Here is a 258337-nt window from a genome sequence, read left to right as displayed (position 1 = left end):
ACATGTGTCTAATGTGATAAGTAATAATATACATATCAAATCGAACTTTTACGAAGTTGGTTAAATTCCTGTTCACAAAATGTGCCAGTCACCATGGCGACCTAAAATATCTGCCAAGCGCCAGGTAACTGTTGGTAACATACACCTGCATCCTTCTTCCTGACAACTAACTACCAGATATCACCGAGGGTATGGTAATCATTGAAATATAATGAAGTGCAAGGTCAAATATTCTAAATGAGAGTGCTATATAATATGATGATAATGTAGAACCCTTAATAGCGAGCAAGTTCAAATGTATATATGACGTAGATTTTTAGAGAACGGAACAATGCGACGTCAGTTATTTGTTATTGATTGTAGCTCAGACCACAGCAGTAGTTGAGATTGTAGACACTTCATCATCGTCATCTGACAACTTAATCTCCCTATTGAACTAAGGATTAGAATAACTCTATTACCCGGTAAGTTACCAAGCAATCTCTTACTTACGCAGAAATGACCTACCGAAATGTCAATCTGGTGACTATTTACAACACAATAACAAAACACGAATGGTTTGAAGTAATTTAGTCCAAGTTTGAGCAGGGATTAGTGAAGTACATGTATGTGATAGTTGAATTAGACACGTCCTTCTGGTTACCTCAGCATATATGTTCTTTCAGAATAGGGAATTTAGAATATTTTAGAAGTCATGGCAACTGCCAAATTAGAGACTTGTCATGGAAGTAAAGACGGATTCGTACCAGGTCGAGAGGTCATCGTCTCTTTCAAACAATTTTAATCCGCCGGCGTGGCGGTACAGCATAAGTATTGGTACATAATACACTAGAGTGATTTACCAGATCATAAAAATGTCACGACTTACCAATTTTCTGATTCTGTCTAGGACCATGTCGATTAGTTCCTTCCCTACGGTGTAGTGACCACGTGCATAATTATTGGCGGCGTCTTCTTTACCTGTAATCAACTGTTCGGGATGGAAAAGTTGGCGGTAGGTGCCGGTACGGACCTCATCTGGAAGATTGAAGAGCATTTATGTATTTTCAATTACTTACTTGATTCTTGATATAAATATGTCATTACCCTAAAATTGATTTTGAATATTTTACGATATTAATTTTTTTCGTGATGTTATCTTTTTAATCGTCATTTTCGCTACTATATCCAACAACGAAATCCACTTTTGGTTCAATATTTATCACTTACCAATTACTGTTGGTTCCAAGTCAACGAAGACAGCACGTGGGACGTGTTTGCCAGCTCCAGTCTCGCTGAAGAATGTGTTGAAGGAGTCATCACCACCACCAATGGTCTTGTCACTTGGCATCTGACCATCAGGCTGAATACCGTGCTCCAGACAGTACAACTCCCAGCAAGCATTACCGATCTGTACACCGGCTTGTCCAACGTGGATTGAGATAACTTCACGCTGTGGAGGGTATAGTAGAACAAATCGGCGTGAAACTGTGTGATAGCGGTAGGTCAATACAACTAGTCAAATGTGGAGCAATTGTCTTATGATCAATTGAAAAACCTAGCATGAATAAACTATTATAGACATAGTTTGTTTCACAGTACAAAGTTCGTTCGATACCTTGTACAGTTATAAAAATTTCTAAACAAAGCTGGTTCTGTCGGCTGTCGGTGAATATTGTTGTAAACTCTTTGAGGTTATCAAGGGCTAAAATCAAACGAAGCATATATCTTTCGAAACGTACACTAGTCTGCTTCTCCGTTGCATTAAATTTTCTATTTATTATATGTCGTTCCAGTAATATTAACGCCAATTCAAAATATATTAAACATTTATAGTGACTTCTCATGCCAAAAAGTACGATGGCAATGCTCGTAGGAATGTAATCACAAATGAAATCCAAGTAGAAACAATATTTCTGTCTTACCATTTTGAGCAGTAGTGGTGCTAGACTCGGTCAATATGAATTCTCAGGTGTGTGGGATTGGAGACGAGGTTGTCTTACGCTAACCAGTGGTACGTCGGCTTGGTAAGAATGCGTTGTGTATTAACCACTGAAAGTTTGTCTCATTTATTGAGACATGGATACCAGTTGCTATGACTACGTTTTTTCAAGAAAGGCGAGATTGGTGGGCCGAATATCACATGACTGCGTCTCCATGACAATAGATGGCATGTTGTTGTTTTCATTCTATAATACACAGGGTTGTGTTGAATGAATGTGTGCAATAGCCCCTTTACTTGTACACCACTGGCGGCAAGCATGTTTTAACATTTAAATCCTTTATTTATTATATGTATAAAGAATTACCTCTTTGTTTGTTCGTCATTGGTCCAAGTCAAAATAGACAGTTATATTATGCGTACATTTGGAGCATGCCGCGATGTCGTTCTATTGCCACTAAGCCGTTCGCATACAGAAATCTGGCGTGGAACAATACGCATTATGTACATGTATACTGTACTTTATCAACAGTTTCAATAAATACATTAAGGAGACAAATGTCGTGTAGTTCTTTCGTCAGTCATTTTACCACACCATGGAGATATAAGGGGAGATATACCTCTATCCATGACAACACACCCGAAGACTGGCATCTCTACCCCTCTGAGCTTTACTTGGACAATTTACACATGAAAGTCTATTTAACGAAGAAGGCCTCCTTTAAATTGTACATTATTGAAATCCTGTGGTGTGCAAACAATAACAAATTTCTTCAAGATTGTACACATGTATTCAATACTAAGCTTCATGGTCCAAAGCCGTTTAAACATGCTAGCCAAGCTATTCAAGGTATATGTATGTGTGGCAAGTCTGTTTCATTCAATAATGCGATTAAGACTCGTACAGGTACTATTATACACATACAATTCCCATTTTCGGCACTTCATTTTTCCCCAGCTATTTCGACAAACGGAGTGTTGGGTAAAGGTAGTATCTTGCCTATGAGTTCATACATGTCATCGCCGTAAACCACATCCTCTTTTACGGCACCGTCCAAACGTTTCGCGAAAGAAATATCAGCTCTGGTTTGCGAGAATGAGTACAGAGACAAACCAGATACATGTACATGTACTAGTTTGATTAGTAAGACGGTTATCGTGGTTCAACAGACATATTATTGATATATATGTTACTTAAATTTACCATTCATCTATACAAATAAAAGAACAAATACTATATAGACTTTACACCCTAATTATAAACGCTGTGAGTCTGTTGATGATGATGTATAACATATCATCAAGTTGTCGAGTCTATCAATGAGAGATGATAATTTCATCGACGGTGAAGGTGAACCTTGGTAAATAACCTCACACTGTACATATTGTGAAATAGTTGTAGTATACAATAATATTAGCTGATATTGGATATTGGGACTGGAAACAGGGGTATTTAATTAGTTATTTTTTGTCTGTGTATATAAATAAGACTACATACATACGAACTCAAACCAGACATTATTGGACCGTGATTTCGTCGGCCAGGCAAAATATGTACGTGTGTTTGTGGATCGAAGACTGGCGAGTGTGCATAGCCAACATGTAAGTACAGTAACTTTGTCAAATAAATTCCACCACTGCAGTCGATCGACGTCTCACGTTAACAATTCTTCTATAATTACTGTAACTAAAATCCATTAATACGTTATTAAAATATTAATAACTTTAAAACCATAAGAATTTCGTTTGAAAATACTGTTATGATACGTCAGCTGAAATAATACAAGAGAATATGCCCTCCATATATTTCGAACTAACGTATAGTCTGCAAGTCGTATTAAGCTATAGGGAGGGAAATACCTTCTTCAGAAGTGTAGCTCACTTTTGAGCTGGACCATCATATATTACTAACAATACTGCGGTCTGAAATAACCAGACAATTTCATGAATTTATATTACTCAAATATTGTAAACTATCTATATCTTGTAGAAGCTACAGCTTCCTTTATATATTTTTTTTCAGAGAAAACGCACCCGCTACAATCTAGTGTGATCTGTATGTACAATATGTATGTAGTATGGTGTGTATGTACATGTACGTATATATACAATGTATGTGAATCATTTGCTACGATGACGGCTGTCGTAACTTCAATAGAACGAATCCTTATTAATATGTGATATGTACGACATTAATTATAATTATTATCAATTGTCTGACAGTAAAGAACTGTCATGTCAGACACCATCAACCGATACAAATAAAATAAATCAAATTTGTAATATAACATAAACCGCTTCGTATGCCTAGTTAAGATCACGACTTTCATTTAGCTATTTATTAGTTTATAACTCCTTGGTGATATCATTTCTAACAACAAAACGTGTTCACCACACATTGTTATGGAAAGGTTGTATCAATCCTAACATCTGAATGGACAGTTTTCAAAGTAATACATACAAAATGTATCAAATTTAACTACTCAGTATAGTAGATATGAGGACCGTGTCTAAACTGATGTAGTTCCGCCGAGGAATGGCCATGGGCTTCTGGCAGAGATAATTCATTTGAAGCGGGTCTATGTGGGAACATTTCAACTATATGGACTGGGCCTATACAGAGATTGTTCATCTGAGGCCTGTATATAATACAGATACAAAAAAAACACATCATGGAATCCTGTTTATTACATGTAACTAACTGATACTGAAACATTCATCTTACAGTAAGACATGGCCTATATGCGGAAGCAGTCACTGTTCACTACGAGGAATTCGAAGTAATGGGCTTACATCAACACAGTGTACCTGAGTATGTATTGGGCATATACTGAAGGAGTTCGGTTTGGAACTTGGCGTATTTACAGAGACGGAGAAACTTCCTTTTATAAAATTAATATGCCTACAGAGAACCCACGAGGCATACTATGTGCTTTGATAATGTAGGCCTACAACTTTTAATCCACTAGGAAGGTGATTTTTAAAATGAAAACTCTGACTGACTAATACATCACCTTGAATACAACAATCTTACCAGAGTATTAATTTTACTCTACCTATTATTTATACTATATATTTTGTAGTCACAAACAGCCTGAGTAATCATGACCGAGAGCCAATAGTCGGAATACATTTTATTCATTCAAATGCGTGAGAAAGTCGTCACCTTCTCATAGTAATCGATGAATTCAAACCTCAGCTTACCCCTTGGTGATCCTCTTAGATAGATTTACAATTCTAGTAAACAAATTAACAACAAACATACGTATATACAGTTGTACTTAATACATGACCTTTCACGTGTATGGTTACATCGTGTACTTTATAATTAGTTTGATTGATGCCATGCCCGGGGGAAGGGGCCCCACTCCTTTTATCTGAGTATACGTATATATGCCGCCCTTTCGGGTTCGTTTTCTAGTCCTTTGGTCTAAGATGGGGTCTGGTGTTTTTTTTCGAGCTGAAGAGTCTAAAATGGGGTCCACTTTGCATTACTTTCGAGTTTACTTGGTCTCAAATGTGGCCATCATCCTTTACCAAATGATAACTTCTATTAATTGCCCCAAAATGTTGCCTCCTAATAAACGTTAATCTTTAAAAATCTGAAATTGTCTAAAAATGGGGTATTGATTTCCGGTCGAAGTGGGTCTAAAATGGGTCCTGGGGTTTTCAGCACTCAGACTACACACCCCTACCAGAGCTAGATAGCCACTGTACCGCCCCCGGGATGCCATGCAGCCATGTTCACACGATGGTAATATTGCATTGCATTGCAAATCAACGCACTGTATGCTGTACCATACACATTATCAATTGTACTATTAAAGTTTCAAGTACAGACAGATAGGCCCGTACCATAAAAGTTACAATATATTTGTGATGCGTATTAAAGTACATGTGGTCAGTCGCCTTGAATCCAAGGCCTGTTCTAAAGTTGTTAGGGAATTTACTTTGAAATGTCCTCCGGTTAGCTTGGATCAATGCATATACATTGTAAACAAAGAAGAACTCGTACTTGAATAGCACAGCAGTTCTTTGTAATATCGACTGCATGTCGAGCACCACCTCTTCCAAGCGGTGGAAGACCAGACCTATATCTATCTATTATCAGTCATATCGAATCATGGCCAGGAATAAAGTCTAACGCTGGTATGTCGCAATAAGCTGCTCTGTATGTGCCTTTCGAATGTACCAGAACCATACGCTACCTGTGACCACATTCACCCTGAATAGAATATCTCAGGGACAGGTGAACAAAGTTCACGATGACTCATTTAGGTCATTCAAGAGCGCCACCTGGTGGTAGTTTTCAGAATGACCAATACTCCTAATATTAGTGTATTTTGGTGCAAAAAAAAAATGGGCGGTCAATTTTGATAACAGAATACTTACTAATGAAATAGTCCAAAATTAAATAATTATATTTACTGCGTATACATCACACCATCATGCCTGCGTATATGACGAGAAACAATTACGTCATGCCACGTCTACAACAAGACTAAAGCGATGAGTCAGTTTTGTTTACTTGTAATTTTCAAACCATAACGTCATTGGCCTTGCGATTGGTTCTTACAAGCAACAACACAGGAATACATGTGAATTTACATGAAGTCTTCAAATTTTGAAACGTCCACAGAATGCAGTATGATTCACGCCTGACAAATAAACAATGATGTCATGACATACTACAATCTTGCAAATGACATCATAGTGTGTATAAAAGCTATGCACCAATTCACCTATCTTCACTATCACCTCGTGCACCGACACATTGCAGTCGATACACACGAGGATATCCCTAGGCCTGCCGTTGGTATCTATAGAACAAAGTGTGCAATATTGACAAGATAATCGTACCGCATTGTCATCAATATGAGTGTAAGTACAGTACTAAATATACTCTTAGTTCATTAGATTTTGTAGAAAATATTGATGCAGCTTCTATACTTTTTCTAGTTACGTGGTACCGCGTTACTGCAGTTGCATTATAATTACTGTCGTGTCACTGTGATGCACAATATTATATTATTCCACGTGTTGTTTTCCCCCAAAAAACCTGGAAATATATACTTCACCGAGCTTCAGTTAATTGTAGAAAGAGCGCGGTCTTTTATAATTCACGTTTTCCTTTTTAATGAATTAATTAGCTGTATTTGCGAATTTCATGCCAGTCTGAACGTTACTAGATTTACTGATTATCGTAGTTATTACGTGGTAAGTTATTTATAAGACTTTATCTCTCTATATCTACTAGCATGAATGATCCGATAACGTTATCATTGATGCAATGATGGGATGGATTCATATTTGAAATAATGCTTATGAAACGTTTTCTTATCTAGAAATCGTCCGTCCGTTATAAATACAATTTTTCTTTAATACTATTTCAAATTATCGCAAAGATCTAGATTTAAACGCAAGGCTTTTTTCACAAGTGAGCTTAATGTTCGCCTACGTCAAGTTTTCTTTCATGTTGGTCACGGTGCATAGAGCTATATTTAGCACCAGAACATTCCACACGTGACTTGACAATTGTGTCACACGTGGGTTTTCGCGCTATCACTTTGAATCGGGAATTTAGCATTTATACGTTTTCACTAATTTTGTCTAAAACACCTCTGATATGCAAATAATAACACACCCTCTACGTCGTTCAAAGTTTAATGCTACCATGAATCACGCCATGCAGTCTAATATTACATTTTTCTTACTCAGTCTTGAGAGACAGTCTATTACATGTAATACAGTGTAAAAGTAGAAACAGAAATAAACCAAGTGACTAATATTTTAATATTTACAAACATTTTCCCTATTTTCATAGAAATATGTCAACATTCCGAATTATGATTTTTCATGATCATGACAACCGGTTAACCACTTGTTAGTGAGTGCAAATGATATATACTGAATTTTTTTGATTTGAAGTTAGGAATATTAGGCCTACACGTCCTCTCCAGCTTAAAATACCGTAGTTATTCTGGAAACTTTGGTGTCAGCTTTGGCCCTGTAATAGTAATCACAGAGGCGTCAGCTGTCACCAGTTATGCCTAAGTGAGTATACTTATTTTATACGAGCACACGACATTTCTTCATCGACACCGACCCACAATGCACTGCTGTACAATCGACTTCTGCAGTCCCGGACTAGACCACTATGTACCTAATTAGCCACGCTCAAATTCAACCACTTAGAAATTGGTTTACTGTGAGGCCTAGTTTTCATTCGAAATATTTCTTCTTTGAAATTCCAGCGTCAAGTTATCTCAATCCACCTCGGTCAAGCTGGTGTACAGGTGGGAAATGCATGCTGGGAGTTGTACTGTTTGGAACATGGTATCCAGGCAGATGGACAAGTGTCGAATGATACTACAGTCAAAAGTGATCAATCAAACGATACTTTCTTCAGGGAGACTGGAGCTGGAAAACATGTTCCAAGGAGTGTTTTTGTGGATCTCGAGCCAACAGTCATTGGTAATTATAAGACATTTCTGTCAGACTTATCGTCCAACTTTACTCCCTTAATTCTCACGCAAATACTCCTCTCAGTGAAAAAAAAATTAAAAACTCGAAATTGGCGCCAAATATTGTAGCTGTAAATTCATTCCATCATAAGAAGTGTTTCAGTACTAAATGATAACATAAACGTCTCTCAAATCTGTGACTTGTTTCGTATCTCAGAAGACTGTTTCCAGAAACCACAAATGATGGGTATTAGTAACAACTGAATATTATCATTGCATATAAACTCATCCAAATAACCCAGTTCACAGATATTTAAGAAAAGTAGACATTATGCAATCTAGAATTACGCTTACACAGATTGCATTTGAAACTTTTCAGATGAAGTTCGCACTGGTACATACCGCCAGCTTTTCCATCCCGATCAGCTGATAACTGGCAAAGAAGATGCAGCCAATAACTATGCACGTGGTCACTACACTGTAGGGAAGGACATCGTGGACTTGGTATCAGACAGAATTCGTAAACTGGTAAGCTATATGCAGGCACAAACAAACAAACAAACAAACAAACAAACAAACAAACAAACAAACAAACAAATAGACAGACAGACAGACACACACACACACACACACACACACGCACGCACGCACGCACGCACAGACACACACACACACACACACAAATAAATAAGCATAAATCAATCAATAAATAGATAAATAAATAAATATATATCAATTTATACATTCGTAATTGATCTAGCAATTTCGTATATATAGTTATATTCCATAGCTAATAAATGAATTAATGGACAAATGAATTACTAAATCAATAATTCACAGTGACTCCACTGCAAATACACAAAAAATGTTCAATCAAAACAATGATTTGCTATTACTTTACTCCAGAATATTTCTACGTCACACTCTGGATTGTGTCTTATCTATGCCTCATTTTGCTCTGCAATAATGGCCAATACAACTGAACTTTATTTAAGAGAACAATTGTGATAATGACACTTGAAATTTCAAGCCACATTATAAAAAATGATAATAAAGTAAAAGTGATGTAATTAGCGATATGAAATAGTGTCATGAAACAAGCAATCCTAACCTCTTTGTGGTAACATGACGCCCCTCTCAAAAAAGGTAAGACGTAAAAATGAACTCTGCCTGAAGATTACATTGTATATACTCGTATTTTATTGTTCGGATGTACAGTACAGTACATCATGATAATTATGTAGGTGTTTTTGCAAAGCTTCATCACGATTCTGTTATTTTTCATACTAGGCTGACCAATGCACTGGTTTGCAAGGTTTCCTGGTTTTCCATAGTTTTGGTGGTGGTACCGGGTCTGGTTTTACATCTTTGCTGTTGGAAAGACTGTCTATAGACTATGGTAAGAAGTCCAAGTTAGCCTTTGCTGTCTATCCATCACCACAAACCGCAACCTCCGTGGTCGAACCCTACAACTCCATTTTAACAACTTCTGCATCGATGGAACATTCCGACTGTGTGTTTTTGGTTGACAATGAGGCACTGTATGATATCTGTCGTCGAAGTCTAGACATTGAGAGGCCTACTTATTCAAATTTGAATCGTCTCATATCTCAGGTAGTGTCGTCTACAACAGCTTCACTGCGGTTTGATGGCGTCCTCAACGTCGATCTGGTCGAATTCCAAACAAATTTGGTTCCTTACCCTAGGATTCATTTCCCTATGACGTCATACGCACCAATCATATCACCAGAGAAGGCCTACCACGAAAATCAAACGGTTGCTGATATTGCCACAGCTTGTTTCGAGCCAGCCAACCAAATGGTTAAGTGTGACCCACGTCATGGCAAGTATATGGCCTGTTGTATGTTGTTTCGAGGAGACATAGTTCCTAAAGACATTTCCACGGCAATTGCTAACATCAAGTCAAAACGCACTGTTCACTTTGTAGACTGGTGTCCAACTGGTTTCAAAGTCGGTATCAACTACCAACCACCAACTGTTGTACCAGGTGGTGATTTGGCTAAAGTACAACGTGCTGCCTGTATGTTAAGCAACACCACTGCTATTGCTGAGGCCTGGGCTCGTTTGGATCACAAATTCGACTTGATGTATGCCAAGCGTGCTTTCGTCCATTGGTATGTTGGTGAAGGTATGGAGGAAGGTGAATTCTCTGAGGCTCGCGAAGATTTGGCAGCTTTGGAGAAAGATTACGAAGAAGTTGGAATTGACACTATCGAAGCAGAAGAGGATGAATGCGATGAATATTAGCCCTCTGTACAATCTGTGTCTAGACTGTCATAGACGGTATTATTAGTGATGATGGAAAAGGAATTCTCTTTTTATAACTTTCTGGCCATATATACAGTATACATTAATACAATTGATATACAAGAAACTTCATCGTCTTCCGTGAGAGAATTTTAGTGACGTTGTTCCTCAACGACATTGTAGAGTAATGCATATGCTAGTAGTTATCAAATACACTTGAAATAACAACTGAGACCGTGATGAGCAGCTCTTGAGAAGATAAAGGAATTTTTTTCAATGCACAGAAAAAATTGTGAGCTACAGAAACATGGCAAGTAAGAAAACAAAAGATGGTCTCGTCAAAGGGGTGTGTTTAAAAATATATTGTCAATCGAACAGTTCATTCTAAAATTTGAAAGTAACCCTTTTTTCAAAATTTACATCGTGTCTGCCGAAGTCATATCTTCTTTTGATTGACACTTTGTAGTCACGTGACTCGCAATGCTTCCTCTTGCCATACTTACACCGTGACCTATACTGTCTCGATATTTGCTAACCTTTATCGTATCTCAGACCAATAGTGGTCTGAGATTGTATATAAACCAACTTTACCGTACTGGAGCCGCTCTTTTACTGCTTTGAATTCTATGAATATTTAGTAAATTCTAGCCCCTGACTATTTGTTGTAAATATATCATTCTTTACATGTTGAAGCAAAATAAAATAAACTGCCAAATGCATTCAGTTCAGAAATCAGCTTTCACACCAACCTTACATTGAAAACTTGCGCATGAGCGGCGACTGCGGCTGAGTGTGTCATGCTACCAATATATTAAGCCGTACAAAACACATAAATCAAATGATCGAATGTTTCAAAGTAAAATGAAGGTCAATTTTGTCTTCGGAATTTCCAAGATGTTTTTTATGGTCATTTAGTACACAGTATCTTGCAATGTCCATTTTCCTAACACTGTTGCTGCAAATTTGCTGAAATGTTCTATTGTATTTATTTGTTACAGTATTTAAGGATAGGAATATATGTATTATGTTTCTGTGCATGATTTTGTCAACGAAATAATTATACACAAATATTCGTAATCTCTCGTACGCGATACACGTCTTTTTTTTCAATATAAAGTCAAGTTGGCGACATAGACCCGAAAGACCGACTTTCTATGACACTCCCACGCAATATGCAATTCGATTTGTACTAGCTAGTTTTTGTGCTGTATGTTTTAGTTAAAGTATCGGTGTTTTAGAATATCCTTTGCCTTATGGAATAAAATCTAATTAATTTCATATAATTTGTACATGTTTCATTTGATAATAATCACCATCAATACTGTTATTTATAGACAATTCTTAGTATATTCATATACTGGAAATATGGCCTTTGATGGCGCTCTGATTATTATATCTTACACACACATGTACAAGGAACAGCGATGTCCAAAAAATTGTCGCAGGCCAAAATTGAAAAAGAAAACAGTGTTGGCGACCTTAATACAGAAAAAAGATGGGGCTTATAGTTGTAGGAATGTGTGGTCGTTAAATGGATAACTGAACAATGTATACAACAAGTACATTGTATTAGTTGATAACTTCACATTACCAGCATTTGAACTGTTACAGTGGAAACTGAAATAAAAGGTTATGTGTACGGAGTGCACACTGGCCTGAAGCAAATGTACTTGGAAATATCAATGTGAACGCTTGAAATGGTTCCGTTTCGTTAGAATATAACCTACGTAATATAGGATAGCATGTTGAAAATCAGAACACTTTTTGGTGGGCTTAAACTAGAGTTAGTTAAGATAGAATGTTGTTTAATTACCAGTCACGTAAGTACTTTTTAAGACACCAGTGTTGCCGGTCAACTATTTTATTTTCGCTATGAAAACACCTATCCCGTCATTTCATCCTTTCTCAGCCCCTAAAAAATCATTATAATTCATCGCAGACAATGTCATACTAAACTTTTACCAAAGTGGAAATGGACAAACATGGAGACTAATCAGAATAAATTCACATTAGAAATCATGACTCTGGGGTAAACGTTGTTGATAGGGATGAGAGACGCTTTCAAATATACTATTGCGGATTGTATCAGCGCGCCACCTATCGGTAGAACAAGCGAAGATTTTACGAAGCCTGTTGATCGGAATCGATGGTCATGCTATCCGAAATAAAATATTCAACAATATCTGAATACTACGAATACACCAATACCCAGTACTGTAGACTTAACTACAATAATCAGTCTCAAATATTAAAAGGAGAAACACGATTATCGGTCTTTTATCGGTTTATTATATCGTGTAACACACATAAGAACGCCTTCAAATGTATATGATACTGTTGATTTTTAATGTCTTTAGTCAGCAAATATTTGACTGATAGGTATTATCGATTGATTATACAATGTTGCAAATTTAGTGGGAAAAAATGGATTCTTTCCAACCTATAGCGTACTGTACCGGTGGTGAGTACCCCGCTGAACCTATTTGACCCAGCGATAGCATGATTTTATGGTGAAATCTAAGTAATATTTCTCACTTATTCCCATGATAGACCTTTTAATAAATTGAAGCATTTTGTCCAATGCTAAATCAGTGTGTACGTATTACCTATGATACTGTGTTGACACTGTAGTTAGTTATATTGACGATTAATACTATTAATAGGGAAAGTGAAAAATGTTTGTACGTGCCCTCCTGACATTTCTGACTCCCGCCAGATTCACATGCCAACTGCCCAAACTTATGTGTTTTCCTTTCCCTATATATTGACACTTCCGATAACTACGGTGCCAGTCACTACTATAAATCTGCGAAAAAAATAGTGTAGCCGAGGTATATATGGCGCCCTCATTTGTCTTTATTTTATACCTTTGTTTTTACTATTAGTTCTTAGCTACAACTTAAAATTGAACTAAGCATGTGTGTTTGGAACTGGGATCACTACATAAAATATTTCCATTCAATGTTAGTAATAGTGATCAATATATAATTACCGTATGGCGGCAACTTGTTGAGAGATTAAACCACAGTGTCCAATAATTGCAATGTGAAATTAATTAACTTTTAAAGCAAGCAATTAACGGGTAAATGGAAAGCAGACAACGTTGCTGGTAGATATCGTTCAACTACGTGTGCTACAAAAAAAATCCCACAACAATGATACGATGATTCGAGGAACTTTAGATACAAAACACTCAATAAATTCAACAGAGAATTTCGTATTTTGATTAAATGCAATGTTAAATTTAGATGACAGATTAATTAGTTTTATAAAGCACCAGCCGATTTCCTTGTCTAAGCTTCCAAATTATTTTATATTTTTGAATGATATGAAATATTTTAGAACATGATATGTAATAATTATACGTTCAAGTTATAGTTTTAATAGTTGAGACATTGGAAATTGGTGTTGTTTTCGTTTCTCATCTATTCAGTCAAATCTAACGCCATTTTCAAGATGTAAAGTTTGCAAACACAGTTGAATAGTTTTTACAATATGGTATCCTAGAATTTCGCATTCTGAGTATACATGGCAGAACAATAATCGGCTTACATTTTGCCGCGCCCTTAAGGTAGGCATAGCATTCCGTTCACATCTTGTTTTATTTGACGGTTTCTTATTGCGCATGCATGGCTTTGATTTCTATATTCATGATAGCAGGGCGTGGTTTGTGATGTGTAAATTTACAGCTGTATGTTCAAGGCTTAATATGAGTGAAACAAGAAAGATGTTGATATTGGGAAGTTAGATTCGAATTTACATAATATCAAAACTAGGCAAAGCGGGCGGGGTAGATTCATTCGCGACCGACCGACTGTCTCTCGATGATGTTGTAGCCCTAGGCCTCCGCGTGGAGAATGCGCATCGAATATAGAATGCGTATGCGTAGTCATTACGCCGCAATGCATCCTCGGGTAAAACCACCCCCTCCAAAAAAAAAAAAAAAAAAAAAAAAAAAAAAAAAAAAAAAAAAAACCATCGACGCGCATGCGTACTAGTCATTGAGCCGCTACGCGAGCTATTAGAAAAAACTCGTGACAGACATCCAATTTTTTTTTTTTTATTCCACAATTTACTTTATTTATTTATTTTACGGTTGGTAAGATCATATTTTGTATGTTTAATTTTTTATGTGACTGTCGACCAATTAAGTGACATCACCAACCAATCCGTGAATGGGTATGTTTATCGATGACCGTGACGGCGCTTGCAACCACTCATACACACTCGGCAACGTTTACCTGCAATGAGCAAAAAATTTCAGTCAAAGATTGCATATCGTGTAATATTTACTTTTATTTCGATATTGCAATTGTTTCCAGCTTTGTGACAAGCGATGTAGGCACAAACTTGGAGCTAGGGACAATTTGTTAATTTGCAGTTACTAGAAGCTCATAGTTTGAGATATGATGTGTTAGAAACACCAGGCGACAGTAATGGGGCCTTCAGTTATTGTAGGTGTGGGAATCATGACCGGTCTGTTGCGTAAAAAAATTCCCCCCCCCCCCGATTCCGTTGTGCTAAAAAGTGGCACACCTCAATTTCCTTTCTGTAAAACATGACCTTCCCCCTGTTCATATATTTTTGAAACACGGCTGTGTTAAAATGCTGTCAGATATGGAAAAGGAAATGAGTCCCAGAATGAATGTAAGGACTTGATCCCACCACTGCCACCACATTGATCAGTTTAAAGGTATTGGTTATTTCCTATTTCTACCACCACAGGGACTTTGAGTGAAGGCACTGCAGTAACCAACACCTGTGTTCGGATATATTTAACTGAGCTAAAGCCCATAACTCCCAAAGACTAGATCTACATGCACACTCATTATTGTTGGGACCGGGTTCAAATACATTGAATGTACTTACCATAGACTAAGTGGTGTTGGCACCTTTCTTGTCTTTTTTTGTAACAACAATTGATTTAAATGACAAAAAAGAGTACATGTCTTGTCTTCATAGTAGTACATGTATTACTGATTTGAAATTTATTATTTACCTAATTTGGGTATATTAGGGTTTAATAGTGTAGCCTAAAGATTCCATCATTACCTGGTTTTGGTTTCGGGGCCGTGGTGGTCTGTTCCTCTGTTGTTGGGATTGTTGTGGTCACAGTGGTGATTGTTGGGATTACTGTGGTCATTGGTGTGGTTGTCTCTGATGACCCTTTCTCCAAAACTGAAATGGACAAACTAAATTAGTGTTTTACATCTAATGGTAAATAGCCTTATTACTTTCAAAGACAAATTGGTTATATAAAACTGAATATTTTGTATAAAATGCAAGCAAAGTTCAAGGTAAACCACTTTTACAATGTTTAACTACTAATTAGCAAAAATTGTTTTAAACAAGCAGTAAGTATAATTTTAATAAATTCGGAAATTTGTTGAATGGTCCACCACAAGCGAAGAGCAGCACCCTCGTGCCCTAATGTTGAAGAAGCAGGAAAAAACCGGCGTTGTTCGGCGTTATCCGAAACAGTCGAGTCACCGGTAATGGTATTTTTTGAATATCGTAAATACATAGTAATGTAATTATTTTGCATTATGATCCTAGACTAGAATATCACCATCCTGCAGCTGGAATGGCATATTAGTTCACAAGCTAGTGAATGTGCTTCCGCTGTATCTCAGTTCCGGTTTCCAAACTTGTGTATATTCTGTAACAATCACCGGCAAAGGTACGTATTTTTTGTATTATTATCATCCTAGACTAGAATATCACCATCCTGAAATATTAGCTCACAAGTGACTGTGCGACGAACGAATGTGACTAATATTGTAATAGCGTCCCCACTTTCTGGGGGGGGGGGGTTAACTGAGCGATGACTCAGGGTAGCATCTTATCAATATACAATTATGGCAAATATAAATAACATTGTTCTGTAAGACAATTTTATTATTCATACCTGCATGTAATAACGATTAAACATCAGCATATGTTGATATATCAATAGTGTACAACATGAAAGGATCGATTTGATAATAAATATAGTCCAGTACTCACCCCCAGGAGAGACAATGGATTTAACACAATCAGTATCTTCTAACATTTCCTCCCACATGTTAGTAGTGGTATTAAAGAAATGTAGGCCCTTTGTAGTTTTACCTACACCATAAATGGTTCCATCTGGTTGAATTGCAACATCTTTCATTATTTCGCCACTTGAATCGAGGTTTGTCCATATTCCCTGTAACCCTGGTCGGGTCCTAAGCTTCCCTTTTGCAGTCAGGCCAAGAAGACTACCATCCGGGTCCGGGTATACACCAATGCTGACAACGCCCCCTGCTTTACGATATGTTTTCCATCCACTGTTGTCTGTCCATGACCTCACCTTCTTTTTGGTGGTTACACCAACAATGGTATCATCAGACAAAACTGTAACATCTCTGACACAGCAACTTTTTTCAACAGGACCATGCCAGTTCCCCGAATAAATGTTATGTTTGGTGTACAGCTTGTTATCGTCGCCTACCCCAACCAAACTGCCATCGGAACGAACGGCAACACTAGTGACACAACAGCTCCCCGTTATTTGAGTCCAATCACCAGTTTCAATGTCACGTGTCACGAGATCGTTGTTACAGCTCACACCAATCATGGCTGGTCCTGTTCACATATTAAAGAATATATGGGTTTCATTTCGTACAGTTACTTCTCTACTTCAAATTATTCAGGGCGTTAAATGGTCTTCAAAAACTGATGAGTTTACGAGTCATAAGAATTGGTTTGTCCTACATGTACTATTTTTAAATTTGTTACTATCTTTTAGTTCATTCATTCATCTAATAATCCATATCTGCTATATAATTTGTATCCTATTTATTCGCGTTTTAAATCAGACGTTGAAGTCCATCGAGAACCATAGATCGTGCACGAGTAGTAGGCCTAGGGTCTATGCAAGAACACATAAGTATAAAAAGACGACACATATAGTGCAAGTCTATACACCAATTGTAACGGTCATTGAAATCAGCAGTTGGTGGACTCAGTCTAAACGACTTGAAGACAAGCAAACTTACGCGCATACTGACTGACGAGCTAGACATACCCAGGAAATAGACAACAGACGAATTGATAGAAGTGGTAGGTTGAGGTTGCCGACTGTTCGCACTAACCATTACATCAACTCTTTTATCCCTCAAGCTCTATCAACTGGGACATATTTTTTGAAAATATTTCGTTAGGTTCAATAACTTATTCGAAATATCGAACACCATGAAAGGTGTCACACCACCTGTGGGATAAACGTATTTTTGGTAGCTATATGTGTACACGTTAAATAAAATAAAATAAGATTTATTTTGGGGATGCGCACCCTAAAATCAGCGCCCTCAGCGGCGATCGCATTTTTAACCTGTTTCTGTAATGCTTATAGATAAGATCAACTACTGGTTAGCAATGTACAAAGTCTAAATATTGGTATTTTGGCAATTTTCAGTGAATATATTGTGAAAATGATACTCCAGTTACACGAGTACAGTTTTAACATGCCGAGTGCCAGATTGATGAAAACCAAGCTTTCGATCGCGATTTCAACTTCACTACCTACAGATAATACCTTCCACTAATTCACAGATACAGTGTATTTTTAAATAAATAATTTGCTAAATAAGTTTTAGTGATATACCTCGGTTATTTAAAAAAACACCAAAGTATCACAGTTGCAGCTAGTACAATATATCAGCCACCGTTATGAATGCTAAATCTACCTTTCATATTCTATCTATGGTTTAGACATACTTGGTATGTACCATTATAACGACTGTAACATTACATTACGTGATATATAGTAAAGGCGTAATATACGTACCTGCATATGCACTGTAGCCAAGTCCCATTACAGCACACAGAACACAAATTGTTATTGTTAATCGCATCTTCCTGCCTTATAAGCTTGGGTTTGATTTTGATAATCTGTAAACGTAGATGAGTAGTAAATTCGTAAGTTGAGTTCTGTGATATTGGTCAAATAAAACTCATGAACACATTTCATTGAAGACCGAGTAACTTCTGGAAAACAATATTAATATTTATAATATTTACGATATTATTAATATTTAAACAATATTATAAACTGTATATTGATGTATCACGTGTGGGTTTTACTAAGTTGTCATTTTAGCCTTTTTATAATTATTGTAACCAGTTTGTTGTTTTTAGCTCTGTTTGTTTGATTGTTTTACCATGCTTTTAAATATACTGTATGTACAGCGCTTTCGAAAATTAATAAATAGAAAAGGCACTTTAGAAAATAATAAACTTTTAAAACTAAAAAATAACACTACGGTCTTAACATGCTGAAAGTGGTTGAATTGAATCACCGTCAAAAATCATAGTAGTTCCAGCGACCGATGGTTTTACATGTAAGCCAATCCTAATGACTAATGTTCTTTGTGATCGATGTGTATCTCTCCGTCAACTGCCTTGAAGGCAAATCATTGAAAGTCATAACATTGTAGATCACCTCAAACGGTTACAATCTGCCATTACCCGGCAGCAAATTGACCACTTGGCAATCACAGACAATCCTTTTTTTATAATATCAATGTTGACTGCTTTTCCACCAAAATGACGGATCCCCTTTGGCATTGAGTTGTCGATGAACGCAAAGAAGGTAAACTCTTTTGAGGGTGATCTAAATTATACAAGTTTCAATGACTTTTCTTCAAGGCAGTTGACGAAGAGATATATCATAGTCACAATGCCTTGATTATTGTAAATCGTGCATTAGTAGTACGTGCGTTGTCCCCTGTATTATTGATAGCATTCACTAATAAAACTACGTTGATACAACTTTGCATTCTCACAAGCCAGATCATATATTTCTGCTGAAGCAACGAAATATCATGCACATGTACTTGGACGGCACGTTTAGGACGGTGTCGTAAAAGAGCTCAGACCATTACTAGTGGTCTGAGTAAAGAGGTATGTGGTTTACGACGTTAAAACTTTGACGTTTATCAACATGTATATCATATGTACTTGGACGGCACGTTAAGAACGGTGTCGTAAAAGAGCTCAGACCACTACTAGTAGTCTGAGTAAAGAGGTATGTGGTTTACGACGTTACAACTTTGACGTTTATCAACATGTATATCATATAACGTTGTTTCAGTTTATAAAGCATTACAAGGCCAATATCCCACTTATATCAGTCGATTACTTTCACCATATAGACCGAGTCGGTCTTTGCGCTCAGTTACAAATCACTCGTTACTAGTCCCATTTGCCAGAACAAATGTTTTTAAGGAATCATTTCGAGTAGCAGCGCCTACACTCTACAATCAACTACCGGCTGCAATAAGATCTATTACTAATATTAGAAGTTTCAAAATTGCGTGTCATAAACATTACTTTCAGGGTTTCATAGATGACAATGTAAATTTTTAGTATGGTCGTATTTTTTTCTGTCACTTGCTGTCTGTATTTTGTCTGTTGGACGTTTTGTGCCGTTATTGCATTTTTTTGCAATTTGTATGTAGTCTCCTTTTCTGCCATTGTATTTTAATTTGTTCTTTTTTGTTCTCGACCCTCATGAAAAAAGGCTGTTACCTATGAGGCTATCGAGTTTAAATAAAGTTTATTATTATTATTATTATTATTATTATTATTATTATTATTATTATTATTATTATTATTATTATTATTATTATTATTATTATTATTATTATTATTATTATTATTATATGTACTTTGACGGCACGTTTAGGATGGTATCGTAAAGAGGTATGATGTGGTTTACGACGTTACAACTTTGACGTTTATCAACATGTATATCATATGTACTTGGACGGTGCCGTAAAGAGGTATGATGTGGGTTACGACGTTACAACTTTGACGTTATCAACAAATTAATAAGACAGATAAGAATGAAAAATACGTAAATAAATGTCACCAAGATATGGAAACCTAATCATAAAGTGTACGTCATACAAAAATATTCACTAGATTAACCTAATGCTGCAATGGTCATACGGTAATATTCAGAATTGGTCTACGTTACAAATTGAATACAGCAATATGGTTATGAAGGGGGAAAATAACAATTAGAAATATGTATATATAACTGTATACAGTATTAATATTGACTGTCATATTTTCCGGATTTTTTTTTCATTTGATGTATTCAGATTTCCTTAATTTTAATAATCGGGAGACTACGTAACTGGTACTATAACTTACCTGTCAACTATATGTTGGCACTGCTTACAACTCACTGGCACTGACGACTGTATGTAGTCACCGGGATGGTATTAGACCAAGGTGGTTAGATTCTTTTAACACGTCAAAGTACCAGGACATATCAAGAACTTTTGTCCAATTTATAAATTGACAAAATAATTGTTCAGGGCAAAATTAATATTTCATATTAGACGCCCACTTTCATAGCTGGAAACAATTTGTAGCTAATGAACAACAAAAAATAACACCGTACACTGGATTTGCCGTTTTCTTTGTGGTGCGAAAATATACCCTATCACATGGGCATGTCACATTTCAATATCAATCCTTCTAGAAACTCTTGGCATTATTATGTGACCAGTATTCAAGTCATATGTGTACGTGACGTGTTCAGTCATAATGAGTGACATATCCGGATCCCGAACAACTCACTAGAGGTAACATGGCGACCGACTCCGTAAACCAATCTTCTGTTCTGTCCTTTACTATTTACACTCTATATCCATTAGGGAACGAGCAGAATACAGGGGGAGGGGGCCGGGGGGGTTGTTTAGGGGATGGAGGGGGCTTGAAAAACGCTATGGATTTGAGACCCTTTAAACAAAATTAAACGCTAGGAGCAGTCTTTTACCTGGTACATTTACGGCTTCGCTAATTAATTCTCACCTATATCGATTTGGATATCTACCAGTAATAATTCTAAATTTGCATTGCTCTGGAGATTGCTTTCGTTGAAATGATCAATCATCTTTTTCCATCACGAAGGGATCGTTGGACATATTGTCGCAAGGAGTAGTTTCTCTGACTAAACTGACTGTCGAGCTACATGTTCCGATTACGAATGTATTTTAAAGGAGAGCTAAAAACAAACTTATTATATACACGAAAAGGAATTGTGTAAATCAAGGATTGCAAAGCCCAGTTAAAAATATTATCCAGTTAATCCTAAGTAAGAGATTCACATGGCCTACATACGGATTATATGAACAGTAAATTCACAATGCCCATGATGCCAAACAAACACAACATGTTACAGTAATCACGGTCAGCGTTGATACACGGTAGAATGTCACCAAAAAAGTTTACTTCTCAGAAAGGGTGCAAATATGAGATACTAGTGTCAGAACATTCAACCGAAAAACGGAAGTAGCCAGGAAAAAGAAGAAAAAAGTATTATATCACCAAAACAATTAATGATCAATATCACACACAAAATAAGTTATATTGCACCACAAAAATTGATCATTGAATCGATCAATCATTCAACCAAATAATAAATCAATCAATAAATCGATCGATCAATTACATGCTCGCTGGCCTCTGTGGTAATATACAGTATCCTCGTTCAAGACTTAGTGTTATAACAATGACCTCATCATACCTTTGACCTAACTAGCATGCATTGTGAAAAAGTCGCCGCTACAAAATGGCGGCCTCCGCAGAGGAAATTCAAGCCCAACTGGAAAGTGCCGCTCACGTTATCATGGTAAGTATTCATTGAAAATTTTGAGTTAAGATAGTGTCGATAATGCCATGTTAAGATGTGATGTCCTTAAAACTCTTCCAGATCATGTTTTTGTACATTTTTATGATATCACGGACATAGTACATTGTCTACACGTTACGTCTACGGTCTACGGTCGACGACGCACCGGCTACATTATGATTCATTGTTACTTTTACCGCGGTACAAGGTGACGCTTGTCGAAGTTCAACTCATGTTACACAAAGAATGAGATATTTGTCGCTCCGTGTTCAGGGTGTTCATTATATCATAATATTATGCTCTCACTAGGACACAGTTGTCCAGTAACCAGTAGTTACCTCTCTTCCAATTCTGAGTTTCCGAAAATATTGGGCCATCATTGTTAGGAAATATTAGTTACCAAAGGTTTTATCAGCCTTTTGGCCAAACTGGCTAACAACATGTAGTCTCGACTCTCCATAGACGGTTTATGGTTGACCTGGTAAACTCTCTCGAGTCCGTGTGGAGAGAACGCTTACCTTGTCGACAGTAGGCAACATGGTGCAAAATGCGTCTATGCAACTTGCAATCACCTACTCGTTTTTGTTACCAGAATCAGGTACATATAGTCTAATGTCCAGTCTGTGATTCAGCCGCGTATTAAAAAGTCAAATAAGAAATGATAGTATTGTGGTTACTTGAAATGTTCCTCCTTCACATCCACTTGACAGGGGATGGGGAGGGGTTAACGGTTGTCTTACTCTTGTAGTTGCTTGTAGTTGTATGGGGGGGGGGGTGGGGTTGGTAAAACAAGTTTGTACCAAGTAAAACATCGAATTTTCTCATTAAATACTGTCAACACATCCTGACAGTTTGAAGATAAGATGAAAATACTTGAAGGACTGAATTCTAGTAATAGTAATTTTCAATTTCAAATGCAGAGTATGATGTATTGTGTATAGTTTACACATTTTCCTGCATGCAGTCAAGGAAAATAACCTACATGCACAGGACTGTAATATTGCAGCATACAGAGCTGTGAGATTGCAGTGTGCATGACATTCACTGTAAGATATCAGGGTACAGGTCTGTAAGATTGCAGACAGGATTGTAAGATTGCAGTGTACAGGTCTGTAAGAGCATACAGAACTGTAAGATTGCAGACAGGAGTGTAAGATTGCATACAGACCTGTAAGATTGCAGACAGGATTGTAAAATTACAGTGTACAGGATTGTAAGATTGCAGATAGGACTGTAAGATTGCAGTGTACAGGACTGTAAATCAATAGCGACCACATTTACAAGTACAAGTTTTTTAATATGAAATACACAAAACAGATACAGACTCTGATAGCATGCAAGCATATACAATGATACATTTTATTGCATTGTGAAACACAAATCAACACGGTCACTGTCAGGAAATATCCAAACACAAAACTGTTCATTTGTGTTTACTCTGACATATACATAAAACATAACTTTTTATGTGTGTGTGTGCATTTTCAGTGTCTGTGTTTTGTTTGTGTAATTCATAACAAAAAACGTGCAAGATGTAAAAAATACATACAGTGTAATACCACCTAATTGAAACTCCAAACTCTCGCTACATGTATACTAGTTTGGTAGTAAATGTGCCATTTTTATTTGCCAAAACAAAGTCAAAGTTATAATAACATGTTGTACAATTTATACACTAAAGATTACAAAAAAGACATTACAGTTCTATTTCATAATTCCTATACACTATTGTTCTCCATTTCTTTTACCAGGCTCCTCCTACCATGGTAACTGCAGAGCAGAGGCATCAATCTGAGAAAGTCTTACTGTCATTTAGAAAATTGAAATCTCCATTTGCAACATGTAAACATATTTTAGGTAAGTAATTAATGTCCATTTGGAGAACAGTAATGTCAATACTTTGTCCTATTCTGAATAAAAGTTCTTATGGGTGCCTAGGAATTTCTATTTGTAAGGGACAATCTGTAGCATGATATCAGGGCCATTATGTCACACAAGTTTTGACTTCATTTGCTTAGGGAGGGAGGGAGTCTGGCATCAATACGGTTGCTGAACTTCATTTCTGCACTTCTGACCAAATTTTGAAAACTTTCATGCCATAAATGATAACAGGTACTGTACGTACTGAGATGTTGATATAAAGTTGATTAGAATTTAATATGATATCCAGTGCTGGGTTTCCAGTTGGTTGTTTATTGTGCTTACTGTGTTTTGACAATTGTAGTGGTACATGACAACTACAGTTTTCACCATGGTTTACATCATATATAAATGCATTGATGTCACACTTGTGAATGTTCATTTAGGGGAGGAGGGTTGACCTAAACAAAGTTCGTTTATTGAGCTTGTGCAATTATCCCTTAGAATGCACTCAGTTTGATTATGTGTGTTGTTTATCAATTACCATTTGTAACATTTAGTTGTAGTGTTGCTTTCTAAACATAGATGTAGTTAAGATATAAGGCACATAGAATGTTGTATTTCTAAATTTAGACCTGTAAATTATGTATGTACAAATTTCATTAAGTCACCTTAAACGTGTTTTGAGTTTTTTTTTTTTTTTGGTCTATAACAGGAAATAGGAATGGTACATAGTAAAAATCTCTGCAGATGTTTATTGTCAAATTTACATATTGGTTTATTTACTGTGATCTATCAATTGCTGTGGCATAGTCTAAATTTTGTTTCAACTACATTTGTTAAAATACTGTAAGATGTTATTGTCATTATTACAGATACTATCCTCTGTTTGTTTTACTTCTTGTAGAAAATAGTAAAGTAGATTACGTCTTATTCCAAGCTGCATCAACCATCAAGGAAGGAGTTGCTAGAGAATGGGTTTTACTTGACAAGGTTCAAGTAGAATCAATGAGATCCTTCTTGCTGAGATATGTCATGGAGAAACCACAGTAAGTACTGAATATGTAGCCAGAAACTCATCCTTTTGTTTATCCCCATCACTGCCATTTGTTTCTGAATGGCTAAAGTCTTTTGGCAAGATTGGAATCATGATTGTGCCTTAGTCAACCCAGATATATAATTGGGTACCTGGTAGGATAGCAGTTGCAATGTGAATGCTTTAATCCTATGTGCTTATAGAGGCTGCAATGGACTATATGCTCCCCAGGGAGTTGAGGAAGTGAAGGGCTGTTGTGCCACTATAGATCCGTGCCATGGGTAATAATTGTAAAGTGCTTGGAGCAGAGTTTGAAAACACTTTATACCATTGTGCAACTTACCAAACAATTCCATTTTATTAGATGACAGAGCTATGTTAGACAACAGATATTAATTGATTTATTTCTATTTTATTAGATTACAGAGCTATGTTAGACAGCAGATATTACAAGCTGTAGCTGTGATAGTAAAAAGAGGAACTGTAGATCAGAAAGCAGATGATAGGCATCGGATCTATGACGATGTATCAGAACTCATACATAGTGGTAATTCTTCATTGGTGAGTAGTGAGATGTTGAGAAACATAAACTTTGCTGAGCATGGCCATACAGGTGTGCTAGAATATTGATGGAACTGTCTTAGGGTGAACACACTATCAAGGCTGGTAATCCAAGACGTGTAAAGAAAGCTAAAAGTAGTAACACATATGCCATCCATGTGACTGTAGGCTCCCTGATGTTACTCCTACTTACACCTATACATAGCTCTGGATATATACACTGCAGGGTTCTGACTCGTCTTCTCCCTCTGCTATGGTTCTTTCCTGTTTCAAATAGCGAGACTGCAAACAGATTTCATTCACAAGGATTTGCAAGGATTTGGGGAATAAAAACCACCCGTACCCTTGCTAATGACTATATAAAATACAGAAAATAACTTTAGATCATTAAATGCAACCTACGTCTTGTGTATTCTGTCATTACTTAGACAAAGAAAGCTTCTATATTTAAACATTCCTTCATTGAATTACACTGTAAGATACGCTGAGTCACTTCACCTTCACTGGCCAGCTCTATCAAGGGGTTGACTGATGTGTGAGGGTGCCCATCATGGCATACCTCACAAACTAGAGGTTGATTGATGAGTGAGGGCACCCTGTCATGGCATACCTCACAGACTAGAGGTTGATTGATGTGTGAGGGCACCCTGTCATGGCATACCTCACAGACTAGAGGTTGATCAATGTGTGAGGGCACCCTGTCATGGCATACCTCACAGACTAGAGGTTGATCAATGTGTGAGGGCACCCTGTCATGGCATACCTCACAGACTAGAGGTTGATCAATGTGTGAGGGCACCCTGTCATGGCATACCTCACAAACTAGAGGTTGATTGATGTGTGAGGGCACCCTGTCATGGCATACCTCACAGACTAGAGGTTGATCAATGTGTGAGGGCACCCTGTCATGGCATACCTCACAGACTAGAGGTTGATCAATGTGTGAGGGCACCCTGTCATGGCGTACAGTTACCTTACAGCCTAGAGGTTGATCAATGTGTGAGGATGCCCTATCATGGCGCACCTTACAGACTAACAGTATATTTTACCTTGAGTTTTTTAACATGTGTAATTGTGGTGTTATTTCCATCACAGCAAATGGTAGCATGTTCAATATTGACATCACTATTAAATGAATACTCCAGCACTAGTAGATCTAGTGATGTAGGACTGAGCTGGGAATTCCATGCAACTTGTAAGAGAATGTTTGAGGTAAGTATGCTCACATTTTATTTGCATGAAATTTATGAGTATTGTTGATGTGTCGTTTTTGAGTGAACCTACATTTGTATGATTTGATTTGATTTGAATTTATTTGCAAATAAAATAAAGTAAAAACCTACATTTAAAAGTATTGTCAAGGATAACACAACAAAGCAATTAAAACTTATTTCCATTGTGGTCCTCGAATGGAAAATGGAATGTATGACCTCCATATGAAACATGTTTAGTAGAATACTGAAATATATTTTTAAGAATTTATTCTCATCAATTCCACTGAAATGTCACCCAAGTCACTGACCCATTTGTGTACGTTGTTAGCTCTAATCATAGAACTTGAGTGCTCTTTGAAAAATTCTTGTTTGAATTCATAATTGTGACCAAATCACAAACTACATATTAACATATATCAAGTGTTTGTAGAAATTAAAATCTACACTACTTTAACATGATCTTTAAAGATTCCTAAAATTTGGTAAATGTCATATCTAGATAAGATCATCCTATCCTATCATGTTGTAATTTGCTTTCTGTCTTACAGGTTAGTGACTTGAAAAAAGTGTTTGTTTTCGCTGTACAAGTATTACATCAGTTTTCTAATGAAGATATTCCTGAATCCAGAGAAGCGTCGTCTGTTTTTAACAAGTTTTTATCCATAGCTGAACAAATACTAAGTTGGGACTTTACACCCACAAACAATATCCTTTTTATGATTTATGGTCATATGGATCACAGATGGGTATTTATTTTGGATTTTTAATTCAGAAAACAACTCTAGGATGTTTTTTAACTTGGAAAAACAATGTGAAACAACATATACTAAGTCATTGTTTGTAACTCAATAAATTGCAAAACATTAAAAAATGTGTAAAATATTTACATTGTACGTACAATAACAAAGTTTTGTACACAGTTGTTAGCTTACAAACACGTTACAAACACAGACCTTAACGATCCTATTTCGCATTATATTTCCAAGTATATGAACATACTAGAGTTGTCTTAAGAATTAAAAATCCAAAATAATTACCCATTTCTCGTCCATATGGCCATCATGTGTAATTTTGGTCATTTGTTACTTACTGCAGACAAGTATTGTATTGACTTTGGTAGTCTAGATCTACTTGTGGTACCAAATCATCTCTTCACCCCATCTACACAGAGCAATATTGAATAATGTAGTCTAGAGGCTATCCGTGGCTTCAGATCTCAAGATCTCTTTTCACCTTTGTCTAGCTCAATGAGAAATCATGTCCCACAAGTTAGTCGTGCAAATGAGTAAACCCCAATCTGTTAAATTGATGTATACATTATAGTAGCTTCCTGATCTGACAAATATGATAAGATGTGATGTTAATGACTGTGGGTGGCTTTGGTTGAATTTGAAATTTCATATCAGGACCTCATTGAGAGATATCTTGAGATTTGATGCCACGGATAGCACTAGACTATAACTTTGATGATATGAGAAAACATGAGTTACAGAGTCAATTGAATGTATCAAGAAAACCCTTGAGTATTTTGCAGCTGAATGAAGAACAATATTGGAAAATAACGTAACTATAACAGTGCCAGTAATATCAAAGAATAAGTGGTATTAGTAATAACAATTTTGAACTTTTGGACTCAAATTTTGAACACACCAGAACCTGTGACATAGACACACATTGTTCTGACATAGACACATATTGTCATGACATAGACATGCATTGTTCTGACAAAGACACATGTTGTAATGACATAGACATGCATTGTTGTGACATAGACATGCATTGTTGTGACATAGACACATATTGTTGTGACATAGACACACATCGTTGTGACATAGACGTGTGTTGTCATGACATAGACACATTGTTCTGACATAGTCACATGTTGTCATGACATAGACACATGTTGTCATGACATATACATGCATTGTTGTGACATAAACACATATTGTTGTGACATAGACATGTCATGACATAGACATGCATTGTTGTGACATAGACATGCATTGTTGTGACATAGACATGCATTGTTGTGACATAGACACACATTGTCATGATATAGACACACATTGTCATGACATAGACACACATTGTCATGACATAGACACACATTGTCATGACATAGACACACATTGTCGTGACATAGACAGACATTGTCATGACATAGACACACATGTTGTCATGACCTAGACACACATGTTGTCATGACATAGACATACATTGTTGTGACATAGACACATGTTGTAGACACACGTTGTTGTGATAGACACATGTTGTAATGACATAGACAAACATTGTTGTGACATAGACACATGTTGTCATGACATAGACATGCATTGTTGTGACATAGACACATATTGTTGTGACATAGACACATGTTGTCATGACATAGACACACATTGTTGTGACATAGACACATGTTGTAATGACATAGACACACGTTGTCGTGATAAAGGTATTAATTCCATATTTTCTGTTCAACTTGGCTTGTGCATGGTATAATACTTGTTATTTTTCCTTGACTATAATCACTAGCTAGACGTAATGTAGGTAGTTTTGACAGTACTCAGAGTACATTATTTAAACCCAATGCCACATGGAGGACCACTATTCTAGATCATAATTTAATAGATTTATTTTTTAAGGTAAGTACTTTACAGTCCTGTTAAACTGTAGGAATATAGCAGCACCATAGATGTTGGAGGAGGCCAAGGCTCCACAATCTATGCCAGAACCCATGATACTAGTATGGCTCCACAATCTATGCCAGAACCCATGATACTAGTATGGCTCCACAATCTATGCCAGAACCCATGATACTAGTATGGCTCCACAATCTATGCCAGAACCCATGATACTAGTATGGCTCCACAATCTATGCCAGAACCCATGATACTAGTATGGCTCCACAATCTATGCCAGAACCCATGATACTAGTATGGCTCCACAATCTATGCCAGAACCCATGATACTAGTATGGCTCCACAATCTATGCCAGAACCCATGATACTAGTATGGCTCCACAATCTATGCCAGAACCCATGATACTAGTATGGCATACTACAACTATTTCCATGAGTGTTTGTGGCTTAGAAGGGAATGCCACTCCAGGCAATGAAATCATTGTCTTAAACTATAGGTTCTGGAGAGTCATTTCATGATTTTACATCACATACAATTACTCGTATATACAGAAAAACATCCCACTCTATTGTCTATGATTTGACGGTGTGTCTTTATCATATTTATAGGGCATCTTTGCAGTTGGCCATTGCATGCATGAGTCAGCAGAAATAATAGATTCATCATGACTCCTGAGTGCTTTTTCCCTTCACTAGAAAACATCTCATGAATATTCTCATGAATAAAGAAGACTCAAGCTTGCCTTCTTTTCACGACACATTCCTAATATTCGTCATAAATCATCTAGTACATTTATATAGCAGTGATATGGTACTAATTTATTGTTTTCTGTCAAATTGAGTCATTAAAGAAAGTTACCCATGTTATTAGGAAACTATATTTCTATGTGTTTATTTCATCTTACAGCTTCACATGAAGATACGACATAATTCTGAGATGGGGCACCATTCAATGCAGTGTTTAACACAATTAGCTTCTCTTAGTGGTCCAATATTTCAAAGCTCTGACACCCAGCGAGATTACCTGGCACATTTTATTCAAGGCTTCCTCAGTTTGTTTCGCAGGTATGTTTCAGTGTGTGTGTGTGTGTGGGAGGGGGGGGGGGGGCATTGGGATTGGTTGGTTATGTGCTTATGTTAGAAGTAGGGCTTGCATGCAACTTTGTGTGTGTGTGTGTGTGTGTGTGTGTGCGTGTGTGTGTGCGTGCATGCATGCTTGCATGCACATGCATGTGTGTATATGTATGTGTCATGTGCATATGTATATATGTATGTATGTATGTATGTATGTATGTATGTATGTATGTATGTATGCGTGTATGTATGTATGCATGTATGTATGTATGTATGTATGTATGTATGTGTGTATGTATATGTGTGTGTGTGTGTGTGTGTGTGTTTGTTTGATATAGTTCAAAATGCAAAATGGAAGAGAGCCAGTACAGATGATATTTGAATTAAAGTTACATATGCATATATATATATATATATATATATATATATATATATATATATATATATATATATATATATATATATATATATATATATATATATATATATATATATATATATATATATATATACACACAGCTTTTCACATTTACAATTTGTCCAATCCAAATCTGTTCACAATTAGTTTGACTTGAACCAATCACAAATGGATGGATTGATATTGATTTAAGCGTTACAAGTTTATGAGATCAGTTGAATTTTGTGAGTATTTAAAAGAGTTGTGCATTAATGAATGAATCTATGTTTTGCTTTGTCCCAGTGTTGATGTTGTTGATCATGAAGCCCTTGGCATCTCCAATGTGGTAAATAGACTAGTTACTGTATATCCAATTGCTGTCTTTGTACAAGTACCAACTGAACTATTAGATCCATTTATCAACATTCTGACTAAGTTTACTTGTCAGTTTGGAAGAAAGGCAGCGTTAGAAGAAGCAGTAAGTACAACTTGTCCATGTGTTTCCCTTGACATCTATCATTTGGCAGTGTTAATATAGTGTGGACAGGTACATACAAACTCTCATCCATATTTATCCATTGATGTCTATCACTTAGCAATGTCTGTATAGTGTGGGCAGGTACATACAAACTCTTGTCCATGTTTATCCATCGATGTCTATCACTTAGCAATGTCTGTATAGTGTGGGCAGGTACATACAAACTCTTGTCCATGTTTATCCATCAATGTCTCATTTGGCTATGTTAGTATAGTGTATATATTTGTGGCATCACTGATACTGGGTTCCTGTACTGGAAACTTGTCTATTTCTTGGTATACAACTTTTAATCCCTTTACACAAGATGATATATGAAGTAGGATGTCTTAAAGTAATCTTCACTTTGCTATTACTTTGTAATACAACGACGGTTGTTATATTTTGCATATTTTTATCATTTATTCTGGTAGATGCATAAAGATGATATGATTCATATGGAGGCCTTTGATCAGTTGTTAGATGCATGGACAACATTGATGTTAGATACCCAACATTTTCCAGTTGATTATTTCAAACCACATGCAATGGAGGTGTTTAACAGCTATGTACAATGTCATTTAGCGGCTCCAGATGGTACAAGGAACCAGGTATGTAACAGTTGTGTACAATGTCATTTAGCAACTCCAGATGGTACAAGGAACCAGGTATGTAACAGCTATGTATAATGTCATTTAGCACCTCCAGATGGTACATGGAATCAGGTATGGAACAGTTATGTACAATGTTGTCTAGTAACATCTGATGGTACATGGAACTAGGTACAATGTATGTAACTGCTATGTACAATATCATCTAGTAACATCAGATGGTACAGGCAGATGGCCTTACATACAAACTTTACATATGTCCAAAGCACAATGAGATATTGTTTGACCTGTATTGTTTCAGACTTGTAATGGTGAATCATCCCTAGATGAAGAAGAAATCAACGAGGCTGAGGAAGATGATAGAGTTTTATTTAATGACCAGCTGTGTAGCATTGGTTGCTTAGCGAGGGTCATACCCCAACATAGTATACAACTACTAACTAGGTAAGAAATGTCTAGAAATATCATGTCTGTACATTTGACTTTGACCCTGAGCTTAAAATTCAAGGTTTCTGTTGTTTCTTGCATTACACAATAGCTATGTACCATGGAAAGATGATTCAAGTGTCTAGTACTATGTTTCTATGGATTTTTCTTGCCGTCATGATTAGGGGGAAAGTCTTGATTTTCAAAGAATTGCAGAAAAGCATTCCAGGACATTGTTCAAAAATTTTCACACATGCAAGCACACACACACACACACACACACACACACACACACACACACACGCACACACACACATACATACATAAATATACATAGACATAGACACATGTACACACACACAAATGAAAATGGATACATCTGAATGTATCAAATCTGAACACTTTCTTTGTAGGTTATTAGAAGAAAGAGTTAATAGGTTACATGGTCAGTTACAGAGACTTCAGCAGCAAGCAATGAGTCATGGTGCACATAATGTTTCACAGAGTGATGTTGTATTGGATGATTTATATGAAGATATCCACTGGCTAGTATTGATATCAGGTATGTGGGAAATATTCACTGGCTAGTATTGATATCAGGTATGTGGGAAATATTCACTGGCTAGTATTAATATCAGGTACGTGGGAAATATTCACTGGCTAGTATTGATATCAGGTATGTGTGAAATATTCACTGGCTAGTATTAATATCAGGTATGTGGGAAATATCCACTGGCTAGTATTGATATCAGGTACGTGGGAAATATCCACTGGCTAGTATTAATATCAGGTATGTGGGAAATATTCACTGGCTAGTATTGATATCAGGTATGTGGGAAATATTCACTGGCTAGTATTAATATCAGGTATGTGTGAAATATCCACTGGCTAGTATTAATATCAGGTACGTGGGAAATATCCACTGGCTAGTATTAATATCAGGTATGTGGGAAATATTCACTGGCTAATACTGATATCAGGTATGTGGGAAATATTCACTGGCTAGTATTGATATCAGGTATGTGTGAAATATTCACTGGCTAGTATTGATATCAGGTATGTGGGAAATATTCACTGGCTAGTATTGATATCAGGTATGTGGGAAATATCCACTGGCTAGTATTGATATCAGGTATGTGGGAAATATTCACTGGCTAGTATTGATATCAGGTATGTGTGAAATATTCACTGGCTAGTATTGATATCAGGTATGTGGGAAATATTCACTGGCTAGTATTGATATCAGGTATGTGTGAAATATTCACTGGCTAGTATTGATATCAGGTATGTGGGAAATATTCACTGGCTAGTATTGATATCAGGTATGTGTGAAATATCCACTGGCTAGTATTGATATCAGGTATGTGGGAAATATTCACTGGCTAGTATTGATATCAGGTATGTGGGAAATATTCACTGGCTAGTATTAATATCAGGTACGTGGGAAATATTCACTGGCTAGTATTGATATCAGGTATGTGGGAAATATTCACTGGCTAGTATTGATATCAGGTATGTGGGAAATATTCACTGGCTAATGCTGATATCAGGTATGTGTGAAATATTCACTGGCTAGTATTGATATCAGGTATGTGGGAAATATTCACTGGCTAGTATTGATATCAGGTATGTGGGAAATATTCACTGGCTAGTATTGATATCAGGTATGTGGGAAATATTCACTGGCTAGTATTGATATCAGGTATGTGTGAAATATTCACTGGCTAGTATTGATATCAGGTATGTGGGAAATATTCACTGGCTAGTATTGATATCAGGTATGTGTGAAATATCCACTGGCTAGTATTGATATCAGGTATGTGGGAAATATTCACTGGCTAGTATTGATATCAGGTATGTGGGAAATATTCACTGGCTAGTATTGATATCAGGTATGTGGGAAATATTCACTCACTGGCTAGTATTGATATCAGGTATGTGTGAAATATCCACTGGCTAGTATTGATATCAGGTATGTGGGAAATATTCACTGGCTAGTATTAATATCAGGTATGTGGGAAATATTCACTGGCTAATACTGATATCAGGTATGTGTGAAATATCCACTGGCTAGTATTGATATCAGGTATGTGGGAAATATTCACTGGCTAGTATTAATATCAGGTATGTGGGAAATATTCACTGGCTAATACTGATATCAGGTATGTGGGAAATATCCACTGGCTAGTATTGATATCAGGTATGTGGGAAATATTCACTGGCTAGTATTAATATCAGGTATGTGGGAAATATTCACTGGCTAATACTGATATCAGGTATGTGGGAAATATTCACTGGCTAGTATTGATATCAGGTATGTGTGAAATATCCACTGGCTAGTATTGATATCAGGTACGTGGGAAATATTCACTGGCTAGTATTGATATCAGGTATGTGGGAAATATTCACTGGCTAGTATTGATATCAGGTATGTGGGAAATATTCACTGGCTAATGCTGATATCAGGTATGTGTGAAATATTCACTGGCTAGTATTGATATCAGGTATGTGTGAAATATTCACTGGCTAGTATTGATATCAGGTATGTGTGAAATATTCACTGGCTAGTATTGATATCAGGTATGTGGGAAATATTCACTGGCTAGTATTAATATCAGGTATGTGGGAAATATTCACTGGCTAGTATTAATATCAGGTATGTGGGAAATATTCACTGGCTAGTATTAATATCAGGTATGTGGGAAATATTCACTGGCTAGTATTGATATCAGGTATGTGGGAAATATTCACTGGCTAGTATTAATATCAGGTATGTGGGAAATATTCACTGGCTAGTATTGATATCAGGTATGTGGGAAATATCCACTGGCTAGTATTAATATCAGGTATGTGGGAAATATTCACTGGCTAGTATTAATATCAGGTATGTGGGAAATATTCACTGGCTAGTATTAATATCAGGTACGTGTGAAATATTCACTGGCTAGTATTGATATCAGGTACGTGTGAAATATTCACTGGCTAGTATTGATATCAGGTATGTGTGAAATATTCACTGGCTAGTATTGATATCAGGTACGTGTGAAATATTCACTGGCTAGTATTGATATCAGGTACGTGTGAAATATCCACTGGCTAGTATTGATATCAGGTATGTGGGAAATATTCACTGGCTAGTATTGATATCAGGTATGTGGGAAATATTCACTGGCTAGTATTGATATCAGGTATGTGGGAAATATTCACTGGCTAGTATTGATATCAGGTATGTGTGAAATATTCACTGGCTAGTATTGATATCAGGTACGTGTGAAATATTCACTGGCTAGTATTGATATCAGGTATGTGGGAAATATTCACTGGCTAGTATTGATATCAGGTATGTGTGAAATATTCACTGGCTAGTACTAATAGTATTGTATATGTGGGAGATATTTGAAATTTTGTTGTCTAGTTCTAATATCAGGTATATAGGAAATGTATACTGAGAAGTACACATGTACTAATATTAAGTGTGTGGAAAATATACATTGGCTGTACTAACCTCTGGGATGTCTGATATCAGGTATATGGGATATTAGTACAAGTTAGTGCTTATGACATTGGCTACCCAGTCAGCAGTGACATTGTGAAAATGAACAATTGGTTATTACAGAGTACATGTATACTGATTACATGGTTTTCTATCAGTGTACCGATGATTAGGCACAACTAGAAATTTAAGCAATTGACATAGTGTGTACAAAATCTAGTGACATTCTCAATTTAAATCTATTGATAATTTTACAAGTCCATAATATGAGATTGAATAAGTATAACTCTTCTCTGTTTTCCACTGTAGCATTTGTCCTTGCTGATGAACCCCAAGGAGAAACCCCACTTATCCCTTCAGACATAATGGAATATTCCATAGGAGAGTCACAAAATGTCAACATAGATACAACACTTCGGGTATTGGGATCACCAGGTGAAAAGGTGTCATCTATACCAGGAAGTGATCAAAGTAGTGATAAAGTAGTTAGGTAAGTGAAATCATTATTCTTGAATGAAAGTTACATCCATGACGACTTATCATGAACATAATAGCCTTGATATTTAGATGTTATTCTCCAGTATTTTTCTTTGTTCATTCAAAGAAAATGGGAGTGACCTAAGGGGTCTTTGTCTGACAACCCTTAGGTCATGAGTATTTTTCGGCAGAATGAAGGAAAATATAACCAGTTCCAGTAATATCAAAGTAATGGTAATTTTGAATGTTTTGACTCATATTTCGAACACAGCATAGCCACTGACATAGGCACACATTGTTGTGACGTAGAATGACCAGAGTATATATTCAATATTTTTTGGCTCATGAATGGTATGATGAGTTGTATGTCTTTGGTGCAAGGATACAGTCAGTACACAGTAATCACATCATTGATAACATAACTGAAATTACATGTAAATTGATACCAATGTTTATTGGTATGGCTCTGTGCTGGATATAACAGGATAGTGAGAACTAATTTTTGCCCCAAAGTTATTTCCCTCAATCAAAGTATATCTTACGCTATTCAAAGATTTACATTTTACAGTGCAATTAATTTTAACATAATGAATTTTTTGTCATTGTCAGATTAATAGCTGCAGTATTCAGGTTATCAGAAGTAGAACGTCGTGCTGTGAATGCACAGCTGTCTTCATTACTAAGTCCACAAGTAGGTGCTACCACAATGTGGTTTCTACGGAGATGGTGCTTATCATATTTACTGCCAAATGAAAGATACTATGCACAGGTAATGTTTACTTAATAACATAGTCATGTGATATCTACAAGTTATTTGATTGGACCAATGTCATTCAGTCTTTTATGATTTCTTAATCTGTCTATTGGTATCAAAGTGAATAATTGTTACTGACTTTAGTACAGATAACGGATTTCTTTTATGTAAAAAAAGGGATATCTTTGGCCAGTTGATTATTTTCATCAAATATACTGTGTATGATTTGAATGTCATTTTGTAAAGCAAAGTGATGTTTTCGTGACAATACAAAATATGTTTTGTTGTGGGCACGTGTGTGTGTGTGTGTGTGTGTGTGTGTGTGTGTGTGTGTGTGTGTGTGTGTGTGTGTGTGTGTGTGTGTGTGTGTGTGTCACTGTGTGTGTCACTGTGTGTGTATGTGTGACTCATCTTTGCCAACATTTACTGAAGGACAGATAATAGACAAAGTTTACCGAAGAACAGAGGGTGATGATAGACAAATACTAGACCTTGTTATAACAGAGGTGAAAAGAATAGTGTAAGGTCACCTTCCTTGAAATTAAAAGTATCAAGGTATGTAATTAAACTTCAAAGTAAAATGTGAATATTTTGTAAACTTTCAATTTGACAGATGAGTTTACCAATAACAGCTGCATTTGGTCGTGATACAGAGGGAGGTAGATGGAGTATAGGATTTCTTGTAGATAAGATTTTATCTAATTTATCAGTGTGGAGTTCAGAACAAGCACTGGCCATGGACACTGTCAATTTACTGGTTGCATTAGTTCAACAGAAAAACAGGTATGTTGTACAACTACAAGTAGTGTGATTCCATACATCAGTATTACTACAGTAGTGTTATGACCCTATTGTCAGTCATAGATTGTGTATTTTAGGTGTCACATTATGTTAATATTTTAAGGAAGTCATTGATGATAAGCAGCATGGACAGACATTATTATCCCTTGATGCTTGCATTTAGTCCAAAAATCAGTTCTTTCCGAATGTTTTGTGTGTCACTTGTTATGTGAACACTTCTCTCCTAGTGTTTTGTGTGTGACTTGTTATGTGAACACTTCTCTTCTAGTGTTTTGTGTGTCACTGTCACTTGTTATGTGAACACTTCTCTCCTAGTGAATGTGTGTCACTTATTATGTGAACACTTCTCTCCTAGTGTTTTGTGTGTCACTGTCACTTGTTATGTGAACACTTCTCTCCTAGTGAATGTGTGTCACTTGTTATGTGAACACTTCTCCTAGTGTTTTGTGTGTCACTTGTTATGTGAACACTTCTCTCCTAGTAAATGTGTGTCACTTGTTATGTGATTGATAACATGTTGTTTGTGAGGTTTGTATTAAGAAACAAGAATGTAAATGTTTTAACAAAATGTATGTTTTATTGTAGATGTGAAACAGTCATCAAATGTGAGGGTCTGTGGACACTAGCTAAACGTCATGCTACTAACTTGGCTCCATTAGATTTGTTGCCAGAGGACATTAAGTGTAATCTAATGAAAGCCTTAGTTATGGCTGGAAACTCTGCAGGTGATGCAGACACTAAACATAGATATTGGAGTCAGGTGAGTTGTCAGTGATGTCACATGATTGATAGTAGAATTCTGATTGGTTCCTATCATAGTCAGGTGAGTGACAGTACAATTCTGATTGGTTCATATCATAGTCAGGTGAGTGACAGCACAATTCTGATTGGTTGTAAGTGGTGTCATGGAAGTACAATTCTGATTGGTTGTAAGTGGGGTCATGTGAGTGATAGTAGAATTTTTGTTGGGTGATTTATATTGGCTTAGAGAGTATCTTTATTGGTTAATGGAGTCATGTGACTCAATAACAAAATGGGATTTGACAACATTCTATTGAGTTGTGTTGATTTGTAGTTTACTCACTTCACTTTCAAGAATGACCTCCATACATGTACATGTATGTATACAAATCCTGATATATTCTTGTTCATCACAATGGCTTCAAAGCAGTTATCATCTAGTTTGTCTAAGGGTAATGCCTAGTGTTTCTATATCCAGGAGTGGTGTTCCCATTTAAACTCTAATTTTGACTGCTTTGCTATTTTGTCTATACTAATGAAAATTTCTCTGTTTTCCAAATGTAGCTTTTGCAGCCAGTACAGCAGAGATTTAAACATTTACTACAACAAGAGAATTTCCAAAGGATAGCCCAAGAGGAAAATGTCAAGAGAGAAATTGTAACATTACTATCTTTGTTGAAAGGAACTGTCCTTGGTACAAGGCTAGACAATGTGTCTACAGTTTTCTCATTCAGTCTTCCATTGTTAAGTGAAAGTGTGTCGTTACTCAGTACATATCATAATTATCCTGAAGTCATTGTCATGGTCTTAGAGGTCTTCAGAGAAGTAGCCAATCATATCATCTGTTATATCTCAGAGGTAAGTAAGAGACCAATAATGTTCTCTGGGACATTCTACATAGGTATGCTATTGGTTCTGTTATCTCTAGTATTTGTAAAGAGTTGCCTATTCTTTTATCATGTTTATGATCTTATCAATCAATCAATCAATCAATCAACCAACAGAATTTGTATAGCACCAAAATCCAATACAACGTAATGTTCTATGGAGCTGGAACAGGAACAATAGTAGATAAGAACTGACAATTATACAGTACAATCAAACGTTCTTGTAAAGTGTCCTGAGGAATTGTGCGGTCAAATTTGATAAATGAGGTAGTTGTAACTGAAATAATGTGTTGCAAATTTTGTTGTAGTTGAGTTACTTTGTAATAAGGGATTTTACGTCTTGTCGCAGATCTCGCGATATATGCAAATATGCTGAGCAACAGTTGTCAAACATGTGATCGTGGTCAAGCTTTTGCCATAGCCACATGTGATGATGTTGAGAACAGTAGTGTTTCTGTGGCGTTTGACACTTTTAGCCTGACCACCCTCACATGTGGTTGCTATGAATGCAATGGTTCACACAGGATCCCGTGTTCTTCTGCGAGACAGAAAACGGCTTATTAAGTGTTTGCAATTACACTAGGATCTATCATAATACAAGTGGACTTTGGAACTATATTTTGTATCAGTCTGTCTGTCTGCCTGTCTGTCTGTCTGTCTGTCTGTCTGTCTGTCTTTATTTATCTATCTGTCTATCTATCTATCTAGCTATAAAATATATATACATACATATAAATACATATGCATAATATGATTCTGTACAAATTTCTGTAAATAACTACATCCATGTCATGTCTTTCTATTGAAATTGTATATAATTTGCATACACAGAGAGACACCAATAGGTTTTATGAAGTGTCCTTATCTCTACTACAGACCTACTCCAAATACAATGCAGGTAAGTTTCATACGATAACGACAGTGTAGTTGGAGTGATCAGCAACAATGGTGCTAGTAAAGTCCTTTAAGAGCCATGTGCACAAACATCTTTCAGCACACTGAAGTAACAGAAGATACTCTAACATACTCCTAAGCTGCTGTGAACCACTGCTTTGGCTCATGAGGTTTACTTATATAGTGCTTTGCTGCCTATATATGTACATGACCTGGTCATTTCTTATCAGCTATTGTTCACTTTTTATAAAAACAAAAAACAAAAAACAAAAAAACAAAAAAAACCAAAAAAAACCAAAAAAAATCCACACAACTTATTTTGTTGTTGAATGACAGGCCAACAATTTAATTTTTTTTGGATAATAATAATATAACTATAAAAATACTTCATAAGTTTGTCATAACACTTTGCACAATATGGCTTACATGTGTATATGGCCTTAGTATTACAATTCAGTGTATACCATATAATGTGGTTTTTTCTTTTGTTAAATATGACTTTGAGTATGAGAAGTGTGTTCAGAGGCTATTTTTGTCATTTTTGCTGACTCTTTACCTTTGTTCTGTTGTCTAGATACAAGTGACATGTTTGATTGATTCAATATAAATTTTTGGGATAGATTGCAAGGAAAAAATTACTGCACCAAGTCCCAGTATTTTTTTGTTTTAGGGGCTTGCTAGTGATTGCATGTTATTTACATAATTAATTAAGATTGGCAGTGGATTGCACTAATGTAGCAGTTTGTCAGAGAGTTGAAATACATGCTTGGAATTATTGCCTGTACTGTTGTTGGTTTGGACATACAGTGTACTGTGAACAATTGTAATGAATACTTGAGAAATATAAACAGACCATCAAACGATTAACACACTTGCACTAGAGACAGTTTGTGTTGGAATGGTTTCATTTTGATGTGTTCAATACTATTTGCAGGTAAGAGAAGTTATGATGTCACAGCAGAAGAAGACCAGTATCAGGATATCTTGTTAATGATGGAATTACTTACCAATCTTTTATCTAAGGACTTCATAGACTTTGGAATCACAGGTATTGTACACAACTCTACTCCCAAGTCATCAATGTACTAATATTTTACCAGACTTTATTAGAAATACGCCATGGGTTATAGGATAGTCTGTAAGGTACGCCGTGGCGGGATGCCCTCAAACATCAGGTGAGAGGAGGCCGGTGAGGGCGAAAAGTCACGACGTATCTTACAGTCTAGTTATAGGAATGATAAAAGATTTCATGGTTTAGGCACATGGAGTGATGTGTGCAAGTCATCTCATGACAGGAAGTGAGGGCCAGAATAGTGGAGTATTGTAACATAAAGACAGCAGACATAAAGTTACCATACATTCTCTATGTTACCACATTTACTGTTTTAGTAGCAACTACCAGTAATCAAAACATACCTCACCATTACACTGGAATACTCTTTTTAAGAACATGCACCTATTTCATTCAGTGCTTCAAGCAATGCCATACAACCAGTGGCCATGACAAAATTTGCCCGTACTTTGCCAAATCTGGTGCTTACCTGGCTGGAACTACAGTAAACGGAGTATGGCATATTGCATATGAGACTATTTTAAAATACACGTACTTGTGATTTTATGCATTTATTTTCTGTTGTATTTTTCAGATGATATCATTGCTGGTGATACAAATCAGTTGCCTAGTAACGTAACAGCTGCTGATATTGTATTGTATGGTCTTAATATTATAGTGCCTTTGATGACTGCTGAGCTACTTAAGGTGAGATTTACATCAATGTATCTGTCAGACTGCTGACTGAAAACTGAAATGTCTTGGGAAGGGTGATCAGTCAAATCAATGTCTCTGTGTTGTACTTGTGTATACTTACTTTCATTTTTATGCTGTTAAAAAATATCTCTATAATGTTGTCACTTTACATCTTACTATAGTGTGAGTGTGAATTTGTGTCCGTCTGTGTGTGTGTGTGTGTGTGTGTGTGTGTGTGTGTGTCTGTCTGTCTGTCTGTCTGTCTCTGTCTGTCTGTCTGTCTGTCTGTCTGTCTGTCTGTGTGCATGTCTGGTTGTGTTTGTGTCTGTCTCAGTCTGTCTGTGTCTGTCTGTCTGTCTGTCTGTGTCTGTGTGTGCATGTCTGGTTGTGTTTTTGTCTGTGTCTGTGTCTGTGTCTGTGTCTGTGTCTGTGTCTGTGTCTGTGTCTGTGTCTGTCTGTCTATGTCTGTGTGCCTGTCTGTCAGCCTCGTACAACTTGTCTCTGTGAGTGTTCTGACATCTGTACATTCTCTCCCACAGTTTCCATCACTTTGCAATCACTTCTATAAGGTGACTTCATTCATCTGTGAGATATATCCAGAAAAGATTTGTCAATTGCCAGAAGAACTCTTTAAAAGTTTACTTGCATCTATTGAACTTGGTTTGACTAGCTTTGGACTTGAGATCTCCAAGCTATGTTTTGAAAGCTTGTCATCTCTTGGTGGTTACTGTTACAAAGAACAACAGAGGGAAGCAACGTTATCTGCTGCTCTTTCTCACTTTCTCAGGGTAAGTTTAGAAATAGTACTGGTAACATTTGATGAACATCATATCATGTGTGTGCGATATACAAGTGAAAAGACCTAATACAAGCAAATCATTATGGGTAATATTTCAGATGAATATTGAGTGCCATTGATGAATGTGTTGCGATTTATTGAGGTGGAGAAGAGGGGAATAAGAGGAAGGAAGAGGTGGCATGGAGGATGTGTACATGTGTGGGGGAAGAGAGGGGCAGGAGAGAGATATAGCTAGACAGAATAATCAGGGGTGAACAAATCATTTTGTGAACTGGTGGTCCCCAGACCAGTGCCTTAAAAAATCCAGTGGTCCTGCTGAAAGAATTAGTGGTCCCAGGTCCCGCTAATGTGAAACATTAAATCTTGCCTATGAATCTGAATATTCAGACGACTTTTTAACATAGTTATTAACAGTAAGGTACTGGTCCGACGGACCAGACAAGGTAAAATTTGTGTGGTCCGCCCAAAAAAATCGCTGGTCCCGGACTCAGGGCCAGTGGATTTGTTCACCACTGAAAATGTACACTGTTATAAAGTCTGGAGTTATACTTGTGTTGTTTGTGTGCTGAATGTGTAATTTGATTCAGTATTTCATATATTATTTATTATCTATAGGTTGTATTTGATCAATTACTATACCAGAGTTTTGACATGGATCTAACATCATCAGCGGCCGAGGCTTTGTATTCATTAATGTGTTGTCATCAGGTAAGTTAATTTAGAACATTAATAGGGGAACACCATTACAGAAAATAGAGATTTTCATAAGGGAGTCATGTGACCCTATTTTTTTCCTGTTTCCCAATACCCAACCAACCCAAATTTTCAGCTCTGACATCAAAATAAAAAAAATATTTTTATTTTCACCCGCCCTTAATATTTTGTGGAACAGTGCCCTCTCTGGCAAGAATAAGCAAAAGTCTGGACTGTTGACGTCGTCTATGAATTATTATGACTCCTGAGTGCTTATTCCCATCAGTGTAAAACATCCCTCATAATATAAACTGCAAAGGTGAAAACTTGTAAAATGACTACATGTGTATTTGAATTTTGAGAAACAGACTGATTTTCTGACGATATAATAATATATGATAATTTTCTCTTTTTAGGGTCAATATAATGACCTAGTCCACAGTCTCCTTAGAGGTCAAACAGATCCTATGTATTATCAACGTCTTGCTGATGCCTTCAACCAGCTGACCCCACCAAACCAAGCCCTGGTATTTGACAGACCTAACAAGATTGCCTTCCTTAGAAAACTAGAAACATTCCTAATCAATGTCAGAGGCTTTCTGTGTGTGAAATGAGACATTGTATGTGAACCAGACACCTTGCTGATGTGTCTATGAATGTGAAATGAGAGAGATTGTATGTGAAGACACCCAGCAGATACTATACAATGTATCTATGACTGTGAAGTGAGACAATTTCTGTGAAGCAGACACCCAGCAGATACCATATCTATGACTGTGGAGTGAGACAATGTATGTGAAGCAGACACCCAGCATATACCATATCTATGACTGTGGAGTGAGACAATGTATGTGAACCAGACACTCAGCTGACTATGCTAATACTACAATGATGTAATACAAGATTGTGAACTTGTTAGGTGGTAACAAGTTGAGGTGATACAGCTCTACCTACATTATACCTTCCAAGACCAAGGGTTATGCCGTATTTTTCTCCACCTATTGACTTGTAAGTGTAAAGGAATCAAGAGTTTTACGCTGGTCATAGAATGTACAAAACATTTACTGTGTAGAACTAAATATAAGCACATGAATGCTGTGGACAACCATGATATAATATAAAACTGTTGGTGGGTAAACAATGTATGTTGCACAGTAAGACTAAATATTGTACAACCTTTAAAAGACATCTGTGCATGGTTAGTAGATATGAGACAAGTGTCGTGAAAAGACATGCAGTGTAATAAGTGGTGGTAACTTATCAAAGTATAAACACCACATGAGCCCTGGATCCAATAACTCTGTTGATAGAATGCTACATGGTATAACAATTGAAGACAACTGTTAGTGTTACATTATAACATCCACAGATATAAGTAAACTGATAAAAAGTGTCACCTGAACCTACATCAGAGGTGCCTGCTGTTGTATCAGTTGTATTGTTCTTTTCACCAAATTTTGCTATTCTCTGAAGTCTTTCCTTAGCTCACTTCATTCAGGTAAATGCCCTTAAGCTAGTGTTTTCTCAACCATAGCATGTGCTACTACTGAGACTGCTGACGACATGGAAAATGTTTCCATGACTACCTGTGTTCTCCCCAGGGCTTTGTAACCGATTTCTACTGTTCTCAAGAAGTCATAGCTGCAATCCACTTATTTACATAACAATATGTTGTTTTGTTATGCAAATTTTACACAACTCTAAACGGCAAGTGTTGTAGTATCTTTGAAATGGTAACTTACAAGTAAGTTAGTTCAGACTGGTTATAAACAGCGTCATCTATGGTCTAAACATGGAAAGTCTTATGCTATGTTCAGACAGTATATTCTCATTCAGTCAAATTAAATCTGACTCAATGAAATGTTTGATCAGTTAAATAAAAAGTAACTCCATGAAATGTTTGATCACTCTGTAGATGTTAATGCAAAGGTCATTGATTATAAAGAGACAACCAGCAACCTGTAAAACACTTACTAGAAATACACTGTGTCGAGTAACTTGTGAAATACTGACCAGAGATACCAGTAACCTGTCAAACTTTGACTAGACTAAATTTAAATTGAAATGTCTATATTTTGCATCAGCATTTGAGCAATTTTAAAAGTGCCGTTTGATTTCTTCAACCAAACATGCCAAAGAAGTGAAAAAAAAAACTTGAGGAAAAAATGACTGGGTATTTTAGTTTTGAGAGAGCTATACTCAGCATTGACGTAGAAATGTGAACTTTTTAATGCTTAACACCATCTAATATACATCAGGTCTCTGATTGAAATTAATAAATTCTCAACTTTTAATATTAAATTTTTACAGACCCCATGTATTTTCAGTACATTATTGCCTATGTATCAAACCTGTTCCTCAAGTTATGATGTCATCGAACAAACACTGTGTACGAAACGCTAGAAACTGCCAATGCCCAACACTAGAGGGCGCCATGCACCAGAAGGTGTTCTGTGCAAATCAAAGAAAGGGAAACCCCCTGTTTGACTATTTACATGTTTTAAAACTTATTACAAAAAATAAAAAAAAGAAAGGGGATGGGTGTGGCAGTAATTAAGGTGCTCCCTTCAAAGTAAAAGCAATTTAATTAAAGTACATATGGATAATTTCTGTAACTGCCAAGAGTGCATCTACACAAAGGGCACCAACTAATGGCAAGATATATTTGCAGATTTTCTCTTCCCTAGGTGGTAGTGATTTGAAGATATCTTACATGTGTCTGTATATAGAAGTACACAGTTTTTCTATTGTAAATAAACTTAACATTTTAAGTGATAAGAAAGATAATTAAGTTTTGTTGTTACTGATCATTACTGATCTATATATCAGCTTTCTGATATTTTGCAAAAAGTATTTATTTTGACATGTTAAATAGGAGAACATACAGTATATACAGTTTACCATTACCTTTACGAAACGGTGTATCATTCAATACATGAACAAATGCACCTACATCATTACATGCCAGTTACACGCATTGTGTTAAAGGGATGTTTCTACATTAAGCAATGTTATTATAGTAACTGTATTCAGTACTTTTGAAGTTCATTTGTTTATCACTTTCTAGAATGAAACTGAAATGTATAAGTGTTGATTTGAAATGTTACATTTGATAGAATGTTAAAACATTGACAGCAACACAAAGTGACTTTAACCATGGATCTTGGCAGCAATCAGGTAACAACTACCCACCCCCTCACCCCCCCCTCATCCCCCCAGTAACAGGAGATTAATGCCTCCTATATGTAGGATTATGTATTATATTGGAATGCACAAAGAGCACATTACAACTGACGAGAAATATATTCTAAGCAATACTAGATATAGACAATTCTTCCTTTTTTTTAGAACCGAAGTAGGACATGGTGTTACAGTAATAATATTTCCTACCGATGGTATTTTTAGTGTGGTTTCATCCCATAAAATGTAGATGCTTGAAGCTAGCTTGAAGGCCATTCCATTAATATAGTGGGTAGTAATAGGATGTGCTGTAGTGTTTTGATGTACAAAGAATATATTGGAAGTTTTATATGACCATAATATCTTTGTAATTAAGTTTTTAAAGACTTGCTGTACATTTGGATATACTTGATCTATTTTGATATTACTAGCTCTGTATATAACATGTATTGGATTATACTTAGACATGATGAACCTTTGTTTGGTACTAAGTCACTACATGACTTTGTTTGGTACTAAGTCACTACAAGACTTTGTTTGGTACTAAGTCACTACAAGACTTTGTTTGGTACTAAGTCACTACAAGACTTTGTTTGGTACTAAGTCACTACAAGGCTTTGTTTGGTACTAAGTCACTACAAGACTTTGTTTGGTACTAAGTCACTACAAGGCTTTGTTTGGTACTAAGTCACTACAAGGCTTTGTTTGGTACTCAGTCACTACAAGGCTTTGTTTGGTACTAAGTCACTACAAGGCTTTGTTCGGTACTAAGTCACTACAAGGCTTTGTTTGGTACTCAGTCACTACAAGGCTTTGTTTGGTACTAAGTCACTACAAGGCTTTGTTTGGTACTAAGTCACTACAAGGCTTTGTTTGGTACTAAGTCACTAGAAGGCCTTGGTACTAAGTCACTAGAAGGCTTTGTTTGGTACTAAGTCACTACAAGGCTTCATTTGGTGAAAAGAAAGATCATCTAAAAGTATGTTCTAATTTTCACAATTTTAGGTGTTGATCCCTGTCTTGCCTTAATCTGATTCTGACAGCTTGGTATCATAGCTAGTGTTAACATAGTACTATCATTCATTTATTAATCCTCAAAGGATACATAATTTACAGCTTACAACAGAATAAATAAAAATAATATACTCAAAAAAAAACCCTGAAAAATGCGAGTAACAATAAAGACAAGCTACACAAATACAACTTAGCACCGATTTAACAATCTGACGGCTAGCAGGACAAAACTCTTTCTGTATCAAACTTTGGAGCATTTAGGACAACGGTATTTAGTTTGTTCTATAACCATGGTAACAAATATGTATCAAATAGTGTGATCACTTAATCATAAAGGACATATGCAGATTTGACAAGATTTATATATAATATGTCTGTTTACTGACTATAGAGAATAAGATTAACAATAGTAAGATAAGTAGTTTTGGTAAATTTTCACAGGAAAGAAAAACAAGTGTAAGAGCATGAAGAGAGCTGCTAACAAAATGTAAATTGTGTCCAGCCTAAGGTTTTAGACAATGCTCCTCGCTGATGCCTTCAAATAATATTGAATTCACTGCCTTCCATTTACTAGAAAAATAAGTTAGAAAAGGAAAGGTCAGCTTTTCGCTTTTGACTACAACAATATGCAATGAAAAGAAAAGGAGACGTGCGAGATAGATAAATTTTGTGTTAAGATTTGCAAGAAATACATTGGAATGTACATGTAGTTTCAGATTTTGTTGAATTAACTTGAATTAATTTAAATTTTACTTTGAATCAAAAGATATTATCTCTAACTTTAATGTATTTATGTCTTCTGTTCATTCCCAAAAGTTATTGAATATTTGTAAGATAAGTGATGCATAGAATTGGAATATTTGTAACCTATCATTCATGTCATGTATTTCTTGTTTTCTTTCAAAACGAAGAGAAGTTGTTCCACTGTTTTTTTTAAAATCTTAAACTGCATAAATTATGGATAAATAAAAAAAATGCTAGAATCTCATGCATACATTTGTTAGTGTTAAAGTGCTGTAGATATGATGGTTAGGTCTCTGTGTCACATGTGTTTGTGTAGATGTGCGTGTGTGTATGTATGTATGTATGTATGTATGCATGCATGTATGTATGTATGCATAAATGCATGTATGTATGTATGTATGTATGTATGTACGTACGTACGTACGTACGTACGTACGTACGTACGTACGTATGTATGTATGTATGTATGTATGTATGTATGCACATACGTATGTGTGTGTACATTTGTGTATGTACATGTGTGTGTGTGTGTATCTTACTTCAACTAACCTATGTCAAGTCATTGGTGACAACCAAATGTAAAATATGAACTGTCGTATATTGTAATGAAAACACAACAATGTAAGTACTGAAACTTTTATTGCCTTGGATTCAGATCAAATTATTTACATCATATCATTTTTTTTCTCATTTGAACATGGTTTAACAGTTTCAACTACAGTACAAATAACAATAAAAGTTATTTTATGCAACCTGTAAACAACAATTATGTGAACTGTAAACAACAACAAAAAGTACATCATGTGAACTGTAAACAACAACAAAAACTAAATCATGTGAACTGTAATCAACAACAAAAATTACATGTAAACTGCTACTACCTGTGCTCTATTATCACCAGTTGCAGCCAACTCAACCACTTTAATTACAGCTGCAGTGTATTCAGTCCCAATCTGCTACTACGCCCTCTAGTGGCAGTCAGTGAACAGGCTAGAGGTTTTGTAATTACAAGTAACAATACCTCATTACATTGGCACACAGAGTTCCCTCCTTGCTATACATGTATTTACTAACGTGGCATTTTAAAAAAATCACCATGATCTTGGCTCCACTGCTAAGGTAACACTAGAATTTAGCATTGAAACCCACGCCTTTAATGAATATTCACCTCTCACGGGATTTGAAATAATTTATTTTTTTTACCATAACATTCAAGCTGACTTCTTCAATTTTGAATTTGGACTGATATGTTCCTCTCGTCTAGCTAGAGGGTCAGACACTGCTGTCTCACACTACTATTAAACTAAAAATCTACAATGCTTACCCCTACTATTTATGCATTACTTATGCAATACAGTGAAAATGTGTTTTTTCTGTTTGTTTTTCTTTTAAAAAAATGGTTATTTTCCTTGGATACTAACACACATTTCTTGTGTATACTATGTCTCTAGATTAAGTGGAAGACTTTATATAATTGACCTTATGTTTTTTGTACATAGCTACACTAATGAATTGAAGTTTGTCAGGAACTTTGAATTTTTTTCAAGGGTATTGTACACGCTAAAAACTGTACAAAACTTTGTGAAGCTATTCTCACTAATACTACAGCGTGAAATTACAAAACAAGGAAGGTACTAATTTGCTTCTTACAGTGTAACTGGTTTTTTTCTAGTAAGCACAATTTATATCATTCATAATTTCATAATCTATGGAAGTACTCAAATGAATACCAAGTAAAGTTGACCTACCAGCTCCTTGTGTAAGCCACTTGCTGATTGGCTTCTGGTTGTCTGTTCTATTCTAAAAGCTCTAGCACAAAAAAATTGTAACATGTTTCAATTCCATGCTAAGTTAACAGACCTGTCAATGTAACGATTTTGAAAAAAAAATATAAAAAAATATCTTTTACAGTTTTGTGTTAGCATACTTTATATATCAGATAAAAATATTTGGTATACAAAACTTGCAGGCACATTGCACTCTTAATAATTATCTTAACATAGAAATTTGAAAACATAATAGTTTTTATAGCTCTAAGCTGATATACAACCAAACCTCAACTTTCTGTCTCATACATCACCTATTTTCTCTCAAGACTAAAATTATTGAGAAAAGCAGTTGACTATAACATAAAATGAAAATACAAAATATAAATAGTTGGTCCCAAATGTCAGAGCAACAAAGATGTCTCTGTATAGCACCCAGTGTAAAATATAATAAAACAAGTCTTCATAGGAGACACCTCCTCTCATATACTTTACTTCTATGTGATAAATGGAGACATGATTTTAAAAAAAATGGGCAGCAACAAAATAAATACTAAAAAAAAATGGTGGCAACAAATAAATACGACAAAGTGTCTGTGATAATGCAGGAGATTGCTGAATTTGGTAATTGAACATGAAGATCCAAGTCAAGGCATGTCACTTGTAAACATGATTTAAAAGAGTCTGTGACAGGCAGCAATTGGCTTGAACCTGAAGGTCAAGGTCAAGGCCAAAAGGTCAGGGTTTCAAAAGATGGCTTGCACCTGATACTATGGGGCAGAAACTTAAATGGAGTCTATAGTATGTATTAACATTTTTGAGTTATGTGGTAAATATTGACTTTTAACTATAAATACGGCTGCCATTTGGTGAAATTTGCATGTATCAACAAAATGATATCATATATCCCATATGATGTGTCACCTTTGTGCCAGGTTTGAAAGAAATTGAATATTGCATATCTGATAAATGACATATTGCGGACGGACGGATGGACAGACAGACACACTGAGCCCATTGCAATAGTCCCTCTTTGGGGGACTAATAATTTATAACTATACAATACAAAGATATGCATAATATGGCACACAAAAGGTATTACACTACATGTACACACAAATATATATTACAGTTAAATAAACACTACAACAAAGTCTCTATTTTACAAAAATAAAATGTCCTACAAACACAGCTTTTTTTCTTAACTTTTCAAGCTGCAGCAAATTTTGAAAATAGTATTACTGAGAATACAAGCAAATTAAATAATGCACAAAAAAAGTAATATATAAGGTTTCCATTTCTGTGAGCTTCATGTATACATTGCATTCCAAACAAAAATACATAACGCATGAATATAGCTATTTCACAATTATCTTCACTTTCTACTAATACATTGCTATGGCTATAATGCAAGTCAAACACAACTAAGCATTTGGCCTCCCCTATAACAGCTATTTCTACAACACAACACAACACAACACTAAATTGTACAGTAAACAAAAAGAAAGTAGTATGATTCAAAAATAATGTTGCATTCATTTAATGTATGTATATCGTTATATACAGATTATCACATTACTGTACTGTGACTGCTTCAGTCTCTTTTTTCTTTTTTTAAAAATATTTTTCTTTTCTTTAAAAATAAACCAGAAATACATCACATTACAAGACTTAGGGGAAAAAAGAAAAAAGAAGGGAAATACAAAAAAAAAAGATGACTTGCATTCTAAAATATTTTCACTAGTTTCATATTCATTTTGCACAAATTGATGCAAGGGTAGCCACTTCATTTATCTTCAGTCCAAACAAACAAACAAACAAACAAACAAACAAACAAACAAACAAACAAACAAACAAGGTATTTAGCTACTCATATATCTAGGACCATATATTCAACTTTACAGCACAAAAAAGGTGCCAATTTTAAAGTGATAGCTTTAGAACCATAAATTCTCATATGAAACCATAATATATAGAGTACATCATCTTTTTACAAAATATATCAAATACTTTACAATGATTGTATAAAAAATAATTAGTTAGATAATTAATTAAAAAGTAATAATTATCAGGAAACTCATAATATGTATTGATATTATAGAAACAACTGTCAATTATGTATCGAACCAAACTAATACTCTTTCTTTATGTACAAAGTATAGTTACTTCAGACTGAAATCTACAAATTGTCAATTATCATTTAACAATTAATTAAATGGAAACAAATTACCAAGGTAACAGAACAGCTCAGTAGATACAAATTGACATTTCTATTAACCAGAGCTTCTTAACCTTTGCCCTTTGACATGAATGGTTCGTTGATCATTAATACTTAATCTAATGATTCTTTTGACAAAAAATAGTAAATTGTTGTGTACTACATTCAATCTCCTTTTATAAGACATTCTGAAAGAAATGTTAATCTTCAGGTATTTGACAGTCTTGAAAGCCATGGCTTAAAATTCCTTTGAAATAGTTACACCATTTGTAGAGTGATGTATAACCACAATTCTTCTATTTCATTCACTGTAATCATGCATTCATGTTCATATACCAATATGCCGTAATAATTCAAGACTTCCAGCTATGTTTACATTTCAGATGGTCAGATATTTTTTCTTCATCCAGATCTTGCATCTTAGCTTATCTTCTTATGCTTAAAGCTGTACTAGCTGCAACTGGAATATTTTCCTATAGCTGTGTTGTTAGATATATAATGACATAATCATAACATTATACACCCTGCAGTTTTGAATAACCTGTGGGTAAACATATCTGTATGGCACCACACATAGTATGGTGCAATATATCCAATCAAATTGATTTTTGGGTTCGCACCCAAAAATCAGCACCCCAATGAATCATGATATCAACTTATTACTATACTACTTATAGATAAAATAGACATCTAATTGGCATGTACAATTATCTAATTATTGGTATTCTAACAATTTTCTAGGAATACATCATTGGTTTTCTGATTGCAAAAATAATACCTCAGTTACAGCTAGAGCAGAGTAAACAAATGGTCAAATACATTCTGTTTTATGTACAAGATTATAGTATATATTAATAACATTCAGTATGTACAATTTATTTGTTTCTTCATCTATAGATCTCTATTAGTAATATCGATCTTCATCCTCTGATACTAATAGAAATGATCCATCCATATAGTCTGAGTCATCAGGTCTAGCACGAGAACGTCTAACTGATCTGTAGGAACAAAAACAAAACAGACAATAATAACGATTTAGTAGTGAAAATTTCTACTCACAGCATCAAAAAAAATGCTGTCCATGAACAGTTATTCTCCCAATAATAATCATATTTGAAATGGGAAGTAAACCTCACAAGATGTAATGTATACTATAATGCGACATTTTCATTGATGTGTGTTAGCCTTCTTTGAACAATGATAAGCACTATGATAAATGAAAGCAACTGCTACAGAATAACTCACAGTTAAAATGTCATAGCTCAAAATAACTGTTTCATCTTGATGAGAATATGAATATTGGGGAAAAAATATAGACGGATTTTTTCTAATGGATACTGTTTTCTGATATTATTTTATTTCTGTATGTTATTTTTGTATGGTTTACCATGCTTGCTAAGGCATGTTGTTATGCAATGAAGATTGATATGATGTACACAGCCAAAGATATGTCATAATATTAAAGGAAAACCTGTTATTGATGCAGAATACACTATACTGCAGTCATATGTTATACCTGAATATGGACCATCAAACCATTTGCTGTATACATGTTTGAAACATATCACTATCTCCTAGACTTATTTCTCTCTCTCTATCAATAAACAAGGTATTAACCATTCTGTTTAAGATAACAGGTAACACTACCAAATGTATAAAGAATGCTTTAAATTATCACTGACAATATACAGAGTAGAACCCAACACATAACAGTATCAAATGTAAAGGAATGCTTTATCACTGACAATGAATACATGACATGGATTAGCTACATAGATTCTATTGGTAACATAAACAACAACAATAACAGTCAGCAATATCTTATTTGACACATCCCATCTGGCTATTGGGAAAATGTCAGAAACAATTCTAATATGGCCACAGGAAAATATGCAAATTTCATACATAATTAACACATGAGTTTGAGCAGCATATCAAGATTATCAGGTCTTGCACATGTTCATGATAATTTAAAATGTGTGAAAGGCAAAATAATCCAAATCTGATCTCACAGAGGGATTGATTTGTGTTGTTTACCATACTTCTAATCTATTGTGTTTTGTCATTTGAATCAATTCTCATTTGTATTATGTTACCCACTATGGGCACTACCAAAAGATGCAGACAAAAACAGGTAATGTGAAATATGGTCTATAAAACATATCAAACCATCTAGAAATTCAGATTTTATCTTGATGTGAAAGGTAGATGTTTTTAAACAAAAAACATTCTTCAAAGGTTACCATGGTGATCACGTATGTATCTGAGACAAAAAGCAAGATGTAAAGTGGTCAGTATTAGAGAGAGAAAGAGAAAAGATAACAGAGGAGAATCAGATTGAACGTGTAGAGAGAGATAAGAGAATTAGTTTGATGATGACGATGACGATGATGATGATGATGATGATGATGATGATGATGAAGATGATGACGACGACGATGATGACGATGATGATGATAGTGAGGAAATTTATGGCAATGAAACAAAGACTGTTAATATGATAGTTAAATTAACACCAAACAGATGTAACTCTAATCTATTCCTCAAATACATTTCTATTCCGAAGTCAATCTTAGGAGATTAAATTTAGCATAGAAACTGTATTTTTGGAACAGATTACTGCTACCAGTAGTGATTACTCCTACAAAGAAAGAAATCACACACTTACTTTTAGTACTAATCAGTTGAACTCTGAATAATTATAGATGGGACAACATAATTATTTAATTCCATGATTATGTAAAAATATTTCTAACATAAATAATTTGGATAAAAATGAATTTTAAAAAAAATATTTCAGTTGATGATTTAAACTGTTGTTTCCCACTCTATCACCAGAGGCTGAGGTGAAGCTTCTAAGAGAATAGGTTGTTTTTCTTTTTCATCAACTGCATCGATAGCAGTCTCAGTCCTGTGTTAAGAGAGTGTCAGAAGAGAGAAAGTGAAATGAAGTAGAAAATGTGATCAAGACAGAACAAGTTTAGTTTCCATAGAAGACACAGTTCCCTCAAATACTTCATTTCCATTTGACTGATTGTGACATGATTTCGAAGAAATTAGTAGCAACAAATCAAATGATGGGCAAAGTGTCTGTGATATGCAGGAAATGGCTTCATTTTGGCCCTAAAGGTCAAGGGGTTCAAGGTCTTAAAAGAAAGTTTGTACCCGATAGTATGAGGTAGATACTTGAATGGAGTCTCTATGTATAACAGTTTTTGAGTTATGTAGTAACTATTGATTTTTAACCGCAAACATGGCTGCCATTCGGTCACATTTGCATATGTTGCAAAACAAAGAGACGTGCATATAATGTCCTATGATATGACATGTCATCTTTGTGCCAGGTTTGAAAGAAATTGGATATTACATGTCTGAGAAATCATGATGTATGACAGATGGATTGACACACAAACGGACAGATGGACTAGTCCATTGATTGAAATAGTCTTCCATTCAGGGACTAAAAAGAAACATTACCGTTAAAAAGACGGTCGTGGTTTGCAGTTGATTTGGAACAACATTAGACTAAGTATGACCTTCTGTCTATAATAACTATCTGGTATTGGAAATTTCCAATTCTAACCATGATAACGGGGTATTAAGTATAAAAATCTGGATTATTGATAAGTGGGAGATAGTACGTGTCACTTTTAAAACCATTACATTATCTAAGGATAGTTAATAATAAATCAATCAATAAATCAATCGATCGATCAATCAATTACATGCTCACTGCAGCCTGTGGTTATAGTAAGTTGGTAGTTAATTAGTAGAAGTAAGTTTAGCAATCATTATCAGGCAAATTACCATGCTCTATTTACTATGCTTTGCTTTTAAAAGGAAAATGGAGAACATTATAATTTACAAGCATCCTGTATATTATTTTAGTACCAAAACACAAACAGTTAAAATATCAAACTTATTTGCTTAATGTAAACTCTTGTCAATGACTATCATAAGCTACCCAATAAACTCTCACCGGCTATTTAGACATAGTATATATTCAATGTTTTCATAATTATATATTAAACAGCTCTTTCTGCTTTGAAAGACATAGCTTCCAACACAACATGTATTGTGCTGTTAATTGATGTCTGAAATATGGTCCTACAATCTTATCAGAAAAAGGTAGCCCTTCTTACACAAAAGTCAAAAGTCATTCATTTAACAAATCTAAATTTAAAACTTTCAATATCAAACGTTGGGGATATATGAGACAAAATGTGTATTTTTAGGACAAATATGGCAACCATTTTTTCATAATTCACACAAAATTAAATGATGTGCATATACACCCTATAGTGTTGGATGACACTTGTGCCAGGTTTGGTGGAGTGGTTTTGAGTCATGGCTGTCAGAGATATGGCTGTCCTCAGACTGACAGACACACAGATGGACTGATGGACAGAAAGTGGTCATAGCCCCTCTGAGTTGTACCCGTTGGTAGGTTTATAATTTCACTTTAAAAACTGACATACATCCCATGGCATGACTGACATCATATTTCTGGTAAGAGTTCATCTGGTGGCAAATACTCATTAGATATACTTTATGAAAAATAGTTTACTTTGCAAAGACAAGAAGAAAGAAAATATGAGTTAATTGTGAAAGAAACGATGCAGAATATAGAAAGAGAATCAAAAGTACATTCTCAGTTTTGATTAGAATATTGTTAGTATTAATGATATTATTACTGATACAATGTTATATCCACTGATAAGTATGATAACATGACACATTACACATATATCTTAACAAACACCTTCGATTTTTTTGGTTTTCAACCATAATCATGTGTATGTTAAAATCACATACCTGAAGGCATTACTAATCTTTCTCTCAACAAGATCCTTGTGTTTATACAGTACATATGCTAAGACCACCAACAGAGCTATAAAACCAGCTATACCAATTACCAGTCCTGCTATACCAGCAGGTTCCATGCCTGTACGGATAAGAAAGAAATGAGAATGACACACAGTACTGAATATAATATAATATATTGTACGGATAAATAAGAATCAAAAGAATGTCACACAGTACTGAATATAAGTCATAACTTGAGTCAAATTTCTCAAGTAAGGCAAGGGTGTATGTTAATTGTTTTGATTTTTCATGTCATTCTTCTGAACCCTCACTTGTAAATAATGAAGATTCCCTTACCTCTTGGTCTTGGTGTTCCACACTTCACACCATTTCTTCTCAGATGACTTTGTTCTTCTTTTGATAAATAAGTTCTCATACATTGAAGTGTGTTATTAGGTAATGAATGAAGGACCTGTAATGAGATAAATATATCCAATGTATTAACATGTCTTCATGAAGACTCATAACTCCCCCCCCACCCCCACCCCCATACTTTACTTCTAGGTGCATGGCTGAATGCATGATTGGCTTAATTCCAAACTTTGTATAATTTAAATGATGGTGCAGAGGCTAAAATGATTTCTACACTTCTTACCTGAGAACTGTCATTATATTGTGTAAATTTGTCCTTAGCAATGGTGTCACACAGTGTTCCTATAAAGTTCCCATCAACTACCACTGGCATACAACCAACCATTGGGTTAGATTGAATGCTGGGTAATAAAAGGTCAGAGGTCATTTCAAACCATACGGGTGATTTCACTTTACTCAAATCACTGTTGACGCAAGAAAAGAGATGTTGAATTCATAATGATGAACCTTCTGAATTTCACACACAGCATCAGATCATATTACATTCAACAATTATACATGTCCAGATCAAATGGAACATTTAAATCGACTAGTCCAACAATCTTCTGAATTTCACACACAGCATCAGATCACATTACATTCAACAATTATACATGTCCAGATCAAATGGAACATTAAAATCGACTAGTCCAACAATCTTCTGAATTTCACACACAGCATCAGATCATATTACATTCAATAGTTATACATGTCCAGATCAAATGGAACATTTAAATCGACTAGTCCAACAATTTGCTACCAAAAGTAACAGTTTTTAGACCTAACTAAGATAACAACCCTTGAATTGCTATGATATATTCATCATCCAGACATCCCTAGAAACATCGCTATCAAATTACAAATTTGTCCTGTATTTTAAAAAGTTCACATTTTACTGACTGAAAATAACCTTATTTTTACCCCACTTGTACACTCTGGTGCAATTGATTTGAACAATTTCCAATCTCGACACCCAGATGTATGATACCTATCAAATAACTGTACAGTTTTAGAAGTTTGAAATAACTGCATAAATTATTCACATGCACCCATAAAGATAAACAGACAGGCTTTTCCCATGCCAATACAAATACTGAACCTTTGTTCAGTTGTTACTTACCTTGGTAAAAATTTGGCATAATTTTCTATGTTATCAACTGCCGCAGACTCTGACTTGATAATGTCCCATGCACCATTGTTGGCACATGCTATTTCCATGGCAGTTTGTTTAGTGTCTTCAACATTGCCTGCATTGCCATATAAATATACAAACACAGTTGTATTCAGTTTCTGACTGAATGCCTCAAAGAGTTCAATAAGATCTACATCAAGGATATCGTCGGTAAGAATCACCATTACTGGTAAACAATTCTGTGAATTCTCAGTCAAGACATAGAAAGCTTCTTGTAATGTTTCTTCTAGTGTTCTTGTTTCTCTAGTGTAACTTATCTCTTGGATGAAATTGAGAAAATCTTGCTCATTTTTCTGTGTAAAAAACTCCATTTGGTTGTCATGGTGACTGCCTCCAGTAGTTACCATGCCAACCTTATCTGTTGGTGTCATTTCCTTGGTGAGAGTGTGTATGGTTGTCTTCATCAGATTGAGAGTGGTGAAATCTGTGTTCTGAATCACAATCATGACATCCCTTGGACTGAATCTAGAATTGATGTCAGTCTGTGCAAACAAGATTAAATGACAGAACAAGAATGATTAGTATAATATATTATTCATATACCACTACTTTTTTTGTATATACAATGCAAATGTGAACAATCCCTTATGGAAATGGTCTATAGTATTCCTAAAAGATTATTCCTATAAGATCTTATAGTATTTTGGCCCCTTTCTTAATGGAATACTTTACAATTCCTATAGGAATTAGAATCTTTTAGGACAGTCCTATAGGAATGATCAGTCCTATAGGAATCATATAGGAATCATATAGGTCTTATAGGAATCCTATAAGAATACTATAGACCATGGGATGGTTAGCCATACCAGGCAGACTAACAAGAAAGCCCAGTTGGCAATTAAATCAAGTGGTTCACTGTAGTTCAGTAAAGGGGTAAAACCAGATATACAGATGAAAAAGATAAATTTGGTCAAGATTGTTGAACAACACTGAAAGTCAGACTTGTAAAACATAAAATAAAGACTGTGTCAAAGATTAGAATAAGGACTGTAAACAAGTAGAGTCAGCTGGCATACACACTTTATGAATTTGAATAAGGACTGGCAAGAATGACTCTTCGGATCCTCATTTTTTTTCCCTCTATGTGGCACTTTGTTTATACTCAATATTACGAACAAACAGTGTCCATTATACAGCCCTGTGAACCATACCTCTTTTTGGATTCGTAAGATCCTCTCGTCTCTTTTCTTTGAATCACACAGGTTTAAGTCTTTTCCAAAGACAACATCTGGGAAAACTCTTGTGCATGTCGTTTCCAGTTTATCACCAATGAAATAATGATATGCTACCTGGGCATAACTGTTCCAACTTGTGACAAAACTCTCTGACAAACAGAGTGTGGTAAACAAGGGATTTTCTGGAGCAAGGTTTTTCATATCATCGTCAAGTTCATCACTGTCTTCAACAGAAAGTAAAACTGTTGAGTCTCCAAGTATATACTTGGGGTATGTGACTTCTGGTCGCACTGTTTTCTCTGGTGGGCTGCTATGACAGACTTCATGAACTTCGTCATCAAATGGGCAAGACACAATTTCTGGTGTAATGATACTTTGATAGTTACTGTGTGCTAAGTCTGTAAGTCTACGCAATGCATCTTCGGTGTATTGTTGCAATTGTTTAGCATTAGTGATGACTTGACGTGTACACTTAGCATCTCCTGTTCTCAATTCCTCTATTTGGATTTCACTTAGCTGTACTGAAGGACATCGTCTTGAACCACCCATCATGGAATCATAAATCTGGCAAAATAATTAAGATGAAAGTTTGACAAGAGATGCATAATATATGTTGAACAGCTAAAAGAAAATGCATCAACAGATGAGCCATTATGACTTTTATTGAAGACAGACTGTGAGAGACGGCAACAGAGAGAGAGAGAGAGAGAGAGAGAGAGAGAGAGAGAGAGAGAGAGAGAGAGAGAGAGAGAGAGAGAGAGAGAGAGAGAGAGAGAGAGAGAGAGAGAGAGAGAGAGAGAGAGAGAGCGAGCGAGCGAGCGAGCGAGAGAGAGAGAGAGAGAGAGAGAGAGAGAGAGAGAGAGAGAGAGAGAGAGAGAGAGAGAGAGAGAGAGAGAGAGAGAGAGAGAGAGAGAGAGAGAGAGAGAGAGAGAGAGAGAGAGAGAGAGAGAGAGAGAGAGAGAGAGAGAGAGAGAGAGAGAGAGAGAGAGAGAGAGAGAGAGAGAGATATTAAACAGTAGATGGCAGGGACAGGGTGTGTGCGTGCATGTGTGTGTGTGAGTTTTGTGAGCTTGCCTAACATTTGGTTAGCAAAACACATTCCTTTTAATATACCGAAAATAAAGGCACAAACTTTTTGTCTGACAATTAAAAAACAACTACAATTATTTCTGAGTCTATATGTTTGGTTTTCTTACCTCTTTAGCATCATGGAAGCTGTTCAAGGTTTTTTCCATAATGTCGACACACACGACTCCTAATAAGGTGAGATGTTTACTTTGTGTGTTATAGACAGGTAGACAGCCAGACAGAATGGAACCAAGACCATACCTGGTATGTAACAATGTCGATATTATATACAAGTATTAGTATAGCACACTGACAGGGTTTCATTGTGTTGTGAATTTTAATATTTATATTTGTTGATTGTTTATGGTTTTGTATAATTACAAATAAAAGAATTGACACATACATCATCAGCGATTTACACCCTATAGAAGTTTTACCATATACACATACATATGAAATAATCTTAGTTTTTGATTGTAAGATACAGTTGATAGTGTCAATCCTATAGACAACATTGCTAGATTATGGTTACCAACAGGTCTACATCTCAGTTAAAGTAACCATGGCATTTTTATACACAGTAGATGAAGTTGACTTGGTCGTTCACTCATGGGATAAGATGTTTTTACACATGCTCAGACAACTTCAAATACAAACTAAACAATTATAGAGGTGCCATTCACAGTGGGGGGATAAAACCTAGAAGTAGTCAAGTTACCATGTTGATTTTCAGTTGGGAAATGAACAATTTCAGTTTGCAGTCATTAAAATCATCAAGTTCATGTATAGTTTTTTTCATCAGATGTCTTTTTCTACTACACTGTAAAAGAATGCTTTATCACTTTTTAATGTGATTGGCTAAAGGATCCTGCTGTGTTGTGTGTTTGTTGTGTCTCAGTCATTGTTAGGCAAGAGTTGAAATATGTCTATCTTTGTGTCAAAAACATCATGTCGGTACCATGACTGAAACACCAAGGCAACTTCATTTCTCCTGTAAATTGAGAGTAAATTTCAACTATTACAATATGATTTTGGTATTAAAACATATTTAACAAAGAAATAACATGATACTGTATCCTATTTATCACGGTACAATGAATTGAGACAAACAATATTATCAACTAAGTTTTGTAAACTCACCTATCTTCATAGACTTCTGACCAAATCACATCAGTTGTAGGTTCATTACTGTTAAAATAATTGTAGTAATCACTAATATGAGCCCAAATATCATAAACTGTTTTAAAGTGTGTCCAGATCCCTTTATTCTGACACGCTAATTGCCAGCTGTTTGTTTGATCGGCAAGTGGTCCAATACTATAGGTAAAAACTCTAAAACGATCAATTCTCTTGATGATGTTCTGTAAATCCTGTAATAACTTATCTGGTAGAATGCTGTCTGTCAGAAATAACACTGCTTCCACACATCTTGATGCATTTCCACCATTCATTCCATATTCCCATGATGTTTTAGCCGTTTGAAATGAACCAATCACATTGCGACTATTCGTGGTGTTCAGATTTCTGGCTAATTTGATCATCTCTTGTCTGACTTGATTGGTTGTTTTTACCATTCCTCTGTAGAGTGCCTTACCGCTATTGATAATGTTAGCAAAGTCATATCTAGTCAAAGTGTTAACAAGACTAATGATAGCTTCTTGCATCAATGGCAGCTGATCTTTATTGTTTGGATCCACAATTATAATGACATCTTTTGGACTGGATGCTGCACTTGGAAACCACTGGATGGTGTAAAGAAAAATTAGTCTTATGATTAGAAAAAGTTCATCTTATTTACAAAGTTGTCTTTAAACGAAAACTCAAGACACGACTCATGTCTGTCAGATAATTTCATTTTATGACAAAGAATTGTCAACTTTGTATCAGTAGTTTGTGATATCTGTGTATATTTGTATCTTCAGTGTATTTTTGCATCTAGTGGAGTCATGATGGTCAAATGGTTAGGATGGCCGGCTTGGAATCTGCACGTTGCAGGTTCAAGCCATTTGTTTCTCAGTGGCTAAAGTCCTTGGGCAAGATTTGAACCATGACTGTGCCTCAGTCAACCCAGCTGTATAATTGGGGATCTGGTAGGATAGAGGTTGCAATGTGAATGCTTTAATCCTATGTGCTTATAAAGGCTGCAATGGATTGTATGCTTCCCGGGGAGTTGAGGAAGTATAAGGGGCCATTGAGCCGATATAGATCCGTGTCAAGGGGTAATAATTGTAAAGCGATTTGAGCACAAAGTGTGAAAATGATGTATAAAACCAACATTATCATTATTACCGGTATATGTATTGGTTCATTTTTTTAGTATTTTACAGCCCCTCTGAGCAAGTTTAATTGATATATTGGCACTTTATAAATAATTTTATCATTATTATTCTCCAGACAAACTACTCAGCACAGATCCTACCAACAGAGTTTGTGAAAACACAGCTGCAGAGAACACTTCAAGCACTCATGCCAATACTCCAGGTACGCCACACTTGCACTCACGCATCATGGAGGGAGTTCTGTCATAGAGTGACACACTTTATAACTAAATACCATATACTTACAGTTCTAAATGGTGCTTCTGAGCCTTTCAAGGAACACTCCTCCTCTGTGTCTTCTATTCCTGGATAGATTCTAAGAAACCTATCCCTTTGGTCTCCATAAAACTGCCACTGTATATCTCTATTGTCACCAACAAAGGTCTGCCAGTGTTCATCCAAGCTATTGGACATACATACTGATGTGTAAAGTTCCTACACATTAAAAACATATGAAATGAAAATGTAGTCAGAAAATATGAATTCATTTTCTAAAGAAAAATGGCAAGGAAAGATACATCCAATAACCTTTCTGTCAGTAAATAACAAGAACACACTATGTAGAATTTCCTTTTTACAAGTCAATAGTGGAATCTTTCAAAATTATGCCTTTTCATTTTTCAAAGCCAAATAATAAAAGAACTATGGCTGCCTTTTTTATTACATCAATGAAATAATACCTTATTCAATCGAAAATCTTCCAGTGTTGCATTCTGGGATAACATCTGTTCCATGGCCCGAGTCAAATGCAATGTTGCTGTTTCCATGGTAACTTGTCTTCCAAATTCTTTCTCAAAATCCAAGTTTGGTGGAAGAAATCTACATGTGTCATAAATATCCTTAGAAAAAAAACAATCTTCAGTGTTGAAGGAAATCTGAAAGTATTAGAAAACAAGAATTTGATTTACTTATATTTGTATTATAATTAGCATGGTTTATGTAAGATACAGTACTGTAGAGGTTTTGCTACGTCACTCTCGGTCCTACGCTAGAACTGCTACAGATATATCTATCATGTGTAGGCTCACATCAAAAATGTGTTCAGGATCCTGAACATATATTCAAACTATTTTTTTGTAGACAATATCCCTCACCTCTTTGAAAGTCAAGCATATTCTATGTCATAGTCTATTACTGTGTCACTCTTGATTGGATTAATGCTTCTTTGATGTTATTTTCAAGTGGAAATCGTACTATATTCTTGATGTTACAGCTAATTTTCAAATTCGGTGGACATGTTGACTAATATACCGGTACCTGATAATTAATTTCAGCTCTTCTAGCAACTGCCTTTACAGCATTCTCAGCAAAGTCTCTCAATTCTCTGGCTGTTCTACTAATTGGTCTGTCACACTGGGATTCTTTAGGTCTCAATTCCAGTAAGTCAAATTCACTGAAGAGTCTTATTGGACATCCTCTTGTAGTAGATGTAACCATGTCGGACAGTACCTGAATTAACAAGATATTTATACGCTGTAATAATAGCCACATCACACATACTGTGCATTGTTTTGAACTTTAGTGTACTTAAACAGTGGGTTTTGACAGGAGTGATTTATAACATGCTGGATAGCTTAACACTAAAATGTAATAATTGATTGGATGACTCTAAAAATCACTTTTTTTGAACCTAATGTATGCTTCGCTTTCCATTCAACAATTTCCCAACTACACATCCTTTGTAATGTTTTCACCGATTACCAAGGCAATCAGTCCAGCTGTTTTTGACTTTAAGTCATTCACAGACACACACAGATACAGACACAGACACACAGAGATAGATACACACAGAGACAGAGACTGCTTAGAGACAGACACAGACACAGACATGTACAGACAGACAGACAGACAGACAGACAGACAGACAGACAGACAGACAGACAGACAGACAGACAGACAGACAGACAGACAGACAGACAGACAGACAGACAGACACACACACACACACACACACACACACACACACACACACATTTTCCTATATGCCTATGCCATGACTTCATTGTGCTAAATTACACCAATGAAAGCAGTAGTATGAATATAATTACAATAAATTTTCTTTTTTGGTCAGTAGTAGTAGTAGTAGTAGTAGTAGTAGTAGTAGTAGTAGTAGTAGTAGTAGTAGTAGTAGTAAGACTTTTAAAACAGCATTGTAATTATTGTCATGACAACATTGTAGTAACTGTTCCATTTCTTGTAATATTTGATTCATTACCTGTTTTCCATCAGTAAACTCATCAAATACAGTATTTTCCAAGTATACACATGCTACACCTATATCATCTAGTATTGTGTTACTATTATTGGTAGCAGGTAGACATCCACTAACTCCTGTAGTATTTTCATACCTACAAAGGAAACACTTGTGAATATAAGGATTTGTATAATTTATATAATTATATTTTATATAATATTTATATATAAATTATGAATGTCAAATGATTTTAGTGAATTATAGATGATGAATTATTTGTTTTGGATCAATGAATAATTCTTGGTACCTGAACTAGAATTTTACTCTCTAGGCACATCATAAAAGTAATGAACATTCAATTTCTTGGTCGACACCATAATTTCCACTCCATGTGCTTCACATGTTTTTGTACCAGTGCAAGTGAGAATAAGTCAACCTTCTTGTTTTATTTTTACCCTCTAACATGAGGTAAAATGCTATTACAGGTATTGAGAATTACACTCATATTTGTTTTCAATAAGGTCCTGCAAATATATTAGAGAATAATTAGGCTTGGGAGTACATGTACCCTTGTCAATAACACTGTACTTGTGAGTACGTTTACCTGAATGGGTGCATCTCACTCCACATGATATCTGGTAGATGTTCTGCTGGTGATAATAGCTGATAATATCGGCTAATTAGATGGATATCAGAGGCATTTTGTAGCATAAACCAAACTCCATTGTTATCACATGAAATCTGAAATGAGACATTTCCATGTTTTAAAATGAAAGTTTAAAATTCACATGAAATCAGAAATGAGACATTTCCATAACTTTCAAATTCACATGAAATCTGAAATGAGACATTTCCATGTTTATGAAAGTTTTAAAAATTTACATGAAATGTGAAATGAAACATTTCCATGTTTATCTGCTTACAATTCACAATCATAAAATCTGAAATGAGACATTCGAAGCTAGCTGTTGATAAGTTTGAAATTCATCTTACAGCAATATAACCACCTTCCATATTTTCTCCTCTGTATGCAATAAACTCTGCATACATCAAACTCTGCATACATCAAACTCTACATACAGCAAAATTTGCATACAGCAAACTCTGCATACAACAAACTCTACATACATCAAACTCTACATACAGCAAAATTTGCATACAACAAACTCTGCATACATCAAACTCTGCATACAGCAAACTCTGCATACATCAAACTCTGCATACAGCAAACTCTGCATACATCAAACTCTGCATACAACAAACTCTGCATACAACAAACTCTGCATACAACAAACTATACTGGGTGCCATAAGCCCCTCCTCCACTTTCCCCTCATCTCTATTTAGCATAAGCATAGTCATTTCATCACCTCCATATCTTACCTGTTTAGATACAGGATCATCAGCATTCTGACCCAGTGTATAGGTAAATACCCTGGTATCTAATCTATCACTATTAACATTGTTTATACCATGGAGGACAGATATAGGTACAGTTCTATCTGTTATTAGTACCATCACACGGACACAGCTACCTGATGTCCCTTGTTTCTTAAAGTGAGAATTTAATCCCTCCATTGCCATGGAAACCGTAGTCCCTAAATCATCACTTTTGGGGGTGATTTGTAGATCATTTGCCTCTATAAGCCAGGTCTGTCTTTGTGAGGCTGTCGCCTACAGTTGGAAAAGAAGACATAAAAAGTTTTGTGGAATAAATATTTTGAGTTAGTTTGTTATGGAAAAGATTAGTTAAACAAAATTTATGCTATTATCGTACTTTTAATTTTAAAAATTAGTTTATGTTTTCCTCTTAACAATTTTCCCTTTCATTTTTCTTTTTTTGTCAATATTTGCATGTTCTACATGTACTTAGATTTGGTCAATCCTTCATCCTTGTCAATATTGTCACGTTAATCAGAATATGTCAAAACTGAATAGTTTGTGTGACAAGAATTTAAGAGTTCTACAACAGTACATTTCTGACCACCAAGAGACTATAAACTAAGTAATGATGAAGATCTCCAACAACAACAACAACAACAACAACAACAACAACAACAACAACAACAAACTATTATCACTGTGGAAACTTCAAATATTGCATCAAACATAAGAACCTGAATCACTACCTCCTAATGATGGATACATTTCCTGTAAATGTACCACATGATCAGTTCGGTACCTACCTCTTATTTCAATAGATGACATACAGAAAAAGAGCTATTAAGCTTCAAAAAAAATGTTTTTATTTATCCAATGACCAGTGTGCAAGGTGGAGTCTGGCCTGAAATTTCTGAGTTCAAATTTTGAAATATTGTGTGGTGGCCATGAGTTTGGACCATAGACTTCATCAACATGTGTGAAAAAATTTGTAATTCAAGTATTCAAACAAGTATAAAAGTTCATGCTTACTTTTGTTAAAGGTAGTCTTGTTGATGTATCATTGGCTTTAGAAGACATGAAGATTCCTGCATTGTCATTCTTTGTAAGTGTGTTGATGACAGCTGAAGCAGCTTTCTTCATCAGTTCAATACTTGTTTCCATGGTAACATCAATCACTATGGCAACATCCTTGGGAGGAGACACCATACTCACATACCACTGTGGAAAATGAATGCAAAGGAATTCAAGTCAATATTGATGTACTATGTGTGTAATTCTGAAGGAAGCCGTATCAGGTGACAGGTGACAGCTGATGGTGACAGTGAGATTTGACTGAAATATCCAGATGAATAAATAGTCTTGTGCAAATATGGTCAATAATTATTAAAGGTACAGTAGACCCTCGCTAACTCGCGGGTGTCCGGGTCCATCAAGAAACCCGCGACTTAGCGAGGGCCGCGACTTAGCGAGGTGCTCATTATATATTCATAACCACACATTAACACACGTCACACGTCAGCTTTTCTTCATTATTCAGTAATGTGCAGATGAAACTAATACTGTACATGTTTTTATGAGTGCAAGTTTATGGGCGATATTCATAAAAAAACAATAAGATACGCACGAAATCAAAGTTTCAATATTCAGTAAATCCAGGGTAAATCTTTTCAGTTCACGAACATGACGGTATGTATTCGAAATTTATTGTGATGGACGCATGGACGTAATATTGTAACAGTCCTGGGTTAACAGTAAATCTTCGAGGAAGATTATCGTACAATTGTGTGACTCTCAAAGCATCAATCGCGGTTAGACTTTCTTTTTTGTTTTTTGCACGGCCGACAAACTAACAGTACAACTTACAAGCTCACGCTTGACGGCCATGGTAGGGCCAAAAAATGCTGTTGAATTTCCAGGTTGTGGAAGTGCAGTTTTGACTTTTATATCATCGAATAACGGGATTTGTTTTATATATTCTAAAACAACAACTATTTTTTTATGTTTCTCAGTACAGCAACATTCCTAAATGATGGGGTTCAGTTGAGAAATCGCAAGGTTCGGCAACACGTGGCGTGATGCATGATGTCGGTAGATATATAAACATAGAGACGCAAGTGATGAACGTATTCAGTTATTCGTAGACCGAAATTTCGTTATATAAATGACGTTTTCCTCAAAATTTTGAAGAAACAAAACGTTTTTAGGTGACTTCTAAATCAATCAAATCAAACGATATATTAATGCAAGACAAGCTTTAGTTTTTAATTTGTTTTTGTGGACAATGTTCGAATTCGACTGACGTATCCTGCGACTCGATTCTAACACGATCAATGCACCGTTCACCAGCCAGACGAAAATGGTCGACGTGCTTGTTGACTAGCCGAGAAGTGCATAAGGAACTTGTGAATGTGAGGCAGTCCGAATAAATAGAAGGCGATTGCTAACATCAAAGTCAAACCGCGACACCTCTTCATCGAAACACCAACGAGTTTGAAATTGACAGGCGTGCCATTTGTTTAAAAAAATACACAAAGAGGAGTTCCGAAAACAATAGGAAAACAAAAGAAAAAATGGGATCCAAGGTGACACCCGCGACTTAGCCGAATCCGCGACTTACCGAGGCGCGAGTTAGCGAGGGCCCACTGTATTATAAATACTCTTGCATCAGCTTAAAAAGACAACAAATAAAATGTCTTTATTTGCATATTTGTATGAGGAGAATTTTTGCATCAGGAACTATTTTATCTCAATTTGTCTCATTTGCATAATCAACAGGGAAAATATCAGTTTTATTTCTAACTGAACATCAATGGACACAGTGATACATTATTATAACAATACACATTACTTGTTAAGGTTTAATATACCGGTAGTTATGAAATAAAGATATTGATATTGATAAATTTATGATTAATCATTGAAAACATAAAAAGAGTTAAAATGATACACTTACAGACTGTAGTCTTGGGTCATATTTTTCTTTACAGTTCATTTCGTTTTGGTTTACTCCAGGATAAATTCTTGTATATCCAGTTGAGCTGTCGATGAATTGCTGCCATTTCACTGTATAGCCATCTAGCTGTACATTTGATGTCCATAGTACATCCAGTTTTTCACTCACACACAAAGAATTCTGAAGTGTCTGGTGGGACAGTAAGAAAATATGTAGTAAGTAAAGTTAATAAAATTGTAGCAGTTGCTGTTAAAGTTCAATCATGTCATAAAACTAAAGATAAGATGATATACATGATTATATTTACATCCCTACACAAGTTCTCTTCTTTCACAAGTGGGAGAGAGAAGAGAACTTGTGTATGAATCTTATACTTCCATGATAAACATACATTAGTGTTATTATTTCACATGTTACCATACATGTGTTTATGATAATTTAAAGAAAGTGCATTGTGCAGATCAAACCCAAGGTGTAGCATTCATCATGCCATTAAGTGGAACCCTCCCCACCCTCCCCCCACCCCCACTCACCCTTATGGTCATCTGTCAGGCCAGAAAAGTATACCTTGTCTCACACCCTTATAAGTACAAAAAAAAACATTTCCATTGGAGATACCCCTCCTCCCTCTGTTTCTGTTGACTTGGTAATACTAATAAGTATCACACCAAGTTTGTGAATATGTACATTTGTGTGGATGTCACTAGACGTAGTAATAGTGAAAAGAGTTTATGTGTTCTGATACTTGTTCTTTGAATACTTCAGTAGATGCAGAACATGTATGGTCATCTGTGGCAAAATCAAACACAAGTATCGTAAAGTTACAGACAGTAACCCTTTTACAGATGGCTCTTTGCAGACATACGGTACATGATTTATAGCAGTATGTATATTTTTGGTGAAAATGTTCCACTATCTATTCCATCCATATAATTTATTACTATGGATTATTAACTAGACGTCATATCTTTTTACATCTATAAATTTTTCTTTTCAAGTCCATTCAAATTGCAATATATGAATTATTGTGTCTATAACAGTCTATCATTATCTTCCATTGTCCCATGATGGTATCTATGTCCTTGTCATACATCATAGGTCGACATGCCACAAGTGGTTCTGATATGTATGACAAATTACTGTATTTATAACACTGTTATGACTCCTAAGGTTTTGAATGCTTTAACAGGAAGAGAAATGAATGGTAAGAGATTTACTTGTACTGTGTTCATCAGTGAATTTAAATGTATAAACACCTACTCTGATAACAGACAAGCGACCTATCGGTCAGAATAGCTCCGCTGTTTTTTTTTTTAATTTAATTTTTTATTTTGGTGACATGTAGAAGTGGTTCAGGTCTTCACTATGCAGTTTTGTTTTAGCGATGCAATAAAGTGGTTAGTGGTTTCATATGATGTCTCACTATAAAACACATTTTACACAGAAGTTGGTAATGTATTGTACTTTTATACCATAGTCACCATTTTATAACAAAAATCTACTGTTATGAAAAATTGCACAAAATCTCAGAAAAAAATGACTGGGAAATGCACACAAGAAAAAGAAAAAAAGAGGATTTTGAGGTTGGCTATAAATAATTCCAGTGTCTTACAGCTGTAACCCTGGAAAATTTTAATGATGAATGAAATAAACTAGGGATCTAAAATAATTTTGAGGCAATTTGAATTTCAATTTTCTAACAAATTTACAAAGTCAACAACATTCAACTTGTACTAGTTGTGGTAGATATATATAGGGAAGAAATGTATTAATCGCCATCTTAGTTTCCGTACGGCGACAATCTCAAGTTAAGTACCCGGAAGAGAGTCATTCTCAGCCATACGTTACAGTGGTAACACTCGTTCATGTTCGGTTACCTTTCACAAAGAAAACACAACGAAATGCTTGAAATGATCTTTTTTTTTATTTCTTTTCATCACAACAACAAAATCTGCGTGATTGATCAAAAGTGTTGTAAACTAAACCAGAAAGAATTATCGGACTGGCTAAACTTCCCGATGAACTGGAGTAAGGTCCTACTACTTCCAAGTAAGCCTCGATAGTACTATAGTACGTGAGAAAATCGTCTCAAACTAGCGATACAACTTTCAAAATATAACTTGACATGTCTTCATTTGTTAGAGTTATACAATTCAAGACGGGTTTTCACTCGAAAACAACAATTCTGTGAATAATGACACTCTGAACGCAGCGATTTCTCGGACGATGTTACCACTGTAACGTATGGCTGACAACGACTTGCTTCCGGGTTAGTCCCTCGTGCATACGGGTGGATTGTCGGCGATTAATACATACATCGTCTGATATTTTAATTCACAGTGTTTCTTGTGACCGGCGCCTGTCAGCAGACTCTGCCATTTTTTTCATCATTCCATTGTATTTAAACCTTGTACTTGACATTTCGCAATATTTATAATTCTCAACAAAATACCTCAACATGCCTCACTTCGCTCGTACTCAAAGCAGCCCCGCGCGGTATGATCACTGACACTGATGACATGATGAGAGAGAACCTTTTCGGATTTACATGTAAAACGGGGAAAGATACGCAAAACATAATGCAAAGTCTAAAGCCAAATTAAAGTTGTAATTATTTTAATTATTTTTACTTGCCAAATATTTGCATTTTGGAAAGGCAAGACACGTTCATGTCGTTTAACTTTACATGTGAACTGTCGGCCATAACTTCAACCGCATGTCTGGCATGCCCTTCCTTACGCAAGTTGTCTGAATTCTGGTTCACTGTCATTCCAAATTGCACGACAATATAGAATTAACCACAAGTTACATGTTATCTGAAAACATCACACTTTTATAGTGGGTCTGAAGTGTGATTTTAGTGAGTACCAAGAACGTCCTGTGTTGATACTCAAGATGCTTGCTGTGGAAAATCGCTCGGTCAAATGAGGTCACCTTCAGCTTCTGGTCGAATCAGGATAGAGTATGCAAATGAGGATGTTGCGGACTGATTTGAAGTTTACAACCCTGTTTCGAACAAACGCTTGTCATTTGGGCGCCCAATGCGTAGAATTATGACTATAGCACATATTACATCGTTTGTTTGACGTCAATAGTGTCTTTTGAAAAGTGGCAGTTTACTTAAAGTCTCGTCGACTGATTTCCAATATGGCGTCGGTCATTATGCTCATTAACATATTCATTTTTTTTTTCAAATTACAAAAAAAAAATCATAAAAAATAAAAATGAGGATGTGCTGACTTGAAATTAACAAATCTGAGTAAGCTACCCCCTGCGCATCAACACGCCAGATATCAAAGCAATCTAATAAGAGGTTTTCAAGGAGTTGATGAAAATGACATTTTATGAAAAAAAATCATAAAAAATTGAAAATGGCACAGATCAACTTGGCATGAACAAATCTGAATAGCCTCCCCCCAGGGAACATGCACACCAAATATCGAAGAATTCTGACTGTCACTTCCGGAGTAGATAGTAAAAATATAAAAGTTTGACGGACACCTATGATTCACTCTACTCTCTATACCTCAATACCCACCTATACCTAAAGCTACGCTTTCAGCTTTCGCTGACAGCGGAGCTAAAAACCATTGTCCTTTGATACATGACAAAATAAAGGATACCCTATGAAAGAGGCTTATGAGAGACTATCTAGAGGTTATCCATGGCTAACAATCTACATGTAGAGGCTATCCATGGCTTACAATGTAGAGGCTTAGCATGGCTTAGAAAATAGAGGTTATCCATGATGGCTAACAATCTAGAGGCTTAGACCATGGCTTACAATCTAGAGGCTTTAAGTTAGCATGGTTTAGAATATAGAGGTTATCCATGGCTAACAATCTATAGAGGCTTAGACCATGGCTTAGAATGTAGAGGCTTAGCATGGCTTAGAATGTAGAGGCTTAGCATGGCTTAGAATATAGAGGTTATCCATGGCTTAGAATGTAGAGGCTTAGACCATGGCTTTGAATATAGAGGTTATCCATGGCTTAGAATGTAGAGGCTTAGCATGGCTTTGAATATAGAGGTTATCCATGGCTTAGAATGTAGAGGCTTAGACCATGGCTTTGAATATAGAGGTTATATGTGGCTTTGAATCTTTGAAGAGAGATCTTGAGATTCAAATTTTAGTCACAGTTTGCCTCAACTTAAAACTAAACTAGTACTGTGATATATGTATGAAAGTAATTATGGGAAAGATATACCTTTGGGGAAATAAACTATCTAAAAATCTTTGTGCACTGCAACTCAAACTCACCACCCTTGTAAGAACAGTGGAAATAAATGATAACATGACACATATAGTAACTTGTTCACTGCTTATTACTATTAAGGCTAGTAATATCTTAATTGCTAGAATATGTGCTGGAAAGATAGGACGTGATAAAACCTTAATTGAACCCAATTCACCATAAGCATGCTTTTAATTTAAAAAGTCTACAGACACTGGGCCAGAAAGTAGATTTACATTGATCATATTGAAATCATCCATTTCTACATTTAGGAAATAGAGTCTTGGAAGTTGGAGTTCTGGTATTCTAGAAGCTGGAATATAGAAGTAAATGTACCTTGTCTGGAGATGGAAGTTTAACATAGGAATTAGAGTTTAGTGCAATTCAAACATCCCATTAATAGTAAACCCCTCATTGAAGTAACTAAGAAAGCTAAAGCAAGCTATAACGTATATAGCTTCATTCTCTACAAGCAGATCACTCACCCTCTTTGCATACTATTTTAGGATAAAAATACAGATTGAGGTAAACAAATAAAAAATAATATAAGTGTACAGAGCACATTATAACTAGTAATTTAGCAGGTAAATTCTGCATAAGTACCCTGGTAGTTTTATTCTTCTTCATCTCATCCCATTGTTTCAACAATGGTCTAAATTCCAGGACACTTGTCAGTTAATAGGACAATTATTCCACAGTGAAACTGTCCTCGAAGAGTCAATGAAACTGTCCTCAATCTTGTTAACTATCACAACGACCCTGTCCATCAATTCTGTACACACATGTGCTGCCACATCTAAGACTTTGCTTTCGTTCACTGTGTACCCATTCTTCAGTAAAGTGTGTGTAAAAAATGCATCTATACCTTGGCCGGGTCTTGAATAAGTACCTAGCTGTCCTTAGACCAACCCTTTGACTGGGACGCTAAAAAGCTATTTGTGAAAGTTGGGGTTTTTATATTCATTTTGTTCATTAACATGATAAGAAGTGTTTGAGGTTATGTAATAGAGCTGCATGATAATGCCGACATATTGTTGAATAAACCTAAAAACCTGTCAAATTTGAAGTATAACTTTGTTAATACTACAGGTCCTTGCCAATTTAATGGGTTTAACCAGACACTATAGGCTTAAACGTCAAGGCGTACAGCCCTGTTAAATCCTGGCAAGGACCTGTAGTATATTAACTATAACTAATTCAACAAGTAAACTCTGCATGCAGACTGAATAATGATAACTTTCCTGATCGGTAAATAGCTACATCGGAAACTCGAATTAAACGTTTTATACAAAATCTATGCTTCAGGTAAAAACATCCCCTTTTACTCGGGATGCATTCACAAGTCATTTTATATTGAATTAAGTCATAATAAATTGTCAACCAAGCACACAGTGACCACTCTTACCCTATTTAACTCTTCATTGTGTTTTGTTGCATAGAACACTGCCTCTGCTTCACCACTGAAATGAACATTTGATGTTGTCATGGATACAGGAACACTGTAGCTTGGATCTGGAGCAATGTCTGGAGTGTTGCCAAGACAACCATTATAAACAGTGACCAATGATGAACACTTTGATCCATACAAGGCAATCTGGAAAATTACACAGAAAAGTTAATTGCTCTGATTTTAAATGTAAAATTACAAATAATGTATAGTAATTTTACCTTGACTGAGAATCACTGTGCAATATAAGATATTTTAAATTTGATGAAGACATTTAGTATACCTTCTTTTGAATTATTGTATTACGCTCTTTTATCAGGCAAATAAAAAAACAAAAAACAAAAAAGGACAAAAAAACCAACAAATTGCAGGCGTATCACACCCAACACCCAAGCTTTTCCAGTTTCTTCCTTCTAGGCAACATTTTAGGTCATTCAAATCCACAATTGTGTATTTTATGGATAGTGTTTTATGCCAAATTAGTCAATATACAAAATGTTACCCAAGTCTTACCACTTTTTACGATTTCTGATTTGTGAAGACTTTTATGTTAATATATTTATCATAATTTATATAAGCTTTGTACTGAATCAATTGCATTGTTTACTTTATCTTTGTCAGTCGCTTTGATGGTTTTAACAACACCAAGGCAGAATCCAATTTGGTATTAGTTGCTTTGGCCAATAAATCATTCTAATCTAATCTAATCTAATCTAATCTAATCTAATCTAATCTAATCTGACCTGATCGAATCTAATCTGATCTAATCTAATCACAAACATTGTCCAATATCTTTCTTATTGGCTATAAAATCTACTTTTCATTTCTTGATCCCTTGAAAAATATCTAATATTCATAGGAATGTCAAAACCAGAGTGAGTTATCTTTTTCCTTGTCTATTGCAACTCATAATCCTGCCACTAAAATACAATATCATAATTTCTCTTCCCAATGTGTTATGTTATTAGCAAACAATGTGTTACTACTATTAGTCAACTGGTGATGACAACTACCTGGTACAGTGACAATGAAAGATGGATAGATAGTCTGTTGGCAGCTGTATCACATAATGACCTAATAGATGTAAACAGATGTAAACTGAATGCCCAGGCCACTCACACAGTCATCATGTCTTCAGAATTCTGCTCAATGATAAGTTAATTTTTATTTGGAGCATTTACTATAGTAACGTAATGTTGAAATATGGTATATTTGTCAGCTCATGATGCTACTTATGTGTGTAAGATAGATGTCCTTTGAGATAATTTACTTCAGAGTTGTCATCAAACACAGATTTTAGCAACAAGATGAATGATCTAGGTGAACCAACAACTGTACCTTCAAAATGGCTATTTTTAGAAGTCTACAAGCATACAGTGCTTTTGACAAGGTTGGCAAACTCCAGTAACAGCATGGGGGAAGGGATAAAAATTACATAGTTCCCATACAATCTACCAAAATTTGGTTTGGGAACCCCGGTATTATTATTGGGGAGCCCTGGAAGATTTTATCTGCTTTATACTGTCCTTAATAAAAATACTGACATAGGTCAGTTACCTTATCACCATGTATGTGAATGTTTCTAAATTAAGAAATACACAGTACAGCAGGTAGAAAATAGCTGGTATTATATTGTACTGTTTCATCCCTGCATGTCTGTACATAGATGTATTTTTATTAACTGTGGTCATAAGTCAAACAATATTTAACACAATATTAACTTAAAGTCTAAACAATACTGGTTTCTTTTTCTACCTGATATTTGAATTAACAATTTAGAACCATTATTGGTAATATTTACTGTTTACATCATATATCGAACCATAATATTAAAGGTGGATAATACAGAGCACCAAATGTCAAATAAATGCAGTATATTGACATACACAATGTACATTAGACATTCTTCATATTATGTACTATCCTTGGCTTGATGACATTGTCGTTTGGTACAATATGCCATGTCAGATAAACCAAGTCTCTGGGTTATATCTTGGGGTAATATTAGTTGATGTCAACATCAACAGATTAAAAAATACAGTTCTAGTAGTTGACGGATAGAATTTCCATTAATTTTGTACTGTACACAATTATATAAATGCATGAGTTCCATTCTATGCAAATATGTACCTACATTAATGCATTGAATTAGGTTCATAGGGTCAGCTGTATTTGTCAGTTGTCACGTTGTGTTCAAAGTAGTGATGGATTACACCAAAGGACAGTGAAAAACACAATATCTATTGAATAACATTATCATAGTATTTTGATTGAAATTTGTATTGTTAATCAAATGTATACTGATTGATAATAACTACCTTACAATGAAGGTTTCCATACAATTAACTGGTAATATTTATATGTTGTGAGGCCACTTCACAAGGTCAAAAGGGATATTGATAAATTTTATTCATTATGACAGACTTTACAAATACAAAGTGTACTGACATGCCTAATGTATGACATCATAGATTGTAGTCTTTCTGATAAAAGAGATACACGGTTTACTTCAAATACACAAAACAGGGTATGGTTTAATATGTATTTCAAGGATGTTTACATTTTCCTTCTACAAATTAGAATTCAAACACAGGAGATTGAAACATAAACAAATAAATAAATAAACAAATAAATAAATAAATAAATAAATAATGTTATGACAAGGATATGGAATTCCCAGGGATGGTGGCTGGCAATGTGTGTGTGTGCCACAAATATATAATTGAAAATTATGGGTTATTAGCCTAATGGGTAATTTTTCCCCTAAATAGTTATGTATGGATTGATGTAGGGGCATCAACATCAAAGTCATTTGAAATGTTTTTTGTTTGAGGTACTACAAATGAACATCATTACATTCAGTAATGAACATCATTAAAATAAAAAATGCTACAGCCTACAGTGTAGTTCTTGAGTCCTATTTTCATCATTTTTGACACAAACACATGACCATATATGTATGACAATGGCAATTAAGGTTTTGGCTTACTAAGTAACATAGACACAAACTAAAACTATTGTTGCAACCTGTTGATATTATAAGCTATATAATGGACAGTCATTGGTTTAATTATACTCATAGTAGAGTGGCATTTCTGATCATTTCCATGATCTTGCAATTTGTACTATTTGGGAAATTTTCAGTGTTTATACTATCTTGAATACAGGGTGATTCTATCCTCACAACAGAGACACCACTATCATCTACTTGTGTAATCTACCACAGTGAATTCCTGTCTTAGCAAGCCAAAACCTTGACTGCCACTGTAGTAGAATGTACTCAGATTACTAAGTCCAAATAAAAATAATTGTCTGTTTCCGATAACCCAACCACTTGTTTAAGCTTCTGACCCTAAACATTGAAAAAAAAGAGAGAGAAATTCTTCATTTCATCTTGACCTTGATGCACGTCTGTTATCTTTGATGTTTCTCTGCCGATATCTGTACATATTTCATCAAAGCAACATTTTTTTCAAAAATAAAAACAATTAAAAAGATAAAAAATAAAATAAAATCCTGACCTACCTACCCTATTTTCTGAGGCCATGTTATCGGAAACACAATTATTTTTTTTCCACCTAACTACCCATTCATTGTACTTACAGGGTAATCTCTTTCTACTTTAGCTGCTACATCTTTGACTATATCTTCCACCAAGGTTTTCAATTCTTCTGCACTATTTGCTTGTCTTCTTTTTCTTGAAAATTCATAAAAATTGGTTTCTTCGTGTGATATGTCATAAATATTTTGTGAATTGGATTCTAAACTCTATAAAAAAAGAACACAAGATAGGAATAAATAAAATCTGTTTATTGAAAACAACAAATTTCTATAAACTCATCAGACTGCGTGAATGTCCTCATTTGCATATAATTTGCATGGAGGTATGCAATAATGTTTTTTGTATTGTAGTGCAGTGGAAATATCACTGGTTTGTGTGCACACTAGTGGAAGTAATCACCAGTATATTAGCATGGAATCCATGTGGAACAGTGGGAGGGGTTTTGAATTCATTATTTCAAAATTTAAAATCCCCATCTGCCTGGATTCTAGGCTACTGGTGTACATGTACAACAATGTTTTACCAACTGTATCTCTTAGTCTGTCTCAAACTGTGCTGAAACTACCTACCAGCAGCAAGTTTCTCTATTGATCACAGTGTAATCTTTCACTCCCTGATGTTTAATTGTAAACAAATTGTTGCTAAGACCCAGGCTGGCTAGTCACGACACAGATAATATGACACACATACACACACACTCACTTCACTCAGACAGTAAACAAACAACTCCAAGATAAAAATTCCATTCAACATTTTCAGGTAATTCTCATTTAATTCAATATGTTCTTCTGAGTAATATCCAATTAAAAAAACATAGCATTTTTCTTTATAAAAACCACCTAAAAATTCCCCATAAACTGATCTATACTGAACTTTTTGCACTGAGAATATTTTTTCTTTATTTCAAATGACTCAGGGAATTATCTATGTCAGGATTATGCTATGCTGAACAGCTGCATTGTCAGATGACGTCTGTAGTGATCTTAACCAGAAAGAGGGTATTTATGTGTTTACATAGAAAACAGTAGTAGCCAATCACAAGGCCAATATACAATCTCACTCCCCCACCAGAATTTAGTCTTGTACAGTACAATACTTACAAGTACATAATTTGTTTATCTAATACATAGATGAAATACTGAAACTCAAACAAGTAAAAAATTGAAACTCTGAAACATGAAACATTGTTGTTTACTTTGTAAATAAACATTATCCAATAATGACATTAGTGTTGAATTTCTCTGACAAGTGCAGATTATTTACATTATTTGAAAACAAGAACTTGAAACATCTGTGACTAAATTTGTTTTAGAAAATTATATCTATCAATGGGTACCAGTACATAACAGCTTTTAATTGAAGAGAAAAGTAAAAAGTACAAAAATAGGATGAAGGTTATTTGTAATCCTATTTTCACAGATTAGCTTAATTTACATCACTCATACAAACACTGTCAAACAATTTCTGCATTGTATTTGAAACAGAGCCTACCATTGAGTACAACATTGAACAATGTAGGTACCAATAAACGTGACTTACAAAGGTTATATAGAACTGTGGGGTTATACTTCCATGGCGAAAGTAATGAAGGAATTCACAAACTCAGTCAGTAGAGTTATATATTGTATTGCACAGGGACACGCAATATTGTGTGGATTGAGGATTTATACCAGTGAAGGATATGAACTGTTGAATAGTGTTGTTACAAATAAATAAGCATATTATATCCATACATATTTCTCTACATATTTCTCTACATATTTTTGTGTCCATCTACATAGGCAATTCAATTCTTTTATTCTTTTATTACTCAACTCACACTAGCAGAGACTGTGGTATGGTATTACAATTCAAAAATAATACAAAACTGTATAGTATGAACAATTTACAAAACATGTTTAACTTGTACATGGAGCTACTGGAGGGTATAGCATGTAACAGTGTTTTTAAAAAATATTGCCATATCTAAATAATTATATTCTAATATTAGTTTTAAGCAAGATGGAGTAAAAGTGCTGACATCGTTCATATTTTAGTCATGTTATATTCTATACAGACTATGTATGGGTGGCATAATCCACCCATACAACTTCAGATTACGTGTCTCGTTGTTGTAATGAGAGTATGCACAGACTTATCAGTCTGTCTTTACTGATGGGAATTGATAATTGAACAAATCTGGAGATTATGTGTAATTGTTCATGTATCTATTATTGAGATAATAGATCCATGGTGTGTCTCATTGATTGACGATAATAACTAAATAAGGTTTGTTTTGTTGGAGGACAGACAACTTTATATTATCAGCGATTAGATACGAACATATCTCTGACGTAATCATATTTCGTTAAATATTAACTTGTCTCCGGTTTATTTTATTTCGACAAAGAACTGCAAAATGTGAAGGAAAAACGACAATTTGTCAAAACATGATGATCCTGTTTTGCAGCAAAGAGCACTGTGTCACCATAACATTGAAAACAGTGAAGTTGGCCAATACAATGAGATGGCGGGCAGCAGTACACTAGCAGTAGAAGGCAGTGCGAATAGATGCGGACATCTATTTATAGCTGTCAATCTCATCAAGTTGATCAACACAGAACTGCCTCGTACATGAAATAACGAAAGCATGTAAAATTACCTTTTTGTAACTCGTGGTATCATATAGCATTCGATATTTTGAGTCCCAGAACTTTCCAATTTCTTCACCTTCGAGACTGGTATATGACACGGGCAAAACATCCACGAAAATAGTGAAACAGAGGAAGAGTCTGAGCACTGTACCACTTTCGCCGCCCACCGCCATTTTTAGGAATACCGAGTGACGTCATAGGGTTTCCCCACTTGGTACTACGCAAGCGCATACACACTGAATCTGGTAACTCGAGTGAACGCAGACTGTCTGGACAGACCACCCGAATCTGTTGTTGTTTTCTCATAGAATTTCAATGAATTAACGAGAGCTAACTATTGTTGAACTTTTATTGTATAATTAGTTTCGACAGAACACATAGATTATTTTTGTTGACGCGGCACAACGTTGAAAGATCGACGATGTTCGAATAAGTTGTAGCACATGAGTGACATTGTTCAGAGTTCACCGTATCCTACACGTTACAATTCGACAGCATATCGGTGACATTTCATTCACTAGGAACATGGCCACTGTCTTTCGCCGGGCAATTGCAAAACAGGTTTGTGAAACATTTCATATTTATTGTTTATAGAACTGCTGTCGACACATGGGTGGATGGAGAGAGGGAGGAAGGGAGAGAGGGAGGAAGGGATGGATGGATGGGAGGGTAGTTGGAGGGAGTTAGGGAGGGGGTTGGGTGGGTGTGAAGTACTACAACAGGATTGATGCATACAGAGTATACTATTACTAATTGCTTTCCTATAACAATTGACATTTTACTAGAATAAAGCCACAAACTTGTTTCTTATTCTTGTAGCTGGCAAAAGCAGTAGGGGTTGGTGAAGAAGAAATGGTGCCAATGGTAAATGTTGCAATGGTAACAAAAAAGATGTAAGTATATAATAACTTACTATGTTAAGATGCTATCATTAATCATAGACCCTACACCAACGTTGGTGTAGGGTCTATGCATTAATCAACAAGTTGGAAATTTAAGTACATGTACAGGTAGTTATACAGATGGATATCATATTGACATTGTCATTGTTATTCACTTGTAATGTTTTTATTCAGGATGTAAAAGATAGTATGAAAGTGCTTACAACAAACCAAATCATAGCTTTGTGCAAAGTGCAGTCTATGAAACATCATTAAACCAATCATCATTTATTGTCCTTTGACTCTGCTGCTTAGTGGAAATGTCATTGAAATATGTGTAACTTGTATCAATGATAGTTGTTTGGTACAGACAGAATGTTACAATGTAACACTCACAGATGTTGACAGGTAGTTATCTGGATGGCCGGATATCAGATTTGGTGAAGACATTATTTTGAATAATGTCTCAGACATTGTGTTGATCCAACTGTTTTACCAATTATAAATTATTATAATGATATTATGTTGACTGTACTTTACAAAAAAACAATATGATCTCAGTTTCATTGGCTATCAATTACAAATTTACTTTATTAAGTGAATTTTAGAGGTGAACAATTTCAATCATGAAATTTGCCATCAGAGTGCAAGAAGTACAATAACAATCAACATATATGACGTGCACTCAGTTGTGGAACCCAAAATACATCTTTTTGCCATAGAGGGCAGTCTTTCAAATTTATAACTAGACCAGTGTTGTTCACTACTAGAATGTTTAAATCATTTTATACCATGTACATACATACAATCTTCTTCACAAAGGTCACTTTCAATCAGTGTACATTATGTATTTCAATGTTACATATTTTGGCAAATAAATGTTATTATAATAATTCTTTGTGTAATTGTTACATTAAGAGCTGATTTTCCAGTTAGAAAGTTGTCATAACAATAAAAATTGTGGTTTATGATTTTAGGAACACAAATTTTCAGTTTTCCGTGTCATTAAAAAAACTGGCCAATATAGGATTCCTCCAGGACAAGGACAGCAGAGCTCGAGATGAAAGGGCTGAGAGATTAGCAAGACAGGTAATATACAGACTATCATATTTGATCTTTGATTAGTCAGAATTAAAATACAGAAGTGAATATACATGTGTGGAATTCCATTTCACTAGTGAACAAAAACTATAAGATTTGTTTCATTTATCAATAAAGCATGTATTTAACAAATCAAAGGAACATGTAAAAAAAAATCATAAACTTTTAGGTATAGTTAGTTTAGTTAGTTTGTTACTGAGTGAGTGAGTGAGTGAGTGAGTGAGTGAGTGAGTGAGTGAGTGAGTGAGTGAGTGAGTGAGTGAGTGAGTGAGTGAGTGAGTGAGTGAGTGAGTGAGTGAGTGAGTGAGTGAGTGAGTGAGTGATGTTAGTGAGTTAATGTGGTTGGTTGGTTGGTTAGTTAGTTTAGTTTCTTGGTGGAGTTAGTTCATTAGTTTGTTAGTAAGAAGTAAGGTAGGTAATGTAAGTAAGCAAGTAAGTAAGTGTGTGTATATATGTTTTTTTTTAGAAGTCTTCTTTTTTGTATAAATCTTTGAATCAGTAAGTGTAACAAATGGTCTGCAGACAGATTATAATTTAAAATATGTATAGTGATTGAGATTATTAGTTTCCACAAGGTTGGGGGGGGGGGGGGGGCCTTCTACCCGGTACATGTATAATGGCTTCTGTCTATCCATCTGTCCATCCATAGGAAGTCATTTGTCTGATATGGAATACACGATTTTGTTCAAATCTTGCACAAAGGTGACATATCATATGGGAAATGGGCACATCATTTTGTTTTACAATATATGCAAAGTTGACTAAATGGCTGCCATATTTATAGTTAAAAATCAATGTTATTGAGTTATGATGCACTGGTGAATGTATATTCTCATAATTTTACAGGTTATATGTAATGACCATCTACAAGCTGTAAAGGCAGACAAATCTTTTCTTCACTTCAAAGTTGACCAAACCTTGCTAACTAAGGTAAGGGTAAATGCATCTAAGATCTCCAATTTTATATCAATCAATCAATCAATCAATCAATCAATCAATCAATCAATCAATCAATCAATCAATCAATCAATCAATCAATCAATCAATCAGTCAGTCAGTCAGAAAGTCAGTCAGTCAGTCAGTCAGTCAGTCAGTCAGTCAATCAATCAATCAATCAATCAATCAATCAATCAATCAATCAATCAATCAATCAATCAATCAGTCAGTCCAATCAATCAATCAAATTTCTATCGTGTCGATTTGCAGACCAGTGTTCTCTTCCGTAGCGCTGAATGCCTAAAGCACACCATATGCTTTGGTGAACAAATTAAGTCTTCAGTTTTGTTTTGAAACAATCTGTACGGGAGGCTTGGCAAAGTCAAGTGACAAAGAGTTCCATAGTTTGGAGGAAACATATGAGAATGAACGACCTCCATAGCCTAGGCGACTGGTGTGTAATTTGTTGTTGCAAGCAGATTCTTGTTTGTAGAACATAGAGTTGGTCATCTAAAGACCTTCAGTGTTATTTATATATATAAGACCTTAAATTATATGGTGGCTGTTGACCAAGTTTATTTGAGTTAAAATCTTAACTGTGTTATCAACTCCATTACTCCTGACCAAAGCTTCACATTCAGAATGTAGCTTATCAGTGTTGTCAGCACAATTTGTATTTCATTACAAGTGAAATAGCACAAAATGTTTGATTGCATGATAATCAATATAGGATGTAAAAATGTGTAAATGATGTAAAAAATGTGTACATTTGTTTATCTTATACTCATAATATACTCAGTCATCATAGCTTGACATTGTTGACATATGTATAATATTTCTGATCAACAGAGTGTTTTGGAACAAGTGCTTAGAGAACGACAAAGATTTGGATTAAAAAGTGATCTAGTAGCAGGTCCTAGAGATAAAGTCATTGTAGAATACAGGTAAGGTGTTTGTAAAGAAAAGGCTTAAGAAAATCCAAACCAATTGATTATTAAATGAAGATAAGCAAATGAAAGACAATAGATATGATTTTATTGCTGCCTTTCTGGATATTATTATATCAAGTAGTAATGTCATCTGTTTCTGTTTACTATTTAGATTATAATCATATGTGAATGTTGAATAAAAAGTTGATATGTTTTTGTAAATCATTGTGTAGAGTCTATGGTAGTCTTGTTGTAAGACCCAGACCTGCTCTTGAAAGGTTGCTGACCAAAAGCCACAGATGACAGTACCTCAGACGTACAGCTCATGCAAGTCATGGACAGTACCTTTGAGCTATGCATTATGTGGTCACTTTAAAGTGAACAGAATTGCCAGAGGGTGTAGCAGCTAGATAATACTTTTTTCATGCCTAAATTTGAACTTTTTTTTTCTAAGTGGGCCTTTAAAGCTTTCCACCTGTCATGGTTGTTGATCCTTATAAGGTGACAGTCAATACGTTAAGTTACAAAAATAATGTGACTACACATAACATGCACTGTAGTCCAAGTTTTTCATATGCCAAAATTACAAGTGGAGCCAAAGGGTCAAAAATAGCCTTTCTGCTTAAATTTATACATGCTGAAATAAATACATTCACAGTATGTACAACATACATTACAAGTACAACACGTAACAGTGAAGTAAAGCACTTTCTCTATGTGCTACACTCGTTTATAGCATTCATATCAAGTGTGGTTTATTTACAAGCCCAGCATGTGGCCTTTCTAATGTGGTCAATTAGCAAATGAAACAGTATACTTTTACACTTGATATGAATGCTATAAACGATTGTGGTACATACAGAAAATGCTTTACTTTGATGTTATGGGTTGTATTTTCTTGGCAGAGTAGTGTAAGAAGGGTTTGTACGTTCAAATGACACTATTTTTGTAGTTCACATTTGGAACTGAGAATTCCTGCTTTCTCTTTCAGCTCACCTAACATTGCCAAACCTTTCCATGCAGGCCATCTAAGATCAACTGTGATTGGTCATTTTATTGCTAATTTGAATACGGCTCTTGGTCATGATGTCATTAGAATGAACTTTCTTGGTGATTGGGGAGTGCAATTTGGTAAGTTATCTGGGCTATCAACACATAAATATTTGTTTTTGTTGTACAACTGAACTGAAATTCTGTAGTGCTATATAGGCATGTCAAAATGTGTGTGTGTGATGTTTACCTAAAAATTTTTTTTTTTAAATTTCTAGGACTTCTTGGAGTTGGTTTTGCAAGGTATGGATCAGAAAGTGAATTGTCTAGTAATCCTATACAACATTTATTTAATATCTATGTCAGAATTAATCAAGAAGCAGCACTGGATGAAACTGTCTTTGACAAAGCTAGGGAGTATTTCAGGAAACTAGAACATGGTTAGTTTGATTTCACTTCTTTTTTCTTTTCTGTGACCAACTGAAAAAAATGTGAATAAGATCTATTTTTAAATCCCAATTAAAGCAGTATTTACTAGATAAATTATTTTGAAACATTGTTATAAACCCTCGTTTGCCCCTTGTAATATATTCAACAGGCATAATTATTTGTATTAAGACATTGCAATTCATGCATATGTTTTGTTTTTTTTTGTTTTTGTTTTTGTTTTGTGTTTTGCTTTTTGTTTTTATGTTATATGTATATATCAATGTATGTTTTCTTTGGGCCACAAACCCGACTTATTTGAACAAACTGTTTTTGTGGTCCAGCCAGAAGTTTAAAGTTATTTTTTTATTTACTTTTCAGTTGCCGATGTCTTTACTTGACTAATTCATTTTCCTCATTTGATATGTAAATTTTCTTTTGTTTTCGACCTCTGGCAAATAAAGGTAATTGTTACTATGTTTTGATGTCAACAGGACAAAGCATATAATGCAATGATAGTCTATCTTTGTCCAAATAAATTCAGAAATTTGTAGAATGATCACCATGGAGCCCTGATACCCTAGTGTTACCATGTGCTGGTTTGAAAAAGATTTCAAAGATTCAAAAACTTTATTTTATAAATTCAGTGCAATTTTCTTATTTCATAGGTGATGAAGAAGCTATCTCATTGTGGCAGAGATTCAGAGATCTGAGTATTAAAGAGTACACCAAGATATACAAGGTGAGAGAATCAGAAAATGGCTAAAAAATATACTATAAGTATGATGTCCATAGTTGAAAAATCGATGTATGGACCTATAATGATATCGATACTGTCTGTTGTGTTTATGTTGTAGAGATTAGGAGTGTACTTTGATGTATATTCTGGAGAATCGATGTACGGACAGAAAGCACAACAGATAATTGAACAACTCAAACAATGTGGTCTTCTTGTAACAACAGAGTAAGTTGACCTTAAGTATTGTTTTATCAAAATAATTGCTGACATTTTTTAATAGTTATTATATGAGTATATTTGCTTACATGTATTTTGTCAAATATATTTCAATTCTAAGTTGACTTCGGTACCAGGTTCTTCTTTTTCTTTGCTCTCTTTATGTGTGCTACTTTTTCTCAATTTCATTCACACACAAGAAACAACATATTTTAAATCTCTAATCAATCAAATTCTTATCGTTGCAATCAATTTTAAATTTAAAGTACATTTAAGAATACACGTTGAAATCTATTTGATATGGAGAATAACAGCAAGGAATGTTTATACTCTTTGCAGACGAGGTGTTGGGGTCGTTGACCTGTCACCTAACATGTCACCTGATCAAGCTAAGAAGTTTTACAGCACTCTTGTCAGGAGTGATGGTACAACCCTTTACATCACTAGGGATATTGCAGCAGCCATTGATCGTCATGACAACCATCATTTTGACAGGATGTACTATGTTGTTGATAAAGGCCAGGATGCACATTTCAAACAGTTATTTGGAACTTTGAAGGTGATGGGAAACACATGGGAAGACAGGTAATTATAGTCACGACTAAAGAAACTTAGGAAAGTCTAATTTTCTGACAAAGTCAATTTATTGTTGCTATTATGACTGATGTTGGGTTTATTGAAACCATGTGTAATTGCTCTGGTTAGTTCACAACCTTACTCTATAGTATAATTTTTGGTGTATTTTAGAATTTTAAATTATCGTGGTACTGGCAGACTGTGAAATGAAACACAGAAATCTATTTTTAATATAATGTCTATCCATTACCATTGGTTTAAACTGTTACAGTTGTATGGATCAGTAACTTAACTTACTTTGTTATCATTTGAAATGTTGTGCCTTCAGGTGCAAGCATGTTAGGTTTGGCAAAGTATTAGGTATGAGTACAAGAAAAGGTGAAGTGGTTTTCTTACAAGACATTCTGGATGAAGCCAAGACTAGGATGATACAAAATATGAAGAATTCACAAAGTAAGAAGTTCTTTCCTTAATAAATTAATCCCCATTGACCCTAGTGTATTGACCAATAGAAATCTTCCTAGTTCATTTGCTACAATTATTTATTTCATTAAAGAAAATAATGCCAATGGCATTGTAGCACAACTGTAAAATCAACTGTTGCTATGGGCTTGTTGTTGCTAGGCATATTTGTATATATTTTGTAAAATGTTTATTCACTTACCAACCCATTCCTGTTTTAGTCCTCCAAAGAGGGATTATTACAATTGGTACCATCCGTTCGTCAGTGTGTCTGTAAAATGTCGTTTTTTTTTCAAAAATGCAATATCTGATTTCTTTCAAACCTGACACAAAAGTGATGTATCATATGGGACATATGCAGGTCATTTTGTTTTGCAATATATTCATATTTGACCGAATGGCAGCCATATTTGCAGTTAAAAAGCAATATTTATGGCATACCTAAAAAACTGTAATACATAGAGACTCCATTCAAGTGTCTAACCCCCTATTATCATGTCCTAGTTCTCTTTTTAAGAATTGACCAGATACATATACACTAGACAGTGTCTATGTATACTTCCTTTCAGCTACTAAAGTGGAGATTTTAGAAGATGTAGCAGAGACGTTAGCAATCAGTGCAATTGTGACCTTTGACCTGAAGAATAACTTAGAATCTGACTACAAGTTTGATTGGGGTCATGTGTTACAGAGTCATGGTGATACTGGAGTTTATTTACAGTACACACATGCAAGGCTGTGTAGGTAAGTAGGATTTTACATCATGTTGAGCCTAGAACAAGAAGTACACAATATGTAATGCAAAGCCATGAAATATTCCCAATGTACATAGCATGCATCACATTAAGTTAATTGAGGCCAGTGAAAAATATGCAGCATATGATGGAAGATCAATGAAATGTCATCACCACTAATTGGAATACCAGTTGAGATCATTGTAACAGTTTGGGGGGGGGGGGGGGGGGGGGGTTCAGTTTAAAACTTCTTACGTTAATTATACTTTTTAACTTACCTGTTTTTGTCCTATCCAGTATAGAAAATCTGTGTGGAATTTCATTGAACTCTACATGTGATACATCACCATTAGTAGAGCAAGAAGCTATACAACTAATACAGCAAATAGCTGCATATGAAGATGCTGTGTGTAATGCCTACCAAGATATACAACCCAAATATATTGTAGGCTACCTCTTCCGACTGAGGTAAGTGTTCTTTACTTATGAATGGAAACAAATAGGAAGCCTAATGGAAACATAGGGTAAACTGTTAAGTTGTTCATTATGTTTGTATGTACGCCATTGAATTCCTAGTCTGCTAATTCCTAAGCTCATTTTCTATGATGTCTCTCTCCACCATATAGTCAAATTACTTTCTTTAGCACAACATTAGCAAACTCATTTATGGGTTGTTGGTGCCAAGCGGTTAGCTCGTACGCCTCTTACCTCTGCAGTCTGGGTTAAAATTTAACCAGGTCTGTATGTAAGAAGGGTGATGCTCAGTTTGACCCTACAGAACAACGCAGGTTTTCCCCAGGTTCTCCAGTTTCCTCCTGCTTCTTCAACACTAGGGCGCTGCTCTTGTGGCGACCATTCAACAAATTTCTGAATTTATTTGGATGAATAAAGGTTATTATTTACAACATTCCGTTTTTACCACTGAAAGCAGTAGTTTAATGCTATTGGAGCATTAACAAATAAACTTGATGACATCATGTTCTCATGTGACTTACTTCAAGACTGGAGATTGAGTTACGTAAACTGAATGAAGTAACCAATTACAACCATCTGTCAGTGTGTGATGGATTACTACTGACATGCGCTGTGTACCCTGTCCCCAGCGGCAGATTTAGCTTGATTTTTGGTAGAATTTGTCCATTTGACAATGTGTGGAGAGAGAGGTCATAGAAAATGAGCCCAAACATACATTTCTAGACTATCACATTCCATGATATCTTAATTTTATGAGACCCAAAATTATGAAATATTATGTCACTAGAAAATGATATTTATTGTATTGGATTAGATTCAAATTTTATTTTGTTTTCTTGTAGTCGTCTGGCATCAATAGCACATAAAAGGTTAATTGTAAAAGGCAGTCCAGACAATGTAGCACAGGTAAGGCATTGTAAACAAGTCATGTGTTGTCTTTGTGCAAGGGTTGATAGAAACCTGCAAGTCATGTGTTGTCTTTGTGCAAGGTTTGTTAGAAATCTATAAGTCATGTGTTGTCTTTGTGTAAGACTTGATAGAAACCTGCAAGTCATGTGTTATCTCTGTGCAAGACTTGATAGAAACCTGCAAGTCATGTGTTGTCTTTGTGCAAGGTTTGATAGAAATCTACAAGTCATGTGTTGTGTTTGTGCAAGGTTTGATAGAAACCTGCAAGTCATGTGTTGTATTTGTGAAGGGTTTGATAGAAACCTGCAAGTCATGTGTTGTCTTTGTGCAACAAGATCAAAGAGTGCACGAATTTGTAAACACATCTCTGGAGTGAAAACTTGATGCCAATTGTAGTATCCCCTCTGGGTGACGAGTTTTTTGGCAAATAAGGCATATACATGTAGCCAATAGCATCAGCTGACAAATGAAACACGAGTCTATAATGACATGTACATTTACCAGTAATTGCATCATCAATTTATTTTGTTTTAACTTCAGGCTAGGCTATTATTATTCAAATCAGCAAGACAGACATTAGCCAATGGAATGAGGTTACTTGGAATTTCACCCCTGGACCAGATGTAGTTATTCAAATCAGCAAGACAGACACTAGCCAATGGAATGAGATTACTTACCCCTGGACAAGACGTAGTTATTCAAAATGGCAAGACAGACATTAGCAATGGAATGAGGTTTAACCTGAAATTTCAAGTAATACTTGAAATTTCACCACTGGCTCAAGTTTGGAATGCAGACAGCAACAAATTGGATATTTCAAATAAATGAATTCTGCACTCAATGCAGAACACCGACTTTATAATTATTGTGGCTATGAAAGTTATTTAAGAAAGATCACATCAAATATTAGTGATTCATATGAATAACAAAGTAATTACCTGTAGAACATATGTACCATAACACACATAATCATTACATGTTATGTGAATTGCACATAACAGAATGACTGAGAAAATGATCAACGAGACAAGTGAGGTGTCCAAGTAAAAGTTCCAAGACAATATACATTAAGAATCTCTACTTTGAAAATTACAACAAAATATTTGATAAAAGATGATAAAAAGTACCATAAAAATTGAGTGTGCGAAATGGGTTGAACTTTGTAAAGACTTCATTCATAGTTTTGCAAGTATGGTTATAAACCTGTGATATTTGTAAATAAAAGAATGGAATTTGGAGAATTTGCTAAATATTGAATACAATGTATGGTTGCCTCCTTATTCTGATTTACTTGCTGTCTTTTACATTATGCCATATTCCAGCTGGTTACTTGAAGTTCCAGCCATTTCTCAGGTAATCACCACAAGAGGGCGCACCAGATTTAGCAAAGTGAACATAACTCCATTAATATTTTTCTAATCCATTCAGCTGAATTGGAAAATATCCATGGACAACACTCCTGCTCATTATTATTATAGATATGGCATAATATTGCATAACCACAACTTGAATAGAGAATAAGTCAAATTGTCCCATATGAGTAGCACTCAACAGGCATCGACAGCGATGGATCCGACAAATGTCATGTAGAACTGCTTTGTCAACATAACTCTGCTAATATTTTTCTGCTAATATATAATCTATTCTGCCAAATTAGAAAATACCCTAGGACAAAATTCCCACCTAGTATTATAGATACATAACACAAAGTGAATAGAAATCTGCCATAGCACATGCTGAGTAGACATCTTGTATAACACACATTGAATAAATATTTGACATAACACACACTGAGTAGACATTAGATATAGAAAACACCAACAATATATTTTGTAGAGCACACACATTGTTTATTTGCATCTTTAGCATTTCAGCTGCAAAACATAGATAATTTATACTGTCTTCACACTAACAATTAGAGGAATGTTGTTGTAAAGTATTGGATGATCCCAGACATTGAGGTAAGGTACTCAAAGCTGAAAAGAAACCGTAACAGTTGTATTAATTTAATTCACAACATTTTAAGAACAAAATTAATGTACAGGAACATTTATTATACATAGTACTGAACATAGAGGCAAGAGGAAAAACAATACATTTATACATTCAATGTATATGTATGTATGTATGTATGTATGTGTGTATGTATGTATGTATGTGTGTATGTATGTATGTATGTATGTATGTATGTATGTGTGTATATGTCTGTCTATGTATGTATGTATGTATGTATGTATGTATGTATGTATGTGTGTATATGTCTGTCTGTGTGTGTATGTATGTATGTATGTATGTATGTATGTATGTATGTATGTATGTATGTATGTATGCATTTATGTATGTATGTATGTATGTATGTATGTATGTATGTATGTATGTATACATGTTTTGTCTTCTGTATTACCATAAACAAAGTCATGTTAAAGGGGAACACCACTCAAGGCAATGCAGACATTTTCAGAAGCTATGGGTTCAGGTTCATGGTTGCACAATGAATATTCATGACTCCTGAGTGCCCATTCCCTTCAGTGTCAAACATCTCCCCTGGGAACATCTTGTGAATATTCATTGCACAATCATGAACATATTATTTCTGCAGACTCCCATGATGCAATAGCCCACAACAAAGATACCCTATAAAAGCACAAGATGAACTAGATGTTTCTCTGAAATTGAAAGTAATTGTAGGTGATGTAAAATCATGATATGATTCTCAAAAACCTATAGTTTATGAAAGTGACTTCATTTCATGGAGTGACACTCCTCTTTAACATGATGGATGTTTACATCAGTGACATTTACAACAAAACTGGGTGTCTTATGACATTTAGTACTTGTAAGGAAAATGTATCGAGAAAGTAAATTCACTCTAAAGTTACATTTAGTCTGTTTACATTGAAAGACATGACATGAAAATGACCCTGTGGGTTTCAAAAGTTTTTTAAAGGGGAAAAACTGTTATTTTAAGTTCTTAATACTTTGCAATATTTTAATAAACTCATGCAACACTTATGTACCTTGATTACAATGCAAATACTATAACAGAACCCCATGGACGGTAGGACAGAATCTAAAATATCTTCCATATAACAATATTACATGTACAAAGGAGTGGTCGCCGGCAATATTCACAAACATAAAGTAGTTCGAAAGATTGTTTACTCATATGCATAAGCAACAGTGAAAATACCTAACTAATTTGCATAGTTATTTGATAGGTAAGGTACTAATTTGAATAGTTATTTGATACCTCAGAACTTGCGATGGTTGGGAAAAATAGTGGAATACCAATGTTCAAAAAGTGTGTAACAACATGCTTATTTTCATCTGGGATTAGTTTCGTTTTAGGATCTATTTTATCTCAATTTATTTCATTTGCATAGCCAACAGTGAAAATACCAGTTTTATTTTTGACTGTACATCAACGTACACAATGGTACTGAGTACTGAATTCACAGTCAGTCACAACAAATATCTCAATAAATGTAAGCTATGTACCTGCCATGCAATGTCATAGACTGACAAAAGACATGTTCATACAATTACATGTATTGAAACTTTAGCATCAGTATTGCAGTATTACTCAGGGACTTGACTATCTGACTTGACATACTGGTTTGGCAGTATACCCCAGACACTTGGCTATCTGACTTGACATACTGGCTTGGCAGTATACCCCAGAGACTTGGCTATCTGACTTGACATACTGGTTTGACAGTATAGCCCAGAGACTTGGCTATCTGACTTGACATACTAGTTTGACAGTATAGCCCAGCGACTTGGCTATCTGACTTGACATACTGACTTGACAGTATAGTCCAGACACTTGGCTATCTGACTTGACATACTGGCTTGACAGTATAGCCCAGAGACTTGGCTATCTGACTTGACATACTGGCTTGCCAGTTTGTTATGGCAAACAACATTTCCGAGCCAGACAACTGAGTCTCTGGGCTAGTATACTAGCAACAAATAATAACAGTAACTATTATAGTTTTCTGTACTTAGTCTGTGTACCTTGGCTTTACAAGTCTCTCTCTGTTTATGACTTTGTCATACAGACACCATATTCAGACAGGATGTGCTGGCATGGCATGGGTTTTATATAACTGACATAGGCTATTAAACATATGGTGTAAATTCAAGTGATCTCTAAGCATGTTCTGACAAAAAGTTGTATCTTACTCTGTTTGAATCCATACTGATACTCTACAAAAATATTAAAATACAAGATAATAATACATAAAAGTTACAACAAAAAATACATTTTGAAACTTCATATCTATAAAATTGCACACTTCAATTCTTGCAACTAAGCACACATTACTGTACAATACTTGCATTAATTAATTAACATAAACTTTTATACACTTTTCCATAAAAAAAACTAACAATGTAGAAAGAGGGTATTTCAAATTTGTTTGGCAACATCTACTTACACCTGTCATATGAAATGACCTCATCTATAGTAACTTACAACTGAAATATAGCCTCTAAGTTTTATAAAATTTCATTTATTTTTGGATGACAATGATCACAATAATTGCAGCTTTTTAAAATAAAATTTGACCCTTATTGTATCTTGGCCTACAGTGTTCATCTCATCTTATTTAGAGATGTGACTCTCTGTAGATTGTTAGATTGTTTATTATCAGAAATGCACAACAAATACCTCGGGTCAGTATGTGTCCACAATAATGCTGATTGTATTTTCTATAATCATGCTACAATAAAGCTGCTGGCAAAAAAATTCAAATTGCATGTAAATGAATTATAACTCATAGCATATTATGTTTGGTTGAAATTAGCCCAGAAAACTTCAAATAAATTATGACATTTACTTGATTCCTCTCTCTCTCTCTCTTGATTGGTCACCTGCTGTTTTCAGCTGGTGAATCCGCACCTTGGGTTGTTCATTATTCAAATAAGCATTTATAAGGCGAGACACACTCTGTGACACTTCCAGAATGGGCAATGTGCGGGGTAAGAGTTCAAGTAGTTATAATTCATTATACTTGTGTTTACTTTAATTAGTCCTATTTAAAGAATTTTTGTCATGTTCACCTTATCATGTATCTACTTTGAGCTGTGTAAACTTTCTTATACCTTTCCTTTTTGTATACTCATTGTAGGTTTGTTTCCTATTGTCTACACTTTGTGTGAATAAAGTCTTGTACAGAGTATAACACATCTCTACACCACAGTCATCTCTACACTGCACTCATTTAGTGACCCCGGTCACACAATGATAATAATAAAATAATTATGGCATATTAAATCTTGCGGCAATATTTGATGACAAATTCAACAAAAGATTAAATTCATATAAAACTTACCTTGAATATTATTTTATGATAGAAATCACACTGAACAAAGTGTACATAGACTACATATTAGGAAACTCAGCTTCAGTACGGAGCTTCATTCTCACATACTTTTAACTTTCATACCTTGCTGAATTCTCAATTGTACAATTAATTTTGTTCTATTACTCCCCTTTTTTTGTTTCACATCTTTCAAATTCTGCATTTTTACCGTACATGGATTATTGTATGAATAGTTCACAATATACTGAATCATTATTTATAACAAACAATATAATTTGAATAATTAAAATATAATTTGAATAATCACAATATAATTTGAATAATTACACAATAATTTGAATAATTACACAATAATTTGAATAATTACACAATAATTTGAATAATTACAAAATGTGATCCGATATTCAAGTATTATATGATATGTACTTACTGTTTACTACTCTTATTAGCATTTGTCGACTTTTCCTACAAAATATATAATAATCACAATCACATTTGGCACTGTATTTTTAGTCCTAATAAAAAGTAACATCTTTGTTTCATACCAAAATATAACAGACACATAAAATATACAACTATAAATATATAATACCATCTGAGATTCACCACATCTAACTAACTATACTAAAACTGATTCTAAATATTAGCTGTAGTTTACAGTAAAGGTATATACATTATCAGACAGTTTACACCAATACCAGATATTAAACTATAGAACAATTACCAAGATATACAGGATAAATCATTTCTCAGGTTGAAACTTAAAACTCCGTACATATATAAATTAGAGTGAATGTAACAGTTATTTTTATGAATTTCTATTGTGTTCAATTAGCATTTACATTATAAATTCTCCATGCTGTCTCATGGAAACCACCATTTTGTAATCAGTGAATCTTTGAAGAGTGACTTTGTAGTTTTACTTTTGGTCCATTAAATTTTACTTCACTTTTGTCCCATGAAACTGTAGAGAAATACAACATCTAACCTTTGAGCACAAGGACTAAATAATTAAGGTGAGAATTGTCACCCAAGAGTAATCTTTTTAGCAGATATTGGTTCTCCGTAGCTATGCATAGTATTCTAGATATTGCACTATGTTGTAGCTGTCCAAGCAGGCTTCCAGACCTAGAATCTCTTGATTTATGTTTGGACTCTATAATCTGCTGTATATATACTTTTCCGCAAAAGGGTATTTGAAAGTAGTTGCACTGCCATAGCTTGGTGAAAGTGATCTCATCAGAGTAAAAAGAGGCACAAGTGTACAGTCCAGTATAAAATACTAGTAGTATACACAATACAGTGTACAATAGTATACAGAATACAGTGTACAATAGTATACACAATACAGTGAAAATAGTATACACAATACAGTGTAAAATAGTATACACAATACAATATACAATAGTATACACAATACAGTGTAAAATAGTATACACAATACAGTGTAAAATAGTATACACAATACAGTGTAAAATAGTATACACAATACAATGTCAAATAGTATACACAATACAGTGTAAAATAGTATACACAATACAGTGTAAAATAGTATACACAATACAGTGTAAAATAGTATACACAATACAGTGTAAAATAGTATACACAATACAGTGTACAACAGTATACACAATACAGTGTAAAATAGTATACACAATACAGTGTAAAATAGTATACACAATACAGTGTACAACAGTATACACAATACAGTGTAAAATAGTATACACAATACAGTGTACAACAGTATACGCAATACAGTGTAAAATAGTATACACAATACAGTGTAAAATAGTATACACAATACAGTGTACAACAGTATACGCAGTACAGTGTACAACAGTATACACAATACAGTGTAAAATAGTATACACAATACAATGTCAAATAGTATACACAATACAGTGTACAATAGTATACACAATACAGTGTAAAATAGTATACACAATACAGTGTAAAATAGTATACACAATACAGTGAACAATATTATACACAATACAGTGTACAATATTATACACAATACAGTGTACCATAGTATACACAATGCAGTGTAAAATAGTATACACAATACAGTGTAAAATAGTATACACAATACAGTGTACCATAGTATACACAATACAGTGTAAAATAGTATACACAATACAGTGTAAAATAGTATACAGTGTAAAATAGTATACACAATACAGTGTACAACAGTATACACAATACAGTGTACAATAGTATACACAATACAGTGTAAAATAGTATACACAATACAGTGTACAACAGTATACACAATACAGTGTACAATAGTATACACAATACAGTGTACAATAGTATACACAATACAGTGTAAAATAGTATACACAATACAGTGTAAAACAGTATACACAATACAGTGTAAAATAGTATACACAATACAGTGTAAAATAGTATACACAATACAGTGTAAAATAGTATACACAATACAGTGTAAAATAGTATACACAATACAATGTCAAATAGTATACACAATACAGTGTAAAATAGTATACACAATACAGTGTAAAATAGTATACACAATACAGTGTAAAATAGTATACACAATACAGTGAACAATATTATACACAATACAGTGTACAATATTATACACAATACAGTGTACCATAGTATACACAATGCAGTGTAAAATAGTATACACAATACAGTGTAAAATAGTATACACAATACAGTGTACCATAGTATACACAATACAGTGTAAAATAGTATACAATGTAAAATAGTATACACAATATAGTGTACAACAGTATACACAATACAGTGTACAATAGTATACACAATACAGTGTAAAATAGTATACACAATACAGTGTACAACAGTATACACAATACAGTGTACAATAGTATACACAATACAGTGTACAATAGTATACACAATACAGTGTAAAATAGTATACACAATACAGTGTAAAACAGTATACACAATAAAGTGTAAAATAGTATACACAATACAGTGTAAAATAGTATACACAATACAGTGTAAAATAGTATACACAATACAGTGTAAAATAGTATACACAATACAGTGTACAATAGTATACACAATACAGTGTACACTAGTATACACAATACAGTGTACAATAGTATACACAATACAGTGTGAAATAGTATACACAATATACATGTGTATGTTTGCACAGATACACTAAATGAAAGCTCTTTTCTTGTTTCTTTGTTTTTCAGTGAAATTGTCAACCCATTTCCTGGTTAGTTTTAAATAGTAGTCAGGTTCATAAGGTTTGTAATCCAAGTAAGTGAATGAAATTGTCTTCTTTGGCACTGCTTTCTCTATTTGGGTTCCTTCATGCCATTCATTGAATGAAGTAATTGACACTATTGCTGGGTTCACATCCAATGCCTGTTTGAAAGCATTTTCATAATACTGTCCGTTCAGGCGCTGACGTTTATTTTGTGCATTCCATGGCCGAATACTAGTATCGATGTAACCAGGTCCCAAGCTAGGTATGAAGAGTAGACCTGAATGTTTGGCAAATTTGGACAGCTCATCCCAGTGTTGGTAGGTAGAACCATAGGTGAATCCACTGGTTGCAAAATAGGTATAGAAACCATCAAAACCACTACTTACAATATCAGTCTTGTGTTTTAATTCCACCAGAAGGGCAATAAATACAGCATCATAGTCGGTTCCTCGGATGCTATGTGCTCCATCCGGTTTAAGCAGTCTTTTCCATAGTGTAGACTTAGTCAGGTAGGAATCATACACATAGATCAGTGGCAGTTGTTTTCCTTTCCATTCATACTTGTAGAATGCCGGATGTTTTCCGTATGTAGTAATGAGATATTTCATATCATCATGAAGCATACTGTCATCACGTTCCTTGTATGGCTCACTGTGTACAGCAACCTTGGGATGAACACAAAATAACATCAACTCATGGTTAGTTGTTACAAAGTAGACTGTATGATGATACATTCATTGGTGGCACTACAACAAAGTTAGTCTGTAAGTAAGGCATGACGAGGCACCCTCACACATCAGTCAACCTATTGTTAGAGCAGGCCGGTCAGTGTGGAGTGTGGGTTGAATGTAAGGCAACACAACATATCTTCGTCTACAACAATGTCTACAGTATTGTAAATGATCAAAGTGCCATCACTGACTGTATATATATGAAGGCTACTCACAAACAATGTGTGTCAAAACAAATAATTGCATTCAAAAAGATTTACATGGAAGCTTAGCTATGTAAAAGGAGTTGACCGATGTGCAAGGGCGCCCTGCCATGGTGTACCTTCCAGATTACCATGTGGATATGACAAGGTTTTAGAGCATGGTTTAGGTTGAGGGCGCACTGCATAGATTTGACAGCACTCTATACTTGTATGTCTAGACTCAGTGTCAGTATACAATATACACGTTATAGCATAATATATATGTACATATTGAACTCAGAAATGACATGCTTATAGGCAGTGTATTTATAATGGTTCTAATGATTTACATGTATGATATATTACGTATGGAATATTTGAATGCCAGTGTTTACCTTAAGTTGATATTTATGTGCAGCATCCAACAGTGATGGCATCAAAGAATCACTAGGAATGCCTTCAGCATCAGATCTACTATTCGGATACCAAGATACAACCACCACACCTACATGTATGAAAATAACAAAATAATCAGATAGAAAAAGTTAGAAATGACGACTTACAAACAAATGTAAAGAGATTAAAACATGTATACCGATCAGCAGATGTAAAGTCAACATGTTTGTTTGTTTGTTTTATTTACGTGTCCTATGTGGGCTTACCAAGTGAACATTTCGTTCAATATAAATATGTGTACCATATAAATTAAAGAGTTACCACATCCAGTCCACTGGGCTTATAAGACACTAAAGAACAGTATATATGTTGTTATTAATTTCTCAAGTCATGCCAGCACAATGTCATTGCCCCTCTACAAACTTAAAATATGTGGTGTGGTTACCAGCAATGTAGAATAATGCTTATTTAATTTGTCCTTTCCATTTATTGGCAGTGCAAGCCTCTTAGTCTTAGTAAGGCATTGCAGGTCAATTTACCTCCATGGTAAGGCATTAGAGAAAACTGCAATGAATTATTTGACATTAAAATGTGGAACAGAATAATCATGTACATCCTACCTATTCCTGCAGATCTGATTTGTTGCATGTGATTATCAATGACATATTTATCCTTTGAGCTATAACATCCCAATTCTGGGTAAAAATTAGCCCCAATATCATTGGGTGGTTGATGCCGACCAACTGGCCATCTCTGTGCTTCTCTTTTATTCCAGTGTTCTATATATCCATGATTCCAATGGATGTATTTTCCATCATTTTTGGGATTTCCATACCAAGGATAGTAAAACACATGTACATTGTAATTGACTTCTGGATATCCCAACAATTCAGGAATCTTATCAACATTTTCAACATGGACACTATCTTGTTTAACTATAGGAAGAACTGGTTTCCTCTCATCTTTACTTTTTTGTGTCATTTGCATTCCAGCTGCAACTTTAGGAAGAGCACCAGCTTCCTCATCAACATTGTGTACTGCATCATGTTGGTTATCTTCACTTTTTTTCTTATTTTTCGATCCAGCTGCAACTTTAGGATGTCCGCCGGCTGCATCATTAATATGTTGCAGTGCATCATGTTGGTTATCAAATTTTAACTTGTTATCTATATCTTTCGATGCTCCTTTATGTTGGTTATTTGATGTCCATTTTGACAGTTTGTCTGGATGTTCACCAAACAGAGGTCCAAGCTGATCGATACTGGTTACACTAATAATGGTGAAGATACATCCAAACGTAAAGCAGGATAAAATGAGTACAATGAAAATCTTTTGCACCCTTAGAAGTCTGGCCATTCCGCAAATCTATGGTTTATAACCAAAAAGATAGGGTCAATATTAGATGTAGGTACTACATTCTTGCTCCTTGCAAGAGTATGCTTAGAAATCTAGGGACATGCCAATCCAAGCATTCATGTAAGGCCTTTACTGTTTCATCTTCTCATATCAGCTGTTTTCACTTGGGTCAGTATTCAAGCTGTGAAAACAAGTTAACAAATTTTATTTATTATCAAATCAAGACAATTTCCATTTTACACTTCTATTTGTGAGTGTTTTGTGTCCCTACAATAGTAATTAAATAATACTACCCACCCACAAGACAGTTGCTAATACATGATGGTGCTGTCTTGTTAAGTATTTGATATGTGAGACATGATGGTCAAACAGTCCCATCACTGAGCCCCAATGAAATACCTGGCAAGTGAATATGATATGGGGGGGGGGGGGTCATCATGGTTTAGAAATAAGTGATGGGGAGGAGGGGAGAGGTCAACCTGTTTTGGGTTTTAAAGATGAGGGGTCAGAGACTTTGTTGAAAAATCCACACCCAAAGTAGTGCTGAAACATCTAGGGTCGAAATGACCCGGTGCTGAAACGGCTAGAAAGGGAATGACAAAGAATCGACATTTTCGTAATTTTTCAATACACCAAAACAAAAGTTAGCATATGTGAGCATACACCATATTGGATACACCGTTGTTGAGTTTGTGTGTAAGTTGGTTAGGACGGTCGTACAATTTATTTCAATCATTTGGGGAAAAAAACATGAAACATTCAAACATATGTCTATGATTCAAAGAAAAAAAATAACAAAAGGTTTTATTCTTGTCTATGACGGTCCTAATACAGAACAATGACGTTATTATAGGGATTGGCGATATTCTTATAAAATCGGTAACGATGTCATTTCCACAGTCACACACAACGTCTCGACGATTGCTGGGTGGTTGCAGCTGACCACAGGTACTCGAATCAATCTGTATGAATTTTAATTTAAAAAAAATATGTATAGTAAATAAGACTTTTAAAAAAATCATACAGTACAGATTGATTCGAGTACCTGTGCAGCTGACCATGGGACATGTAGGAAGGACTACATGTATGTTTCCACAGGTACTCGAATCAATGTGTATGATTTAAAAAAAAAGATATGTATGTAAATAAGTCTTATTTATATACAATACATTTTTTTTCTACACATTGATTCGAGTACCTGTGTATGTTTCCACCTCCATGAACTGCCTAATGACGTTAGTTAGTACGTAATGTACTAGTCCTGCTTGCGGACGGTGCACGGGTCTATGTCACTGACTCGAAGGTAGAGACAATTGTCAGAATCGCGTCCAAAATTACTCCGTATGCAAGCAGGCCGAGTAATGTAAATATAGTGTCATGTTATGTAAACAGATCTGAAAGGGGCGTGAGAGTTATGATCGATCAATCAAGAAAATGAATTAGATATGCGAGTTTGCAGGTTTCATACACTTGTACAACATACCTGAATATCAGTGAGTCAAGAAATAATTTAAATCAAGACGTGGTTTTTTTTTTTTATGAAAGTGGCTCACATCATTGGTTCGGATTCACACGTAACACCGGAAACTGTCAAAGGGCGCAGCCATTTTAAAACTGAAAACTGGGCATTGTGGGTAATGCAATGCGTCTCCAATAAACGCTGTGAAACGAGTCGACGCTTCTGATTGGTGAAATTAAGGAATCACTAGCACGCTAGACCAATGGAAATCTCCATTGTACGCTTATGGTACATATTATGGGTTATTCGGCCTGCACGCCATCTTTATCACGTTCTTCGTGTGGAAACTTCTTCGCTTCAGAAAAGGAGTTTTCGTTGATATATCGTACCTCGCATGGGTTTCAGATACTTATTCTGAGACTATCATCTCTATAGAATAAACAGAACTAACCGATGCACCATGGACGCTGTGAGAACATTCAACAATGAGGTAGGTAGACGAGTTCATCAGAGGAGGCGAGCTCACCACATCATCGACGCGACATCTTTCGCGTTGTGTTACAGGGACTTGTGTTTGCGATTTTAAATCGAAACAACGATTGAAATCATAACTAAAAGTGTAATGTTTTGGGTGCCGACGTATATTGTAATTGCGTAGTCGCCGCAATGATAGCGAAAAAGGAAAATACGGGGTAAATAAGTCAAACTGAAAGTCGTTTTTGTCATGTGACAAGAAACGTGTGTCAATGGATGGATAGCATTTATGTAGCAATGGCATTATGGAATTGGAAATGACAGTGAAACTATTCACGAAATTGAATGGGATGGCCATTCTTGAATTATTGGTGTGATCACTTTATTAAAAAGCTAAATATTCCTCTTATTTTAATTACTGTTTTGGAACAGTATTGTTCACTTGGCCATCTGAATAATGATTTCCTCGATCATAGTCATACATGTACATTGTACAAGTACCATGACTCCCTGTGAGATATAATATATCCTATTTACTTGCACAATATTTTGCATTGACACTTCTAACAATAACAAGAAGTTTTCATGATGCAATAAATCTTAGTAATTATCTCTGAATCAAATGCATGATGTGACTGGCTTGATAATCACACCCCATATCAAAGAAAAATCATGATTGATGAAAATTAAAATATCACATGTCCTCTGATCAATATTATTATTACATTGTGACTCTGTAAGTTCTGTATCTATATTAATAGTATCTTGTACAAATGTTTTATTTATCATGTGCAATCCAAACTTGTGCTATGCCATTTAGCAAAATTGAATTTTTATTGAAAAATGTGGGTTTGTTTGGGTAGTCTTTTGACACAGAAATTATTCTTTTGGTTCATTGACCTTGCTACTTGCCAGTCACAACATTCTTATAGTTTACATTATTTGTTTGTCATTGTTGATGATTTCAATAGCATCAGTGGATAGATAGTGTAGTGTCAGATTATTGCCTTATTAATTTTATATAACAATATATTCTCCATTAGGTAAAATGTTTAAATTTCCATATATTTTACCATGATTTTGATGGGAAACATAGCTGGCTACAAAAAATTTGATTAAGTGAAACTTAACTGTTGGTGACACATTTTTCACTGTCCAAATTTACATGAGATGACTGATACACTTGAAAAATCAGAGAACATGCCCTAAAATAAGGAACAATGACATCGTATCTGGTGCATTTGATCACCACTGGCTGCTTCACTGCAACAGACAAAACTGATGTGAATATTATGTACTTTCATTTGACGTTACCGATAGTTTTGAAAATCGCTCAGATCAACTTCGTCATGCCCAAATATATTTGTATGTGTTCAGTGATAAACCTCACACAATCGGACTCCTATAAGCACAATCGGAACCATTCGGAAAAAGCACATTTTGGCATGTATATTTACATATGAAAACGAAGTACATGAGTACATCACCATTAGATTGAAGTTTGTTGAGGACTAACAAATCGAACATGATGTGCTACAAAATCATAAAGCAGCTAATTTTAGAAAATCATGGGAAAATCTTGTTACTTTGTGGATTAATCTGGCACTGAGTCTCAAAGGTAGCCGATCACATTCTCCTTTGATATGTGTCACAGACATTTTTCAACTGCTCTATTGTGATTTGTTTTTGTTTATTATCACATACGTGATGTATACGCATACACAAGCGGTACTTTGATTTTTGAAAGACAATTAAAAATCTTTTCTTTGTCATGGGGGTGTTGCTATCACCCTGTTTTTCTTTCGCCAAGAAGTCTGTGATGTCTTGTCTTTGTACTAACTGTTTTGGCGCCCATTGTAATAGTCCCTCCTTCAAGGGACTAAAAATATCAGCCTGATAAATAAGTTTGATTTGGTATTTGTCAGCATTGAAAACACTAGTCACAAGAACTCCAATAGCAAGGTCAGACCTTGGAGATGGTCACTCTGAATTGCAGGAAGATGAGAGTGACTCTTTTAGTATGCAACAAAGATTGTTTACAAGGCATGAATGAGTGATTTTGAATTTATGAAATAGAAATGGTATTTAACTTAACCCTTTACTTCCTGTATAGGTGGCCCTATACAGGACCCCCTAGGGCCTGAATAAATTTTAGAGACTTACTTGTCAAAACATTATAACTTTCATATGCTTAGGACTTTGTTTCTATGACAACTGACCCAACTTAAATGTGGTTTATGTAAAGTTAACATGTTACAGTGTATCAAAGTGTATTGTTATGCAAATTAGCATATTGTTATGCAAATGATATTATTGATTATTCTTCTTACTCACTGCTTTTTTAAAATAAAATCCATCCAAAACTATGAATAAAGTTTATTTTACTCACCCCTACTCTGTTTTTTCCCTGCAATTACCCTACTCTACAGTTTCCTCCTTTTCCTAGCTAAATCTCTACCTGCACACTCCGGATCATTATACTGGTAATCAGTCATATAATGATATCGTTGGGCACATTCTAACTTTACATGATCCACAAATGTACTTAGTATCTTTCCTATTGGGTTTGTTCTTTATATACTGTTTAATTCCTAACCTTCCTTTAAACTTGATCATGGTCTCATCTAAAGCTAGTTGTCTCTCGGGAGTATACACTTCTCTAAACTTTCTGACAACGACATCAATTACAGGTTTTATTTTCTGAAGTTTGTCAAAATTAGGGTCATTTCGATCAGTGGGTAGGGCTTCATTGTCAACAAAATGTAGATATCTTAAGATTTGACAGTACATGTCACGAGGCATATGTTTTCCAAAAGCAGGGGTCTGCGTTAGCCAATATTCAGACCAATACTCCTTGAACGACCCCTTCTTGTCAACTAATCCCATCGCTAAAGTTAGACCTAAAAACACTTCAAGATGATCGACGGATATACCTTCCCACGCAGACTTCCGGTTGTTTGGATCACGACGACATTGATCAGCGTAGCGGTTAGTTTCAGTTACTATTTTGGTCATAAGTTCCGGAGTGAAAAAACAATCAAAAACATCTTTCGCTGATTTATCATTGAAATCAAAATTTATTCCTGAATTTTCGTTAAATTCAAAGTCATCAACATCAGTTATGTCGCGCGACCACTCGATCGAGTCGTCGTCACTACGTACTATCACTACTACTGGAGTCGCTGTCATCGGGTGACATATCTAATTCTGCCTCGTCATCTGAGTAACGTCGAACTAACCTGGCTAATGATACGTCATCCTCTATGTCAGACGGTGTAAATCCCTCAAATTCTGAGTCAGAATCAGATGAAGAATAAAAAATATCAGCGATCATGTCACCCACTGACAGTTCGTTGTTTACTTCGGTCGCCATATTTAGATTTTCATTGATAAATTTTCCGTGAACTACGAATTTTGACCGTTGACCTCTTCGTCGTGTTATGGTAAACAGCAATATACATATCAATGGACTTTTGGCGGCAATTTCTAGGCAATTGAATTACTAATACCCCCCTATAACGAACAATGACATCATACGTTCGAGTCAAAGGTTGCATTGCATACATACGCCTTTAGGCGCCTGTCGGCTGCAACGGAGTCTAGGGTGAAGTACGCCCTCAGGCGCCTGCCGGCCGCAAAGGGTTAAAATCAATCAGAAATTTGTTTTGAAGTATTTTTTATTACCAAACTAATAAAGGAAATAGTAAACAACTGAAGTTGAACTGAGTGTCAGTAGTGTTATAGGCATTCTGAAATGTGTGTGTAAACGACTTAAACTCAAAAACTGCCAGACCATTTGCCTTGGTATTTTGTGGGAATATTACTTGGGGTGTGTAGATGGAAATTGATCACATTAGAAATGTGTATTTTAGGTCAAAAAACTTGATTTGTGGGAGAGAAAACTTAAATTCCAAAACCTATTTGGCAGTTTGGTCGTAAATTTGAGGGGAATGTTCCTAAAGGTGTGTAGATTAAGAACTGTTCATAGCATGATCTTATCAGTGATATGCAAATGAGGTAAATAAAATTCAATTTTGGTCAAAAATGTATGTCTTGAAAAGTACATGGAGCTGAAATTTGGTTTAAATGTTTCTGTAGATGTTATTCTACAGATACTGTTCAAAACATTTTGACACAACTGGCCCTAGCAACCATGACAATGCCCTTCGCAACAGACATGTATATTACAAAAGATAACAGGGATGGATATGTTAATGTGAAGACAAGAAGACCACATCCTTAGCAACAGCCAACTAATGATGCATAATGCAAAGATAATAGAATTAATAGGCAAGTGAATAAACTTTCAAAAATGTATGTAAATATTCCTAGCAACAAGACCATGCCCATAGCAACAGTCAAATGATGTATATGACAAAGGTAACAACAGGAATGGGTAGGCAAGTGAATAAAAATTAAAATATGTATTCAAATATGCCTAGCAACAAGACCATGCCCATAGCAACAGTCAAATGATTTATATGACAAAGATAGCAACAGGAATGGGTAGGCAAATGAATAAAGATTAAAATATGTATGCAGATATGCCAAGCAACAAGACCATGCCCATAGCAACAGCCAAATAATATTGCAAAGATAACAAAAGGGAGTAATAGGCAAGTGAATAAACATTGAAAAAATATAGGCAATTATGCCTAGCAACAAGACTCCATGTACGCCTATATAGTAAGAGACAATTGATGGTGTGTAGTGCAAAGTTGACAGCGATTAATAGGCTAGTGAATGATTATTCAAGAAATGTATGCAAGTATGCATAGCAACAAGACCACGCCTATAACAAAAGTCAAATGATGATATATACTGCAAAGTCTGCAACAGAGATTAATAGGGAAATGGATAAACATACAAAAAAAAGTATGCAAATATGTCTAGCAACAAGACCATACCCATAGTAATAGCTAATTGACAGTGTGTATTGCAAAGATAAAAACAAACTTGATTAATAAACAAATGGATAGACATTCCAAAAATAGTCCTATTTAGCAACAAGACCACGCCCATAACAGGCAAATCATAGTTTGTATTACAAAGAAAAAAATTGGGATGGTTCGTACTTTCCCCCAGATAAGCAACAGGGCCCTCTTCCAATGGGTTTTGTGTTGACTATCTCATGCCTGCTTTTCATACTCCCTTGCTAAAATACATGTACAACAATCACAGCAATAGACACTAGATGTAAATTCATCACCATGTCAAAGTACACACACAAGCTGCATAAACCCTCATGTAAACGTTGGAAATGTTACGACTACGGAATGAAGCATCTATTTTTCTGACAAAAATCCCAGTGGGTAGGACGAAAATCCCAGAGCGTGACTTCCTACAGAGCCATAGAACACAACTTGACCTATCGTATCACCAGATTTTGTCGTAGAATGCGTAACTTTTTCCGTGTGTCTGCATTTTTCACTCAAATATGCTCATTATATAATCATAAATTTGGTCATTCCTAACAAGTAAGTTTTAAAAGGCAATAACTCAACTAAATCTTGCTCGATTTTCAAACTGTTTTTGCAAAAAATTTCGATTCCATTCAAAGATTAAGCATTCGGACATTTGACCTTTACCAGTGATGTAGTATTACTATAGAATACAAACATTGATGGTTCTCGAAGAGTAACTCGCGTGTCATTTGGTAACTTTTGGCGTATGTTTGGAACAAATGAAACCCTTGCAGCCTACCTGAGATGATGTTTGCGTTTGTAAACCGCCTGTTAACACCTTGGAACAAACCCATTGATAATCTGTTTCTTGTCTGCCTTTCCATACGAATAATTGGAGAAGTACATGTCAGATAAAAAAAAACAGCAAATAGCCACCTTAGCTTTAAAATACTGAACTTACATGTACATTTGATTTTAACTTTGTCAGTTCATTCATCCTTAACACAAATGACATCTTGGAAAATTACATTCAGTCTTTGAGTTGACAGTGAGAAACGTACAAAAAAATGTAATAGCCATCATGTGATGTGCAATACAAGTTCATGATCAACTTCAAGTACAGGTATACTCTCATATTGAATGTAGACAATGACTGCCATTGCAAAATATCATGTAAGGATAGGCAAAGACAAGGATAATTATGAGAAAAGTGTCATAGAACAAAATACAATACATAATAATTGTAAACATGCTGGGAACATCAAATCACAAGATGCACTATTCATCCATACATTGTATGCAAGTTCGATCTGAATGTTGATGAAGTTCGTAGAAACAAAAATAAAAAAAAACTTAAATTGATTGCTGTAGAAAATCATAAGCAGGCAAAATTTTGCAGAGAACACAAACAGGAATATATATAATTCCCTCATACGTTACTTGTACACAATGTCAAAATGTCTCCCACAAAAAAGATGCAAAGGGAAAAAAGACAGGACAATCAAACAGAAAAATTGACTTTCAGAAAAGAAAGAAAAGAAGTTCAAGAAAGACTCCTATAAGCTATAAGTAGATTAATTATGTATGTAGAAAATAATATAATAATAATAATAATAATAATAATAATGATGACTTTTATTTCAAAAAGAAAAAGGGTGACATGGCCAGCCTAATCTTCCCAGGGGCCCTAAAGCAAATGTGCACAATACAACAACAAAAACAAAACAAGGTAACACACATCATCTACAAAGTAAAGTAACCCAGCTATGTGTGAAGGCATCCATAAAGATAAATGTGTATATTAAAAGATTGTGGGGTTTATGAAGGAGGAGGAGCATCATGTCATTAAGGATTAACATGTATGTGACTGTCCATGATGCTATGGACCAAGTATGAAAGTACCTTATGTGTTGTAATAGTATCCAGAAATTTTACTGATACTGATAGTAACCTTAACACCTTTCTTTATTTCTACAGCTGTCCAGCATCTACGAGTGCAAGCCACCAATCTCCAGGGCCAAGATGACAACTGTAACAAAGTCTGCCATTAAAGCCATTAAATTCTACAAACATGTAGTACAAAGTGTGGAAAAGTTTATTCAAAAGGTAAGTCATGTTCAAATTTACAAGTAATTAGATAGTATTCCCAAATTACTTATCTATGTTCAGCCAAGGCAAATGTGAGTGACCTAAGGAGCCTTATCATTGCTAGTCATGTTATGAAACATGACAAAACCCTTAGGTCATGATGCACGAGTACATTCTGGTTCAATGAAGAAAATGTTGAGGAATAATATGATTATACTTCCTTAAGAAAAATGAGGAAAAATAATGATTTTGAATGGTTTGACTGGTTTTGAGCATTGCAGAAGCAATGACATAGGCGTAAGTTGTTGTAATGTATAATGAGTCGGCATAAACACCATGTTTTTGTTCGAACATGTTCAACCTGGTGTGTGAGTGTTATAATGATGATTGTTTTGTTTTACAGTGTCGTCCGGAATACAAGGTTCCTGGTCTGTATGTCATTGATTCAATCGTACGACAATCAAGACATCAGGTAAATATGTACATCATAACTTTCAAAATTAAAATAGTCTACATTTATATCTTACTGTATTTTATGTTATCTCCATGAGTATGGCTGAAGTACATGTACCATGGTAAAATAATTATGTTGTGGACTTGTTATAATACTTGTAAGTGTCGGCTTTGTAATCGGTGTAGCTCTGAGCTTTGAAGATAATTTCAAGTAATATGAACATTTCTGACATTATATCAAGAAAGTACGCAGGCTGTACTGGCATTTATACGTGTGTTATTTACAAAATACCATTCCATGTCTTGTTGCTAGAGGTCATTTTTCCCCATAATAATGGAGAGTTGTTATATCACAAAAATGACCTTGAGTTGTAAGATGTGAATTGAATTGCTGACAGTCGACCTCTGACATGAAACTCAAATTTGAAAAATTGCTTAAGGGTATACAGTGATAATATTTTGTACAGTGTACACCTAACTTTGGTTGTCTTATAAGTGGATTGTTGGTTATGTCTGAGGTTTGTTTGCAGGGAGAATTGCAATGACGACATGATACAACCAGGTTTTAAACAGTTGGGCAAACAGTAATTTGGCATACAATGTATCTCTGCAGGTCTCTCAACGAATCAAAAGGCGAGGTTGGTGGAGACAGGTGACATGTAATAAAAGTCATAAATGAAATATTTGTAACCTTGCCTGTATTGTTGATATTTATAGTTTGGGTCTGACAAAGATGTCTTTGCACCAAGATTTGCCAAGAATGTCACAGCAACTTTTCAACAATTATTCAAGTGTCCACCAGATGACAAAGCCAAAGTGGTTAGGGTGTTGAACCTATGGCAGAAAAATGGAGTCTTCACTGCTGATATCATACAACCTTTACTTGACATGGCGAATCCAGAATTGGCAGGTAAATTCAGCTGTTTGTAATTATAAATAACCTCCATTTACAACAAAGTCACTTACACTATTACATTTACTTGTAGTCTGATACGATATGTAATAACAATAATATGTTTGGTCACTTGGCACAAATGATTGTTGCCTCAGGCCTCAAAAATTTTATTCAAAAGTCACTTTCTTTAGTTTTGATTCTGAAAATTGTTATATTTGGCATACTGGTTTTAATAATATATGTTTACTTTTGTCACTTTTCAGGACAGAATACAGGAGCCCCGGTAAAAGTAGAACCTGAGGAGGTCAAAATTGAAAATGTTGGCATGACTGGCTGGACAACCATTCCACCAGAAATCCCAAAACAAAAGAGTAATTCTTCTCCAACCATGGCTTCACTGCAGCATCTCATACAACAAACCCAGGAGGCACAACACCAACAGCAGCAGACTCTGCAACAACTGCAGGTGTTGCAGCAACAGATTCAGAAACAAACCCAACCTACACCAAAGACAGCACCACAGTTAGATAATTCCTTTATGGCTCAGATACAAGCACTAAGTGCTTCACTTGCTGCTGCTACTGCAGCTGCTGTCACCAAACCTGGCAGTGGTGGTTCAGATACTGACAGTAAACCATCTGGTTTCAACAAGGTAAGCCGCTACATTCAGGGAAACCTGTTTCTCTAATGACTGCCTGGCAAAACATTGTTTCAAGGTATCCAGCATTTTAGACCATCCCCAAAATTAATGGAATTGTTATAGATATTAGTTATAATTGGTTCAGATGAGTAAGGAGTTGACCATGAAATGAAAAGAATAATCCAAAGAAAAATTGTATAAATGTTGTTGAAAGAGATACTGTAGATATTGCTCAACCATTAATAAAGTCCTAGTAGGAATGATAATGACAATAGCAATATCAATCAAATTTATTTTCATATATTTATAAAAGTATGGAATTGATAAATTTCGAGTATGATCAAGTCTGTTATGATGGTTTGAACCCACAAGGTGTTGGCTGGGTTTGATTAAAAATTTAACCAGGTCTGCATGTGAGAAGAGTGATGCTCAGTTTGACCCTGCTGAACAACGCAGGATTTCTCCGGTACTCCAGTTTCCTCCTGCTTCTTCAACACTAGGACACTAGGGCGCTGCTCTTGTGGTGACCATTCAACAAATTTCCGAATTTATTTGGACGAATAAAGTTTATTATTATTATTATTATTATTATTCCATTAATGCAATGTTCTCTCATAGGCATTATTGGATTTTGATTATGGTGATGAAGATGATGATACTCTAGACAAGGTAATGGACACCAAACAAACACCACCTCCTGTTCAGCCACCAGGAAGGTAAGTGCTTTATGTCAGGTATAGTTTGTAACTTGTAGCACATCTAGTTTTGCATGTCTAGAACCCATCTCTATTCTGCCAGTCTGTGAAATTTAGAATTTCACCTCTCTTTTCATGTGAATTGTTAGTGACTGTTCAAATGGTATTTTTAGTTTCCCTAGTGCTGACCTAATACAGAAGCTGACTCAGTCTCTGAAACAGGGTGAAAGTCAACATCAGAGCTTGCAGGATCAGCTGAAACAAAGGTTGCTACAACAACAAGAACAGCTCAGTCAGCTTGCAGTACAGGTAAGTATCATGGAGTCAAAGAAATGACATGACACCTAATAGAAAGGGATGTGTCACTAGACAATAATTATGATAAGTCATGTAATGCAATGTACTTACAGTCTTAGGTCAGGTTTCACTAAATAGGGGTCATATGCAACTTACAAATCATGAAAATGAAATGGTCAACTATGTAGTGTTGAAAATTGTCCTTGTCTGATGCCAAATGTTCATCTGAACATGTCAGGTAACAGTCTGGGGTGAAATGTACCCAATACAAAACTTGTCTTGAAAATAGGAATAGTTTATTGTGTAACATTTGACAAGTAAAATGTAAGAGACTTATGAACACTTTCATTGCATTATCCTTACTCTACCAAAGATTTAAGAGAGAATGAATATGTGGTGCTTAATCCAATTTCATCCAACTACTGATTATTTGTTTACAAAGATCACCTTTGGAGAAAGAGGACTAAATTGAATGACTAGAATAAATTTATTTATTTAATTCATTGTTTCCCAGCAACAAGAAGCAAGTCAATCATTTTCACAGCCAGAAGGTATGGATTTGGATGAGCCATCTGTGACATCAACAAAAGATGAGATAGAACCCTGGAGGAAAGACAGTGGGGATGAGAACAAAGTGGAGAAGAGACGCAGGTCAAGATCTCCAAGGAGACGATCCAAGTCTCGGTCTAGGTCACGATCACCACGTCGTCGGAGGCGGAGATCTCGTTCAAGGTCAAGAAGTCGCTCAAGGAGAAAGAGGTCAAGATCTAGGTCTAGGTCACGGTCACCAAGACATAAGGAGAGACGAAAGGAAAGAGAAAGGGAAAAAGAGAGACAAAAGAAGGGTTTGCCACCAATCAAATCTAAACAGCTTAGTGGTAAGTAACCTTATTGATTACTTGTACCAATGCACTCATATATTAGTGATGTTTGTACTACAGTGCAATACCAATAACATTGTTGTATACCCGTATGAAAGTGAGTGTGTGGTTGTTCCTTGTATGTGAAATTGCGTGATTGTACAAAATGATTTTTAACTACAGTTTGCTATCTTGTTAATTACCTCATTAATATTTCATTGAATATTTACCAATACCGTTGAAGATCATCCTTTTGTCACAAGGAAGATGTGTACCAATTTTCATGTCAATTAACTCGGCCATTTTAGAGAAAATGATGACACAGACAGACACACACCACACAGACAGACAGACATCCCCTTTATGAGAGGTAATACATTTATGACAGCACTCTCCTCTGTCTATGTTGCTAAGTAGTAACACTCTCTATCATTGCAGTCTGTTCAACCACGATATGGCTAGGACATCTAACAAAGTCTACCAGTGAGAAAGAGATTCAAGATACGTTTGAAGAGTATGGTCAAATACAATCCATTGATGTAAGAACCTTTCCATGTCATTACTTTCATTGTCCAACTAGTAACTAAAAGTGTTTTCATAGTAAAATTGAACATGAAACTAATGAAAACTAAAATCATCACCACTTTATCAAAAGGTATATGACATATTTGTTTAGTGACATTGAAGAATGCTAGTCAAAAGTATAGCATTATGTTTGCCATGTAATTCACACATTGTCACAACCTCGTGGCCACCAGTTTCTATCAGTCATCCCTTGTCTGGCACAGTTGCAGAACCATTAAGCCATCATTACTCTCTCTAACAAACATTTGAGTTAAGTGAATCTCTAAAAGATTCTTTGTGTATTTCAGATGATTCCACCAAGAGGCTGTGCATTCGTCTGTATGGTTCATAGACAAGATGCATACAGGGCATTGCAGAAATTGAAGAATCTAAGGTTACATGGCAATACAATCAAGGTATATAATACATCATTAGATGTTATTCCCCAATATTTTTCTTCGTTCAGCCAAGGAAAATACTCGTGACCTAAGGGGTTGTCACAACGAGCCGCTAGATGAGTAGTGACAACCCTTAGATCTCGAGTATCTTCCGACTGAATGAAGAAAAATTATTGGAGAATAACATAATTATACCAGCACCAGTAATATAAAAGAAAAACCAGTATGTTAATTTGAACATTTTGACTTATATTTCAAACTCAGCGGAACCAGTGACGTAGACACGCATTGTAATGACGTAGAACAACCAGTGTATATATTCCATATTTTTTGCTCTAAATGGCTCCTGCATGGTGTAATGTATAATATATCAGATTAGTCTTTGTAGGTATTGCAATCAGGGAAAATTTATGAAGAATTCATCGTTTGCAAATTTGGCATATTGTTGTTGACAAAAATGAATGGATTTACTACCTTAGAATGGGAGTGGGGTTACCTGACCCTGTACGCAATTTATGTTGTCATTCTCCCACTGTTTTTGTTGTAGAATGTGGCAATTTTTCTTTATAAAACCAATTACAGTAGAATTGGTCATAATTGCAAAAGATAGGTGTTGTATACAGCCATACCAATTTATAACCGACAGCAAAAAGAAAGCAACTTGGATAGGTTCGTTAAAACTGTATTGTTAATTAACAGATGACATGGGCCACAAGTAAAGGAACCAAGGGTCACACATACAAGAATTATTGGGATGTTGATTTGGGTGTAACTTACATACCCTGGGAGAAACTACCAAAGGGAGTTGATTTGGAGGCTCTTGCTGAAGGAGGAATGATTGATAGTGAGACACTGCCACCAGAACTAGATATGAGAACAGGTGAGGAGTTACATAACATTGTTAATTTTAACACCCGGATATAAATAAATACATTTATAACAAAGATATAACTTCTTCATATAGTAATGGATGTATGTATCACTGTCACTAATATAATTGTAAGACAAGGCTACGGTTGAAAAAAATTTGAACCAATTTGATATTTACAGCTGTGCAGTATATGCTGAATTCGGAGAGTATAACAGTGATAGTGTTAAACTGTTGAGAATAATGTCACAGAAGTGGAGTTGATATGATTAAATACAACTATTTGTAAATTAATAGGATGATGCAAATATCAAAATATCTTGTTTGACAATACTAACATTCATCTCTCTCTCTCTCTCTCTCTCTCTCTCTCTCTCTCTCTCTCTCTCTCTCTCTCTCTCTCTCTCTGCAACTGTAGGTGAAGATGGAGATGCAAATAGTAAACAGTCTGATGAGAAAAAAGATTTGGCAAGAATGACACAGGAGGATCTTCTGGCTATGGTTGCTGCCAATACTGCTAGTCACCAGGGTACCCCTATGACAGACCAAGGAACCCCAGTACTTACACCGAGTTCAACCCCAGCCCAAACTACTAATCTTACTCCACACTCAATGCCAGCAGTTGCACCCACTGTGACACCAGGCCCTGTAATGGTACCACCTCCAGCGTATCCACCAAGAGTACCGTTTCCACCATTTCCTGGGTTCAATCCAGCAGTACCACCACCTCCATATGGTATGCCAGGTTTCAATCCTGCACAACATCCAATGAATGTGCCACCTCCTAGTATTCTAGGACAGATGCCACAAAGACCTATCACTGCTCCCACTCAAGCTACCACTCAACATAATCAGCTTCCAACAACACAAAGAGGCAATGAAAAACAAGGTTCAGAGAAAATTGGGGAGCAGCCAGCTGAAGAACAAAGTAACCAAAACCCATCCAACAATCCAAGCAAACCAACTCAACTACAGCTAACACAACAACAGATACTGAGTCACATGGCTGGTAGTGGTAGCACTGGACCTATGAAGCCAGATCTCGACCAATCAAATCCCCCTGCTTCTTCAGGTTTTCCAACTGTACCAGGGCAAAAACTGCCTGTTACAACCATGGCAACATCTGCAATGCAAGGTCAAAGAATGCCTTTCATACCTGTATCACTTATGAACCAGATGGGGGCAAGATTAGGAATGGGAATAGGTGTGAGACCAGCTCAGATGAATATCAACAACCCAGATGGTAGTGCTATGACAGTACCAGTGACTTCACAACTTCAGAACCAGAACCCGGCAAATTCAACAGCTCAGGCCATGAATACAGTCAATCAACAGGGAATGCAAAGAATGCCACTGCTTGGAGCTGCTGGAATGACAAGAGCTGCGCTGGCCATGGTTGCTAGCGCTGGAGGACCAATACCTCATTTGATGAGCATTAGTATACCCAGGCAGGGCCAAGCAACCCAACAAAACATGAACCAGATGCCTAGTATACTTGGACAGATGCCACAAGCTGGAATGCGTCCAGGCATGATGGCTATGCCACTCGGTCAACGTATGCCTGGGCTGGCACCACCACTGAATCAAGGCAACCAACAAAATTTACCAAGAGGTCCTAATACTCTTCAGAGTGCAGTGCAGTATCCATTGCCTGGCTTCAGAGGATCAGGAAATATAAGTGGCAGTTTAAGGACACCTTTGCCTCAAGGTGATGGGCCAAGTGTTGCTCAAGTTCTTAGTGCTCATTTACAACCAAATAACAGAGACCAGTTTTCTGCTTCTAGAGATGTCGATGAAAGAAGACTTTCTGTAAGTGATGACAATGACTTTGATTCAAATGAATTTCAGGACAAATTTGCCAGTGATCGAAGTGAAGGAATGGGTAGAATGTTTCCAAAGGATAGAGACAGGTGGGGACAACCGGGAAAAGACAGGCCTCAACCAAGAGGGTTGCTACAAGACAAATGGAGTTCCTTTGACCGTGAAAGAGGACGCGATAGGGATAGGGAAGGTTTTGAACAATTTCCTCGTGATAGGGATATGCGAGATAGTCGAGGATTTAGTATGCCTGAACGGAGGGAATGGAGAGATCGGGGATTTGACCGACAAGAAAACAAAAATGTTTCCTGGAGAGATAGTCGTGGTCCTGATAGGAGAGATAGAGACTTTCGTGATCGTGATAGAGACCGTGACTATGAGCGCGACCGAGAAAAGGATCGCGACAGGGACCGTGATAGGGGTAGAGACCGTGATAGAGATAGAGATAGAGAAAGGGATGATCGGAGAGATAGAGACAGAGAAGATCGTAGATGGGGCAGAGATCAGACCAAGGACTGGCATAGGAGTGACAGGGACCGACACCATAGTGATGATAGTAAAGATAAACACCAAGAAAAAGACAATATACGTGAAGAATCCTCACAAGAAAAAGAACCAACAAATGTTACAACAGCTGAGCCTGAGCCTGAGCCTAAACCTGAAGCTCAAAATGAACCACAACCACAACCTCAACCTCATGCTCAACCTGAAGCTGAAGCTGAACCTGAACCTGAACCTAAACGTATTGAGATGGAAGAGCCAAGTATGAAAGAAACAAATAATAATATGAAAGTGGGCTCCCCAAGTAATCAGCCAATAGACACCCCCAGTGAGGAGACCATTGAACCCCCAACTATAAATCACACAAAAGATGATGAAAACAAAACCCAAGCACAAAACGAAAACATTGAAGCTAATTATTCTCAGGGAGATGACATAGCATGTGACACTAAAGTAGAAAACACAAATGAAGGAAAAGTGCAACTACTTCCATTAGAAAGTACTGAAGTAAATGATGAGAAACCTACAGAGAACATGGACAGTGTTGAATCAGAAGCTCCAACTGAGCAGGCATCAACATAGCTGTGTCCCATTTACATACCAAATAAACTGCTGTATTTCTGTATATGCATTCCCATGTTCGTTGGAAAGAAGCAATTGTTCTTTCAACTTTTTAAACAAGCTACTTAGCTGCCTGGATTTTTTTCCAAGCTGGAGATTGGTTATAATGTGGCATTCATATGATAGTGTACGTACTTGTTGTGTGACGGTGAAAGTTGCAATATGACGAAGGATTGTTCTTTTTTTTTTAAAGTGTTGACAGATAATGGCACAAATCCAAGAGATTGAACAGGAAATAAATTTTTACAAGTTTTTATTTTTGTAAACCTGTTGTGACAGTGGCATACAGGAGAAGAGGTACTTGTAGAGGAATGTTTGCAATGTAGAGTTTGGTGGTGGCCTCAAACAAAATCTGAATGGAAAATCTGTTGATTTGTTAGTGTCAACCTCTGTTCTTACAGAAAGTTATTTTGAATGTGATGGATCCGTGATCATTTCAAGTTTATCAAAATTTTTTTCATTTCAAAAAGCAATTTTTTTCAAAGAGTGGGTAAATAAGTGAAGCCTTACTGAAAAGAAAATAGAGAGTTCAGAACTAGACATTTTATACTATAATGATTCCGTAAAAGTGAAAGAAACGCAGTCATAACAAATGAAAAAGAAATCCTTGATGAATGAAAAAAAGTGTTGATAAATGAAAGAACAAGTTGGTGAAATTACATGTGCACGTCAAACCAAAATTTGACGCGATGAAAAAGACCATTATTTGCTAAGGTTTTGATATTTCATCTGTTGAAAAAAGACTGGTTTTGCTTAGGTGAAAGCCAAGGTATCAAAGATTGCTAAACCTTGTTGAATTTCTATAGATTTCCTGTTAAAGTACTCCGATAACTGGCATAGTCTAGATATTATTAACATACCACCTTTGCACACATAAAGCAGAATATAGTCTTACCATAGTATTAGTCTTTTTATGGTTAATGCAGATCTTAAAATGTGGTTCATGCTTGATATCATTTAGATTGATTCAATTGTCACAGTAATGTGGCCTTGTGTTGCATATTGTTTACTGTATGAAGAACAATTTGATAAACCGCTTGGTATCATGGATCTATTCAAACACTGTAAAAACATTTTAAAACAAGCCACCATCAAAGTCATATATTGTAAAGTGATGAGATTTTAAAGGCATCTTGTCCTTAACTTTATCCTGCCATGCCAGCTAGAAAGTAGAATTATTTCAGGTTATAAGTAATGTCACCCCTCTTTATTGCAAAAAGTTATTAACAAAATGAATACTAAACAAAGTTCCTTTTTGCATACTAGTAATCTCCAAATGATATAATCTAACAAAAATTCAAAAAGTTGTTCTGTATAAACAAAGTGTTTCTGTTAAAATAGAGATAAGATAAAAAATTTGTCCGTTGTCATGGAAACAATACCTACAATATGTCCTATCGATAGATATAGTCATATACCCAAGTGCTTGCCAAGAGAACTGTAAATAGAATACATTGTACTATACAATAGCGGAAGACAGCATTACGATAAACTAAGCATTATAAAAGCCAAAAATAGGATGAGCAAAACCATACTAAAGGTTTGGAGGGTGACAATAAGGTAATCACAGAGTAAGGCCCAGACAAAATGCTAAGTGCATTCTACACAAGATTGGCAAATAAATCTACAAAGTTAAGAAATACCATCCTGAAGGGGGGTTGTGTTAGCCCATGAGGACCACTGGATCAGACGGTAGATGTTTTGTATGTTATAGTGTTACTAGCCATAATCAGTGAATGAGATCAACTAACGGTAAATAGCCTGTACTTTATAGAGGGTTAGTAATATACATAGGAAAGACATACTTCAGTTGGCATGGCAGAAACCAAGACAGATGCAAAGTGAAGTGCCCTATCAACTTAGACCAGTCCCAACACCCAAAAGAAAAGATCTTGTTGTCAATTTGTATAGCAGTACCAAACAAGATGAACTTTGTGTGTGATAAATCACAGCCCCCAAATATAGGCAGAGAGAGCCTACTCCAAATAGAAAACTTAAAGGGAATTTACAATGTAAAGATATGCTGCTGTCATGGTGCAGGCAGACACTGAAGTAACTGTAGAAGCAAAGAAAAAGACACAATGTAGAAAACAAGTGTGTAAGTAGGCATAGTGGTCCAAATAGGCCCACTGTGCATTTCACTTTCTTGCTACTGTTTATCAGTTGTTTCCTTGGGTTGTTGCATTTTGGTTGATTTCATGTCTACCTGCAAACCTGTTGCCATGGACTCTTGAAGGACACACCTGAAATATTCTGCTTCCTGCAAGGAGAGAGTTGTTATTTGGGAGACTGCAGGTCTCTCCAGAGGACTATTTTATAGGTTGGGGTAATGGTGATAGAATAGGAAAGATAACCAGGCAAACACACAGGAACCAATGTTTCAGTGTGTACCGTTGTTACCAAGTACATTATTTTAATTTTTGTATGTCTATTCTTTTAGTATTACAGTATTTGCAGTTCTACACTGTTTTTAGAATCAAAAGATATTTTGTGATTAGTAGCTTACTCAAAGTGATTCAAGCTCTGGGTGGTTCTGGTTTGTAAATGAGCTTCATTTATAAACTTGTATTGATGAAACATTTGAACTTCCAGAACACCTGGGAGTATCAAGTGTGTAAACTAACGAACTATACTGGGTATAAAATACAATGTTGGCTTCTGGACGACAGACAATAACAGTTGTGTAAAGCAGATGAACAATAGATTATTTTGTTGGTGTAATGAACAGGGAGGGAAGAGAGATTCTCATTTTCATCACTTGTCATATAATACAGTGGGGGGGGGGGGGGGTCGTAAGACTTACTAGGTTTTCCACATGGTGTTCATGTATGGACAAGGTGGGAGGGGGAGGGTCAGTCTCATTTAGGGGTCAGCCTATGGGAATCACAAGATATGTGGGTATACCTTTGGTGTATTATGATGTTACTAGCCACCATATAATGTTTGCATTTCTGTTCTTCAGTTCTTCAACTAACTAACTATTGTACTTTGTCATTACTAATAATTCACTTTACCCAGGTCAGTTGCCATGTGGGTAAGTTGACTTCAAGTGTATGGCGTGTAACTTGTATATAGCGTAGCATCTACCGTACGGTACAGCCTACTTGTGCAAGACAGCTTTTCAGAGGTGGGTTTTTCAGTCTTGTGGCGATCCCAATGTTTTCAGCAGATTACTGGATCTGACAATTAAACCCATTGATACCATTGTGTCTGCGATGTTTGGCACATTGTTACCAAGGAAGTAAGCAAGCAAATGTCATTTTGAAAATCTGAATTTAAAAACTTGCATGACAGAATCAGCTATATGAAAAATTGTTCGCATACATTTGATCACATGCGTTCAATATGACACCGAGTGTCACAGTGGCAAAACTGCCAATAGGATGCCATGATTTTTTTTTCAAATTACACGAGGCAAAAAAGACAAAAAACAACCTTGATAATTTAGAATCTATGAAATCTATTGATCAATGTACTTGTTTAGTCTCATAACACATTGAATGAAATGTGACAAAATGCTGGAAACATTGGGTGTTTATCTGGACCATACAGCATTGTTAATAAAAAAAACAAAACATTTATAGATGTACTTTGATATTATTGTAGTGGATTATACCTTTGCGATATGTCTCAAGTATTTGCTGTGACATTGCAAGACCCCTATTCCATTACAAACATGCCAGAAAAAAAAAAGGGGGGGGGGGGGGGAGTATTCTGGTAATGCAAACCTCAAGGCCAGAGTACTATGTTCCACAAATCAACTGGCTAAATAGTTGTCACTTTTAAATACATCCACATTGCTTGTGGATGTAAAACTGGAAAATTTTGCTTGACTTATTTTCACTAACTTCACTAGAAAAAGAAAATGCAAAAAAAAATAAGTAGTGACTAAATTGTCTTTGTGCATGGTAATTAGTAAAAATTAGAGAACTCGTTGAAGACTATAAAATCACAAAATTTTCTAGTGGCGAAAATATCTAGGTTTACAGTACGCTACACACACTTTTTTTCTTGTATTTAAATATTTTTAAACCTACTGGAATGGTTGTATATTAACAAAAAAAAGTTAGAAATGTTTGGATCCACATCAGAAATATTGATTTCTATTCCTATTCTACTAAAGTCTAAAATCTGTAAAAAAAAAAACAAAAAAAAAAAAATGGTATAATCATTTGTGTATGAAAGTAGTTCCATGATTTTGATTAATATAGAAGAGATTAAGTCAATAGATGTTTTTAAAGCTTCAAAAAACTTTGCTTTGATTTACAAATATATTGTAAAATGAATGTATATATAACTAAAGGTCACATATCCAACTGCTTCCACACCATCAAATTTAAACATGACGCACGCACTTCAAATCTGTTTTGCATAACATCTTTTGTATAATTTCACTTTTAAACTATGTACGTTGTGTGTTGACCACATCAGATGTTATTGTCGCATATCAACCAAAACTGAACATGCTATAATATATATGTCATGTGTTGATCACATCAAATGTTATTGTTGCCTAGCAACCAAACCTGAACATGCTACATTTTTGTATAATATACGCGTATTAGATTTTGTGACATTCACTGTTACACATTCAATTGTGGTCTTTGTAGACTAAAACCTTGATAGATACAGAGATAACCTGCTGTACATTCAGTGGCACTAAGTTAGACTTGATACATAGTGATACAAGGCCTGTTCATTTAAATACTCCGCTAATTCCATGTACTAGTAACTCACAATTATAAGGATTTCCTCATCAAATGTGTCAATAAGAAAAACACAAAATTCAGTTTGAAAATGAATGAATAGAGATTGATAGCATTATGGGAGTGGGTTTGGTACAGTGGATTTGAAAACCAGCCGCATTTTTTTAGCAGTTTTTTGTATGCTACAGTTTGACATGCATAATGCTGGCACACAGCTTTCAAACTCTACTCTTCCTTTATATATATGTGAATGCCAATGTTTGAATCACTGTGTCTTAGATTTTGGAACAAGACTAAATTTTTCTGTAGTTCTATCAGAAGTTTTTAACACCCCTCCCCTTCATGGTTATCCTAATCTAACAATGATGGCTGTTAATCCTCTATATATATGGGGGGGGGGGGGGGTGTTTGTACACAAATATCTACAAGTTGACAGGATTAACTTGAGTCTAGCTATGCGAAGGAAACCTAGAGCGAGTTCAAGATGCTTCAACATTTTGTCATAATCATGGCTGCACAGGTATACATGCATTTATTCTATTCAGAATTGAGACATAAATGTACACAATGGGAATGACCTAAACAATTAACTTTTGATTACATAAAACTGCTAATTAATTAAGTGCTTGTCTGATTTACCCAGGGTTCCATGTAACAAACTTTCACACTTGAGAAAGCATCCATATACAAATAAAGCTTGAAAACTAGAATTCAAGAGGTACATGTACATGAATCTGTCACCTGTATCATGCAAATCCAGGGTCTTGTATAAGTGAGTGACTCATATTCTTTTGTTTATGGATGGACAGTCAGAGGTTTTGAAACATTGACTTTGTTTGATAGATTTAGAGAAATACACTTTTGATGTTTTGGATGGTATCTTGCAATGTCACAACGTACAATTATTTTGAAAGAACAATTCAAATGTCGTAGTTAAGCTATTGTATATGAAAGCACTGTTTGAAACTTTAGTTACTTTCAATAAAATATATACAGAAAACATTTCATTACATCGTTATTTATTATGTGACCTGAATGACAAATAACAAACAGAATTTCTGACGGGGGAGGGGGATGCAGAAAAACGTTTGACCAACAGATATTCTCCTAAGCCCCAACCCCCTAAATTCTGCTTGTTGCTTGTTCCCTCAGAAGAGGGTTTCGCTTTCAGCTTAGGCTGTAACACACCACTTCATTTGTCATTCGTGTGCACAATACATGCCTCTCAAGTTCTGGCCAATGTTGTATATTGCTTACATTCCTAACATTCACTACAGGTTTATTACACATTGGTTTATTTCATGCTACATGATATCACCAGTACAAAACCAGATTTGGAAACAGTCCTTTTTGTATGTTTTTCTGGCCAAAATTGCCAATATTTAAATTTCATACAAGACAGCCCACATGTTGTTACTTTGTAGTGAGGGGTACAAATGTGGACCTGGTAGGATATTTTTGTTATGTGAATGATTCAACTTATGTACCAGCATCCCAAGTACATTTTACAAATATATCTGTTTCACAATTTGTCACCATTTCCCCCAAAATTTCTATTAGTTTGATACAATAGTAATAACAGAACTTTGGTCCAAAATCCTATATAAGTTGGGGTGTTACATCCTCAGCAGCTAATACATCCATTCTGATCCAACACACGTACCACCAACACAAGGACACATTTCATTCGGTACCATTTAACATCAAAATGGACCATTGGGTTTTATTTCCAAATTGAATTATAACATCACAAAATAAACAAAGAAACAAACTGATTGAACGGTGATTTGGGTTGTTTTTTTCTACAATGCCAGTTGAGATACATTTCCTTACAGCCTTTCTAATATACCATTCCAATAACTGTCCTGTGAAATACAATATTTGCCATGTAAAACTGCACTAGACTCCTCATTCATAATGTTTTAAAGTCTAGTTTCATCTTTGAATCAGTACTTTGTACAACACAAAAAGTGACACAACAAAATTGACCTATCTTTTACACAAAACATTTGGAAAAATTAAATGCCCACTTAGGAGGCTGTACTGCTAATGGCTTTTGTAAAAATGAACCTGTTCTTCACCGAGACTTTCTAACAAATTAACACCTTGAGTGGCCATTTTGTTCTTTGTTCTGACTTCATTACATACATAACTGATAATATATTCTAAAATCCAGTTTGCAAAGAAACATTGATAAACTCTATTCGTCAGTGTTGGTGACTTTCATTCAACTGATGCAACGTTTCAACTCCAGAGGGTGCTATTTACTAGAAAGGACTTTCTGGATGATGTTTGCATTCTCTGTGCTAATAACCATCTATTTAGCAATACCGATGACACCGCAAGCAAGACGAGGTCCTGCATTACCAGTCTTCAAACTTTCTTCATCACCACCTTTACCAAGATCATCACGTTTATCATGAACCTGTAATAAACAAACACAACTAGTATTATCACCGACAGGGAAACGCAACTCCAGGAAATAGAAACATTTTCATAAACTATAGGTTCTGGAGAGTCATTTCATGATTTTACATCAAATACAATTACTTGCAATTTCAGATAAACATCGAGTTGATCTTGTGCATTTATAGGGTATCTATGACTATGGGCTATTGCATCATGGGAGTCTGCAGAAACAATACATTCATGGTTACATAACAAATAGTCATGAGAGATGTTTTACACTGAAGGGAATAGGCACTTAGGAGTCATGATACATATCAATCAGCTTGAAATTTACAATTTGGTCCAAGGCAGAAAAATCAGAAGATTGCTTCATTACCAATGGGACATAATCACCCAACACTTAGAAAATAACACACAAACTAATGATGATGCACGTGAAATGGAAATCTTCACAAATGAATCCTTTCCTTCATTAGATTATTATCAGCTTGTAGTCATGGCAACACTTGAAAAACTGTAGACTTAACTCACCACAAGAGATCTACCAATGATAGAATGTTCTCCTGTTAAACTTATCATGCTGTCTGTGATGTTGACATTAGACTTTCCGTCAGCAGCTTCAATGTTGCCCAAATCACCAACATGTCTGAATTACAAATACAAAATATTATTACATATGTACCAGTGATTACTTACACTAGTGTGTACATACTGGTGGTATTTGCACTGTAGTGCAATACCAAAAAGATATGTAAATACATGTATGCAAATGATATGCATATGTACATGATATGGAAATGAGTGCAGTCATTCCTTGTACACAAAATTGCATGATCACACTGATATTTTTACAAAAATTTGCTTATTTGGATACACATATTTATACAAATCCCATGCCTCTTGAGTGCCAGTGTGGGTACTCAGGGGTATTTGCACTCATGTGGGTATTAACAGTCCAATTATTATGTATAGTGTTGGCATTATGAAAGCAGATATTTATATACATGTACGTGTTTAACAAAAGAGCTGGTACCTCTTTTCCGGTTCATCTTCTGGTCCACCGTGAGTCCTACCATGAGGATTAAAATGTGATCCAGCACTGATACAACCTGTAAATAGACAATAATTTTAACATGATGATGGCACTACCTATACGTATTGCTAGTTATGAATTTTGTTTTTAAATTCTTGTAACAATTCTTGTAACAATTCATAAAGTTCACTCATGGTATTCACATAATACATTTTTTGTTTAAAACGACCGTTTTTTAATCTGGAAACCTGGTGATTGCAAAGTCGTAGAAATCTTGGAAAACACTGGAAATCTGGAAATATTTGCTAAAGACTTATTTTCACTAATTTCGCTTGAAAAAAAAAAATGCAAAAATAACTAGTGACTAAAATGCCTTCTTGTACATAAACACAATGTACCAGTCTGATAACTAGTAAAATTAGTGTTTAAGAACTAGTTGTAAAATCGCAAAATTTTCTAGTAGCAAAAATATCTAGGTTTACAGTATATTGTCCATTGTTCCAAGAATCAATAGGACATAATATAGTAACTTTGGAATGCCAATGTAGGAAGACATGCAACTATGGAAATTTGAAATACAGTTTTTCTTAAAAAGTAACTACATTGTATATGTTCTTTGGTAGAGTAACTGTCTGAAATGATCACACAGTTGGATGTGAATCACAATTTGAAAGCAGCGTGGTGTGAAAAAAATGGCAACTGAAAACACCTGTTCAAAGTTGACTTGTGAAGTGGGCTTGGCCATAGAGGGCATGCATGAGTAGTGCTTTCAGTTAGTTTAACATATTTTCTCACAATTACTTTTTAAATCCACCAACCATATTTGTGGATTTCCCCCCAAAAGTAATCAGATCTCCATGTACATTAATTACTTCAAAGAATCTCTACCCAATTTTCATTTCAAGGTAGCCAGGATTCTTTACAAGATACTGGTGATATAGACAGACAGACAGATACACAGATACCTGGTCTAAGCAGGATATATGCCCTCCTTGTTTACACTATACAGTTTTTGTACGTAAAACATTTACTACCAGTTCTGATACTTTGACAACAACTTTGAGGAAAAATCACTTCAATTTGCATTATTTTTATAAATTACTGAAATAAGTCAGAATTTTATTCTTACCATTAGTATTGTCACCAAATTCATGAATATGGAAACCATGTAGACCAGCATCAAGTGGTTCAACAGTACCAGTCACCTTAACAGGAGCACCAACACCCTGTTCAAATATAATATACACAAAGTTGACAATAAATTACAATATACAACTAGAATTAAAGAAACAACCACTTCAAAGATGGCTTGATGGGACCAAATAAGGAATGGAGCTTAACCCCACCCACCCCCATAGATTTCTTGGTAGGGAGCAATTAAGGCATGGAGTTCACCACCCTCACCACCTTCTCCCTCTTTACAACTGTAATGTCAATTCATTTTCTTGATCTGTTTTCCAGTAGATTGTATATTCGCTAGACTTCCAAAAGTCCTTTGAAATTCCAGGACTTTCAAGGAGTTTCCAAGACTGAAACTTCAGCCATTACAACTGCATTTCAAGGGATGTATGATAAGTACACTTCTGGCAATGTATTTTATGATTGCAGTCGGTCTAGGAGTTTCTAGGACTGTATCATATGCACCATGTGTAATGATGTAGAGTTTGTCTAGTACTGTAAATAATAAAATAATATTGCTTGGTAGGTTTGAAGGTTAGAAGGAAGGATACCCGTTGCAATTATTGACAAAGTGAATGAACCAAATGGTATTTCAAATGTCACATACGCAAATCCAATTCAAAACCCCGTGAAAAGAACAGACATACATAATATTACACAGGTGGCAGAGATATAGTTATGGATGGACGGATGGAGGGAGGGAGGGAGACAGACAGACAGACAGACAGGCAGGCAGACAACACATACACACACACATACATACACACACACACACACACACACACACACACACACACACATACATACATACATACATACATACATACATACATACATACATACATACATACATACATACAAGTTTGATGATGTATGTCAATGAAGCCCCTGTTTTATAGAGATTATGCGTCCTATAAATCTTCATTATAAATCATTATAATTATCATTATATTTCAAGGTTCATTTGTTTTGGTTGTAATTCTGGGAGATGAAGTGTACCAAAATCTCTGCTTGCTCTCTCTATGGATTAGAAATAGTATGGCTAACACGCATGTAAGTACATGTGGATTCATATCTGCCTATACTCATTGAAAATGATAGATCAGCCATACACCATGTCAACAACTGATCTCACATCACGTGTGTTATATTCTTTTAAAGGTTATTTTTCTTGACCTTTGGTGCAGGAGATCAATTTATTCATGTTCATGATATGTGCCATGTATGGTGATCAAATAATGCCCACGTGAGATTTTTATGAATGGTAGGTACACTGCCTTGATCAACTCCTGATTTGTATTACAACTAGCGTATTGATTATAATCTATAAATAGATTTTAAAGACCAAGGATTCAATCCCATGTTCTCGGGAGTGGCACTAGTGTAACTTTACCACCAGTGAAGCCATATGAACTACATCTAGGGCTCCTTAGTACTTTGATTGTATTGCCTTACATGCGACCCTTGACTATGTACGCGACAACCTGTATTGGTGCTTGTATGTCTGTGGTACAGATACATTTATGTATCAATCTTTTGTTCTGGACTACCATTTTCTACCGCTCTACAAGGACTGACAAATTTGCTGAGTTACAGCAACTAATGTCAGTCTTTATGACAGATTGAAGTTTATTAATGAATAACATTTATTCAACGACATGGACCTGAGAAATCTAAATTTTACAACAAAAAAATCTGACGTCATGGAACCTGTTTTACACTTGCTTGTATTTAATACCGTAGTTAAATTGACCGTCACAAGTCAAAGTATCATTAATTAGTTTCCAGTTATGTAGCATATACAACAATTACAGTATGTTAGAATTAACACACATGGTTGGTTGAAATTTTCCAATTATTATTGTCTTGACTAATCTGGACATCCAAGACATTCAGACTCATTTTTAGGCATTCATGCACTGAATCAGGCAGTATGGCGGGAGAGCACTGTGATCTCTTTGAGACACTGTGATCTCTTTGAAATTGCATGTAATGAATAAAATTCATTCATTCATTCATTCATTCATTCAACCACCTTATCTAATATCTTTCTATATGTATTTTTTTTTTTATATAATACACACATTGTGAATAATAACAGGACAGGAAATAAATTAATTCGAATACTCAACTATTGTACTCTCTAATTCATTGCAGTAATACAGGAAATGTTGTATCATGTTAAAGTTATAATATGTTGGACCTTTGAAGGGGGGGGGGGGGGGTAGCCACAGATGCAGGTGATCACCTGCACTAAGTAAGGACAAACAGTTTCCCATAAGAACCAATAACATTTGCTACCTGTCAGTTTTTATGACCAAGAATGATTACCCCTTAATTTCACCACAGATTTTGGAGGGGTCTCCCTATGATTTTAATCCCAGGATCTCACATTCATGTCATCAGTGAAGCCATAAGGATTACAAAGGATTATTCTTTTATGTTCTCAACCAACCAACTTTGTTTAATTAAAGCACTGCCAGATTATTGTTTTTTTCACCAAAATGTTAATCATAATTGGAGATAAAGTTAGGATCATGTACATATCAATCAATTAATATCAGTTATTAGCATAAGTATTCATGTTCATGATTGAACATGCTGTTTTGGAATAGTTCATAGTTATCATGTGTTCTCCATTTTTATATACTTTTCAAAAATATACAAACATTTTTATATTCATGCATTCTGGTTATAAAATTGCTTGACAAAGTGATAAACTATTTTCACAACTTGTTCAGAATTTCCATGGATTTCATGCAATTCAATCTGTATCCAATAATTTATATATACCAGTACTATTTGCTGGGTTTGCCATAGCACCTACTGCCATTTTTTCTCAAATCAATTTATCACAAATCTTATATTTGTGCACCTCTAAGGGTAATGGGAGGAGGGTGGGTGGTAACTAGTATAGTAGCTGAAGTGTATTTGTAAGTGTAGGTCTTTACCACAGTACTCAAATGATTGGAAGACCATGGGCAGTAATTGCTGTAGAACATATGTACCTGTAATTGTGGGTCAGGTAAAAATAAATGTGTGTCAAATGACCCAAAAAAAACCTCTGGCCGCATCACTGCTTGGGATGTATATCAACTCTATCCCAGCATGGAAACCATTATCAAATTACTTATTGCATTACTGACCACATCACATGCATTTGTTTTCTTGTGTAGAGTGTGCAGTACCCAAGATATGTGTCTATCATACTATAGCACACAAATTACTCTAGTACACTACTAGTTTGCTAGGATGTTGTCCCTATAAAGTATAATATTATATATATATATATATTGGTTTGACTATATACTACGAGTACTAGTATATGTTACTTCATGTGTAATAAAGCAAATACTACTTCTCAACTGTCTCTTTCACATGGAGCTACAAATAATAATTTGGCTGAAGTAGGGTAACTCTAAAGCAGCTCTTGGTCATGTGGTAGTGGATGATACTAGTGAATCAACTGTTTTAAAGGGCCTCACTGTTTCTCTTGTTTGAATACAAATGTAGTATTATTTTATGTTTGACTAATTATATGATTTTCTGTATCTAAGACTACGAGGCTGAATTTAAGGCTCAATATCAGACGAGTCTCACATTGTCCTCCGATCTGAATCGGAGACTAATTTTATACACGTTCCGATTGTACATATTAACCTTTGAACTTCACAGCGTGATCCTTGTCAGCCATTTTACGGACAAAATACGGCGAACAGTAACTGCGTGCGCTGCACTCAATTCTTCAGAGTTCTATCACAAAAACGTGGCTACAGCAAATTTTGTACTGGTTCACACATGTTGCATCCAACTGATACACAAGAGGTCCTCTCATCTCTCAATTGTTCTCTCATTTGGTCAATCAACGGCCAACAGACTTGTTCGATGTTCGGCCACCAGTTCAGTCCAATTACGTTCCTCCACTACCTGGGAGAACCACATCAAACATGCAAAGCAATCGAATCCATTGCTATGCTTCCAGTGACATACCCATTTATATGTCGCATGGTTTTACCTGCACTGCGACATTAGTTATATAGAATAACATAGTGGCATCATTTTTTTAGAGAAAAAGTGTTGAGCTTTCGACAAGAATTGGGAATCTACCACATAAGTGATAAATCAATACTATGCGATTACTTATTGCATACACTACACTACTTATACTGTACATCCCCATCCACGTCTGGAGCTCGGAGACATGGACGTGGGAACACATGTGTTGTAATTTGTGGGCGGGGCATATTGCCTTGAACTTGGGAACACACTCACCTCTTGTTCGAAGTTGATTACTCCTCCTACTTTCTCCCCCTTCAACACGCAAACAGCTTTGATTAGAGGCATGGCTGAATCGACAGTAATGTACTAGGGTACTGATGGTTCGAGTACAGCTTCTATAATGGCAATGTGAACGCACAGCACACTACAATGAAGGACTTTCGTGCGGTGTGCAAAACCTTAACGGGGTCGTGGTTACAAGTACGTTGTGGTTGTTGTGTTTGATCAAATCGTATCGTAAACAAATTAAAGTACAACAGACATAAATAAAGTCTGAGGTCAGAGTTTAAATTGCCAGGAAGAGAACGTTTCAAAAAATCAAAAAGTAATGAACAGCCATTTTGCTGATTCGCAAAATATCTTCTTTTTAGAAGAAATAAAATAATGAAGGAAAATAAATATCAATATGTATATCTAAATATGTATTAATTGTATGTACAATAAATTGTCATTATTGATGACCAATTCTTAAAAAATATGTTATGAAATGAACAAGCAAATCACAAATAATGCTGAGTCACACTTTTATCCGCAATCATCGTCCGGGGGTCATTCGCGAGAAAAATAGCGTATCTAGTGACCCGTTACATTTCAATTTTAACAAGGCTATTAAGTGTAATGAATATTCACTAAAATTGACATCTGTAGACGTTGTAGGGTGGACTCCGATTGTAACATAGCATACTTTACCACCGGAAATTTAGTATGTGTCTGTCCTCATATATATTTTATTATTTAGACCCCGGAAGGCAACCAAGCCTGTCTTGTATTGAATCCCCACTGGAGGGCGCTAGCGCTAACGGCATCATCCAGCCACTACAACACTTCAAATGACTGACCAGTCAAGTCACTATACTACTAGTATCATTCAAAATACATTTCCATTTAAATCATCAATCAAAGAATAATTGAATATGGTCTTCAATACCTCAATTATCATACATCCTGTTTATAAATGATTTTCCTATTAATTATACTAATTAATAAAGAGCACTAATTTACCATGTATGTTTTTATGTAACATGGAATGTATTTAATAAGGTAAGGAAGTTTCCAAGTACTTTTCCATTTCAATACCCAATGATAGACATACTATGTGCAGGGGTTTTGACAAAAAATGTATGCCTATATAAGTCTGCAAAGCCAAAAATCACAATTTTTGACACAAAACATACATTTCAACAATTTTCCATCTAAGTAATGTGCCCACCAAATATCGATGAAATCGGTGGGGCGATTTTTGACTCATATACCATTTTCACACACACACACACACACACACACACACATGCACGCACGCACGCACGCACGCACATACATACATACACATATCTATTTCAACATACCCATTCAGTTCAATAGTGCTATAATGACAAAATGACTGTGTGAATATTAACAGCATAGTATTTACTATCTGAATTCACTTTTATAAAATTTCAATGAGGTCACAATTCATGCATTTTCATTTTCAATGTTTTTGGGCTTACTTCAATTTTAATGTCTCTTATTATGCAAAGATGATGTAGGTGCTTTAAATACCACCAGCACCATGGGGGGGGGGGTGCATGGGAGAGAGTGTCTATGACAAAAATCATTACTAGATTCAAGCCTATTTTGAAGAAAAACGAAATAAAAAGTGTAGTACCGTACTGGAGTGTACATGGTCATTGCATGTGCATAGAATGCATTTGGTGATACAGTTTCCATATTTGACCAATATCTCAAATGAAAATGAAATATCACCAAGGGCATTCCTTCTAGTAGTACTACTACTATGCTTACACATACACTCAAGTACAGTACTTGTTGGCCTACATTTTTTTTAGAATTCGTCTAACCTAGCAACGATTTTTGTCGTAGACACTCTTCATGTATTTTGATGTTGGAGAGGACACGTTTAAGACATCAAATCTAAAACTAAATGCTATTTTCAAAAAAGAAAACTAACACTCGCTAGCAAAGGACTTCCCTTCGATTGCGCCCCCACATGGTGAATCAGAGAAAACTAATATGTGACTTATGGGTTTTTAAGTGATGATTCCTGGTTTTAGCATCTGATTTAATTGTGGCAATATTTGCCTCCTGTCTCTATCCTACCCCAGGTGTGTGTGTGTGCGTGCGTGCGTGCGTGTGTGTGTGTTAGCCTCTCACAATCCAATCTCCTTACACAGTCAGTGATTCGCTACTTCACTGGTTTCACCCATCACAATCATCACATTGAGGGGTTAGTCTTCTTGGGTGCATCGTACAAGGGGGCTGGACTACAGTACATAGCTAATGGTAAAAGTGATGTGCCGGTACTAAAAGTCAATCTAATGAATCCAATGTGACTGTACAACAGTCTAGTGTGTATGTGTACTTATTTTTTGAAAAGAAGAAAAGAGAATTTGCTGATACATGTTTTGTTCCTGGTAATGTTTAATTGCACACACAGTATTTTCTGTCAGTTCTAGGAGTTATCATCACTTTTATTACATGTATTAAGTGAGCATATTGTTATAAATATAAACTTTGTCAACAGAATAAAAGCTTCTGCATGAAAAGAAAGAAAATACTCAGTCTGAATAACTTCAAATTGTGGTGTGAGTTACAAAAAGGCCAAATTGAAAGAAATGCACTTCTGTCATCTTGTTCTCACTCTCATCTTTTCCTTTTGGGCATCCATTTATAAACGGCTGCTGTTGTTTTGGTTTCATCTTTCTCTTTCTTCATCTGTCTTCTATCCTGTAAAGTGATATTGACAAATATTAAATTTAGACAAAATAGAACAAGTTGCATATCAATACTTTAAAGAATACCCATAATCGCCATGCATTCAAGACAAATCTAAAACACCATATTTTACATATTTGATTCATTTTTTCCTGTCTTCTGCCTTCCATTGTTGTTGTTTCCTTCATTTTCAGTGCATAGTGTATTGTTCACACTTCATTTAATTTGATAATTGTACGCTGTAACTATATATATATTTATATTTATTTATTAACTTAGGACCATGGACTAGATTAGTCCCCAGCAGACTATATCCATGGTCCTCACCAGGAATATTTTGCTCTTCTTTTTTTGTTTTCTTTTAGTCTTAGTGTAATTATTAGCTGGAAGTAATATTGTCAGAACTTTTAGCTTATTGACCTATTTGCTTTTCCTGCTCCTCTTTTTTTTCTGTTATGTACCATTTGTACAATTTCTGGTGAAATAAATAATACACCCAAAAAAAAATAGCCTCACCTACTTAACAGACACATCATGGACAAGGTAATATTTAAACTTATGATTACAAAAATGGCTGTAAATGTCTGACCATGTTTCGCATTAATTATACTTGATCAGGGACTTCAAGATAGAAATATCTGCAACATTGATGTCAAACAGTGAGACATTAGCTCACACATTTCAAAAGTGTAAATTCAAAATTAAGAACAAAGGAATAAAAACACTCATCCAAAATTCAAACATGCTCCTGAATAGAACATAGAACTCTTGTCCAGCAAACACTTCAGTGAAAATAAGTGAAAATAAGTCTTTAGCGAAGATTTCCAGATTTTCTACATAACTTTGAGTGTTTCAGGTATTCCATTCTACATTAATTAAATTGATAACATTGAATTTATATTACGAACCATTAAATGGCTTTCTCTGAACTAATACTTACATGTAAATTTTTCTTGGTTTCCATTTTTTGCACCACAATGTTCAGTTCTTTTTCCCGGTTCATTCGACTGGTAAGTTCTTTGTATTGTTTGTTTCTTTGTTTGGCTAAATACTGTAAATATAAAAAGCAAAGATTACAAGATGCAATACATGTAACTCACACAGTCTCAAAAGACTGTATTTCACTTGAAGGAACATGTTTAGACCATTGTACACATTGCAAGATTTCTAGCTGCTTCTCACCCAGATTCTAATTTGGGAAAAAAAAACTAACAAGTTTTACAATAATTTCAATACACAATAATAAAGTGCTTCAAGAACATCAAAAGTGTAATAAATATCAGTGATAGAAAAGTAACTTTACCTCTAATGTATCGTGATCTGTTTGTCCCTGTATTCTTGTCTTCTTCAACATCTCTGTTGTTGGTCTGTTATATCGTCTATGGAGCAACTCAGGAAGTGTGTCAAGGTGTTTAGCTGGGTCAAAATCTTTAGCTGCCAACAATATACAAACAACATACACACATCAATAAAAATAGATGTAATATTTTGATAATTCCTTTGTTTAGACCATAGAAATGGAGTGCAATATGGGGCCTTTGTACTAAATAGTGACAGAAACTAATTTCACCTTGTTTATCCAAGATTTCTAATCTTTTAAATCAAACACTAGAACAAACATGCAAGAAAAGGTAAGGGTGCCAATACTTAACTCTCTGTTTGAGTGTTTCTCATCGGAACACCTTAAAAATTATGGGTTGGTCAATCGGTCGGTTGAAAATAACAATAAAATAAATGTATGAATAACTTGTTGGTGATACTTTCAGTTTATAATCATACTTTAACAGTTTGAATGACTTAGAAGTGACTGTAAAACAAACAGTTTACAATGCATGTAGTTTACTTTCAGAGATCAATAAATGTTATTAATCGTTCAGGGCAGCGTCAGTGGTAACATCATGTATGTGATAGTGCTATGGTTGATGAGTCAGTGTGCTTCCCCACCAATCACCCCCCCCCCCAAAAAAAAAATAATAAATAAATAAAATAAATAAATAAATAAATAAATAAAAAGCGCGTCACCGCATCATTCTTGAAATTTCCCTAGGACAAGAAACAAACTCTTTTGTATTTTTGGCCTAAGGTTGTGTCGTGAGAAACAATTAAGTAAGGCTGCCCTATGAACCAGATGCTCCAAAGAGACCACTGGAGAGGTAAACATACCCCAATTATTACTGGCATGTTTTTGACATGTTCATGTTTACCAAAGTTACAGCCTGTCAAGAGTTAAACCACACGGTGAAGAGAAACCTGACTTCCAATGAATACCCTGAGTACGTCATACTTCATGGTGTTCTGTCATACAATATCCCATCAACCTATGATCATACTGAACACATATTGCCTGGCCATGAGGGCTATAGCACCTGTTTATTACACCCGAGGGACTGTGAGTTACCAGAATTACATGCTATTTCCCTCGGCCTTCGGCCTCGGGAGTAATAAACGGGTGCTATAGCCCAAATGTAGGCCAGGCAATATGTGTTTTATAATATACCTCATGAAAATCTTGCCCTCTTCTCTTGAGGTTGGCAGACATCGTTCGAAGCTGCCATTTTGACCTGCTGTGAACGCGCAGTGGTCACGTGACCATGTAATGGTTGATGGAACTATTTCCCTAGGGAAATAGTCATTCTATTTTCCTATCACGTGACTGATTCTAGCAAATCATGGCACAGCATTATCACTAGGTATATTATAAATAATGCTATTGATATCAACTACATGTTGTAGAGTTAATTTTTTTTCTACCATTTTACAACTGTTCAACAGCATTATGAGACTTCTTACCTTCCTTGACACTATCTACAAAGAAAGTGTGTCTATTTTGTGATTTATCCAAAGTACCGTCTAACATGTGATGATTGGCTTTAAGTTTATCAATTTTCTGAAATCAAAGGGAGAAAGTGAGATATAATGTGAAACAATGTACAGCAACATTTATGTACCTGACCTCTTTTAAAAGTGATCACACAATCACAAAATATATATATAAAATAGTGTTGTGTGGTGTTGTAGCATAACTCATTGTACTGTAATTCATTTTAACTGGAAAAATAAACTCAGTTTGCAGTTTGCACCAAAACTGGAATTTTTACACCAATAGGAACATCGCCAACAACTGTCAAATCATTTACAAATGTTATAACACACAAGCAGCTCAAAAGTTTTTCAGAATTTGAACTGCTTGTGTTATAGTTATAACCTTTGTAATCTACCAAGCTGATGAAGAATTTTGGTGTACTGCCAAATAATTTTGCCCAGTATTTTCTTGTCTCTCTCCAATGTCTATAGTTCTACCTGATTACTAGATTCATGTCAGGAATCACGTCACATACTTATAACTAAGAAAACAGATATGTGAGGTCCTGTTTTGTAAATGCATTAATTTTGAACCAAATGATAGTATGATAGGGTTAGCATGAACGCTTTTTGTCCATGTGAATGTTCAACACATGTATGTATTACATTAAAATTTTGTTCCAAACACAAACTTGAAAATGGTTCCTTGAAATTTTGGATTGCATACTTCAGTCTTTGTCAACAGATTGACCCATTGTTGACAATATGTCTGTTGACAAAAAACATAACAAAGACGTTGTAGTCAAAAATTTCAGGTAACAATTTTCAAGTTTGTGTAGGAACAACAGATTATGTAATCCATCGGATTATCAACAGACGGATTTTCATTTGAAGAAAGTTCAATGTCTTGTTAAATTACCTTCATTTCAACAGTTCTCTTGTAATTTACATATTTTAAATCTTGAGATTGGATTAACTTCATCTGCTCATCTGTGACAGTCTCCTCTTTTTCTTTATCTCTATGGATGCCATCCTGTGTAATACATGATATTTACATATCAGCGGACTTTTTGTTAAGGTCATAGAACCCTGACAAGAAAATCACATAAAGTAAAATTGCAGATGTATTTGTCAACCCCTTCTCAACACTGATCTGTATTACTTCTATACTTCAAGGGTTTTCAGTGGCCGAGTGGTTAAACCATTTGCCTCTTACCACTGCGGTTGGGGTCTGAACCCATTTAGGCTTTTCATTAAATTTTACCACACTGTAAGTAAGAAGAGTGTCATTCAGTTTTTGACTCTATCGAACAAGGTTTTTGCCGGGTGCTCTGGTTTCCTCCTGCATCAACACTGAATCCATGAGGGATGGCCCTCACTGGACTTCTTGGGAGATAAGTGTTTATATACTTAAAGAACTATCTAGTGTAAATAAAGATTATTATTATTATTATTATTATTATTATTATTATTATTATTATCATTATATCATTATTACTTCAAATCTACAGACTGAGCCATTCAGGATTTTGGATAAAACTGTGTTACGCATTCATGCTAGATTTCAGTCATGTGAGACTTCACAGATTTTTATGTACAAACCATAGACCCTCCACCAACGTACAAACCACAGACCCTCCACCAACGTACAAACCATAGACCCTCCACCAACGTACAAACCACAGACCCTCCACCAACGTACAAACCACAGACCCTCCACCAACGTACAAACCACAGACCCTCCACCAACGTACAAACCAATAAAATACATCACACAAATATAACAAGCAATAAATCCTAAATTTGCAAGTGTGGTATATGACTTACAACAAACATTCAAACAATGTTTACAAGTTCCAAATCCATTTCCAGGGAAACATTGCCCAAATCATTTGTCTTTAACACTATCTCTTCATTGAGAAATGTTACCTATATATTTACAAACAGTTTGAATGAATGACTGAATCCACAATACTTACCACTAACTTAGAATTCACCATTTTAAAATAAAACTCCTCTGGATTTTTGTCCAAGGCTTTCTTCTTTAGTGCTTTTATAAAGTTTCTTTTCTTGTGATGGTCTCTGGATTCAAGAAACAAATAGTTTACTTTTGCAATTTTAACTTCAGTCTGTACAATGTGCTGAGACGCATGTGTAGTGTGTGTGTTTCTTATAATAAATAAATAATAATAACAATAATAATAATAATAATAATAATAGTTAAAAGCAACATGAATGCTCTCATTTTAAAAGTACTTTAATCTGTTTGTGAACAATTATTACATCATTACTATCTGTTAGTTACTAGAGAGGTTTGACTGTAGGTAGCTATGTGTATTCTATGTGCATATCATTAGTCATGTGATACAATAGGTAACAAACACATGCCATAGCAGATGTCAATATGAAAAGGGTGGTAAACATGTAACTGTAAATATGTGTTAAGTTTTTGCCAGTTTTCTTTTATTAAATGTTGTAATTTTGAAATCAAAGTTCAGAAATGTAACAATAAACTACTACTAGTAATTGTTGATTTTTCTGCAGGAACTTGGCAGGAAAATGTCTAAAATACCGACAAGTTTGGAAAACAGTGGCACATCTTCTGAACAGAAGATATGCTAACATGTGCACCCATCTTTCACCGTCTTTTAAGTTTGTGTTCTGAACACATATCTAAACACTACTCTGTGTCACATAACGTGTACACCTGCGTCTCCTGTGTGCATTACACATTATATTCTAAGGAACTACATACCTTGCTCTTAATTTGTAGTCTTTCTTCTTCTCAAGTAGACCAAGGTGCTGTCTACTAGAAAGCTGCAATATAAATAACAATATCAGAATTACTTTATCTATCTGATTTGAACAGGAACTTCTATTGGAGGAATGATAATAACCATGGACTGACTTAAAATTAAAGTGGTCATATGGATGAGGATTGGGTATTCACTTTATAAAACTATTTTATTTTGGCGTCATACTTGAAAAATCAATTTGAAACAATATATGCAAAGTCCTTGTTTGAAACTCAATAAATTGCAAAAGATTAATGAAATATGTAAAACCTTTGTTATTATTGTATGTACAATTACAATCTTTTTATAAGATAAGATAAGATATACTTTCATTATTGTCCACTAAACATGGAAATTTACCTTTGACACCAGGGGATAAAAACAATGAAACATACATTTTAAAGCTTTTTGCTGGTTATTGAGTTCACACACTTGGTCCGTGTTGTTTCATATGATTTTTTCAAGTAGAAGTCATGATAAAATAATTTTATAAATTAAAAATCCAAAATAGATACCAATCCCTCATCCACATGGCCACTAACCCCTAAAAGTCTAATTCTAATAACAAACCACACGCCAAAAATGGCAAAATAAACACACACACAAAACATTAAAATATTCCGTTCCTAGTTCATTCTGATACAGTTTAAAAATCTCTCAATATCACTCCTGCATACAGATGACTTAAAGATATCCCTGCTTGGATGGCGTACGGAGGCTCCACTACATCCATACAAGTAGGGCTTGTAGAGAGAGCTTCCGGAGAGAGCTCTGCAAATGTCCACGAGCTAACTCAAACAGAATTGTGTCTGTAAACTCATGGATCTATTATTGAATCTAACAATAATAGATCCATGGTAACCTGTGTACGTAGCTATGTCAGTATGTGTATGGATCTATTATTGAACCTTCTCAATAATAGATCCATAGTGTAGATCCATGTAGTCCTGCTTGCAGACGGTGCACGGGTCTAGATTACTGACATGACGACTTACTCCGTATGCATGCAAGCAGGACTAAAGATCCATACTGATATTAAAACGTTACCTGTCCACGCTCCCTATGGGTCCTCTGACCAGACTTGGCAGCTTTCTTCAAAGATGACATTTCAGATTTGGCTGAGCATCAACAGACCCAGTTTCACTGACTGAATAAACACTGAATTACTTCAACAACGTCCCAAAAATTGGCAATGGTACCAACACAAACACATGTTTCATACACACGTGGACGCCATTTTCTTCAAAACATATACCCGGGTTACCACTTGGTGGCGTAATTCTGTAACCTTTGACTCTCTCTCTCTCTCTCTCTCTCTCTCTCTCTCTCTCTCTCTCTCTCTCTCTCTCTCTCTCTCTCTCTCTCTCTCTCTCTCTCTCTCTCTCTCCTATTAAATATATTTGCACCATTTTGATATTTGAGGTATTCGCCACATTTTTATTTTATATTTGATGAGATTGCTGGGGGGGGGGGGGGGGGGTTTCTGTCTAGCCATGATTTTTTAAGGAACATAAAATAATCATCTTGAAAAATTTCTAAAAATAAGATTTTTACACATTATTTATTTGAAAAGTTAATTTGTTTTAAACAGTTCAGTCCCCGGGCTCTTAGCAGGGACCAGTTGATTTCCTAAGGGTATATAGCATACCTAGTGGTTGGGTTTCACTGGCTGATGAGCTGAAGACCACAATTTCCAAAGATTACATTGGCACACTTCCGACATTTCTAGGCTAGAATCCAAGCGGGTGGGGTCTTGACTTTGTTATTTCCCTATTCAAATCCCAATCGCATGGATTCTAGGCTAGACATTGTCATGATTGTTGGGACTGAGGTAAATCTAGCTAAACTATGCAACTTTATTTTTCGTTATTCGTGATCTGCTAATTATTGTCTGTTAGGGGAGAACCATTTGATTTCTGGGGGGGGTATGGAGGAAGTAGGTATGGGAGCAAATTTTTTTTTTCAGTCAGAGTGACAGCAATTTTTTTTCTACTGTCAGTCCTGCATCAATTTTTTTTTTCAAATGGAGTAGCAGTGCAAATGTTTTTTTTAATTAGTCATTAAGTTTGTAATGAGTTGTTCATACCTATACCACGTCACAATGGTTCACAACTGTACCTCTAAATAACTTGTTCTGTGCAAGTAGAAGAATTAGCAGTTAGTATGAAAGACGTCTGTCTACCAACCATACTTCTGCTACTTAAATTTGTATGTACAAAAGATGACTGGTAAAATATCCCTGAGGAGCTGACTGATCTGGGGAGTGTTGTACTCCTGACCCCTGTGAATTGCTTTCCTTTAAGCCATCATATAGTAGTACCAGGAACCAGACGAAAATATCTTGCATGTGTAATGTGACCCATTCCAATATGTTGCAGCATGTAGAACAAACCTATGTATATAGTGCATGCTTTAATGATAAGTGCTGGGAAAAAAAACCTGCTATCGTAAATGATCAGAATGCAATTGAACTTAGTAAATTTTCTATGTTATTTACACTCAGACTGGTGTAATAGCCATTCTATTCCACCGAAGTGTAGATTGGTGAACTTTGACACTCTTTATATGTTGAAACCTTTTATTTCGATTGCTTTGTTTATTTTACCCACTTTCGATTCGTTCATGTCATTGTTTTTGAACCCTGAAGAAGACCATCGTGTGAGATTGGACCCCATTTCTTCTTTCAAACTGAAGAGAGCCTCTTTGAGTCCATGTCGCCATATGGGTTCATCCCATTTTGAACTGACTGTAGTTTCCATGACAAAGTCATTTAATAATTTGAATTGTCCTCTGCGCGGTGATCGTTAATTTTTTCCAGTTCCGATGTTATAGTAGTTTGTGTCTGAACTCCTTTTCTCTGTTTTCGATGAACAAACTCAAGGATTAAATAACAAGGTAAAGCTAATATCAACAATCCGATCATAATATACACTTTTACAAAAACGCACAAATAGAGACTCGTTGAGAATCCAATGACGTGTCCAAGCGCTTTCCAAAGTGATTTGTTGGCAAAAGCAGCTTCTTTGTCTTCAGGAAATACTATGGCATATATTGCTGTTGAAGACAAAATTAATGAAATAACATCAGATTGTTCGAAACAATACAAGGGGGAACAGTCAAAGAATTAAAATATGACCCTCCCCTAATTTCTATTTCCCCCGAGGACCGATATGTAAAAACTGACCCCCACACCGTAATTCCCCTGGTCCTCCCTTGTAATCGCCTTATCAAATTTGATAAAATATAAACAAAGAAAAGGTAAATTTGTACTCACTGGTAGTATGAAGAGAAAAGATACTAAAACCAACACCCCGCAAGGTTGATATGGAGAAGAACACAACCAAAGTCATGGTCGAATTTGTATGTTCCCATCTCAACAATAGTATATCACATATAAAGAAGCAAATGTATGCAACAACCATTGGCTTTACACGTCCAAATTTCTTCCCCGTCTGACTGAGCAGGAAAAACATTAGAGTACCAATGACACCATTACACATGAAGATGTAGCCAACCATATCTGTACCAATCGCACATGAAATATAAGACTTAAAAAAAGGTAAAATAAAATATTTATTAGATTTGTATAAATGTTGAAATACTTTATGATTAATATAAGGCTAGCTTATAATATTATGCTAATGAATCATTGTTATTCATGTACTGTTTTGAACACGTGACTGATATTTGTTGCCAAGTAGGTCGAGTGTGAGTGTTATTCTTTAGCAGGGTTTTGAATAGCTAGAACACATTCAAACTTAGCAAAAAACTGTGACTTCATCAAATCTGGAGTGTTATGTATTTAGTTAGCCAGTTTGTATTATAAGTGCTCAAGTTCGCATGTCACGTGTTTCCTTGAGTGTCTCTGAAGTATCACCATTAGTACGTGACAGATTGTAAACTATATCCTTCATAAAAACCAATAAACATAACTCTCTTTGACAAATTACTACTTTTATGAGTCTTTGAATAATAATCAATATTTCTAATGAATATATAATTCTGAAGTTTTCAATACTTGCAAAGTACACTGATTTAAAGAAAGAAACCTGGCACGAGGTAATTTCTTTCAGATGAGTTTAAGTATAGTAGAGTGGCATGCAATAAGTTACTATTATGACATATATGTCAAACCGGGTCTGGAAATAAATTGTGTTTAACAATGAAGTATTACGTTGGTTCCAAATAAAATCATTAATTAAAGCATAAGTACCTTAGGAAAATCTCCCCAGAACACTGTCATTTGAAAACCAGACTGTAGAGCCATGGGTATCAACAATACCATTTTATAGTTGATCCACAGTTTGATTGTTGCTCCAAGTTTTTTAAACGGCTTCAATTTATCTGTACTTGCATCCGGGTTCTTAAGGTCGTCAACAAAGAAAATCATAATTCCAACTGCAGTAAGACCAAGTGTTGCATACACTCCCAATAATATGTAAGTTAGCTGTTGGTCAGGTGGATTGCAGTAAGTTGTCACATTGCCTTTTGTTTGCTGACAGTCAATAGCACCACATGTATAACTGTCTTCATTCACTTCAGACATCATGGATGTATCATTTGTTGAATAGTCAGCAAAACGCCCATAAATAACTGACTGGAAAATAAATCCAATGATAGCTTTGAAGCTAAAAGCACCGTAGAATATTGATATTACTTTGCTAATCTTTAAATCTTTGCGTTTTCCTGTGACTTCTGCTAGTAAGTGACCAAGTGTACTTAGATACGATGGCATAGCTGTCCAAATATTTGCTGACCCTATACCAATAATGAGAGAAGCTGGTATCATTGTATACCAATGAGGATAGAAGTTAGCAATGGTGTAGATGACGAAGCAACACATACTTGATATTAATGTCAGCCTATTTCCGAGCCATCCTATGATAAGTGGTGGCAGGAAGAGCCCAGAGACGAGGTAGGATGAATACAGAGTAACCAAAGATGCTAAACCTAATCCTTCGACGCAATTAATGCTACTTTGCAAGCCTTCAAGACCGACGTAGCCACTAAACAGACAAACAAACGAAATTGAAAAGCAGATGACATTTTTCCACAGGAATCTTTGTTCTGTTTTCTTTACCATTGTATTTACAGTTCTTTCTAACCTTGTCGGATTGATAGTATCGTCAACAGAGTCAGTACTGTCAGTTTCTTCATTTGCAACCGGTGCCCAACCAATTGGACTTTGGCAAAAACTTTCATGACCTTGTAGCTCTACACTGTCCTTGGTTTGGACGTTTTCGATATGCAATGTGTTTTGGGTCATCTTGGGTCATTAATCTGACATATGTTATTTTGTTGGTCAATGGGTATTGATCCTGTAATAATAATAAGAGAACTTTGCTGATCTGAAATGTTAACTCACACCATAAACCCTCCACCGATTCAACGTTGTGGCTCAGCTGTTCAGGCTGATAATGCTGGACCGCTTTTTATTTCCTGATATAATACATGAATAGTTCATGAGATGCAAGATTATGCTTTTCATGAAGAAATGCATACAATACTCATGTCTCATCAAATTGGAAACAAGTCTTAGTTGATTCGGTAAGATAACATCTTCCGACCGCAAGGAGGCGGGCTTCCATATACATTCTCTTCTCCCACCAAGCTAGGGAGTGGTGGCACGGTCTATTCATTGACAAGTCAAAATGGTAAGATAAAAGGTTTAGAAGGGAATATTTCTTATCACAATATTTGGCGTATACTTATCATTGAATCAAAAACTTTAAATAAGAAAACGTCCTTTCAAATATCTACAGTGTAACTGAGCACCCACAACAAAACAAAGCAAGATACAAGAAATCCACAAGAATCAAAATATGAATCATATTTACACAGGCACAAAATCGTATTCACCACAGGGGGGTAATATAACCCTTGACCTAAAAAAGAAAACCATTTTACTTTTCTTGATAAGAAAGACATACTATAAACGCAATAATTCTTACCCTCAGCAAAGTCCTAAGCACTTCAACCAACCTCTCTCGCAACGTAACACGTCTATAGTGATTAAGACCAGCACATGAATAGCAAACATCTACATTTTGGGAGTGTCTAACTGTCAAATTGTTGACGGCAGAGTTCCTATAATAATGTTAGTTTACGATTATGCCGACAGTACTGTCATACATCCTGTCAACAATTAGTAGATGTATTGATCAGTCTATCCAAAGTCCATGATGTACTATGATCAGCTAAACGAGGGTGTACATGTAGTGAAGTGAAGTGTATTGCGTTGTATTGTATTGTATTGTATTGTATTGTATTGTATTGTATTGTATTGTGTTGTGTTGTGTTGTGTTGTGTTGTGTTGTGTTGTGCTGTGCTGTGCTGTGCTGTGCTGTGCTGTGTTGTGTTGTGTTGTGTTGTGTTGTGTTGTGTAGTGTAGTGTAGTGTAGTGTAGCGTAGCGTAGCGTAGCGTAGCGTAGCGTAGTGTAGTGTAGTATTTCATATTTTATTTGGCACAAAACTACATATAAAAATACATAATTCATGTCCAGAAATAGAACTACCACAAAACAAACGTAACACCAATAAATATGTTAATCTATAAACTAAAACAAACTGTTATAATTTATTAAACAGCACAGTGATAAATTTCTCTAAACTGTCGGCAATAAACCTATCACGACACCCTAATAATACTTTAACTACTTGTTTGATATATTGTGATAGTTTACATCAGATATGAAGATTCCGTTTAGGAACTAACTTCTGGTATTAGTTACATCATTACCGGATATACTTAAACTTCAATAGATAAATCATGAGATGAAATTCTCAGCTTGGTAATGTTAATTCTGTGATTAACATTATTTACAAGATTTGAATGGGGTTCGAAATTATATGTATTTCTAAAGTTTTCACAATTTCGTATTTTATTCTCCGTGGTGTTGTGATCATAAACAGCGCCATCTATCATGAGTGGACAAGACAGACTGTTTGCACCAGCCTATGATATCTAATAATGTATTGATAAAAGATGACATGTGTTAATCATGATAACTTCTCCTGAAATGAAAGCATGTTGCACTATCTGGCATAACATACTGGTTTTTCAGGTCGAAAAGACCCATCCATGGGTTGCGTGACATCGCTGTCTTCATCAGTTGCAGCCATATTTCACTTCATTCTTTTTGATTGGCAGCTGATAACATATCACTGCAGTCTCAAGACCTGAGGGACTCAAAACTTTCCACTGGCAGACTCCACCTTTATCGTATTATCGTCCCATGCTAGGTGTCCTACATCAGTAATTTCAGACTGTGTTTGAGAGAGGACATGGCTAATATATACACACTTCTTATCATCCGATATGTTTATACTTGCCAATGCTAGTCTGCATCGGTTGCTATACAGGTACTGTGGTATAAAGTTTGAAACAGTCGATATGCGCTCTGTCGTGGTTTGGCGCATGCTTGGAATTTCAACAATATTGTGTGCCATTTTGGAAATATCATTTATAATTAACGCAGCTGTAACACAGCCTGGTGCTCCTTCAAGGGATTATCTGGCCATTGGGCTTGCTGCCGTGCTTAGTCTTTCGCTCGTTTTGTTTGTAATGCTTATGTGGCATTATAGAGTTTGCTGTTCTGAGAAGGAGAATGAATGTACGGAGGATGCCATTCCGGAAGACCCACCCGAGGACGATATGGCTCAGCTGGCTAAACAACATATCATGGCAATGGAGTGTGCGAATCCTGAGTGTAACACTGATCTTGATATAAGAACGGATCATTGGAAGTTCGCTGAAAATGCCATCTAGATGTTACACTAGAAACACGTTTTGTTGTTGAAGAAAAGATGGACACAACCAAATACATATTACATGTATCAATAGCAAGTTTTATTGCAAACAGGTTGTACTTGAATTTCCGACAGTTCTTTGAAATATGTTAACATAATACCATGCTTGCTCATACCATTTGAAAACAAGGTAACCAGCATGGGGAGATATCTGCTACACACAACCAACTAACATGGCTACCATGTCATCGTTTTAGGAGCAAATGAATCATTCAAAACTTGAGGAGGTTTAACAAAAATTCTACAATTCCGTGCAAGTCCAGACAAGTAGTCCAATCATGTATGTCCCATGGCCTGGACAATGTTGTCATGTTGTGAACACACGGAAAAGTATTTGTTTACACTTCTCTCAAGTCAAATGTTTTATATTTTCCTCGTCATTCAAATATTATTTACAATATTACATTAAAAGTTGCAATTTGGTAATAGCCTAAGTCTATATTCGTCGAAGGAAAAAAGTTTCTTATGTGTTCTATTTGTATGAAAGCTTTGCAACTATTAGAGATAACTCCCACTGAAAAGTTTCACAATGTGTGTGTGTGTGTGTGTGTGTATGTATGTATGTATGTGTGTGTGTATGTATGTATGTATGTATGTATGTATGTATGTATGTATGTATGTATGTATGTGTGTGTGTGTATGTATGTATGTATGTATGTATGTATGTATGTATGTATGTATGTATGCATGCATGTATGTATGTATGTATGTATGTATATGTGTATGTATGTATGTGTATGTATGTATGTATGTATGTATGTATGTATGTATGTATGTATGTATGTATGTGTATGGGTGTCTTTTATTGCATTGCAGGTGTCATTAAATGTTCGTTTGTTATGGACTGAGCCTTTTGACCTCCTTTGTCACAAGTTATAGTTTATCAATTGTATTTTTAAGAAGGTGATAAGGTATGTGGCACCAAATGACACGAAGTGACGGAAGTACGTCAAGATTTATAAGTTCACTTTAAAGGTGTCACGAGAGGTAAGAGTCTGGTAGATGTCTAAGATCACTTTAATGGTATCACGAGAGGTAGGTGTCTGACTACCTGCCAGGTAGTCAGTTCGTAACATACGTAAAGTTCATCAATGATGCGTGTTGTGTAAATGTGATCGTTGGATGCTTCTACTTTTCAACATGTTCAATAATAACAAGGATTGAAATTACCTCCATGTTTATACTTCAAACTGTTCTTCGCCAGGTGTAGTTTCCCTTTGCGTCCGATTCGATTATTATTTGTGCCGCTATGTTAACCTACTAAGCAACTTGATGATGTTCACCTTGATTTCTGACTGGTGTGTGCATGGGTACATATTAACTATTTCATCGTTGTTTCACGAGAGGTTCATTTCAGGGTGGTCTGTACTGAGCTTGGGTAAACGACAATCAAAACAGTTATCTTTCTATTGAAATACACTGACATGAACATAATCCTTCACACACAAAATTATACTAGTATATAAGTCTTGTAAGTCTTTGAAAGCCACTTTTATTTTTTTAAACCAGGGACTAATCTATTATCGACCGCCGATCTGACAATAACGAAGATTAATTGCGCTCTAATTTTTGGTGGGACGAGAGTCCAGCCTCTAGTCGACCACTTGTAGTGTGCTATGTCTTGCGGTATACTGCTGGTGGCAAATAGACCATGGACGTGGGCCAGTTAATCTGATGGCATTCCCTAGTTCACGTGACTCCGAAAATGGCAGTCTTTTGATGGCTGGCAATACGCGTTGCATTCTAGAATAGTATTGCAGCAATAAGCTATATTTATTGGCCATTGTCATTTTGTAGTGGCCTTCGGGACTATTTACATGTATTTGTAAAGTCCGTTTGAGAATTTGTTATTAAACTACCGAATGTAATAAAATGCAACCTTTTCATGTAGTTCACCGCCAACATGAATAAAAATTGTTTTTATTTCGGACACAACCAGGGCAACTGTCTCAATACATAATACGATATGATATCATAGAGAGATATTTACAGTTCTCATATATCATTCCTTTTATCAAACGTGTAGACTTATTGAAACCTTGTTCTAAGAAACTTTACAGCGTATCAACGTCTTTACAAGTCATAATGAATTTTTTTTCAAGTGCAGGATTGAATGTCGAGGTAGAATTACTGATATGTTTTAATTTTGACATAGCTATCATGTTTAACAATAGTTTTCTTATGCACGCTATAAGATGTTATTTTCCGCTGGAATGTGATATACATTTTATTGAGCTATTTATCTTAATAAAACCCCTTGTTAAAAGTCAAATGGTCATCTAATAGATTACCAAAGATTGACAGCATTTTTATTGAGTCGCTTACAAATTACATATGACTACTTGAAGACCGCGAGTCGTCATATATGAAATGTTTTGGCTTGAAAACACAATTTTAATATTGGTATCAAGTAATTTTACATTGCATGGACACAACTGCTAAATTGCGGCAATGGGAGAATGGGATCTGAATTGTACATGCATATACATGAACTAAATAGAGCAACTTTAAGTCATGTTTTTTCTTCCTTTCAGATCGTGACTTTATTCTTGGCTCTCTGTTATTAATGACAATAATGTAACAGCTTATGTTGTTGGACTTGGCCGAAAACCAGCAAAGATGTATTTAAGAGCATTGCATTGGGTCTGTGTACTTATCACTTGCAATGTGTTTTGTTTTGGAAATATGCATCGTAGTTGCCAATCAGTTCACAACACTAAGTAAACTACTGATCAATGTTTCGTTTATTACCATGGGAACAATGCTATTACTTTCAACAATTATGACTATACTTCTTACATATCATGACCACTCCCAAGTTATTGCACAGAGGAACAAGCGGAGACAAGATAAAGATCTTGGAGACCAATCTGACGAAGACACGGATGAGTTCGAACTAGTGCAAGAACACATTGCGGCTATGGCAAGAAATAATCCAGAAAATGATCTTCCATCCGACATTAGACTTGACCATTTGGCATTTCAAGTGTACGAACATCAGTAAAATATGTCACTGATCGTACGTTAAATTAGAAATGTGATCAATGATCTATTCTGTTATTGATGAAATTAAAATTTTTGTGATGGTGTATGGCCACGTATCATTTTTTAGATAGAGAAATAGAGTTACAGATATGCTAAAACGAATTCTGAACTATAATATTAATATAATACTGACATATATATTCATTCATTCATTCATTCATTCTGGTCACTTTATTGTACTTAATGGCCATCGGCCCAAAATACAAAGAAAATTAGTACATAGACAAAACGTCACAATCTCAGCAAATAGTGTTTGCTTCTTTTCTCAAAGATAGTGCATGGTAAAGAAAAAGAGCAAGTTTTTGGATTGTATCACTGTCTTCAGAACGCATGATTTCAATGAATTTTGTATAGGAAGGAGGAGAGTAAAAGTAACGTGGTATGTACTTATTCCGGTATTGATTGAAAAATGCACATTTAAGTAGGAAATGAATAATATATATATAATTATAATAATATATTAATAATATTAATATAATACTGACACACACACACACACACACACACACACACACACACACACACACACACACACACACACACACACACATATATATATATATATATATATATATATATATATATATATATATATATATATATATATATATATATATATATATATATATATATATATATATATGGTTAATGTTTGGTTTTAGATATACTGATGTCACAGATATACTGATGTGGATGTGGGGAATAGTTAATATTTGCAAAAGCAACGTATTCGAGTAGTCAATGCTTGTAGTCATCGAAACGGCACGCCCATTATATTCTGTAAGAGCTGTATCTTAACATGATCTTGAAACTTTGTCGCCAGTCTTACTGAACTCCACATCTCATCTCATGTATACTGCATGTTCATCCCGTAGAGCAGGCTGTAAGGTAAAACCTTATGTAGCCAGTCTAACTGAACTTAGGCCTCATGTCTCATCTCATCTTAAAAAGTTTTGAGAACTTTACTTTGCAGTCTCTATGACACATTCTCAGACTTTCTACAACACATTTTTATTTTCAGTCTGGTCTGGTCCCTGACTGTCAATATCACTGCCACACTTCCTTCGCCATAGAACCATTATCTGTCCAGGAATTTGAATGATTGCACTGAATAGACACATAGCACCTAATGTATAGTAGACAGTGTCGTAGTTCTTACAAACGTCAAAAATACGACCTGTAAAATATAAACAAATGAAATAAAATTTAGATAGCACAGGTGATAATGGCTGTTTAAATGACCTCGTTGGCCGCTTCGAATCTCTAGCGGATCAAACACATACTGTAAGTCTGGAAATTTTCACTGAAGACTTTCTTTAAAATTCGCTTATTTCTTGACTAAAATGTCTTGTACTACATGAACACAATGTACCAGTCTGGTCATTACTCATTAGTAAAATTTAGTCTTTGAGAACTAGATGAACGAAACTAACTCTAGGTTACAGTATCCATTTCCATAAATGTGTTCAATTATAGAAATGATGTTTACTTTCTTTCGTATATCTAAAACATGAATAATATCACATTCCGTTTGCAAGGAACCACAGAGTCTAAGAAGTAACGAAGTAAATCTGAATTGTTTCAAATAGGAAAGCGTAAACCAAGCTTTCGGTCAACTAAATTAGACTCAAACTAATACTATTGTTGTGATATGCTGATACATGTATAAGCTATTGAATGAACTTTGGTTTTATTGTACTCACAGTAGAGTGGCATTTCTGTTGACTTCCAGGATTTTGAAGTGTATGTGTTTGGGACTTCCGGTGTGTACACCATCTTGATTACAAGATATTGTATTTAGGGGAGAACCATTTGATTTCTGGGGGGGGGGTATGGAGGAAGTAGGTATGGGAGCAAATGTTTTTTTCCAGTGGGAGTGACAGCAATTTTTTTTCTACTGTCAGTCCTTGCATGTGCATGTGTAATGTGACCCATTCCAATATGTTGCAGCATGCAGAACAAACCTATGTATATAGCGCATGCTTTTATGATAAGTGCTGGAAAAAAACAGGAATTTATACTTGTATTAAAAACATTTGCGCCGCCTATGGCGGCACGCCGCCAAGAATACACGAGAATAAGGTTTCCAAATTTGCTCATTTCTGGTGCATTGTGACAATTTTTTTTTCACTTCTGTCTGTTATGACAATTTTTTTTCTCAAGCCATCACAGGATCAAATTTTTTTTTTCTGGTTCACCTGGAAACTAATTTTTTTCCTCAAAATCCTCCATACCCCCCCCCCCAGAAATCAAATGGTTCTCCCCTTAATACAGGTACCGCTATCACCCACTTGTGGAACTATCACATCGAATGACACTAGTCTGGGTTTGAGTCTATCTCAGTAAGCTGAAAGCTAGGTTTCCGCAGCTGCACCGTTTTGTTCCTTACCTGAAATAGGTGGTCCAATCACGGCTCCTATACCAAATGATGTTATCACCATGGGAAATGAAAATGACGCGTGTTCTTGTCCAACTAAATTACAGGTACAGACTAACAGCGTTGCAAAACACACCCCTGAAGTTAAACCAAGTAGTCCGCTTAGGCTGGCAAATCCGATATATGTATCAGCAAGGTTTGGTATGAAACAAACAATGGCCATTAAGGTAATAGATAATATGTAAGTAGACATGGCAGATAGTATCTTTAGATGTACGATTATTCCACCACTAAGCCTGCCAACCAAGCTAAAGATTCCCGCTATTGATATAAGGAGGGACAATTGTTGCGATGTACCAACTTGTGCTTCTGATGCTCGTGGGATTAAATGAATAATCGCACTAACATATACACTTGCTGAAGTTGTTATAGTAACTAGATATGCGAGAAAACGGGGTTGCTGACACACAGAAAGATATTCACGACAGTATGAAAATACACAAGATGGCTTAACAGAAGTGTTGGTTCCTTCTTTCTGATATTCCTCAGTTTCAAGTGCTGTGGTTTCTTCAGCGATCTCATCCGTATTATTAGCTTCTGTCTGCTTACGAATGCGTTTTTGACGGACAGGTCTTAGCAGGGCCCCACAAACACACACGTTTGCATTAATTGCAGTTTGGATCAAGACAGCTCCTCGCCACCCATAATAGTCGAGACAGGCTTGCGTGATGGGTGGCAAAATAAAAAGTAAAATACCTGTTCCTACTTTACACATAGCATTTGCTAGAGCAAAACGACGCTGGAAGGACCTTGCAACCATTACAGGGTGTGGAGAATAGCTACCAGCAAAACCCAATCCTGTAAAAGGACCGGAGATATTACAATTTGACGAAAAACATTCTCCTTCAGAAAAAAGACATGTCCTTACTCTTATGAATTTCTGTACTAATAGTTATATCAATTATAGAGCAATATTTTAACCTTGTGCAGTATAATGATGAATTTGCTAATTATTCAAAGTATTCAAAAACTTTGTTCTTAGATTTTTGTTGATTTGGGTACATGTGGTTGTAATCGAGGGAAATCCTGTGAAAGCGATCCTAAAACCATGACATACCTGTCATCAAACCTAAACTTGCATACAGGAAGTATAAACTTGTAGCGAATGAACTGATAAACATTCCAATCGATGCTACACAACCAAATATCATCACTGTCTTTCGAGCACCAATGTAATCAGCTGTAGATGTTCCAATACATGCTGTATGAAATGATACATTCAGTAAGTCATATTCACATGAATGTAGGTGAAGAACATTATGTGTTGCATTTTAATGTACAAACATATACACACATATACATACATACATACATACATACATACATACATACATACATACATGCATGCATGCATGCATGCATGCATGCATGCATGCATACATACATACATACATACATACATACATACATACATACATACATACATACATACATAATACCAACCTTTCTAGCTAACTAGCTACCTACCTACCTGCCTTTTCGCCTACCTGCTTGCCTACCTACCCACCTTGCTAGCTAGCTCGCTACATAGCTACCTTTTGCCTATCTACACATACATACATACATACATACATACATACATACATACATACATACATACATACATACATACATACATACATACATACATACATACATACATACATACATACATACATACATTCAAGAGTATATTGCAATCATTATTCATATCTGAAACCCACATTTAAAATGTTATTACCAAGTGCATTAGAAATGTACTGAATTGATAAAATCCATGACGTTTCTTCAGCTGTTGCGTTGAAGTATCTTCTCAATTCGACAAACAGTGGACTCATCGCAAAAGCAAAATTTCCTATCAGGCCATCGGCTAAGCCTGTTGCTAAAACAATCATCCATCCCCATCCCCCATCTGGTCCTTCTGTTTGAAAACTTTCTTTATCTTTCATAATGCATGAAATCGTAGATAACGACCGTATGTTGTTGACCCGCACTCATCACAGGGGACTGGAATGTGAGGCAATTCAGTACGACTCCCTTGACTTTGACATATAGGGTGACTTATGGAAATAACTGCACAACCTATGAAATATAATAGAAAGAACGAAATGAGACATTTCAACAGAACTTTACTTTTCTGATATCTGAATTGATTGTAGATACAACATACACAGTTTGTAGTTATACTTTGGTCTGTCTGTCTGTCTGTCTGTCTGTCTGTCTGTCTGTCTGTCTGTCTGTCTGTCTGTCCGTCCGTCCGTCCGTCTGTCTGTCTGTCTGTCTGTCCGTCCGTCCGTCCGTCCGTCCGTCCGTCTGTCTGTCTGTCTGTCTGTCTGTCCGTCTGTATGTGGACATATCTCAAACTACTAAATGCTTCGTTGTAGTAATTTCTACCTAAAGATTATCACTCAAAGGATGATTAAAAATACGCTGATCACCTCAGAATAGAATTATTGCTCAATCAATAAACAAAATCAAAGTGAAAAACGGAATGTATTTCATCGTATGATTTTATATGCCATTTAGTCAGTATTGAAATAGCGAATTTAATAAAGTGCACATATATATTCGTAACAGAGTATTTGCTAACACCCTTTCCTGGACCCATCCCCCAATTCGGTCGCTCCGCCCCCTATTTGTAATGGTTTCCACTTGTATTATTGTATCAATCATACAGAGAAACGATAACTTCTCACAGGAATCTGAGCTAGTTGGTGTCCGATTCTGATGTAGGGTAAAAACGACAGTCACTGCATGTCCTTTTATTATCCCACCATCTTTATGTTCGTCATGAGCCGTAGATGTATTCATATCAGTAAATGCCTACACTGATGACATTAGAATGCCCTTGCATTAACCTTCCATTTATTATTGTAAAAATAAAAACGCTAATTAATTTGCATGGTAATTCGTGGATTGTGTTTTCATCCTATATATATAAAATTGACATTTTATCTTCGTGATTTGTAATTTAGCACTTATTTTTCTGTACTTTGTACTTGGTAGCCCTACCCAGCCCCTGTTATGGTATTTAGGTCATGCCACCATATCATATGTATGTGGTAAGATTACGCACATGTAAACAGTAAGCCACAACATATCTAAGTTCACAAATTACCACATACTGTTATTGTACTTACCTTGGCGTATATAAGCTTAAATCATATGAAGATTCTAGGAATGTTTTCAGCATAAGAGCTGTGTGTTGTTGTAAGTTATATTAAAACTTTCCTCCAGTAATTGTTCCACTTAAAAGGTCACATAAATGAAGGTCAAATTGACATTGATTGATGACGAGTGAAATGCAGCACGGCCGGCCTAGCATTGAACCTTTTTGGCAACGTCGTTTCCACATAAATTCTGTTAAAATCAATTAGGGTGACGACCATATAAAATGTGGCCGGTACGATCGAACGATCGGCTCTTCCCGTTAACTTTCGTTAACAAGAGTCACATGACATGTTGTACACATAGTGTCTGTTGTTCGATGTGTCCCAACAGCGAACCCGTCTTGACTTTGGCATCAAATGATCCTTACAACTGTATCGGATCGATGTTATAAACCCGAGAAATTGTAGGTAGCACATGTAAGTAATTTTAATAATGTAACAAGTAGAAAGTCGTGCCCGGGCCGTGGGGTTAACCTTAATCGATGCCAGTTCGTCAAATACTACACGATCATTTCTGGTTGTGACAACTACCTCCAAATGGGAAAGAAGTCTCAATTTGAGAAATTTTTGCGATCGGCAAAAAGGCTTCTTTTTAGGTGTTGATGAATCCATAATAAATAAGGTTTTTATAGCAATCAAGATGTTGTTTTTGTCACTCATTTATTGCTGAACATTCCATCCTCAGGCGATGCCATCTTGTGCTGGATAATATTTCACGTACTCCAGATCCAGTTGTGTTCCAAAGTGAAGGTGTCTGCGTACAAAGCACGTAACTTGCAAAATTTAACCTGGAGGTCAAGATTCAAGTGCGCAGCCGTGGGTAATGGACATTGAACCTATTCAAGTTAAATCAGTTCTAAGTCGGGTTTTCCTGTCCTAACTACGACAATTTAAACCTGTTCCGAACCGATTTACTTTGAACCGAATCGAAACCACCCCCTGGGGTAGTTTCGAACCGGTTCAACTAAATCGATTTACAACCGATTTAAGGGCATATCCCCGGGGACAGGAGAACTGAATTCGATTCGAATCGAAACAGGTTCAGAATTTAGGTGGGGAAAGGGTGTAATACGAAACCTAAACCTCGAATTATATAAGTTATGAGTCAGGATTAACGTCCTGTCAACGAACATAAATAAAACGTAACCATTTTATTTAAACAAAAGTGAAGAAAGGAAACTTATTCAGTCAGTATATAGAGAGAATATTCAGTCTGAAGAAAAAACTGGTCAAGGAAAGAAAACCAACAGAAAAATCAGCGTTATTCAACCACAAATCGAATCAAATGATCACTGCGCCCAGTGAGTAAATTCGGAGAGATATAGACTTTCAATTCGTTTGTGGTATCGACTTTCTATGTAGTAAGGGAGCCTTCAGTATTTACAGGAGGGGAGGGCCGGGGGAAATCACACATGGCCTGTTAAGTAAAACATGACCCCCCCCCCATTCTCCATTTGTAAAAAGTTACCCTCCCCTTTGTCCCATTTTGTAAAACATGACCCTCCCCATGACAACTGCATATACTGAACGTTTATCAATATTTCCATTAAATGTATACTTACAAATTAAATGATTTTGACTCTGTATTAGAAAGCAATATTTGTACATATAAAGTGACAAACAGTAAAAGACTGGCTAGTTACCTTTCTCTTATAATCTTACACAATCGAGTTAGTATCTAAAACGTGCTTTCCATGATGTGCATACTCTGCCAGATCTGGTCACTTGTAAAAGTTCCCTGATATCATCATCATCATCATCATCATCATCATCATCATCATCATCATCATCATCATCATCATCATCATCATCATCATCATCATCATCATCATCATCATCATCATCATCATCATCATCATCATCATCACCTCCTTCACCTTCAGTATAGCCATTATCAGTGTCACTCTAATCTGACTCACTGGTACTACTTGAGTCAGTACATGTATCACTGTCCGTGTTCTCTATGACATTCAAAACTAAATCATCATCATCATCATCATCATCATCATCATCATCATCATCATCATATTTTAACAACAACATTCATGGACAGTGTGAGTGATAAGGTGAGATGGTACACTCAACAAAATGCACCGTTTTAAAAAAAAACAATTTTCTTTCAATATATGTATTTTTATTTTTGCATTTTGGCATGTAAAGTACTCGTAAAAATAACTGTTGAGTGCCCATCTCACTTTTACATCTCAAAACACACAAAACAAATTTACAATAATTGAATCTTCAATTTGGTCACAAAACTACGGATTGTAAAATGTGACCCTCCCCCAAACATTGTACTGCAAAATATGACCCTCCCTTAAGAACAGATTCCTCCGCCCCCCCTGTAAATACTGAAGGCTCCCTAAACAGACTTTTGTGTGTACATTTTTCCAGTTATGTACGTATTTTAGTCTTATCGATGATTAAACTCTGTAATGTTATCATTCACAATGTACAATGCTGGGGGGTCAGGCTAGACGGAGAGAGAGAGAGAGAGAGAGAGAGAGAGAGAGAGAGAGAGAGAGAGAGAGAGAGAGAGAGAGAGACGGACGAAGACTAGACACACACAGATACATCCATACATCCATAAATAAATACATACATACATACATACATACATACATACATACATGCATACATACATACATACATACATACGTACGTACGTACGTACGTACGTACGTACGGACGGACGGACGGACGGACGGACGGACGGACGGACGGACGGACGGACGGACGGACGGACAGACAGACAGACAGACAGACAGACAGACAGACAGACAGACAGACAGACAGACAGACAGACAGACAGACAGACAGACAGACAGACAGACAGACAGACAGACAGACAGACAGACAGACAGACAGACAGACAGACAGACACAGGAAAGCATACACATACGCAAATGCATTCGCATGGCTGCCACACAACCCATCACTGAATATACGTTGAAGAAGGAAATGGGGCGAAGCCGCGAGAATTTTTTTAATTTACTCAGCAAACGATCGCACCTGAGGTTAAATTTGGTTCAAACGTTAACCGTGAGCAAAATATTTCGGCCCCAATCTTTCAGACCATCCGAATTTTTATTCCCCCCTTGAACCTTAAGTTTTTTTCACGCCCCCCCTCAATTTCTACCCAGGCACCCCTGCCATAAATTATGACCCCAGCCTCAGGCTAAGTGAACTGACATCTACAGTCCATGCATTGATTGACAGTTGTTATCAATGTACCATGTAGTAGTATTTTATGAAAAAAAAACCCATATAAAATACAGACTTTGATTTACTGAAGTGACACATTTGCAAGTCATGGGCTATATCCGTGTTACTATTACATGCTATACCAGCAATTTGTAAGGCATAACAATGCGTTCTGTAGCTCTATTGTACACGCTCTTGGCCTCTATTATACTATGTGTCGTTTCACTAGTTTGGTATCTGATAGTAGTTGTCAGATCAGGGCTTCGTTCTCAATATACGTTGCAGAATCTGTCCTATGGATTTTTCGCAATGGCGAGCATTTCATTTGTGTTGGTCATGATTTTTTTGTGGCGCAATCGAGATTGCTGTTGTGAGGTAGACGCTAGACTCGATGCCATGGTGACAGAAGACCAGCGGGACGATGATACAACTGATCATGTTACCCAGTACGTTGCAACAATGGCATTCAAGAATCCCGAGAGGACCGGTCATCCTGATATGAGAACAGATCATTTCATGTTGGCGGAATATAACAAGTAGATGGCACTCCCCTAAGTGTCGTGTTATTTCAGAGAATATATACACTTTAAAATACACTTTGGTGCAAGTTTAATTGGAGATGCTAAGTTCACATTGATACTGGTAGGAATCTGCAAGTAAATATGGATATACGAATGACCCACGTGGTGTGAGGATTACAGAAAGTCGATACGGCTATATACATATATAAAGATATCCACGTACTAGTATAAAGCATTTTGCGATGGTTGCTCTTTGACATTAATAATTTATTCACATAGATGTTCTGGTTCAGGATCAACCCAATGACCCAGAGTCAAATGTTAACCGTGTGCTCAGTGGAAACCTTGAGATGGAAGGCGACATTTGCTCCAATGAGAGGGACCAAGACAAACCTTTTGACATGATGTGTGTCAATTATGAAAACAGGGAGCGGGGACACTATATGATGATTATCTTTGTCTATGTCACAGGTATAAATATAAACAGAAAGCGATGATGTATACTTTAATTTGCCAACTCTATGTTTGAGCCTACCAATGTACACAATCAATTCTAGTGTATCTCATAATTGGAATAAAGAAGGAATTGGTGGGCAATCAATGTAATGATATAGTATGGTAGTGGGTGGGGGGGGGGGTATGATTGATTCTAGTTGACATCATGTTACCTGTACCTGTAGTGACCCCTGCATGTTTCATGTCCGTTTATGGAAAACTAAATTAATGCAACTTAAATATCATTTGATGATATATAAATACAATGTACCACATTGTATAATTGTAGACGGAAATAACAACACATCTCTATCGCCCCTTCATGTATGTGTGTGTGCTTGCGGGTGTGTATGTATGTATGTGTGTATGTATGTATGTATGTATGTATGTATGTATGTATGTATGTATGTATGTATGTATGTATGTATGTATGTATGTATGTATGTATGTATGTGTGTATGTATGTATGTATGTATGTATGCATGCATGTATGTATGTATGTATGTATGTATGTATGTATGTATGTATGTATGTGTGTGTGTGTGTATGTATGTATGTATGTATGTATGTATGTATGTATGCATGTATGTATGTATGTATGTATGTATGTATGTATGTATGTATGTATGTATGCATGCATGCATGCATGCATGTATGTATGTATGTATGTATGTATGTATGTATGTATGTATGTATGCATGTATGTATGTATGTATGTATGTATGTATGTATGTATGTATGTATGTATGTATGTATGTGTGTATGTATGTATGTATGTATGTATGTATGTATGTATGTATGCATGCATGTATGTATGTATGTGTGCATGTGTGTATGTATGTATGTATGTATGTATGTATGTATGTGTGCATGTGTGTATGTATGTATGTATGTATGTATGTATGTATGTGTGTGTATGTATGTATGTATGTATGTATGTATGTATGTATGTATGTATGTATGTATGTATGTATGTATGTATGTATGTATGTATGTATGTATGTATGTATGCATGCATGCATGCATGCATGCATGCATGCATGCATGCATGCATGCATGCATGCATGTATGTATGTATGTATGTATGTATGTATGTATGTATGTATGTATGTATGTATGTATGTATGTATGTATGTATGTATGTATGTATGTATGTATGTATGTATATTAAGAAATTTCTTTTTTCTTTTTTAACTCAAGTTCAAAGAAAGAAAGTGAATACATCTACTAAGAAAAACCCCAGAAAAAAAGCTTCTATGTCAAAAAAAAGAATAGCCATTACAGGTCAAAATTATTCCACTTCATTACAAATATTTCTAATTTGTTGTCTCTGAATGTTTGAGTTGTTTAGCATCTAATCCCTGATATTTGCAACTAATAAATTGAAAGAAGGGAGTACTGGCTTTGACTTGCACTCAAACATAGGGGTTTGTTGCTATAATGATTAAACGATTTAGCATTATCGAAAAAATAGGGTCTCCTAGAATAATTTGTTTGGCAGTAAACCTTGGTGGGATCTCTATATTGAAATACCCCATAGAGAAATAAAGCTATTCCAAATAGCTTGAACACTGTCGCTACAAAATTTTCCTCTGTATTATTGGAAAAAGTGCACAAACTATTTAAAACTCGAAGAGGGATCATATTGAAAAGTCTTTTATTTGTATAAAATAATAATATATACTCATTTCCATTGGAAGTTTTGAATTAAGGACAATTTAAAAGGTAATGAAAAAATGTTTGGCCACTCGTCCGAATTTACAATAAACAGAAAGGTTTACATTTCGGAGGAATGAAAAAGCTAGATGTAGTGTGTTTTCTAATCTCACTACTTTTGCACTTATGTAAATGACAAACATTAATATTCAAGAATAAACCAACGGGTAGTGGAGGTCTAACTATCAATTGTTTACATTTTTTCCAGTGTAAAGGAATGGTATTTAATTTTCTTGGGAAAATTCATGAACCCCTGACCCCCCCCCCTCCGGAAGTTAAAAGTAATTCCCTAAACAGACGTTGTGCTGTATCTGCACTAGTAGCTACTGACAGCTTATGCGCTGACAGGTATCAACTTTGTACCGTGTTGAGTGTTTTATAAACATATAAAAACGATAAATCTCAGTTGGTGAAATAACACCTGTCAATACATGAACTATGTTTTTAGTTTGTTTGACATACTAAATGTATTTTCACTTGAACACATTTGTTTTCTGAAAGTGGCTGTTTGGCCAGTGCCTGGTTCCCTGGATAAGAAGAGCCTATACATTGGCTTTCTCACAATGTTCAGCATTTCATATTTGTTGCTTGTGGCTATTTCGTTGAACGATAGAGTTTGCTGTTGTGAAGGAAAAGCTGTATCTAGACTTGATGGCACGAGAGAAGACCAACGCGACAGTGATACGACTGAACTTGCTACCCAACACATTACAGCGATAGTAATCAAAACTCCTGAGAGTAGCGACCCTTCTAGAAGAACAGACCATTTAATATTGGCTGACAATAACAAGTAGGTGGTATACGTACTCCCTTAATGTGTTGTTTTAGAGAATACATGCAACTAACATTCACTTCAAATTTTGCTGAATGTTAAGCTAATGATGTCAAGATCTTACATGTGGCTATACGAATGAATCACTTGCAATAGTTTGAGAATCACAATGCTAACTTTATACATAGATAAGTGTGTATTTGCAACAACTCTCTACGAGTCAAAACTTCCCTGTGCTCACATCTTTTGGCGGGAACAGGCATGAACGACATTTGCTTCCAGAAGAACCAAGACAACGTTTTTGGGCATATGACAGTGTCAGTTATGAAAATTGGAGCTCTATATGCAAATTACTTACTATATGCCTCTTACGGACACTATGGGGTGGGGGTGGGGGTTGCAACGGTTCCGTCACGGTCTGTGCACTGCCATATCTTTGACATTCAGAAAGATGATTTTCAAAGTGGGGACAAAGGTCACACACATGTATTAAAGTCCATGTGTACGTTACTTTGTTACTTAAAAACTTGAATACACGGAGACTATGAGGTGTAAGGTTTCTTTTAAGACCTTGACTCTTGAGCTTGGGTCAGTTGCCAAATTTAAGATATTTCTTGCAACATTGTTCATCACAGAAACTCTCTGGTGTTAAGAACGGCTGAACTCAGTGTGCAAAGATGCATGTACGATATGTTCCTCGCGCTAAAGCATCATGTTGATACATGTACGATATGTCCCTCGCTCTATAACATCGTGTTGATGCATGTACAATATGTCCCTCGCTCTATAGCATCATGTTGAGGCATGTACGATATGCCCCTCGCTCTATAACATCAAGTTGATGCATGTACGATATGTCCCTCGCTCTATAACATCGTGTTGATGCATGTACAATATGTCCCTCGCTCTATAGCATCATGTTGAGGCATGTACGATATGCCCCTCGCTCTATAACATCAAGTTGATGCATGTACGATATGTCCCTCGCTCTATAACATCCTGTTGATGCATGTACAATATGTCCCTCGCTCTATAGCATCATGTTGATGCATGTACGATATGTCCCTCGCTCTATAACATCATGTTCATGCATGTACAATATGTCCCTCACTCTATAGCATCATGTTGATGCATGTACGATATGTCCCTCGTGCTAAAGCATCATGTTGATGCATGTACGATATGTCCCTCGCTCTATAACATCATGTTGATGCATGTACGATATGTCCCTCGCGGTTGATGCATGTACGACATGTCCCTCGCTCTATAGCATCATGTTGATGCATGTACGATATGTCCCTCGCTCCATAACATCATGTTGATGCCCATACCACGTCTTTTTTGCTGAATGGCGGCCATGGTTTTATACAAATCCACGATTTTTACAATTCCTCAAAATCCAAAGACACAGAAAATCAAAGTGTCTATCGTAGGCCCCATGTTATCATATGTGGTCATTCTACTGAAATAATTAGATTTGACCTTGAGATTGCAATTGATATTCGTGATAAAAGTTTAGAGAAAGTCAATGTAATCCATTAGGCACAGGGAAATTAATTCATTAAGGGAGGGTGACATCGAAGATATGGTCTGTATTATACACTGACAGGAAAATAGACATACATCAGCTCTAAGATATTTCACAAGTGGGTAAGGGACTTGTTATCAAAACACTTTAAAACGCCAACGGTTCTGTACACAATAACATGATCTGTTGAACCGTAATATTTCAAGAAAATGACGTCATTGACTCTTAACCTCAACGAATTTTAATAAATCACAATAATCCAAACACCTAACAGTCAGGTGACAAGATTTGCAAATCTTTGAAGGAATGTTATCGAGTTAAGAGTGTTTGTATCTTCTGGCACTGTAATATCACACACTTCCATAGTCTCCAAGACACGGATCTGCATGCACTCTGAAGTTTAAGGTTGCCGAAGAAAAGTCGGTACCTCTGGTATGCCGCTCCAGCCCTCAATTACGCCGCACCTTTGACGCTATGCAATGTATGGCCGCTTTTAAAGGTAGCAGAATTGCCTGATGGTTGAGCAGTTAGACTAACACTTATAGTGCTGTAAGTTTTATTTTTCAAGGATTTGAGAAATCTGAAGGTCGTTACACCCGTGTACTTCGTCAAGAGCGATTTAAGGTAGGTGACACGGTTAAGACTCAATTGTATTATTCGGGGTGGTGAAGTGTGGATCCCCTCTTCGCCTATGTTCAAAAGAGTCTGTTGCAATGGTGAATGCAAACTTTAATGTCCGAAGTGAAAAAAGGGAAGGCGTGTTGATCAAACTTTGTTTATTTGTATATTTTAAGGACACATACGAGCAACAAATACATTCACATGATTACCTATTGTAGTTTTGAAATTTGTTCAGTTTGTTATCGATTACAGCATTTGGTCTTAGAAATAGCGTATGGAAATGTGTCGAAATGCAAATACTTGAGAAAGGTCATGATGTTTTTTTTTCTCCCCTCTCAGAACGTAACTTCAGTCTGTGTTATCGGTGTACATACATACATACATTCTAGCTGACAGTTACATCGGTGTGGGCAACTAATTTGGTACCCGGATGAACTTTTCATAAGATCGATATATAAACCACGACGCGATTATGTTTTGTAAAGTGACAGAAAAACGCTTCGTGTTTGTATTTCTGTCTTTGTCTTTCATTGTCGAAATAGTTTATGCACTCTTTAACCATTTCGCAAAACCAAGTGGAGTGCCGTTCATCGTAATATCCGTCGCTATGGTAACGATGATTTTCCTTTCAATTGTGTTGGTGGCATTTCTTGCTTATCATGATAACTCCCGGTATATCGCAAAGCAAGAAATCAAGCGAAGACGAGAAATATATCTTAAAGGTCGAACTGACGAAGACCGGAATCGACTGCAAGAATATATTGCGGCCAAGGCAAACAAATGTCCAGAGATTGTCTATGAATCGGATATTAGACTAGAGCATTTGTGAATGCAATTGGTATAGTAATAATAATACAACGAACATTCTCTGTCCAATCAAGACAATTGGTATAGTAATACTAATGCAACGAACATTCACTGTTCAATTGGACAATCGGTATCATAGTATATACTAATGCAACGAACATTAACTGTCCAATCGGATAATTGATATAATACTGGTGCAACGAACATTCTCTGACCAATCAGACAATGCAATTAGTATAGATTTAGTTATTTTAAATTTATCCAATTGAATAAATTAGAGTGTCTTCAGTGTCTACATATAAAATACATGTGTCAACATTTCCTTCTATGGCTTGGCCTCTTTTGTTACAGTATTTGGATGTTAATTATATTAAACAAACAACTATTCTCATTTTCTCAAAATCTTGTATATGAATGAAGACCATGACCAGAAGAACCGAATCATATTAATGCAATATAACCTAGCCTTTTTATACTCATTTGTAGACATTCAAGCTCATATATATATATATATATATATATATATATATATATATATATATATATATATATATATATATATATATATATATATATATATATATATATATATATATATAATTTCTGTTACCATTGGTCTATAAATTGATTTATCTACTGTCTTGGTTCAATTCTTTTTGGACACCGTCAACAGTAACAGACAGTCCGTAGAATTAGACAATACATTGTTTTATATTGTATTAGGTTTCCAAATAGAAATATATACTAAGTCTCCTTACTACCTGACTCGATACATCCATGCCAATGTTTAGGAGTATACATTTTTAGACATATGATTATACAGGAATGCTTTACTGAATCCTCTGGTAGCGTTGTGATTGTTTTTATTGTATTGGGGCTTTTTGAGGAGGAGGAGGAGGGGGGTTATCGTTTTGCATTCTTGTACGCATTGATATACACTTCAACTGAACACCTTGCTGCGACTGTACAGTTAGATGGGGAAAGGTTCCTTGGGACTCCTACCTAGAATTTTTTGGATAGGGGCCTAACTCGTTTTAGACTTGAATCCGATCTAAATCTAAAGAGGGACAGATAACCTTACATATTATAAGTCGCCCTTTCCAGAGAAATGCATTTTAGGTTTGGGAGAGGGGTAGGAGGAACAAAGGAACTCTTACATTTAGATTTGTTCCGGAACCCAAGGTAATATAACGTATTTGTAACCATGGCATTGGCAAGTAATATAACACTTCAGAATTTCTGGATAACATATCTGGAGTGCTTCTTACTAACACTGTGACAGCTGTGAGGTTTAATGTATCGAACTGAGTTAGGTATGATTGAAATGTTTTCCAGACAAATGAAGTCAGGATTGAGAAGAAAGGCATACATATAAATAATCATTTCAATTCTGCGCACGTGACGACTATTGATTTTTAGACCTGATATGACGGAACCTTTAGATGAGGAATGTCATTATTTGTTTAGCAACTATTTCATTGTTCAGACATGTTTTGTGTCACGTGACTGGATGTATGAATGATATACAACTACAACTGTCGATTAGAAATGACGTTTTATCAGTAGTAGACGATTAGAACTGGCTCTGGAGGTGCCGAGAAGTCTTCTTATTACACCAGCTACATGTAAGTAGCCGTGGTAACACAAGCTCGCTCTCAGATAAGCCTTATGCATGGCCACAGCACACAGCAGGATACAACTTACACAATATTTAAGTCCACTGTTAACAGACAGCTTGAAGAACTGATTTGTATTACGGATTTATCAAGTTACTGTGTGCTGTAGTTAAAGTGGTCATATGGATGAGGAATGGGTATTAATTTTGGAATTTTTAATTTATAAAACAATTTTATCATGGCTCCCAACTTAGAAAATCAATGTGAAACAACATAGACCAAGTCTGTGTTTGTAACTCAATACATTGCAAAAGCTATAAAATGTATAAAAAGATGTGTTGTATTGTACGTACAATACAATCATTTTACATATTTATCAAACCTCTTGCAATGTATTGAGCTTCAATCAAGGACTTGGCAAATTTCACATTGATTATGCAAGTAGAACACCATGATAAAATTGCTTTATATAAATAAACACCCAATCCTCATCCATATCAGCACTTTAAATCACAGTATATATGGAGAATGATGTCATGTAATAAGGAGATGATTTCAGACACACTACTTATATTTGTTCAACTCAAATCAATAGTAACAATGGTTGTAAATGAATTCGTACACTTTGTAGTAACTTTTACTTCAAATATATATTTCATTGGTTCAATAAAGCGATAGATGTACAGTTGGACTGGCTAGTAGTGCCTTGCCTTACTTTGAATGTAATCGCATTTGTTCGGCAATCAAAAACAGAAGTCAGTCTGACCTCATTTAAACCACAGATAAGTATTAATTGTCTTTGCTTAAGCCACACATTTCTCAAGTGATCACATGCACATGAATGTAAATATTATGATGCTGCGCGCATGGCATCTAGTTGGAGACTCAGTGTTAATTATGATCATTTGGTCATTCTCCGTATGTTGTATTCGTTAACAGTGTCACCACTGCTAGGCTACGGACAATATCTGCAAGTTGGAGCAATTTCGATATTTACAAAAGAAAAGGACAGCAACAAAAGTTTGATGACACATAGGGCGATTTAGTCCAAGTCATGTGATTTTGTAACCGTCTATGGTAAATTGCTTTTCATATTTTCATACGGACAGCAAGTTCACTGTCCATCGTTATTTCCTTAGTGTCTTGACGTGTTCTTTTCTCTGTCTTTTTTTTCCTCGTTTTCTTTTCACTTTTACTTTTCATAAAAAAAGAGAAAACAAACCAAACAAATTCGATTTGTCCTCCTTTTTAGGTCTTTTTTCAGAAGGCACTCGTATGCAGAGTTTACAATTATGTGTCATTAAACATAAAATACACACTATTGCACCAACTGATGAAGACGTTGCTACTGTACATAGCTGCACTAAATATTGAATATCTTGAAATCGACTGCCATCCTGATGTATAGATGAGTAGATCACTTTACTTTAAGGCCTGGGTAATTTAGTCAAACATAGTGACTGAGTTTAGGCTCTTCGATACTATTATTAGCAATTTTATAATCAAAGCAATTAAATTGTGCTAAAAGCTGTGTGCACACTTAACGAGAAACGTGGGCTCCCTCTCGGTTCTAGTCTATTAGTCGTGTTAGACGAAAGAAATCTACAGAGCTACGTTGAGGGCGTACAATACTTTGTTTGGTTGTCAGCAGCTAGTATAGTAATTAGTGAACCGTACAAAAACTTCCTCCACTTCTGTTTAATCTCAGAATACGATTATAAGTAGTGGTTATCTGAATACAAAACTGTCAATTCCTGTTGGCTTAATACAATACCTCGTTGTGATCGAGTCGCCGACAACAATACGTTTCCCCTTCACGGTCTATATAAGGTTTCATAGAGTGTAATATCGTGAAGTACATGTACCAGCTTTGATCGGTATGTATTTATTATGTTTTCTAAAAGAGTTTCGCAATAGTTATGAGTGCATAACATAGCCGATTCCAAAGTTCAACGACGTAGCGTTCTTTGTGTGCTAAGCTCTTCCAGTGAAGTGATTATAGGTGTATTACTACTTTTAAGGTATTTTGTGATGTCTAGAATCCACTTCTATGTACACGACCAAACTACTTTTAAATGATTACTATTGTCAGACTAAATAAAGAGCTTACTGATAAATGTAGAGCATCGGTACATTTATGTGTAATATTATAGTAGTGTGCATTGAGCTAATGTTAGCTGTAGAAATATGTAGTCTGTCTCTGTAAGTGACATGGTACCACGTATACTCAAGTGAGTAGACTAAGAATACCTGGTCCAGTGTTGTTCTAAATAGGTTTATTAAAACAACATCACCTGCTCACTAAACATTGTGGCTATGTTTAATACCAGAATCACACGTTATGTGTACTGTTTCCTGGTTCACTCTTCGTTACCAATAACCTCGATTGATAAAAGAAAAATCAGACATTATAGTATAAACATAGACAGTGGAGGGGCCCCATCCACTGTCTATAGTATAAACATGTTAATTATTTAGCAAGTAATTTTTAAAATACCAATCTATATATCTATAAATCTATGAATTGTTTTCTACTGACGATGTGGTTTTTCACTAAATAAATCTACAAATAAGGAAGAGAATCGGTCATTGCTATGCATTAGTTGTTTAAGATTTGTGACGTATTCAATCACTTTGCCTACGAATTTACGCTATATTACCAGGAAGTATCAGTATTCGTAATTTACAACTCACGCCTACTGACTGTCGACTGTTCATGTACACGTTGTACATATGTCCATAACCATGTCGGCTGTATACATGTGTATAGTATACGTTGTACATATGTCCATAACCATGTCGGCTGTATACATGTGTATAGTATACGTTGTACATATGTCCATGACCATGTTGGCTGTATACATGTTTATAGTGGATACACAAAGATTATCATTTATCTGTAAATAAAATTCAAGTATTCAAACAATTCTAGTAGATTCGGGTCAGACATTTAAACAAATGAATTTATTATGCTATGGTCGACCGCTGATTACCTGTTGTTTCTCGTTGCCTCTCTTATCATGTACTTCGCGAATAGTTAGCTTTGCAATTATTGGTTAAGATACATTTAAAGGATACTTTTCACGTTTGTTGCATGGCATATTTACCTTCAAATCTATATTTCTATTAGAATATATTAAACTCAGTTCTATTCGATTCACCAATTCTCTTGGCATAACATGACCATGGTGTAAATATGTCGCTCAGTACAATCACTACACTGATCGGTGCTTATATATCTGTCTTTTTAAGTTTACACGTCTACTAACAGACACACGTATCTACGTGCCCTTATACATACACTGTGACATGGGTTGTTTTGTGGAGACAAAACAATTTGATATCACGTGAAAATTTATTACATGCTACTGTTATCGCTTTGATTTAGCCAAACTACGGACTGTTTTAGTAGAGTAAGAATACTGTGTTGTTAACTGATATTTAGTTCAGAGTACACTAGCCTATAGAATGCAGTTGCGTGGGATGTTGGCTATCGCCATTCCTATTCCGACATTTTGCTAGTGACCGTTTATAATAATTCAAACCTAACATTCGATTATGATTTCCCTCAGCGACGATTGAATATGGTAATTATGTTTACATCGTTGGTTATAATCACGTGGCGACGGTAGTGACGTCATCTCACTGCAGGAAAAATTCAAACCCACTAAGAATTTGTGCCGTCTTTTTGGCTGAACATTCATTAAAGTAAACGGCCACTAGCAAAATCCCAGGTGTGGTAGGGGAAAGGTGAGCGCCCAGATCCCCAAACGAGTGGATTCTAGACTAAGGGTACTGAATATATTATCATAATCTCATATCATAAAACACCGTCCCACCAATCCATACATGACTCTTATTACGATGTATTTTCTCTTTTTTTTTAACAGACCATAATATTCTTTCATACCTTTACAATCGTTGGAGTGACGTCATTTCAACAGACAGACATGGATGTCATAGGGATATCATACATGATGAGAACGTCAATGCTGTTCTACTTCATCTTTGCTGTCCCCTGTATAATTATTTTGTTTACCAATCCCAACACCACCGCAATTATCTTTTTGGCTTTTGGAACAGCAGTTATGTACCTTCTCTCGGTTGTTTTGATTGTCATTTTTTTCAACCACAAAAAGTGCTGCTGTATCGATGATATCATCTACAATACTGATGGTACAAATGCTAAAGTTCTGTCCAAGGAAGATTCAAATCAACTCGAGAGCCAACACACATTAGCAATCATAGTAGATGGCGATGATGGTGATCCTCAAAGTGAACGAGACCGTGGTATTAGATTAGATCATTTGAAAGTATATTAATTGAAGAACAGCATCACTACTAGTCTATACTGAGTTGGCTGTTGAATAAAAAAAACATTCAGTGTGACTGCATTGTATTTTCAGCAACCTTTTTGTGTGAAAACTTCTGCAAATCACAGAAAACTTTCGTTTCCTCAAATGAGTTGCTGGAACGAAAAACCCAGTAATGGACCATAGTAGTGTTAAGTAATGCTGCGAACGTTTTAGTTGCTTAGCAACCAATGGGAAATATCATCATTATCATACCCTGACTATATGCAGAATTAAAGAGTACCCGGATCTAGAGTGATTGCCATCATCTGTCTCAACGAAAGTCACGGAGAAGATTTAGTGCAAGACTTATTCGTCTTTTTTCTCCGATCCCTGTAGACATATTTATTGCAGAAGAAACACAACTACAGCTGCCAGACAATGTAGTTAACTTCGGATAGTGTGCTTACACCAGTTGTATTTTATAGAATGGCACAGTGAAACTAAACAATTCAACTGTTGACAAAGTCACTGACACTGGATTATATTATTTACAAATGTGGAAGGCGGTATAGTGCTGCTTCATTTGAATGATTCTGTCTATTTTTTTCGAGATTTTTACAGTATCACGTGCACTTTTCCACGACATACCCCAAAAGACTTAACTGATTTAACTTTTGAAACGGCGCCATCAAAGGCACGTTTGAGTTAGTAGTTATGGTAATGTATCATCGAAAACCGGTCATCCAACTTTTCACCGTCTGAAATGGCTGAAAATCGCAGCTCTGTGAATCTGACGGTAACTTCCTTGACGGTCTTTGATACATGAATTTAAGTCTGTTTTCAAATTGAAGGCTAATTTACAGAAGTTTAGGTCTTTTTTGTACATGCACACAGAGACGAAACAAAGTAAACCAGATTTAAACTGAATGCCTTCCGTAAGGATTTATGCAAGAAATTTAGCTCTATATCTGTTGCGGCATTGTTGACCACTGATTGTGATACCGAAAAGATGATTGTCGGTCAGAAGTGAAAGGAGTTTCGTTTCTTTTTCCAATAAAGATTTTCAAAGGTGTAAAACTTTTTCAGCTTCGGAATCCTGGAATGCGTTGACAACAGACACTCTCCGTAATGCATGGCACAAACTGAAGTTGAACATCCAGTACCGTAGCCTGTGGGGGGGGGGGGGCAAGGGGGGCAGCTGCCCCCCCCCCCCCCCCCCCCGAGATTTTGGAAAAGAGAAAGAAAAAAGCTACTTTTTGAATACATTGCGATGCTATTAAAATCGTTATTTACGTGACGATTCCTAGCATGCACGATTTAAATGGATAGTTCACTAAAGTGACTGTACACTGACTCCTGGCTAATATGCATATATCGTTATTGTACGCTGGCTGAGCTTTGAATAAAAATGTGTCCAGTTAAAAATTGTAACTTTTGCTGCAAATCAAAAATTCTTTGTGCGGGAAAAAGAAGTGCGCACATGCACTGTGTATTTTCTGCGAGTAGTCTTAAAAGTCTCCTTCATTTGAAGATAGCAAGTCGCAATTATAATGTCAGCGAGTGAAACTCAAAAGAAACTTTGAAGACGGAAAAAGTCGTTCAACGTGAGGTCGCCTGCTATGCTGCAAGCAGTGACTCCGAAGATGCGCTCGATCTCATTTACATCTTGTTCCTTATATTAAAACATTTCAATAAAATAAAATGGCAAATCTTGTCTATGGACATATTGTTGATTTTGATAAAATCTTTGGTGTTAATTTTTATCTCTCTTGTTAGTACACATTATGGTATTATAGTCAATGGATACATACTGTTGTAAATAAATTGAACATTTTGTTATTTGTGATGTATTTTTGTCTTTATAGTTTTGTTTCCTATAGTATGTTCCAATGTGTTGAATTGTATCGGATGGGTGCGTGACTACTACTCTTATCTACTTTTGGTTGTCAATTTCAGTTTTACACAGTACTACAAAAAACAAAACAACAACAAAACAAACATTCAAACAAAATCCACCAGGCTAACGGCAAACTAAGATACTTACACACAGACTAAAACTACATTGTTGTAGTTACACGTGGTAGATTATACATGGTGGTGATAGGAATACCTTGGTAAGGTGCAGTCAACCAATCAATTTTCTAAAGAGTGCAGCAACAGAGACCAGTAAACTTAGTGGCCTAGTTCTTGAGATGCTGCAACGGGAAAACAAGTCATGAGAATAACATAGTCCCCACTATGCTTGGGTTTAAGGAACTGGCAGTTTATGTTGTCATTTTCTTGATATCACTACTCTGATCACACAACAACACTTGTGTCTGAGTTATGGCTTTGGACATGAAAACTGCGCCCAAAAAATCCCTGCCAGGCAGTCATATCGGATTGTATCACAATGAAAATGGATATGCACATGTATGTCATAGAACACTGTCCTAATACCAACTTGAATGAGATCTGTTCAAACATGTCTGAGTTATGGCTTTGGACATGGAAAATTCGCAAACAAAATGGCTGCCATATTGGATCGTATCAAGATGAAAATGGATATGCACATGTAAGTCATAGAACAATGTCTTAATACCAACTTTGAATGAGATCTGTTCAAGCATGTCTGAGTTATGGCTTTGGAAATGGAAAATTCGCAAACAAAATGGATGCTTGGTGGCCATATTGGATAGTATCACGACAACAATGAATATGCACATGTATGTTATAGAACACTGTCCTAAAACCACCTTTGAATGAGATCTGTTAAAGCATGTCTGAGTTATGTCTTTAGACAGGGAAAATTTGCAAACAAAATGGCCGCTAGGCAGCCATATTGGATCGTATCATGAAACAAATTCACATGCATATGTATGCCATTATATGTTGCCCCTGTACCAAGTTTGAAAAAAATTGGTCCAGACATCTCCAAGAAACGACTCTGGACGGACGGACGGACAGACGGAACCCAATCCATAAATAACCAGATTAATATATATATATCAAACTCTTTGTTATAATCTCAGGAATATGGAAATTCGTGATGACAGAGATGATGAAAATTAGTACATAGTAAGTTAGAGTACAATATGTAACATGGTGTAGGAAGATATTTGTTTGATAAAATAAATATACTATGTGTTGGGTTTGTGTATAAGATTAAAGTTTTAATGTGTTAAGGTTGAACATGTACATCTTTTTGTGTGTGATAGGTTTTGAGTCAAATTCGATTTTTTCCTCCGATAGTTCAGCAATGGAGACTTGGACGGTCACATCAGGTTTTACTTGAAAATAATATAAGGTTTCTAAACATGTATTTGAGTCTAAGACAGACAGTAATATATAATGACAGTTCTGGTGACTAATATAATAAAGTTAATATAATGACTATTTATTCCAGTTGGTATAAATGCTATATTATTTGAGTTTTATTTACTCAGTTTCTCTTTGTACTATTTCTTAAAAGTGACACATAAGTCCACACTGAGGGGTGTGTTGGGGGAGGGGGGGGGGGTATTTCTACTTTTATAATTTGTAAAGTATTTTACTGTATATAACCCACTATAAATACTATGTACTTTGGTGATATGAAATAATTAGATGTTGTTCCCCAATGTTTTTTCTTCATTCAGTCAAGGAAATTACTAGTGACCTTTGGGGCCTTTGTCAACCCTCAGGTCATGAGTATTTGCCAGTTGAATGTTGCTAAGGGATTGGTCATGTTGCTAGACATATTTGTATACATTTTTTGAATGTTCGTTCACTTGTATATGAATACCTGATGTTATCTTTGCAATATACATGATCATTTGGCTGTTGCTATGGGCATAGTCATGGTTGCTAGGTATATGTGGATACATTTTTTGAAGGTTTATCCATTTGTCTATTAATCCGTTATATTTGCAAGTGCTCTTGTTGCTAGGCATATTTGCATACACTTTTTTAATGTTCATTCACTTGTCTAAGAATCCCTGTTATCTTTGTGAAATACACCACTATTTGACTGTTGCTGTGGGCGTGGCCATGGTTGTTAGGTAAATTTGCATACACTTTTTGAATGTTAATTCACTTGTATTAGAATCCCTGTTGTTATCTTTGTGAAATACACCAGTTTGACTGTTGCTGTAGGCGTGGTCATGGTTACTTGGTAAATTTGCATACATTTTTTGAATTTTACTCACTTGCCTACCAGATGATGACAGATTGACGGATAATCTGTTGAAGACTCGAAGGACCAAGTGGCTTAAGAATGACATGATTGTTGCAACTTGATTCTAGGAAACATGTATATGATGATATTTTATCTCCTTTCCGAGTTTAGGATGAGTAACTCAATTTCTCTGAAAGTCAGGGAGGAGTCTTGTTAACTGTTTTTATTACAAATTTTGGCAGGTTTATCACACATTTTTTTCTGAAATTTATTACAAATATTGGCAATTTATTACAAATGATTACAATGATTACAATTTATTACAATTATTACGAATGTTGGTTGTTCACTCCTCCTTTAGTTGTGTTTCCCTCACATTTTCTTGTCAATCTGTCAGCAGATCTTCTGCATCTTCTTCATTTGCCTTGTTCAGTTCATGTACTTTTGTATCTATAGAACTTGGGCTGATTGCATACCCCATTGTACATAGCTGTCTGTGGGACTGACATGAAATATTACAAAGTTAATATACGTTCAAAGAAAGTATGCTTCAAAAGTAACTGGTGTACCTCAAATGCAGCATTAGTTATTAACAGTCTCCCTACATGCACAGTGGAAAGTACTTTCTTATGCACTAAAGATAAAATCTCAGTGAGTAAATGTAAACAAATGTAGAATAGTGAATTACCTTCTGTGATAGTCCACCCCTTTTGAGTATAAATCCAACATGATAGGCAAGAGCAGACATCTGGGCTGATCTGTACTTAAGTATTGGTGCCACAGCACATCCAAAATGAAATACATCCATATCTGTTGGTGAATCTGAATTTATGCGCATGGCAGAACAGATTGCAGAAAAGAGCACGGGACATGTAGAGTTCACTTCATTGAATATTTCTTGAAAGGAAGAGTCTTGGAAGCCTTCAGGATGGGATTGACGAAACACAGAGTTATAGTTGTGAACACAAGCGCGTACCTGATAAAGGGAGTGGAAAGAAAGAAAGCATTGCATGGGTTTTGCTATGGGTGTGGTCAAGGTTGCTAGGGGGATTTGCGTACACTTTTTTTTTTAATGTTTACTCACTTGCCTACCAGATGATGTTGTTATTTGACCAAAATATACTGCCATGCTAATGACATGGTCATGGCTGCTTGGGCCAATTGTATCAAAATATTAGAAGAAAATCTGCAGAACAACACTTCTAGAAACTTCAGTCTCACTGACCAAGTACTTTTTGAGATAAAGTTTTGACCAAAATTCACATTTTACATCGAATTTGAGATCATTATATGCTTAACATTTCTTTATCTATACACCTCCAGATGCATCCCCACTAAGTTTCAGCCCAATCTGCTCAGTAGTTTTGGAATTAAAGATTTGTGACCAAAAAGACATTTTTAGCCCTAATTTGCAAATGATGGAATCGTCATGCCATGAACATTTCCTAATATAAACACCCCTAAGAATGTTCCCACCAAACTTCAGACTGATCTGCCCAGTAGTTTTCGAGTTAAAGCTTTGTGATGAAAAATCACATTTTTAACCCAAATTACACACTGGCGGTAAGATCATTTTGATTTGAACAATTTCACAACTAGACACCCAAGGTAATACACCCACCAACTATCATGACAATTGATCCGACGGTTTTTGATTTTAAGTAGAACGAACACACACACACACACACACACACACACACACACACACACATTTCTCCATGGCTATAACACTACTGAACCAACAGAACCTCAGTTCAGTTGTGCTAAAAAACAAAACAATTCTCATTATCAATATATCATCTGAGAGTAACATAAGGATTTATACCCACCTCTGCTGCAACTATTGGTTTTAGATGTTGTGATAGTGCATCAATATTCATGTTTACAGCACGTTTTACCAATTTATTACTATCCTGTGATACAATAGCCGTAGCAACTCCATGATATGCTGGCTCAATAATTTTTTCTGTTGTTTTTGATCGATATGCAATTGTGATCTAGATAGAGAAAAGAATCACAGCTCAATTACAGTAACATACATGTACTGTATTAATTACACTGGAGCTAAAATTTCATTATATGTATTTCCACAAACAGACTTGACTATTACATGCATGCATACTTTCCTTTCGTTAGTAAAAATGTACATGCACACACAGATAAAGGTTCAAGAAACTTAACAAATTTGTAAAATCTTATGTCAATACATATTTTTAATGACAATTTGAAAGGAAAATGTATGGCATGATTGAGAAGTGGAGACAAATGACAGTTTTCAATTGAGGTAACATTACATTATTATTATTATTATTACAACTATTACTATTATATAAGATTTATCTAATTATCTTTTTTTACATTTTCTCTCTCTTCAGCAAAAATCTTGTCATTTATATCAGTGATTGTACAAATATGTAGTCAATTTACCTGTATTTGTGTGTTTTCAACAGGCAATGAGATTAGTCGTCTTGGTGTTGACTGCTTTGTCCTTGACTGTTGTGATGTTGCTTGTACACATAACTGCATTGGTGGTACAACATCCATCTTGGTAACTTTGATCACTGGCGAGAATGTCCTCATGTTAGGTCTTTTACTAACTGGCGTCATCTCTGTTGGTGAATCTTGCACACGTTTTCGAGACTTATGAGCAACCTTACTGGCTAGGGTTTCTGTGACTTCCTTGATACGTTGAGTGGATATTGTAAATTTGTCACATAAACCCTGACAAACAATACAGATTGATGCCGACTTGTCAATGTTAATATTGAGGCATGAAGATAAACATATACGATCACTTTCTTGCAACCGTCGCTTGCGTAAGTAGCCTTTACCTAGTTTGCCTTTGTTATTGACAAATTCTTCAAGGAAGTCGAAATCACAAAGGCCACATCGGTCTATTTTCTTTGTGACAACTGTGGATGACATTCTGACAGAAGGACAACATACCTATGTGCAAAAAAAAATTAAATTAAAAGTAAAAAATACCACCAATCACGTTGTAGCACAACTGTACAGTTTTTAAAAATGCTTATCCATATGCTAGTCCACAATAGGTGTTCATTTGCTGAATGACTATCAAGTTGCCTATCCAACCATGTTTCTATCTTTGTGATATATGCAATCGTTTGGCTTTTGCTATGGGCATGGTCATGTTGCTAGATATATTTGCATAGGTTTTTCAATGTTTTTGTTCACTTGTCTGTGATATTACCTTTGCAATATACGTGATCATTTGGTTGTTGTTATGGGCGTGGTCTTGTTACTAAGTACATTTACATACATTTTTTGAATGTTTATTCATTTGCCTTTTTAATTCCTGTTATCTTCGCAATATACATTATTATTTGACTTATGCTATGGGCGTGGTCTTGTTGCTAGGCTCATTTGCATTCATTATTTGAATATTTATTCGTTTGTCTTTCTATTCCTGCTATCTTTGCAATATACGTCATCATTTGGCTGTTGCTATGGGCGTGGTCTTATTGGTAGGCAAATGTTTATTCAATTGTCTATTAATCCCTGTTATATTTGTGAAATACACGGCTGTTTGGCTGTTGCTATGGGTGTGGTCATGGTTGCAAGGGATATTTGCATACATTTTTTGAATGTTTACTCACTTGCCCACCAAGTGATGTTGTTATTTGAGCAAAATATACTGCCATTTGGTTGTTGCTAAGGGCGTGATCATGATTGCTAGGGCCAATTGTGTCAAAATATTTTGAAGAAAATCTGCAGAATAACACTACTAGAAACATCTCACCAAGTTTCAGTCTCATTGACCAAGTACTTTTTGAGATTAATTTTTGTCCAAAATTTACATTTTAACACCTAATTTAATAAATCTTTCAGAGGAACATGGAAAATCAAATTAAATATTTTATCATCTAAATCATCTGGTTAGCTTGTTAAGTTTCCCTCTTTATTGGGAAAATCTTGTCACAAACATTTGACCATTTGTATGTTCTGTGGATTATATAGGTAATATTTTCAGTGTGCTGCTTTGGTGAAACCTTTTCTTTAGTATAGTTTCTGTTAAGTGCCTTCGGGCAGTCATTTTGTTTAAACCTTTTGCAACAATCTACATAGAATGTATTCTATATTTCCATCTTCTTTTTATATTCTATCAGACTAGCACTATACTTAAAACCTTTACCACTTTCTTTACATATAACTATGCTTTCATTTGCGTGGATTTCAATGCATGCTTTCAGAGTGACACTTTGTTTTAACCCTTTACCACACTTTCTTTATGTAAAAATGGTCTTTCACTTGTATGGATTCTTCTATGTGTCTTTAAATGGCTACTTGTATGAAACCCTTTACCACACTCCTTACATACAAATGGTCTTTCATTTGTATGGATTCTTCTATGTACCTTTAAATCGGAACTGCTATGGAACCCTTTACCACACTCCTTACATACAAATGGTCTTTCATTTGTATGGATTCTTCTATGTATCTTTAAATTGTCACTTGTATTAAATCCTTTACCACACTCTTTACATACAAATGGTCTTTTAGTTGTGTCTTTCTCCAAATCACTACTTGTAGTAGAACCTTTACTAGTCTCTGTGTGTCCAAATGATGTCGTATTCCTTCTCAATGTCATAGAGTGATTTTCAGCATTACTATGTTTGTCGTTTGGGTTTACTGAAGTTTTACACATTATGTTGTTTTTTTCATTAATGTCTGAATATGAACTATCTACCCTTTCAACAATATCTCCATGCAATGTGACATTCATTATTTGAGATGGAAATGGTTCACTTATGAGACTTTCTGCAATAACAGCCCTATGTTCATTCCTCTCCTCATTTTCTAAGGACTGGGATTGTTTGTTTGTTGGTTGATTACCATCACTTTCTTCTTTCTCTGTTGCCATGGAGTTCATCACATTATCACATGTAATTGTATTTTGTGCAAAACCTGTATCAACAGAATTGCCAGGAGAGTCAAGATTCTTTGTTCCACATTCACTTGCCCAGTCTGGTACAGTTTCAGAATGGTTTTCTGTTCTTAATAGTTGGTGATTATCAGCTGAGTAGAAGTCGGTTCCAAGTTCTTGGCCTGCCATCACCTCCTGTGAGTCTTGTTGATACTGATCATCTATGGTTTCTGATTTCACATGTTTGTCCTGTCCAGTTGTCATCGCCCCTGTGTCTTGTTGATACTGGTCATCTGTGGTTTCTGATTTCACATACCTATCCTGTCCAGTTGTCACGTCCTCTTTGTCTTGTTGATACTGGTCATCTATGGTTTCTACTGTCACATATCTATCCTGTCTAGTTGTAACCTCCTGTGAGTCTTGTTGATACTGGCCATCTATGGTTTCTGATTTCACATATCTATCCTGTCTAGTTGTAACCTCCTGTGAGTCTTGTTGATACTGGCCATCTATGGTTTCTGATTTCATATATCTATTGGTAAAACATGGGTAGAAATGTTAAAGAAATAACTGACGTGTTAGATTGGTCTGTACCTTAGAAAAGAGTAAAATATCACTTTTGAATAATACATTGTTTTCATACAGCCTTATGTGATTGTCTTAGACCATGTCACATGGTACATGTACAATATATGAACTAGTGACCCATAGAGACCTTAATTCACATATTCAATGGCCACTGTTATATTTCTAATTTTAAGTAAATTATTAATGTTGTATGGGAGTCCTATCTGACCAATGAAGGCTTTGACTATACATTTGAAAGCACTTGGATGACTAACTGAGACTATATTGTGTATACTATATACTACAATATTACAACGCATACTTATTTTTGTGTAACGACAGACATGAGTCAATGACCACAGTGTAATTCAAGATCATTTGTGGCTCACACTAAGGGCTAACATTGTGAACACAGTATTTTTTGGTTAGTAATGTTGAAGTGACATACATTGGCACTGATATCATTCAAATATTTATACAATTATATGGGCTACATTTACATGACAAAAAATATGGTAACACCTAAAAAGCTAAGAAATTCCTCCCCTTCCAGTGTTCTCCCCAGGATTTGCACATTAGCATAAATTAGCATAAATTTATGTGACAAAATAATTATATTCCTAGGTAACTTAAAGATAAAATCAAAGCACATCACAATATCAGACATAAGTAGTACTAGTACCTACACTATGACTGTGAAATACATATAAATGCTATAACTGAATTCTTGCTGCTTTACCAAGGAGTGTACTTAGCCATGCATCATGGACTACAGCTTTTTTGCTGAGGTTGGGAAACCACGGTAAAAGAAAGGACTTTACCTGCATGATGCCCTTAACTAAAGTACTACACAATGTACATTGTAGTTGTGATTCCATTTGGTCCCCTTTACATTCACTACATTTGTCCCAGTTTGTCTCATCCCAATTTCATTTTGTCCCACTTTCAACTTGTCCCAATCAAATTACAAATTTAAAAGATTAATGGCACAATTCCTCTGCAATGTTCTTGAAAGTCTCTCATGTAGTGAAACAATTACCACAGTAGTAATAGTCATTGCATTGTTTGACTTACTTTCAAGTAAGTATTGAGATTTGTGAAATTTGGGTCAAGTTGAAATAGGGAATTCAATAGTTGACATATAAATGCGTCTATGATAAACGACGATGCAGTGTGACATTGCACTGAAAAAAAAAGTCACCATCACTCTGCAATTTTTCGTGAAATAAGGAGAGAACTATTTGATTTTTGGGTGGGGGGGGGGGGAGGAAGTGGGTATGGCAGCAAATTTTTTCCCCATCACTGTGACAGCAAATTTTTTCTTCTATTGTCAGTCCTGCATCAAATTATTTCCTCTATATGCAGAAGCAATGCAATAATTTTTTTCTCGGTTACCAATTTTGTAATGTGCGGTTCATAACTATACCTACGTGTCACTGGTTCACAACTAATTTGTTCTGTGTTAGTAGCAATAAGTAACGGTTAACAATCCATGCTTCTATTTAAGATAGATAGCTGGTAAAAAATCTATGAGGAGCTGACTGATCACTTGGCTAACTGACATTTTAAACCAATTTATTATACCAATTTAACAAAATAATCAAGTGTGAACCAGCTTTGGAAATTGGTTATGGTAAATGCAATGTCATACACTTACTTAATATTGATGGTGTTCGGAGACCCCTTCCCTTTATTACCGCCCAAATTTAGCTGATTTCAGCACATCACAACACTGTTTTTTTTTTACTTTCTGACTGTTTGAACATTTTTCTCTCTCTCAAGCTAGTACGATTATGGATTCAAATTATTCAACCCCCTCCCCCCCCGAAAACAAATGGTTCACCCCGAAATGAACAAATGCAGACCATAAATTAAACTGACTTACTTCATTGTAATAGACGTAGACTGTGATATATCATCACTAAGGGACTCTGTCGATGTCTCCATTTTGACTCGTTTCTGGCTAACACCACGGGAGAGGTAGCCATGACTGCGGTCACCACCTTGTTGTTGACAATCACTTGGGAAACATTCCTCACAGTACTGTCTGTGAATTTGTAAAATATGTAAAGCAAACACACTACTGGGAACTTCTGAGTAACCAATAGCTTTACTTTTATGCCAAACATCGTACGCAACATCTAGATCGATCAGTGTATTGTGTGCACTTATGGGCGCCGCCATGTTTGATCGAAGTAAACCGTGATGTATTGTGGGATAGTTGGCTCTCGCCAAGCAAGCTCGGATTCATATTGAGTAAATTCGAATCGCGCAGATTGAGACTGACAGACAGAATGACAGATAAAGAAACTCGTATTTAGATAGATACACAGACATATTTGAAGTTCAACATTTTTGACAGAAAAATACATTATAAAACCAAATTTGCCTAGTAATGTCACTATTTCATGAACAATTGATATGTGTTTTATTCTAAATGTACACATTCTCAGAAACATACCAATCTGATTAAAATCCGATGTAGATGTCGGCTAATCGCTCATTGCTATTTTACCTTCGCTATTTTGCCTGAATTGACCTTCTTGGTACATGTTTACATTTTTTAGCCTGATCGCCTCCTCAGGCTATCTAAAAAATGTAAACATGTACCAAGAAGGTCAATTCAGGCAAAATAACGAAGGTAAAATAGCAATGAACGATTACCGACATCTACATCGGATTTTAATCAGATTGAGAAACATACCCACCACATTTCAAACCAATATACCTCGCAATAGTGTTATAGTTCAATATTTTTGTCTTAAAATACCTTTTCAGATTGTATATCTTCGAAAGCGAGGGATAGAATAACAAAAATAATTCTTTATTGAGACTTTGCGTGACAACTCCAATATAATTTCAAAACACTTTGCTTACAGTAGTTCGAAGGATTTAATTATTATATATTACTTTTTGAATTTCAGCTTTTGACACAAACCACATGTTTAATCCCATACTCATTCATTTGGTACCATTGACTTTAACAAATCTCAACTAAATACCATGCCAAGTGTATCTTAATCAGCAATATATCCACACACACACACACACACACACACACACACACACACACACACACACACACACACACACACAGAACCATGCCTACAGCACTCCTGTAGATTAAACTCATGGTCAGTTGAGTTGTGCTAAAAATGAGTCTTGTTATGATTTAAGAAAATGACAACTTCATTGGGGATTAAAGAATGAAAGCGATCTAGATTGAATGCCCTAACATTTTTTTTCATCTTTCCATTTTTCGGTTGCCTCGTTTCGTTTCGTTGAATACCATAAGCCCAGTGGTTTAGTGTAGTTTCGTTTCACCGAATACCATAAGCCTCCTCCAATTCTAATGCGGCAAGGTCGTTTTTGATTGGCTACCGGCACGGGCGCGCTGACTGTGCTGTCCTGTGTCATCCACTATAAACCCGTGTCTGGCATGATGCAGTAATTTTTCAGATACAACAATGGCAACAAAAATTGCAACATTTCTAAGTTTATAGGTTGATTACGACATGACAGGACGTACATTATCAGATGCATCAAATTGAAAACAATCAGACTACGCATTTTTTTTTACTGTTTTTACAACAACAAAAAACCTATCGTACTGAAGATATTTTACGAAGCGTACCTGCCTTCTTTATTAGTTAAAACGCCATTTTCAGAGTAGTTTATATGTTTTCTGTCATTTTTGCTTTGATCATGGCCACACACATGATGGGGAACTCCGGTAAATTGATCGGGAAACCCACTAACATTACCGGCTTTAATACCAGCCTTTAAAAAACACAGTTTCTGTTTCGTCTTGATCTTCGGAAGCTCATTGTCGCCTTCTAAATATCGCCAAATACTTATAAATACAACGTGGAACTGTCTCAAACACGTTAAAAGTTTCATACACTTCGAATAGTAAAGTTTACAACAGTGATTATTATATGGCGGGAAAAGACGCATGCGTAAAATGAGTCTGAATGTCTATAGACGTTCTGATTTGTCAAGACACAAATAATTAGAGAAATTCAACCAGTCATGTGTTTGCTAGTGTTACGATCCAAAATATCGTATTTCGGAATTATGGGAATAAATTCTACTTTTCGGCATTGTAGGCCATAGGTCAGAAATAGACTGGCGATGACGAAGCTGGGCAAACATGATGTAACTGAATTTCACATGATTGGTTAGAGAAAAGTATATAATAACTTTTATGATGGCGTGATCTTATGGCGTGATTTTCTATATTTAGTTGTTGTGTAAATTCCATTGTATTCGAAGTATACTTAAGATGAGAATAAAACATCCAGAATGAGGAGAGGAGCTCACGAGAGACGAGCTCTCGGGTAGGTGATTCTGGCAAGCCGAAATATCTTCTCAGTCGTGACTAATTCCCGACTTGGACCTGAACGATCCCGTACGAGAGTATGAGAGTGTGAGTGCTAGAGTGTAACGTCTGAACTACCCATACTTATACCGTTCAACTCTACGACTCCCAACACTGGTGGAAAATCCAACTGGTCCATTTAATGTTATTACGTTCTGGTAGAAGACTGAGAAGAAACCGACATTTACATCCTTGTCAACGGCCACCTACAGTAATGGCAGAAGCAGACCCGAATATCCAGCAAGAAGCTCCACAGCCAGAAAACAATGGAGCAGAGGTCAACCAAGGCCAGCGGCAAGACGCACGGCTGGTTCACCAAGAGCTACAACGCATTGTCAACAGAATGCAGAATATGACGGTGGGTAACGATATCATACCACCTCAATTTTATGGGAAGGAAGATGAAATACCAACCAGATGGTTGCGTAAATTTGATGCATATGTCGTCCTTAAGCAGTTTGACAATATTCAACGTCTGAATATTTTTAGTCTGCTTATGTCTGGTGAAGCAGAGAGATGGTACACGTCCTTGCCTGGCGACCTGGCGAACAACTGGGAGAACATGCGTGCAGCTTTCATCGGACGATTCCAGAACAGAGCACCACAATGGCGTATAGATCAAGAGCTAAGAACAATTAAGCAAATGGACAAAGAAACAATCGAAAAATATGCCTCACGTTTAAGGGATATGTGCTATCGTTATAACAGAAATGATAACGAGCTTTTTAGTTTATTTTTACAGGGGTTAATACCGTCTATACGTAGTACGGTAATCAACAGAGATCCGGTCAATTTCCAGCAGGCCGTGGCTTTCGCCCGAACAGCAGAAGTGGTGGAACGGTTCGACGATGACGTCAAAGCACTGAAAACCGGTCATACTTCACACACGTCTACAGAGGTTTTACAACAAGCCTTCGACTCTTTGCTAAAACAGAACGAAGTTCTACATGAGAAGCTATCAGCAGCGGCGGTGACGCCCCTCCCTGTACCAGCAGCGCCTGTTCAAATACGACAAGAACCCTACGCAAACGCTGGACCACGGTCACGGGTAGGCCAGAGCTATACTTATTCTAACGTAAATAGACCGCCAGTAGTAACTCCACGTTATGGCGGTCGACAAGTTAATACGGCTAAGCAGATTTGTAAATTTTGTAATAAGCCAGGGCATTCAAGTCCTAATTGTTATGCAAATCCTGATCGTGGGTGTTACAATTGCGGGGAGATAGGCCATGTGGCCAGATTTTGTGATAGAAATGGTGCCCGATATGCTTTTCCAAAAAACGGGTAAACGTTGCGAGACGAAAATTGTATAAGCAGTCAGATGAGAGGTCTCGCAACGGAATATCTTTAAATCTCAATTGTGTTAATTTGCCAGAGTCAATGATTGTAAATGATAATTTAATTAATGTGCGTATTTTTGATCGCAAAGTATCAGCACTTATAGATACAGGTTCCGATGTATCAATAATTTCAGAGTCTTTGTTAATTAATATTCGTAAGTTAAGAAAGTGTAAGCTTTTCAAATCAAGTTATAAGATAGTTACTTTGCCAGATGGGCGTACTTTGCCTATTTTAGGATGTCTTAGAATTCCTGTTTTCTTTACTAATCGTGCGATTACTATGCAAGTCTATGTCCTCAAAGAATTGAAGCAGGATTTAATTATAGGCCATGATTTCTTACGTAGAAATGGAGCTATTATTGATTTTATGAAGCGCAAAGTTACTTTACGTCCATCGTCCCTTATACGCGCGTCTAAGACATATTCTATACCTGCTCGTTCAGAGTGTGTTATATCGGCGCGTGTTCGTGGGAATTACCCTAACGGTATAGTAGGTCATACTACAAACACATTGTCGCTTGCTCACATTGGTATCGCTACTGCGAGAGTTTTAGGTGCTGTGCAGAATGGGCGCGTTCCGGTTAGACTAGTGAATTGTAAGGATACGCCTGTAAAATTGAGGAGAGGTACTCGTTTAGGTAATTTCAGAATTTTGCCAGATGGTACTGATATCCATACTTTTGATACTGATGTTAGTCGCAACGGGCCAGTTGTACGTCCAAATAGGTTAAGTAAAGAGGAGTTTTTAAAGGCATTTGATTTTGAAGATTCTACTTTAACCTCAGATCAGGTATTGCAGTTACAACAGGTATTATGGAAAAATAAGGATGCGTTCGTTGATGACACAAACACCTTGGGATATTGTGATATAATTAAGCATAGAATCAATTTAAAACCAGGTAGTAAGACCGTATCTCGCCCTCCATATAAAGCTTCTCCAGATAAGCGTAAGGAAATTAAACGACAAATTGATAAGTTGTTAGACCAGGGTTTGGTAGTTCCCTCTACTTCTCCTTACAGTTCTCCGGTTTTACTAGTACGTAAACCAAATGGTGAATTTCGTATGGTTATAGATTATAGGATGATAAATTCTATTACAGAACCCATTGCTTTCCCTCTTCCTGGGATAAAAGATACTTTAGATATCATTGGGAGTAAATGTCCAAAGTATTTTTCGACCCTAGACCTTAGTTCGGGATTTTGGCAAATAGCTATAAATCCTGACGATGTACATAAGACTTCCTTTGTCTCTCATTACGGTAAGTTTGCTTTCAAGGTGTTACCTATGGGAATGATGAATAGTTCGGCAAGTTTTCAAAACACAATACAGTTCGTTCTAATAAATTTGCTAAACGACTCATGCTGCGCCTACATGGACGATATTTTAGCGTTCTCAGCAACATTTGAAGATCATTTAATTCATATTGATGAAGTTCTTACACGTTTACGCGAAGCCAATTTAAAGTTAGGACCACGGAAGTGCGTTTTTGGTAGGCGCGAGGTCAAATTTCTAGGTCACCGGGTCAACGAACACGGGGTCATGGCAGATCCTTCTAAATTGGAAGCTGTCAAGAATTTCCCCACACCAAAATCGGTTACAGAATTAAAGTCATTTCTGGGTTTGGCTAATTTCTATAGAAAGTTTATTAAGGATTTTGCTAAGATTGCGCATCCATTGCATGGTCTGTTAAGGAAAGGCGTCGACTTTGTTTGGTCACGTGATTGTGAAATAGCATTTGATACACTAAAGACGGCGTTAATCTCACCTCCTGTACTAGCGCATCCACGGTTTAATGAGGAATTTATTCTATATACGGACGCGAGTAGTTTTAGTGTAGGTTATGTGTTAGCTCAAATTCAGGAGGGTGTGGAAAAACCTATATGCTATGGTGGCAGGGCGCTGTCGAAACCACAACAGAATTATACAGTTACGGAAAGGGAATTTCTAGCTTTGATTCACGCTCTTTCGCAGTGTGAGCAATATTTGCATTCTGTTCATTTTACGGTTATTACAGATCATGCTAACCTTCCCTATTTGATTAAGACTACGGAACCTTCGGGGCGTTTAGCGCGATGGGTACTCAGAATTCAGGGTTTCGATTTTGACATCGTGCACAGATCGGGCTGCAAAATTCCCCATGCAGATTCATTATCACGTAGGGTTTATGATGACGGAATTCATAATTCTGATGTAACTTCTGTTGAAACGGCTCCAGCGGCCTCACATACACAATGTGTCCAGGTACCTTCTACTGATAAGATAGTGCAGGAATCCAGTAGTAATAAAGGTGACGTTGTTAATACGCAAAGTGTTGACAATGACCCTGTAGTTGACATACCAACCTTGTTTACTATTAGCAATGAAAATAGCGTTGACGACATGACTTGTTTGACTTTAGATTCCGATGACGAACTAATAGGTGTTAATGACTTGAATGATAACAGAAGGACAGGTGTAATAGCTGATAGGCAAAGAAACGACAATCATCTAAGACCGCTGATTGACTTTCTTGAATCGGGTGACTTACCGACTGATGATAGACATGCTAAACGCATAGCAAGCATAAGTGCCAATTACGTGATTATTGACAGAGTTCTGTATCATTTCTGGACGCCTAATAGTAATAAATCTGATAAAGACATACGGCGCCAGCTTGTTGTACCTAAGGATTTACGACTTTTGATTTTGCGGAGATTGCATGATGATGTTACTGGTGGACATCTAGGCGTTCTAAAAACGCTGGGTGTCATCAGACAACGTTACTTTTGGGATACACTTATTAAAGACGTTCATAAATACGTTAATAGTTGTGTACATTGCCAAATGCGTAAACCGGGGCATAGAATACGCGCTCCTTTATTGCCGATTCCAGTTACAGGATTATTTGATAGGATAGCTATTGATTTCTGTGGGCCTTTTCATGTTACTAAATCAGGGAATAGCTATGTTCTTGTTATTACGGAATACTTATCGAAATTTGCATGGGCGTTTCCTACTAAGAATATGACAGCAATTACAGTTGCTAACATCTTATTCGAGCACATATTCACGAATTACGGTTTTCCGAATGTCATCTTATCAGACCAGGGGCCCTGTTTCAATTCGCAAATAATGCGCGAATTTTGTCGTTTTTTTGACGTTTCAAAGCGTTTTGGAACGGCATATAGGCCTCAAACCCAGGGTATCGTCGAAAAGTTTAATTCGACGTTACTTGGAATGCTTTCCATGTTTGTTGCCGACCGGGGAGATGACTGGGACTCATACTTAGCGGCAGTTTTGTTCGCGTATAGAGTAGCGCCACATCATTCTACAGGTGTTTCGCCATTTTCGGTTCTGTTTGGAATGGAGCCACGCCTACCGCTAGACGTTACCTTGCTTCCCGCGGTTAGCAAATCGGCAAGTATCAATTTTCATCTGAAAGAATTAGCATCAAAACGAAATATTGCAATAAAGATGGCAATGGACAACATTAAAGTCGCACAGGAAAAAATGAAAGAGCACTATGACAAGAGAGCTGTACAACACGAATTCACAATAGGGGATATAGTTTATTTATATAACCCAGCAGTGAAACCAGGGAGAGCTAGAAAGTTTCACAAATATTATAGGGGTCCATATCGAATTGCTGATTTCATACCGCCACTCAATTATCGATTGCGTTACGTTCATTCAGGAAAGTTATATCCTAAATTAGTACACCATAACAGACTAAAGAAGGGTTCGCTCCGATCTACGTCCTTAGAAGGTAGTACCCCGGATGTCGATCTCGGTGACACAGACACAGACACAGACACGGACACGGAATCACCACAAAATTCGGGTGGTTTCGTTCCCCCTCGCCGTTCGCAGGCGCCCACGTCACCATCAACAGAAACCGAGAGCACAGAAAGTCGAAATAGCGACTCGTCTTCTGTGAGCGCAGAAAGTCAAAGTAGCGAGTCGGCTTCTATAAGCGCTTCAATTCGACACTCGAACGATAATCGATATAGATATCGACGTAGGCGAAATAAGCCGTCTTCACGAGTACCTATTGAATATGACAGTGATAGTTTAGCAGGAGAAAACGAGCCTGCTGGGGACGATACATATTATCGCATCGATAAGATTTTACGCGGACGGCACAAAAACGGTATTTTGGAGTATTTAGTGAAATGGGAAGGGTATCAAAGTTCAGACAATTCATGGATACCGGAATCTTATTTGAACGATGAAGCGATTAAATCTTTACGCGATAATCCGGTTGTAATTACAGGCAAACGACGCTCTACTTAATAGTTAGCACGGCTTCAGAACGGGTTCACTTAGTTAGTTTAAGGGATTTACATTTGTTTTCACCAAGCCTTATAAAAGTAGCTCGCACATTTTAATGTCCACTTATTATTATTTTGAGTCATTAGATGCTAATTGCCAGCCTAATAAGACGATTACTTATGAACATATTTTGAATGTTCCTGTTTTATCAACGTTGTATAACAAGGAATTTGACACGGCACTGTTTGACTATACTTTCAATGACACTCTAACTATGCAACTACCTCAGGTTAAGTTGTTCACAGAAAGTTGGAATAAGTCTTTGTTCAGGGATACTAGATTAAAATTGGAATTGAATAGGGTTTCACAGGTATTGAGAAACCATTCCGATATATACTTAACTCCCATGGATGAATTTAGTAATTATGTGGATAGTACCTTAGTTAAGGGTGATTCTTGGTTTGATTGGTTCGATATACCAGGATATGTAGGTGTCATCTTCAACGTTATAACCATTTCAGCTGTGATATACTTATTTTTTAGGGTTAGACAGCTTTCTATAACTCTTGCGATTCTGAGTGCCAGTCCTATACGTGCACAAAATATACCGTGGGATTCAGTTGGCTCCGTGTTGACGACAGAAGCCGGCACTGTTGTTAGCGGCGGAACCAGCGATATCCTACTTACTGCTATTGCGGTAGTCGGACTGGGACTAATTGTCGTACTGTGTTATAAGTGTAGCTTTAAATGTTTTAGATTTTGGAAGAAATGTTTTTGTCCAGTTAAAGTACCTATAGACGCAAAACTTTTGTTCTTGACTAATTCTAAGGGGTGTCAAACTGACTTTGGTACACAGGCTGATAGCGATTGTTTAGATATGCGCGAAATTATTATAGAGCCGCTCTGCGAAGATAGTTTGCTTGCTATGAATACAAGTAGCAGCGTGGTGGTAGCCGATGTTCATTCAGACATCCCCGACACGCCCCTTATTCGCCCTGCTATTGTTGCTAGTGTTGCGGCATCCCCTGAAGACGATACTCCCTCATGGTCATTATTTTAAGTCTTATTTCGCTGACATTAAATTTTGGATTTCTTTTGAATTTTGACTACGATTTTTGACTACGGACTTGACTTGCATTCTAATTGCAGGAATGCTATAACTTACTGTACTTTTGTAGAACAATCCGTTGCATATATGATTTACAATTATTTTCATTTGATTGTGTATTTACTTTTATTTTACGGGTATTGAATGCATGTTTTGAGACGAACATTTGGAGTTTTATCATGTTTTACGACTTATGCTGTCGTCTTTTCGGATTTTTTTGTGCGAGACATTTTGTTCTCTTGATAATTTTTTTCATATATTTACAGGACTGATCACTACTGTCAATTACTGTCAATTACTGTATTCCATAATCAATATTTATATTTGACTACTTCAAGTGCTATGTTTACTTTCATGTTTATTCAAGATATATATCAAGGTTACTATGCTATTTTAATCGCTTATTTGATTTCACAATTGGTTTACATTGTAATTTATTCTATGTATACATGTACTTATCTCATATATATTTATATACTCTGTATTTAACATTCCTTGAGACGATTTTACCTGATTACCGATTACATATTGTATCTATGCAACGGTGTTACTTAGTTGTTATAAAAAGAAAAACACAAAAACAAATTTACAAGAAAGTTTTGGCTATGCCACTCGTCATGTTTCGCCAGTTCTCAAGTCGCGGGTCGCTCCTTTAGGAAAACGGGGGGTGGTGTTACGATCCAAAATATCGTATTTCGGAATTATGGGAATAAATTCTACTTTTCGGCATTGTAGGCCATAGGTCAGAAATAGACTGGCGATGACGAAGCTGGGCAAACATGATGTAACTGAATTTCACATGATTGGTTAGAGAAAAGTATATAATAACTTTTATGATGGCGTGATCTTATGGCGTGATTTTCTATATTTAGTTGTTGTGTAAATTCCATTGTATTCGAAGTATACTTAAGATGAGAATAAAACATCCAGAATGAGGAGAGGAGCTCACGAGAGACGAGCTCTCGGGTAGGTGATTCTGGCAAGCCGAAATATCTTCTCAGTCGTGACTAATTCCCGACTTGGACCTGAACGATCCCGTACGAGAGTATGAGAGTGTGAGTGCTAGAGTGTAACGTCTGAACTACCCATACTTATACCGTTCAACTCTACGACTCCCAACACTAGCATAATTTCATAAAGTAAATGCCACGTCATAAGCTTATGTAGACATGATATCAACTCTGACAATAACACACATGTAGCGAGCGAGCTCAGTCGCTTGACTTGAACGAGATGTCGAGAGTAAAATAGATAACACAAGATCAGATTCATGTAGGTGAAATTGGATATATCTTTGAATAAATGTTATTATTTACTCCAAAATCGAATAGGTCATAAGGACCGATAAGATCTGGTAAACTGTCGGTCCGAACGGAAACCTGTTGGTCTCGGACCGAAGGACCGGCGTTAATTTCGCACGCTGCTATGCGCTGTGGTCACGGGTGATTCGATTCTAGATCTGGCGTAAATGTCTCTGGTGTAATTATTGTCCTGATATTTGGTGGCTTTCTAGTTTCTCGGCTTATAGGTTGCCTTAACCTCGGAAACAAAGTCGGGATGTTAAACCATGGATGTATTAGGATACATCCATGGTTAGACTAGAAGTATTTACTCTGCCTTCTGAGTCTCTATACTTCAGGATAGCATGATAGGCGATAAACGGCTTCCAAGATGGATGATCCCTTTTCAACTTTTTCAGAGCTGGTAATTGTTGGGTTTCGTAGAGTTGAACGGTATAAGTATGGATAGTTCTGACGTTACACTCTAGCACTCACACTCTCATACTCTCGTACGGGATCGTTCAGGTCCAAGTCGGGAATTAGTAACGACTGAGAAGAGATTTAGGCTTGCCAGAATCACCTACTCGAGAGCTCGTCTCGTCTCTCCTCTTCTGATTCTGGATGTTTTATTCTCATCTTAAGTATACTTCGAATACAATGGAATTTACACAACGACTATATAAATAGCAAGTCACACCCTAAGATCATGCCATCATAAAAGTTATTATATACTTTTCTCTAACCAATCATGTGAATTTTAGTTACATCATGTTTGCCCAGATTCGTCATCGCCAGTCTATATCTGACCTATGGCCTACAATGCCGAAAAGTAGAATTTATTCCCATAAATCCGAAATACGATATTTTGGATCGTAACAGTAATAACGCCCGGCGTTCTACACGGAGTTTTGGTGAAAAATCTTGAGAGATGAAAATGTTATTGCCTTGGAATAGGTTTCCTTTTAAAGTGGTTGCAGCTCTCGATAGAATCATTTCTTTTTCATCAGTTCTCACAAATGCAACGTGTATAGGGCGTGGCTTAGTGTCCTCGTTGTTTTGTTTTTGTACCGGTGTACGGTGCGCTCTTTGTGTATTTACTTTGGCATTTTCCAACTTCATATGCTCCCGCACAAATTTCTTAATAAATTCTGTACAAGATTCACCTTCCGCTTTTTCAGGCACGTTATAAAACACCAGGTTATTTCTTCTCAGTCTATTAGCGAAATCATCATGCTCCTCTATTAACTTACTTACATCCGCTCTCTCAGCTTTTGAAAATTTTCATTTCACTCACTTCTTTCTGAGTATATTCCAACGACTCTCGAAGCTCTCCACATTATTGTTTAACAGACGATACCACTCGAATCAACTCATCAACGTGCGTCAATGACATCCAGCTTTGATAAACTTGCAATGATAAAATCGAGACCAGTTTACCTTCATTGGAAACAAGGTCACTTGCAACAGGTGTGCTCGCAGGCGATCTTTTGTCCACGACCATTGTTTTACATGGTGGGCTTGATACGCTATCCAAATCACTTTCGGTAGACCCACGTTCTTTTCTACTGCATTTTTCTCCTGGAGTACGGACGAATTCCACGATATATCTTCACCACAGGCTTCCAACGTATTTAAGCATGGTGGCTGTGGATTACCATTTCATTTACGAAACAGGTCTCCTATCCGTCTTATAAAGAAGTGAAAGATTTAGTATATGTTACGATATTGACTTAATCTTAAATGATCCATTCTTCTTTCAGTACCATCGTCAATTTCGGGATTCGCAACTGCCATCATGTCTATTATATGTTGACCATCAAGTTCGCTTTGTTCGTCAACATCCGGGTCTTCAGGGTTAGTCCGTTCGTTTGTGTCAGTGGTATTTCTCACAATACACAGGGAACAAAGTAGTTGGAAACAAAGCACGAGAAATAATACATAAAATGCAGAATAAATTACTGCAGCTGCCATTGATCCTTTGACGTAGAGGAACACCAAAATTACCGTCCATATTAAAACGCCAATGACCATGCAAAGTAAAGTCGGTACCACATTCGCAATGTACGTCATCACTTTGGAAGCCATGTTGTTAATGATATCTATTGGTCCACATGTATTCAACGTCTCCCTAGCTATCGGTGGCTATAATTAATAAAAAACAATTAGCATTTAACTATTAATCCTGGGTTTATATATATATATATATATATATATATATATATATATATATATATATATATATATATATATATATATATATATATATATATATATATATAGTTAGTTTTGGTAGTTCTGGAACTCTTTCTTGATTGTAACTCGGAGTTTCACGCATCGTGCGATCATCAGACAATATATATATATATATATATATTACTCTCTGCCACTGCGTATGTGTATTAGGACAATATACACAGGTTATCACGTCATGAAACCAAGTTACACAATATACCAACTTACTGTAAACCTGGAAAGATTTGCTAAAGATTTATTTTCGCTTAATTTGCTGGAAAACAAAAATGTACAAATGAGTAATGACTAAAATGCCTTCTTATACAAATACATAGTGTACCAGTCTGGTAATTAGTAATAATTAGTCTTTGAGAACTAGCTGAAGACTGTAAAATCACAAAATTTTCTAATAGTGAAAATATCTAGGTTTATAGTATCTTGTAGCGTAATATGGCATTGTTTCTTTAGATTTACTACTGGAAGGTTGACTGTCGGCATTCTTCACCGTAATGGGATTTAGCAAAGTAGGCAACACTCATTTAATTAGATAGCTGGTGTGTATCACAGTTGCTAAACTGTCGTGGTACTCAGCAGGCTGCCTAATATACATTATTGCTAAAATATGACAACGTGTAAATATGGTCATTGGGTATTGCTAAAATATGACAACGTGTACATATGGTCATTGGGTATTGCTAAAATATGACAACGTGTACATATGATCATTGGGTATTGCTAAAATATGACAACGTGTACATACGGTCATTGGGTATTGCTATGGAAATTTACATCTAGGCTACAACAAAGGAGACATTGTTACAGTTATAGCATCGTCAATACCTACCTTATCATTGCAACATAGTAAGATTGGACTCTTGAACCCCTCCTGTACCATCTGTTTTGACTTGACTACTTTAGTCTAAATAAACTGGTGTGGCCATTGTTTATATATTTGACTATGACTATACATTCAATTTGGTATATTTGATAATTTGAGAACGAACGTTTAGGTTTATGAATATATAAAAAGTTCAAGATGTAAACTCACCGAATCATATGGATGCCAATAAAACTATGTTCGGTATAAACATGTGCGGTGAACAGGAAATAAGTTACTTTAATGTAATTCAATATGTACACATAGTTTCCACAAAGCAGGATATCCTCAACGTGCCTTATTGGGTTTCTTTCGTCTTCCAAACAACACGTGAATGTAAGTCATTTGTGTTTGTCACCCGTCATTTAAATAGTCTATGTACAGTAACTACATCATTGGAGAAATGACGATAACGGCCATGGTGATTGGTTTTAAAATGACGTAGATACAATAACCTTTGCTGTTGGTATCGAAAAACGAAGCAAATGTAGTACATTTCAGCAAGCAGCGTTGTTTTCGTGAATAAACTCATGGAATATTATTAGCATTGGAATCAACAGGTAGGTAGACACGTGTGCCTCATGTACATAATTACCTACTAGAGGTACATGTGCAGATAGAAATAATAGATTTGAGTTTGAAGTCTCTGTTAGAGTCAAGACGCGTTGAAGCTTATGTTTTCTTTTAACAATCTTTTGTTTGTTGGCATTGACATGGATAATATCGTGCAGTCTATTTGTCTGAATCTCCAAAGATTGTCCTGTAGTCTGGTAGCGCATGAATTTACAAACTTAATAAAGCAACTCAAAAACATTGCATAATATGTAAACAGGGAACTCTTTAAGTTGGTCATGAGGTTTTCGTGCCTCAATTATTTTTTTTACCTGATCAAGTTGCACCTGTAGCTTGCAATTTTCGTAAATTAAGCTTAGCTGTTACATATATATAGTACATCAAGTTGGAATGTGAAGTTGATTAACAACGCTTTCGGTGATAAAATTCCTGCATACCTAGTGGCCTTTATTTGAAGTAACCAACCTTGCTTGGTGTCTATTTTAGCGTTCATTTAGAAAACGTGCACAATCATTCGTATTTTTTTATGACAACAACGCTAGCGTTATGAAGGCATACATCGTAAACAAGAGACCTAGCGGTTGAAACACCTCCACTGTTTTTTGTTTTTTACCATAAAACATTTGATACATAAATAGGGGTCGAAATTGATTTTTTTTAGCATTTGAAATTTACCTACACAATGTGCTTACAGTTACATTGCAGCAATAGATGGTGCCAGGATTCAATTCAAAAGTAAAATTTATGATTAGATTACAACATTTTAAAGTTACGTCGGTCTACTAAATTCTTCAGGAAAATAAAATTCTTTAAAATTATTATAGCCACCTATATCTAAGGAGACGTTGAAAAACAAGATTTCTATTTCTATTAGATTTATTACAGCCATGTAAAGAAATACAAATTGGAATAATAATAGTATACAGAACACATGCAAATCTAAGGGAGTTATATCCCAACTTTGTGTACGATGAACGGTCACATAAAAGACCAATACTGTATATTTCCACTGCATGTACTCTTATCTCCATACTGAGTGCATTTATAACATTATAGGTACTCTTAGCTCTATGTTTACATTTTTTGTATTTGTACACACTTAATCCAAGCATCTCATTGTACCAGAGTTGTAATAATAAACTTATTTTTGACTTAATTTTCTTCATTGCGTCCATTTATGAATTTGAATTAATCTAAAATTGAATGTACGGGCCATGGACACGACTAGTTCTGCTGAACTATTTTCATGGTCCCCATTAGATAACACATGTATATTTCCTTTTGTCCAATTTGTTTGAAAGTGTAATGTATTATTTATTTATTTATTTATTTATTGTTTGTTTTTTGTTATCTGATGAAATAAATTTCAATTCAATTCAATTCAATGTAATTCTTCATTGTTGATAAAACATGTTGGATACATAAACATGACATTCAATCTAATTAGATGTTCATTCCATTCACGAGAAATAAAAGGAATACATTCTCAATAAACTTAAAACCAAAAAAGTTGATCTCAAACAACTAAGGATTGTCATGGAAATAAAACATGTTTTTATCATAGTACAGAAGTCAGTCATCGAAGTAGGCGTGTTTTCATCTGATCATGGCTGTTGACAGTTTTTGGACAATTTCCAAAGTTTTAGTTGCCACAGCTGTAAAAAGAGTAAACACAGATAATTAGATATGGTAATCTGTGAATTGATTCAGTAAAGATTGCAAGGCTGTAAACAGCTTTAACTCTAACCAACCAATAACTTGGATAACATTGTTTTCATAATGGGTACTTATTAATGGTGTTGTACATAGATATGTATGATTCCATAGTTAGAATACACTCTATCAACATCTCACATATTTATAATTTGTTCACAAACATATAATTGGGTCCGTGTCTGAATCTCTATTGTTTACACATGGACATCAATACAGTGTACGGGTATCATTAACGATTAATAAAGAGGCAATCCAACTAATCAGAATTATTAAACAGTTCAATTAAACTTGTGGTCATTTTTCTACGGTTGATAATCAACGAAAAATATTTCAAAAGTTACATATACTGAGCCTAATGAATAAAAAAATAAGTTAATCGGCGATAAGTTCAGCTTGATACACATTGATGCTATCTAGATTTATTTGTGCTTAAATCCTGTCAACAATCGAGCAACCACATTTGTATTTTGGGCTGATGGCCTTGAATGCACAGAATAAAAGACCATACTGTTATATTATATGATCGAAATGGGTAGATATATAAATATACCAGTAGAAGACAGATTATGCTGTGTGTGTGACTCCAATGAAGTGGAGTCTGAAATTCATTTTTTGATCAGTTGCTCTAGGTACAGTCAACAAAGGCAGAGTTTCTTTCAAACGATATCCACTATTTACTCTGATTTTATGGATAAGGATGACGAGACTAAGTTCATCGTACTTATGTCAAGTATAGATAAAACTATTGTAGTGACGACTGCAAAATTTATAATAGATTGTTTCAGGATCAGGGAGAGTATTTGATTTCCTTTTTGTTTTGCATTGTAGTCTTTTATATAAATTATATTTATTTCTCAGCTATTTTGTGCTTTTGGCTCATGTGACCTCCTTTATTCGTTCTTATGTATTTATGTAACCCCCCTCCGGGGATAAACGGAGGTATGTTCGAAAGAAAGACTATACTATACTATACTATACTATACTATACTATACTATACTATACTATACTATACTATACTATACTATACTATACTATACTATACTATACTATTATATTGGTGGTACTGTTATTCCCTTCCACTTTTGGTCAAATTATACTTCTTTCAATGATCTATTTGACTGGTTTAGTTTGGAACTTTGTCGCATGTAAACTGTTAATGACACACTTGGTAAGTAGAAGATACTAAACGTACGTGTGTGGTTTCTTCAGTGGGCCATGGGTAATGACAGCACTTGTAGAGCCGGGGTATGCTGAATCAGTGAGTTCAGAAGATGATCTTCGTTTACGGCTTACACAACCCTTGAAGAGAAATTCACATTAAGAATCAAATCTTGCCCTTATATATGTTTAAATCATATATCGTGAAGGCGGGTTAACCATATTACACGTATTTATTCAAATGTGTCAAGAGAAATGTTACCATTTCCATTTCAATCGCAATACAATACACTTCTGCCTAATTAGCATATTTTTTAATGTATCTAGGCTGAATGAATATCTAGATCTGTCTTAAATCAGATAATCATGGTGGTGACTTCTCATGTGGTATTACACGACAATAGTTAAACAATGCATAGTATCATGATCTGGTACACTAACTTGATAATGCTAATGACAAAGTCTACCTCTTTACACCGAGTTCCTTCCATACTTTTCTTGCAGACATGAACCCTGCAGTGTATATATAGGGTTATTTCGTCGTCACTGTCATCACGATTGGCTACGTCATACGCATCCCATCCAAAATTGTTAGTAAGAGAATCGCCATCGTATTCAGTCATGTCTTCCTGAAGGCAACTGTAAATGAAATGAATACAAATACATTAATAGAATTGATGAGCATGCGTACAATAAACAAACAAACACCAAATGTTCCTGTTAACCAACTTTAATATGGATGAAATATAACATAAGACGTAATAAAGTTAAACATTGTTGCTCCATCACACAACTTTCAGTTGTCGATCATCTCAATATTTGATAGTGAGTAACACTACTGACGGGGTAAGATTTACTTGCAGCTGACCTGAAATTCCTCTTCCCCAAGAGTTTAAAGGTCAACGTTGTTGACATCCAAAGTCATTTGTAATAGTTCCCTTTTTCATTAACACGAGAACTGAATTGAATTGAATTTTTACTATGCATAGTAATATGAAATTATTTTTCAATGACGAATGTGTAGCCATTGAGTTTGACCAATATTTATATGAAATGATATCAAACACTAAAAAACAAACTTACTAACATACTCTTAAAAGAACCTTCAGATATGGTGGGTAAAAGGTGCAGGTGTTCAAACAGAGATATCGTCGAAATTTTGGCACTGGTGGAAATATTCAAAATTTTGTCTTAATTCAATTGTTCACATACCCATCAACGATCATCATTTCCTTCTTAATAGGGGCATTTGGATCGGAGCTTTCCGAAGCATAACATTCCTCTGTAAACAACTCCAAACTCGAATCGTGTATGTCAGCTTGTAGACCAAAGTAGATCAATACACCATCACAAATAGAAATGGGAAAGTCGTCTTCATCAAAAAGTTCATCGAACTCTTCGGATTCGAAGAGGGATGCAGTAATGTTGAATGTGCCAAAGCCTTGAAGTTTGACCATGACAGAACTACAAAAACAAAGGCCATGGATAGAGATTAGACTCAGTGGCACTATGAAGACATATATATGCATGTGCAAAACAAAACTATGTACTCATTTTCATACAGTAATACTCGTTTCTATAATATCGAACATGAGTTAAGTATAACATTAGGCCCTTTTTAAAGCTTTGATTCGTAAAGGACAAATTGAACATTGAAAGATGACGTCCAAATTATAATACGTCGATGTTGTACACAATTAAACACATTGAGTTATGCACTTGTGCTGTTTTGAGTTAGAATTTATTCAAAGTTAACAACATTCATTAAAACAAAGTGTGTAAGGCGGACTTTGAAATTAGCCAGTAACATTGCTTCTCATGTGATACTGGAGACATGTCTGGCATTTTTTAGATACAAAACTACAATGTTATTTTGATAGCCACGTATTCAAATATACCTTTTAACTCAATATTAATCAAGGGCAAATAAAACGTCATAATCCTAGTTTCCTTACCATGGGTTTGTAATGACCATCAAAGGAACGATATCGTATTGAGTCTTGTATATGCATTCCAATTCGAATAGTTTGGATCCTCTTGAAGTGTGTACCATGTTGTTATAACTGATACGTTTGTCAACAGGGTGATCCTAAAAGCGTATCAATTATTAGTGTATTGTTCTCTTTACAAGGTAATTTTTGTCAACGTATACTATGGTCAACGGGCTGTACACAGTACAGAGATTCTTCAATTAATGTCAATCTTCAAAATGATTATTAAAATTGATCGGTATGTATGTATGTATGTATGTATGTATGTATGTATGTATGTATGTATGTATGTATGTATGTGTGTGTGTGTGTGTGTGTGTATGTATGTATGTATGTATGTATGTATGTATGTATGTATGTATGTATGTATGTATGTATGTATGTATGTATGTATGTATGTTTGTTCAAAATACATTTATATCACTATTTTTATTAATAGTTTTAACACCTACAACTGAATGTGTACCACATTCTTCTAATCCAGAAGTGAATTCGAAATAAGCTTCTCCATCGATGTTATGTTGTACGCCAACACAACTGGCATCATTTAAATGGTAGTCTTCTGCTGCACCACTAGCTGATGGTAATAACTCATACAACCAATCCACTGAGACCAGAGCTGTAATCTTGTCAGTCTCACATGTAATGTTCCGATTTAATATCTCTGTACAAAGTAAACAAAACAATTAGTAACATGTAAAGTAGATGACTGTGTATATGTGCCTTTCATTTCTCTTTTTAAGTGATATATACATAGTATTACTGTTAGACTTTTTCGATCGCTTGTCATAACGGAAGAAAGTCTGAGGTCTAGCAGCTAGACTAGTAGTAGTATGTGACTAGGAGAGATATATCAATCATTCCTAATAATGATAAATAATAATAAACATAACCCTAACGTGCATGTATGCGAAAAAGCAAACAAATTTATGATAAGTGTCTTGTATATGTTCAGAAGATACTAAAATTTTATTACCTTAAAAAAATATTTTTCACTTTCAATTATATCTCTTTTATATGAATCCGATCACAATGGCAAACGAAATAACACCAAGGAGGCAAGCTTGTAGATCTATGTGATCTTTTTCACTGTTTATACAACATTTTTATCACGAAATATTGTAACGCCATTTTTATACGTCTGTCTGTCTGACGCTGTTTCGATCTCAGATGTGCACAGTCGTGTAATAATAATCCCCATGGGTGTTTATTAGGCGATTTATTAATGATAAGATCAACCCGTCATTCCCTTCGGTCGCAATCCGGTGGCGTGGTGAATTTGCATCAACCGGAACACTGTATACTATGGTGATCGGGCCTTCTCTATTTACGGCCCACGCCTTTGGAATGCCCTGCCATCATGTCTTCGTTCTTCACATACTTTGAACAGTTTGAAATCTGCCTTGAAATATCATCTTTTTAGATCTCATTATTATTAACTTTTAACTTTAATTTTATACTTTTGTTCAGCGCATTGAGATTGTTTTAATGTAATGCGCTCTATAAGAAATAAATATTATTAAAGTGATACAGTATGGTGATTAGTTACGCAATATTTTCAATGATCGTATCACTCACTGCCACATTAAAATGTGTATCCTTCCACTTTAATGAAGTGCGTAATTGGTATGTCATACATTTTTTTTACTGAATACTGCAATTGTCTGTTTCATTGTGACGAATGTTATACTCGCAATGGAGCTAAATATCCATGTCTTTTAAAATAAAAACAACAACAGAGGTGTGCGTTCTTTCGGTCACTGTGGAACGATCGTCGTATCACGTGATGTAGTGATAACTCGTAGTTTTTTTTTTAGCTATATTTGAAATTAACAACAACATATTGTATGGAAAGAAGTTGAAAATAGTATACCTTTTACCAGACCAGCTGAGTCTGATGTATTTGTTGAATTGGTAATTTGGTATTTAGTGCAGTTTCGTTAATCTCAATTTAAATTGTTCTATTTGCCCTACTACATGATGTCAGGAAAACAGAAAAAAACAAGTTCGTTTCATTAATTTGGCAAATCGAAGCGTAAAGTGTTTTAATAGTGAACGGTCAGATAAAAGGTAAATCAATCAATAAAATATAATTGATTACATGGCGTTAAGATTTATGATATTGATCGTAAAAAGTATGAGAAGGAAGACAAGAACATGAGTCTGGAACCAACTAGTCCCAAAATCTAGCTAAGCTACACTGGTTTATGTCATGAAAATATATCCTTAATTCAATAAATTGTATCTCAAGTGGGGTCCAAAACATTCAGCTTCAACAATGTAGTGTCATACTAACTCTGTGTAAAAGATCACTTAAATACATTTTACATTCTTAAATCAACAATTCGAGTAAAGTAATCTATCTATACTGCGTTGCGTTAACGTTACGAAGTTAACTAATATTGTCACTGTACGGGCGTATTCATGACAGTCAGTGTTATCTTATCTAGGTATCTACATTTATTTTACTGAGATGTAAGCCTTTACCTCAATCTCAACCAGTGTTGGTTGTCTGAGTTTGAATTTAGACAAAGAGCTTAAAATGTCGTCTTCTTGAAGTAGATCACTTTAGTTCTGATCTTTGATGGTCTTACGTGTAATTGATGGCAGGGTACTATTTATGTATACAATTAAACGATTGCCAGGAATGTTTCTGGTGTTGATAATTTAGCCTCAATTGTTTTAGTAACTGCGACAGTGATCATACTTAACAAAGGTAGTCTTCAAGATATAATGCACTTTGGAGAAGGGTTATTTTTTGTCGATTTAGGGACCACAATGTCTCTTAGATATTTTGAAAGTTGGTTTGATTTGTCTAATGAAAATGTGCTTATTTTATGTCGAAATTGATAGACAGTTCTTAAACCTACCTGATTTAACGTTGCCGATGATAATAGCTGTACAAACCACAATTGTGATGACCACCTTCATCTTGACAGTTTAATCTACTTTTGACATAAATATAGATGGCTAGGCAATAATATAGTTGCATTCATTGCACACAATTTACATAATTGACATTTTTTCTAACGATCACAGCTGTTCCTTAAACAATAAGTGTAATTAAGTTAGTGTGATCGAACACGTCACCTGGTGGTAGCGTCATAATACAGATATGCAGAATCCGCGTATTAAATTTGAATGTGAGCGATCGAGATGTGAGGAACTCCTCATAAAAAGAGTCAGGTAGTATTCTTTTGTTCTCAGTTATAAGTACAGACTCATCTTTCTAAAGACACCGTACTCATAAGGGGGGGGGGGTTTAACAAATTAAAGAATATGAATCCGTTTAAATAAAAAAAGAACAGATGCTCGACTTTTATTGCCATGACAACATACATCAAAACGAAGAAAAAGAACTATAACACTGCATACTTTGCTTATAAATGTCTTTTTTTTATTTCGTTCACTGGTTTGAGTGCAACATATATCCAATACAACAGAATGACATTGTTGAAGTAAGCGACCAGCAATTGATTTGAAATACACATATTATTAGTGAACAAGTTGATAAATCATGTATAAATTTGACGACACAACATTCAAGAAACGTGTTTTATGAAAGATTTTAAATTTCATGTGCAAAATTTCGGAGAATAAAAGGACATGAGAATGTAAATCATAGCGTTAACAAATGGTTTACAATATTTTAAGAATGAATGAGAGAGAGAGAGAGAGAGAGAGAGAGAGAGAGAGAGAGAGAGAGAGAGAGAGAGAGAGAGAGAGAGAGAGAGAGAGAGAGAGAGAGAGAGAAATATAACTTAAACATAAACCTCTAGTCAGAGTTATTGTTCCAGTTTCTTTTGCTAGGTAAGACTACAGCCATCTATATTTAGTTGCCGCAGCTGCGAAACAAAATAGAAACGAATACATTATATAAGATGTCTGTTCAATTCATCGCGTCAGAAAGCCATGATGTATTAATCAATAGCTTTGTCAAAATTGTGAATGTATTACCCCTGCGTGTCAATGTCAATTTTTCCACAAAAAGTCATTATGAATTGCTAATCATGAATACTAATCAATAATTTAAGATATGAATTCGTTGCTAAAATGTATACACATTGTCATTTCACCTAAGTAACCATTGTCTGTTGAATGACGATGAAATTTGACACCTCAATTTGTCACATATTACTAATGTTAATGCACACACACACACACACACACACACACACACACACACACACACACACACACACACACACACACACACACACACACACACACATATATATTATATAAAGAATACTGACCCAACTGATTTCTTCAAAGGACCATGGGTAATAAAAGAACTTGTAGATCCGGGATGTGACACATATTCTAGTTCTGAAAATGCTCTTCGCTTGCGACTTATACAACCCTGGAAAACGTCGGTATTTTAAATTCAGATGGTTATTGACTTTAAACAAAACTGACCAAAATATTCGTAAGTTTGACGTCGATTGACTTACACTAGGTTACAACGCACGAGCAGGTCAAAGTTTTTAACACTGAGCTTTCGATCTGAGCTTTTAAACTCCATGTACCTCATAAAAGGTGTAAGACATTTGATCTACCCAACTGATAAATACTTATCACATTATGGCCTTAAAATATGTACTTCGTCACCATATTCTACCAATCCTACATACACTTACCTGGCTACAGCGAGTACCTATTTCGTCTTTTTTGCAGACATGTACCTTACAATGGATATACAGGGTTATTTCCTCGCCGTTGTCTACGTCATCGCTGTTTACCACGTTATATGCATCCCAGGCGTAATGTTTCGTTAGTGATTCTGAAAGAAACTCGGTAACTTTGTTCTGACTGCATCTGTATATTGAGAACATTTCAAAATAATGCAGTTACTTCGTATTGTAAGCTATGACCCTCTAAATGTATGCGATCCACTAAACTATGAGGAAACCAGTGTTATTCATGTAAGTATGAAATCAAAATACATATTTATATTTTTGTTATTTGTTTTTTTTTCTTTTTAAGTATCTGTGTATCTGTAAAATAGCAACTATTTCGAAATTTCTTTTGTTATTTTTTTTCAATTTCATTCATGATGTTGTACTTGCTGTACGTGAACAGTCGTGTCAAAATCAAACTCTATCATCATCTCAGACATTTACAATTTGTCGAGAAACCTTCGAACTGTGTTATCAGTACAACATGATCATTAAACCAGTGTACACAGTACCATCAATGACTCCCGGTGGGGTTATCTGCCATTTATGAGCATTAACCTTTTCCAGTATATGGCTGTGTGTTTCTCAATCGACAATCATTTATACTTTAGCGTAGCGAAAAGGATTCAGCTACATCCATGTTAGTAACAGTCGGACACAAGTTACGAACATGGATGTAACCGTATCCTCTTATTATATAAAGATAACATACCCATTAATAATCATATGATGTTTGACAACATTTGCAATTGGATCATCACTTTCTGAAGCATAGCAGTCCTCAGTCAATAATTCCAGACTATGATCATTAACATCAATTTTAATACCAAAGTAGATCAATACACCGTCACAAATCGTTAGTGGGAAAGCATCTTCACCAACCAGAGTTGCAAAGCTGTCAGAGGTATAGAGCGATGCCTTGATGTTGAAAGTACCAACGCCTCTCAATGTAACAAGTACAGAACTAGAAAATAAGACAAAGGAGGTTGAATCTAAAATAACAATACTCACTGGAAAGAAGACGTATAGCTATTGCATTCACTGTATAGAACAACACTGAGAGCACATCTATTGCAATTGAAATGTGTCGTACATATTCCCTCCTGACCATGGCAAAATCAGGCAGATAAAGAGACCAGTGGTAAAATTTACTATATACAGAGGCAGATATCACAAATATCTTTTAGGAGAGGTTTCATATATAAAATTTTGAACAATTAATATGTTTATAGACAAAGAATCACCGTATCTTTCTTTTTTATCATTGAAATATGGTTCACGGAATGACCAATTGTCCACGAACTAATAATAAGGACCAATTGAGTACAAACGGGTCAAATACACACAAAAGGAATACGAAATGAAACCGACAATCGGTGTGCAAGAAGAGCTCGGGCGGTAGTTCACTGACTGCTAATTAGAGTTCTATTCAATAACCAGCTCGGTAAACTCAGTGACTGTTTATACTCTACGAATATAATGTCCTTGTATATTTGCGTAACCCCCTAGTTAACCCTAAGAATGCCATGTATATGGTTATATAACTTTACCAAATGTCACCACTTTGTGACAACCTCCTTAGCTATGCTTTTTTGCCATGACAAGTATATAGTATATAGACTTTCGGCGCAGACTGAAACGGGCGCTCTTGTCAACATTCGAACGCGAAACAAACCCGTGTATGGAAGTGAAGTGAAGTGAAGTGAAGTGAAGTGAAGTGAAGTGAAGTGAAGTGATATATATGTTTTTCGATCGCTGTACGTACTCTTCAATTGGAGATTTAGGATGAACTAGTATGAGTTTCAGAATTCCTTGCGAAGAATTAGCTTAACTACCATGACTTAAAGAGGAACTATCTTATAAACTGTCTTATAAATTTTAGACTTGATCAACAACCACACTCCCTATATTGCTGGTCAAGCAACAAAATTGACGTGCGAAACAGAAAAGTTGGAGTCGGCCATATCAAAACACTACGCCCAGTGTCTGACGCTAGAATTCCATCTCTCAATCTACTAAATGTCATCGTTTAATGCGTGTTGAGATAGCATGGTGGCATGCTAAGGGGTTACCAGAATAGAACACCAACAAGGGAAAACCCATTTAAAACATTGATTCGGAACTTCTAAACTACATCGAGGCCATAAAAAGGGCTGATTACACGAATTTGCGAACTATTGCACGATTAACCGTAAAGTCTGAATACATCCAAGACTTTCTACCTGAGATACCCCCGGGTCATAAATGTCTGCTTCTACACAAGTCATGCAAGTTGAGTATTCCCCCCCCCCCCCACAAACAAGCAAAACATTTCCTTTTACTTTTCTCCTTAGTTACGTTGATTTCGTCTGCTCGAAATGAAACTGACATGACACTTGGAAACTTTAATTGTATTATTTCAAAACAATCTCTTGTATGGTATTCGCATGAAATTTACATACTGACCTGACCGTAATTCCATATCGCCATTAAATGAAGTACTTTGTTTTGTTGTTTGCTTTGTTACTATGGTAACCGGATTTGCAATACGTCGTTTTGGAAGCATATCGCTCGATAGGTCAGCAGTGTCACCAGAGCTAGAGGGCGATTGATGGGGCCAAAGCACAAAGTCAACCATTTGATTTTTTGTGCGCGTTTTCTCAAACCATTGATGTCTTATCGATGCTAACCATGTTTGTCATTACAAGAAAAACAACAATGGTAATTATTAGAAACCGTCCGACCGATCAAGGAGAAAAAAGTGAAAAAGCTACTTCTCGCATTTAAAAATGGGGGTACTGACGTATGACCACTTGTGGAGATTCGACAGTAAAAAAAATACTTCTTCTTCACTGGGCCAAGACCGTGCGACTGGTCGTGGACAATAGAAAGTGAAAAAAATACTTCTTCACTTGGCGCCAAGCGTACGACTGGTCGTGGACTAGACAGTGAAAAAAATACTTCTTCTTCACTGGGCGGTGACCGTACGACTGGTCGTTGACAGTAGACAGTGAAAAAAATACTTCTTCTTCACTGGGCCGTGACCGTACGACTGGTCGTGGACAATAGACAGTGAAAAAATACTTCCTCACTGGGCGCCAAGCGTACGACTGGTCGTGGACTAGACAGTGAAAAAAAATACTTCTTCACTAGGCCAAGACCGTACAACATACCACTTAGTGCACCACTCATTCGAGTGTACCGATAGCAAAATTCTTTGGTAATATCACCATACTCCGCTATTTTTTCCTTTAGGGCTCGGTATGTCATGGAAGACCTTTTCAAAGGTTCTATTAGTTCAATATCGCTATATTTCAGCTTGGGATATGAACCCTTTTGCATTTTATTTGGTTTGCATGATACACATTGTTGCCATATGCGAGCGAAATGGTGCATCATCTGCAAGCAGGACTAGGAGTCTAGGAGATTCCGACACATGTATTCATTCCCAATGGAACCCCCGGCCATTACACATCCCTGTATCAGTATAGTAACGTCTTGCCAATTTAAAATTAATGAATTTATAGTTTGTTTTTCAGTACACCTTCATGCCTTTGTGGTCATTTTTTAAAATTTGTATTCCAGAGAGAAACAGACTATAATAGTACAGTTGACATCTTTTGCACTTCATCAAACTCTCACGGAAGTATTGCGACCAACGAGTATCTTATCTTGGGGTCGAGTGATTTTTAACAAAATTAAAATGAAATAAAATAAAATTCCGACCTACCTACCCTATTTTCTGAAGACATGTTATCGGGAAAAAAAAAAACATTTTTGTTTGCCTTATTGTACATGTAGTAAACATGTAAACACTCTCTGTAGAAGGTCCAGGACCTGTAAATTTATGTATATCAACGTAGAGTGAATGCTGTAAAACGTTTCTTTGCTTCCAGCTTAGTTTGTACACGTACACTATAAACGACCAACAAATATTGTCGGATGCCCTTGCGAGTCCATTATGAATTTGAATTGACACACTAATGATGCTAGCTAATTATTTACGGCGAATATTCAAAACGAAATCGGTAATAAGGTTTCAAATCTCCAAAATAAAGACCAACTTACCATGGATAACATTGCATTTGTATATTTGGGTGGATTAGTACTAAAAGCAACAGCAATAGGACGAACTGCCTTTGTTTCTTATCAGACGCCAGTTAATTTCAGCTAACAGCACTAATTTGTAAGTAAGCGAAACAACCCGCACGTCAACAACAGCCGTTACGTTTACTAATTGGGAATTAGTAAACGGGACCGTGATAGCTGAATCTGTTGTTTTTGTAGTCTGAACTGAACCATAAACAGCGGAGAGTTAAGTATTCCCCTCCACTGTCTATGACTGAACTAAATTGTGTGCTTCCGATGTCACATTTGACTTCATATTGCGATTTCCTGTTAAAATTACCCTTACAATTCTCAATCAATAACCGTCAATTACACACGAATAGAAAATTTACACCCTTTTATATCGTTTCACTTGTTTTTCATTTTCTTTCTTTACATCCTGAAGGAATTCCATTACATTATGAATAAGTCAAATTAAATGTTATTCTCCCTAGATTTTACTTGTTGAGAACAGAAAATCTAACATATCTTCTAATTCATCAGCCCCCTCCCTCCCCCCTCCCACCTGTAAATACTAAAGGCTCCTTTAGCAGCCTTGCTAACATTAGGATTTTTAAAGGCGACTCATAGATAAACATTTCTCATTATTCTTTATGTATTAATAGGGAGTATTTCTATCAAATTCAATACCCGTTAAGTGGCATCAAGTAGAGTCATAACCACCAACCAACCAATGAAGGCAGTAACGAGAATTCGTCAGTGATACAAAAATCAACATGAGACAGCGGTAGTGTAGCATGCTGCCCTCATGTACACGCAGTTGAATATATAATTTCAAGCGCAATGCTCTGTAACACACTTAATTGCAAAGTGTCCCTAGCCTTGAAATGTGTTTTGTAGCTTTTGATGAAAATGTAATTCATTAAACTCACATGCGCATATACATACATACATCCATATGTACATAATACACATACACATACATATACATATATATGCATAGAACGTATATATGTACGTACGTACGTACGTACGTACGTGCGTGCGTGCAGACAGGCAGACAGACGGACGGACGGACGGACGGACATTAATTTAGGACACTGATAGTAAGAACACTTGAATGATAATCCTTTTTATTTGAAGTGCCACCTTGAAACTTAAAAGATATATAATTGTACAAGTGGCAGACTTAGTCTAATAATAAAACATACATAGCAAACGCCAATTGTTGCATGGAAAATACGTACCCATACAGATAAAAAAATCCTTTCCATAATTAATTTACTGTTTATAATCTCAGTTTAAGTCTCAGATTAAATGATTCTAATAAGGATCTTCGACCAATGCAGATCGACAGCTAATAAAAAATCAAACTGCTTAATAAGCTTGTGCGTTAGAACCCGTGTAACAGTAAAGTTATAATTAAGAATGTAAAGTGCGTTGTATATCTTCAAAAGTGTAAAGTGTTGGAACACAGACAAGAATGCCTTCCGTACGGGCAAAGTTGTGAGATTGTCGTTCCTACAGACAATTGTTGGAATACAACAGAACATATGCAATAAGTTATTTTTTCTCATTGATTGCTATTTGCTCATTGCTGTTAGTGATCTCCTGGCCAACGACAACATGTAATTTGAAGCTTTATAGAACGTTGTAGCATAGCGCTCATTGTAGAAAGAGTTTTAAAAGCCAAAAAAAATTGTTTCTGGTCAGCGCCCATCACTTAAGTACCCCCCTTCCCGCGTTAATTTTTTCTTCCGTAAGCCAATTCAGTTGGCAGATGAAAGGGAAAACACAAAAGTAACTCTCCCTACATTAACTGCCACCAGTGAAGACAACTGCAAAACTAATCATGAACTAGCCTATAACATCTGCCCCACATACACACTTGCTGTAAAGTACTAAATAAAAAGAACAGTAACTGCAATGATAAGTAGATTGATTACCATTTGTTGAGAATGTAAAAAAAAAATAAGTGCATCGTCGCACCACTTTAGACAACATTTCCTGACAAGAAGCTACTTTTTTCTTTTTAGTGGCCTACAAAAATATGCCAATTACTTATTAAAACTAAAAGCGACATCAATAATATTTTCAGGACATGTGCGCTATGGTATCGCAAACGAAATCCTAATCAAGTCTTGCCATTACCCTACGGAATAGGTCTCCGAAATTTCGTTTGAATTGAGCAAGCCATGATGGAGAAAATGATGACATATACAGACAGACACACACACAGACAGACAGACAGACAGAAACACACACACACACACACACACAGACTTCCACCCACTAAATACATCTCTCCCTTACGGAAGAAAAAATATATTTCCTTATTTGTGGTTGGAAATACCCACTTGCCGATCGATGCTACACAAAATATTCTAAACGCATTATTACAGGCAATGCAACACAAACATAGTCACATACTAAATTATACCATAAAATTGGTAATGTATAATTTCAACCAAGTTTGAGTTCTGACAATTTCAGGTAACAGTATGTGTACTGCTATTGGAATCATTTCCATTCTCTGCTGGTTGGGTCCGTCTATCTTTGAGGAAAAACATCAGGCCTGCTGCGATCAAAAATGGTATCCCAAAAATGATAAATGCAAGATTATAGGACCCAGTCTCGTCAAAGATGAACCCTATGTAAGGAATAGTGACAATGACAACAAGAATTAATGGAAAAAATTATAGAGATAAGTACTGGTTACCATAGAAACCAATTAAAGGTAACAACATAAAAGCATAACATAATAGAAACCCTACTGAAATATTAACAACTGGAAGAATATATTTCTTAACATTGGATTTCGAAAACAATTCCATTGTAACGAAGTTACCTAAGACAGGATAACAAAATGTATTGAAAATTGTCTTTTCCCTTCAATCAAATATATTGTCCATTTCATTCATTTGAGGTATGTGGGTAAAAAATTATGTATTCGAAAGAGAAATGGAATAGAACAGAATAGAATAGAATAGAATAGAATAGAATAGAATAGAATAGAATAGAATAGAATAGAATAGGATATAAGTGGATGGGATAGAATAGAATAGAATAGGATAGAAAAGAATGGAACAGAATAGATTAGAATAGAATAGATTAAAATAGAATAGGATAGAATAGAATAGAGTAGATTATGATATAAGTGGGTGGGATAGAATAGAATAGGACGGGATAATATAGAACAGAATAGAATAAAATAGAATAGAATTGAATAGAATAGAATAGAATAGAATAGAATAGAATAGAATAGAATAGAATACGGCGGGAAATGATAGAATAGAATAGCATAGTAGAATAGAATAGAATGGAATAGAATAGAATAGAATAGAATATATTAGGATATGATAGAATAGAATAGGATATGATAGAATGGAATAGAGAAAAGACTAGGATGGGATAGAATAGAATAGAATAGATATAATACAATAGAATAGAATAGATTAGGAAATAAGTGGATGGAATAGAATAGAATAGAATAGAATAGAATAGAATAGAATAGAATAAAAAGGATAGGATATAAGTGGATGAGATAGAATAGAATAGAATAGAATAGAATAGAATAGAATAGAATAGAATAGAATAGAATAGAATAGAATAGAACAGAACAGAATAGAATGGAATAGAATAGAATAGATTAGAATAGGATAGGATAGAATAGAATAGAGTAGATTATGGTATAAGTGGGTGGGATAGAATAGAATAGGACGGGATAATATAGAACAGAATAGAATAAAATAGAATAGAATTGAATAAAATAGAATAGAATAGAATAGAATACGACGGGAAGTGATATAATAGAATAGCATAGTAGAATAGAATAGAATAGAATATAATAGAATAGAATATCAAGCTTGTGCATTGGATAGGATATCATAGCATAGATTAGAATCAAACAGAATAGAATAGGATAGGATAGGATATAGTAGAATGAGAGAACAGGGCATGACAGGACAGGCCAGGACCAGGACAGGAAAGGATAAGATAAAAAATTACAAGTATGGCTGGTAATTGTCTCAACATTGTCTCAACAAAGGTAAAACGCTATTTTAAAAAATGGGAACGTTACAATGATTTAAAATGATGGGATGGGATGGGATGGGATGGGATGGGATGGGCTAGAATAGAATGGAATAGGATAGGATAGGATAGGATAGGATAGGATAGGATAGGATAGGATAGGATAGGATAAGATAGGATAGGATAGGATAGGATAGGATAGGATGGGATCGGATGGGATGGGATAGGATGGGATGGGATAGAATAAAATTGAATAAGATAGGATAGGATAAGATAGGATTGGATTGGATAGGATAGGATAGGATAGGATAGGATAGGAAAGGATAGGATAGGATAAGATAGGATAGAATAGGATAGGATAGGATGGGATGGGATAAGATAGGATAGGATGGGATAGGATAGGATAGGATAGGATAGGATGGGATGAGATAGGATAGGATGGGATAAGATAGGATAGGATGGGATAGGATAGGATGGGATAGGATAGGATGGGATGAGATCGGATGGGATGGGATAGAATAGAATGGAATAGGATAGGATAGGACAGGATAGAATAGAGTAGGATAGGATAGGATAGGATGGATAGGAAAGGATAGGATAGGAATAGGATAGGAAAGGATAGGATAGGATAGGATAGGATAGGATAGGATAGGATAGGATAGGAATAGGATAGGATGGGATGGGATAGCATAAAATGGAATAGGATAGGATAGGATAGGATATGATAGGAAAGGATAGGATAGGATAGGATAGGATAGGATAGGATAGGATAGGATAGGATAGGAATAGGATAGGAATAGGAAAGGATAGGATAGGAAAGGATAGGACAGGAAAGGATAGGATAAGATAGGATAGGAATAGGATAGGAAAGGATAGGATGGGATAGCATAAAATGGAATAGGATAGGATAGGATAGGAAAGGATAGGATAGGAAAGGATATGATAGGAATAGGATAGGATAGGAAAGGATAGGATAGGATAGGAAAGGATAGGATAGGATAGGATGGGATAAGATAGGATAGGAATAGGATAGGAAAGGATAGGATGGGATAGCATAAAATGGAATAGGATAGGATAGGATAGGAAAGGATAGGATAGGAAAGGATATGATAGGAATAGGATAGGATAGGAAAGGATAGGATAGGATAGGATAGGAAAGGATAGGATAGGATAGGATGGGATAAGATAGGATAGGAATAGGATAGGATAGGATAGGATAGGATAGGATAGGATAGGATAGGATAGGATAGGATAGGATAGGAAAGGATAGGATAGGATAGGAAAGGATAGGATAGGATAGGATGGGATAAGATAGGATAGGAATAGGATAGGATAGGATAGGATAGGATAGGATAGGATAGGATAGGATAGGATAGGATAGGATAGGAAAGGATAGGATAGGATAGGATGGGATATGATAGGATAGGATGGGATAGGATAGGATAGGATAGGATAGGATAGGATAGGATAGGATAGGATAGGATAGGAAAGGATAGGAATAGGATAGGATAGGATAGGATAGGATAGGATAGGATAGGATAGGAAAGGATAGGATAGGAATAGGATAGGATAGGATAGGATAGGATAGGATAGGATAGGATAGGATAGGATAGGATAGGAAAGGCAAGGATATGATAGGAATAGGATAGGATAGGATAGGATATGATAGGAATAGGATAGGATAGGATAGGATAGGATAGGAATAGGATAGGATAGGATAGGATAGGATAGGATAGGATAGGATAGGATAGGAATAGGATATGATAGGAATAGGATAGGATAGGATAGGATATGATAGGAATAGGATAGGATAGGATAGGATAGGATAGGATAGGAAAGGATAGGATAGGATAGGATAGGATAGGATAGGATAGGATAGGAAAGGATAGGATAGGAAAGGATAGGATAGAATGATAGAGGATAGGAATAGAGAGAAAAGCAAAAGAAAGCAATAATCTGTTTTTACCTGCTATGGGAGGTCCAATAGTAGCTGGTATTGAAATAAATCCATGCACAAATCCGATGGCTTGTGAACTGTTTTTTTCGCCAACAATTTTAGTTGCATTTCTACTTATCAGACACACAAAACACCCATCAAAGATTCCCATCAGAAGTACTGCAACAACTACTCCAGCAAAGTGTAACGTAGACACTGGTAACAGCATGGTGAGAATACCAAGGCCGAGGATAGATATTTGGTGAAGTATAATGGAATTCACTTTGTCAGCTAAAAGGCCAGAAAGCACTCGTGAAACTAAAGAAGACGCCCCTAGACACGTAAGCAGGATTGAACCGTTCACATCTGGCAAAACATGTTTGACATGGTTGATCTGTAGGAGGAAATACATAAAATAGTATATGTATATTATGAGTGGAATTCGGAACGAAGGATTCGTCCTCCTAAATTAACATGTACCATGACTGTAGATATGATATCAAACAGGCTGATGAAATCGTGTCAAAAATAGAATTATCAGATGTATGACTTTATAGGTCAGAGAAATATATTTTGTTGGATGTACATATATTTTCAAAAATTAGAAATCTCCCATTTCCAACAACATTTTTAGTTCAAGAGGTATGGTTTGAACTTACCAGGTGAACGAAGGGAACAAAATATCCAAGAAATGCGAGCGGTATTGCAGCTGCGTAGATTCTGTATCGTTTATTTTTCCATATTTCAACGTTTAGATGTCGCCTAATAAAACTAGGACGCCTTGGTCTTTCTCTTTCTTTCTTCTTTTCCCCTTTTGCCTGACATTCGTTTCCTCCCCCATTCGCGATATGTCCATCATTTTCATTATTTTGTTCGTTTAGCACGCTGTCTGAGTCCGCCTCCTGATGTCCACTTTCTCCTGTTCTATCAGATGTTGGCCCGTCCCCCGATTGTACTGGCCTAAATGTAAGCGAGCAGAATATCATCAGAAACAAGAAACCACTGATAGCAAACATCGATTTCCACAGACCAATCACGTCAATTAATTTAGACAGAATTGGTGGGAATACTAGGGTGAACACACCACTACCGGCCGTCACAAGACCGGTAGCGAGTCCAAGACGTTTGTCGAAGTATCTATTTACAACGACAAAAGGTGTTGTATAGGGAGCAGACAGTCCGATACCGAGTAAAACACCATATGTCAAATATAAGAGGCCAAGACTTCTGACAAACGCGGAAGACAAACTAGCCAGGCAGGCAATGCTACACCCAACAGCTGACACGACGCGACAACCGAATTTATCATTTAAAACACCGACTACAGCACCCAGTAAAAACATCAGACCAAATGTTGTAGAGCCAATCCAAGCTGCAAAGTTTAACGAACATAAAAGTAGTGTTAAGATACCATTCATTAAACACAAAGAATATTAAAAAATGGGCGAAGTTGTTCATCATGGAGTGTATGCAATAATATATTCATTAGTATGTACAACCCAAGAAGACATTTCGGATTTACTACATGGTATACAATACATGAATGTGAACAAGCTACAAAATGTATTTTAAATGTATTTTACGATAATTGGCATAAACAGTATACGCTCATGGTAACAAATATTGGAAAGTACATGTTGTATCTCACATTCCTTGGTAACTCTAACATAGAGCAGGTGGCAGTGGTTTTGTGTTATTATTTAAGAGTTAAAATACATTACATGGTTTGATTAACTTTTGCCTAATATATGTAGTTAAGCAGCATATATAGTAAAACTATTTTATATAGACTATGCAATCTGTAACAACAGCTGTAATGCTCTTTTCGGCAGATATATTATTACATTTGTAAAGTTCAAATAGATTTCATGTCTTCACCCTTACACTTACCCGCATTAGATGCATTAGCGCCTGATTCAACCAATGCAGGCTCTTCTAGCATAGCAACGAGGAGAATTCCAAATGAATTAAATACACTACATACTGTGCCGTTAATCCAGAAAGATGCAAAAACAATGACCCATCTAAAAGATCCTTCGGGCCTCCTAGCATTTGAGCTTTCATGCATTTTGGTCATAGCGGTGTCTATTGCAAAACTGGAAATATCAAACAAACACAATTAATGTCATTACAATGACGAGGAATCTAATGTTATTACCAATATCTTTCTGTTTGTTTGTGTGTGTGTATCTGTCTGTCTGTCTGTCTGTCTGTCTGTCTGTCTGTCTGTCTGTCTGTCTGTCTGTCTGTCTGCCTGTTGGTGTACCCATCTCAAATACAAGTTCTAGATGGACTATATACTACTCCTAAATCTATTTAGATTTCGGACCAAATCTATGCATACCAAGGCCTATTAACATATTTCACAATGTTTGAAGTTTTGCACGTTTCTACAAGTTTTGGTATTTTGGATTTTTACAGAGCGAAATTTGCTGCAAGTATGTTCTTTTTATCGATGATTGTAAGTTAAAATTCATGCATATCAGTTAGTTTAGAAAATTCAAAAATTGCAGGCAAAGCCTTCTGACATTAACACAAAAATCACACAAATTGGCCAACATATGCAACTTGAACAGCCCTAAACAAACCAAACTAGACTACGTCTACCAGTCAATCACTAACCAGACCTAAACAAACAAAGCTAGACTACGTCTACCAGTCAATCACTAACCAGACCTAAACAAACCAAACTAGACTACGTCTACCGATCAAGCACTAACCAGACCTAAACAAACCAAACTAGACTACGTCTACCAGTCAATCACTAACCAGACCGAAACAAACCAAACTCGACTACGTCTACCAATCAATCACTAACCAGACCTAAACAAACCAAACTAGACTACGTCTACCAATCAATCACTAACCAGACCGAAACAAACCAAACTAGACTACGTCTACCAATCAATCACTAACCAGACCGAAACAAACCAAACTAGACTACGTCTACCAGTCAATCACTAACCAGACCGAAACAAACCAAACTAGACTACGTCTACCAGTCAATCACTAACCAGACATAAACAAACCAAGCTAGACTACCTCTACCAACTGTACCAAATTTTAACCAAGTTCACTCCCCGGATGCGGCAATGAGGACAACCCCCCCCCCCATAATTACGTATACATACCCGTTCTCAAACAGATACAGACACACAGAGCAACGGCAATAATCATGAACATCACACAGTGAGCTAAACATTGTACCAATGTCATACTTACCAATATACTTAAGGGGCAGATACCTCTCCTGTCGAGAATGTAATTACATCAACCTGTTGATAACGTACATCAGCGTTAACATGGCGCAATTATAGTTGTAGATTGTGTTTGCGTTAGCTTTTCGATAGTTGATCCTGACAGTTGTCGTAGCAAGCATGAAATATAAAGGTTGGATGTTCAGTGCACCATCTGTATCATGAATGAGGTAATAAAATTTGGCTTCACATACAGAGTCAAGATGCACTTGCATTCATAATATATAACCCTGTTCAATTTCAGCTCAAAGTCGTTAGATATTTTTTAACGAGCATTTAAGTATACTTCTTGGGTTTCTTAAAATACAAACCCAAGAGACACTTGCATTTATGATATATAACCCTATTGAATTTCAGCTCAAAGGCCTTTGATATCTTTTATTAAGCATTTAAGTATGCTTTTATGGTTTATTCAACTTACGTTTTGCTTGTTGTAAAAGTGTGTCAAGGACTTGTTTTGGTGTTGCAAGCTCAAACTATTCTCTACACCAATTCAAGGCTTTGGTTTGATTTTGAAATTACCATTAGCAGCTCTGATAACTTAAGTGGTTCTTATATGTAAACCGGTGATGTATGTATGCATGTATGTATGTATGTATGTATGTATGTATGTATGTATGTATGTATGTATGTATGTATGTATGAGTGTGTGTGTCGTCTGTCTATGACTGTCTGTCTGTCTGTAAACATTGTCGGTATCTTATTTTCCAATAACTCGGTTAGGGCTTATCAGGAAAATATTTCAGGTTCCTTCAAGTCCATGAACGGCCTGCTCAACCTATGGAGTTGTAGAGGACTGACTTTGATAGGAAAAACTCTTATTGTGAAAACGTTCACTCTTGTTATTCCAAAGTTTATCTAATTGTTCAATATGATTCATATCAAGATGGGTGACAACAAAGCCATTAATAGAGCAATCCACAGATTTATCTGGAAGGGCCCAGACAAAGTTAGTAGAAATTCTTTAATTGGTGATATTAAAGACGAGGGATTGGGTATGTTTGACATTTTTGCCCTTTATAAAACTTCATAGATAAAGCGTTTTATTTCAGAAGAAATTAAACATCAATGGAAGTTACTTGCAAATTTCTTGTTAAAGCCACTTGGGGGTTAGCTTGTTTTTCGGTGCATTTACAAGGTTAACTTACTACCAATTGCATTGTCAAAGTTTTACCACGAAATGCTTGTATTTTGGAGTGAAGTTAATCCCTGTAGTTCGCTCTGTGTCTCAGGTCAAGTTTCGTGGAACAATTCGGAAATTCTCATTAATAATAAGTCGGTTTTCATTTCATTTTTATATAAGAAAGGTATTGTTAATCAGTTAAAAGGCTGAGACAACCTTAATTCATTAGGATGTAATCTTAATCACTTTCTCTACTGGAGAGGATTTCTGCAGGCAATCCCTTAAAGCTTCTTTGGAAAAGAGGTAGTCCAGTGCTCATTAGGCCAGAGAGACCGATTAGTTTTATCTCTAAAGGAAAATCAGTTCAACTTAAAACGTGTCAAGTCAAAACTATTAGAAAACGTATAACAGAAGATTATTTCATTCCTCTGAAAAGCAAGCTTTTCTTTTCTGGCTTTCTTGATATATGCAACAGTGATTGGGTCCATTACTTTTTACTGCCTTTTAAAGTTACCATAGAGTCAAAATTACAGGAATTTCAATGGAAGATAAATCACAATATTTTGTATACAAATACTATTCTTCACCATATGAATCCACCTAGAGTTAATATTAGTCTCTGTACTTTTTGTAACCTAGCGGACTAAACCCTTATTCATTTATTTGTGGAATTTGAATGTACTACCATTATCTGGAACAGTCTTTTGACACTGTGGGGCGTGGCCCTACAAATCCCATCATCGTTGTCAGCTAAACAAATTCTTTCAGGCGACATTTCCTTTTCACACCTGTTGAACCTCATTATATTGATAACAAAAAAAAAACATCATTTATAAATGTAAGTTATCATAAAACATACCATCCTTTGATACTGTGAAAATAAATGTAAGACTTGCAAAAAAGATTCAATGCCATATTGCCAAAAGAAAAGACTGTCTCCCAAAGTGTTGTGCAAAATGGGACAATTTTGAAGTTTAAGTGAATTTTGTTCCCTACCTCTGCACTGTACCTTTTATTCTCAACTTGTTTTAGATGTTCCAAATGGTGTCACGTGTTATTTTTGCACTTGTGTTGCGCTACCCCCCCCCCTGTACTATAGAACCCTTCTCGTTTAGAAAGGATACATTGATTTGTATTAACAGTGACACAAAACGTATTATAAATGCTTGTTGATGACTTTACATACTTCATGTAGTCGTTCTCACAAGAAGCAGAGAAAACCCTTTATATGTTTCCATACACCATCACTATCTAAAAATCTTAAAATTTAAACGATAATACCCCTAACATAGTAGAATGATACTATTAGTGACAGAATAACAATGCTAGTGGTTATGTATTCAATTAGCCCGAATCCTATTTCTGGACCTCAGTGTCTTCCAAATCTTCCAGGAAACGTTCTGCTTTTCTCACCAACAAGTCTTTCTTCATGGCCTCTCTGTGTGATAAATGATAAAACCAAATTGGTAAAGGGATGTGTCAAACTACAAGAAATCCGAAAGGACTTTGTGATATCAATCTAAGTATGTAGTGGAACAGGTGTAATGGTTTTTGAAATGAATTTTAGAGAGCTACACATACAGACATACATTTACCCATGCATACAGAACAAATGTCAGAATTGCTTATTGGTATCATTTGAACTTAATGAATTTTGATTTAGCTCTATATCTGTGATTTTTGAAGTCCCACTGAAACTTAGTTGTCGAACAAGTTGTTCAAATGCCAGCTTCTTATTCTCGGTACAGGAAAGCTTGCCACCCTCGACTTCTCGGCCTTCGCGCTCCCAGATCCCCTACATACCCAAACACGTGTTTCCACGGCAAATAATAAATAAACTTCAAACCTTCGTAGCATCCTTTGTTCGCATATTCAGAAAGTTTACATACTTCATAGTAAGCATGATACAGGTCTATACTTCGATTCTATACAACTCGTTTACAGCAAAACCCTTATGTAATACTCAAGAATTTCGCTATTTCACAATAGAGTGAATTTCCATGGCTCTCAAGTTCGTTTGGTTTCTCGAAATCCAATAATCAAATCTGGACAGAAAGTTATCGATATATATTTCGATATACGTCCTTTTTTGATAATACAAGCAACCCGAGTACTTGGAATGGTCTAGAACCATAGACCCGAAAGGGTCTACGCTAGAACGAAGCCAATTAATGTAGGAACATTGTGGAAACTTTTAGTCAATTAACATTGCAACACAGTAACAACATTTGCATTGTTGTGATAATATGTTAATACTCATAAATGTACGCGTTCTGGCAGCAAAATCGCTCTCAGTATCGAAAGATTTATATTTAAAAAAGAGAGAAGATTTTCAATTGTGATCGAAGAAGAGATCGTATTGATTTATCTTGGCGAATTCTCCAGCAAGAATTTTCGGTAGAAAGCTGAAGATTTCACCCGGAAGTTGAAGCTGACCTGGTTTGACTGACGTTCTTCTTAATCTCACGCATGCTTTTAGCAAACAGAACATAATATGGGCATATCGAACGAAGTGAGGGAGTTTTCAGTATTTACAAGGGAAGGGCCGGAGGAATTGGGGGCGGGTCACATTTTACACCTGTTCTTGGGTTGGGTCATATTTTGCATTACAATGTTTATATTCCGTACTTTTGTGACCAAATTGAAAATTCAATTATAGTGAATTTATAGTTTAAGTATACTCGAGTATATTTTGAGTATAACTGAAATGTACTTGACATTCCAAAGTATACTTCAAGTATAGAATAAGTACACTTTAAGCATACTTTTTACCGTTTCATATTGGTAAGGGTTGTTATGTGTGTTTTGAGATGTAAAAGTGAAATGAGCACTCAACATTTATTTTCTCTAGTATTCTACATGCCAGAATCCAAAAAATAACATTACATGTATTGTTGGAAAATTGTATAATTGCATATTGTTGAGTGTACCATCTCACCTTATCATTCACACTGACCGTGAATGTTTGTTAAAAAATGATGGTAGCAGTGATGATGATGATGATGATGATGATGATGATGATGATGATGATGATGATGATGATGATGATGATGATGATGATGATGATGATGATGATGACGATGATGATTTAGTTTTGAAGTTTTGAATGTCATAGAGAACACAGTGACACAAGTACTGACTCAAATAGTGACAGTGAGTCAGATTAAAGTGACACTGATAATTACAATACTGGAGGTGAGATGGGATGATGATGGTGACAGTGATATCAGGGAACTTTTACGAGTGACCAGATCAAACATAGTATGCACAACATGGAAAGCACATTTTAGATACTAACTAGATTGTGTATGATTATAAGAGAAAGGTAATTAGCCAATCTTTTACTGTTTGTCACTTTATATGTACAAATATTGCTTTCTAATACAGAGTCAAAATCATTTATTTTGTATGTATACATATAATGGGAATATTGATTAACTTTCAGTGTATGCAATTGTCATGGGGAGGGTCATATTTTACAAAATGGGACAAGGGGGGATTTACAAATGGAGAATGGGGAAGGGTCATGTTTTATTTAACATACCCTGTGTGATTTCCTCAGTGCCCCTTGTAAATACAGAATGCTCCCTTAAAACAATTTTTAAATAGTAAAGAGTTTGTATGAATTTATCTCTTCGAATTCTCCAGCATGGTTATCTGCAGCAGATGGGATCTTACTTGCCAACTATAACATATAATGTGAAGCTGCGCTTGTATACAACGTTACAGCATAGGTCTCACCGCAGAAGGAGTTTTAAAGGGAAAGAGAAAAGAAAGAATTGCTTCTGTGCATCACTTACATACCCCACTTTGAAAATTGAGTCAATGCAAGCAGAGTAAATATTAGGTTTTGAAAGCAATTTATTAAAATCATAAATGTTTCTATACACCATCACCATTTATAAACGATTATATTCCCAACATTATACTAAAATGGTGATATAAGTGACAGAATAATGATATTCGTGGTTATGTATTCAATTAGGCCAATTCCTATTTCCGGACGTCGATCCAGGCCGAACTATATTGGATTATATTCGAACAGAAAATGTTTAATACGGAAAGAAGATATGATACACGCACTGATGCTGAAAGTACATTTTATAGTTTGTGTTATCTGTAAATATGAAATCAGCAGATGTAGATATAGTGAGCTATAGATAGATGTAGATATAGTGAGCTAAAAGATTCGTCGTTGTGGGCGCTCCTCCTTACAACCCCGTCTCTTACAAAGGCCAGACAAAAGAACAGTAGTTCTAATCGGTTTTTATTATTATTAAAACGTTATTACGGACGCATAGGCCAGAGAAGAACAAAAATACAAACAGCAAAATATCAATGTAAAATCTCAAGCCAGTGGGCTTGACGCCCACCAAACCGTACATCACATGGAACAACATTATTTAATCAGAGTATTCAAAATATCAATGTAAAATCTCAAGCCAGTGGGCTTGTCGCCCACCAAACCGTACATCACATGGAACAACATTATTTAATCAGAGTATTTTGACTGTCAAAAAGACATAACATAAACATAAACACCGCCTTTCTTCTCAAAACTGAAAGAGAATACAATGTAAATTGCATTGGAAACCATCTCCGCAATGCATTGTTGTAACAAACAATTATTTTTTGACGTATCAATTAGGTCTAATAAAGAATATTGTTTAGTTCCGGTTATACCCGACCCCACCTAGTTGTTACCCGACCCCACCTAGCCGATCCTAAACTTGTTTTACGTATTCGAGAAAAAAAATGAAAATTGTGAAGTCTCGCAAGAAATAGTGGATGCGGAAACTGACATCAACTTAAAAAGGCAATATAAAACTATTCTTCCAATCTGTAATACATCTGATGAGAAGAAACCAGTAACACAGAGACCATATTGAAAACAACTGAAAACATAACTACTTGAACTAGACACTTACATATATAAAAATTAAAAAAAAAAAAAAAAAAAAAATCTACCTACCCCACCTATTCTAAAATTGGATGTTACAGTAATCGGAACCATACAAGTTGTTACCCCTTACATTAAAGTCACACCAAAATGGTTTTCGTATATGTTATTGCAAAAAGTTGTAAGGGGACGCAGTTTCACCGATATAGTACATCCAGAAACTCTCTGAGTACAAACTTGGGTCTATCACAAATTTAAAGTGCTCTACGCTGTTTCAAAATACCTAGATTGTCTTTCAAGTCATCGGTAAAAATATGCCTCAAGTAATTAAAATCGAGAAAATTTCCACAAAGGTTAAGTGACAGAAACCTTTCAAGTTGTGGATGACTTAAAGTGTGCACAGTTTGATTTTCTATCGTTATAAATGATATCTGAGCTTGATTATCAGCATGTAATGTTCACAGAGATGTTTACTGAGGCCTTTGATAGATGGAGAGATGAGACATATAACATCCGAATATGACAAATTATTAATTGAAGCTCCACCCACTTCACAACCAACCTTAATAACGTACGTCAAAAGGACAGGTACCATGATTCAGTTTTGTGATGTCACACTGCTCTCCGAACTGCTTATGAATCTTGAACACAACTGAGGGACAAATCAGTACTAGGCCATCCCTGTAAAACACGTGGTTGCTGTGACACCCTAACATTTGCCTACTGACTGAAACTTACATTTTGATTTGTTCACAAAAGCAAACATTCGGAGACATAAGAATGTTTTAAAAGTGGCGTTAAAACATCAAAGCATTTACTATTTAGAGTCAATATAGTCCATACGTTCCTTCATGGCTGTTCAAGCCTAACAACTATGACGGCGATTTGCCCATTGCTATTAGTGATCTCGAGTCCTGGCCAACCACAACATGTAATGTAAAGCTTTATAGAACGTTGTAGCATAGCACTCATCGTAGAAAGAGATTTAAAGGCAAAAAAAAAAATGTTTCTGGTCAGCGCCCATCACTTAAGTACCCTCTTTCCTCGTTATTTTTTTCTTCAGTTCCGTAAGCCAATTCAGTCTGCAGACGAAAGGGAAAACACAAAAGTAACTCTCCATACATTAATTGCTACACACACACACACACACACACACACACGCACGCATGCACACACACACACACACACACACACACACACACACACACAAACACACAATTCTGTAACATTTCTCATTCAAACTTCAAATCGTGATAGTTTGGAGCCTGATACTTGCTGTATGTATGATTATATTATAGCATTACCAATTCCAGTGAATTTTGTGACGTCATCGCTGTACATTATTACTGATAATGTACTCCGTTATTGGGCATCGCGGCCGCGGAACGAGCATAACAATACAAGCTTATTTGTTCTGTTTCTTCATACGACTAGGTATTTTTTCGAAATGTATGTTGTGACTTATGATTGTCATATATTTCCACTGTTTAAAAATACAACGCATTCATGAAACAAATTTGTGTTCACAGCAGTTCATTGAAGTGTATATGTGTGTGTTCGTGTACATACGTGTGTCGCTATGATTAGTATTCAGCTTCCGGGCCGAACATGGCAGACGATGTTCAGCGCTGTCTATATTATACGTTGTTTTGCCTTTCTCGGTCTACGAATTCACTGGAATTGGCAAAACTATAAAATAATAACAATAATGTACGCCCTCCCAGTCCATAATGGACTCAAGCAAACTTTGCACTCCATAATGGGCGAGGCGACATTATGTTGTTCAAAGTTTGCTTTCGTCCATTATGGGCTGGGAGGGCGTGCATTATTGTTTAAATATAACTATAAGAATATTGTCACACACACGCTGTGTTAAAAGCCCTTGTAATGATCTGAAACCCATTGTTTTTTAATAATGATAACAAAATGACCTTCAGTTGACCATATGCACATACAGCACAGTACAGGGACAATGACGAATAATTAATTTTATTCTCGCGATTTTCAGGATTTCTAATATAAATTATTTTATTTTCTCCATATTTCAAATGAATGTGTTAAATATTGTCATCGTAACTATGTATATTGTTTCCTGTAGTACAATTGGCAGCGAATGATCTCCAGTGATATACTTAACTTTTCGTATATGAGCGGGCCATGTTCATGATAAGCGTGTCAAGTTCGGGAACTTACCCTAAACTAAAGACAAAAGAAGGCCTAGGGTTGATGAAACATCTCGCTAAAAGAATGAATTAAATCAAATATTAATAAGTCCACGTCAGCGATATACAGGTACATAAAATGGATGTGAGATTTATTAAGTAGTCTTGAAGTGAAATGACTTGAAAGTCTTGAAAGCGTAGAATATGAGTTGTACTATGTTATGTATATGTAGAAAAGTCCAGTGACTATTACTTCCGGCCAGACCGGCATTTCAAGATCATGTGACACAAAGATCAGCGACATTTAGACGTTTGAACAACCAGGTTCTAATAACATCACTACAGTCTCAACTTTCCACTGGTAGATCCAATGCTTATGGTTTCCTATGCATAATTTATTTCAGACAAACGATTTCTCACGTTTCTCATCATTCGATATGTTCAGCTTGTTGGTGTCGGTTGCTATAGGTATAGCGGTATAATACATAGGAATGAAATTCACGCCATACAAGATGCATATGGTGATGCTAAAGTATAATTATGTTTAACACTATAAACAAGTACTAATATAACAATTTCTTGAAATAGAACTCGTGGGGGCGCTGTCGACATCAACTTTTAAAACGTCGCGGTTATCAGTTTCACGAAATGGAGTTTCTGTGAATATACCTAATACGAACGTTAGATGCTGTACCACTGAAAACAGTTTCTCCCCTCTGACAGCCAATGTGATTATAATCATAACATACATTAATTTTGGCCAATTATATATTATATATTGCTGCTAATGTCTGTAGTTAATCTAAATGAAAACAATCTGCACTGTCTCAAGTACACACGCAACGGATACGTTATACCCATGTATGAACATCCTCGTACTGGAACTTTTGTTTGGTCAATCAAAGTATACTTACAATAGATTGCAAATTAACATGGCGGACAAAATAATAATAATCCTGATATATTCTTCCGAATGGAAATTTGTTGAAAGGTTGCCACAAGAGAAGCTCCCTAGTGCCCTAGTTTTGAAAAAAAATATGTACATACGGTATATATATATATATATATATATATATATATATATATATATATATATATATATATATATATATATATATATATATATATATATATATATATATATATATATATATATATATATATATATATATATATATATATATATATATATAGTAAACATGAAGTTCCAACCTTATGAACCTGTTTACTGAGATGATAATAAACACACCAAAATACTACGGGAAACCAAGTGTCTCACATTAGAAGTAAATTGTTATCACCTTATAAACTTTATCAATATCTCCTTAGTAAAGGCTGAAGCTGTTATCATTGAAGACGTGAATATTTTCGCAAGAAGTGTGAAAATGAAGTTCAATAATCATATTGACGCCAGACAGCCCCCCCCCCCCCCGCTTAAACGAACGCATTTAGCTTGTGTAACATTGTGCAATCGTGCGTGTATGTGTAGTATTACCCAGTTTCATTTCATATTTTTAATGCTGTAAAAGTATACTATGAACCATCTAATGTATTAAAAGTCCCAATTTCAGTGTACTAAGTGTTCCAAGTCTCAGCCGCTAATAACCTTGACCTTTAACCTTCGGAGTACTCAAATGTTAATGTCAACACGCTTCTCGAGCTCCTTGCTAATCACAGCTGCTTCGTTGATGAAGAATTGATGAAGACTTTTCAATCTGGCCAATTCTTTTGAACTTCATACAAATTTGTCACTGTACTGAATTTGTCCAAATAGTAATCGAGTAACTATGTCTCCTTCTATTTACATCGTGTATTTTGATACATAGTCAGGGCACCTGATATAAATTACTCGGAAGGCTTTCCTTTGTCTAACATCACTTCAAATTCAATGTCATTGCCTGGTTCTCTCTCTTTTTCATCTACATTGGGATTTTCTTCCTCTGATTGTTCGACAGTATTTCGTACAGGTACTATAAGGAACATGATGCAGGCTGCAATCAGTGGTGCAACTCCGGCAATAACAAATGCAAGATAATATGAACCTGATTGGTCAAATATAAAACCTATGAAGAAGAAAGTGAGACAATGAATTTGTATAATTGGGAAAAAGTAAGTAGACTTTATACATGTGTGTGTACGCTCCTGTCGCTCTCTCCTTATCTCGCAATGCGTTTGTCTGTGCATCGCTCTCCTGTCCGTGTGAGTCCGTCTCCGTGTGTCTCACACCTGCCGTCTGTTGTCCCTGTCTCCCCTGTCACTGTATATTATATATAAATATATATATATATATATATATATATATATATATATATATATATATATACTTAATTCAAAAGAATAAGGATATAATATATATATATATATATATATATATATATATATATATATATATATATATATATATATATATATATATATATATATATATACTTAATTCAAAAGAATAAGGATATAATAAGTCGTTACTCAAAGTTTCACGCTTCGAGCGATCATCAGACAACTAAATTGGGATTGTCAAAATCGGTACATACACTTAATCGGTGCATATACATATCATATTATATTATATTATATTATATTATATTATATTATATTGTATTGTATTGTATTGTATTGTATTGTATTTTATATATATATATATATATATATATATATATATATATATATATATATATATATATATATATATATATATATGCATGCGTCTGTGCCTCTTCTGCCGATATGTACGTCTGTCTTTGTGTTTTCTTTTGTGTTAGAACTACAACTAATTATTCAACTAATCGTATAATCGAACAAACAGTAATCCTTTTAACAGATATTAAACTAATGCAAGTGATAATCTGACTGAATAGTATATTTCATTCACTGATACAATGGCACAAATAAATGCTATGACGTAAACCAGTAAGCCAAGTCGTACCTGCAAAAGGTGGACCGATTGTGCCAGGTATTGCCATTAAACCTAAAATAAATCCAATAGCTTGCGACGCATCTGTGGCACCTACGATATTGAAAGCTACAGGTCCCATCATACAAACAAAACATCCATCGAATAGTCCCATAACTAGCACCAGTACAACTAGCAATGGAAAGTATAAAGTTGCAAATGGTAATAACATGGTGATGAAGCCATCGACGAATAACGCTATTTGTTGTAAAACGATCGGACTAAGTACCGTCATATCGACTTGATGGCCACACACCTCTACACGACGCCCTATATCAGCTATACGTCCGAACACCAGACGTCCAATTAATGAGGTTGCACTCAAACAGGTAATGACGATGGCGCCATTCGAGTTAGATGACACAATTTCTACGTGATTTACCTGTTAACAAAAATGAGGTTACAGACATTGATCAAGTCTGACATGTAAAGATAACATTTATGACGTCGACAAAACGACATGTGTCGTGTGACTACTAATAACTGACAGAAGTTATCATTCTTTGTCATATACACAAATTTTCGCCCTTCTAAAAAATCTGTAAATTAAACTCTCTGCATATTGATATTGCCAGCTGCTATATATTTAGAATATCATAAGTGATGTACAAAGGTCTACAGAGTATTGCTTGAATCTATATGTTAATTTGGGACTAAACGTTGTGAGATTTATCTTACCAAATGGACAAATTTAACAAAATGTCCAAGCATTGCGATTGGTATAGCTATACACCATATAACATATCGCTTATTTCTCCATATTTCGATATTCAAATACCGCCTGGCTAATCGTACACAGGATGTTTCATGTGTCGAATTGCTCTCAGGTGCCTGGATTGCTGTCCTCCTTGGGATCAAGGGGCGATACGTAGCAGCGATCGGTATCAAAATGAAAACAAACCCACTGATGACACCAATTGTTATCCACAGTCCAAGCTTTCCTACCATGAGTTCAAGTAACAGTGGAAATGCCATAGAGAAAATACCGCTGCCAGCTGTGACTAGACCATTGGCAAGTCCAATACGTTTTTTGAAGTAATGACCCAGTATCACCAACGACGGCGTGTAGGCAAAGGAGAATCCTGTACCGAGGACAACTCCATAAGTAAGATATAGGAGGTGAAGTTGTCTTACGAATGTGGAAGACAGGGCACCGATAAAGGCAATGATAGCACCAAATAGTGCCGTCTTCCGGCATCCAAACATATCAATACAAATGCTTGCTATTGGGCTCATAAGAAACGTCAGACCAATTGCAATAGAACCAACCCATGCTAGAAATAAAAATAATAGAATATCTGATAAGGTGAAATTCATAATAAATTAAGCGCATGTTTTGAAATATTGGAAAGACTTAACATGAAAAATGATATTTTAATAAGCTTGCAACAATGTATGTTGAAATTAGAAATGGTCGTGCTGCGAGAGCATTTATTTTTAATTTAAAAAAAAATATAATAATAAAGTTCTCGTTTCTAAATAAATGCTACTGTTGTTCTGTTTACAGAATAACTACATTATCCGTACTTCTGTAAAGCGCTTTGTGTTAGATTTCACATGGAACAATAGAAATATGATATAGAACATTGATATAATGACATAATCCACGTTGTGTTTAGCAACATCGTAATGCCTACATCACTCTATCCGTCCGTCTGTCTATGCGGTCTGTCTGTCTGTCTGTCTGTCTGTCTGTCTGTCTGTCTGTCTGCCTGTATGCCGTCTATATGTTTATCTAAATGTTGGTCTGCCTGTCTGTTCGGAAATCTTTGAAATGGCTATTACTAATGTGGTGAGTCATAGATTTTGCTTATTACAAAGTATTACAAGTATTACTATGGTTATGCCTTTGTTAAACGTAAGCACGCCACTTTTTCATTAACTTGAATAGTCCATGTCGTGAATAAATAATTACAATGTATCTCGTTAATTACTTACCAGTATTAAAGGCGTCGGCCCCTGAACTGCTGAGAATGGGATCTTCCAACATAGCAACAAGAAGAACTCCAAACGAGTTCAGAAGACCAAAAATTGTACCATTTGTCCAAAACGCCGCAACACACACAACCCATCCCCAACCTCCTTCTGGTGGTTGACGGACATTGCCAGGCATTCTGAGTTAACGACCGGTTGAAACTAGAATTTAAGTTGAGTAGTTAAGAGTTGGTATTACTCACATTACCCAAATACTCGCTGATTTATTTCGAAGATTTGCTATATATACTGAACATATATAGCCGTCAAAATTCGCGAGAAAACTGTAGGAAAGAAGTATTAGTCTTCTCGATCAGTACAGGGCGACTATTGATCTGGACAGAAACGTAGACAGATTTCTACGACAGTAAAAGAAAAGATAGTGAAACGAAAATTTTCTTCTCATTCTGCGATCTGCCTAGCGGCCTGGACGGTGGAAACACGGCCCACCAACATAAATTGTCGTACGCAAACGTTATTAACCTGGTAAACCATTTACACAGATGGAAATGAATATCTAAAAGACAGGTAAATTGTTACCATAGTTACTGTATCGAATAAAAACTGTCCTACCAAACACAAACGATACTATGGTTTGCCAACACAGATGAATGTTGATTTGAAGAAAATTTTACCATTTTACCTTTTTGCGTAAACAAGCTTAGCGTCAGCGGATTAAACTAGGGTTGGTCGGGTTTATACCCGAAACACGCTATTTTTTATTTAGCCTAGAACATTATTGTTTAAGTATTTTCAAGATTCGTACACTTTGCTATTTTTTCGATTATTTGCTGGCTGCCATTGACGTTTTATCGGTAACTTTGAACTGTAAATGACTTTAGATCCAGATCAAATTAAGAATTAGATCATTTATATCTGAAACATTTACAATAAAATAATCTAAGCTAGTCACAGACGAAACTCTAAAAGAGTTAATACATGAACCCAAACAAATCACAGACTGGTACATTGTGTTATATGGTTTTGTGTCATCGAATCTGACACTGTGACACCAAAATGGTGTGTTTTCTTTTAAAATCGCTGTGCGATGCAAATAATCGAGAGAACTTAATATTGAATGGTATCTCGCGGTTGACCAGTAATGTAAAACACGTAATGTTTTTTTTTTCATTTCGATAACCATAGAAACGAATAAAACTTTACCACGATATTGTCGATTAGTGCTTCTTTCATTTTCTCCTACTTACCAGCAGCAAAATGATGTTGGGTGGATGTTCTGTTAATTCTTGAGAAAGATGTAATTTCTCTTGTGTCGATTTTGCAATAGTTATGGTCGAACCGGGGGTCCACGTAAATACACTGCTGCGTTGTCTACTATACACTGAGTTACTGTGTATTGTACGGTGACGGAAATCCAAATCCACGTATCAAGTGAAAATGAGACAAGTGTAGGCAGAATTAAAATCTGAAATAAAAGACACTTTCAGTCGATATAGTGACACTGGTCATCAAGATTTTTGTATTTAGCTATTGCATCATCTGTTTAGGCATGGTAAGTATGGTGTACACTGGTGACTATTCGTGACAGAACGCAGCTCTACATACACTAATATGGAAATATCACATGTAGTATCAATGTAATCCCCTTCAGTATTGAAACTATTTAGTTGTATTGAAAGGTTACCCTAGGGGGATATGTTGGTATTGAGAAGTCTCATCAATTACTATGTCATGTCCCTAATAATACATTGCAACTGTTAATTTATTATTGTACTGTGATAAGTTTATTTCTGGCCTCAGCAGCTGGATAGTTTATTTTTCACCTAGACTTGTATTGTAGTCATTGATAAATGTATGGTCAAACTCTATCAGCAGTCCACAATTTAAAAGGGAACGCCACTCCCAAGAAAATAAAAATATTTTCATAAACCTTGGTTGTGGAGTCATTTTATGACGTCACATTCACCTATACACTACGAGCGATATCAGATAAATACAAAACTGAACTTGCGCCCCATTTTTACTGTAGGCTACATTGCTTCATGGGAGATAGTAGAAATGCATATGTAATAGGTGAAGAGCGGTATCGCGTCACGGCAGGCAATAAACACAGAGGAGTCATGAATGTTTATTATTCCGCATTACTGCTGACTGCCATCAGGCAATAGCCTACAGTAAAAATATCCCCAAATCTGGTACAAGTTCAATGTAGGTGAATGCAAAATCATGAAACGGCTGTACAGAACCCAACGTTTTGTCTTTATTTCCTAACGACTTGATTTATTGACAAACGAGTTGAATAGTGAGTACCTCTGTCATGACTGTATACGCACGGGCATCAAGCAAATATACACTGTACCATCAGCGGCTTGTACCGAGGGTAATTGACCCGTTTTATGTAGGAGTCTGGTGTATTTGTTAATGAACAAAACTAAACAAAAAATGGCGAAACTAGGTCTTTCAAACAACATTCAGTAACCCATGGCCTATTTTCTTGGCGACTAACGATCTAAAGTTTGGGCTATCAGAAACATTTATAAAGATTTGTGTCTCATTTAGCGTTTACGATTGCTTCTTTCCACTTTATAAATCTGCAATACTGACACAACATCCTGGACAACACTTGAACTTTGACCTTTTTAAACAGATGCGTAATACCATGGAATGTAAATGAGCACGACTAAAAAATGTTCAATCCAAATATTGAATCAACAACTACCTAAAACTGTGTGTGGGAGAATGTAAGCCTTACCAGGAAGTACACGCAGTATATTGTATCGTCAACAAAATTAGAGGGTGGCCCTATTTTTTGTTATGTTTCTCATTACTTTTTCATAGCAACTATGGGTCGGTCGGTCGATTTAAGAAAAATAAAAAAATCATCTTCATGTTTCTCTGCCTCTCCTTTTCCTCCTCTCTAACTTCTTTTCATTAGATTCCTGGTGACAAACCTCTTTCCCAGCTTCTACACAAATCGCATGTTTTCAGCCGCCCCCTGAATAACTTCCGTCATGAAAGAAAATATGCTCTTTTTGAGAATAAGTGTCGTCACCGCCATAACTGTAGATGACGTCGACAGTCCAGGCACTTGTTTTTTTCATACCAGAGGGGGCGCTGTTCCGCAAAATATAAGGGGGGGGGGATATTTGTTTACGTCGGTGCTGAAAAGTTTGGTCGGTCGGTATTTGAGAAACAGGGAAAAATAGTGCCACCCTAATCTGTGCCAAGACACGAATTTACGAAGATATTGCAATGTTTAATTATAGCGGGCTGACGTCGATGATAATTAATATCTGTATGACATATTTACAACATATTGCTTCTTCCTTATAGAGCAAAAATCTTAATTCAAAATATCATGATTTTGTATATATTGATAACCGTTATATAGACTGTCGACAGTCGTTCGTGCCTTTTTTGCTACGTTTTATCTAAAACTAAAGTCGTCACCTCCCTCCGATCCGGAGCAATATTATAACCGCGTACTGATCAGCGAATGCCGGAGGCACGTTCGTGCCTGCGGCAATCGCAGTTCCTATCAGTACACATTAGTATCCAGTGCTACGGAGCGAGGCGACGACTTTGTTTTAGATGAAACGTAGCAAAAAAGGCATGAACGACTGTCGACAGTCTAACCGTTATATTATAAGAGAGCCTTCAGCCATTACACAAGCTCAGATCACTAAAATTCATTGGTGGTCTTAGTTACAAGGGATGGCCGGTGTTATATGGAGGGTGAAGGGGGGGGGGGTCCTCGGGGAGGGCCATATTTTAGAAAATGGAATTGGGCCATTAGGGAGGGTCACATTTACTTTGACTCATTGTCCTGACTAATTTTGTATTAATTTGTGATTTTGGCATCCCATCGCTGCCGACTGTTCCACATCCCACTACAATGAAAAGTGTATATGTTAATACCGACTTGTCTTTGGTGGGGTAACTATTAACCAAATCCAAGGGTAAACTCAAGACAGTCAGATCGTCTCAGAGGTACCAGAATCTCAGGACACGCATTCTGTGGAAAAACTCACAAAGGACTCAAAATATTACTTTTGGGTCGAATGACATATACCATTTACAGCAATAGGAGTGATTCAATCGAACTCCTCAATTTAGTTACAGCCAGGAATCAAAGTTCCTTGGGATGTCCTTGTCTCTGTGAAGTTCTACTCACGGAGGGCATTAAATCCGTGTTCCTCAGTCAAGGCCTCCAGCCAATCTAACAAATATTTTTAAGATAAATTCTATTGTGCTTCAACCGTATACGTCACCAACATTTTATTTAAAACTAACATAATGTTAACAAACAAGTTGTTTACAGCAAAATTCACTCTCGTACAATATAACGTATTTTGATTTACTCATCTTTCAGTCAGTTCAGTCAATTCTCATTTCTTTAAGGATGTATAAAGTGACATGTCAGGATTCACTAAAGCTGTATACGTGCTGTCTGTGTCTTGGTGTCCACTGATGACGTCAGCTACATTGGTATAGTCATGACCTGATAAGGGGTCAGCACGAGTTGCCACATAATCGGACACGTTACAGTATTCACGAGTTCCATCGAAAGTGTCTGGGACGTTTCCTGAATGGCCTGATTTTGAAGAAAATCCCGTATCCTTAATGTTCACATACATAGACGTAGTTGAATGATCCCTAATGTGGCTCTTGTTAGCAGGACCTGGTGTAAATAATTCGTTAGAGGTCTGTTCAACATTTGCATAGAGAAGGCCCGCAACCTTTGCATTGGAGTTGAATTCTAAGAAATGTGCAGGAGTACTTGGATTAGTTCTTCGTTGATTATCGTTGTCTAGGAATGACGTACTCTGTCTTTGTGTGTCATTGTCGTCGTCGTCGTCGTCGTCTTCTTCTTCTTCTTTTTTATCACCAGATTGACAATATTGCATTTGGTATTGATCATGTTGCGCTCCTCGTGACTGGGGTGATTGGTTGCCAAGTTGTCTTTTCTGGTGTAGGCAGTGCAGAAGTATAATTATTGTACATATGAGAAACGAACACGTGACAACTGCCGAGATTGCATAGAGTACAATGTCTTCAACAGCGAGAGCTTCCCCCATCGCATCTAAACCTGGAGTCATTGTGCTATTTGTACTAGTTGCTCTTTGTGTATTGTCAATATTCATGGTTGTCGTGGTTACATGGAATGTGTGAGAAACGCCAGTTTCAATGCTACTATGAGAACCAGTCGTTTTTTCGATCATTTCCACCTCTATAATGGTCCACGCTATGGCAAACGTATCATTATTGTAAGCCTTACATGACACATTCTTCCCGTCATCCACCTCAGACACAGAATTTAGAATTAAAGTTTCTTTGTTCTTCCCTATTTCAAACCTAGTATCTGATTCTACATATGGTTTGTCGTCAATATACCAGGTATAATCTGTCACTATTGGTGGATTAGCTTTGGGTACACAAGTGAAAGTAAGAGTATCACCTGGAGTGTATGCAGGGTTGTTTGGTTCTCTCGATATTGAAACCCTCAACATAAAATAGACATTGAGTGGTCCATACTCGCATTGCCGCTGATATTGAATCTCAGGTACTTTCATTACACATTTAATATATCCACCGTTGTCTTCAGGTGTCAGTTTCCAGGTATCTATGATGTCAGCTCTTGTAGAAAGCAGATTTGTTCCATTTACTCTGTTGCCATTTCTTACCCATGATAGAAATATGGGTGAATTACCTCCTTGTGCTAAACAATCAGTCGTTAGATCATCACCCTCCTCGTAGTAATCATTTAAATTATCAATACAGGAAGGATACAGATCACTAGGTGGATACAGAACTTTGAGTGTTATCACTGGTGATTGTAAAATAACTGTATTGCTACTGTTTAAAATGACAACACATTGATATTGGCCGGCATCATTTATTTGTACGTCTTTCACATAAAGGTCAAATCTATCAATGACCAGTCCTCCTCGTACACGATATCGTGAATATTGATCATTATCATGTTTTATGTCGTAGTTCTGAGATATAATCGTTCCATTATGCATCCAGTTCACTGTCATTTTATCTGGGTCAAGGTGATCGATTCTGGACTTTAGCTCTCTTCTATTCTGTCCTTCAACTACATCGTTAACATTTGGGAATCTGTTCAGAAACGACGGTTTCCTTAGAACTGTTAGTTTTGCATTTTCTGAAATTATGTTATTTTGGCCATTTTTGTACAAAATGCATCGATATGACGATCCATTGTCACTTTTAGAAATATAACTAATATTAAAGACATTCACTAAATCTCGTCTTTCAGTATAAATATTAGTCGTCTCTGAATACCTGTCATCATTGAGTGTACTGATTATAGCGTGGCCAACCTTTTCCCAGTATAGCGTATATGTGTTGATGTCTTCTATGTCATCCAATGTAACACTGCAAGTAAACTCCACTGACATTCCAACCACTACTTCTGTATCCATAGGTTGTATTCCATAATAAGGCACAGCTACGATTCGTTGAAGAAATAGGACAAGTAGCAGTACTTCAAAGATAGGAGACATCGTGGCGTGAGTCTTGAGAAATGTGTAGACGAACAGATCAGGCGAGTCACAAGTGTAGCTTCGATTCAGTATGTGTTCAACGCAGTACGTACTGTACTTCCGTATCCAGTTTCGCCTTCGGACAGTTTTGATTTCGTAGAATTATTTTGACATAACGAATATGACGTAGTTAGAATAATTATGGAGTGGAAACGTTTGTGTAGACAAATTTAGTTGGCTAGTGCATACAGAAAGCCTTGAAACTGTCAACTGTGTCCCTACATATTTCGCTTTATATAGTGTCTCTGAGTTCGTCACTAGTGTGAAGTGTTAAAAGTATATTGTATGACACACACACTTAATTCGAAATTAGTAAATAACACCAGATAGACGTCTCTGATAAAATTGATGACGGTAACCATTTCAACAACAGTCTGAGTGTAGACAAAAAGATGGAATAATCATACAATTAAAAGTTTATTTCAACTTCCAGGTAATTTTTTGTTATCCAAGCTGAGACTTGGACAATTTTAGAATGAGTAAACGGTTGTGTGATGGGGGGGGGTAATGTGTAGAGAGAGAGAGAGAGAGAGAGAGAGAGAGAGAGAGAGAGAGAGAGAGAGAGAGAGAGAGAGAGAGAGAGAGAGAGAGAGAGAGAGAGAGAGAGAGAGAGAGAGAGAGAGAGAGAGAGAGAGAGAGAGAGAGAGAGAGTACACACGTTAATTTCGCACGCTGCACACAATGTATGTCATGCTCAGATGTACATGGACACATATCTTTGCAAATCCAGCGAGGAAATTTACTGTTGATTACTATATGGTCTTTGCCTGCCTGATTGAGTGACTGAAAATTACAATCTGTCCGACTTTTAGTTGGGATTATAGTTAGGTGAAATCCTGACAGTGACAATTGAGTAGTTCGTAGAACGTCAAGTATTCCAAATAACTATAACATGGAAGTTGTTAACATGCCAGTCATTTAATACAGAAAAAAAAAGTTTTACGACCGTCAAGTCCGAAACCATACATATCTGATGGCATTACATCAAACTTTATATATGGTATTAAATATTGGTTATGACCAACTTGCAGACTGTACCAGGAACAGATGTTACTCATCAACACATGTGATATGCAGACATCATGGGAAGATAAATCATTGCAACCATGATGGTTGAATTACACACACCATGGCAGCTGAGGTCAGGATTTGTTTATTCCAACCTAGGAATCCCATGTAAGTTTAGGAAGGCATATAGAAGGCAACTTTAAATAAAATACATTATTGTAAGTCAATGTGTATCCTATATGAATGGCCTGTAAGCCAATGTGTATCCTATATGAATGGCCTGTAAGCCAATGTGTATCCTATATGAATGACCTATAAGTCAATGTGTATCCTATATGAATGGCCTGTAAGTCAATGTGTATCCTATATGAATGGCCTGTAAGTCAATGTGTATCCTATATGAATGGCCTGTAAGTCAATGTGTATCCTATATGAATGGCCTGTAAGTCAATGTGTATCCTATATGAATGGTCTGTAAGTCAATGTGTATCCTATATGAATGGCCTGTAAGTCAATGTGTATCCTATATGAATGGTCTGTAAGTCAATGTGTATCCTATATGAATGGCCTGTAAGTCAATGTGTATCCTATATGAATGGCCTGTAAGTCAATGTGTATCCTATATGAATGGCCTGTAAGTCAATGTGTATCCAATATGAATGGCCTGTAAGTCAATGTGTATCCTATATGAATGGCCTGTAAGTCAATGTGTATCCTATATGAATGGCCTGTAAGTCAATGTGTATCCAATATGAATGGCCTGTAAGTCAATATGCATCCAATATGAATGGCCTGTAAATCAATGTGTATCCTATATGAATGGCCTGTAAGTCAATGTGTATCCTATATGAATGGCCTGTAAGTCAATGTGCATCCAATATGAATGGCCTGTAATTCAATGTGTATCCTATATGAATGGCCTGTAAGTCAATGTGTATCCTATATGAATGACCTGTAAATCAATGTGTATCCTATATGAATGGCCTGTAAGTCAATGTGTATCCTATGTCAATGGCCTGTAAGTCAATGTGTATCCTATATGAATGGCCTGTAAGTCAATGTGTATCCTATATGAATGGCCTGTAAGTCAATGTGTATCCTATGTGAATGGCCTGTAAGTCAATGTGTATCCTATATGAATGGCCTGTAAGTCAATGTGTATCCTATATGAATGACCTGTAAGTCAATATGTATCCTATATGAATGGCCTGTAAGTCAATGTGTATCCAATATGAATGGCCTGTAAGTCAATGTGTATCCTATATGAATGGCCTGTAAGTCAATGTGTATCCTATATGAATGGCCTGTAAGTCAATGTGTATCCTATATGAATGGCCTGTAAGTCAATGTGTATCCTTTATGAATGGCCTGTAAGTCAATGTGTATCCTATATGAATGGCCTGTAGGTCAATGTGTATCCTATATGAATGGCCTGTAAGTCAATGTGTATCCTATATGAATGGCCTGTAGGTCAATGTGTATCCTATATGAATGGCCTGTAAGTCAATGTGTATCCTATATGAATGGCCTGTAAGTCAATGTGTATCCTATATGAATGGCCTGTAAGTCAATGTGTATCCTATATGAATGGCCTGTAAGTCAATGTGTATCCTATATGAATGGCCTGTAAGTCAATGTGTATCCTATATGAATGGCCTGTAAGTCAATGTGTATCCTATATGAATGGCCTGTAAGTCAATGTGTATCCTATATGAATGGCCTGTAAGTCAATGTGTATCCTATATGAATGGCCTGTAAGTCAATGTGTATCCTATATGAATGGCCTGTAAGTCAATGTGTATCCTATATGAATGGCCTGTAAGTCAATGTGTATCCTATATGAATGGCCTGTAAGTCAATGTGTATCCTATATGAATGGCCTGTAAGTCAATGTGTATCCTATATGAATGGCCTGTAAGTCAATGTGTATCCTATATGAATGGCCTTGTGACACGTAATTATTTGTAGGCATTTCAAAATTTGCATCACCCGAATCAGAGAATCAATTAATACATCAATGAATCGATCCAATAATTAATCCAACCAACCATCCACTCTCCCACCTACCCATCCATACACCCACCCACCCGTCTGTCCATCGGTCCATCCGTCCGTCCATCCATCCATTCATCCATACATCCATCCGTCCATCCGTCCATCCATACATCCATCCGTCCATCCATTCATCCATACATCCATCCATCCATTCATACATCCATCCATCCATCCATTCATACATCCATCCGTCCATCCGTCCGTCCATACATCCATCCATCCATCCATCCATCCATCCATCTATCTATTCCCAGATCGATTGTTCGATTTATCAATCCATCGATCGATCGATCGATCAATCACTCACTCCCTCCCTACCTAGTACCTCCCTCACCAACTCACCTACTCACTCACTCACTCACTCACTCACTCACTCACTCACTCACTCACTCACTCACTCACTCACTCACTCACTCACTCACTCACTCACTCACTCACTCACTCACTCACTCACTCACTCACTCACTCACTCACTCACTCACTCACTCACGCACTCACTCACTCACTCACTCACTCACTCACTCACTCAACCAATAGATTAACATCATGAATATATATGGTAATGAACGTATTCGATTTTATGAATCCGTCGATAAAGTAGGTGATATAGTTGGCTTGCTTTAAATTGTATTTAATTAATATTTCTGCTGTTACATCCCACCACTGCAACAACTGTACCGGTCGAATACCAGAACCTATCAGTCAAACCGCTGCTGATTCAGAATCAGTTATTAGCTGTAATGTGATGTGATGTGATGTGATGTGATGTGATGTGATGGGATGTGATGTAATGCGATATCGATGTGATGTATGTGGTGGTGTGACGAGATGAGTGGGTCCCACAGTGGTGAATTAAGGGGAGCAGTGTGGTAAGATATTGGAACAATGGAAGGCCCTGACCGTGTCGGCAGTGTGCCCATATCTAGTCTTTGGGAGTCTGGCCTTCAGCTCTGCAAATAAGATCCAAACACAGAAATTAATTAATGCAGTGCCTTCACACAATTTCACTGTGGCACTAGTAGTGGGAAATAACCAATACCTTTAAAATTGTCAACGAGGTGGTAGCGGTTGGACAGAATTTTTGCCATCAAGTCTGGTACCCGTGTCCCTTCTGATAGCATTTTAACCATTTTTTTTAATTATTTGAAGAGCGGACATGGTCAGGTTTTACAGAAAGGAAAATGAGTGCCACTTTTTAGAAAAACGGAATCGTTGGTGGTTCACTTTTTACGCAGCAATCCGGGGTTTAACTCTCCCCCCCCTGCAAATACTGAGGCCTCCCTAACATTCCATGGCATGTCAATTTGATGCCAGGCGATTAGGCAACGGTGCCTTCGAGAATGAATATGTATCGTTTTGTGGCTGGTACGGTACAGAAAACGTGGTGTGACAGTACTAGACTGCTACTATAGTACGAACTGTGTTTATTTACTGTTACTTTGTCTGACATTCGACAAACCGTGGATTTAATAGAACATCATATTTCAAATGTCTTTTAATATTTACAACTTTTGATTTGACTTTTACAAACAAAATATTTCTGACCATGTATATAATATACTTCTGACGTTAGAAGTGTATTATATGAAATGTATCCATTTGATTCTCAGACGTAATTTATTAATATTCTGGGAATGTCGGTCTATGTATATAATATATGAGGTTGTGTTGAAAACCACATATGTATTACATCTCACAATTACGTCGTTATTTACACATGTATACATGTACACACACGCACACGTATGTATGCACACACACACACATACATGCATACATACATACATACATACACACACATGCACGCACACACACAGACGCACGCACGCACGCACGCACACACACACACAAACAAACAAACACACACACACACACAGACGCACGCACGCACACACACACACACACACACACACAAACACACACGTACGCACGCACGCACGCACACTCACACATACATATATACACGCACACACATCAGAACACCAGACAGATTTACAGACAGCTAGACAGACAGATAACTTGACAGACAGCTCGACAGACAGACAGACAGACAGACAGACAGACAGACAGACAGACAGATAGATAGTATCGATCCCAAACTTGTAACATAAAACTAATGTGCTTGAGGATGACATTTCTTTAATTCACCTGATATCTTGTGACAACTGACTGAAGACAGCCAATCTATATTATACAGTTTCTAAAGCTGATAAGAAGGCGTGTAAACACTATGACTACAATGTGGCAATGTCTAATTTTGTCGGCCAAGCACCTAGAGTTGGGTCACCTGGTTTGGATTAACTGGGTTAAAGGTGAATCCGACATATAATGTATCTGCAGACGTAGTCTATTATAATAGTAGTATATCAAAGAAGCAGAAAACGATGGTTTCATTTAAGAACACCAAATACATACGTCATGTTGCGGTGATACGAAAAATTTCATTTTCATTATGCCTTTTTTTAAACAATAAATTCAGATGACTATATCTGTGGTAATGTTACGTTGTTTGCAGTTTACAGAGTTCTACTTTACACAATAGACTTCTGGTGAACCAATTACTCGGGTCTGTCGGAGATTTTTCGTCTGATAAACGTCGTCATTGCCTTTCATGCTCCGCTAATAGTTCCTCTGATATATTAAGTCAATTTGATCTATCTTAGAATAGGATATTGGCGTCAGACAGTCTTTGACGTGAGTTGAGTTAATACTACTTCACGTATTCATTTTGTAACCATGGCGATATCAACGTATTAGAGATTCATATTAAGACTGGTGAAAATTTTGAAAATCAGTAAATCAATATTAATGACATTTGTTGTCTAGCCAATACAGATATACTACTTTGGCATTGTGCTCAGTGTACGTATTGACACTACATAATGTATGTATGTATGTATGTATGTATGTATGTATGTATGTATGTATGTATGTATGTATGTATGTATGTATGTATGTATGTATGTATGTATGTATGTATGTATGTATGTAGTTTTTTTGTTTTCACAGAAACGATATTGAAATATATTAATTCTACAGACACTCTTCGAAGCACGTACTCCTCGATAATTGAAGCACAGTGATGCTGTACTGATTTAACTGTATTTCTACCTGAGGTAGTAATGAGTTGGGTTCATATGTATTTTGGTAAGTCTGTCACTTCCAAGACCTTTGGCCTCAAAGAAGAGCTGGCGATTAATAAAGCGGTTAACTCAGTAACGTTTGATGTGTAAGGTATGTATGAAAGATAACAACTATGGGACCATACCAATACAACATCGTTTGTAAGAACATTTAAGCATTACATCCAAACTATGTTAGCAAAGGTGAGTAATACATGTAAGTCCCTGTTTAAGTATATTCTTCATTCTGTTTCTGTAATTTAGTCATGTTTGATTCGTCGTTACTGTTGTGGTCCAACATTTGATGGGTTTCTATCTCCTCACAGTGCCCAGGGTCATCCGATCGCGAAATTTGTCCATTAGAAGACTTGACATCGGTTTGTTTTGGGAATATGAGGAACATGACGCATGCCGCCATCAACGGTGCTGCCCCAGCAATCACAAATGCCAGATTGTATGAACCAATCACGTCATAGATGTATCCTGTGAAACGAAAGAATAAAGTCTGAGTGTGTTGAGGGCGTTATTGTATATATCTACAACTGCAATATCGTATCTCCTATATACAATATCCTCTCTCCTTATTGATAATCAGTTGAGATAAAACTTCACCAGTTAACTTCTATCTTGAAACGTTTTCGTTACTGAAATGTTGGTTGCTAAGCAATAAATGAAAACCAACGATTCGCAAAATTTGCGACCACAAATGATATGGCACCTCTCCTTTGGGAATTGTTACCATTTAATCGCCCTTTTACACCATAGTATCTTATTTCGCTATTAAAGTGCTGGCATAAAGATCAGCGAACATCATATCGATCACTCTGTACATGTAGAACGGGTTGATGAATGGCCTAGTCTAACTAGATTTCACTGATCAGGCTTATGGGGACAAAAGTACAGAATACTAGTCTTGTAACAAATGCAGGGTTTAAATGATAAACAGCTGAATTGAACTTTAATATGTTACTAGAAATGTTAAAGTTAAAATGACGTCATACTTACCGGCAACAGGAGGACCAATAGTACCAGGTACAGCCATCAAACCAAATACGAAACCAAGAGCTTGTGAACCATTGATTGCACCTACAAGATTGAATGCTACTGGTCCCATCATACAGACGAAGCATCCATCAAATATACCCATTAATAACACCATCAAAATCACCATTCCAAAATGAGACGTCGCGGCCGGCAATAATATAGTAATGAATCCAATACCGAAGAATGATATTTGTTGAAGAACGACAGGGTTGAACTTTTTAAGGTCAGCTAGACGCCCAAATACCAAGCGTCCCACCAATGACGTCCCACTCAAACACGAGATTAAGATGGCTCCATTTACTCCTGGAGAAACGTGTCTTTCGTGGTTTATCTGTATAAAATAGGACCAGACGAGACAGAAGAAGGAAAGAAAAGGATAGTTGCTAAGATACTATGGAAAGAGAGATGAGAGAGATGGGGTAAAAGGAAGGTGGAAACGGAGAGGCCAGAATACAGGGATAAGGAAGGTGTAAACACAGCAATGGCTTTATCTATAATATACATATGATTTTAACTGAGCCACATACCTTATCTATGCTGTAAAGTTTGGTAAGAGTATATAGTGTCAGATTACTTACCAAATGAACAAAGGGTACAAAATATCCCAGCATCGCTATTGGTACAGCTATACTCCATATTACATAATTTTTTCTCTTCCAGATTTGAACATTTAAATACTTAGTAACGCGGTGCTGACAGGCAGTTTGATCTTTGATGCGACTCGATGGCCCTTGATTTACTCCCGCTGGAATCAAAGGGCGGAACGTCAGTGCAAATGGAATAAGCAGAAACACAAAGCCACTGATTGCACGCATTGTATTCCACAGTCCGACTGTTTCAACCAATAGTTCCAGAAGTAATGGGAATATCATCGTGAACACACCGCTGCCAGCAGTTACCAGACCATTAGCGAAGCCGATCCGTTTTTTGAAATAGTGACCTAGAATGACTAATGACGGTATGTAGGCCAGGGAAAATCCGATACCAAGGAGTATTCCATATGTTAAAAATAACACATCCAGTCGTTTGACAAACGTATCTAAAATGCATCCAATAAATGCAATAATGCCACCGATTACTGCTGTTTTTCGACAACCAAGTATGTCCGTTAAGATACTTGCTACCGGTGACATCAAAAATGTGATTCCAATTGCGACAGATCCAACCCATGCTGAAATCAACATAAACAAAATATATTTGTGAAAGGTACATTGACATTGTACAATATTCTCCTTGCCCAAGGTGTCAGATTCGAAAGTTTTAATATCAGTTCACTGTATGATATGCAAACAGTACAACGCGCAGAGATGAAGGTCGGAAAGCTTCCTTCGTGAACGTGGTTTCCTTAAATTTCAAGTTTAGCACTGAAAATTTATAACATTACCAGTGTCACATCATGTGTATGGTAATCAAGGTAACTGTGTATAAAAGCGGCGGAAATCCTTCTTCCATTTACCTCACCAGGTGGGCGTCATCAGAAGTTAGTTTTTTTTTCATACAAAGACACTTTTCACAAATCTGATAGTTATCAAATCTACCAGTTTAAAGTATATTAGAGTGTGAAGTTCTTATACCATGGTGGTGGAATTTATGAATTGTAAAACATTTGATGTTATTCTCATTAACAATAATGATCAACCATCATATTGATTGATTGATTGATGCATGATTGATTGATTGATTGATTGATTGATTGATTGATTGATTGATTGATTGATTGATTGATTTATTCATTTATTGTTATTTATTTATTTATTCATGTATTTATTTATTTGTATATTTATTTATTTATCTATTTATTTATATTTTTGATTGATTGATTGATTGATTGATTGATTGATTGATTGATTTGTTCATTTATTTATTCATTTATTGTTATCTATTTATTTATTCATGTATTTATTTATTTATTTGTTTATTTATTTATCTATTTATTTATATTTTTGATTGATTGATTGATTGATTGATTGATTGATTGATTGATTGATTGATTGATTGATTGATTGATTGAATTTATATACCATTTTGTGATATTGACTTCTGTACCTGATATCAGCGCCTACGAACGTTCACATCGCACTCAGGCCATTACTGTAAAAGTTCAACCGATTCATACGTGACGTCGGATTGGTGATGCAATGGGTGAACGTGTGAATACGCACGGATAGAGCAAATGGCAACAAAGCACATTCAATTCAAACAATCTAGATAAACTTATCACCCCTGAAGTAGTCATTCGCCACGGTTTAGTTGTATATAGGTTGATATTTAAAACAATACAGGAACCGCTATTCTTGCTAGTATTTTAAGAAAATTGTGTTTTGTTCTCTAGATCTACTAGAAACGCTAACATTGCAAAATGAAATGTTTGTTGTTGGCCAGTACATACTAATGCTGGAATCGGCATCCAAATGTATTTACTGCACTCAAATTTGAAAGTGGGCTTTTAAGTTGTAATTCGATTGATTGTAATTTCTATATGGGGAACCTTGGTCAAATGATGACCATGCTGGAAAAGTTCAAAGCTGATAGTGTGTGTGTGTTTGACCAATTAACCATCCAGGCACCAAGTTATCTTTATTTATCAAGCAATTAGCGGGACAAAGTGCAATGATCAGACAAAGAATGGGGTTTTCGGCGTGTGTCATGATTGCAGATTTAAATTTAGAAATTAAGTTGATCCTTTATCATATCTCCAAATATTAATGATGTATTGATAATTTAATTGGTGTGCGTTTTGTATGACGTCATGGTATTTTATGAAACCGAAAATCAGCTGATTTAACGACATGTACAATTTTCTAATCGATTATTGTAGGTCATGTGACCTTTACTACTTTGCCATGCTCGTCTTATACTGTCAAAAAAAACTCCGTTAAATTTTACTCCAATCTATCAAGGATCGGAACACCATTCTGATTGTATAATTTATACGTATAATCGAGTTGATTGCAGTGTAATGAAGAGTCCATTTCTGACTGCTATAAAGAGGGTGGCTGTGTTAAAAATAAGCCGTCAACAAGTTTTGCTCTTGTTCTTCCAGGTTTCAAATATATATATATTTTAATTATGCACTCAAAGACGTAAAGTGATGACATTTTAATAGATAGGACTGCTGTGAAATTAAATGTTCACTTACCGATGGTAAAAGTTGTAGCGCCAGATTCATGCAGTGATGGGTCATCCAGCATTGCTACAAGGAGCACTCCAAATGAATTGAGAATTCCAAACACAGTGCCATTGGTCCAAAACGAAGCAATACATACCACCCATCCCCAGCCTCCTTCGGGCGGCACATGTTCCGAAATTGAATTCCTCATTTTAAGTTCATGTCACTTCAAGTGAAACAATGTCTTACTGGGGTATCACCGCAAGAGGTTCCCCATGTCACAGAGAGATCTCGTCGCCTTCGTGTTTTAGATACAATTATACCGCACTGGTCTCCCTGTCAGAAGCTCACCTGCAACTGTCTTGATCATTGAAAATCAGAACTGTCAGATAGAGTTGTGCTTTTTCCTCAAACACTTTGAATGAGATGACAAATAGATGTGTGCATACAAAGGTAACACAGCGGTGGACAATAGCATGCGATGAGGTTAGAGAGTAGCGCTGTCCTCCAAACCAGGGCAATAGGAGGCGCTGTTACAGTTAGCTGAATGCATCGATTCTGTGAACAGATAAAGTACTGAAATACTCAAGTTTGTCGCATTGGGTTGATATCGTTAGCTTAAAACCCCAAAGAGTGGTATAACGAAATGTGTGTTTTAGTATTAAACCCTAACATACGTCACTTGAATAGACAGGGTAATTTATGTACGTCTAGAGACGACATGAATGTTTGAAGCGGTCACTCCATTTGAAACAACGGAAGTGATAGAAATTATCGAAATTAAAAATCAAATTATTTTATAACATTACTCAACGGCAATGCGTTGCAATCACATATATGTGTTTAATACAATTTTCTGGGTTGCTGGGTAGAAATTTTCCTCCATGTCATGCATAAACACAATGAAACCTTAAAAGATATAGTAACAGCCGATTGGCTAAATGGACACCGTTAGACGATGTAGCCAATGAACGACTTACCACGTTTTGAATACATTTGACGTCACCATGTGTAAAGAGGGGCTTGACATATTTATTCCTAAAAATAGCTTGGTCAGAAAAAACACGATTTTAGTTTGTAGATGGAGAAAAACATTAACTACTTATCGTTGCAGATTACAGTTGCCATGGACACAAGTTGGGTACACATTATCGAGTATATCAACAAAATATATGTTTTGTTGTAATGGTTAACTAACAGTCTTCAACCTAGTGGGGGTATATCCTACAATGAGACCAATTGCGATGTATGAGGGGTCAAAGGACTCTGAAGTATTTCCAGACTGTTGTGAATATGATTTATTTTACTTATACATTATACCGCATATTCAATTCAAAACACAGAAATGGTTCATTGACAGATAATCTGAAACTCTGCAATTCTTTTTGCATACTAGTCTGTACGTGAACCAAAGTCTTGAAAAAAAACAGTATCTCTTGTCTTATCTCCGGTGTACAGGCATTCAATTTTGTGTGGTGATATATGAATGTGTGCCTAGTTTTGGGAATCAAATTATTTGGTATTAGTAATGAAAAAACTGTTCGGTCGTTTTAGGCAAATAGTAAAGCTGAGTATAGGAGTGGCAATTTAATATCAAACACATGTAATTGTTTTGACCAAACATATAATAATATGAAGAAAAGCAAGTTTCTGGTTCACTTATTATTAGCTCAGCTGTGAAGTAGGCGTCATGTCAAGCACTTTGACATGGCAACAGTGTTATTCAGACCAATCACTTGATTTCAGAGATGACACCAACAGACGCCCGACTCATCCAACTTCAGAACATAGATGTACAGATGAACTATGATCTGTATTTCGTATTGTTTAGTAAAGCCATTGCCCAATCACCCGGATATTAAGTCGATCGCGGGCTATATATATCGCTGTCAGCATGCCTTGGCGAGACACACCAGTATGCATTTCGAGTTCTAATTCATTTAGCGGCGCTAGCAAGATCTTACGCTAGCAATTGAGAAATAAATACACTCAAATGCCTCTGAGTTCGTACCATTACCCCAACCAAATTGAAATATATTGATTGGCATACGGCGTGTTGTTGATGGAGTGCGACTGTCTAGATAGCGGTGTTTTATGGTTTGATTATTTGAGTTGATCTTGTCACCGCTACTTTCCTCATAAAAAAGCAACTCACCTGCTCTATTTGTATGGTTAACCACCAAATTGTCCTAAATTGATCTGAACAAAAGGGTATAAGCCACCAATGTGTTGTTCACGACGACATCAGCAATGAATAAAGGACACTTATTCAAGTATGTAGGTGAATCCCATTACGTTAAAACTAAAAAGTAAATTAAGAAATATGTTACTTCAGCTTTAGAAATATCTACAAGTCCGGGTTGACCAGTATTGAAATCGGTTTCCTAATTTAAACAAAGTCGTTATCACTTTTTTTTAGGAGGTGACACCACGTCTTTCAGGAATACCTAAATATCTTCAGAAGGTACACATGAAAATAAAAATATAAGTAAAATTGATAAAAGAATTTGAGAAACGTTGACTCATAGTTCGCTTACACAGTTACAGGGAGATTCTCGGTTTGGAGCTATGAACAACTAACAAAAGTCGTCAGACTATTCAAATACTTGTCACGGTTGCTACGAAAAGAATTGATCAATAAATAGATAAATAGATAAATAAATAAATAAATAAATAAATAAATAAATAAATAAATAAATAAATAAGATAAGATAAGATAAGATAAAAAAATATACCTTCTATTCAACCATTCAACCAACCACTGGAGCCACACTTCAACCATAAACCCAAATGCCTTCCCACAGTTGGCCAAACAATATGAACGTGGCTATACCAAGATGTAAGTACAGACATTAATTGGTTTAATAGAAGTATTTCAATCTAAACTGCTTTGATAAGCGTTGTTTGGTCCTACCAGTGTAAATTTTTATATAAGTGTTATTTAATCGACAGGTCAACACAGTTATAGCGATTGACAAATAATCGTTAATGTGGACACTGGGTAATTAATTACTTTGTTTCGTATTTTCCAGTTTAAGACTGATATCCTACAGAGGATTCTTCTATTGATTGATCATCTCATTAGCGGTTGGATATAAACTCTCATATGCTATTTATATACAACATCTGACTAGCTCGACAAAGTAGTCTTTTAAGTGATTTATACTGATATCACCGTCATCGGGTTTTTATTCCCTAGCCAACTTCATCCATACAGTGCGTGAACACCCGGCGTAGCCAACTGCCATGCATCCAGTAAGAGTCGGCAAACTCTGAACTGTTTGAGATCTCAGTGCCAAAATTCGTATCTAACTAGGTTCTGTCTAACGCAAGGTTCAGTAACAGCCACTGTGCAATTGCTTGTGTTCTAAAAATGTTTGCAATATCTTAACGTTTAGCGTGCAAAGACAGTTTACCAAGATAACACGTTTAACTTGAAACTGTTACTCAGTCTCAGTCAGGGACTACGTATGTATCATGAAAATAAAACCTTGACCGTACAAACAACTTACCAAATGGTCGAAGAGAATGTACGGTCGAGATTTTTGATAATTTCAGTGAAGAAATTATTTTCTTCCCAAAACAGTGCCATATTAAACTCTTTATTACATTCAAACGATGGACCCTTCAAACAATGAAACAACATCGCGAAGTATTCACACGTTTGTTGTCGCAAGAAAACATGTGTGTATATACATATTCTTGATAATCTGTGTATGTGTCTGTGTATCTGTACATATGTGTATGTGTGTGTGATTCTCTCTGTGTATTTATGTATCTGCATGAGAGTGGGGCGGGAATGGGGCGGAGAGGAAAGAGAAAAAGAGATAGGCACCGAAATTCTGAAAAATCATGATTCAGTCATCGACTACCATTGTTGAACACTGAAAAGATACCGTGACCTACATAATGGTACAAGGAGTGGTGATGGGTGTACAAAGTGTACAAAGTGTAACCACTGAAACGGACCAACAAGATAAGAAAAACAAACTAGTAAACACAGCCCACCTACTCCAAAACGGTCGACGTCTGATATAGTTGACCACGGTTATTCAGTCACAGTTCATGCCACGTCATAGTTTTAGAGGCAAGCACTCAATACGCAGACCCCATATATGGTCTTACATTGAATTTCCAGCGGCAGGGATGTGCAACATCGTTATATAGTTACACATCCCTATCTGCACATGTCAGCACTTCTCGAAGATGGAGTTCGTAAAGAAATCGTTCATTACGGTAGGAGTCACAGTTACCAAGGACTACACTCCCCTTTCATGAAATTCATCGGACCCCTAATAACCTTTATTAATAAAAATGAATATAAAAATTTAGAATTATTGTCCTTATCTGTGTGAGGATTCAATTAAGTCGAGACTATGACATCTAGAAAATACTGGGTTCCGATAACATGTACGTGTATACATATTATGCCCCCTTTATCGCTATAATTACTACAGGTGACTCATTTACCCGAGCTTTAACATCTACTCTTTATCAAAAAATAGAAATCTGCAAAGTAACCGACTATGGTTCAGACAATGGGTGTAGACAGTCCAGTCTCAAGATATCCACTCAGTCTAGCTACAGCAGGTTATTACATATTAATATGATGATGTGAACTCGAACATCAAGAAATTTGATAAAATTGTTAAAAGAAACGGTTTATAGATTGATGTATGGCATTGGTGCCTCGGCATGTGTAGCGTGAATACGATAACAATTACATGTAATGAATTTTGTTGCACACGTACGTTTTAAGGAGTTAATTGGCCAGGCAATGTAAGCGTTATAATTACCACTTTATATATCTAGAAAAACAGCGCCAATGGCATTGAAGCACAATTGAAAATGATCATTGTTTGCCGTCTTTAAAATGTGACCAAACAATAACGTTTCCAAGCGCGCGTGCGAGTGTGTGTGTGTGTGTGTGCGCGCGCGCGCGTGTGTGCGCGCGTGTGTGCGCGCGTGTGTGTGACAATAAGGAATATTTTAGTTCGGGGAATAAATCAGTAATTAGGACTCCGCCAAACGCACCTCTAATAAAAATCTGCAAAAACGGACGTGATTTTTTTCTATAATTGGTGAGAACTAATAACTACAGAACATTGGTTTTCAGTGGTAAACAGAACAGTGACAAAAGTTAATGTAACCATCGCCCTCTGACGATGATATGTGGTTTGCAGGGACACTATTCTTTAGATTTAACTGCAGAATGTGTTGTTTATTCATGTCAGAGATTTCAAGCCATTGATAGCCATTGATAACAGGAAACATACCAATTGCAAGCCATTCGCGTAATTAGCTGTCCTAACCTAACATATGCCCTAGAGGCAATGCAATTTTCCAGCAACATACTTTTCCGGAGATTTTTTTAAAAGAACGTTAACAGCAATTGTCAATAACATGTATCACCCCAGACCTACATTCGTTGCTATTGAAATGAAATTCCTATCAAAATGTATATAAGCATGTATCGATGCATAGCTATGTTGTTGTTTTTCCGGTTAGATGCCATTTGTGTTATTCACAGTCATTGCATTATAATTATATACCTTCATTTCTAGGTCTACACAATGACGAAGATGATACTTTATTGAACTCCACTGTTATGTAAAATCTGGTTGACTTTT

At 35.9% G+C, this 258337-nt stretch overlaps 15 protein-coding genes across 15 annotated transcripts in view; 4 read left to right on the top strand and 11 right to left on the bottom strand.

The window, feature by feature from the left end:
* LOC144453920 (tubulin alpha-1A chain-like) overlaps positions 1–1931 on the bottom strand; it is a 3452-nt gene extending 1521 nt beyond the window's left edge. The window contains exons 1-3 of the mRNA XM_078145276.1: positions 1905–1931; positions 1210–1432; positions 869–1017 (exon numbers count right to left, since the gene is read on the bottom strand). Of these exons, the coding sequence (XP_078001402.1) occupies positions 869–1017; positions 1210–1432; positions 1905–1907 (375 nt within the window). The 5' untranslated portion in view covers positions 1908–1931. The remainder of the gene's footprint in view (positions 1–868; positions 1018–1209; positions 1433–1904) is intronic.
* Positions 1932–6679: 4748 nt separating this feature from the next.
* LOC144453949 (tubulin alpha-3 chain-like) lies at positions 6680–11917 on the top strand. The gene is made up of 4 exons (XM_078145318.1): positions 6680–6802; positions 8176–8395; positions 8765–8913; positions 9676–11917. The coding sequence occupies exons 1-4, from the start codon at positions 6797–6799 to the stop codon at positions 10651–10653; spliced, it is 1353 nt and encodes a 450-aa protein (XP_078001444.1). The 5' UTR covers positions 6680–6796; the 3' UTR covers positions 10654–11917.
* A 2893-nt stretch (positions 11918–14810) lies between these two features.
* LOC144433431 (uncharacterized) lies at positions 14811–20902 on the bottom strand. Its single transcript, XM_078121749.1, has 5 exons — positions 20839–20902; positions 18467–18570; positions 16660–17262; positions 15706–15831; positions 14811–14894 (listed from the first exon to the last, which is right to left on the bottom strand). The coding sequence occupies exons 2-5, from the start codon at positions 18531–18533 to the stop codon at positions 14839–14841; spliced, it is 852 nt and encodes a 283-aa protein (XP_077977875.1). The 5' UTR covers positions 18534–18570; positions 20839–20902; the 3' UTR covers positions 14811–14838.
* A 1362-nt stretch (positions 20903–22264) lies between these two features.
* On the top strand, positions 22265–44667 carry LOC144432903 (exportin-4-like). Its single transcript, XM_078121205.1, has 23 exons — positions 22265–22324; positions 24076–24181; positions 25092–25233; positions 25640–25781; positions 26877–26993; positions 27544–27700; positions 29525–29637; positions 30542–30699; positions 31409–31583; positions 32054–32230; positions 32532–32674; positions 33070–33218; positions 36459–36639; positions 37236–37395; positions 37994–38163; positions 38767–38941; positions 39487–39780; positions 40641–40707; positions 41638–41751; positions 42350–42462; positions 42990–43238; positions 43865–43957; positions 44359–44667. Exons 1-23 carry the CDS (start codon positions 22265–22267, stop codon positions 44554–44556), a joined length of 3453 nt encoding a protein of 1150 aa, XP_077977331.1. The 3' UTR covers positions 44557–44667.
* A 9101-nt stretch (positions 44668–53768) lies between these two features.
* On the bottom strand, positions 53769–65271 carry LOC144433343 (uncharacterized). Its single transcript, XM_078121648.1, has 11 exons — positions 65092–65271; positions 64515–64709; positions 64081–64269; positions 62657–63258; positions 61645–61777; positions 60425–61012; positions 59202–59755; positions 58326–58506; positions 58028–58142; positions 57680–57809; positions 53769–53862 (listed from the first exon to the last, which is right to left on the bottom strand). The coding sequence occupies exons 1-11, from the start codon at positions 65269–65271 to the stop codon at positions 53769–53771; spliced, it is 2961 nt and encodes a 986-aa protein (XP_077977774.1).
* A 17826-nt stretch (positions 65272–83097) lies between these two features.
* LOC144432849 (putative arginine--tRNA ligase, mitochondrial) lies at positions 83098–92759 on the top strand. Its single transcript, XM_078121144.1, has 14 exons — positions 83098–83133; positions 84099–84210; positions 85069–85152; positions 86008–86102; positions 87079–87218; positions 87356–87517; positions 88172–88245; positions 88361–88467; positions 88798–89043; positions 89363–89487; positions 90066–90240; positions 90528–90698; positions 91547–91610; positions 92154–92759. Exons 1-14 carry the CDS (start codon positions 83102–83104, stop codon positions 92238–92240), a joined length of 1674 nt encoding a protein of 557 aa, XP_077977270.1. The 5' UTR covers positions 83098–83101; the 3' UTR covers positions 92241–92759.
* Positions 92760–100099: 7340 nt separating this feature from the next.
* Positions 100100–102819, bottom strand: LOC144433342 (glycoprotein endo-alpha-1,2-mannosidase-like). The gene is made up of 3 exons (XM_078121647.1): positions 102084–102819; positions 101463–101572; positions 100100–100819 (listed from the first exon to the last, which is right to left on the bottom strand). Exons 1-3 carry the CDS (start codon positions 102817–102819, stop codon positions 100100–100102), a joined length of 1566 nt encoding a protein of 521 aa, XP_077977773.1.
* Positions 102820–104601: 1782 nt separating this feature from the next.
* On the top strand, positions 104602–123112 carry LOC144454008 (uncharacterized). Its single transcript, XM_078145404.1, has 12 exons — positions 104602–104768; positions 111634–111762; positions 112148–112216; positions 112915–113107; positions 113356–113744; positions 114351–114448; positions 114601–114736; positions 115239–115602; positions 116023–116123; positions 116457–116564; positions 117246–117426; positions 117833–123112. Exons 1-12 carry the CDS (start codon positions 104739–104741, stop codon positions 120313–120315), a joined length of 4281 nt encoding a protein of 1426 aa, XP_078001530.1. The 5' UTR covers positions 104602–104738; the 3' UTR covers positions 120316–123112.
* Positions 123113–126760: 3648 nt separating this feature from the next.
* Positions 126761–134111, bottom strand: LOC144432526 (superoxide dismutase [Cu-Zn]-like). The gene is made up of 5 exons (XM_078120751.1): positions 133954–134111; positions 129632–129728; positions 128503–128578; positions 128001–128115; positions 126761–127485 (listed from the first exon to the last, which is right to left on the bottom strand). Exons 1-5 carry the CDS (start codon positions 134023–134025, stop codon positions 127378–127380), a joined length of 468 nt encoding a protein of 155 aa, XP_077976877.1. The 5' UTR covers positions 134026–134111; the 3' UTR covers positions 126761–127377.
* A 2213-nt stretch (positions 134112–136324) lies between these two features.
* LOC144432879 (putative U3 small nucleolar RNA-associated protein 11) lies at positions 136325–143498 on the bottom strand. The gene is made up of 8 exons (XM_078121176.1): positions 143316–143498; positions 142229–142290; positions 141453–141555; positions 140393–140506; positions 139462–139558; positions 137975–138105; positions 137612–137722; positions 136325–136683 (listed from the first exon to the last, which is right to left on the bottom strand). Exons 1-8 carry the CDS (start codon positions 143373–143375, stop codon positions 136600–136602), a joined length of 762 nt encoding a protein of 253 aa, XP_077977302.1. The 5' UTR covers positions 143376–143498; the 3' UTR covers positions 136325–136599.
* A 2968-nt stretch (positions 143499–146466) lies between these two features.
* LOC144433341 (protein unc-93 homolog A-like) lies at positions 146467–147534 on the bottom strand. The gene has a single exon (XM_078121646.1). It carries the CDS (start codon positions 147532–147534, stop codon positions 146467–146469), a length of 1068 nt encoding a protein of 355 aa, XP_077977772.1.
* Positions 147535–176364: 28830 nt separating this feature from the next.
* On the bottom strand, positions 176365–186054 carry LOC144433339 (uncharacterized). Its single transcript, XM_078121645.1, has 7 exons — positions 185756–186054; positions 182926–183835; positions 180846–181364; positions 180248–180415; positions 179107–179394; positions 178743–178920; positions 176365–176478 (listed from the first exon to the last, which is right to left on the bottom strand). Exons 1-6 carry the CDS (start codon positions 186052–186054, stop codon positions 178804–178806), a joined length of 2301 nt encoding a protein of 766 aa, XP_077977771.1. The 3' UTR covers positions 176365–176478; positions 178743–178803.
* Positions 186055–215994: 29940 nt separating this feature from the next.
* LOC144433338 (monocarboxylate transporter 10-like) lies at positions 215995–221541 on the bottom strand. The gene is made up of 4 exons (XM_078121644.1): positions 221364–221541; positions 220133–220845; positions 219504–219867; positions 215995–216155 (listed from the first exon to the last, which is right to left on the bottom strand). Exons 1-4 carry the CDS (start codon positions 221539–221541, stop codon positions 215995–215997), a joined length of 1416 nt encoding a protein of 471 aa, XP_077977770.1.
* Positions 221542–232503: 10962 nt separating this feature from the next.
* LOC144454009 (monocarboxylate transporter 10-like) lies at positions 232504–235865 on the bottom strand. Its single transcript, XM_078145405.1, has 4 exons — positions 235804–235865; positions 234544–235139; positions 233839–234247; positions 232504–232978 (listed from the first exon to the last, which is right to left on the bottom strand). Exons 1-4 carry the CDS (start codon positions 235853–235855, stop codon positions 232761–232763), a joined length of 1275 nt encoding a protein of 424 aa, XP_078001531.1. The 5' UTR covers positions 235856–235865; the 3' UTR covers positions 232504–232760.
* Positions 235866–248783: 12918 nt separating this feature from the next.
* LOC144433337 (monocarboxylate transporter 10-like) lies at positions 248784–252918 on the bottom strand. Its single transcript, XM_078121643.1, has 4 exons — positions 252738–252918; positions 250177–250769; positions 249560–249929; positions 248784–249037 (listed from the first exon to the last, which is right to left on the bottom strand). The coding sequence occupies exons 1-4, from the start codon at positions 252916–252918 to the stop codon at positions 248784–248786; spliced, it is 1398 nt and encodes a 465-aa protein (XP_077977769.1).
* Positions 252919–258337: the final 5419 nt, after the last annotated feature.

This window comes from Glandiceps talaboti, chromosome 3 (assembly GCF_964340395.1).
Source record: "Glandiceps talaboti chromosome 3, keGlaTala1.1, whole genome shotgun sequence".
Classification (NCBI taxonomy): Eukaryota; Metazoa; Hemichordata; class Enteropneusta; family Spengelidae; genus Glandiceps; species Glandiceps talaboti.
This window is presented reverse-complemented; position numbering and strand designations above follow the sequence as displayed.

Bases quoted from the DNA above. Each gene is read 5' to 3' on its own strand.
- LOC144432526 (XM_078120751.1), bottom strand. From the start codon at position 134,025: ATGCCTCTAATCAAAGCTGTTTGCGTGTTGAAGGGGGAGAAAGTAGGA. The intron at 129,729-133,953 runs GTGAGTGTGTTC...ATATTTGAACAG, and splicing joins TAATCAACTTCGAACAAGAG to GGTGTTGGTGCTCCTGTTAA. The intron at 127,486-128,000 runs GTGAGTTAAGTC...TGTTTATTACAG, and splicing joins TCATTGGTAGATCTCTTGTG to GTTCATGATAAACGTGATGA.
- LOC144432849 (XM_078121144.1), top strand. From the start codon at position 83,102: ATGGTAAATGTTGCAATGGTAACAAAAAAGAT. The intron at 89,044-89,362 runs GTAATTATAGTC...TTGTGCCTTCAG, and splicing joins GGAAACACATGGGAAGACAG to GTGCAAGCATGTTAGGTTTG. The intron at 89,488-90,065 runs GTAAGAAGTTCT...ACTTCCTTTCAG, and splicing joins AAATATGAAGAATTCACAAA to CTACTAAAGTGGAGATTTTA.
- LOC144433338 (XM_078121644.1), bottom strand. From the start codon at position 221,541: ATGCATGAAAGCTCAAATGCTAGGAGGCCCGAAGGATCTTTTAGATGG. The intron at 219,868-220,132 runs GTAAGTTCAAAC...TTCCTCCTACAG, and splicing joins TTGTTCCCTTCGTTCACCTG to ATCAACCATGTCAAACATGT. The intron at 216,156-219,503 runs GTAAAAACAGAT...TTCCTTACATAG, and splicing joins TATTGGACCTCCCATAGCAG to GGTTCATCTTTGACGAGACT.
- LOC144432879 (XM_078121176.1), bottom strand. From the start codon at position 143,375: ATGTCATCTTTGAAGAAAGCTGCCAAGTCTGGTCAGAGGACCCATAGG. The intron at 137,723-137,974 runs GTAAAGTTACTT...TTATATTTACAG, and splicing joins CAGATCACGATACATTAGAG to TATTTAGCCAAACAAAGAAA. The intron at 136,684-137,611 runs GTAAGTATTAGT...ATCACTTTACAG, and splicing joins AAACCAAGAAAAATTTACAT to GATAGAAGACAGATGAAGAA.
- LOC144454008 (XM_078145404.1), top strand. From the start codon at position 104,739: ATGGACGCTGTGAGAACATTCAACAATGAG. The intron at 113,108-113,355 runs GTAAATTCAGCT...GTCACTTTTCAG, and splicing joins GGCGAATCCAGAATTGGCAG to GACAGAATACAGGAGCCCCG. The intron at 116,565-117,245 runs GTATATAATACA...GTTAATTAACAG, and splicing joins TACATGGCAATACAATCAAG to ATGACATGGGCCACAAGTAA.
- LOC144433342 (XM_078121647.1), bottom strand. From the start codon at position 102,819: ATGGCCAGACTTCTAAGGGTGCAAAAGATTTTCATTGTACTCATTTTA. The intron at 101,573-102,083 runs GTAGGATGTACA...TCATACATGTAG, and splicing joins AATCAGATCTGCAGGAATAG to GTGTGGTGGTTGTATCTTGG. The intron at 100,820-101,462 runs GTAAACACTGGC...GTTCATCCCAAG, and splicing joins CACATAAATATCAACTTAAG to GTTGCTGTACACAGTGAGCC.
- LOC144433339 (XM_078121645.1), bottom strand. From the start codon at position 186,054: ATGGCGGCGCCCATAAGTGCACACAATACACTGATCGATCTAGATGTT. The intron at 183,836-185,755 runs GTAAGTCAGTTT...TTTTACCAATAG, and splicing joins TCTACGTCTATTACAATGAA to ATATATGAAATCAGAAACCA. The intron at 178,921-179,106 runs GTAATTCACTAT...ATTTCATGTCAG, and splicing joins GGGGTGGACTATCACAGAAG to TCCCACAGACAGCTATGTAC.
- LOC144453949 (XM_078145318.1), top strand. The intron at 8,396-8,764 runs GTAATTATAAGA...GAAACTTTTCAG, and splicing joins TCTCGAGCCAACAGTCATTG to ATGAAGTTCGCACTGGTACA. The intron at 8,914-9,675 runs GTAAGCTATATG...TTTTCATACTAG, and splicing joins CAGACAGAATTCGTAAACTG to GCTGACCAATGCACTGGTTT.
- LOC144432903 (XM_078121205.1), top strand. From the start codon at position 22,265: ATGGCGGCCTCCGCAGAGGAAATTCAAGCCCAACTGGAAAGTGCCGCT. The intron at 25,782-26,876 runs GTGAGTAGTGAG...TTTCCATCACAG, and splicing joins ATAGTGGTAATTCTTCATTG to CAAATGGTAGCATGTTCAAT. The intron at 27,701-29,524 runs ATATCCTTTTTA...GACTATAATCAC, and splicing joins GGACTTTACACCCACAAACA to TAGCTAGACGTAATGTAGGT.
- LOC144433341 (XM_078121646.1), bottom strand. From the start codon at position 147,534: ATGACCCAAAACACATTGCATATCGAAAACGTCCAAACCAAGGACAGT.
- LOC144433431 (XM_078121749.1), bottom strand. From the start codon at position 18,533: ATGCGATTAACAATAACAATTTGTGTTCTGTGTGCTGTAATGGGACTT. The intron at 17,263-18,466 runs GTACGTATATTA...ATATGTGAACAG, and splicing joins TGGCTACAGTGCATATGCAG to GACCAGCCATGATTGGTGTG. The intron at 14,895-15,705 runs GTAATGATGGAA...TGCTCATTGCAG, and splicing joins GGCCCCGAAACCAAAACCAG to GTAAACGTTGCCGAGTGTGT.
- LOC144433337 (XM_078121643.1), bottom strand. From the start codon at position 252,918: ATGAGGAATTCAATTTCGGAACATGTGCCGCCCGAAGGAGGCTGGGGA. The intron at 250,770-252,737 runs GTAAGTGAACAT...TGTTGATTTCAG, and splicing joins CGCTACAACTTTTACCATCG to CATGGGTTGGATCTGTCGCA. The intron at 249,930-250,176 runs GTAAGTAATCTG...TATTTTATACAG, and splicing joins TTGTACCCTTTGTTCATTTG to ATAAACCACGAAAGACACGT.
- LOC144433343 (XM_078121648.1), bottom strand. From the start codon at position 65,271: ATGGTTACATCTACTACAAGAGGATGTCCAATAAGACTCTTCAGTGAA. The intron at 64,270-64,514 runs GTATTATTTCAT...TTTAATGTGTAG, and splicing joins AAGATTTTCGATTGAATAAG to GAACTTTACACATCAGTATG. The intron at 61,778-62,656 runs GTGAGTTTACAA...GTTACATACCAG, and splicing joins TCAGAAGTCTATGAAGATAG to GTATGGTCTTGGTTCCATTC.
- LOC144454009 (XM_078145405.1), bottom strand. From the start codon at position 235,855: ATGTTGGAAGATCCCATTCTCAGCAGTTCAGGGGCCGACGCCTTTAAT. The intron at 235,140-235,803 runs GTAAGTAATTAA...TTTTATTTCTAG, and splicing joins GGCCGACGCCTTTAATACTG to CATGGGTTGGTTCTATTGCA. The intron at 232,979-233,838 runs GTACGACTTGGC...TCTTCTTCATAG, and splicing joins AATCGGTCCACCTTTTGCAG to GTTTTATATTTGACCAATCA.